At 42.2% G+C, this 266,123-nt stretch overlaps 2 protein-coding genes across 3 annotated transcripts; one reads left to right on the top strand and one right to left on the bottom strand.

Moving 5' to 3' along the window:
* Positions 1–22,698: 22,698 nt before the first annotated feature.
* nots (nothepsin) lies at positions 22,699–74,238 on the top strand. Its single transcript, XM_028825552.2, has 9 exons — positions 22,699–22,928; positions 28,140–28,320; positions 36,290–36,407; positions 37,714–37,832; positions 38,162–38,361; positions 51,341–51,463; positions 53,629–53,773; positions 58,374–58,472; positions 72,772–74,238. Exons 1-9 carry the CDS (start codon positions 22,873–22,875, stop codon positions 72,946–72,948), a joined length of 1,218 nt encoding a protein of 405 aa, XP_028681385.1. The 5' UTR covers positions 22,699–22,872; the 3' UTR covers positions 72,949–74,238.
* A 1,115-nt stretch (positions 74,239–75,353) lies between these two features.
* On the bottom strand, positions 75,354–146,619 carry LOC114669337 (bestrophin-3). Of its 2 annotated transcripts, XM_028825555.2 has the most exons (10): positions 146,427–146,619; positions 128,991–129,158; positions 121,609–121,703; positions 103,595–103,828; positions 88,572–88,726; positions 83,204–83,281; positions 77,431–77,583; positions 77,058–77,138; positions 76,740–76,891; positions 75,354–76,575 (listed from the first exon to the last, which is right to left on the bottom strand). In XM_028825555.2, exons 2-10 carry the CDS (start codon positions 129,140–129,142, stop codon positions 75,750–75,752), a joined length of 1,926 nt encoding a protein of 641 aa, XP_028681388.1. In that variant the 5' UTR covers positions 129,143–129,158; positions 146,427–146,619; the 3' UTR covers positions 75,354–75,749. The 2 variants fall into 2 exon arrangements, with proteins under 2 accessions (XP_028681388.1, XP_028681389.1); XM_028825556.2 differs by lacking the exons at positions 121,609–121,703; positions 146,427–146,619 and having other exon boundaries at positions 128,991–129,122.
* Between the last annotated feature and the right edge of the window lie 119,504 nt (positions 146,620–266,123).

The following is a 266,123-nucleotide window of genomic DNA, read 5'->3' as shown; positions in this document are numbered from 1 at the left end:
CCCGATTCTGAACTTAATAATGGTAAGGGGTGGTCTGAGGTTAATAATCCACCTATGGGACGTAGCCCCAGGGAGATAGACTATACTGGCAACCCCTTGCCCGACCCTGAACTTAATATTAGTGGGGGGGCCCTCAGGTTAATAATTTCCTGATAAGATATGATCGGAGGAATTTGGATTACAGTAATAACCCCTTACCCAGCCCATATGATCTGGGAAAATTTTGGTTGGAGGTAGAAGGAGATGGGAGATGGGGGTTATATTTTGAAAATCCAAATGTGGAACAGAGGAAGGGAGATGAGATGGGAATTAAATACAGGAGAGGCCCCATTAGAAGGAATACAGGAACGGGAGGAGGATAGAGGACAGCAGAGAGGGGATAAAATCTTTACCTGTGATCTTTACATTCTCTGGATGGGCCTGCATGGTGGTAGAGAGGCTGAGGCGGAACTTTCTGGAGTTTCAATTGCAGGACGACGATCTCAGAGAATGGAGAATGGTGGCAGCCTTCCGTAAAAATAAGACGATGAGGGATTTGATAGTGAGGGCTTCCTGTACAAAAAAGAAAAAAACAAATAAATGTGCATGGGTTGTCCCATTTGAAAAGAAAAAAATCATAAGTAATCCAATTTTGCAGGATTTCGAGAAAACAGCGATCAATTGTATATATGGTATACAATGTAAACAATGTGGCAGGATATAAATTGGTGAGACAAAAAAATCCATTAAGGCGAGATGTGTCCAGCACTTAAGACTTATTGAGAATCAAACTAAGCAGACGGAATTGTACAAACATTTTAATCTGTCTGAACATACACCTTTGTTTTTTGGCTTAGAACAACAACCCTATTGGAATAAAACATCTAGACTTAGGAAGGAGGCAGAATGGGTTAAAGCCTTAGGGACGATACATCCCGAGGGCTTAAAAGAAAAAAGTTAATTGTTATGTTTAGTGTCTCATACAATTAATTAAGGACGTAATTAACTGCAATTGCAAATTTTGGATTAGTGTACCAGAGTACGGCTACAGTATAGCCAATATCCCCTACCCTAACCCTAACCCTTTTCCAAGATGCTGTACTGTCAGATACCTTGATGCCCGCAGTACTACGCGTGTTACAATGCCCCGGGCCACTAGTGGGCAACAGCCTTTTTCTGCTGTAATACTTAAAGGTCCTGCAAAGACATTTGGGGTATTGCAGTGTGTGCCAGAGTCCCTGTGGGAGCGGAGGTGACCCAGGAGTGTTTCTCAGTAGGCTGGAGTGTATCAGAAGTACACCTGGGTCTAGCCTTGTAAAGGGCTCCAAATCCTCAGTCGAAAGAGCTTGGAGGTGGGAGAGGAGCTGCGGCAAGGGCCCAACGTGGAATGAGGAAGGGGATGGCAGTTTATAGTGAAAGAAGACAATTGGGAGGTAGGAAGGAGAGAAACCATTCTGTATATGTCTTGGAAAGGCAAGCCCAGATGTGTGTAGTCATCTCTCTCCTTATCTATTGTGTTCACTCGTTCCTTTACCCCTTTATTTTTGTTCTGTGAACAGGTTGTGCTACAGAGCGCCCTCATGTGGTTACAATTCATACACATTAATATCACCTATATGTCACCTACAAACTCCTGCACAATTCTGGTCGCACAAAGATAATGTCGGGATGGAACCTCCATAGGTCCCTGTAAAGTGATCCATTGCTGATTGATTATCCACAAAGGGTCTGCTTTGGTAGCTGACGTTGGGCACCTTCAGTTGCTTCTAGGATCTCTCCACTGCGGACAATGTAATCCTAGTCTTAAGTGGTGTGCATCTCTTAGGGACAATTGTTGAGAACTGAAGAGTTCCTAAACAGAAAGCATCCCAAAAATGCCCACTAGAGTGGGGTGTAGGTGCCAGAGAGGACCAACAGGCATCCTGGCCAGGATAAAGGAGGGATTCATGCTTGGCCAGGAGACCATAATGAAAGAAGCAGGCCAATGGGCTCACTGGGAGCAGTTCATTTGCCCCACATGACAGGTGGCAATGTTTCTCAAGGGTGGACCAGTTTAAGACACCCAGAGTCTGGAAACACAGCCCTGTTGTTAAACTCAGTCTGAGTCGGGAGTCAACGGGCGACACTCGTGGAGGAAGGAAGGTGGAAAAATGTAATTATTTGATCGTATTGGGACTGATCTTTGCAAGGCTGATTATTAAAAAGGGACTTTGGTTTAATAAATATCTTTTATTTAAACCCAGAATCGAGTTGGGTATCACTGTGTCTGAGGTTTGGAGCTTGGTGGCACCCCCTGGCGGCTACAGGGGAAAAGGGAAACAAAGAATCTTTAGAGATGAAAAGATTTATTTTGCAAAACAATGCTGCATATTAGTCACAAGAGTAAACGAGGCAAAAGGAGTCACCTGAAAAAGGCAAACAATGTCCCAAACCACGACACAAACAATGGTCGCCAAAACAGAGCAAAGGAGTCGGAAATCCTAAATCAACAACAGTCCAATGATAATAGGAAATCCAGCAGAACTCGCCAATGACGTCTCCTTCAATGAACCGCAAAGAGGTGTGGATACTCCTAAGCCTTTATAGGACTGAGGGCACTTCCTCGTGGTGATGGGCAGGTGGTCCCACCCTACAAAAGAAAAGGAACATAACAATAGATGTATAAACATAAAGAAACCACATGAAGGCTAATGTTAACATAAAAAATGAACAAAACAGTGAAGAAATTGAAAACTTGAACCCCAGCTGGGATAGATAGATAGATAGATAGATAGATAGATAGATAGATAGATAGATAGATAGATAGATAGATAGATAGATAGATAGATAGATAGATAGATAGATAGATATGAAAGGCACTATAAGATAGATAGATAGATAGATAGAAAGGCACTATATGATAGATAGATAGATAGATAGAAAGGCACTATATGATAGATAGATAGATAGATAGATAGATATGAAAGGCACTATATAATAGATAGATAAATAGATATGAAAGGCACTATAAGATAGATAGATAAATAGATGAAAGATATGATAGATAGATAGATAGATAGATAGATAGATAGATAGATAGATAGATAGATATGAAAGGCACTATAAGATAGATAGATAGATAGATAGATATGAAAGGCACTATATGATAGATAGATAGATAGATAGATAGATAGATAGATAGATAGATAGATAGATAGATAGATAGATAGATAGATAGATATGAAAGGCACTATAAGATAGATAGATAGATAGATATGAAAGGCACTATATAATAGATAGATAGATAGATATGAAAGGCACTATAAGATAGATAGATAAATAGATATGAAAGTCACTATATAATAGATAGATAGATATGAAAGGCACTATAAGATAGGTAGATATGAAAGGCACTATATGATAGATAGATAGATGTGAAAGGCACTATATGATAGATAGATAGATAGATATATATGAAAGGCACTATATGATAGATAGATAGATAGATGTGAAAGGCACTATATGATAGATAGATATGAAAGGCACTATATAATAGATAGATAGATAGATGTGAAAGGCACTATAAGATAGATAAATAGATAGGTAGATGTGAAAGGCACTATATGATAGATAGATAGATAGATGTGAAAGGCACTATAAGATAGATAAATAGATAGATGTGAAAGGCACTATATGATAGATAGATAGACATGAAAGGCACTATATAATAGATAGATAGATAGATATGAAAGGCACTATATTATAGATAGATAGATAGATAGATAGATATGAAAGGCACTATATGATAGATAGATAGATAGATAGACATGAAAGGCACTATATAATAGATAGATAGATAGATAGATGTGAAAGGCACTATATGATAGATAGACAGATATGAAAGGCACTATATAATAGATAGATAGATGTGAAAGGCACTATATAATAGATAGATAGATGTGAAAGGCATTATATGATAGATAGATATGAAAGGCACTATATGATAGATAGATAGATATGAAAGGCACTATATTATAGATAGATAGATAGATATGAAAGGCACTATATGATAGATAGATATGAAAGGCACTATATGATAGATAGATAGATGTGAAAGGCACTATATAATAGATAGATAGATAGATGTTTAAAGGCACTATATGATAGATAGATAGATATGAAAGGCACTATATGATAGATAGATAGATAGATGTGAAAGGCACTATATAATAGATAGATAGATAGATATGAAAGGCACTATATAATAGATAGATAGATAGATAGATGTGAAAGGCACTATATAATAGATAGATAGATGTGAAAGGCACTATATGATTGATAGATAGATAGATACTTTATTAAAAAGCACTATATAAATGTAATGAATTATTATTATTATTATTAATCCCAAGGGGAAATTCACATATTTCACCCTGGTTGAAACACAAGAACAGCAAACCAAGAAGTCCAGTCCTTATCACAAACATTCTGCTACCCATCTGCCAATAACTCATTGCCAGGTTGTGTTGGATTCCAAGGTAGGGCCCCCATTTTTTTCTGATGCCCAGATTAGAGGAGGCAGCAAATATAAAGTTGAATGAGCGGCCCACGAATGTGTCAGATACCTGAGCACAAAGTCCCCTTGTGGTACAGCCCTTCTTCAGTTTTCCACTTTCTGTTTTGCAATTAGGTTCTAACGGCTGTAATAAGCAGACAAACTACTCCAAAAGGTTTGGGGTGGTAGCCCCATATTATGTCTTCCAGACACAAACAAAAATGATTAGACTTTTGTCTAATTGATCAAAACATCTGATGAACAAAAAAGGTTACGTTGCAGGTATTTAGAGGGGAAAATGATGGCTGGAAATGATTGGACCGGACACGTCATCACAGCAGAGGGACAGACTTGGAGTCATCGAAGAGAAAAGGGGGCTGGCGTCTTCATAGCAGGACTGGAAGTGATATCTTCGTGGGTGGAGTAGCCATTTTGAGAGCCTGGACATGGAGAAGTATTTTCCTTCCTTGGATCTGAAGATAGAAAGAGAGAGGCGTCAGTATCCGACATAAACCCTATGTCTCATGAGATTTCACTCACCTCTGGGCTTGTTGACTGTCTCCTAAACATGCGTGTGTGACACTGCCATTTTGAGATGGGGCTGGAGGGTAGGACGTGAAGACACAGCAACGGGAGAGAAGGCAGCTGTCAGACGAGGTGGAGCCATCGCCTTAGAAGTAATTAATGCAGAAGGGGAGTTTGTTTCTAAACAATCACTCAAAAGAGCAGTACTTATGAGACCTTCTCTCCTCTATTTGACCTAGGTACACAGCCACCAGACATCTCAGGAAGGACCTAGGCTTGTGTTGGCTCACAGAGATGGGGAAAGTGACCCAAAGTGAGCAGTGTGAGGCAGAGTCAGAGGAGTACATAACAGAGAAGAGAACATGGCATCAGAGCGGTAGGAGCAGCAGTCGCCATTAGCAGGGCAGCCAAGAAAGGAGATGGCCTCCAGTAAATCTCACATGAGGTAGAGACGGAGATGCGCTGCTGTTGCCAATGTGTTGGATTATAAGTATTAGCAATGAAGAAATGTCAGCTGAATCATCTTCTACTTTCGGCTGCTCCCGTTAGGGGTGACCACAGCAGATCATCTTGTTCCCATATCTTCCTGTCCTCATCATCTTGCTCTGTCACACCCATCACCTGCATGTCCTCTCTCAGCACATCCATAAACCTTCTCTTAGCCCTTCCTCTTCTCCTCTTGCCTATCAGCTCTATCCTTAGTACCCTTCTCCCAATATACCCCTCATCTCTCCTCTGCACATGTCCAAATCAACGCCATCTTCCCTCTCTGACTTTATCTCCCAACCGTCCCACCTGAGCTGACCCTCTAATGTCCTCATTTCTAATCCTGTCCATCATCGTCACACCCAATGCAAATCTTAACATCTTTAACTCTGCCACCTCCAGCTCTGTCTCATATATCAAATATATTGTTCGGATTTAAAGTTTAAGTTGGAGATCGTCTGATTCGTGTTGCCATCAGGGAAAAGTAGTGTTTCTTCCCAATGAAGAGGCGTATCTGCAAGAATTAAAAGATCTGATGTTTGGTGAAAGTGAAATCCACATACACGAGCGGCAGAGACGCAAAGTGGCTGGGAGATCATTAATTAATATCAAACTGTCTTGTAGCAGGAGCTCCTTTTCCTCGATCCTGCATGTGAACCACCACTATAACTGGAATCGTTTGGAAGGTGGATCTCCACCTTGGGGACCTAAATGTTCAAATGATAAGATTAAAATATGTTCCTAGTGACAATGTGCAAGTCTCTGTGAAGTTACCGAGTCCCCCCCCCCCTGCACTCCCTCAATATGAACTCTACCAGGTGACATCACAATGAGGACTGATAGAAATGCAGTGTGTCAGGTCGGCCCCGCTAGTCTACGTGTAAGCAAGCACAGAGGATGGTCACACTCTCAGACAATGCACGTCATGCTTTCTCTTGTTGGCCTCTTCTTCCTTTCGTTTCCCTGCAGGGCTCTGCCTCTCCAGCTGCTCAGTTCTCTGCTTCGTGACCAGAGCATTGACAGTAAGCCGGAGGGTGACAAGGAGAAGCTGGAGTCAGAGGCAGAAGCATTCGAACTTGAGAATGCGCTTGTCGGGGGTGTTATAAACCAACTTCTTAAGGAAGTCAAGCCAGGTGTGGTCAACGGGAGCGTGGCCAGGTCCATCCTACGCCTCGTTGTTGATGACTGTATGGAAGAAGGTGACTACGACTCCTGCTTGGAGGCTTTGAATAAAGCCAAAGAGCTCATCTCTCAGGTGCAAAATGACACAGAAAAGTCCATGAAAATTGAGTCCGCACCCCCAGATGTTGAGGTGAGGAAGATGAAGATGTGGATGCTGGCTTGCTTCTTCTTCCTAGTCATTTTCCTGTATCTCGCATCTCAAATGGCTTTTGGCTCTTCTTGTTAAGGACATGCAAATGACGTTGATATTCCCCCCATTGAAGAGTAGGAACTTATTGTTTATTTTTTTCTCCTTGCAGGTCAAAGAAGAGATTCCAAAGAAAAAGGACATTCTAGAGGGGAAGGCTGTCCTTGCTGTAGCCTTGGTGCTGCCGCTCATGGTTATGTTAGGTTTCTGCATAATTCGAGCATTTAAAAGAAAGAAGACTGGACATGCAGAAGAAAGTGAAGTGGAGTCCAAGAGACTGTTGTCCACACCACGCCTGGCCAATGAGAACTGAACAAACGGGGCCTGTGAGGGAAAAACAGTGTTGTCACATTTTCCAGATGGAGTTCTAAACGTCTCCTCATGCCTCATGTGCTTCGGAGTCACCATCAACTTGAAAGAGTATCCTCGCCATGAATATCCATAAGGAGTGTTGGATATTCCAGCCAGTTGAGAACCACACAGACTGCTACCACTTTGATCAGGTTAGTCTACAGAAACTCTGATAGAACATTAGTGGGAAATGCTAATCTCCTCCTTAATTGCCTCCCCATTGTCCTATCCCTCTAAAACAGCTGTTCTAATGGTTCTGCCTGGCTGATTTTTGTCTGTGCAATAGGATTAGTTGTCAGCTTCAGTGTAGATTCCATGGGCTTTTTATTTTAAGCTATCATTTATCTCCATGGGCTCCACCATTGACTATCATCAGTCTGGTCCAGGTTTAATAACTCCATGCTCTCAACCATGGATCATCAGCCTGGCCCAGGCTTAATTCTTTACTCAACACCAAATCCTTAATCTAAAGTTAGCTTAGACCATCACTGCTATGTGGCTTTCATTATGACAGTGATGTCATTGTTCATCTCAATAAAGAAGGATTAAACACGCAAAAGATAAAACCTTCTAGCTGTACCCCAGCCACTGCTTGGATCCTTTCCTCTTCCATCCTGTCTCTAACCTAACACTCTCGACTCAACGTCTTCCCTAATGTAACCCCAATTGTGATTTTACTTTTGGGTCCACCTTACAGTAGCCTCCAGTATTACTCTGTAAAGTAATTTGAATGGCAGACCCAAGGGTTCTGCTGTCCTTACCCAGGATCTCCACAAGAGTAAGTCTCAAAAGAGTCTGAATGTCCAGGCAGCCTAAACATCAGTTTGGATGACAACGGGCCATTCTTGTATTAATAAGTTTTATTTTCAGAGATCCTATTGTATATTCAAAGGTGGCTTTTTCACTTTCTAGATGTAATATTTAATTAACATTTAATAACAATACATTCAGATTAGGTCAGGTTGGGGAGCATCTACCAGTATAGTGCATTGCCACACCCACCACATGATGAAACAGTTCAGAATCCTGGTTGGTAACCCTCCATTCAGTCACGCGGTCCAGTCCCACCCTCCGGAAATGACCCTCTATCTGCCGCAGCCAGGTGTTACATGGGCATCCCCTTGGCCTGGTCCAGTCCCACCCTCCGGAAATGACCCTCTATCTGCCACAGCCAGGTGTTACATAGGCATCTCTCTTGGCCTGGTCCAGTCCCACCCTCCGGAAATGACCCTCTATCTGCCGCAGCCAGGTGCTACATGGGCATCCCCTTGGCCTGGTCCAGTCCCCCCCTCCGGAAATGACCCTCTATCTGCCGTAGCCAGGTGTTACATGGGCATCCCCTTGGCCTGGTCCAGTCCCACCCTCCGGAAATGACCCTCTATCTGCTGCAGCCAGGTGCTACATGGGCATCCCCTTGGCCTGGTGCAGCCACTTAGGTCCAAAAACAATGAAGATCTTGCGAGCTGGATCACCCTCGGGGAATTGCACCACATGGCTATAGTGCTGTAACTGACACTCCCTCACAATGCAGGTAATGTGCCTCACTCTGACTACATGAGCAACTGCTCATTTGACAAGAAATCAAATCAGTGGTACCAAGGATTCTCCAGAGAAACACCCAGTCTTAGTCACAGGTCACTGGACGGCGTCCATGTCTCGCAACCGTATAGTAAGACAGGAAACACCAGGACTCTAAAGACTTGGACCTTCATCCTTTTGCATAGATATCGGGAGTGCCGCACACCCCTTTCCAGCGACCTCATGACCCCCCATGCTCTACCAATCCGTCTACTGACTTCACAGGAAGAGTCACCAGAGACATGAATGTCACTGCCGAGGTAAGTAAACCTCTCAATGACGAGGTCGACACTCTCTGTGCAGACAGACACACTGCTGATGGTCGTGCCCAAGAAGTCATTAAAGGCCTGGCTCTTTGGTTTTTATCAGGACACTCGCAAGCCCAGACACTCAGACTCCTCACTCTGTCTCTCGAGTGTCCTGATCAGAGCCTCCATTGACTCCATGAAGATCACAGCATTGTCGGCAAAGTTGAAATCAGTGAATCTTACTTCACCAACTGAAACATAATAATAATTATTTGCATTTATATAGCGCTTTTCTCACTACTCAAAGCACTCAGCAATTGCAGGTTAAGGGACTTGCTCAAGGGCCCAACAGAGCAGAGTCATTTTGGGATTTACGGGATTCAAACCGGCAACCTTCCGATCACCAGTGCAGATTCCTAGCCTCAGAGCCACCACTCCGCCATAATGTCCCAGATGTGTTCTATTGGATTTAGGTCTCCATGGATATGCCTCCCCAGATATATCATCACTGACCCACCACCAAACCGGTCATGCTGAACAATGTTACAGGCAGCATAACGTTCTCCATGGCTTCTCCAGACCCTTTCATGTCTGTCACATGTGCTCAGGGTGAACCTGCTGTCATCTGTGAAAAGCACAGGGCGCCTGCCAATCGAGCTCCACAGTGCCCACTAGAGGATGTCGGGCCCTCAGGCCACCCTCATGAAGTCTGTTTCTGTTTGGTTGGTCAGAGATATTCACACCAGTGGCCTGCCTGCCTGCTGGAGGTCATTTTGTAGGCTCTGCCAGGGCTCATCCTGTTCCTAATTGCCCAAAGGAGCAGATACCGGTGGGTCCTACTGATGGGTTAAGGACCCTTCTACGAGGGGCCCTGTCCAGCTCTCCTGGAGTAACTGCCTGTCTGTCTCCTGGAATCTCCTCCATGCCCTTGAGACTGTGCTGGGAGACACAGCAAAACTTCTGGCAATGCCACGTGGTATTGATGTGCCATCCTGGAGAAGTGTTGCCCCTCTAGTGCACCAAAGCAGCTGAAACTGATGAGCAAGCACCTCTGCTACTTAACTGAGCAGATCAACAGCCCAGGAGTGTCATTGACTTGATGCTCTACTCTCATTAAAAAGGGTCCTTTAATTATTTGAGCAGTTTATAATACCTTTCTTATACAGTACATCTCTGTAATGGTGTTGATATCCACATATAATCTAATGCCTTTCATATATTTCATATCTAATTATGTTATATAGTGCCTTTCATATCTATCTATCTATCTATCTATCTATCTATCTATCTATCTATCTATCTATCTATCTATCTATCTATCTATCTATCTATTATATAGTGCCTTTCATATATCTATCTATCTATCTATCTATCTATCTATCTATCTATCTATCTATCTATCTATCTATCTATCTATCTATCTATCTATCTATTATATAGTGCCTTTCATATATCTATCTATCTATCTATCTATCTATCTATCTATCTATCTATCTATCTATCTATCTATCTATCTATCTATCTATCTATCTATCTATCTATCTATTATATAGTGCCTTTCATATCTATCTATCTATCTATCTATCTATCTATCTATCTATCTATCTATCTATCTATCTATCTATCTATCTATCTATCTATAATATAGTGCCTTTCATATCTATCTATCTATCTATCTATCTATCTATCTATCTATCTATCTATCTATCTATCATATTGTGCCTTCTATCTATCTATCTATCTATCTATCTATCTATCTATCTATCTATCTATCTATCTATCTATCTATCTATCTATCTATTATATAGTGCCTTTCCTATCTCTCTCTTTCTCTCTCTCTCTGTCTATCATATAGTGCCTTTATCTATCTATCTATCTATCTATCTATCTATCTATCTATCTATCTATCTATCTATCTATCTATCTATCTATCTATCTATCTATTATAGAGTGCCTTTCATATCTATCTATCTATCTATCTATCTATCTATCTATCTATCTATCTATCTATCTATCTATCTATCTATTATATAGTGCCTTTCATATCTATCTATCTATCTATCTATCTATCTATCTATCTATCTATCTATCTATCTATCTATCTATCTATCTATCTATCTATCTATCTATCTATTATATAGTGCCTTTCATATCTATCTATCTATCTATCTATCTATCTATCTATCTATCTATCTATCTATCTATCTATCTATCTATCTATCTATCTATCTATCTATCTATCTATTATATAGTGCCTTTCATATCTATCTATCTATCTATCTATCTATCTATCTATCTATCTATCTATCTATCTATCTATCTATCTATAATATAGTGCCTTTCATATATCTATCTATCTATCTATCTATCTATCTATCTATCTATCTATCTATCTATCTATCTATCTATCTATCTATCTATCTATCTATCTATCTATCTATCTATCATATTGTGCCTTCTATCTATCTATCTATCTATCTATCTATCTATCTATCTATCTATCTATCTATCTATCTATCTATCTATTATATAGTGCCTTTCCTATCTCTCTCTTTCTCTCTCTCTCTGTCTATCATATAGTGCCTTTATCTATCTATCTATCTATCTATCTATCTATCTATCTATCTATCTATCTATCTATCTATCTATCTATCTATCTATCTATCTATCTGTCTATCTGTCTATCTATCTATCTATCTATCTATCTATCTATCTATCTATCTATCTATTATATAGTGCCTTTCATATCTATCTATCTATCTATCTATCTATCTATCTATCTATCTATCTATCTATCTATCTATCTATCTATCTATCTATCTATCTATCTATCATATTGTGCCTTCTATCTATCTATCTATCTATCTATCTATCTATCTATCTATCTATCTATCTATCTATTATATAGTGCCTTTCCTATCTCTCTCTTTCTCTCTCTCTCTGTCTATCATATAGTGCCTTTATCTATCTATCTATCTATCTATCTATCTATCTATCTATCTATCTATCTATCTATCTATCTATCTATCTATCTATCTATCTATCTATCTATCTATTATATAGTGCCTTTCATATCTATCTATCTATCTATCTATCTATCTATCTATCTATCTATCTATCTATCTATCTATCTATCTATCTATCTATTATATAGTGCCTTTCATATCTATCTATCTATCTATCTATCTATCTATCTATCTATCTATCTATCTATCTATCTATCTATCTATCTATCTATCTATCTATCTATCTATTATATAGTGCCTTTCATATCTATCTATCTATCTATCTATCTATCTATCTATCTATCTATCTATCTATCTATCTATCTATCTATCTATCTATCTATCTATTATATAGTGCCTTTCATATCTATCTATCTATCTATCTATCTATCTATCTATCTATCTATCTATCTATCTATCTATCTATCTATCTATAATATAGTGCCTTTCATATCTATCTATCTATCTATCTATCTATCTATCTATCTATCTATCTATCTATCTATCTATCTATCTATCTATCTATCTATCTATCTATCTATCTATCTATCATATTGTGCCTTCTATCTATCTATCTATCTATCTATCTATCTATCTATCTATCTATCTATCTATCTATCTATCTATCTATTATATAGTGCCTTTCCTATCTCTCTCTTTCTCTCTCTCTCTGTCTATCATATAGTGCCTTTATCTATCTATCTATCTATCTATCTATCTATCTATCTATCTATCTATCTATCTATCTATCTATCTATCTATCTATCTATTATATAGTGCCTTTCATATCTATCTATCTATCTATCTATCTATCTATCTATCTATCTATCTATCTATCTATCTATCTATCTATTATATAGTGCCTTTCATATCTATCTATCTATCTATCTATCTATCTATCTATCTATCTATCTATCTATCTATCTATCTATCTATCTATCTATCTATCTATCTATCTATCTATTATATAGTGCCTTTCATATCTATCTATCTATCTATCTATCTATCTATCTATCTATCTATCTATCTATCTATCTATCTATCTATCTATCTATCTATCTATCTATTATATAGTGCCTTTCATATCTATCTATCTATCTATCTATCTATCTATCTATCTATCTATCTATCTATCTATCTATCTATCTATCTATCTATCTATCTATCTATCTATCTATCATATTGTGCCTTCTATCTATCTATCTATCTATCTATCTATCTATCTATCTATCTATCTATCTATCTATCTATCTATCTATCTATCTATCTATCTATTATATAGTGCCTTTCATATCTATCTATCTATCTATCTATCTATCTATCTATCTATCTATCTATCTATCTATCTATCTATCTATCTATCTATCTATCATATTGTGCCTTCTATCTATCTATCTATCTATCTATCTATCTATCTATCTATCTATCTATCTATCTATCTATCTATCTATCTATCTATCTATCTATCTATCTATTATATAGTGCCTTTCCTATCTCTCTCTTTCTCTCTCTCTCTGTCTATCATATAGTGCCTTTATCTATCTATCTATCTATCTATCTATCTATCTATCTATCTATCTATCTATCTATCTATCTATCTATCTATCTATCTATCTATCTTTTATATAGTGCCTTTCATATCTATCTATCTATCTATCTATCTATCTATCTATCTATCTATCTATCTATCTATCTATCTATCTATCTATCTATCTATCTATCTATCTATTATATAGTGCCTTTCATATCTATCTATCTATCTATCTATCTATCTATCTATCTATCTATCTATCTATCTATCTATCTATCTATCTATCTATCTATCTATCATATTGTGCCTTCTATCTATCTATCTATCTATCTATCTATCTATCTATCTATCTATCTATCTATCTATCTATTATATAGTGCCTTTCATATCTATCTATCTATCTATCTATCTATCTATCTATCTATCTATCTATCTATCTATCTATCTATCTATCTATCTATCTATCATATTGTGCCTTCTATCTATCTATCTATCTATCTATCTATCTATCTATCTATCTATCTATCTATCTATCTATCTATCTATCTATCTATCTTTTATATAGTGCCTTTCATATCTATCTATCTATCTATCTATCTATCTATCTATCTATCTATCTATCTATCTATCTATCTATCTATCTATCTATCTATCTATCATATTGTGCCTTCTATCTATCTATCTATCTATCTATCTATCTATCTATCTATCTATCTATCTATCTATCTATCTATCTATCTATCTATTATATAGTGCCTTTCCTATCTCTCTCTTTCTCTCTCTCTCTGTCTATCATATAGTGCCTTTATCTATCTATCTATCTATCTATCTATCTATCTATCTATCTATCTATCTATCTATCTATCTATCTATCTATCTATCTATCTATTATATAGTGCCTTTCATATCTATCTATCTATCTATCTATCTATCTATCTATCTATCTATCTATCTATCTATCTATCTATCTATCTATCTATCTATCTATTATATAGTGCCTTTCATATCTATCTATCTATCTATCTATCTATCTATCTATCTATCTATCTATCTATCTATCTATCTATCTATCTATCTATCTATCTATCTATTATATAGTGCCTTTCATATCTATCTATCTATCTATCTATCTATCTATCTATCTATCTATCTATCTATCTATCTATCTATCTATCTATCTATCTATCTATCTATCTATTATATAGTGCCTTTCATATCTATCTATCTATCTATCTATCTATCTATCTATCTATCTATCTATCTATCTATCTATCTATCTATCTATCTATCTATCTATCTATCTATCTATAATATAGTGCCTTTCATATCTATCTATCTATCTATCTATCTATCTATCTATCTATCTATCTATCTATCTATCTATCTATCTATCTATCTATCTATCTATCTATCATATTGTGCCTTCTATCTATCTATCTATCTATCTATCTATCTATCTATCTATCTATCTATCTATCTATCTATCTATCTATCTATCTATCTATCTATCTATCTATCTATCTATCTATCTATCTATCTATTATATAGTGCCTTTCCTATCTCTCTCTTTCTCTCTCTCTCTGTCTATCATATAGTGCCTTTATCTATCTATCTATCTATCTATCTATCTATCTATCTATCTATCTATCTATCTATCTATCTATCTATCTATCTATCTATCTATCTATCTATTATATAGTGCCTTTCATATCTATCTATCTATCTATCTATCTATCTATCTATCTATCTATCTATCTATCTATCTATCTATCTATCTATCTATCTATTATATAGTGCCTTTCTCTTCTATCTATCTATCTATCTATCTATCTATCTATCTATCTATCTATCTATCTATCTATCTATCTATTATATAGTGCCTTTCATATCTATCTATCTATCTATCTATCTATCTATCTATCTATCTATCTATCTATCTATCTATCTATCTATCTATCTATCTATCTATCTATTATATAGTGCCTTTCATATCTATCTATCTATCTATCTATCTATCTATCTATCTATCTATCTATCTATCTATCTATCTATCTATCTATCTATCATATTGTGCCTTCTATCTATCTATCTATCTATCTATCTATCTATCTATCTATCTATCTATCTATCTATCTATCTATCTATCTATCTATCTATCTATCTATCTATTATATAGTGCCTTTCATATCTATCTATCTATCTATCTATCTATCTATCTATCTATCTATCTATCTATCTATCTATCTATCTATCTATCTATCTATCTATCTATCTATCATATTGTGCCTTCTATCTATCTATCTATCTATCTATCTATCTATCTATCTATCTATCTATCTATCTATCTATCTATCTATCTATCTATCTATCTATCTATCTATCTATTATATAGTGCCTTTCCTATCTCTCTCTTTCTCTCTCTCTCTGTCTATCATATAGTGCCTTTATCTATCTATCTATCTATCTATCTATCTATCTATCTATCTATCTATCTATCTATCTATCTATCTATCTATCTATCTATCTATCTATCTTTTATATAGTGCCTTTCATATCTATCTATCTATCTATCTATCTATCTATCTATCTATCTATCTATCTATCTATCTATCTATCTATCTATCTATCTATCTATCTATCTATCTATCTATTATATAGTGCCTTTCATATCTATCTATCTATCTATCTATCTATCTATCTATCTATCTATCTATCTATCTATCTATCTATCTATCTATCTATCTATCTATCTATCTATCTATCTATCTATCTATCTATCATATTGTGCCTTCTATCTATCTATCTATCTATCTATCTATCTATCTATCTATCTATCTATCTATCTATCTATCTATCTATCTATCTATTATATAGTGCCTTTCTTATCTATCTATCTATCTATCTATCTATCTATCTATCTATCTATCTATCTATCTATCTATCTATCTATCTATCTATCTATCTATCTATCTATCTATCTATCTATCTATCTATCTATCATATTGTGCCTTCTATCTATCTATCTATCTATCTATCTATCTATCTATCTATCTATCTATCTATCTATCTATCTATCTATCTATCTATCTTTTATATAGTGCCTTTCATATCTATCTATCTATCTATCTATCTATCTATCTATCTATCTATCTATCTATCTATCTATCTATCTATCTATCACCTTTTATATCTCTCATCTAATTTCTACAGTGCTTTTACTATCTCTTTTTCATATATAGTGCCTTTCATATGTATGTCTTACATAATGCCTTTTACATCTATTGGGGCGAATCCCCTTTATATTGCACCGCGGCGTGTGGTTGGTTTATTTGACAGCCTGGAGTTTGTACGCCTGATGAGGCCAAATGAGGGCGAAACACGTGTCGTGTACTCTTTGCATTATTTGACAGTAAACTATGTAACATACTGTATAGATAGATATATAGATACTTTATTAATCCCAATGGGAAATTCACAATAAATGTATATAGATAGATAGATAGATAGATACATGTGGTGCTCTTCCTATCAGTCTAATTTATATAGTGTCTTTCTATCTCTCTCTCTGACATGTACATGTACAGTATAATCTATCTGGCTATTACACATTTATTTATTCCTCTCTCTGCTCTACTTGCTAATCCTGTTTCATGTTGATTTGCACATGCAAATAAAAATTTTAACTGTACCCCGCATATGTGATAAGAATAATTAACTGAACCCGAACTTAAACGTAACAGTTTTCACCTGAGAAATGTGAAGAACATTTGTAATTGTGCTTGTGGTAATCTGACAATATTATACTTAGTGTTTTATTTTTATTGTTTTTGGTGATGTGGGGATATGTTGTGGCTTTGACATTTCTAGGAGTGGCTTAAGCCCCCCAAATGCCAAATCCATTCAGTCCCAATTTGTGTCACCCACTCCTGTGTCATCCTGCTGCCCCTCTCATCCCACACTATGGAGGCGTGTAAAGCTTTAGGCACAAACTGTAGCAGAACCTCAGGTCTGGAAGGTCTCAAATGCGGGTCTGAGCAGACACAGACCCCCTCATATGTTGCAGTGCTGAGCCACCGTCACCGGTGCCTTTAATTCCAATGAAGCACCTTCAGGAACAGTAAGGGTTAATGTGACTTTTGAGCAGCCTAACAATCCATAGGGTGGGGGTGGGGCATGAGGCCCACATTGCCCTCAAGGTTTCTGCAGAGAGAAGCAGGCAGGGTGGGAGTCTACCCTGTAACAGTGGGACTGAGCAGAGAGAAATCCGAGCTGCAGAAGGAATTCCATCAGGATTAAGAGCTGGCTAGGGAGGGCTGGGGGGTGTAATGGGGACTCATGCATTCATTCCTCCACTCGTATTTTTGGGGTATTCAGACCTCCTTGGCTTTTAGGGGCCGTCTACGTTTTAGCATTCAATTACGGGCTGCCTTAGCAGTGACAGTCGCTCTCCTGTTTCCATTTTCACTACTTTTTAGCAGGCCACTGTCCCCCTGACTGTCTTTCCTAACCTCTTGTCATTTGCCACATAAAAAATCACGATGACGTTCAGCTTCAACTGCAGCTCTGTCCCTAAGTGGGGTGCACATCTAGTGGTGACGTGACACCCTAAAAGTCTGTCATGTTATTACAAAGAATAGAAAGTCTGTTACGGAGAGCCGGTGACATCTGCGAGTAAATGATCTACTGACTTGTTTGACAAAGCCGCCTGCCAGGAGGTCACCATGGCCCGTGGTCCTGAGGACATGTGTCACAGGCACATGCCGATTTCACTGGGGGTAGGGAGGAGTGATGCAAGAGTAATAAAAGTAACAAGACATCTTAATAGTGCAGCGACATCAGCCAGACGTGCTCCCAACTGCCCAGGAACTTCATGGCCACCACCATTCAGTTCAGCACTACTTTATAGAATGTGGATTATACATCAGGAGGTGTCACCAGGGTGACAAAGTGTTGAAGGTGTTTGTGATAACGGGCCGGGATTGGACAGGATGTACCCCCCGTACCTGTCCGGAATCCCCATAGAGTGGATGGGCATGACTACCGAGTTGGCTGGTGTTCCCACCCCCCTAGGCACCTAAACTGGATCGCCCATGGGCACGGCCACAGGGAAACCTGGGAACTGTCGTCATGTTGACCAACCCTGCTGGATGCTGTGGCTACGGCTAGAGGATTTTGTAGAAAGCCAATGTCTCCATTTTGAGGGGCTTCCAATGTAGAGTGCAGTAGCAGAGGAATTACCTCATGATCTAACATCAAAGGAGCCACCTCACCACTCTCTGGAATTCCGAACTAGGAGAGGCTATCCAGGGAGCAGTACGGTATATGAGAAAGAGAAGAAAGGTGAAGCATTGAATATGGAGATGTGATGAGTCATAATTCAGATCCAGAGATATGATTAGTATTTTATACCTTATCAGCAAAATACAAACAGTTATGGTGGTGAAGGCACTTACTCCAAAGAGGGTTCACAGTCACTCGTCGGGTGTGCAGAGGCCTACAAATGATCCCCAAATGCACCTTTAGATTCAAACTGTCCTGACTCCAAGGTTGGTGTCCATCACTGTCGGAGGAGAGAAAAGCACAGAGCACTTTGTTTAATCAAGCTACCAGCATACATGCATGAAGTATAATTTATGGTAGATGAACAGAGATGGTAATCGGAAAGTTCACGGGATTACTTAGCCGTGAGGCCGACGCGTACAGAGAAGATGTTGTAAGATATAGGGAAGCTACACGTGAGCAGTGGCTGATGCTGTATATGACTTTCACACATAGGGATTGGTAGCCCAAACTTCCAGGGGTCATCTTTTGACCGGCTCATCTGTGGTTTATGGTGTTCATAGTTCCTCGTTCTTGCCTTTGTACTTGATTTTTCACTTTTTGATTATTTTCTGTTCCATCGTTCGTGAACTATGTGAGTAGAAAGAGGGAGAAGAATCTTTTATCTTCATTACTTTTGCTCATGACTTTTTCCTTTAGGTCATGTTGGGGAGCATGCACTGGTACAGCACATTACTGCACCCACCACACGACAAATCAGTCTAGGATCCTCGTTGGTAACCCCTCAGGCAGACCACTCTCCGGAAATGACCCTCTATCTGCTGCAGCCAGGTGTTACGTGGGCGACCCCTTGGCTTGGTCCAGCCACTCGGGTCCTCAACGATTAGGATCATTACGAGTTGGATCACCCGCGGGGAAACGCGCCTCATGGCTGTAGTGCTATAACTGACTGATGCTCCCTCACAATGCAGGTCATGTGCCTTATTTGGGACTCCACGAGCAACACAAAGTCAAACCAACGGTGCCCAAAGGTTCTCTGAAGAGACCCACATGAAGGGGTCCAGTCTTCGTTTCAGGTCACTAGATAGCGTCCATGTCTATCACAACCATATAGCAAGACAGGAAGCACCCAGAGAGTCCTAACCCTAACCCTAATTGGAAAGATCACAGGATTACCTACCCATGAGCCTGATGTGGCATTGTTACAAACTCGCACACATACAGAGAAGATGTTGTAAGATATAGGGAAGCTACACGTGAGCAGTGGCTGATGCTCAGTGTTTGACTTTCCGACTTCCGTAATTTGTGAATCCAAAAAAGAAGCACATAGGGATTGGTAGCCCAAACTTCCAGGGGTCATCTTTTGACTGGTTCTTGGACTATTCATTTGGTGGAGCTCCTCTGTGGCTTATGGTGCTCATAGTTCCTCGTTGTTGCCTTTGTACTTGATTTTTCACTTTCTGATTATTTTCTGTTCCATCGCTTGTGAACTCTGTGAGTAGAAAGAGGGAGAAGAATCTTTTATCTTCATTACTTTTGCTCATGACTTTTTCTTTTAGGTCAGGTCAGGTCAGGTTGGGGAGCATGCACTGGTACAGTGCGTTGCTGCACCCACTACACGACGAAATACCTCAGGATCCCAGTTGGTAACCCCCCAGGCAGACACGAGGTCCAGACCCACCCTCCAGAAATGACCTTCTACCAACTGCAACCAGGTGTTACGTGGGCGACCCCTTGGCCTGGTCCAGCCACTCGGGCCCCCAACAATGAGGATCTTACGAGCTGGATCAACGGCGGGGAAATGCGCCACATGGCCGTAGTGCCGTAACTGACGCTCCCTCACAATACAGGTCATGTGCCTCATTCGGGACTCCATGAGCAACACAAAGTCAAACCAACGGTACCCAAGGATTTTCTGGAGACACACATGAAGGAGTCCAGTCTTTGTCTCAGGTCACTGGATGGCATCCATGTCTCGGAAGCACCAGGACTCTAAAGACATAGGTGGTAATCAGAAAATTCACAGGATTACCTACCTATGAGGTCGATGTGGCATGGTTACAAACTCGCACGCGTACAGAGAAGAAGTTGTAAGCTACACGTGAGCAGTGGCTGATGCTCAGTGTATGATTTTCCTTCATCTGTAATTTGTGAATCTAAAAAAGACGCACATAGGGATTGGTAGCCCAAACTTCCAGGGGTCATCTTTTGACCGGTTCTTGGACTATTCAGTTGGTGGAGCTCCTCTGTGGTTTATGGTGCTCATAGTTCCTCGTTGTTGCCTTTGTACTTAATTTTTCACTTTTTGATTATTTTCTGTTCCATTGTTCGTGAACTCTGTGAGTAGAAAGAGGGACAGCAATCTTTTATTTTCATTACTTTTTGCTCATGACTTTTTCCTTTAGGTCAGGTCAGGTCAGGTTGGGGAGCATGCACTGATACATTGCGTTGCCACACTCACTACATGACGAAATACCTCGGGATCCCAGTTGGCAACCCCCCAGGCAGACACGTGGTCTAGTCCCACTCTCCGCAAATGACCCTCTATCTGCCGCAGCCAGATGTTATGTGGGTGACCCCCTGGCCTGGTCCAGCCACTCGAAAATAGAATTGGGGAACACTAATTAACATCGAATAAAAGTAAGTAGTGGTATACCATGCAGCCCTACTCCAGATGTGCCAGGTTAAACGCTGGGAACCGCACTGGGAAATGGGTGCTCTGATATAGTGCCAAAGGTACACAAATCAATATTATTTATTTGTATTAAAAACAATCTTCCAAGTTTCCAAATTCACAGTCGGTAAACTCACGAGTGTGTAAGCTGACCGAGGGCCGCAATTCAAATATGCCAGGGTTCGGCAGGGCAGTAGTTGTGCCACTCCAGTGGGCTCCGAGTCTGTGCGTGGAAACACTTTTTGCAACTTTAAGATATTTTATTGGTCCAATAAATCCATCCACATCTAACTAGCCATTGTTTTGTATTCTATGTATTGAGATTCCACCTCCCCACTTTTAGTAGTCCCTGCAAAACCACCAGCCTTCTCGCATTACTCCGGAGAGACCCTAAGAAGCAAGCAATGTAATGTAGTGATGACTGCAATAAGTAGAAATGAAACAAAAATGATAATGATATCCTATGAAATTCACCGAGCCCCAATGACTCTTGGGTATTATTAATCTTCCTCTTGTTTCATTTCCATTTAGTACTTGGGCAGATGTCTTTTCCCAAGGCGACAACGTATGACATGTCAGGTAGGATTAGTTACGTTTCTTTCTTTTCCCCCCAATTGCAGCACCGGCTCAGGGTCACATGATGTCCGGACTGGGATTTAAACCAACAGCCCCCAAACCCTTAAGAGCTGTCCCACACTGCCTGCCTTCACCTAAACTCTTTATGGAGAATCCCCAAACCTTGGACTCGAGCTTCATGCTGTTGTCATTGAGTCAAAAGAGAGGCTGCCATAATTTATAATGTAATAAGAGCAATGCTGGTTTTTGTTACATTAAAAATAATCTCTCTATAAATGTGTTTGTTTGTTTCTCTTTTTATTCCTTACAGGCTTTATCAGCTTGATTAAAAATGATGTGAAAATGTTAATAATAATAATAATAATTCTTTGTATTTATATAGCGAGGAACGCGCCCTCGGATTCCGTACAGCGTGACTCAACGATAAGCAGAAGTCCTGATGTGGACGCATCACCTTTGGGACTGCTGGACAATACGTATGTAGAGGGCTGGTCCAAGTTCACCTGTCATCTCACAACTTCATGTCAGTTCCTTTCCGAGTCATTTTGGGCAGAAGCAGAGAACGGTGGCAGGAAGAGTGGGATGAGTGTGCTGGGACTAAGCCAGGAGCATGTCCCTGAGCCAGCACAGAAAAGCCACCGACACTCGTCTCTTGGCAAGAACAGTGTGACCTGAGTGACATCAAAAGTGGAGCAAAACAGAACTAGCCAGACACAGAAGAGAGAGGGAGGCAGACATGAAGCTCATCCTGCTACTGCTGCTGTGTGTGGGACCCTCGCATGGCTTAATCAGGTGCGTACTTCATAGAATAAGATGACTGTCACTTATTTCTCTTATCACACTTCTGCTCTTTCCAGGAGTAACAGTGCAAAAGAGATTATTTAGTTTAGTTTCAGACTATTGTTACATGTACAGTGTAACCACAGAACCACAGAATCCGTTAAACATGAACCTTATCGTAATAGTAATAATGTACACATTCCTAACAACACGGTCTCTTCTCCCATGCTAATAATGGCATTCTGCAGCCTGAGGGTCGTGATGATTACCTGTTGAAGTCATCAGATAGTGGAGTACGTGTTTCACCTCACCTCGACAAGCAGATGGGCTATGCCAGTCTATTTGGAACTGAACAGGATGGGGGAACCACAAAAAATTCCCGTGGTAAGGCAGTTATACCCATGTAACCACAACTTTAGAGAGTTGTACTGTCTTGCGTTTTGATTAGGACATACAAGGAAGAATTTGTACTTTGTACACATGACGGTAATGACACTTATGAGATACAATGGAGAAATGATTGTGTTGAAGAATACATTTACCTGAGTAGGCTGAGAACTTCAAACAGAACCCTGTCAGATAAAAAGAGAAGAAGGAAAAAATAGTACAGAGTTCATTTGGAAAGTCAAATTGAATTTTTAAAAGCAAATGTCAACATATCTAATGTGCAAGGCTCTTAGCCCAAGTGTTTTACCTGTTATTACATATTGAAGTGAAACGTGGAATCTCAATACATAGAATACAGAACAATGGCTACCAGAGAAGCCATAGAGATATGCATGCTTGGTGAAATTATGGAGATAGATAGATAGATAGATAGATAGATAGATAGATAGATAGATAGATAGATAGATAGATAGATAGATAGATAGATAGATAGATAGATAGATAGATAGATAGATAGATAGATAGATAGATAGATAGATAGATAGATATGAAAGGCACTATATAACATAATTAGATATGAAATATATGAAAGGCATTAGATTATATGTGGATATCAACACCATTACAGAGATGTACTGTATAAGAAAGGTATTATAAACTGCTCAAATAATTAAAGGACCCTTTTTAATGAGAGTAGAGCATCAAGTCAATGACACTCCTGGGCTGTTGATCTGCTCAGTTAAGTAGCAGAGGGGCTTGCTCATCAGTTTCAGCTGCTTTTGTGCACTAGAGGGGCAACACTTCTCCAGGATGGCACATCAATACCATGTGGCATTGCCAGAAGTTTTGCTGTGTCTCCCAGCACAGTCTCAAGGGCATGGAGGAGATTCCAGGAGACAGACAGGCAGTTACTCCAGGAGAGCTGGACAGGGCCCCTCGTAGAAGGGTCCTTAACCCATCAGTAGGACCCACCGGTATCTGCTCCTTTGGGCAATTAGGAACAGGATGAGCCCTGGCAGAGCCTACAAAATGACCTCCAGCAGGCAGGCAGGCCACTGGTGTGAAAATCTCTGACCAACCAAACAGAAACAGACTTCATGAGGGTGGCCTGAGGGCCCGACATCCTCTAGTGGGCACTGTGGAGCTCGATTGGCAGGCGCCCTGTGCTTTTCACAGATGACAGCAGGTTCACCCTGAGCACATGTGACAGACATGAAAGGGTCTGGAGAAGCCGTGGAGAACGTTATGCTGCCTGTAACATTGTTCAGCATGACCGGTTTGGTGGTGGGTCAGTGATGATATATCTGGGGAGGCATATCCATGGAGACCTAAATCCAATAGAACACATCTGGGACATTATGGCGGAGTGGTGGCTCTGAGGCTAGGAATCTGCACTGGTGATCGGAAGGTTGCCGGTTTGAATCCCGTAAATCCCAAAATGACTCTGCTCTGTTGGGCCCTTGAGCAAGTCCCTTAACCTGCAATTGCTGAGTGCTTTGAGTAGTGAGAAAAGCGCTATATAAATGCAAATAATTATTATTATGTTTCAGTTGGTGAAGTAAGATTCACTGATTTCAACTTTGCCGACAATGCTGTGATCTTCTGATAGATAGATAGATAGATAGATAGATAGATAGATAGATAGATAGATAGATAGATAGATAGATAGATAGATAGATAGATAGATAGATAGATAGATATGAAAGGCACTATATAATAGATAGATAGATAGATATGAAAGGCACTATATAATAGATAGATAGATAGATAGATAGATAGATAGATAGATAGATAGATAGATAGATAGATAGATAGATAGATAGATAGATAGATAGATAAAAAGACACTATATAATAGATAGATAGATATGAAAGGCACTATATAATAGATAGATAGATTTTGGTATAGTAGGCAGGATTAGATGGATAGATAGATAGATATGAAAGGCACTATATGATAGATACAGTGCATCTGGAAAGTATTCCCAGTGCTTCATCACTTTTTCCACATTTTGTTATGTTACAGCCTTATTCCAAAATGGATTAAATTCATTTTTTTTCCTCAGAATTCTACACACAACACCCCATAATGACAACATGAAAAAAGTTTACTTGAGGTTTTTGCAAATTTATTAAAAATAAAAAAACTGAGAAATCCCATGTCCATAAGTATTCACAGCCTTTGCTCAATACTTTGTCGATGCCCCTTTGGCAGCAATTCCAGCCTCACGTCTTGTTGAATATGATGCCACAAGCTTGGCACACCTATCCTTGGCCAGTTTGGCCCATTCCTCTTTGCAGCACCTCTCAAGCTCCACCAGGTTGGATGGGAAGCGTCGGTGCACAGCCATTTTAAGATCTCTCCAGAGATGTCCAATCGGATTCAAGTCTGGGCTCTGGCTGGGCCACTTAAGGACATTCACAGAGTTGTCCTGAAGCCACTCCTTTGATATCTTGGCTGTGTGCTTAGGGTCGTTGTCCTGCTGAAAGATGAACCGTCGCCCCAGTCTGAGGTCAAGAGCGCTCTGGAGCAGGTTTTCATCCAGGATGTCTCTGTACGTTGCTGCAGTCATCTTTCCCTTTATCCTGACTAGTCTCCCAGTCCCTGCCGCTGAAAAACATCCCCACAGCATGATGCTGCCACCACCATGCTTCACTGTAGGGATGGTATTGGCCTGGTGATGAGCAGTGCCAGGTTTCCTCCAAACGTGACGCCTGGCATTCACACCAAAGACTTCAATCTTTGTCTCATCAGACCAGAGAATTTTCTTTCTCATGGTCTGAGTCCTTCAGGTGCCTTTTGGCAAACTCCAGGCGGGCTGCCATGTGCCTTTTACTAAGGAGTGGCTTCCGTCTGGCCACTCTACCATACAGGCCTGATTGGTGGATTGCAGCAGAGATGGTTGTTCTTCGGGCAGCACGGTGGCGCAGTGGTAGCGCTGCTGCCTCACAGTTAGGAGACCCGGGTTCGCTTCCCGGGTCCACCCTGCGTGGAGTTTGCATGTTCTCCCCGTGTCTGCGTGGGTTTCCTCCGGGCGCTCCGGTTTCCTCCCACAGTCCAAAGACATGCAGGTTAGGTGGATTGGTGATTCTAAATTGGCCCTAGTGTGTGCTTGGTGTGTGGGTGTGTTTGTGTGTGTCCTGCGGTGGGTTGGCACCCTGCACGGGGTTGGTTCCCTGCCTTGTGCCTTGTGTTGGCTGGGATTGGCTCCAGCAGACCCCCGTGACCCTGTGTTCGGATTCAGCGGGTTGGAAAATGGATGGATGGTTGTTCTTCTGGAAGGTTCTTCTCTCTCCATAGAGGACCTCTGGAGCTCTGACAGAGTGACCATCGGGTTCTTGGTCACCTCCCTGACTAAGGCCCTTCTCCCCCGATCGCCGGCCAGCTCTAGGAAGAGACCTGGTGGTTTTGAACTTCTTCCACTTACAGATGATGGAGGCCACTGTGCTCATTGGGACCTTCAAAGCAGCAGAAATTTTTCTGTAGCCTTCCCCAGATTTGTGCCTCGAGACAATCCTGTCTCAGAGGTCTACAGACAATTCCTTTGACTTCATGCTTGGTTTGTGCTCTGACATGAACTGTCAACTGTGGGACCTTCTATAGACAGGTGTGTGCCTTTCCAAATCATGTCCAGTCAACTGAATTTACCACAGGTGGACTCCAATGAAGCTGCAGAAACATCTCAAGGATGATCAGGGGAAACAGGATGGACCTGAGCTCAATTTGGAGCTTCATGGCAAAGGCTGTGAATACTTATGCATATGTGATTTCTCAGTATTTTTATTTTTAATAAATTTGTAAAAACCTCAAGTAAACTTTTTTCACGTTGTCATTATGGGGTGTTGTGTGTAGAATTCTGAGGAAAAAAATGAATTTAATCCATTTTGGAATAAGGCTGTAACATAACAAAATGTGGAAAAGGTGATGCGCTGGGAATACTTTCCGGATGCACTGTAGATAGATAGATAGATAGATCACGCCACTACTGTTACCTGCTTTTTAGCAGACATTTCATGGCTGCTGCTAGCTGCTACCGAGCTGCGTGATCTTCATGTCGTGCTGCGCGACGATCATTTAAAAGCCTGTACAGCAGCTGTCCTTTTGTCTCACTTCTTTGTCTAGTGTGACGTTAAAGTGTCTCAGAGAAATTGTTTGTAAGTGAGGTGTGATGTGCAAGAAGTCTCACAGGACTTCAAAGTGTCTCCCCGAGATAATGATGTCTCGACCCAAGATTTTTTTATATATTAGTTAGATATACACATAAAATGACTTTGGAATTGAGAAACAGAAGAATGGACTCGGCACTCGGGCAACGCTTTCCCTGGAAGGACTTATTGGCTTCTTTCACAGCTAAAACTGCTCTCTCCTTACTTGACCAGCCTGATAATCCTGAGCTGCTCCTATGCTGCTCTACATGCACTCTCAGGTGCCTCATCCACTGCCTTTACATTCACCCCAATGGTTCAGCCTCACACCACTCACCTTGGGTCAGAGACTACACCTTCTGCTATAGCTTCTCCAAATCCATAAGTCGATCCAATACCAGCATATTGCACAGGCAGCCACAAGCCCAGGCTGTAGTGGAGAAGAAGCTCCAAAGTTCTTATAGACAAGTTTTTTCTACCCTCCTTGCCATCCCCACACTTTGTGAAGTGTGTCGTCATCAATGGTGTGAACTTCATCCAAAGAAGTCAGAACACCCCTCTGACACGAGCACACTGACCACCTGAACTCCAGTGCTGGTGAATGAGATGTCCTATGGGTGGCTGCTTCTTCTCCACCTTCTTCTATTGTATTTTCAACTCCCTGTCATCCTCCGTTTTTCTGTTCACTCAGGGTCAGTCTTAAGAAACACCGGTCCATCAGGCAGCAACTGCGAGAAGCAGACAGGCTAGACGAGTTCCTGAAGGAGCATCATCCAGAGCGAGTGGAGCAGAGATACTCCGTGTGCTTCCCAGGTCATGTTTTCCAGGAGCTGCCCAGGACTGGAGTGGAGAGGCTGTCAAACTACATGGACGTGAGTAGATGGCTACCCTTGAGCCTCCTAGTTGGCATTTCTCTGTGTGTCACTGAGTCAAGAGCCTGGGCAAGAGGAACAGAACAAAATAGAGGAATAAAGTTGAGAAGGTGGACATATTTGGAGATAATAAGAGGAGGACTGTGGAGGGTGAGGAAAGAAATGGCAGTGGAAGCGACTCTAAAGTTTTAGAACATGTTGCATGTAATTTTCTGCACATTTTGAAACATTTGATAAAAATTATTGTCACCTTCATGATGTTGTAGGGGGCCATTTTGGTTTACGTTTTGGGTCAGGTTAAGCCGTTAATTTTCCATGTTGTGGTTAGCAATGACTTCTTCTTGTAAATCTTGTAAGTGTCACACATCCAAAGTGTGGCATCGTCGTTGCGGCACTATTTGTCCATGGTGGGATGGCAACTGCCTTGTCGGTACTGCAGCAATGTAGAAATTGACAGCAGGGAGTGAATGCGATGAACTGGGAGGTGAAATGTTTATCTGTAAGCAAGGCGTGAGTCGAGACCAGAACTTACTGATGGCATAGAAAACAAGAAATCATGGCTCCCAGTCTGCCTTATCAAAATCAAATGCTTTTTCATTTAATATTAATGGTTAATCAGTCTGTCCTTCCCCTCAGGTTAATAGTTTGATGGTACTCTGTCTTTTGAATCCCATATCAATAATGTTACACGGTCATCACATTTTCATCTCTGTAGCACTGCAGGCCTGTCACCCTCTGTCCCTCACACTAAATAGCACCGCCATCCTTACTCATGCATTGGTCACTTCCAGCATTGATTATTGTAATTCTGTTCTCTTTGGTCTCCCACATAAGCTTCTCCATAAACTCCAGCTTGTACAGAATTCATCTGCCCGTATTATAACTCGGAGCTCTTCCATACAACTCATCACCCCATCTCTTAAACAGCTTCATTGGCTTCCTGTCAAATTGCACATTGATTTTAAAATGTTTCTGCTTACCTTCAAAGCCCTTTATAACCTTGGGTCCATTATACCTCTGTGACCTCATCCATGATTATACACTGTCTCCAAGACATCATAAAGGTTTGGGGCAGCCACCCATATATTATATCCCATAATTGAACAGAGATATTCACAAGACTAAGTCCAAAACAGAACTGAATATATGGATGTAAGATGGCGGTTTTAAGGGCTGAGGAGCATAGACATAGAATTACTAGATGCCTCATGACCAGCAGCATCGTACGTCAACGTCGCCGCCATATTGCGAGTGGCACTGCTGTGGAGTGAAGTAATGGATAATGTGCTGCTTGGGATTGTACAAACCGCTGTACGCTCCAAACCAGATCACAGGGATTACATTTCGTAGGTAAAGCTGAACAATTGTTTTGGTTATATTTGGCCATTAGAAAATCACGTTTTATAATCTTAACTTTAGCTACGCCAGGCTAAACTGTACTCACGTGAGCCTCCAAGCAATGTTTTGGCTAAACATATTTAGTCACTAACTATGTAGATTGTTGTTAGCTGTTAACATTTCTCAAACTTTGAAGGTTTCCCAAAGAAATCCACGTCAGGAAGCAGTGGGAGGTCAGGTAGCCCTTAGACGGAATTTTGAGAAAGCTGTCATGTGACGTGTGCCGTGCTAGTTTGGTAACAGATGCTGTACCGGCATCATATGATCAAAGCTACCACTCGCTCACATTTAAAAGCAAAGGAGGTTTGATGATTCCTTCTGATGGTCCAGTCAAGGTGGTCAAAGCAGCCGAGCGTGTTATCAGACAGTCGACATTAGGACAAGCTGTCAGTGTATCTTTGATCAATCAGTTTGTTCAGGCTGAGATTGGTTCAGATGATGTGTTTATTCTCAAGGAGCACATTGAGGAAACACAGTTTGAAATTGACAACCAGCATTATATGCTCATGTCTTCAGTTGTGTCTGTCATCCACAAACTAAGGCTGCACCATATTGCCAGACTGAATACTCTCAAATTACAGAGTGGCAACACATGGAAAAAGCTATGGAAGACAGTTCTGTTTCATGGATTTTAGATCCTATCCTGTATATATTTAAGTAACCACATTGTGTGTGTGAGAGATTGAGAGAGAGGAATGAGTGAAATGTTTTCAGAAATTATTAAGCCAATTTGTGTACAATAAAATTGATTTTTGTCATTGAGTGGATCATTTCACTGTTAAAAGAAAGACAGACAAAGATAACTGGCAGTAACGGTGCAAAATTCACAATTGGTATGCCAGTTTGAAAAGATAAGTTTTGAGGGCAGTTTTAAAATGTGTTATTGAATCGAACTGACGGATAAGAGAGGGAAGAGAATTCCTGAGTTGAGGAGCACAATGAGAGACACTCGAGCTCCCGTAGTCTGATGTGCAGTACAGAAAGTCGAGCTGCAGATGAGGATCTGAGTGAGCGAGAGGAGTGCAAGTCTGTAGGAGATCAGTGAGGTTGTGGAAAGCTTTAAATGTTAAGAGCGGTATTTAGTATTGTAATCGGTAGTTAACAGGGAGCCAGTGAAGTTGAGAAAGAATCGATGTAATATGTTCAGTGGATTTAGAACAGCAGGTTATTATCCTGGCAGCAGAATTTTGAAGAAGTTGTAAGTGATGGATACGTTTTTGTGGGATGCCAGATAGAATAGCATTACAGTAATCTATACGTGAGGTGACTCGGGCATTAACCAATACTTCAGCACTGTGTTGCGTAAGAGTAGGACAAAGTCTAGAAATGTTTCAGAGATGGAAGAAGGCAGTCCGAGAAATGTTACTTATATGAGAGGAATTATTTATTAATAATAATAATAATAATAATAATTATTATTATTATTTAATAATTGCCATTATTAGTGCATAAATGGATATAAATAATTGCATTTAAACGATTCGCCAAAATCTGTTGTATGTAAATGATACTGTTTTAAACATTATTGTTTTTTCATCAGAAAACCCGGTTTCCACGTCTACCTGTATTAGTTTAAATGGCACTTTTGCCACTCGCAATATGGCGGACGCACTGACGTATCGTGTCGACTGGGCAACACAGTGAATGCAGCGTCTATCTATATATGTATATGCTGGGGAAGGAAATGATGTCATCTATGCCGGAGCTGGAAGTGACATCATCAGAGGTGCCAGGACCTGGTGAGATTTCCTGGGAATGGTCTTCAAGAAACTGAGAGAGAGAGAGTCAGCACATTCTGCCACCCCCTGGTCTGGTGTAGTATTACATTTACCCAGGCCCTTTAGCTGTCCCCTACTCGCACGTGTGTGACAACACCTAACTGCCCTCTTACGTCCTCTACTTCTGGTCTTCTCATCATGATCACCATGAGCTCCTGGGCATTTAGTCAAAGTGCTCCTCGTCTCTGGAGCTCACTACAACCAAACATTCGGGACACAGACTCCCTACCGATTTTCAGATCTCGTCTTAAGACTTATCGGTTTAGAGTAGCTTACACTACATGACCTCGGACTGTATTCCTATTGCTGTATTTTCAGTTTGTGACGATGCGGGTTCTTGCTCCACGCCCCACTTCCCATTTGAGAGCCCTTGAACCTGACACCGTCGGTTATGTAACTGGATGAGCTGGACAATGAGGACACCAAACAAAGCAAGGGAAAAGGTGCAAAGTGCAGAAGTGCTTTTATTTTAAAACAGTCAAAAACCAAAAATGTTCAAATAAATAGTGCAGTGCAATCAAAGCATCATTAAATAAATAATCCATTAAAAAACAGTGAAAATTTGGAGGTTAAAATAATCCGATAAAACCGAGGTTAAAATATCACCAGGAGTGTTAAAATTCTTTCATTGCCAGATGCTTCCCTCTTCAAACTGACACCTTATCCTTTGTAGGCTTTGCAGCACGGAGAGACGTACGCTAACAGGCGCACACATCCATTATATCTGGCCCATGTCCCCGCTGCCTGATCCACGGCGTTCTGTAGAGACCCTGCTCCCGCTCCCGCCGCTGTCTATTCTCGCTTGAGCCGGCAAGAAGACTTCCCAGAGCTCAGCAATCACTCCTGCTCTAGACTGCTCAGCAGGAGTCATCCTCATGCCTCCTCCTGAGACACCGTCCTTGTCCACCTGCTTCTTCCTGATAAGCGCCAGCTTACGCCAACTCCTGTCTTCTTTCTGTCCATTAACCTCCACTTAATGCGTCTTTCTATTCTCTTCTCTCTCCTCCGCACTCGCGCTCCTACTATGTATATAATGGGGACGTAGCACAGGTGTGACGATTAGCAGCTCAATTACGGATATGGACGATTCTTCACCTGTGCACTTAAGCGAGGAAACGCCAGCACCGCGTCACTTCCAAGAACCGCTCTGGCCACACTACCATGCCAAAAGTGCGCCAATTATTTATTTAAAAACTGGCCTGTTCCATAGATATAGATATATGTGTATGTGTACATTCATTCATGTACGGTTTCCTTGGGTGTTTAGAAAGGCTGCCTTGAAATAAAATGTATTATTATTACTATTATTATTATTATTATTATTAAGTCAAGAATCATAACCGGAAAATGTCTGTGAAGATTCTCAGTCATCCAGGTGAAATTATCTGGTAGCTGGGTCATGGCAACTGGACTTCCATCTTGTTAGGTAGATACGTTTCGATAAGCAGTTTCGATAAGCAGTGAAACGTATCTGCCTAATAAGAAAGAAGTCCAGTTGCCATGACTCAAATACCAGATAACCAGAAAAGCAGTAAACAAGCAACGAGTGCCAAAACGCTAAAGTTAAATCATAGTCAGAGATCAGAGCAGTAATTCTTGAGCCAGAACTCCCAAAACAACAAATAGTAAGTTGGTATAAAGTTCACATGAATCCACAATCTTGGATGATACGCCTGCTTAAATTTAGTTGTGCTCATGACATCATATGATGCGACTTACGGAGCACACCCCTTGACAAGCAGCCATCGCAACATGACCATAAAATGGTGGCACCTCTCAGTGGTGTTGAGGGAGATTGTGATTCATTTTTAACTCTTTCAGGGCTGATGTCAACTTTTGTCAAAATTCAGGGGTAGGGGACGGTAATCAGCTGTAAACTGCAACAAAACTCGCCCTTACATTTTAGTTCTACTCTCTTTGGTAGAAGGACAGTAACATAGCTTTGTCGATTTAACCTTGAATACCTATGCGTGTGTGAGTAGCGAAGAGCAAACAACCTCTAAAATGGCATTGACATCTGGCAAGAGACCAAAGCAAATGTGCAAAGCAAAATACTCCATGGACATTTCACGTAATTTCATTGAATAGGACTCTGACTTGTTGGACTCCAACCTGGAGATGGATATCAAAAACGACAGTGAGGTACCAGCATCGTCTGATCGATCCCCAGCTGATCGTGGGGCTGAACATTTTCATGTAGCGTTCACCTGGGAGGACCACCACATATGATGACAAGAGGTGCAAACCAGATTGCGTCACACTGCGACCACCACCCACCTGCTGTGCGAAGACAGCCAGGCAGCCGGCCCACGGTGCATTCCTACTGCCCATCGAGGTGCCCTTGCACAGCGACTGCCGCCAGAGACGCCAAACATGCGCCAACAGCATCCACAGCACTTATCAACAGACATTTTATGTTGATTTATGTGTGAACCATTACTTTATGTACTCGGAAAACTGAGTTTTTTGGAAAAGACATTCAGCCCTCAAAGAGTTAACATAATTAGAAAAAATAACATACAACAAAATGAACTCCTTGGGTTTTGAAAACACTCGATTACATGGTTTATGTTTTGGGGTCACGTTAAGCAGATGCCATGTATGGTTTTTACGTTACGTTCCACGAAACAGCCACAGAGATATTTTCGAGAATTTATCCAGATTTGGAGAATGAATAGCACGTTATACCTGTTAAGAAATCGTCACACTTATGTCACAGTGTAACCTACAGGTCTGGGACACAGCAATGCTTTACTGCTTCATCAGAAAGGGGCCGCTTACTAAAAAACAACCTGTCTCTGCAGGCAAATTAAAATAATAAAGCTCAGCCGAAAATATAATTAGAGAATGAAAGTACTGTATATTTGAAATCTAAATCAAAATAGAAAATGACCGGGAAGAAAACTTTATAAAGCTTAGATAAAAACTACACAATATCAACCACAGTGCTTCAAAATGGTGACCCTGAGGTAAACAAGTGTCATAAAATGGCGGCAGTGTGACATCATCACCATACTAAAAATGAGAAAATAATGTGAAAATCCAATAATGATAATAAATTTTAAAAAAATTGTATACGCCGAATGGGGAATAAACAAAAACAATAAAATCTGCCAGGAATATTCCACGGCACATTGTTCATACTGTCAATGGAAGCAGAGTTTTACAGCTTTACGGTTTTAGTAGGCCCGACCACTCTGTGTGCGTTTCGTGGACTTGGAAATGGCATACAGGGTGTCTTGTGGGGAGCTGCTTCTGGACTATGGGGTATGCTGTTATGGCTATTCAGTCCCAATACAAAAAGCCGATGTACGTCAGTCAGACTCTTTCCGGGTGGGTGTGGGACTCTGCCAGTCACCAATTCTGTTCATAATTTATAGGCACAGACTAGGAGTGGCAGGTGTCCAGTTTGGTGACCTCAGGATTAAATCTGTGATTTTTACAGATGTTGTGGTCCTGCTGGCTTCCACAGACTTTGGCCTCAGAAATTATACTGGGGTGAAATAGCCAGCAATGTGAAGATCAGCACCTGCAAGTCTGAGGCCATGGTTCTCAGCTGGTTAAGGGTGGAATGCCCTCTCCAAACTGGGGATGGAGTGCTGCCTCAAACAGAGGATAATAAGTGTCCCGGGGTCTTGTTCACGAGTGAGGGATGAGTGGAATTTGAGATCAACTGACAGATTGGAGCAGCACCCTCATAGTCAGAATTAGTCCTGCTAATATTGTACGGGTCAGCCATGGTGAAGGGAGAGCTACTGTTTGTTTCCTAGTTGACCTGAGGGTTTCCTACCCTCACCTACGGTCTTGAGCTTTGGGTAGTGATGGAAAGGTCTTAGGTCAAGGATACAAGTGGCAGAATTGACCTTCCTGTGCAAGGGGGGTCTGGGCTCAGCATTACAGATGGGGTGAGCTCATAGTAGAGCCACTGCTCGTCTGCATCTAGAGAAGCCAGTTGAGGTGGTGCAAGCCCCTGATTGGAGTTGTCCATCAGGGAGAAGACCTTCAAGGGGCCGAACTTGGTCATGCTGGAGAGATAATACAGTACCTCTTAGCTGTCCTGTGAACATCTTGGTATAGAAGTTGGAGGAGGTGTCAGGGAAAATGGACGTTTGGACATCTTTGCTTAGACAGGCTGGGGGAAACAGTAAAAAATGAATTGATAGAAATTTGGAGATAGAAATCCATAAGCAATAACATCTACAACAGTCTTTGCACCAATGCTTAGCACATAAAAGACCCTGTACCTGTTTTAGCATGATGATCTTAGCAGGCTGCTGCTGCTAATGACTACATTTTACACTTTGGCCCTCATCTAGCTCTCTCTATCTCAAAATAATGTTGCCCAGGCCTCCAGAACATTAGAAAAACAAGCTAGGAGTAAGCTGAAGTCCAGAAGTGTCTTTAGATAGAGAGGCTTCTTTCATTGTCCAGTGTGGACATCTACCAGGATTCTCTCCTGTTGACACACTGGTTTACGGGGCAGCATTGCACCCTTATATCCTGCATGTGCTCAGTTGACCTCAGATCTGAGTGCACAATCGAGTGTTTTTGCATCCCACCTCTGCTGTCTTAAGGGTCAAATGCTAAAGAAGGTGAGAGTGGGAGCGTCGTCACGTGTGATTCCTTACTGCTGACAGATCACATTAGTACCTGTAATCATATTTCAACTCAGCCATCTGATTTCTGTTCCTTGTACCTGCAGTCCATCTGCCAACTTAACAGATTCTTCTTGACCTTCTTAGCCTGAAGAGGACTTCTTCTGAGGTTGACGTTTCTTGCATTTTTCTGTTTAGGCCCAGTATTTTGGGGAAATCAGCATTGGGACGCCACCACAGAATTTCACCGTGGTCTTCGACACCGGCTCCTCCAACCTTTGGGTTCCATCTGCCTACTGCATCAGTGAGGCCTGCAGTAAGTGGCGTAGCATACATTAAAGATGCGACTGTCTCGTTTTCCACAATTGACATGGATGCCTCATTCAGAAGGTCAACCAGTGTGAGAGTGTTTTTACCTTGGTCCAAGTCAGACCCCCCACATTTTTCATTCAATCGACTCTTAAGAGAGTTGCCAGTGGACTCCCATTTTCTTTCACACATTCCTGCCTTCTGTTTTGACAACTTACCATCCAGGGCCCTGAGTTCAGCTTTCACCGACTAGTAATTTCAGGTGATGGTTTCTGAGGTGTCCTGAACATTTTACGAAGTCTTGGCCAGGGGAGCATCCAATGACCAAGTGGGATACAAACGTCTGGTGACACCCAACCAGGGATGGCCAAAGAGTACACTGTCCCCCAGTCTGGTAGAGTATGTCAGGCTCTTCTGCTCCTGATGACCATTGCTGGCCACAATAGTCCAAGGTCATTGACTTTATTTACTTTAACTAAAGTTCCTCTGTTGTCAATACTTTGGCCACCAAAGGGGCTTTAATAAAGTCCTGAATAAAGGATCCGAACACTTGTGTCAATAGGATTGTTCAGTTTTTTATTTTTAATAAATTTACAATTAATTCTGAAATCTTGTTTTCACTGGGGTATTGAGATGGTGTGATGTGAGGAAAAAAATGAATGGAAATGATTTTAGCACAAGGCTTAAGGGGTCTGAATACGTTCTGAATAATTTGTATGACGACCATGGAAAAATCTGGTTAAGCTTACTACGTCTGCACCTTAGATACAGTATTACCAGGTCAGCATTTTAGGGTTCTTGATCTGACATTTTTACACGTGCTCTAGATTCCCGGATCTGTGAAAGGGGCTATAGAGACACTCGATACGCAACCCATCAGAGATGAATTGAAATCTAAATAATCAACATAGACCTCGGTGTGTTTTAACATTAATGTCTGCAGTGCACCATCTATTGGAATGTGTTTCATAATGCATGTAGTAATGTATTGCATTTTGCATTCCAACGGATGGCACATCACTAACATTAGAGCTGCTTTAATGAATCCCATGGACTCGGATGGGCACACTGATAGACAGACGCACACTCAAGACACTTGTCCGTTTTGCTAAGGTGAACGATTACTTGGTCCTCAGATTTCTTTTCATGTCATATAACTGAGAATGTGCTCATAAAGTTCTCTATGGTGGCATTATGACTGAAGTTGATACCTCAAGAAGCAGGATCCTAAGCAGTGATTTTACGTAGATCTGGAAGTATCCAGAATCAAAGGCCCCATCCCTGGCAGGACTAACAGTCGTCTCTCTTTAAAGGTGAACATCACAAGTTCAAGTCCTTCAAGTCCTCCACCTACACAAATGCCCAGAAAACCTTTGCCATCCGCTATGGATCTGGACGGCTGATGGGAGTCCTTGGAAAAGACCGCTTGACGGTAAGTGTTTGGGTTGGGCACAGCCACCCACTCTCACTGCTTCTCACCTCTCCCAAACAGGAGGCCATGCCTAGATGGTGGCAGTCCAGTCACCTGTCTTAATTTACAAAATGGCCTCCTTTTCCTGCCAGACACACATTAAGTTTTGGTGGGTTGCTTTCAGTTTCCCACCTTGAAGAGTTCATTTTATGCCGTTTGCCAGCATTAGATCTGTTCAAACGTAACCCTATGAGGTGTTATGACCCTGCCTTGGAAGGCAAGCAATGCTGATGTGCCCGAGTCTACACCCTTGGCTCTCCTGACTCCATCTCTCTTTTCTGGTACTGCAGATTAATGATGTCTCTGTCTCGGATCAGGGCTTCGGTGAATCTGTCTTTGAACCAGGTTACACCTTTGCCCTGGCACAGTTTGACGGCGTGCTTGGTTTAGGCTACCCTTCGCTGGCGGAGGGCAGCGTACTTCCCGTGTTTGATAAACTCCTGGAGGAGAAGCAGGTGAAGAAGCCGGTGTTCTCATTCTACCTGAGCAGGTAAGTGAAAGTGGTGGGATGATTGGCTTGCAGGCGAGGGGAGACTTCATAGTCACAAGCGGTCTGATTCAAAATCCACATAATGCATCGCTGCTGTCCGGAAGGCCTCTTTGACTTTGAAGGTAATCATATTCTTTAGAGCATTTGGTTAATTTTGACATGAAAAGGCAACTAATTCCATTTTCGGCTTAAATTAAGTTCTCTTGTAGGAAACCCTGGAGTCATTTCATGACTTGCACACAACTCGCATACACATTAATTTCCATTCATCCATCCATTATCCAACCTGCCATATCCTAACTACAGGGTCACGGGGGTCTGCTGGAGCCAACACAGGGCGCAAGGCAGGAAACAAACCCCGGGCAGGGCGCCAGCACACATTAATTTGCCACTCTTCATTTATGACCAATCTCTACCTTGCCCATTGGTTTAAGCAGACAGCACTGCACTTTGCTCCATGACGTGTGGTCAGCCTCACCTGCCGGTTGGTAGGTCAGATGATAATGGGCATGATGGTGCATTGTTGTGTACCTTTGTGATAAAAATATGGAGCATATCACTGCATACTGTAGAAAGAGGCACTGTGGTCCTCTACGGTGATGTGAAAGAGGGACATAGATTAGAACTGATTTGCCTGGGGTCCTAGGCATGGCTGTGTTTTGGGCTTGAAGAAAAACAGTCCATAGGCATGAAGTGGTCCAAACATGTTGGTCTGTAGTTCCTTTCTCTTCAGTTGAGTTCTTGGATGACAAACTGCTAGTCAGTTAAATAGACTGACATATTGCCTTAGGTTACAGCTGCGTCATGCGATCAGCAAACAGACAAGTTAGAGCTCCATGATTTTGTACCATCCATCAATCCATTTAAACCATCTCCTGGTTCAGAGGGGCAGCAGTCTTAAGCAAAGATGCCTCAATGTCACTTTTTCACCATCAACTCCTTCAGGAGATCTTGAGGCATTCCTGGGCCAACAGAAAGATATAATCTCTTCAGCGTGTCCTTGGGTTTACCCCGAGGTTTCCACCCCGGTTGGACAGTACCCAGGTAGGCATCCTCTTCCTCAGTCTCTCTGAGTTTGCTTCTCTTTCTCCACCTTTAAATCTCAACTCAAAACTTTCCTATGAACTTTGGTCTTCTGTGTGATTTTTTTTTTTTTTTACTTCTGTATGTAAAGCGACTTTGGGTTTGTGAAAGGCGCTCTATGAATGCCACTTATTATTATTACAACTCCAGAGTGAAACAAAGTCCAGACCCTATCCAGGAGTTTGATTGTAGGGCCCATGCTCTGCATCGAGGTGAGCCCAGCTACAGTTGGGTCCATAAATATTTGGACAGAGACAACTTTTTTCTAATTTTGCTTCTGTACAATACCACAATGAATTTGAAATGAAACTCCGATGCAGTTGAAGTGCAGACTTTCAGCTTTAATTCAGTGGGGTGAACAAAACGATTACATAAAAATGTAAGGCAACTAAAGCATTTTTATAACACAATCCCTTCATTTCAGGGGCTCAAAAGTAATTGGACACATTAAATAACTGGAAATCAAATGTTCATTTTTGATACTTGGTTGAAAACCCTTTGCTGGCAATGACAGCCTGAAGTCTTGAACTCCTGGACGTCACCAGATGTTGGGTTTCCTCCTTTTGAATGCTCTGCCAGGCCTTTACTGCAGCGGCTTTCAGTTGCTGTTTGTTTGTGGGCCTTTCTGTCTGAAGTTTAGTCTTCAACAAGTGAAATGCCTGCTCAGTTGGGTTAAGATCAGGTGACTGACTTGGCCATTCAAGAATTGTCCACTTCTTTGCTTTAATAAACTCCTGGGTTGCTTTGGCTGTATGTTTTGGGTCATTGTCCATCTGTATCATGAATCAATTTGACTGTATTTAGCTGGATTTGAGCAGACAGTATGTCTCTGAACACCTCAGAATTCATTCGTCTGCTTCTGTCCTGTGTCACATCATCAATAAACACGAGTGTCCCAGTGCCACTGGCAGCCATCACACTGCCTCCCTCCACCGTGTTCTACAGATGATGTGCTATGCTTTGGATAATGAGCTGTTCCACGCCTTCTCCATACTTTTTTTCTTGCCATCATTCTGGTAGAGGTTGATCTTGGTTTCATCTGTCCAAAGAATGTTTTTCCAGAACTGTGCTGGCTTTTTTAGATGTTCTTTAGCAAAGTCCAATCTCGCCTTTCTATTCTTGAGGCTTATGAGTGGCTTGCACCTTGCAGTGCACCCTCTGTATTTACTTTCATGCAGTCTTCTCTTTATGGTAGACTTGGATATCGATACGCCCGCCTACCCACTGGAGAGTGTTGTTCACTTGGTTGGCTGTTGTGAAGGGGTTTCTCTTCACCATGGAAATGATTCTGTGATCATCCACCACTGTTGTCTTCGGTGGACGTCCAGGTCTTTTTGCGTTGCTGAGTTCACCAGTGCTTGCTTTCTTTCTCAGGATGGACCAAACTGTAGATTTTGCCACTCGTAATATTGGAGCAATTTCTCAGATGGGTTTTTTCTGTTTTTGCAGCTTAAGGATGGCTTCTTTCACCGGCATGGAGAGCTCCTTTGACCGCATGTTGTCTGTTCACAGCAAAATCTTCCACATGCAAGCACCGCACCTCAAATCAACTCCAGGCCTTTTATCTGCTTAACTGATAATGACATAACGACGGACTTGCACACACCTGCCCATGAAATAGCCTTGGAGTCAATTGACCAATTAATTTTGAGCCCCTGAAATGAAGGGATTGTGTTCAAAAAATGCTTTAGTTGCCTCACATTTTTATGCAATCGTTTTGTTCACCCCACTGAATTAAAGCTGAAAGTCTGCACTTCAACTGAATCGGAGTTGTTTCATTTCAAATTCATTGTGGTAATGTACAGAACCAAAATTAGAAAAACGTTGTCTCTGTCCAAATATTTATGGACCTAACTGTATGTCAAGATGATACTTCTCTACCTCTGGCAGTAGCTCAGGTCCCTTCTCTGCCAGAGAGCTCACATTCCGCATACCTAAATTAAGTTTTCAGCACCCAGAGAGCAGTCCACTAAGGTTCTTACGGCTCCTCCTGCAGGTGGTGGGCCCACTGGAGGATGGCTCCATGTTGCTCATTGGGGCTGAGCACCAGGCACTCGTCATGGAGTAGCCTCCCTGGTTTCCCATTTTAGTTACTGGGTCCTTGGTAAAACATTTCATAAGGGGTTCATCCATCCATCCATCCATCCATTTTCCAACCCGCTGAATCCGAACACAGGATCACGGGGGTCTGCTGGAGCCAATCCCAGCCTTTCATAAGGGGTAATTAATGATTTTGTATGCATTTTGTAATTTTCTTTTCCTTTTGTCTTTAGCTGTTAATTGTTGTCTCTTTATTTTTGTTTTTTACATTTTGCATTTTGGTTTATTCTCACAGAGGTACTGCCATCTTGGCTTTTTCTGCTGTCTTGTGTACAGTCGCTATGCTTGTTGTGTTGTGGAGACATTTTAGAAAAAACAAGCAGAGTCTCCAGAAAGGCACTCAGAATTTAAGACTTTACTGCACAGCATAGAAAACAATTGCAGAGCCCATAAAGCCGTCTCAGTTCATGAAGTGAGCCCCGAATATATTACAATTCTTATCTCTAAATGCCCCCCTTCCAAACTAGGTTCCCAGCATCCACTGCATGGAGGTTCCCATGATGTTGTCCCAACTCAGCACCTTTACCCCTAACAATCAACTGATGTTCCATACCTTCACATAACAATATTCTTGCCCCTGCAGACAGTCTTCTCTTCATAACAATATTTTTGCTGATAAACATCACCTGATTACCCCTTCCTCTACTTTTTGTGAATTTCCCCTTGGGATTAATAAAGTATATCTATCTATCTATCTATCTATCTATCTATCTATCTATCTATCTATCTATCTATCTATCTATCTATCTATTATATAGTGCCTTTCACATCTATCTATCTATCTATCTATCTATCTATCTATCTATCTATCTATCTATCTATCTATTATATAGTGCCTTTCACATCTATCTATCTATCTATCTATTATATAGTGCCTTTCACATCTATCTATCTATCTATCTATCTATCTATCTATCTATCTATCTATCTATCTATCTATCTATCTATCTATTATATAGTGCCTTTCACATCTATCTATCTATCTATCTATCTATCTATCTATCTATCTATCTATCTATCTATCTATCTATCTATCTATCTATCTATTATATAGTGCCTTTCACATCTATCTATCTATCTATCTATTATATAGTGCCTTTCACATCTATCTATCTATCTATCTATCTATCTATCTATCTATCTATCTATCTATCTATCTATCTATCTATCTATTATATAGTGCCTTTCACATCTATCTATCTATCTATCTATTATATAGTGCCTTTCACATCTATCTATCTATCTATCTATCTATCTATCTATCTATCTATCTATCTATTATATAGTGCCTTTCACATCTATCTATCTATCTATCTATCTATCTATCTATCTATCTATCTATCTATCTATCTATCTATCTATCTATTATATAGTGCCTTTCACATCTATCTATTTATCTATCTTTCTTTTAAGGCCTAATCCTGGGCTGGTAATGTCAATGGCCTTTCAGTTGTTAATCAACGCCCAACTTAACAATTAAGTTGAGGAACAATTAAATAGAGATCAGGGGGACCCATAAATACACCGCATTCCAAATTATTATGCAAATGATATTTTTCTCTGATTTTCCTAAATAGTCGATGCAAGTGGCAGTCAGCATAATTTTTGAGTCATCAACCATTAGAGTATAATTCGAATGTTACTGAACAAACCTCCTCATGATTACGGTATGTTTTTCAAAAATAAAAAACTTCCAAATTATTACGCACAACAGAGTTTCAAGACATTTTATAGGTTGTAAAGAACTGAAAATGGTCATTTGTTGAATTTGCAGCATATTTACTGAAATCCAAAGCTATTTCGATCAAAAACATCTTAACAGGTCAAGTTACCTATCAACATAGGACCCCTTATTTGATAGCAGCTTCACAATTCTTACATCCACTGAACTTGAGAGTTTCTGCTTGAATTTCTTTGCAGGATGTCAGAATCGCCTCGCAGAGCTGCTGTTTTTAATGTAAGCTGCCTCCCACCCTCATAGATCTTTTGCTTGAGGATGCTCCAAAGGTTCTCAATAGGATTGAGGATGGGGGTCCACACCAGGAGTTTCTCTCCTTTTATGCCGATATCAGCCAATGATGCAGAGGTATCCCATGTAACATGAGATGGTGCATTGTCATGCATGAAGATGATGTTGTTACGGAGAACACGGTTCTTCTTTTTGTACCATGGAAGAAAGTGGTCAGCCAGAAACTTCGCATACTTTTCAGAGGTCATTTTCAGGGCACCTTCAGGGACCTTAAAGGGGCCGTCCAGCTCTCTCCCCATGATTCCAGCTCAAAACACGACTCCGCCACCTCCTTGCTGACGTCGCAGCCTTGTTGGGACATGGTGGCCTCCACTCCATCCATCTGGACCATCCTGGGTTGCACAGCACTCATCTGTAAACAAGACTGTAGTCTTCATGTAGTTCTGGGCCCACTGCAGCAGTTTCCACTTGTGAGCATTGGTTAGGGGTATGCATAACTGCAATCCTCTGGAGGATTCTGCTCCTTGATGTTCGCAGGACTCCAGAGGCACCAGCAACTTCAAATACCTGTTTGCTGCTTTGTAATGGCATTGTAGCAGCTGCTCTCGTAATGCGATGTATTTGTCCGGCAGACACCTTCCTCATTTGGCCTTTGTCTGCACAAACCCGTGTGTGCTGTGAGTCAGCCACAAATCTTTTAACAGTACGATGATCACACTTAAGTTTTCGTGAAATATCTAAGGTTTTCATACCTTGTCCAAGGCATTCAACTATTTCACGCTTTTCGGCAGCAGAGAGATCCTTTTTCTTTCCCATATTGCTTGAAAATGGTGGTCTGCTTAATAATGTGGAACATCCTTCTTTAGTAGTTTTTCCTTTAATTGGGCTCACCTGGCAAACTAATTATCACAGGCGTCCGAGATTGATTTCAGTGATCAAAAGAGCCCTGAGACACAATACCATCCATGAGTTTAATTGAAAACAAAATATTTAATCTACAATTTGCATAATAATTTGTAACGCGGTGTAAAAACTAACTGGGCTGGCTAATTAATAATTCAATAAATGATTACTTGTTGCACTAGCGTCCTGTAAGGCTAAGAGTAACATAATAGGTGGCTGTGCCAATGAGCGTCAGTGCACAGCTTCACTGATAAAGTCTAAGCTTCAAACAACCGTGACGTGACACAGTGCTTCACGCTTGAGAGAAAAGAAAAGCAAAGACAAGACTTAAAAAATTCACTCATATGTACGACTATATCTTATTATCTATTATGACTAAGCTACAGTACTGTGCAAAAGTTTTAGGCAGGTGTGAAAAAATGCTGTAAACAAAGAATGCTTTCCCAAATGGAAGTGTTAATCATTTATTTTCATCAATCAACAAAATGCAGTGAATGAACAAAAGAGAAATCGAAATCAAATCAATATTTGGTGTGACCACCCTTTGCCTTCAAAACAGCATCAGTTCTTCTAGGTACACTTGCACACAGTTTCTGAAGGAACTCGGCTGGTAGGTTGTTCCAAACATCTTGGAGAACTAACCCCAGATCTTCTGTGGATGTAGGCTTCCTCACATCCTTCTCTCTTCATGTAATCCCAGACACACTCGATGATGTTGAGATCAGGACTCTATGGGGGCCATACCATCACTTCCAGGACTTTTTGTTCTTCTTTACGCTGAAGATAGTTCTTAATGACTTTGGCTGTATGTTTGGGGTCGTTGTCCTGCTGCAGAATAAATTTGGGGCCAATCATACGCCTCCCTGATGGTATTGCATGATGGATAAGTATCTGCCTGTATTTCTCAGCATTGAGAACACCATTAATCCTGACCAAATCTCCAACTCCATTTGCAGAAATGCTGCCCCAAACGTTCAAGGGACCTCCACCATGCTTCACTGTTGCCTGCAGACACTCATTATTGTACCGTTCTCCAGCCCTTCGACGAACAAACTGCCTTCTGCTACAGCCAAATATTTCAAATTTTGACTCATCACTCCAGAGAACCTGCTGCCATTTTTCTGCACCCCAGTTCCTATGTTTTCGTGCATACTTGAGTCGCTTGGCCTTGTTTCCACGTCGGAGGTGCAACTTTTCCATGAAGACCACTTCTGGCCAGACTTCTCCGGACAGTAGATGGGTGTACCTGGGTTCCACTGGTTTCTGCCAGTTCTGAGCTGATGGCACTGCTGGACATCTTCTGATTTCGAAGGGTAATAAGCTTGATGTGTCTTTCATCTGCTGCACTAAGTTTCCTTGGCCGACCACTGCGTCTACGATCCTCAACGTTGCCCGTTTCTTTGTGCTTCTTCAAAAGAGCTTGAAGAGCACATCTTGAAACCCCAGTCTGCTTTGAAATCTTTGTCTGGGAGAGACCTTGCTGATGTAGTAGAACTACCTTGTGTCTTGTTGCTGTGCTCAATCTCGCCATGACATGAAACTGTCTTCCACAACCTCACCTTGGTAGCAGAGTTTGGCTGTTCCTCACCCAGTTTGAAGCTGTTTCTGTTTCAGTTAATGACTGTGTTTCAACCTACGTGTGGCATTGATGATCATTAGCACCTGTTGGGTAGAATTGGTTGATCAGACACCTGACTAGAATCCTACAAAATCCCTGATTTTGTGCAAGTGGACCTATAAGAATTGATGCTGGTTTGAAGGCAAAAGGTAGGAACACCAAGTACTGATTTGATTTCGATTTGTCTTTTGTTCGCTCACTTTGCATTTTGTACATTGATAACAATAAACAATCATTATTTATATTTCTGAAAGCATTCTTTGTTTGCAGCATTTTTTCACACCTGCCTAAAACCTTTGCACAGTACTGTATATAAAGAAATATTGCAAATGCTACTGTGAAATATATATGTGCGTGCTAATATAGAAAGCCCATGAATGCAGGCAGCAGCACTGTTCATTGGCACAGTGGTAGTGCTGCTGCTTTGCAGTAAGTTGACTGTGGAAGATTGTGGGTTCAGTTCCAGGTTCCTCCCTGTGTGGATAGTGCTTTGAGTACTGAGAAAAGTGCTATATAAATGTAATGAATTATTATTATTATTAAGTCGTGGCACACAGCTGCCCGGTGGTCTGACAGAAGCCAACCTGCTGCTTAGATCACGGCACATATTCAGAAAAAAGTCCCTTAGCTTTCAATAATCAACTCTTAAGTGCCTAAAGTGTTCAAAACTAACTAATATCATAATACATTGTGTTTAATTTTACTGCCTAAGCTGTTAATGAACTCTAATGCTTCTCTTCTAAATGCCATTTAATTCCTTATATATTTTATACGCTAGCTTAAGAGCTTACCCTTTACTCACACAGGCACAGGCCTTACCTGCAGTTTATTTAGTCTTACAAACAGCTCGGCTCCTGCAGTCTCGAAACAAAGTTTGCCAGCCTGCTTCCTCAGAGAGCACATGATGACCTCGTCTCACAGCACGACTCGCAGAAACTCAAAAGCAAAGCAAGCGAGAAGGACAGGCAGCCAAGAGGCCTCTCTTACAAAACTAATGGTGTCCTGTTAAACTTGTTCCAGGCCTAAACGTTTCATAGCTAAGAGCACAAAACTAATAATAAAGCGCATTGATCCCTAATTAAAATTCTCAACAGTTGCAGGTCAGGTGAAATATTATGTCATATTGCTCCTCACCTGTATAAGAGGGCAGCACACTCCTCACTGTCTTAAGTTTCTGCATAAAGCAAATCTAAAAATGTAGCTTGAATTCTTATATGGAAATCAGTGTGTGAAATTCAACAATGATTCTTTGTTAGTGTTCTGGACATTAGTCTTTTGTTTTGTTTTTTTTTTGATAATGTTTACAGTCATATGAAAAGTTTGGGACCCCCTCTCAGCCTGCATAATAATTGACTCTCCGTTCAACAATAAAGATAACAGTGGTCTGTCTTTCATTTCCATGGAGTACGGCGGTGTTTTCCGAACAAAGATTTTTAGTGACGCAGTATTTAGTTGTATGAAATGAAATCAAATGTGAAAAACTGGCTGTGCACAAATGTGGGTCCCCTTGTCATTGTGCTGATTTGAATGTCTGTCACTGCTTAATTCTGATTGGTTGGTGTGATGAGCTCGTTAAGCCTTCATAGACCGGTGTGAAAGGGTGCGTCCCGGACACAGGCAGGCAGACACGTTTATTACACAAATAATACTATTTACAAGTCACTAGTGCACCACACCAACAAACCCCACAGTCTCTCCACAGTCCGTCTCTCTTGCTCTTCACAAACACTCAGGGCCTCTCCTTGAATAGGCAGCGGCTGCGGACCATTCCCAGCCACCTGCCACATAACTCCCCTCCACGCTGAGACCCCACAGGGCAGGGCAGATTTTCCTCTGTGACAGGCCGATCCGTCCCAGCCTAGGGACCCGGTCCCCTACAACAAAAAGAAAAACAAGGGGCAGAGACGTTGCCCTGACATGGCGCCTCTGTGCACCTTCTCCAGGCTTGGGCCAACGCTCTCTGCTCCATCCGGCACCCCGATGCTTGTAATCTCGGACTCCCGGCCCGAGATTTCCGTGACCCCTGCCATGGGGCTTCCAACTGGTGCACTCTTTTGTCTCACCTCCCAGCCTGCGGGGTTTTCCTCTGCCTCGGCCCTTCGAGGGACGCGCCCACCCAGCTGCACGTCCTCCCATATCGGAGGAACTGGCTTCCCCAAGCCGCTTCCTCCTTTTATTTTGGGACACCGTGACGATTCGAATCTGCCCATTGCAAAAGGGCAGACCCAGCCCTGCTGGTGTCCGGAGCTTCATGGGGTCGGTCCCACTTACCTTCCCCGCTGTGCCTCTCCGGTCCGAAGTTCCCGCAGCACGTCGATCCTCCTTCCTCTGCGGCTCTCGATCGCACGCCACTGTCGTCCCTCCTGGATCCGCCCGGAGGGCACATCGCTCAGCCGGCAGCGATAGCGCAAGCTGAAGCTCGTCCTGCAGAATTGCTGCCAAAGAGTGAGAAACAGTCGGCGGTGTGCTTTTCTTTCGAACAGCTCCACTCGCCGACTGCTCTCCGTGGGCTCTTCCCTGCAGCCCACTCGAGCTTCTTCCTGGCACGAATTGGACATTCCCTGCTCCCGCCTCTGACCAATCTTTGGCGGGATGACAGGACACGCTGCCCAATCCCGTGCCTGTTACGAAGAGGGACTTCCGGTCTGCGGCCTCCTCGCCCTCCTTCCACACTCGAGGGCGAGGTTCTGGGCAGCTCCGCGGCTGCTGCAGCTGTCGTGTGTGCAGCGTCTCCTTCCCGGCAGCTCTCCCTGCTGCCGCCTCGCTCTTGAGCCGCCCCTGAAACAATACCAAGTCCAACGGTGGGCCTCCCCTGGTCCGCAACACATGCGGCACGTGGGTGAGGTTGCCTGCTGTGCCGGGCCTTTCACAGAATCTCTCAACAGTACAGGTCCCCACCTTGACCCAGGTGGAGCATCCGACTGCTACACCACTGTGAAAGGGTGCGTCCTGGACACAGGCAGGCAGACACGTTTATGACCATCACCACACGTTTATTACACAAATAATACTATTTACAAGTCACTAGTGCACCACACCAACAAACCCCACAGTCTCTCCACAGTACGTCTCTCTTGCTCTTCACAAACACTCAGGGCCTCTCCTTGCTGCCTCCTCTGACCTCGTCCACCTCCTCACCCTTGATTGTAGGGAGGCGGCTCCTTAAATAGGCAGGCGGCTGCGGACCACACCCGGCCACCTGCCACACCAGTGTGTCCCATCATGAGATATAAAGGTATTTAAGGTGGTCAATTGCAAGTTGTGCTTCCTTCCCTTTGACTCTCCTCTGAAGAGTGACAGACAGCATGGGATCCTCAAAGCAACTCTCCAAAGATCTCCTGGTTTAGGGCACGGGTGTCGAACTCCAGGCCTGGAGGGCCGCAGTGGCTGCAGGTTTTCATTCTAACCTAATCAGTTTTTCATTTTAATAGCCCTATTAGAAGGATTCAGTCCTCTAAATTGATTTGTTTCCTCATTAAATGACAGCCAAACAGAAATGAGATGTGAAACGAGCCAACAGATGACCAGCTTAACCTGGGGCTTCTAACTCCAACCAGTTTCTTAATGAGAAGCCAAAGCTTGCTGTTAATTAAACCCGTTATTTAATTATTCATTCTGCCACAACAGACATTTCCAAAACTGATGATTTTATGAATTTGTCTAAGAACACCATCAAGATGTTTTGATGACCTGAGAGATCAGCCTTACTGAGACCTCCACCTTTCTCTGTTTTCAGATTCTGTGTGATGGGCACAGGGTGAGCGGGTTATGTGGCCGCTTGTTTCGTGTCTCATTATTGTTTGGCCGCTAATTAAGAAAAAAAAGAAACAACTAAGGGGTCTGAGTCAAGCTAATTAACAGTAATTAGCAGCGAGAACTGGTCACTAATTAAGAAGATGGTTAGAATGAAAACCTGCAGCCACTGCGGCCCTCCAGGACTGGAGTTCGACACCCCTGGTTTAGGGGAAAGCTACAAAAAGCCATCTCAGAGGTTTAAACTGTCAGTTTCTGTAACTGTAAGGAATGGAATCAGGAAATGGAAGGCCACAGGCACAGTTGCTGTTAAACCCAGCAGGTCTGGCAGTCCAAGAAAAATACAGGAGCGGCATATGGGCAGGATTGTGAGAATGGTGACAGACAACCACAGATCACCTCCAAAGACCTGCAAGAACATCTGGCTGCAGATGGTGTATCTGTACATCGTTCTACAATTCAAACATCTGTATGGCAGGGTGATGAGAAAGAAGCCCTTTCTGCACTCATGCCACAAACAGAGTCGTATGTTGTATGCCAATGCTCATTTAGACAAGCCAGATTCATTTTGGAACAAAGTGCTTTGGACTGATGAGACAAAAATGGAGTTATTTGGTCAGAACAAAAAACGCTTTGAATGGTGGAAGAAGAACACCGCATTCCAAGAAAAACACCTGCTACCTACTGTCACATTTGGTGGAGGTTCCATCATGCTGTGGGGGCTGTGTGGCTAGTTCATGGACTGGGGCCCTTGTTAAAGTCGAGGGTCCGATGAATTCAATCCAATATCAACAAATTCTTCAGGATAATGTTCAAGCATCAGTCACAAAGTTGAAGTTACTTATGCAGGGGTTGGATATTCCAACAAGACAATGACCCAAAACACAATTGGAAATCTACAAAGGCATTCATGCAGAAGGAGAAGTACAATGTCCTGGAATGGCCGTCACAGTCCCCTGACTTGAATATCATCGAAAATCTATGGGATGATTTGAAGCAGGCTGTCCATCAAATTGAAGTGAACTGGGGAGATTTGGTATGAAGAATAGTCAACAAGACCTCCATCCAGAATCAGACACTCATCAGAGGCTATAGGAGGACAGCGTCTAGAGGCTCAACTAAGTATTGATGTCATATCTCTGTTGGGGTGCCCACATTTATGCACCTGTCTAATTTTGTTATGATGTATATTGCATATTTTCTGTTAATCCAATAATCTTAATGTCACTGCTGAAATCCTACTGTTTTCATAAGGCATGTCAGATATTAAAAGGTAGTTAAGGGGGGTTCCCAAACTTTTTCATATGTCTGTATATGGTTTCTTCTAGTCCATTTAATCAAATCAGCCAATGTGACCTACCTTTGTGCTGCACTTGCAGTAGACTTGACTAGAATTCAAAACCTCTTGGACCTGCACCTCGTTACCTTCTTATCCAGGAGGGATGCCCCTGGTGATGAAAAGCAGAGACTCATGTCAGAGAACGCTACATGTTCTCAGAGTCGCCACCTGACTTACAACAGTAACACGTCTCTGTATTCTTTGTCTTTCACAGAGGAAAGAACCAGCCGCTGGGTGGAGAGCTGCTGCTGGGGGGTGTGGACCACTCACTCTACAGAGGACACATTAACTGGGTACCATTGACAGACAAGGGCTACTGGCAGATCAAAGTGGACAAGTAAGTTTCCCCATGAGGTGTCGGTCTGTGGCCTCCGTTTCATGATTAGGCTGCATGCTGCACACAGTAGATTCTAAAACGTTTTGTCCCTTGCAGAGTTTTAAAGAGTTATTAGAAATGAGGACATTAGAGGCTGCAGTGGGTTGGCACCCTGCCCAGGATTGGTTCCTGCCTTGTGCCCTGTGTTGGCTGGGATTGGCTCCAGCAGACCCCCGTGACCCTGTGTTTGGATTCAGCGGGTTGGAAAATGGATGGATGGATGGACATTAGAGGGTCAGCTCAGGTGGGACAGTTAGGAGACAAAGTCAGAGAGGCGAGATTGAGCTGGTTTGGACATATGCAGAGGAGAGATGCTGGGTATATTGGGAGAAGGGTGCTAGGGAAGAGGAGAAGAGGAAGGCCTAAGAGAAGGTTTATGGATGTGGTGAGAGAGGAGATGAAGGTGTTGGGTGTAACAGAACAAGATAACGAGGACAGAAAGATATGGAAGAAGATGACCCGCTGTGGAAACCCCTAACAGGAGCATCTGAAAGAAGAAGAGTTTTAAGGAGTTAACAATGAATTGAAATGTTCTGATCTTTTGAGTATGGTGCACACCTAACCATAATTATATATTTATTTATTATATGGGTTTTGCAAAAACTGAATAAAAGAAATGAATACAAAATTATTTAAATTAGACTCTGCCTCTTCACAAATTTAATCGATTAAGCCAGACGTTGGCATTGTCTTTCTGGTTGATGTTGTCATCCACGTGTCCCCCAACAGGATAACACGAGGCAATCCAACTCGATGTGGTAAGTCTGTCCTCGATGCCCACAGACACAAGGATCGGTGGAAAGACCCTGCTTTAATAACCTTTGTGATGTTGCATCATCCATTCTGTGTTTGAAGTTGTTTGTGATTGCACCATGCTTGACACGGCAACTGGAGCTCTCTTGAACGGTCGCTCGTCACTGTGTTGTTGAAGATGGGGCTGGTTTGGTTGCTCTCAGCCCAGGCTTCCTGCCATGTTTTTTTTTTTTTGGCAAATTGAAGGCTGTTGCAGCAACTTGTTCTACAAAGCCAAGTGATGGTTTCCTTGAGTTTGATAGAACGCGGAGTAAGACTTTGCTCCAGAGGCACAATTGAGGGGTGCACAGTTCTCATGGCAGAGTTCATCCATCCATCCATCCATTATCCAACCCGCTATATCCTACCACAGGGTCATGGGGGTCAGCTGTACGTCAATGTCCTTGTTATGTTGACTGCTGAACCCTTCATGGGCACGATGAACTGCTGCTGAGTACACTAGGGCCAGGGTGGGTGTTCAAACGCCAGTGGTCAGTGCTCCCCAAGAAGTGCAAGCCAGCTTCAGGATCAGGTGATTTATGGTTTTCAGTGTTGTCACTACTTGTGAGTCGTGTACATTGGGGTCTATCGAAAGTGCCCCAGAGATATGTAGGGCTAACAGTATTGTTCTGTTGAATGACAATTTCAGTTGTCTATTGGTCAGACTTTTGCAAAAAAACTCTTGGTTTAAGGTGCCACTATTTGCAGTAGTTGTTGTAAGATGCCAGGTCAGTCACTCACTCTAGATGATGAAAGTCGCTATGTGGATATGAGAAGGCCATATTATTGGCATAGCTGAGTGCAAGCTGTAGATGTAAAGGTCAAAGAATAACGGTGCATAACCACAATCAAACATCACAAAAGTTGGAAATGTCCCAGCTATGGACCGAACACGACTCTTGGGTCAGCCACGTGCCAAATTCAGCTAACCTCAGTAGCTGACCAATCTGAGCCTCCATGCAGTTACTCTCTTGAGCCACTGAAAAGTAATGCCAGAGCCAGTCTCACAGCGACAGAGGGCATCCTGCTCTTTGGTGTCCTGTGTTATGTGCACTCCTGACAATGAAGGGTATGTGTAAGTCCTGATGGAGGAACTCACAAAGTATGGTGGTGGCTCTGAGGCTAGGGATCTGCACTGGCAATCGGAAGGTTGCTGGTTCGAATCCCATAAAAATGCCAAAAGGGACTCAGCTCTGTTGGGCCCTTAACCTGCAATTGCTAAGCGCTTTGAGTAGTGAGAAAAGCGCTATATAAATGCAAAAAATTATTATTCAAAATTATTATTATACAACTGACAACATTCATTGCAAAGTCGCTCTTCTCTTTATGTGCAGTATCAAAGTCCAGGGAGCCGAGGCTTTCTGTGCCAACACCTGCCAGGCCATAGTTGACACAGGGACGTCTCTCATCACAGGACCCACAGCTGAGATTGCTAAACTCCACGGGTATATCGGAGCTGTTCCCAGTCAGCGGGGAGAGGTAGGCTGCCATGTTCTCTCATTTGTTCACTTCACGGGCACCTTGGGCAAAAGGTTGCAACAGACCTTAAGAAAGGAATATGCAAATAAATGGTGCCCTGCTGCTGCCATATAACATGACTCAAGGGCATTCACCTCCACATCACTTCTTGGCATAGAATTTGGACGTATTCAAGAGATATTTTGCCATCTGATGGGTGTGGCAACATGCTGTAATCAGTGCATGCTGCCAACCTCTCTCTGTCTCTCTGTCTGTCTGTCTGTGCCAGCTGACATAGGCATGAGTTCAAACAGCAGGAAATGGCAATAAGATGTAAGATTAAGCAGTGAATATCCCATCTTTGTTCACGTTTTAACTTCTACCCCATTTCTCTTTCCATCCACACCATGTGTGAGATGTTCAGCCCGGACACAACCACACGGACACCAACTCTTCATAAAAACACACACTTTTATTTCTCCACACAGCACAGCGCTTCCCGCACCAAACACTCTTACTCGGGCCTTCATTTGTCTGTGGGCCGCCTTTCCTCTCCTCACGGGAGCTCCGTCCTGCTCCCACTCCCGACTCCAGCTCCCCGATTGTAGGGAGGCGGCCCCTTTTATCTCCACCCGGACGTGCTCCAGGTGCTTGATGATGTCCTTCTGGCAGCACTTCCTGGTGTGGCGGAAGTGCTGCTCTTGCACCCGGAAGCACTCCGGGTGTCGCTGGAATGATCTTCCTGCACCTTCCCAGGTGTGGCGGAAGTGCGTGTTTCCCGGGCTCCACGACGCTCGAGGCGCCCCCTGGCTGTGGCCACGGGCCCCAATGGGCTTGAGCCTACTTGCTCCTTTCCCGTGGTCCCCTCAACATCCAAGGCGGTTGCCCCCTCGTGGCCTGGGGGACGTATAAGCCACCCCCTGGTCCTTCCAGGCGTCCCAGCTGAGTCTGACCCCCAGCCTCATGTGACACATGATAGAACAATTTGAATCCACCTCTGATCCACCAGGCCTTACTCCCCTTCCATTTAGTCTGTTCACACACAATATATCAACCTTCCTTCTCTCCATCATATCTGCTAACTTTCTCCCCTTGCCAGTCATACTGCCAACATTCAAAGTTCTTACCCTCAGTTCCACTCTCTTTATCTTCCTCCTCTCCTCCTGCCTCCGGACACGTCTCCCCCCTCTTCTTCTCCTTCTTCTTCTTCAGCCAACAGTAGCCCAATTTCCACCAGCACCCTGTTGGCTAACACTACTGGTGGTGGTCGTTGTTAATAATAATAATAATTCATTACATTTATATCGCGCTTTTCTTAGTACTCAAAGCGCTATCCACACAGGGAGGAACTGGGAAGCGAACCCACAATCTTCCACAGTCTCCTTACTGCAAAGCAGCAGTAGCACTACCACTGTGCCACCTGTTAACCCGGGGCTCAACCGATCCGGTATGGAAATCTGTATTGTTGTCCGCATATTGATTTGGAAAAATTTTACACCGGATGCCCTTCCAAACGTAACCCTCACCATTTATCTGGCCTTGGGACTGGCACGAAGAAAGGGTTTTGATGTTACTAATTCTTAATTTTCCAATAATTTTTTTGTGCTTATTTTGATTGTAACCTTATGACTCATTTTTATCGTTAAGCTATTCACATTTTTCATGCTTCCATTTTTGTTTTTAGCTTTCTTTGAATTGTGCTGCCATTTTTGGCGTTTTACATGCACACACACAACCGAATTAAGGCGAATAACCTGGTCAAGGCAGAAACTTGGTTTCTTAAAAATCTGCGTTCACTTGGGCAAATGATCTTGTGCAGTTCTCCATTGTCAAAACGCTCTGACATCATTAAACTGCGTTAAAACGGGTTAAACGTCACCATCGGCTGCCGTGAATCAGAAAATGAGTATTTGATGCCTGTGATCATTTTCTTGTGTTTAATCAAATTGACGGTTTCTGTTAGCGGATTGCAAGCAGCTGTGCATACATTTGCTTCTGGCCGTACACCCAGTGCTGCTGAAATAATAAGAACAGAAGTATTGTTACTTCAGTAAGATAAGGTGTAGAGTTAGATTACTCGTTACTTTAGAAAGAAATCGGAGTACGTAACGTGTGTGACTTTTAACGCGTTCCCCTACTGCCTTCAAGATTATGTTTCAGAGTCTAGCACTCTACGTTCAGTTCATTGACATAAATGTAACAATTTCTGCAATATGAAGACAGATTATTTCAGCCGTTAGAAGGAATGAAACGATTGTCCAAACATTTGCCTCTGGAAATTGAATTTTGCGCATCTACCTGTGACTGCTGAACGCGTGTGCAACGCAAACACACACACATAGTCTGGCAGAGTTCAACGGACACGCACAGACTACAAAATCCTTAGCAGTAACGCAGTTAAGGGTTTAACTGGCCATATATTTGGATTATTCACAGAGAAATCTACCGCTTGTAATCAGGTCTCTCAGAGGCCAATAACTCCATTTCTTTAACTGGAATAAGGGGGACCGGAGGGTGTGTTCCAACTACAGAGGAATCACACTCCTCAGCCTCCCTGGAAAAGTCTATTCAGGGGTCCTGGAGAGGAGGGTCCGTCGGATAGTCGAACCTCGGATTCAGGAGGAACAGTGTGGTTTTCGTCCTGGTCGTGGAACAGTGGACCAGCTCTATACCCTTAGCAGGGTCCTGGAGGGTGCATGGGAGTTTGCCCAACCAGTCTACATGTGTTTTGTGGACTTGGAAAAGGCATTCGACCATGTCCCTCAGGGAATCCTGTTGGGGGTACTCCGAGAGTATGGGGTACCGGCCCCCCTGATAAGGGCTGTTCAGTCCCTGTACGATCGGTGCCAGAGCCTGGTCCGCATTGCCGGCAGTAAGTCGAACCCGTTTCCAGTGAGAGTTGGACTCCGCCAGGGCTGCCCTTTGTCACCGATTCTGTTCATAACTTTTATGGACAGAATTTCTAGGCGCAGCCAGGGCGTTGAGGGGGTCCGGTTTGGTGGGCTCAGGATTGGGTCACTGCTTTTTGCAGATGATGTTGTCCTGTTTGCTTCATCAGGCCGTGATCTTCAGCTCTCTCTGGATCGGTTCGCAGCCGAGTGTGAAGCGGCTGGGATGAGAATCAGCACCTCCAAATCCGAGACAATGGTCCTCAGCCGGAAAAGGGTGGAGTGCCCTCTCAGGGTTGGTAGCAAGATCCTGCCCCAAGTGGAGGAGTTCAAGTATCTCGGGGTCTTGTTCACGAGTGAGGGAAGAATGGAGCGTGAGATCGACAGGCGGATCGGTGCGGCGTCCTCCGTAATGCGGGCTCTACATCGGTCTGTCGTGGTGAAAAAGGAGCTGAGCCATAAGGCGAAGCTCTCAATTTACCAGTCGATCTATGTTCCTACCCTCACCTATGGTCATGAACTATGGGTAGTGACCGAAAGAACGAGATCGCGAATACAAGCGGCTGAAATGAGTTTCCTCCGCAGGGTGTCTGGGCTCTCCCTTAAAGATAGGGTGAGAAGCTCAGAGTAGAGCCGCTGCTCCTCCGCATCGAGAGGAGTCAGATGAGGTGGCTCGGGCATCTGATCAGGATGCCTCCTGGACGCCTCCCTGGTGAGGTGTTCCGGGCACGTCTAACCGGGAGGAGGCCCCGGGGAAGACCCAGGACACGTTGGAGGGACTATGTCTCTCGACTGGCTTGGGAACGCCTCGGGATTCTCCCGGAAGAGCTAGAAGAAGTGGCCAGGGAGAGGGAAGTCTGGGCATCTCTGCTCAAGCTGCTGCCCCCGCGACCCGACCTCAGATAAGCGGGAGACAATGGATGGATGGATGGATGGAATAAGGGTTTTCTGCGAATAACTGGGTTATTGAAGCTGTGACAATAGGTGGCGCTATACCAGCGTTTAACCCGACACAGACAGACACCAGAGGCACACTGATCAAAGCACACGCATTCATTTTACAGTTCACGCAGCACAATGCACCATAAACAACTCACACTCCTTTCCCTTTACCATCTTCTCCTCTCCCACAACAACTGTCCTCTGCCTCCCGACTCCGGCTCCCTGAATGGAATGAGGCGGCCCCTTTTATAATGCCCCCGGATGTGCTCCCTGATGACCTTCCTGCAGCACTTTTTGCTTCATGGGCACCTGGAAGCACTCTGGGTATGCTCAGTTCCTGATCCGGCAGCGCTTCCCTTGATGTGGCAGAAGTGCTACAGTCCATGGCTCCGAGACCATCCAGGTTGCCCCCTGGTGGAGGTGACAGCCCCCCACAGGGTTGAGCTTCCAAGCTTCGTGACCCCCATGCAATCCTTGCATCCCGGGAAAGGAATTGCCCTCTCCAGGCATCCCTGTGGGGCAAGGTCCCCAGTCGTCTGTCACAAAGCGCATATACAGTGCATCCAGAAAGTATTCCCAGCGCGTCACTTTTTCCACATTTTGTTATGTTACAGCCTTATTCCAAAATAGATTAAATTCATTTTTTTCCTCAGAATTCTACACACAACACCCCATACTGACAACGTGAAGAAAGTTTACTTGAGGTTTTTGCAAATTTATTAAAAATAAAAAAACTGTGTACAAGGTACTGCGATTGATCTGATCTTCTATTTTTTTTATTTATCTTTCAGTATTTGGTTGACTGCAGCCGACTATCCAGTTTGCCCAATGTGGAGATTTTTATTGAAGGAGTTGAATACAAGCTCTCGGCTGACATGTACGTCAGGAAGGTACTGTAAATCTCACCTTTTGGGTTTCTTTCATATTCTTGCTCCAGCTCACACAATGACTTGACTCAACTTTAACTTTATTATCTCAAATAGGGAATCTGATATGGTTTGTGTTTTAACAATAAGCGTTCATAGACATAGGCTTTGAAATATAAAGCGCCACAAAATGAAAGGAACCCCTTTGAATCCCAGTATAGCACCAAGTCAATGAAACGTCTGGGCTAATGAACTGGTCAGTGAAGTAGCAGAGAGGCTTGTTCATCAGTGCACTAGAGGGGCAACAATGAGACGACCCCCAAAACAGGAATGAATGGTTTAACAAGTGGAGGGAGGCCACTGACATTTTTCCCTCCTCGTCTGTTTTGTCACTCATTTTGCATTTGTCTACGGTCAGTGTCACTACTGCTAGCATGAGGCCATATCTGGACCCTACAGAAGTGGCACAGGTAGTCCAACTTCTCCAGGATGGCAGGCACATCAATACATGGCATTGCCAGAAGAATTGCTTTGTCTCCCAGCACAGTCTCAAGGGCATGGAGGAGATTCCAGGAGACAGACAGGCAGTTCCTCTAGGAGAGCTGGACAGGACCCCTCATAGAAGGTCCTCAGCCCTCTGTTTGTTCAGTTACACAGAACTACTCATACAGTTTATTGTTTTTTTCATTGCATTTAAGGGCAGTGATTTAAATGTATTACTCAATTATCTTTGACTCTTTGAGTAGAAACTTCTGAATTGATTCTGTATTTGTTTTTACACTGTAGTGGGTGTCCATTTATGTGAAATCAGGCCTGTCCTGACCTCCCTGCTACCTTCTCCCCCACCCTGATCTTTGAGTTATCTACTTATATGTCCCACCTAACACCCCAACACTCACCACATTGGTGTCCCTCCTGATCAAGTGCATCTTATCAAGTCATCCCAATTCCCCATTAACTTGTACCCTTCTATCATACCCCAGGATGAGACATGCGTTTAAACTTTCTTAACCCATCAGCAGGACCGACCGGTATCTGCTCCTTTGGGCAAAGAGGAACAGGATGAGCCCTGGTACAGCCTACAAAAATGACCTCCATCAGGCAGGTAGGCAGTTCCACTGGTGTGAATGTCTCTGAGCAAACAATCAGAAACAGACTTCATGAGGGTGGCCTGAGGGCCTGACGTCCTCTAGTGGGAACCATGGAGCTCGGCTGGCATTTGCCATAGAATACCAGAATTGGCAGGTCCACCACTGGCGCCCTGTGCTTTTCACAGATGAGAGCAGGTTCACCCTGAGCACATGTGACAGACGTGAAAGGGTCTGGAGAAGCCGTGGAGAATGTTATGCTGCTTGTGACATCGTTCAGCATGACCGGTTTGGTGGTGGGTCAGTGATAGGGAGGCATATCCATGGAGAGGCACACAGACCTGTACAGGCAAGACAACGGCATTTGACTGCCATTAGGTATCGGGATGAAAACCTTGGACTCATTGTCAGACCCTAGGCTGGTTCCTCCTGGGGCCTCATGTGGTGAGATGATGACGGAATTAATACCATTGACAACAAACCCATCCAACCTCGCCTGACCTCAATCCTCTGGGTAGGACATTATATTTCAGTCCATCTGATGTCTCATTAGGACGTTGTCAGGAATGCATACAAGCATGTGGTGTGTGTGTGTGTGTGTCATACAAACTACTGAGTACGATTTGAAGTTTTTGCAATGAAATTTCGGCAAAATGGACTCACCTGCCGCCTCATTTTTTCCCTTTGATTTTTGGGGTGTCCCTCTGTTGGTTGATCATTTTCATTTCAGAGAGCCAGCAGGATACTTTTTCCCATTGAGATCTCATGTGTATTCAAAGTGATCCTTTCATTTTTTTGAGCAGTTTATAAAAAGACAAGGAAAGAGAAAATAAGGTATAAGGGATCACATACGGTATATCTGATCCCCATCTGCATCTTTGTACTAAAAATACATGCTTTACATACAAGAATGTATTCAGCATATTCAAATACTGTATATGTGCTAAAAAAGCTTAAACCCATCTACTCAGTGGCACTTCTGAATTTGCCGTGTCTGTGATGGATTTGTTTTCTGGTTACCTATTCTCATTAAACAACTGGATTGTTGAGATCTTAAATCTGGAAGTTTTTATTCGTAGATAGATAGATAGATAGATAGATAGATAGATAGATAGATAGATAGATAGATAGATAGATAGATAGATAGATAGATAGATAGATAGATAGATAGATAGATAGATAGATAGATAGATAGATAGATAGATAGATAGATAGATAGATAGATATTATTAATACCAAGGGGAAATTCCCATACTCCAGCAGCAGCATACTGATAATAACAATAAATTAAAGAGTGATAACAATGCAGGCATAACAGACAATAACTTTGTATAACGTTAACGTTTACCCCCCCGGGTGGAATTGAAGAGTCTCATAGTGTGGTGGAGGAACGATCTCCTCAGTCTGTCAGTAGAGCAGGACGGTGACAGCAGTCTGTCCCTGAAGCTTCTCCTCTGTCTGGAGATGATCCTGTTCAGTGGATGCAGTGGATTCTCCATGACTGACAGGACCCTGTTGCTGAAGAAGGACTCTTGTGTGACACGTTGCTCCATCTTTCTGTAACCTTCCGTTAACTCACGATCATCCAGTTGATTCTGACATCGCTTAAACGAATTGGTGACCCAATAGATTCGCACCATGAAGACGTGCTGCTCGATATTGTACACCACCTTCCTCATGAGAATTCGAGTGACTGAGTGAAGGGGTCCAGGTGGTAGGCACCCAGAAGTTGCAAATGGCTGTCTGGTACCTACCTTATCGCTTCAACGCAGGGGCATCACAGCTTGTTTGAAGCTCGAAATACTGAGGACCACGTTGCACGTTGTTTCGTTCAGATTGCTTCGTCCTAGCAAGAGTTACTAACTCATATGAAAAGTTTGGGAGCCCCTCTTAATTCTTTGGATTTTTGTTTCTCATTGGCTGAACTTCCTTTTAATATCTGACATGCCTTATGGACACAGTAGGATTTCAGCAGTGACATTACGTTGATTGGATTAACAGAAAATATGCAATATGCATCATAACAAAATTAGACAGGTGCATAAATGTGGGCCCCCCAACAGAGATATGACATCAATACTTAGTTGAGCCTCCTTTTGGCCTCTAGACGCTGTCCTCCTATAGCCTTTGATGAAGGTCTGGATTCTGAATGGAGGTCTTGTTGACCATTCTTCTTACAAAATCTCTTCAGTTCAGTTCAATTTGATGGACAGCCTGCTTCAAATCATCCCATAGATTTGCAATGATATTCAAGTCAGGGGACTGTGATGGCCATTCCAGAACATTGTACTTCTCCCTCTGCATGAATTGCTTTTTGGATTTCCAACTGTGTTTTGGGTCATTGTCTTGTTGGAATATCCAACCCCTGTGTAACTTCAACTTTGTGACTGATGCTTGAACATTATCCTGAAGAACTTGTTGATATTGGGTTGAATTCATCCGACCCTCGACTTTAATAAGGGCCCCAGTCCCTAAACTAGCCACACAGCCCCACAGCATGATGGAACCTCCACCAAATTTGACAGTAGGTAGCAGGTGTTTTTCTTGGAATGTCGTGTTCTTCTTCTGCCATGCAAAGAGCTTTTTGTTCTGACCAAATAACTCCATTTTTGTCTCATCAGTTCAAAGCACTTTGTTCCAGAATGAATCTGACTTGTCTAAATGAGCATTGGCATACAACAAGCGACTCTGTTTGTGGCGTGAGTGCAGAAAGGGCTTCTTTCTCATCACCCTGCCATACAGATGTTTGAATTGTAGAACGATGTACAGATACACCATCTGCAGCAAGGTCTTTGGAGGTGATCTGTGGTTGTCTGTCACCATTCTCACAATCCTGCTCATATGCCACTCCTGTATTTTTCTTGGCCTGCCAGACCTGCTGGTTTAACAGCAACTGTGCCTGTGGCCTTCCATTTCCTGATTCCATTCCTTACAGTTGAAACTGACAGTTCAAACCTCTGAGATGACTTTGTGTAGCCTTCCCCTAAACCAGGAGACTCAACAATCTTTGTTTTCAGATCTTTGGAGAGTTGCTTTGAGGATCCCATGCTGTCCCTCTTCAGAGGAGAGTCAAAGGGAAGGAAGCCCAACTTGTAATTGACCACCTTAAATCCCTTTATATCTCATGATTGGACACACCGGTCTATGAAGTTCAAGGCTTAACGAGCTCATCAACCAATCAGCATTGAGCAGTGACAGGCATTCAAATCAGCACAATGACAAGGGGACCCACATTGGTGCACAGCCAGTTTGTCACATTTGATTTAATTTCATACAACTAAATACTGCGTCACTAAAAATCTTTGTTCGGAAAACACCGCAGTACTCCTAGGAAATGAAAGACAGACCACGGGTATCTTTATTGTTGAAAGGAGAGTCAATTATTATGAAGGCTGAGAGGGGGTCCCAAACTTTTTCATATGACTGTATTACAGAATATTCAGAGCCTCTTTCGAGTGAATCTCCCTGTGCTAGTTTGTCATACGTGGGACCTTTGTCTTTATTTTCTTAAAAATCGATACTTACCTGTAAATAAATCTGAAAGCCTTAGTTGACAAAAAGAGTTCAAATCACGACTGGCTAGAAATGGAGACTTGGAAACTATTAGTCTGGTGGGACTAATTTAGTTAAATAATCTGAGCATTCACATGGTAGCCCCCCATCTGTAGACCAGGATTGAGTCACTGGTCAGCTGCAATGAACGCACACGTTCCCTTATGTGTGGTCCGTTGACAACTTCAGTCTGTCATTGTGAAGAACATCATGGTTGTTGAAGTTCACTTTTAAAGGTAAGCAGCTTAGATGTTTACCCAAAACACAATAATTTTGCAAACCTGCTGTTGTAAAGATTGTTCATAGGACACAAATTACCTAAAGAGAAAGGATACAGGAAATGAATAATCAACCACGGAAAAGAAAACCAGGGGCATTGAGAAAGGTCAATACTAGCATTTTTCAAAGCTAGGAGTGGATGGTAAACCAGTTGATCTGGCATACCAGATGAAATTTCTCTTGTGGTATTGATTTCCAAAATTTTAGCAACATTAATAGTAATAATAATACATTTTATTTATATAGTACCTTTCCCCTGCTCTATGGAACATTAGAACATTAAAACAATCTAGACGAGAACAGGCCATTCAGCCCAACATTGCTTGTCGGTCCTATCCAGTGAATTCTTTTATAATAACATCAAGTCGAGTTTTGAAAGTCCCTAAAGTCCTCCTGCCTACCACACCACTTGGTCGCTTATTCCATGTGTGTGTGGTTCTCTGTGTAAAGAAAAACTTTCTAATGTTTGTGCGAAATTTTTATAACTGCGTCCTCATATTCTTGATGAACTCATTTTTAAAATCACAGACTCGATCCACTGGACTAATTCCTTTCACAAATGTGATGCCACCCTAACCCCGACACAGACAGGCAGGACACAGGTTCAGCACGGAGTATAGCAAAGCACCAACGCAGTCCCTTTGCTGCCCCTTCCCTCCTTCACACAGGTTTTGTCGTCTTCCTCCCGACTCTGGCCATCAAGTGGTGGTGACTGGCTCCTTTTACAGGGCCCAACGAGTTTCTTTAGGAAGGGCGGCCAAATGTCCATGCGCCCCTTGGCGGTGGCCACGAGCCCCAGCAGAGTTGAGCTTCCATGCTTATAACCCGTAGCCCCGCTGAAAACCAAAGGGGGATACCCTCTGTCGAACTAGGGGAGAAACTGTCCCCTAGTCCTTCCATAATCAGGGAGTCCTGGCCATCCGTCACAATAATTTTAAACACTTCAATCTTCTTTTGCTTAAACTGTTTCGGCTCATCTCTTTTATTCTTTCCTGATAATTCATCCCCTGTAGCTCTGGAATCAGCGGAGTCACTATTCTCTGGACTTTTCCCAGTGCTGCTATAGCGGTCGGGTGCTGCTAAGATTCCCACCATCGAAGAGACTGTGATTTATTTATTTTTTTTGGGTGGAGATTCCAGGGACGCACCCAGCCTTGGCCCGACCCGCACACACTCACAAACAGAGACAAAAAAGCGACCGGTAATAAAGCAACAATTAAAGAAAGTATTAGACAATAATAAAAGAAAACAACGATCCCACCCCAGTTCCCCTTACGGCGATGTACAATAAACACGAATTCGAAAATAACAAACCACTAACAAAAACCACACATGATGAAGTCCATGGAAACGGCAACTGATGAAATGAAATGATGGCAGATAGTCCGGAGTTCAGCACAGTGTAAATGAATGTAAAGATCAGTTCTGCTGGTATTTCCTGATGAAATGTTGACATGTGAATGGGACCAGGAGTGGTTCTTTCAATCCTCAGACAGACCTCATGTAGCAGGAAGACACCAGACAGTCCTTACACCCAAAACTGGAGACGATTCAGGACAAAACAAGAATCCACAAGTATCAAAACGGGAAGGCAAACTGACACAAACACAAATCCCTTTTTGGTAGCACTAGGCTTGTTTTACATGTCGCACCGGCCTGCTTGTACCTAACAGCCCCAGCACCCTCAGCAGACGACCAAGCAGAGCCACTGCAGGGACTGCTGGGAATTGAAGTTTCAAGCACCGCTACACTGCTATGTCATTTTTGTAGCCTGGAGACCAAAACTGCACACAGCACTCCAGATGAGGCCTCACCAGTAGTGTGTTATACGATAAAAAAATTGTGCGATACCTTTAAATACATTTAAAAGAACAATGCACCCTTATGCAAAGCATCCAAAAGGAAATGTGACTTTCTGTCAGTGGTCTTAAAGGTAATGTCTTTGTGTATTAACTTGGACGTGAACCATTTGTGATAAGTGAGCCTTCTGCAATAAGAATATCACTCAGGTAGCACTCCCCCTGGTGGCTGAATGGATGCTCGCTGTGAACCCATCTTAACTTTGCATCACACTAAACTTCCTTGTTTGCCCCCTGAACGCACTCTTCCAACATTTTGGTATCCATAGTCTGGAGTATAAGCTTTACTCTTCGGCTGAATTTGAACATTTGGGTGATCTCTTCCCAATGTGATGATCTCTGTGCTAATATCCCCGTGGGATTAATGAAGTTTTATCCGATCTCATCAAATATAAAGTCATACCCTTTGGCTTCAGAGGTGCACCCTTTGCCTTTCATTTCTGCAAATTCTAATGCAGCTCTGCTTCTATTGTTATGTGATGTATATATCGAGTGGGTGATAAAAAAAACAGTCCATAATGAGTAGACAATAAAGCTGGGGCCAGGAAATCAAACTAATAAAACTGTTAAAAAAAAGCAAGTCTATGTCAGAAATTCAGCTAGAGTCCACTAAGAAAGCTGAAAGTTTAACAAAAAATTAAAAGTCAAAGTACTGAAGCCTAAATTCCTAACTAAAACTAACTTCCCTTTCAGTTGACTTCTGGACCATTTATTAGCAGGACGCTGCTATGTAGATCCATGCATGTCTGATAACTAATGAACCCTGTCAAGATATGTACAAAATTTAAAGAAATGTTTCAGAAAGCAACGGTTTTATTATCTACAGTACTCTCCTTCTTCTTCTTTCGGCTGCTCCCGTTAGGCGTTGCCAAAGTGGATCATCTTCTTTCATATCTTTCTGTCCTCGTCATCTTGCTCTGTTACACCCATCACCTGCATGTCCTGTCTCACCACATCCATAAAACTCCTCTTAGACCTTCCTCTTTTCCTCTTCCCTTAACATCCTTCTCCCAATATACCCCTCATTTCTCCTCTGCGCATGTCCAAACCAACACCATCTCACCTCTCTGACTTTGTCTCCCAACTGTCCAACTAGAGCTGACCCTCTAATGTCCTCATTTCTAATCCTGTCCATCCTCGTCACATTCAATGCAAATCTTAGCATCTTTAACTCTGCCACCTCCAGCTCTGTCTCCTGTGCCACCGTCTCCAACCCATATACCATAGCTGGTCTCACTACCGTCCTGTAAACCTTCCCTGTCACTCTTGCTGATACCCGTCTGTCACAAATCACTCCTGACACTCTTCTCTACCCACTCCACCCTGCCTGCATTCTCTTCTTCACTTCTCTTCCACAATCCCCATTACTCTGTACTGTTGATCCCAAGTATTTAAACTTATCCACCTTCACCAACTCTACTCCTCTCATCCTCACCATTCCACTGACCTCCCTCTCATTTACACACATGTCTTGTTCCTACTGACCTTCATTCCTCTCCACTCTAGAGCAGATCTCCACCTCTCTAGGGTCTCCTCAACCTGCTCCCTACTATCGCTACAGATCACAATGTCATCAGCAAACATCCTGTCTAATCTCATCTGCCAGCCTGTCCATCACCATTGCAAATAAGAAAGGGCTCAGAGCCGATCCCTGCTGTAATCCCACCTCCGTCACTCCTACCGCAGACCTCACCACTGTCACACTTCCCTCGTACATATCCTGTACAAGTCTTACGTACTTCTCTGCCACTCCCGACTTCCTCATACAATACCACAGCACCTCTCAGTCACCCTGTCATATGCTTTCTCCAGGTCCACAAAGACGCAGTGCAACTCCTTCTGGCCTTCTCTAAACTTCTCCATCAACATCCTCAGAACAAACATCACATCTGTGGTGCTCTTTCTTGGCATGAAACCATCCTGCTGCTCACTAATCATCACTTCACTTCTTAACCGAGCATCCACTACTCTTCCCCATAACTTCATGCTGTGGCTCATCAATATTATCCCCCTGTAGTTACTACAGTCCTGCACATCCCCCTTATTCTTAAATATCGGCACCAGAACACTTCTTCTCCACTCCTCAGGCATCCTCTCACTTTCCAAGATTCCATTAAACAATCTGGTTAAAAACTCTACTGCCGTCTCTCCTAAACACCTCCATGCTTCCATAGGAATGTCATCTGGGCCAACTGCCTTTCCATTTTTTATCCTCTTCATCACTTTCCTTACTTCCTCCTTGCTAATCCGTTGCACTTCCTGATTCACTACCTCCACATCATCCAACCTCTTCTCTCTCTCTTGTTCTCTTTATTCATCAGCCACTCAAAGTACTCTTTCCATCTGCTCAACACACTCTCCTCACTTGTGAGTACGTTTCCATCTTTATCTTTTATCACCCTAAATCTTTCCCAGCTTGGTCCCTCTGTAGCCCACCAGTCCTTTTCTCCCTCCTTAGTGTCCAACCTCTCATACAACTCATCATACACCTTTTCTTTAGCCTTCACCACCTCTCTCTTGACCTTGCGCCTTATCTGCTGATACTCTTGTCTACTTTCTGTATCTCTCTGACTATCCCACTTCTTCTTCACCATCTGCTTCCTCTGTATACTCTCCTGTATTTCCTCATTCCACCACCAGGTTTCCTTTTCCTCCTTCCTCTTTCCTGATGTCACACCAAGCACCCTTCTTGCTATCACTCTTACTACATCTGCTGTAGTTTCCCAGCTGTCTGGTGACTCTTCACTGCCACCCAGTGCCTGTCTCACCTCCTCCCTAAACTCAACCTTGCAGTCTTCCTTTTTCAACTTCCACCATTTGATCCTTGGCTCTGCCCTCACTCTCTTCCTCTTCTTATGCTGCTTAACTGCATTTTCCCCTGCCACCACTTTGCAGTCTTCAGTCTCATTCAGATCAACTCTTCTGCATAGGATGTAGTCTTCCTGTGTGCATCTTCCTCCACTCTTGTACGTAACCCTATGTTCCTCCTATATTCTCTATGTTTTATTATCTACAGTAACTCTGTCAAAAATGTAAAGAAATTGTCAATTACTTTATTCTGACCAGCAACACAATTAAAATTCTTCATTTGAATGAGAGTCCTCAAGTTCAGGCTTAGAAGCACATGTGCCACAAATAGGACATGTTTCTTTACACTGTTCACTCCTGTCACCCACAATCCATTTGGTAGTTGGTGACTTTGCACTCAGACAGTTGCTGAATGTCCATATCGTGCTGTCCTGACACTTGTGACAAGTCGGACGCCTTGTGATGAAGAAAACGCCTTAGCGGGCAGCGGTCCGCGTCAGAGCCAGAAGGTTCCATTTCATCCAGCTGACTGTCACTATCTCGATCACTGTCGTTATCATCAAAATATTCGTTTTGCAACAAATCTGCTTGTTTCAATATGTCAGCAGCTTTATTCATTTTTCACAAAGACGTAACTGTCTATTCAGAACACTGTTTTCCGCACATAAAAAAGTTATCTACTAGATGGCAGTACTAGAATAGATAAATGAGACATGGAAACAAAGCTTACCAGAAAGCTGCCTGTGTCTTCTGAGGTTTCTGAAATCTTTTAGGACCACCAACCCCCTCCCCCCACCCAAAAAACGGAATGGCACACCGAAGCGCGACTGCCACGTCTGTGGAGGACTGCTTGTCCATTGCCAAGGCAACCACAAGTTGGCAGTGCAGCAGCAGAGTGCCACGGAAACAACTAAGAGCCGATCGAGATTGTGCGATACGTGCTTGTCACCGATGGGTAATGCAAGGGACATAATAAATGCAGGGAACAGTATAACTTGGTCACTGACATCGCCCTGACTAGGCCTGTTTGCTCTGTCCGTGTATAGAAGAGTGGTATCTCCCACTGCAATTAATAACCGCACTGTTCCTGTTTCAAGTTGAATAAACTTGAGGCTCAGCCTCGTGTTTTGGGGTGCAAGACAGGGACTCATGCGTCACAGTCTATAGTGGCTGTAAACTGACATACGAGTTATATCATACGTCACGCCATGACAGGCTCAATGAGACACAAAATAACTTGTACCTCGTGTTGCTCACGTCAAGAGTGTTAAAAATTTGGCCTAGATTTGTTCAAATTTTAATTTTGTTCAAAATTTGCAGAACCAGGCATGTTACCATTTCGATGGCACGATGACATAATATCTCATGCGACAGGAACCACGTGGCAGGCAATGGGGGTCATTGCTTAAAACAACATGACGGCACCCACCAAACAACAGACACAATTACAGCAAAAAAACTATGACACAATGATACCATGATGTTGTAAAATGATTTAATAATGTCATCACACTTGCCGAGTTAAGACGGTGGTGGCATAGGACAGATTCCTTAGTTTTGTGATTTATTCAGAACACAACAACAGTGCAGAAAGGGCTAAAAATTCTAACTCGTTTTATTTATTTTTTTCCAATTTTGACTTACTCTGTGTGTATTGAGCTTCAACAAGCATTAATTTGACTAACCTCCCGTTTATTCCGGCTACGACTTAGCCTTTCATCCTTCTGTTATCCATATACAAGGGACGTTCAAAAAGTTTCCACACTTTATTTTTAACTGAAATTGATTAAGAATTTCAAAAACAAATTACGAGTCACGCTCTGTTGGGCCCTTGAGCAAGGCACTTAACCTGCAATTGCTCCATCCTGGATATGATGTTAATCTGCATCCAGCCCTGCATGTAGGCCCTCCAACCTGCAGGGGAGAACCTAGGGGTTGGTGGCAGAATTGGCACTCCAGCCACCATCAAAAACCTCACACTGTTCCACTCCATCTGAACTGGTGTGGTGCTGAGGTGTCACCCGTTGCATGGCTGCACTTGGGTCCTAATCTGGGATCCTGAGTTGGTTTGTTGTGTGGTGGGGGCGGCCATGTGCTGTATCAGCACCTGCTCCTAACCTCTCCTCTCTCTCTCTCTCTTTCTATAGTCACCTTCATTTGCAATGCAATTTTCCCAGCATCGTCCCAACTTTTTAATGCCCAATTACTACTCCTCCCTCCCGTCTTCACTGTTTCCAACGAAAATATAAAAGTGCAGAAACTTTTTGAACGTCCCTCGTACTAGTTTGTTATGCATATACTAGTTTTCATTGGTTGTTTGTTTTTAATTTAATTTACTTCAGAACACCCTAACACCTTTAGTATTTGGCCAAAGTCAAAGCTGACCGACAAGATGTTTAAAAATCAACTTAATTACGGTAGGAAAGACCTCGGGCTCTTCATTATTCGGCATTGTGCAAGTTTGCCATTAAGTAACAGGAATGAAACAAATAGCCACAAGGTGGCGTCAGATCTTAATTGTAAAGCATTGCAGATGTTACAGACTGGGATATCCTGCAGGGATCACATTGTGAGAACATTGAGGAGGTTGTTGACTGCACTACTGACTACATCAACTTCTGTATGGACATTGTAGTTCCAGTAAGAACTGTATGCTGCTATGCTAACAACAAGCCATGGATTACAAGTGGCATCAAGGGCCTTTTGAACCACAAGAAAAGGGCTTTTAAAGACGGTAATCAGCATGAGCTCAAGTGCGTGCAGAAGGAACTCAGAGTCCAGCTCAGGGCGGCGAAGGAGCAGTACAGGAGAAAGCTGGAGCAGAAGTTGCAGAATAACAGCATGAAGGAAGTGTGGGATGGGATGAAGATCATCACTGGCTGCAGCTCGAAGCGGGGTGCCACCATCGAGAGAAACGTGGAGAGAGCAAACCAAATAAACAACTTCTTTAACAGGTTTGACCACCCTAACCCAGTCTCACCTCAGAGTACTGCACCCTCCACCCATCCTTCTGCAGATACCAGCATAGGAGAAACATCCCCACCCATAATTACAGCAGCGCAGGTGAGCAGAGAACTGAGGAGACTTTGTGCCAGCAAAGCAGCGGGTCCAGATGGAGTATCGCCACGACTGCTGAAGGCCTGTGCGTTGGAGCTGGGGAGTCCTCTACAGCGCATCTTCAACCTGAGCCTGGAACAGGGGAGAGTCCAGAGGCTTTGGAAAACATCTTGTATCACCCCAGTCCCAAAGGTATCACGTCCTAGTGAGCTGAATGACTTTCGGCCTGTTGCTCTGACATCACATGTGATGAAGACCATGGAGAGGCTGCTGCTTCACCACCTTAGGCCACAGGTTCAACACGCCCTTGACCCTCTGCAGTTTGCATTCCAGGAGAAGGTGGGAGTGGAGGATGCCATCATCTATATGCTACACCGATCCCTCTCTCACTTGGACAGAGGCAGTGGTGCTGTAAGAATTATGTTTCTGGACTTCTCTAGCGCCTTCAACACCATCCAACCTCTGCTCCTTAGGGACAAGCTGACAGAGATGGGATTAGATTCATACCTAGTGGCATGGATCATGGACTATCTTACAGACAGACCTCAGTATGTGCGTCTTGGGAACTGCACGTCTGACATTGTGGTCAGCAACGCAGGAGCGCCACAGGGGACTGTACTTTCTCCGGTCCTGTTCAGCCTATATACATCAGACTTCCAATACAACTCGGAGTCCTGCCACGTGCAAAAGTTCGCTGACGACACTGCTATCGTGGGCTGCATCAGGAGTGGGCAGGAGGAGGAGTATAGGAACCTAATCAAGGACTTTGTTAAATGGTGCGACTCAAACCACCTACACCTGAACACCAGCAAAACCAAGGAGCTGGTGGTGGATTTTAGGAGGCCCAGGCCCATCATGGACCCCGTGATCATCAGAGGTGACTGTGTGCAGATGGTGCAGACCTATAAATACCTGGGAGTGCAGCTGGATGATAAATTGGACTGGACTGCCAATACTGATGCTCTGTGCAAGAAAGGACAGAGCCGGTTATACTTCCTTAGAAGGCTGGAGTCCTTCAACATCTGCAATAAGATGCTGCAGATGTTCTATCAGACAGTTGTGGCGAGCGCCCTCTTCTACGCGAGGTGTGCTGGGGAGGCAGCATAAAGAAGAGGGACGCCTCACGCCTGGACAAACTGGTGAGGAAGGCAGGCTCTGTTGAAGGCACGGAGCTGGACAGTTTGACATCTGTGGCAGAGCGACGGGCGCTGAGCAGACTCCTGTCAATCATGGAGAATCCACTGCATCCACTGAACAGGATCATCTCCAGACAGAAGAGCAGCTTCAGGGACAGACTGCTGTCACCGTCCTGCTCCACTGACACACTGAGGAGATCGTTCCTCCACCACACTATGAGACTCTTCAATTCCACTCGGGGGGTAAACGTTAACATTACACAAAGTTACTGTCTGTTATACCTGCATTGTTATCACTCTTTAATTTAATATTGTTTTTTGTATCAGTATGCTGCTGCTGGAGTATGGGAATTTCCCCTTGGGATTAATAAAGTATCTATCTATCTATCTATCTATCTATCTGCTCAGAGTCCTTCACAGCTGGAAAACTGGTGTTTGTTGGATATAAAAAGTAAATAGCTTTCTTTATGAGAACATGGATTTGAGTCTAATAAATGATTTGCTAAACAAATGAAACCTAATTAAACCTCCCATCTCTTTGCAGGAAACCATAGGCCAGCGAGAGCTCTGCTTCAGTGGCTTTCAAGCACTTGACATCTCAAGCAAGCTGGGGCCAATCTGGATCCTGGGAGATGTTTTTATATCAGAATTTTACAGCATCTTTGATCGCGGAAATGACAGGGTGGGGTTTGCAAAAGCCCACTTCATTGAAAACAACTAGGAACTATTTAATCACGAAAATATTAAGATGGAATCACAAATACAATCAGCAGCCTTCAGAATATCAATTCAAGTTCTTCACTTTTTGCTAGCATCCCCCCAACGGCTACAGTCGCCTGTTGAGATTTCTTCCTGGCTGGTGGGCCAGTGCAGCATGGTGATAACTACTGGCTTCACCTGTCTTCCTGGCCCAGTCATCGACTTTGGAGCATTTTCTTTACGTTTGCCTCGGATGTTCCTCCTCCCATTCCAGTATCGTGCCTGCAAGTTCAATTACTCAACTTAAATACTCCCAGTATGAGAGTGTAGTTGGCGTGTTCGATGACATGCTGGCCAGCTCAATTACATACAAGGGAGCATATGCATGGATGCCTTACCCTTAACACTGTTTGAGCAAGATCAGGCTCCCTGGGGCCTTCTAAAGGAAAATGATGGATGGGTTGAGAGACGAACAAGGTCCTGAGAACAGGAGGATAGGATTTAAGGAGCATGACCTCACTCCAGCAACCAAGTGGCATGCTGCCTACCTATGGTACCAGCCCAGAAATGCTTTGATTGAACCATACAGGTGGTAAAATAACAAGGGAGTTGGCATAATGTTCTCACAGATGCCCACCTTTCTATTTAACAATAGGTCTTTGAGATTTATCACCACCTAGCTTCAGAAGGTTCTAGGAAGGCTGACACTGTTCTCCTAAAGGCATGCCCAGTCCTAAATATAAACCAGGGCCAGGCCCACTGGCTCAGGGTCACGTCTCTTGTCATATCCCGTTTAGTTGGGTTGGTGACCTTTAAGAGCCCTGAGGGTGAGTTGCTCTCCAGTAACAGAGTGTTCCTTTTCAAATCCCTCTTCTGACCTAAAGATACTCAAATAAGGCCCAACATTATTTCTGGCTCCATGGCTCCTTCTAGAGTGTTTTCTGCATATTAGGAATCACCTCAAGGAGAGCGGTGATGGTGAAGACGCGTCTCAATTCACCCTCTCTACTGGGCTGTCCAAAGACATGCAGGTCAGGTGAATTGGTGATACTCAATTGGCCCGCATGTGTGGTTCACCTTGTGATGGACTGGCGCCCTGTCCAGGGTTTGTTCCTACCTTGTGCCCTATGCTGGCTGGGATACGCTCCAGCAGACCCCCACAACCCTGTTCAGGACTAAGCAGTTTAGAAAATGGCTGACTGACTGACTACATTTCTCCACCTTCTTTCTATTGTTCGCACAATAACATTGTAATTGTGATAGTCCATTAGAAATCATTTTATCTTCCAATAAATTTTTTTTCTGAGCTTTATGTAACCTTTGTTTAAATTATTAAGGAACCTTTAGGGTTGGTTGATTCTTATATAGTTTTGTTTTTAAAGAGAGTATTTTTAAAAAATGTTATTATTTCCATCACCATTTTGAGCAAGCCATCGCCAGGTGGGATGCCTTTGGGGGTCCTGTGGAAGCCTTCTGTCTTTTCTGCATCCGAAAAATGAAAAGAATTGCTTGTTATTCAGACTTTGTTTTTGATTTAGGAATTTAGCTCAAAAAAAAATGAAAACAAAAGAAAAGGTGGAACCGTCGTACAGATCGCCGACTTCAGAATGCTTTTGAAGTTGGGAGACTGGAACAAATCGTCGATAATGGGCAGGTAAGTGAAGACACAAGCAGGGCTGGGTGGCATTTCATATCCAAATGACCAGAACAGACATACGAGGAAAGACCAGACGTTCCACCACCAGAAAAGGGCGCATGTCACCTCCATCCCATTCCATCTCCTTGTTAACAGGGAGCAACCTTTACATGACCGTATACACTCAGCGGCCACTTTATTAGGTACACCTGTTCAACTGCTTGTTAATGCAAATATCTAATCAGCCAATCACATGGCAGCTCCTCCATGCATTTAGGCGGGTAGGCATTGTCAAGACCACCTGCTGAAGTTCAAAGCGAGCATCAGAGTGGGGAAGAAGGGTGACTGAAGTGACTTTGAGCGTGGCACCGTTGTTGCTGCCACACGGGCAGAGGTGTAGCTAGGGTTTTCATTGCTCGGGGACAACTGAAGATTTCGCGCCCCCTCCTGTTTGCCTGTTTGTGACATCAATTTGGCGCCCCCTGGATGCTGCACCCGGGGACAGATGTCCCCCCTTGCCCCCCCTAGCTACGCCACTGCACACTGGGTGCTCCGAGTCATTCAGAAACTGCTGATCCATGGGGATTTTCACACACAACCATCTCTTTTGGTTCAAAAAAGGGAAAATATCCAGTGAGCGGCAGATCTCTGGGCGAAAACGCCTTGTTGATGCCAGAGGTCAGAGGAGAATGGCCAGACTGGTTCATGCTGGTAGAAAGGCAAATAATGCACAAGAAGCACAAGACACCATTTCTGGCAATGAAAGTGCAATTTAATGAGATTCACACTGGACATCACACTGCCTCCGAGTTTATGCTTTTATTTTTATTATTATCATCATTAATTAAGAATGTGACAACAATGCAGGGGACTCTGCAGCCATCCCTGAGCTGTTCTGCACTCTGATGGTGCCAGTCTTGACTCTCTGTGCCCAGTGTGACCCTGCTTAGTGCTACTTGTTACTGATAGTGCAATTAAACGATGGTCTCCTTTGAACTTGATAGCGGTTGAGTGTTTTTTAATATTTGAATAACAGCTGTCCATCCAAAGATGTTACGCCTCAAGCAGGTGGCCATATACATTAATTGGCAGTGCCCCTGATCCAGTGAAGGTCACTTTTTAATGCTCTGATTTTCCCCACATTTAGACAGGATTCTCACCACTCCAGCAGTCTGTCACCCCACTGGCTACTGATCTCTACCCATATTCTCTTCAACGGTTGATTCTAAAATATCCGTTTCTCTGGTTTCGGTCTGACCGGTTTCTTCATCTGCCCGTGTTTCTGTCGCAGCGTCTGTCACACCAAATAAACGGCACCTACTGGTTGTGGCCTTGGGACTTGGGAAGCTGTACATGGACGCCCTGGAGTGCTGTCTGCGGATGCTCTGTCTGTTCACCTTCCTTTTCAGCATGGGGACACTCCATCTATGGCTATCATTTTTTTGGTCCTTTGTGCTCCCTTCACCTTCAATGGATTCCTTGAGTACTTCATCTTTTCCACTATTATCTTTCTCAGAGGCCCGGGCTGAGCCATCTGGGCAGCTGAAGGTTGGTTGGACAAAAGTTTCTTCAATAGGAGGTTCTACCAACCGGCTGCCTCCGCTGCTGTTGTTGCCTTTTTCCGGGTCCTGCAAGGAGCCTGGCAGTCCATCTGGTTGCGTTATCACAAGAGCAGGAACTGTCCCCTCCGCCGATGCTGAACGTTGGGGTGTTGATGGCGCGCTCACCTCCTGGAGCACGGACAAGTGATCTCTCAACGCCTGTTCTTGGGATCGCGAACGGGTGCGTTTCAAGGCAAGTTCATCAGCCCCAAACAGAGGTCTGTGCTCAGGGAAAGGAAGAAACACGTTGGACAGTTCACTGCTGCGCCGCTTGAGAGAGGACCTCCTGAAGGGGGAATCGTCGGGCACAGTGAGGAGCCTTCGCACCCGCCGCAGCATCGACTCTTGACGCTGGAGTTTGCTCTCCTCTTGGAAAGGATCTTCATACTGCATGAAGCCGTGGTCAGACAAGCTGGAAATGAAAACACAAGTCCATTATGGAGCCGCTCTTAATTTTATGCAGTATCACAGAATCTCATTTTTGCCAGTTAAACATTTCAAGGCAAAGGTTTGCAGATCCTGGGAACTCTGGGATTAAACACAACAATCTGAAGGAACAAGGCTAAGGATACCTACCCCATGTCAATGGTGGACCCCAGAAAGGAGGGAATGCAGTAATCAGCCGCCGCAAGGGTGTAGGGGGGCCGCACATCAGAATCGTTCCAGTAGATGTCCCTTTTCAACCGAGGAATGTTCATGTGCATTTCATCCACAGCCAAGAGAGAAACCTGCAAACCGAGTCCTCCTGGTTAGAAATGAATGGACAGAAGGACGGAGAACTGTGTGCAACAGCAGAGTCAAAAAATCCTACAGCTGGCTACAGGGCATTTCACCCGCTTCCAATTGCACTTCCTCGGTGGGCATAAAATGCTCCAGGTCATCAGCCATACTAACCTGCAGATTTCGGTCAATGCACCAGTTGGCCTCAAAGTCATCGTCGTCCTCTCCAAAAGGATTAATGAGCTGCTCAGCCACCTGTGGACAGGAAGGGGTGGAGAAAGTGGTCCGAAAGATGGTCTTAAACAAGCAAATTGTAATTGGGGGCTCCGAGTTATATGAAGAAATATTTTCTGCTTTTGTAGAAAAGAATATTATATATATACTCAAAAGAGAATCATAAGCATATATGAAAATAAGTATTAGATCTTAATGCACACATTAATGCACTGCAATGATATGCATTTAGTGCTGGTCTTACTACTCACTTTGGGTGTATTAGAATAAAACATTCTAAAACATTCAAAATCCCTAAGATGGTGGACCTTACCTTCAGCCATCCTGAATAAAAGAAGAACTGTAGGAGAGTGAACACAGGGATGTACAGGTCAAGATCATGGCCAGTGTAGCCTTGTTTGGGGTCCAGAAACTGACGGCCAATAAGACAGGCAAAGAAAAACGTGTAGACTGCAAGAGTCACGACCTGTGAATAAGACAAGGCTCAGCGTCAGAGTGGAGCAAAATTCCATAAATCCATACATCTTCCAAACCTGCTTCTCTTGAGGAGGGCTGCAGGGTGGCAAGCAATGGGTGCAATGCAAATAACAAGCCGTGGAAATGGTGCCGGCCCATCGCAGGGTGGACACACACACACACACACACACACACACACACTAGGCTAGACTTTTCAGTTTCAAAATTATGTAAATAACCTCACAGTGGGCAGCAGGGTAATAAGATGATGTCAAGGGTGAGTAGCTCCTTTCACCATGCCTCTGGATTTACAAAGGCTGCACGATCTAAAAATGTCTTCTAATGAGGGCAACCCAGGAGACTTGAGGACATGTACTACTGTGACAGACTCAGAGAGTCAGCAGAAAGACCTCATTCAGGTATTTCAAATCCTCAATTGCATTGATATAGGAGATCCAGCAACATTCTTTCGACTTACGGGCGAATCCCATACTCGAGGACATCAGTGGAAGTTAAGAGGAAGTGCATTTAGGACTGAAGCCAGGAAGCTCTTCTTCACGCAAAGAGCTGTGGGACTCTGAAACAAACTACTAAGACATGGAGTTGGAGCAGAAACCTCAACCATCTTGAGCAGAAGAATCTGGATGAGCTATCGAGACAGCTTAGCTATTAGCTAAACAAACAGGCCTGAAGGATTCAATGATCTCCTCTCGTTTGTCACATTTCTGAAGTTCTGGTAGCACTTTATAATAACTTTCATTAATAAAGCATTAACAAGTATTATATCATGTTTAACAGATTGTGAGGTCATGTTCATTCAAATAGTTATAATTGTTCTTAAATGGTAATTCACACATTAGGTAGTTTTAAACATTTACAAATGACTTAACAAATGGGCAGTAAAGCATTTTTTAGGGTTTGCTAGCACAATACTCCTGTTGACACTGCATTCACTAATGTCTAGGTGATTAGGGACAAGTATCTTTAAATATTATAGACTAGCCGTCCCCTGCGGTTTCGCCCACGTAGTTCCAAAACAGGACAGTGAGGAAGGCCCCGCCCGGCTCCCGACTCCTGACGTCACGCTTCCCCCTCCTCTTAGCCCACAGCCTCTGTCTCGGATCAGTGTGAATATATTGCTCCTGTAAGTGAACTGTGATTCTGAGAGAAGTCGCAAAATCAACTGGAATGTTCAAGCAAATTCTAGAAAAAAAGAAAAACATGATCTAAATCCGATAAGTAGCTCTCTTGTTCGCTAACTAAGCGTAAGGCAAGATATGCCCAGAGGCCCCCACCTCGAGGCCCACTGCATCCCTCTTGGATTTGTGTGAATAAAACGGTACCGCAAGTGAACTGTGATACTTAGCACAATGAGAGAAGTCGCAAAATCAACAGGAATGTTCAAGCAAATTCTACAACAAAACCCCAACAACAGTAAATCCGTCAAGTAGTTCTCTTGTTTGCTAGCTAAGCAGAGGTAAGGTACACCCCGAGGCTGGTGCATGAGTAACAAGGGCCCGGCCCCCTTCCCTCGGCCCACTGCGTCTCTCTCAGATTTGCACAAATAAATCGGTACTACAAGCGAACAATGAGAGAAGTCGCAAAATCAACCAGAATGTTCAAGCAAACCCGATCTAAATCTGTTAAGCAGGACAGACAGACAGACATTTGATTTTATATATATATATTATTGTGAGCGATGGCCGGTAGTTTATCCCGACAAGCACCCCCAGGCCGCTAGATGGAGTCCTCCCTGCAACACGGAGGTGCCCCGAATTCCCACAGGGCATCGTGGACAATGGAGTTTGGCTTCACAGCCCTGCTGGATACCGTGGGGGCTGCCAGGGGACGCTGCAGGGAGCCACAAGTGTTTCTATTATAGCCGGGCTGAAGAAAAAGAAGAGTTCATATGACCCAGAAGTGCTATGGAATCAAATGGACTGAAGGACAGAAGCACTTCCGGGTCGACGACTATAAAAAAGGACTGTGGGAAACTCAGCAGACTGAGCCGGAGTTGGGTGGGAGTGTGACGGAGATGCTGGGTGGAGAGAAGGATTTATTGTTGGTTATTGTTTTGATTATTGATTTAATTGAGTATTGTGGAGGTGGAGGTGCTTTGTGCACATTATTATAATTATTAAATTCATTTCTAATACTTTTATCTGGTGTCTGGATGTATTGTCTGCAGGTTCACGGGTCAACAGCAACCTCTGCTGTCACAATATACAGCGCATCCAGAAAGTATTCCCAGCGCTTCATCACTTTTTCCACATTTTGTTTTGTTACAGCCTTATTCCAAAATGGATTCAATTCATTTTTTTTCCTCAGAATTCTACACACAACACCCCATAATGACAACGTGAAAAAAGTTTATTTGACATTTTTGCAAATTTATTAAAAATAAAAAAATTGAGAGAGCACATGTCCATAAGTATTCACAGCCTTTGCCATGAAGCTCCAAATTGACCTCAGGTGCATCCTGTTTCCCCTGATCATCCTTGAGATGTTTCTGCAGCTTCATTGGAGTCCACCTGTGGTAAATTCAGTTGACTGGACCTGATTTGGAAAGGCACACACCTGTCTATAGATGGTCCCACAGTTGACAGTTCATGTCAGAGCACAAACCAAGCATGAAGTCAAAGGAATTGTCTGTAGACCTCCGAGACAGGATTGTCCCGAGGCACAAATCTGGGGAAGGTTACAGAAAAATTTCTGCTGCTTTGAAGGTCCCAATGAGCACAGTGGCCTCCATCATCTGTAAGTGGAAGAAGTTCGAAACCACCAGGACTCTTCCTAGAGCTGGCCGGCCATCTAAACTGAGTGATCGGAGGAGAAGGGACTTAGTCAGGGAGGTGACCAAGAACCCGATGGTCACTCTGTCAGAGCTCCAGAGGACCTCTGTGGAGAGAGGAGAACCTTCCAGAAGGACAATCATCTCTGCAGCAATCCACCAATCAGGCCTGTATGGTAGAGTGGCCAGACGGAAGCCACTCCTTAGTAAAAGGCACATGGCAGCCCGCCTGGAGTTTGCCAAAAGGCACCTGAAGGACTCTCAGTCCATGAGAAAGAAAATTCTCTGGTCTGATGAGACAAAGATTGAACTCTTTGGTGTGAATGCCAGGCGTCATGTTTGGTGGAAACCTGGCACCATCCCTACAGTGAAGCATGGTGGTGGCAGCATCATGCTGTGGGGATGTTTTTCAGCGGCAGGGACTGGGAGACTAGTCAGGATAAAGGGAAAGATGACTGCAGCAATGTACAGAGACATCCTGGATGAAAACCTGCTCCAGAACACTCTTGACCTCAGACTGGGGCGACGGTACATCTTTCAGCAGGACAACGACCCTAAGCACACAGCCAAGATATCAAAGGAGTGGCTTCAGGACAACTCTGTGAATGTCCTTGAGTGGCCCAGCCAGAGCCCAGACTTGAATCCAATTGAACATCTCTGGAGAGATCATAAAATGGCTGTGCACTGACACTTCCCATCCAGCCTGATGGAGCTTGAGAGGTGCTGCAAAGAGGAATGGGCCAAACTGGCCAAGGATAGGTGTGCCAAGCTTGTGGCATCATATTCAACAAGACTTGAGGCTGGAATTGCTGCCAAAGGGGCATCGACAAAGTATTGAGCAAAGGCTGTGAATACTTATGGACATGGGATTTCTCAGTTTTTTTATTATTAATAAATTTGCAAAAATCTCAAATGTTTTTCACGTTGTCATTATGGGGTGTTGTGTGTAGAATTCTGACGAAAAAAATGAATTGAATCCATTTTGGAATAAGGCTGTAACATAACAAAATGTGGACACAGTGACACGCTGTGAATACTTTCCGGATGCACTGTATATAAGAGATAAGTGCTACTGATGTGTCCTGCGGTGGGTTGGCACCCTGCCCGGGATTGGTTCCCTGCCTTGTGCCCTGTGTTGGCTGGGATTGGCTCCAGCAGACCCCCGTGACCCCGTGTTCGGATTCAGCGGGTTGGAAAATGGATGGATGGATGGATGCTACTGATGTTCTAATTGCAGAGCTGACCACAGTTCTCTCAAGAGCTCTTCCGCCTGCGGCTGTGCAGTCGGCGTACCACCCGTTGATGCAGTGTGTCAGGACGCCTTCTCTAGAGCAGTGGTGAAAGGACAGGAGCACCTGGGTGGGTGGACTGCACCTTTTAAGCACCCCTAAAAGTGAGAGCCTTTTTGGCTAGAGCTTGGTGTTTATTGCCCACATAAGGTCCTGAGTGATGAGGGTTTCCATAATTTTAAAACTGCAGACCCTCTCCAAATTATTCCCATGGATTTTAAGTCGTCACAATGTCGCCCGAAAGCGATCACGTGCTCTTTTGTTATTAAGTAGCAGGTGGTTTTCTGAGCGTCATGCTGCTAATTTGCCAACTTTGCCGTCCCTCTGGACTTTCTGGTTCCCATTTCAGATCAGTCTCACCAGTGTTCTGTCGTCTGAATATCAAACAGTTATGATCCTAACATGTGCAGTGACAAAAGTTGGCACACAGCCTTGTGGGACCCCAGTGTGAAGGCCAAATCAGCAGAACAATTTACAACAAACTCATCATTTGCTTTATAAAAGCCAACATCCGTGTGGGTGATTGACGTAAAGTGTATGTTGTCCTCTAATGTGGAGTTTATACCCTAGAAATCAAAGGACCTGCACTGGTGTCCGGAAGGTTGCCGGTTCAAATCCCCATTACTTCCAAAAGAGATCCTGCTCTGCTGGACCCTTAACCTGAAATTGCTCCAGGGGGCGCTGTACAATGGCTGGTCCTGTGCTCAGACCCCAAGGGGTATGCGAAAACTAACAAATTCCTAATACAAGGAACTGTATAAAGCAAAAAAAAAAGAAATGGTACGGTATGCGGTTATGCCACCCGTCTTATTAGACCTTCAGGTACAAACTTTGGGAAAGAGTACATCAGGTGAGCGGATTGGTGCTTTCAGTTCAATCAAATGAAGTTCTGTATCACGGATTCAGAGCGCTGGTCACGTAAGTAACAAGTACACGGACATTATTAATACTAGTGATGAGCCAGAGACTCACACAAAAATGGACTGCCAGTTTGGCTATAATGTGAAGCAGCAGGAATGAGGATCAGAACCTCCAAGTTGGTCCTCTCTTGGAAAAGAGGGGGGGGGGGTGTCAACAATTTATGTGTCTCAGGGTCTTGTTCATGAGTGATGGGAGATGAGAACATGAGATCATCATGTAGACCGGAGCAGCAGCAGATCTCCACAGTGAGGAAGCAGGAGCCGAGTCTGTCCTGTCACCTATGGTCATGAGCTGTAGGGAACGAGATCACACGTGCCAGCAACAGAAATGAGGTTTCTTATCAGGGTGGCTGGGCTGACACTCCATGTTTGGGTGAATTTGCAAGATCCTCAGAGTAGAGTTTCAATAAGGCACAGTTCAGGTGGTTTGGGCAGGATAGAAGACCCTGAGACAGACCCGGGACACACTGAGGGGGTTCATATCTCTCAGCTAGTCTGGACTGACCTGCTTGGCCTGCTGCCTTCACCAGATGAAAAGATGAACTGAGATGAGATCACTAGTATTTAAGTTTGTCTCGGTCTCCCTTAACCATTTAACACCCCAAGATGATAACATTTGCTAGACGTTACCTGTGTGTACACCAAAGGAATGCCAACCCAGTCGTAGCCAAACAACGTGGAACACCAGGTACGGAACTTGTTCATTTCCTGATGAAGGATAAAAAGAAATCATTAGAAGTGCTGGACATTTGGTTTTATGTTAACTTAACACTCAGGCAGCATGTGCTTGTGCCAAGTAAGTAAATTAAAATAAGAAAAAAAATCAACCACCAGACAGTTGGCTCAGTTATTTGGCTTAATGTCAAAATGTAAGGATTGGCGGTTCATTGGTGCTCTGTTATTTAATTACAATTCAGAGTTTCATTTATGTGTACGCATTACAAAAGTGAATCACCAGGCATTTGTGTTCCGTTATTTAATAAGACGTCAAGGCGCAAGGACAATACAGGCCTCCATTTGTGCCAATCTCTGCATTTTAATGGAGTCATATTACAACAAGTTTCATTTGGTTCCTGTAATTGTTATTGTAACCTTTCACTCCCACACACAGAATATCACTTAGCTTCCATAACAAACCATAAAACTGTCTCATGAAAATGCCTTCGCCTCCCATCTGCACCATACGTGAGTCACAGTGCTAACAAAACAAGCGAGGGGGCCTTCTGTTCGTCTTGATGGACAACAGAGTGTGAAGATCTTTGTGGTGGCCCTTTGTTCACAGCTCCACACCACATCACACCACCCACTGAAGACCCTTCTAGTCCTGGCAGAGATGGACAAGGCAGAGCAGCTCAGACAGTGCAGTGGCGGGCGTTAAAATCCTAGATGAACATTCTAGAAAAAGAATGAGAGGCTCCGGGAATAGGGTGGCAAATCCATCCGTCCATATTTACAGCTGCCATCCAATTCTGGGTCATGAGACGGGGAGGTTGAAGACATCAGGAAATTACAGAGTTTGTAGGAGAATGTCAAGAGATAGATAGATAGATAGATAGATAGATAGATAGATAGATAGATAGATAGATAGATAGATAGATAGATAGATAGATAGATAGATAGATAGATAGATAGATAGATAAGGCACTATATGATAGACAGAGAGAGAGAGAGATAGGAAAGGCACTATATGATAGATAGATAGATAGATAGATAGATAGATAGATAGATAGATAGATAGATAGATAGATAGATAGATAGATAGATAGATAGATAGATAGATAGATAGATAAGGCACTATATGATAGACAGAGAGAGAGAGAGATAGGAAAGGCACTATATGATAGATAGATAGATAGATAGATAGATAGATAGATAGATAGATAGATAGATAGATAGATAGATAGATAGATAGATAGATAGATATTATTCCATCAATCCATCCATTACCCAACCCACTATATCCTAACTACAGGGTCACGGGGGTCTGCTGGAGCCAATCACAGCCAACACAGGGCACAAGGCAAGAACAAATCCTGGGCAGGTCCCCAGTCCACCACTGGGTGCGCACACACACACACACACACACACACACACACTCTCTAACCTGCATGTGTTTGGACTGTGGGAGGAAACCCACGCAGACACGGGTAGAACATGCAAACCCCATGCAGGGAGGACCCGGGAAGCAAACCCAGGTCTCCTAACTGCGAGGCCGCAGCGCTACCCACTGCGCCACCATGCCGCCCTGAGATTATTCCTTTCTTTATTCATTTTAAATAAGCCCTGAAATGAAAACTGTCACTTTCACTTGTCAAAGCTGAGAAGGCGGGTTGTTTTAAGTCCTGGTTTTTGATTGGTGAATTGTAGAGTAGAGTTTCCAGGCCTCCATGATGAAACTGTGGTCAGGCATGGAGCAGAGCAAGGGTATAAAACCATTTTTGAAAGCTTTGAGTGTTCCCAGGAACACAGTGGCCTCAAGAATTGAGAAATGGAAGTAGTTTGGGACCACCAGTTCTCCTTCTGTAGTTAGCCATCCACCCAAACTGAGGTACCAGACAACAAGAGCTTCAGTCAGGTAGGTGACCAAGAACCCAACGGTCAGTCTAACGGAGTTTTACATAAGTTGGGAGGACTTGTTGGAATTTTGACCATCCTAGCAACACTCCATCAATCATGTGATTATGGTAGAGTGACTTGATGGAAGCCATTCTTGAGTAAAAGGCATACATTATGATAATAATAATAATTCTTTGCATTTATATAGCGCTTTTCTCACTACTCAAAGCGCTCAGCAATTGCAGGTTAAGGGCCTTGCTGAAGGGCCCAACAGAGCAGATATAGTATTTAAAAGACACCGGGATCATGAGGGGAAAGATTCTCTGATCTAATGAGATAAAAAATGAACTCTTTGGGAAGAATTCCAAAAACAATGCCTGTCAAAGAGCTGACAGTGCTCATCTCCTGCCTAATACCATCCCTACAGCGAGGCCCAGGGGTGGCAGCATCACGCTATGAGGTACTTCTCAGTGATAGAATTGATTTAACAATGAATGCAGAGACATCCATAAAGAAAACCTGCTGCAGAGCGTATGCAAGGTCAGACCGTGTAGATGATTCAGTGACGCAGAGCATACAACCAAGACAATGCTGGAGTGACGTCGGTACAAGTCTTTGACTGTCCTTGAGTAGATCATCTAAAGCCCAGACTTTAACCCTAAAGAACGTGCAGAGAGAACTGCAGACGGCACTTTACAGATGTCTTCTATCCAATTTAATGGATCCTCAGAGGATCTACCAGGAAGCATGGAATCAACTGCCCCAATCCTGCTCTGCAAAGCTTGTAGAGGGTTACATAAGAAGACACCTGCCAAAGGGGCTTCTACAATAGTGTTGAACTCAAGGTGTGAATACTTCTAGGATTTAAAGATTTTAAATTTTCAAACCTTTCTGAAAACACGTATTCCGCTTGTCATCATGGGTTATCAAGTGGAGACTAACGTATCTATTTCAAATGAATCTACAACACAACAAAGTGTGCAGAAAGTGAAGGGGCCTGAAGACTTTCTGAATCCACTGTATGACAAGCAGACACAAAGGAAACAATGAAACAATGCAGGCTGCCTTTGACAATTTCTCACTGTCTCCCCCTTGTCAGCTGTTCAGTCCACAGGACAAGATGAGAATCCCACTGGCATGTCTAAGACAGAAATAACCACAAACCCAGACGAGTTCCAATAATAGCTGGAATAGTGGCTCAGCTTTGTCGCCCATCACAAACAGGTTTTGTTTACTTCTAAATGCACAGTGTGTCGCTGCTGACATGTCTAACACAACGTACATCTTCTACATTTTTGAACGGCCCACTTCACTGACCAGGTGGCATGTTTTGTAGGCCTAAATTAGTCAGCTAGAAGTGATCTTCCTTTTTCCCCGATCACCTTTCACCCCATGTTCCCTCCATTCTCATCCCTCTTCCTTCACCCCACACACTCCTCGGCTCTCGACTGCTCATGCGCCCCTATCTTTCTGCTCCTCACTCCAACCTTTGCCTACCACACCTTTTCTCCTCATCACCCAACCAAAGCAGATGGAGATCATTAAATTGACAGCCCCTTCACAAAGTATTCAGACCCTTCACTTTGTCACATTTTCTTAACGTGCAGCCTTGTAATAAGATCATTTCAATTCGTTTTTCCCTCATCATACAATACTCGATACCCCACAATGGCAAAGCACAATCAGGATTTTAGGAATTTTTGGAAATGTATTAAAAATAAAAAAACTGAATTATCACATTGACACAAGTATTCAGACCCTTATTGTGACCCTTGAAATTTGGCTCAATTTACTGATCATCATCGAGATGTTGCTACACCTCATTTGGGGTCCACCTGTGGTCAGTTCAATTGACTGGCCCCGATTAGCAAAGCCACACGTCTGTCTGTAGAAGGTCTCAAGGGTTAGTAAAAACCAAGCCATGAGGTGCAAGGAATTGTCTGTGGAGCTTAGAGACAGGATTGTGTCAAGACTCATATTTGGGGAAGGCCACAAAAACATTTCTGGAACATTGAAGGTTCCCCAAAACCTCAATAATTCTTAAACAGAAGAGATTTGGAACAACCACAACTCTTCCTATAGGTAACCGCTCGGCCAAACTTAGCAATTGTCCAGGAACCCAATGGTCACTCTGACTGAACCCCAGAATAACCTGTGCAGAGATGAGAGAAAGTTCCAGAAGGACAACTACCACTGATTTGGCCTCTCCTCAGTCAAAGATACATTAAAGTCAGCTTGGAGTTTGCAAAAAAACACCTTAAGGACTTTCCATCTGTGAGAAACAAGATTTTCTGGTCTGATGGAACCAAGATTAGCATCGTGTGTGAAGGAAAACATGCACCGTTCATTACCTGTACCATACGGTCAGCATGGTGGTGGCAGAATCATGCTGTGGGGTTTTTGTTGGAATTGCAGGGACTGGGAGACTAGCGGGGTTGATTTGAAGAAGAATGGATCAAAGTATACAGATATCCTTAATGAAAACCTGCTGTAGAACACTTTGGGCTCCAACAAGACAATGACCTGAACCACAATGCAAAGATAACACAGGAGTGACTTACTGACAGCTATGGGACCAGAAAACCGGTTGATGAATGAAAGTTTGCCCCCCGTGATCAGCCCTTTGGAAACCTGATGTCCTTGTTCCGATAGTCCAGTGATGTTTTGTGAGGCACACTCCTTATTAGATGTATAAAACAGACAAATCCAGGAAATGCTTGGGATGATAAACAAGGAACACAAAATCCCAAAAGAACTACAGTCCTCAATGCTATTGCAATGCTGCAGACTTACTGTAAACACAAAAAAAACCAAAAAAACTGCCACCTATTGAAATCTTGTACCAGAACAACCTTAACCTAACCTAACCTAACCTTAACCAGTCCAGTGGCACGGTGATCCCTTGGACCGACGAGAAAAGAAGTCCTTTTAGGTTGCACTGCCACATCACACCGCCATCTTAAATAGGATCTGTCAAATTACAGCACATGCTGCAATGCCTTCAAGGCTCATGACCAGAAACAAACATCATTAACTCAAAAGCCACAGTTGCAAACAAAACACAAAGACCAAAATATTTGTAGAGTAAAAATTAAGTCCAGTAAAAAATGGTTTTGAAATGAACAATACTAAACAGAAATCATTTCTCATTGTCCAAAGCAAAGAGCCATAACAACTACCGTCATTAGAGTCACAAACAGGAATTCTCACATACGCTTTAGCCACGACCATTGAACTGTCCGTTATCCACACCTTTACAATCGTTTCCCTCAGTTTGCTTAACTTAAACACAGAACTACATGAGTGACGTCACATGTGTTAGGGTGACGTAGCTTGACCAACTTTTGTACTTTCCCAGCAGCCCCATGGTGGCCCACTGTGTGTTTGTCCTGTTCTGTTTTTATTAAAGACTAGATTACGGCTCAACCATCACCCTACTTACGCTCATAATATGTTGAAGATCTACGCTGTCTTGTATTCTTCCTTCTTTTCTCGCTTTGGAGGCCAGGTTTCCAAACCACACCACCGGAATCCAATATTTCAGATGAGGAGACTTCAAGTTTTCAAAAATCTTCCTTTCTTCTGGAGTCATGAATCCTGTTGGCACAGAATATTCAGACATGTATGGAGTATGGGTTTATATAGGGTCCTTACCATCAGCCAATGAAACTCCTACTTGAATGTGCTTATTAACACCCAGCACGTTGGCACTTTTTGGTGCCATTAGTGAGTAAACTACCTTATCATGAAATGCCTGTCTTTCTTATCTGAAATAACGACGTTATCTGGATTGATTCTTGATATTTCTATAATCAAGATACACAGAAATTCGTATGTACTGTATGCTCAATCATAATTGGACACAGGATCGCCCTTCTAAGCGACTAAAGTAAAGACTTTGGGACAGATCAAGCACTTTTTAGGGCTGAGGTGATGGTCAATTATACCGGGTGTGGCATAAAGATCTCCCACATTTTGAAGGGGTATAAAAAATGAACGAAACTATCTAAAAACAAATTGTATATATTTCTGAAAAGTACATAAGAAACGGTTTTGTTTAAATAAGTTTTAAAAATCATATTTACAATACATTGCTGAAGACATTCCCGGAAGTTCTCCATAACTCTCCGGGTCACCTCAGGCATCGATTTCCTGTCTGATCCTTTCCTTCAAATCCTCAAGAGATTGAGGACGATGATTGAAAACCTTTACCTTTAGGTATCCCCAAAGGAAAAAGTCACATGGGCCTAAATCTGGTGACCGCACCGGCCAAATGCCCAAGGATCATTTCCCTCCACACTCCGAGCAAACGTTGTGCTATGTGAGCTGCGGCCCCGTCCTGTTGAAACCACACATGTTCTGTCCTAGGTGTGCCGGGCGATTTTCTTTTCAGTGTGGACCCAGGTGCCCGAAGGTTAGAAATCCTTAGCAAAATCATTTTCCGATCTGGTACAGATGCATTTCAACCGAGTGTGAAGCGTGTACGGAACGCGCTCTGCGTCGCTATCACAGAACGGTTGTTCTCATAATATGCTTGAACAACAAAGCCCCGATGTTCACCGGTCCAACTCATGATGGGTACTGAAAATGGTAGAACCTAACCTATCGAATGAGACCTACCCCACACCTCTCTACCCCCACTACAGCCCACACAGTTCTCCCACGAAATGTGGGAGATCTTTATGCTCCACCCTGTATCATCCATTAGCGACTGGCTGACCACATCGCCATTTCCTCAAAACACCAACCGCAGTCGTTACATTTTAATTCTATGGGCCTCACAAGAAAGTTTTCTACACCGCTATTTGCATCAGACAGTGTGTGAGATTTCTGTGCAGTGCATCATGGTCCTTTTTTTGTCGCCACTGTAGTGGATTGAGGGGCAGAGTAGCTAAAGACTAATATGGTGACAGGGAAATTGGACAAGCTACCCCATACACAGATGCCCGGTCTGAGAGGTTTCAAGTTTGTGGCACAGATCTGGTAAAGCTGATGGCATCATGTGCATATGGGGGCAGTTTAAGGTCTCTGGTGAAGAGAATTCCCTACCATTCCTTGGGTTGGAGCTATGTGATAATGTCTTTTGCTTCCTACCCTCAGAAGACCCGAAGATTGGCTGCTTTTCCAACACCACCACCCAGACCTGCCTCTTACTGCCGGAAATACACATAACCAGGAACTCTGCCATCTTCGAGTCAGTCAGAACCCGAGTCCCGTCTGAAAAGACGTTTCCTTAACGCTCTTATATATGTGCTTTGCTTTCTTTTTTAATTTCAATTTTACAGGGTTTGCCCACAGGGGGCCTCAACTCTTCTTATTCTATTTTATAGATGTGGGTGACCGGGATCAGAACATAGACTGTGGAAGCGGGACAGCCCAGCCCACGCCACCCGGGCCCAGGATACTTTAACACTAATACTAGTGATGAGCCAGCAATTATTGCAAAATTGAATTTGTTTTCCTTTCATAAAAGTAACTGCAAAACTGCCGTTAAGCGACCAGTTAAATTTGTACCATTGAGACAGGAAGAATATGGCGTTTAATAAGCACTATATGGACAAAAAGATTCTTAATTGTTGAATTCAGGTGTTTCAATCAGACCTCTCGCCACAGGTGCATAAAAGCGAGCACCTAGCCATGCAGTCTCCATTTACAAACATTTGTGAAACAAAATGGGTCATTCAGAAGAGCTCAGTGACTTCAAGCGTGGTACTGTCATAGGATGCCACCTTTGCAATAAGACATTGTGTGAAATTTATTAAGCGGAAGACCAGGTAAGGTCAGAGAGCTGGGTCAATAACAGCTAAGTGGCACGGTGCGTAATAGTTGCCAACACTCTGTTGATGCCATAGCTGAAGAGTTCCAAACGTCCACTGGCATTAATGTAAATGTTACCGCTAAAGCTCGAAAGCCATTAATGTGCACATTACCTAGCTAATCTGCAGATTAACTGATTTACTCCGTTAACGTACGGAATCAAGAGTTTTCCGCATTTTACTTAAGTAGTGTGCGCATTAATGGCTTCCGTATCGTTAAAGTTCAAAAGTTCGTTTCTCTCATTTCCTTTCCCTACTCCTTCCCCCTCTCCCTCCACCTTTAGTTTGGTTTTGCCAGCGTCTTGTCATCGCCAGTTGTTTTATATTGCAAGCAAAGAAAATGTTAGCAGTTTCTAATGCAAAGCACCCAAAGGTCGATGAAGATGTCACTGTGAGAATTAAAGTACCCGAAGTAGACAGAGCAAAAACTGATGCCCGCTCGATTTTAGCTGTGGTTCTTAGTAAAACAGAGGATGGCTTTTATAAACTTGGTACTACAACGGGTATTTTAACACAATTGTATGCAAAATCTGAATTCAGTGTTTGCAAAGAGAGATTTTTAACGAAAGAAGATGTGCCTGCTGTAGAAATATCTTTACGTCAAACAGCAATAAAACAATCACTTGGTACTGGGCAGGGTTTCAGAAAATGTGACTGCAAATCTAAATGTAGCACAAATAGGTGTGCTTGTCGCAAAAACCAATTGCTATGTAATTCAAAGTGTCACCAACCTTTAGATTGCACTAATAAGTAAGCATAATTTTATCATATGTTTTGCAAATTCAGTTCCTTAATTGTAATAATATTTTAAACCGTTTGATTCTTTGTATTATAGTTTTTTAATTGATTGATGATTGATTCTATCAACTAATTTGTTGATTGATTGATTGCATGAACTTGATTCTTTAAATATCGCAAAATAAATAAATAACATTTTGTTAATTTAAGCGTACAGAAACGTTGCTGTTGTTCCAGCAAAGATCTTATTTCCACTTTAATGAGTGCCTAGTAGGTAATGTGCAGATTATCTAGGTAATTTGAGAAATGAAACAATTTTCGGCACTTTAACGGATCACCCTAGTTAATCTGCACATTACGTAGATAATCTGTAGAATAACTGATTTCTGCACTTTAGCGGTAACATAAACACTGAGCCCTGACCTCAACCCCATTGGACACCTTTGGAATGAACTGGAAAGGAGATTGCGAGCCAGGCCTTCTCATCCAACATCAGTGCCTGACCTCATAAACGCTCTACAGAATAACTGGGCACAAATTCCCACAGAAACACTCCAAAAATCTTGTGGAAAGCCTTCCCAGAAGAGTACATGTGATTAGAGCTGCAAAAGGGGGGGACCATCTCCATATTAAAAATTAGTGTGTTTGAATGCCTTGTCATTGGTATAATAGTCAGGCGTCCCAATACTTCTGTCCATATAGTGTATATAAAACTTACTGACAAGGGGACTACAATTGTCATTAAGAATCAGGAGTACGCTGAGGCTGAGAAGGTCTTGTCTAATCAACGTGAAACACACAAGAGAGTATATTTATGGCACCGCATGGCTGCAGCGTTCGCAGGCCCCCAGTGCCAATGGTTTCTTGCTCTTTACATCGCACCATTAGGTAGCTGAGTATCCTTAAAATGACCACTCACTGGTGTCACTCTAAAGATGGCCATTTTGCTTTATGAAATGCTAGCTTATACTGTGGGTCACCGATTCCCAGTCTAAGGCAACTTGTTAGCGACATTTGCACGCATGATAAGAAAAGGCTAAAAATGTGCTAACGGGCGACGATCAAACAGAACAAAGCTAGGATTTGTTTTCTATAAAGCATCCCAAGCTTTCAACGGTACATGGTGTGGCACCCGGCTGGGGTTCATGCCTGGCCGGGATGCCCAGGACCACCGGAGGAGATCTTGTGCCTCCTCCAGAACACGAGGGGGTGACCGCCCTGGTTGCTTTGGGGGCCACGGGTACAAAGCTGGGAAGCTCAACCCTGTAGGGGCCCGTGGCCACCGCCAGGGGGCACCTCAATGCCTTGGGAGCCCTGGACCTCAGCACTTCCGTCACACCCTGAAGTGCTGGGGGGAAGAGGAGCAGGAACACCTGAAGTCCTTCCGGTTGTGCAGCCAGCACTTCCGCCACACAGGGGAGTGTTGACAGAAGAGTTTCGGGAAGCACCTGGAGCCCATCCGGGGGTGTATAAAAGGGGCCGCCTCCCTCCATTCAATGGCAAGAGTCGGGTGGAAGTGGACGAAGCTCGGTGGAGAGGAGTGGAGGCGGACCAGAGACTGTGAAGGCATTGTGTTGTGTGGCCAGGACTGAAGGGGTGATTGGTGCTGCGGCACTGGGTATTGTGCACCATATTGCTGTAAATATTGTAAATAAACGTGTGTGTGGTGAAACCATCATGTCTCCCTGTCTGTGTCCGGGCTGTTCCCCACAATGGGTAGAGAAATTATTTGTAATACATAACCATTTCTCTATCACCTGTTTCACCAAACTCTCGCCTCACTAATGGTATTGGATATCAGTGATGGTTTGAAATGACGATATGAATTTTTAATACGAAATCAGAACCCCAACATAATCAGGGAATTCAAATAAGATGAACACGTCCGAATGCCATAGCATAAGAAGGCATGCGCCATCCACTTGAGAAGTCATATTGACTAATGTAAGAACATTAAAAGAGCTTAATAACACTCGAGATGAGAACAGGGCAGTCAGCCCAACAAAGCCCACCAGTCCTAGCCACCTAATTCTTCCCAAATAACATCAAGTCAAGTTTTGAAAGTCCGTAAAGACTTCCTGTCTACCACACTATTTGGTCACTTATTCCGTTGTTTTTATGGTTCTCTCCGTGTAAAGAAAAACTTCCTAATACATTGTGTCAGACACAAGCACCTAATGGGCATGTCCAGGGCTCTACAGAGCTAAGCACAGTGACTCCAGGACTATAGCCGTCAGGATTGCTAACTCCTTCTCTCTTTTTACCTATTGAACTTAAGACAGGTGGCTTAAAAACAGATGATGCCACTTTCTCCATGGCCTCAAATTCTCCAGTATTTAAGAACATGCTGTCACAGATATGCATCAGAGGATCAGCTGCTGGACTCATCAGAGGTAAGCACTACCATCCCGGGACACCAAGTGCCTCTGTTCTCACCCACAGCTCTGAGAAGCCCCTTTCAGGATGACTGACTCCTCACTGCTTCCAGTCCAGAAGCTATAAAAGCAAGGTACTCCTAGAAAGGAGCCATCTCATTCTGGAGTTGAGCCACCTGCATTACAAAGCTCCGACCCTGAAGCCTGAACGCTCTCCTGAGCTTTTAAATCACAGCCAAAGGCTTAATGCTGCTTTTGTTTCCTTACTATGCACCACTGAGCACTTATTGAAGTTACTTTATTATTCTGAGTAACTGGGGTGGCCCAGTTGGCACTCCAATGTTCCCTCTTAACATTGGTCATACCCTCAACCAATGACAATGCAAAAATATTGTGAATTTCCCCTTGGGATTAATGAAGTATTATATAGTGCCTTTCATATCTATCTATCTACCTATCAATCTATCTATTATATATGGTGGCCTTTCCTATCTCTCTATCTATTGTATACAGTGCCTACCTATCTGTTGTTCAGTAGCCATCGCACCTGCACTTCAGAACAGGTCAACCACCTGAAGCTAAGCCTGTTCAGACCCACCCAGTACTTGGATGGCAGACCAACCAGGAAAAGCTTGGGGTACTGCTGTAAAAGGAGATGGAAAGGCCAACATGGGGTGCTTATAACGTGCTCTGCGTGTGGATCCCAATGCCCCAGTGCTTGTGACGGGGAGACTGTGCTGTAAAAATGGCACCGTTCTTCAGATGAGATGTAAAACCAAGGTTCTGACTCTCTGTGGTCAAAGAAAAACCCCTGGGCATTGTTCATAATAAGTAGGGTGCTTCTCGATGTTCTGGCTAAATTGCCCATTATGGCCTAGTAATCCAGGCCCCCTAATCAACCCCCTTCTCAATGACCCCTTATCTATGCAGCAGCTAATATGTGGTAACACAAAATGGCTGCCATCACATCATTCAGGCGGATGCTACACATTGGTGGTGGTTCAGGTTGCTCTGCACTCAATATGTAGAGCACTTTGAGTAGTGAGAAAACCACTACATAAATGTAAAGAATTATCTGTCCATCTATTATATAGTGCCTTTCATATCTATCTAATCTTGCCAACTACACTATCTATCTATGATATAGTGCCTATCACATCTATCTATCTATCTATCTAATCCTGCCAACTACGCTATCTATCTATCTATCTATCTATCTATCTATCTATCTATCTATCTATCTATCTATCTATCTATCTATCTATCTATCTATCTATCTATCTAATCCTGCCAACTACGCTATCTATCTATGATATAGTGCCTATCACATCTATCTATCTAATCCTGCCAACTACGCTATCTATCTATCTATCTATCTATCTATCTATCTATCTATCTATCTATCTATCTATCTATCTATCTATCTATCTATCTAATCCTGCCAACTACGCTATCTATGATATAGTGCCTATCACATCTATCTATCTATCTATCTATCTAATCCTGCCAACTACACTATCTATCTATGATATAGTGCCTATCACATCCATCTATTATATAGTGCCTTTCATATCTATCTATCTACCTACCATATAGTGCCTTTTCTATCTATCCATCTATTATATAGTGCCTTTCATATCTATCGAATCCTGCCAACTACGCTATCTATCTATGATATAGTGCCTATCACATCTATCTAATCCTGCCAACTACGCTATCTATCTATCTATCTATCTATCTATCTATCTACAGTGGTGTGAAAAACTATTTACCCCCTTCCTGATTTCTTATTCTTTTGCATGTTTGTCACACAAAATGTTTCTGATCATCAAACACATTTAACCATTAGTCAAATATAACACAAGTAAACACAAAATGCAGTTTTTAAATGATGGTGTTTATTATTTAGGGAGAAAAAAAATCCAAACCTACATGGCCCTGTGTGAAAAAGTAATTGCCCCCTTGTTAAACAATAACCTAACTGTGGTGTATTACACCCGAGTTCAATTTCCGTAGCCACCCCCAGGCCTGATTACTGCCACACCTGTTTCAATCAAGAAATCACTTAAATAGGAGCTGCCTGACACAGAGAAGTAGACCAAAAGCACCTCAAAAGCTAGACATCATGCCAAGATCCAAAGAAATTCAGGAACAAATGAGAACAGAAGTAATTGAGATCTATCAGTCTGGTAAAGGTTATAAAGCCATTTCTAAAGCTTTGGGACTCCAGCGAACCACAGTGAGAGCCATTATCCACAAATGGCAAAAACATGGAACAGTGGTGAACCTTCCCAGGAGTGGCCGGCCGACCAAAATTACCCCAAGAGCGCAGAGACGACTCATCCGAGAGGTCACAAAAGACCCCAGGACAACGTCTAAAGAACTGCAGGCCTCACTTGCCTCAATTAAGGTCAGTGTTCACGACTCCACCATAAGAAAGAGACTGGGCAAAAACGGCCTGCATGGCAGATTTCCAAGACGCAAACCACTGTTAAGCAAAAAGAACATTAGGGCTCGTCTCAATTTTGCTAAGAAACATCTCAATGATTGCCAGGACTTTTGGGAAAATACCTTGTGGACTGATGAGTCAAAAGTTGAACTTTTTGGAAGGCAAATGTCCCGTTACATCTGGCGTAAAAGGAACACAGCATTTCAGAAAAAGAACATCATACCAACAGTAAAATATGGTGGTGGTAGTGTGATGGTCTGGGGTTGTTTTGCTGCTTCAGGACCTGGAAGGCTTGCTGTGATAGATGGAATCATGAATTCTACTGTCTACCAAAAAAATCCTGAAGGAGAATGTCCGGCCATCTGTTCGTCAACTCAAGCTGAAGCGATCTTGGGTGCTGCAACAGGACAATGACCCAAAACACACCAGCAAATCCACCTCTGAATGGCTGAAGAAAAACAAAATGAAGACTTTGGAGTGGCCTAGTCAAAGTCCTGACCTGAATCCAATTGAGATGCTATGGCATGACCTTAAAAAGGCGGTTCATGCTAGAAAACCCTCAAATAAAGCTGAATTACAACAATTTTGCAAAGATGAGTGGGCCAAAATTCCTCCAGAGCGCTGTAAAAGACTCATTGCAAGTTATCGCAAACGTTTGATTGCAGTTATTGCTGCTAAGGGTGGCCCAACCAGTTATTAGGTTCAGGGGGCAATTACTTTTTCACACAGGGCCATGTAGGTTTGGATTTTTTTTTCTCCCTAAATAATAAAAACCACCATTTACAAACGTCATTTTGTGTTTACTTGTGTTATATTTGACTAATGGTTAAATGTGTTTGATGATCAGAAACATTTTGTGTGACAAACATGCAAAAGAATAAGAAATCAGGAAGGGGGCAAATAGTTTTTCACACCACTGTATCTATCTATCTATCTATCTATCTAATCCTGCCAACTACGCATCTATCTATGATATAGTACCTATCACATCCATCTATGGTATAGTGCCTATCACATCCATCTATGATATAGAGCCTTTCATATCTATCTATCTACCTACCATATAGTGCCTTTTCTATCTATCTATCTATCTATCTATCTATCTATCTATCTATCTATCTATCTATCTATCTATCTATTATATAGTGCCTTCTATCTACCTATCATATAGTGCCTTATCTATCTATCTATCTATCTATCTATCTATCTATCTATCTATCTATCTATCTATCTATCTATCTATCTATCTATCTATCTATCTATCTATCTATCTATCTATCTATCTATCTATCTATCTCTTATAGTGCCTTTCAGATCTATCTATCTATCTATCTGTCTATCCATCTATCTATTACATGGTGCCTTTCACATCTGTCTGTCTATCTATCTATCTATCTAAATAGAACTCACAAACCTACATCTGAGATGGAAACTGAGCTTCTTTGCAGATGCAACCTTTTTGACTGCCAGGCATTGTCCTCAGACTGCAACGGTCCCCCATATTTGGTTTGATTATTTCTTTTGAACATTTTTTGTCTTTCGTTATGAAAATGGAAGTACCCCAACTTTCAAATCATCTCCCTTGGCTCTGTTACAATTTTATTGATGCACTGAGATGTCACTGCCTCCAGGAGGGACCTTCCCTTTTGCAATTACTGCATGTATTTTATAAAAGTAAACGTAAATCCTGCTAAAAACATTTTATATTTTATACACAAATTCCAAAATGGTGGTTTGAATCGTGACAGTAGTGCTAGCCAACTGAGCTTGATTCAACGGTTAGGATGTGACAGGGCTTCTTAGTGTTTTGTTTTTAACATTTCATTGGTATTATTTGCGGCAAAAAGTCCAACTACACCCAGAGCCTTGGCCTGTAAAACAAAATGAAGCTCTGAGGCACGTGATCAGGTGACCTTAGACGGTCTGACACACAGCAGTCTGGAGCTTGATCATGGCGCTCCTGTGCATACAACATTCATTTAGGGCCTCACTTCATAAAGTTTAAGAGGACCAAGGTTCAGTAACTCAGAAGAAATATTTCAACTAACAGAAAAATGCAAGACAGAAGTGAGCCCTTCAGCTGCCATACACGTTCATATTGTCGCAGGAGGCTGGGGGGGGGGGGGGGGCGGCGCCCTGGCCGGGATGCCCAGGAAGAACAGAAGAGGGCTTACGCCTTCCTCAGACCATGTGGGGACGACCGCCCTGGTTGCTATGGGGAGCAGGGCCAGGGGGCGCCCGAATGCCTTGGGGGCCTTGTGGCGGAAGTGCTGGGGGGAAGCAGAGCAGGGACACCCAGAGTGCTTCCGGGGATGCAGCCGGCACTTCCGCCACACTGGGGCGTGTCGGTGGAAGATTGCCGGAAATCACCTGGAGCACATCCGGGTGATTATAAAAGGGGCTTCCTCCTTTCATTCAGTGGTAGAGTCGAGTGAGGAGAAGGAGTGGAGGCGGCCTGAAGAGACAAGCCAAAGAGTGTGAGGCCTAGACTTTGGGGGAGTTTGGGGTTGTGTGGCACTTAAACTGTAAATAATAGACTTGTAAATAAATGTGTGGTGGTGATTAACATCATGTCTGCCTGTCTGTGTCCGGGTCTTAGTCCACAATATATATACAAGGAATATTACATATTTGAAATGACGATATGAACTTTTAATACGCGAGTACCACCCCGATATAATCAGGGAATCCAAATAAAATGAAAAACGTCTGAACAGCATATCATAAGAAGGCACGCGTCATCCACTGGAGAATAATATTGACTACTGTAAGAACATTAGAACAGCTTTATAACAATCCAGATGAGGACAAGGCATTCAGCCCAACAAAGCTCGGCAGTCCAATCCACCTAATTCTTCCAAAATAAAGGACACTAGAGGGCAGCCCTCCTGCTGGGCATGCTGGGAGTTGAAGTTTGGCACAGCCCTTTTGGGTTCCGGGCCTGGACCATCAGGGGGAGCTGTAGAACCCTACTTTGGGTTTCCATCACACTTGAGAGTAGTTCTAGTTGATCCTGATGGGCCACCTGGAGCACACCCAGGTGTAACATAAAAGGAGTCGCCTCACTCCATTTTGAGGAGTCAAGAGTCGGGAGGAAGAGGGACGAAGCTTGCCAGTGGAGGCAGAAAGGAGAGGAAAACAAGGCAGAAGGGGCTGTGTATTTGGTGCTCTTTGTACTGAGGTGTTATGGGGCACGAGGGAAAAGCGCTTCGTCACTTGTAAATAAACATGTGCTGTGCTGGAACTCGTGTCTCTGCCTGTCTGTGTTGGGGTGCTGCTGGTTTATATAAACACTCACAAACAGCTAATCCACTTTTTCCATCTGGGGTTATAAATATAAGCAGTCCTGGTGACGACTTCATGTTCCCTAAATTATTCGTGCTTTTCATAAGTGGTTGCGTCACGCTGCTGTTTCATGAATCTCTTTAAGATTATGCAAACGGTTTATACGGTGATGAACGTCTCCCTGCTAACATTTAATAAGTCATGCAACATTAGGAAGTGTACCATAATGGTTACCACATTGGACCTGAAGTCCAGTTGCTGACAGTTCAGTCCTCACTGCTTACGTATGTTAGTTTTGCTTAACATTTTGTGCATTGGAGTTTTGGTTTCACTTTTTGTCTCGGACCTCTGCTTGCATTTTTTAACATTTCCTCTTCCTTTGACTGAATTCCTTCACCAACTCAGACACAACCACCATATTATCTTTGTACCTCCTGCTGCGAAGGTGAACAAATGTGGCACTCCGGCACACACAAAAAGAAAAGTCTAAAAGATTTGCTGGATTTGTAACAAGAGTAAGCGAGAACAGGCAGCTAAATCCAAAGCGCAACCCAAACTCTCAATCTAAGTAACTCACGAAAAACCAAACAAGGTAACTAAGACATGCTGAGATTTTCTTATTTAATCGTCAACTGCAACGCGTCACTAACTGAAATACCAGGGCACCACTGACTTTTCAGGTGCTGAACGTTCAGATGATCAACAGAAAGCCACCAAGATCATTGATTATGAAACTTCTTCTTTCGGCTGCTCCCGTTAGGGGTTGCCACAGCGGATCATCTTCCTCCATAGCTTCCTGTCCTCTGCATCTTGTTCTGTTACACCCATCACCTGCATGTCCTCTCTCACCACATCCATAAACCTTCTCTTAGACCTTCCTCTTTTCCTCTTCCCTGGCAGCTCTACCCTTAGCATCCTTCTCCCAATATACCCCTCATCTCTCCTCTGCACATGTCCAAACCAATGCAATCTCGCCTCTCTGACTTTGTCACCCAACCATCCAACTTGAGCTGACCCTCTAATGTCCTCATTTCTAATCCTATCCATCCTCGTCGCACCCAATGCAAATCTTAGCATCTTTAACTCTGCCACCTCCATCTCTGTCTCCTGTGCCACCATCTCCAGCCCATATAACACAGCTGGTCTCACTACCGTCCTGTAGACCTGTAGATACCCGTCTGTCACAAATCACTCCTGACACTCTTCTCCACCCATTCCACCCAGCCTGCACTCTCTTCTTCACTTCTCTTCCACAATCCCCATTACTCTGTACTGCTGATCCCAAGTATTTAAACTCATCCTCCTTCACCAACTCTACTCCTTGTACCCACACCATTCCACTGTCCTCTCTCTCATTCACACACATGTGTTCTGTGTTGGTGGCCCTACTGACCTTCATTCCTCTCCTCTCATATCTCCATCTCTCCAGGGTCTCCTCAACCTGCTCTCTACTATCACTACAGATCACAATATCATCAGCAAACATCACAGTCCACGGGGACTCCTGTCTAATCTCGTCTGTCAGCCTGTCCATCACCATTACAAATAAGAAAGGGCCCAGAGCCGATCCCTGACCTACATCACTCCTACCGCAGACCTCACCACGGTCACACTTCCCTCGTACATATCCTATACAACTCTTACGTACTTCTCTGCCACTCCCGACTTCCTCATACAATACCACAGCTCCTCTTGAGGCACCCTGTCATATGCTTTCTCGAGGTCCACAAAGACGCAATGCAACTCCTTCTGGCCTTCTCTAAACTTCTCCATCAACACCCTCAGAGCAAACATCATAGTCCACGGGGACTCCTGTCTAATCTCATCTGTCAACCTGTCCATCACCATTGCAAAAAAGAAAGGGCTCAGAGCCGATCCCTGATGTAATCCCACCTCCGTCACTCCTACCGCAGACCACACCACTGTCACACTTCCCTCGTACATATCTTGTACAACTCTTATGCACTTCTCTGCCACTCCTGACTTCCTCATACAACACCACAGCTCCTCTCAGTCACCCTGTCATCTGCTTTCTCCAGGTCCACAAAGATGCAATGCAACTCCTTCTGTCCTTCTCTAAACTTCTGCAACAACACCCTCAGAGCAAACATCACATCTGTGATGCTCTTTCTTGGCATGAAACCATCCTGCTGCTCACTAATCATCACCTCACTTCTTAACTGAGCTTCCACTACTCCCATAACTTCATGCTGTGGCTCATCAATTATATCCCCCTGTAGTATAGCAAAAAATGATAATAAACAACGATAAAGGTTTATCAAAATTAAATCGTAAATTAAAAGTCAAATGGCAACAAAAAAATTATGACACACTTTACGTATAGCGTCGCTATCCCTTGTAAAGCCGGGGTGTCGAACTCCGGTCCTGGAGGGCCGCAATGGTTGCAGGTTTTCATTCTAACCACCTTCTTAATTAGTGACCTGTTTTGCTGCTAATTAACTTTTGCCTTAGTTTCAATTAACTCAGCTAAGACCCTTTAGTTCTTTCATTTTCCTTAATTAGCAGCCAAACGATAATTTGACACAAAACGAACAAAACAGGTGACCAGCTAAGCACATCATCTGACCATAAAGAAAGGTGATGGTCTTGGTAAGGTTGATCTCTCAGGTCAGTAATCAGAAACAGAAAATCAACAGTTTGGGAAATGTCTGCTGTGGTAGAATGAGAGCAAGCCATGGAACTAAACAACAGGTTTAATTAACGGCCATTCTCATTAAGCAACTGGTTGGAGTGAAATTGGTTGGCATTTGAAGCCCCAATTTAGCTGGTCATCTGTGGGTTCGTTTCATGTCTCATTTCTGTTTGGCTGCCATTTAATCAATTGAGAGGACTGAATCCTTAAAAATAGGGCTAGTAAAATGGAGGGAAAAGGAGTTCATTAGCAGTGAAAACTGGTCAACTGTTAGAATGAAAACCTGCAGCCACTGCGGCCCTCCAGGCCTGGAGTTCGACACCCGTCTTGTAAATCAATGTCAGCTTAGTGAGGATTAGACTGCGCCAATAAAGTCAGCAGGTGTTGTGATTGATTGTGAAGAACAGGTTGGACACATTTTTTATTTTTCATTAATGTCTGACATTTGTGTTACTTCTTAATATCATGCTGGTGACATCATTGTGAATTTCCCATTGGGATTAATAAAGTATCTATCTATCATTGTGGCACCATCTTCAGCTCTGTGTCCTTGGTTGCTGCGATTGTTGCCAGTCACGTGATTATTAATGGAAATGTCACGTGATGCCATAACTGCTGACTATCTAAGATGGCGTTGCAGCACTCCAGGCATCCTACCTTTAGAATAAATTCAAAGAGAAATTTGCTGTGTTGCCTCAGGTTTTCTTTTGGTTAGTGATGTTCTCCTGTTAGCTTGGCTCTTGAACTTAACTCTGACTCCTGACAAAAATGTAGTCCTTGCCGTTTAGTTTATTTTAATAATATTCTGTCTATTTGGTTAACAAATATCTGCCCATTGTGTCACTTAAATTAGCATTTCCCTTAATTATTAAGGCACCTTTTATTGGCTAACTAAAAAGATTATAATATGCAAGCTTTCGAGGCAACTAATCTTTTGAGTTAGCCAATAAAAGGTGTCATTTTGCTTGACTTCCATCCTTAATTATTAAAAAAAAAGGAAATCCAAAGTCCTGTCTTTCTTGATCCAACCTGCCTCAGGTTGCTAGTCAATCAGATCACCACAGCTGTCCTGTTTGCGTAAACCCCATACCGTACACCATCATGACATCTCCCCCAAAAAACCTGAAGAAAAGTTTGAAGAACGGGCACCTGCTTCCACAACATGGTCCATAGTCGGGAAACGTTTGCAAACAGCCGTGCTGACAGAACGAAAGATGAGCAGAGAGGTCAGGTTCACGTAACGCATCAGGGTCCGGCGCAGTAAGCGTCCTTGTTCGTCTCCACCCTGCACGGTACTGGAGATCAAGAGCATGAGGCGGTCCGGCCAAGGCAGGTTCACAAACTGATTCCACCAGCGGTTCACCACTAGGGTGACGTAGAAACCTGTGAAGAGAGAACAAGGAAAAAGGCAACACGTGCTGTACAAACCATCATGGGCTCTGGACGAGTACGAACCTGAGCTCAGTGCATGAAGCCAACCAGCCAGTGATTACATTAAATAAAACTCAAAGTGAAGCTCAATCAACTGCCAAAGTGAAGAAGCCATTAGGCTGAGCAAAGAGGACTTCACAACTTACAATTGCTGTGCCTTGATGTCACGCCCAGTGTCACCTAAACATAACTATGGTGGGCTAGTGTAATGTTTAGTAGGCTACTGACTTAGAGGAGTAAGACGAATAACCAGGAAGGCTGCCCCCCTCGTCCTCTGATAGCCGTGTTTACACCCAATGCAATTCTGTTAAATTTGTAGTATGTCCAGGTTATTCCACCCATCTGGTATTCATCACGGATTCACAAACCAACGCCTATTAGATTTATTTACGAGGATCTTGGGCTGAAGGCCGATATCAAACCCTGTTTTGGAGCCCTAAAGAAGTGGGGAACGTGTAGCAGGGTCACTAATTTGGTTTTGTGGCAAATGTGCGTCTTGAAGGTGTAGAAGTGCTTGTTTTGTGTCGGCAGCACAAAGTCATTTTTCTGAGAAAGAATTATGGAGGTCCTGTGTAACCTGATTGGAGGATGAAACTGTAAAATAAGGATATGAAATGGACGAGTGAGAGATTCACAACTTCAGTGTCATCTTCCTGTGAGGTGTGTCAGAGGCATTGAGGAACAGTAACTGAATGGGAGGAGGAAACACTTGTCAGGGGTCACCGATCGCTGTTACGAGAAGAGGAGTGGATTGTTATGGGCAGAGTGGACATTACCTCGCGATAGAGGTGAGAGTTTAAATAACAAAGTTATGAGACAGAATCTCCAGGAGTCACTGCGGGTAAAAGAAAAGGAGCCGGAAAATAATAACACGAGACAAGAACTGAAGTCAGGCCAGGGAGGGTCAAAAGATACACGAGCGAACAAAAAGGGAGATCAAAAACCTTAAATGGAAATTCACCCTCCTCGACTTACTTGGAAAGCAAACTAAATACTGCTGAACATTTTGAGTTTAGTCCAACCAAAGGAGAACGCTACATGGAGTCATTGCCATATTTATAGTGAAACTTCTGGTAACTTCACCAATGCAGCTATCACAGTCACATGATGAGACTCTGTGTCACGTAAACTACAAACAATGAGAGGACGGTCGCAAACAAGACAAATGAAATTGCACTCAGAACTGGCCCGGTTCAAACCCAGAGAAAGTAATGGAGGAGCCAATAATCAAAAAAGTGAAAAAAAATGGCAAAACAAAACTTCCAGTCAAGGTGGCAAACGCTTCATGACTGGAACCTTTTGTTCATTTTTGTTTCATTGCTTGTGATCATTTCAGTTGATTTTTGTGTTCATTTAATTTTTTTCTTTATCTTGGAAATTTCGATTTTTTTCTCAGTTAATTTTTTTTTTAATTTTTCCGTTTAAAAATTGTTCATTTTTCCCGTTATTACGTGATGATATTTTGTGTTTTTGTCAGTCACCGCCATTTTCGACTTTCAGCATGTTCGATTGCTATGGTGATGTTTCTCATTATCTTCTGAGAAGGTGTGACCTCTGACGTCATGAACGCGAACGTATTTAGGCCATCATGTACAGACCCCTATTACCTGAGATTTGGATACAAAGGGCCTTACATGCGTTTACTTTTGTTTTGTTGTCCTCCGGCATTTTGAACCTCAGCATTGAACTATATAGTTAGCAATTAGGAATTGTGAATATGTCAGGTTGGCCTTTTAGTTACAACCTTGACGCGTTACGTTGACCACGTGTTTTCTCTTTGCCCTTCTTTTTAAATCTTTTTTGGTCTCATTCGAAACTGAACAAAAAGAACAGTCAAAACTGAAAGAAAATGATGCAAAGTAGATGTTCTTTGTTCTACCTAACCAAGAAGCTTCTTTTGATGTGTTTTCGATCCAACGTGCGATGTCGGAGAATGCTGAATATCGGCATTTTATAGCGGAGTTAAAACAGTTTTGGTCATGTGACAGCTACACAAACCCAGGTCCTGGTTGCCAAAAAAACAAAATGGCTGAATCGCTGAAACAGAACATCTCAAAACTCTACCTTCACTTTCATTACTGTTGTGGACACTAGAATTTTAAATAATTATGAATTCTATGGGAAACTGTGTGTCTGGGCACTTACACCAGCTCCACTTACCTTTCGTAGTAAGTAAGTTTATTTGAAATTCTCTGTGTGCTCTGCCTTATAGTAAATGGACTCCGAAATGTAAACATACCAGAAGATGAAGGGGGGAAAAAATGTGTCATCACACATCAGTCGAAACCAAATGTCAAAAGGAGGCCTAAACAGCAAGTGCGAAAAATCGTTGTCAAAACTAAAGCAGGATTTTCGATCTTCACAAATCCGAAATTTTGGATGCTTGACACGTGTTTGAAGTAATAAGGCACTGCTAACGACAACAAGATCACAGGAATCCATAATCAAACAAAATGGGAACATAAAAATAAACAGACATAATGATAAAAAGTAATTGCAACTTGAAAAAGTAAAAATATTAAAAAAAGAGCCTAAATGGACTAAAACCTCCAATTCATAACATTGCAAAAAATTGTGTGGATTATATGTGTTATGTGTGGATTACCTGTCAAGACTTTATTTATTTGAATTGTTTTCATTTCTTATCAGTGTTTCATGACTCCATGACCTGGGGTTAGAATTACGTAATCTTGTGCCACCTTGCATGTCATATAAGGTGACCAAAGGAGGTTTTACTGTCAGGAAGGGTATCCACCTTAAAGAACTTCTACTCATTTACCCCAAATCATGATGAGGATAGTTTTTCCCTATCTTAACCCTGACATCCTATTACTAGTACATATACTTGCAGCCGTTTTTGTAAAGCATAGGTATGCTTGTAGCCGTTGGAACCAGGTGTGCTACTTGTACCACAGACTGGAGAGACTGGCATACAGTCCGCGAAACACAGAAGTACAGTCATATAAAAAAGTTTGGGAACCCCTCTTAATTCTTTGGATTTTTGTTTCTCATTGGCTGAACTTCCTTTTAATATCTGACATGCCTTATGGACACAGTAGGATTTCAGAAAATATGCAATATACATCATAACAAAATTAGACAGGTGCATAAATGTGGGCCCCCCAACAGAGATATGACATCAATACTTAGCTGAGCCTCCTTTTCAAATCTAACAGCCTCTAGACGCTGTCCTCCTATAGCCTTTGATGAGTGTTTGATTCTGGATGGAGGTCTTGTTGACCATTCTTCATACAAAATCTCTCCAGTTCAGTTCAATTTGATGGACAGCCTGCTTCAAATCATCCCATAGATTTTCCATAATATTCAAGTCAGGGGACTGTGATGGCCATTCCAGAACATTGTACTTCTCCCTCTGCATGAATGCCTTTGTAGATTTCCAACTGTGTTTTGGGTCATTGTCTTGTTGGAATATCCAACCCCTGCGTAACTTCAACTTTGTGACTGATACTTGAACATTATCCTGAAGAATTTGTTGATATTGGGTTGAATTCATTTGACCCTCAACTTTAACAAGGACCCCAGTCCCTGAACTAGCCACACAGCATGATGAAACCTCCACCAAATTTGACAATAGGTAGCAGGTGTTTGTCTTGGAATGCGGTGTTCTTCTTCTGCCATGCAAAGCGCTTTTTGTTTTGACCAAATAGCTCAATTTGTGCCTCATCAGTCCAAAGTACTTTGTTGCAAAATGAATCTGGCTTGTCTAAATGAGCATTGGCATACAACAAGCGACTCTGTTTGTGGCGTGGGTGCAGAAAGGGCTTCTTTCTCATCACCCTGCCATACAGATGTTTGAATTGTAGAGCGATGTACAGATACACCATCTGCTGCAAGATGTTCTTGCAGGTCTTTTGAGGTGATCTGTGGGTTGTCTGTCACCATTCTCACAATCCTGCTCATATGCCGCTCCTGTATTTATCTTGGCCTGCCAGACCTGCTGGGTTTAACAGCAACTGTGCCTGTGGCCTTCCATTTCCTGATTCCATTCCTTACAGTTACAGAAACTGACAGTTTAAACCTCTGAGATGGCTTTTTGTAGCCTTCACCTAAACCAGGAGACTCAACAATCTTTGTTTTCAGATCTTGTGAGAGTTGCTTTGAGGATCCCATGCTGTCTGTCACTCTTCAGAGGAGAGTCAAAGGGAAGGAAGCACAACTTGTAATTGACCACCTTAAATACCTTTATATCTCATGACTGGACACACCTGTCTATGAAGGCTTAATATCCTCATCCAACCAAGTAATCAGCATTGAGCAGTGACAGGCATTCAAATCAGCACAATGACAAGGGGACCCACATTTGTGCACAGCCAGTTTTTCACATTTGATTTCATTTCTGCGTCACTAAAAATCTTTGTTTGGAAAACACCTCAGATGTTCCTAGGAAATGAAAGACATACCACTGTTATCTTTATTGTTGAAAGGAGAGTCAATTATTATGCAGGCTGAGAGGGGGTCCCAAACATTTTCATATGACTGTAAAACAAGTAGTATTGAAGTATTTGGCAGCTATTGTATAATAATAGTGATCGTTTTTTTTTTGTTTTTTCATTTTTGAGCTTCCTAGACACCCCAAAGGTAGAATATCTCACAAAGTAATTTTTCCCATAAAAACAGAAAATCCAGGGCCAAAAGGGTTAAACATGTCTCTCTTAATCTGTCTTAGCTCTCTTATAGTTGGTTATGTGGTTGGGGAACCGTAAAGTGCAAAGTGTCTGGTTGATATTGGCCTTCAGTCCTGGATCCTTATAATCAATTGTAATCGAATACGACTCGGAGACGGGGAACGCGTCGGCCATGTTAAGGAGTTAAGAGTCGAAACGTCATCAAACGACATGTTTTAGGAAAAATCAAATCAGACCTTCAGGACAATAAACAGTCAAATTTAACTCCATAAAAGCTGAGTAAGAAAAACTGAATCAAGAACAGAAGACACTCCGCAAAGGTCAACCTCCAGCCGTGTTTTGTCTGTGTTCATGTGTGCATTGATCAACAGCGAACGCTTTAGAAACTTCACGATCATACAGTAAGCCATGCACTTTAATGGTACCACTCTCCACACCCAAGTGCAGGGGGTCCCAGAGGAAAATGGCATCCGTGCAGCATGTCACAATCAGTGTGGTGAACTCCTCCACATTTCTTGCCACAGTTTGCTTGCCCACAACAAGGCTGTGGGCTCTTCTCGGAATTCTAAATGTAACTAACCTGTTTTTTTTCTTTATAATATTCTAATATTCAAACCAGACAATGAATTTATATTAAAATGAGCAATAAAGACGCACTTTGGAGAGTCTGAGAATCACCAATTCACTTTTTCACAAATCTGGAGGCGCACGTCCACCGTCACTTACATGACCGTCGTGCATATTTGATTTTTGCCAGTCGGACGAAAGAGTTTATTAAATGAGTTGTAAATTGTACACATGTACAGGGTGAGTCAAAATTGAAGAAGATTTGAATGGCGGAAACAATTTATTCACAAAACATACTTCATATTTGCCAGATGATTTACAGGAACGTCTCAACCGGTCATCATGTTCAACACACAAAACACCAACGAGCAACAGTACCATTTAAAGCCTGGACACACAATAGATGATACTGCAGTCCTTATTCTGTCCTTCAGGTCATTGATATCACAAACTTTCCTGCTATACACGCACCCCTTCACCATACCCCATAGCCAGAAATCACAGGGTGTCAAATCAGGGGAGCGTGGAGGCCATGACAATAGTCCACCATGGCCTATCCATTGACCTGGAAAGGTGTGGTAGAGATAAAAAGAATCCATTAGTGATAACATAATTTTGACTCACCCTGTATTTGTCTTGTATGTACCTGCACAAACTTTTAACTACGAGGGACGTTCAAAACGTTTCCGCATATTTATATTTTCCTTGGAAACGGTTAGTAGTAATTGGGCATTAAAAAGTTGGTACGACGCTGGGAAAATTGCATCGCAAATGAAGGTGACTATGTAGAAAAGTGATGTCATTTGTTTTTGAAATTCATAATAAATAGAGCGGAAATTTCATTGCAGCAACTCCAAATCGTACTCAGTAGTTTGTATGCCCCCCAAGTGCCTGACAACGTCCTAATGAGATGACAGATGGTCTCCTGGGGGATCTCCTCCCAGATCTGGACCAGGGCATCACTAAGCTCTTGGACAGGTTGAGGCATCAGATGGACCCAAACAAAGTCCCACCCAGAGGTGTTCTATTGGACTGAGGTCAGGTGAGTGAGCGTGGGGGGGCCAGTCAATGGTATCAATTCCGTCATCATCTCACCACATGAGGCCGGGCATTGTCGTGCACCTGGAGGAACCAGCCTAGGGTCAGTCAATGAGTCCAAGGATTTCATCCCGATACCTAATGGCAGTCAAGTGCCGTTGTCTAGTCTGCAGAGATCTGTGTGCCTCTCCATGGATATGCCTCCCCAGATATACCATCACTGACCCACCACCACACCAGTCATGCTGAACGATGTCACAGGCAGGATAACGTTCTCCATGGCTTCTGCAGACCCTTTCACATCTGTCACATGTGCTCAGGGTGAACCTGCTCTCATCTGTGAAAAGCACAGGGCGCCAGTGGTGGACCTGCTAATTCTGGTATTCTATGGCAAATGCCAACCAAGCTCCATGGTTCCCACTACAGGACGTTGGGCCCTCAGGCCCCCCTCATGAAGTCTGTTTCTGATTGCTTGCTCAGAGACATTCACACCAGTGGCCTTTTTGCCTGCCTGCTGGAGGTCATTTTGTAGACTCTGCCAGTGCTCATCCTGTTCCTCTTTGTCCAAAAGAGCAGATACCGGTGGGTCCTGCTGATGGGTTAAGGACCTTCTACGAGGTGCCCTGTCCAGCTCTCCTGGAGTAACTGCCTGCCTGTCTCCTGGAATCTCCTCCATGCCCTTGAGACTGTGCTGGGAGACAAAGCAAAGCTTCTGGCAATGCCATGTATTGATGTGCCTGCCATCCCGGAGAAGTTGGACTACCTGTGCCACCAAACTCTGTAGGGTCCAGGTATGGCCTCATGCTACCAGTAGTGACGCTGACCGTAGCCAAATGCAAAATGAGTCACAAAACAGATGAGGAGGGAAAAATGTCAGTGGGCTCCCTCCACCTGTTAAACCATTCATTCCTGTTTGGGGGGTCATCTCATTGTTGCCCCTCTAGTGCACTGATGAACAAGCCCCTCTGCTACTTCACTGAGCAGATCAATAGCCCAGGAGTGTCACTGACTTGAAGTTCTACTCGCATTAGAAAGTGTGCCTTTAATTGTTTTTAAGCAGTATACTGTATATACTGTAGGTGCTGTGTATATTTTTGTGCTGTCTGTAAATAGGCGTTATTTATTTATTTTTTTATCCTTTTCCTTTGTTTGTTGTTTTTCTGCGCAGTTTCATTATGGGGGGGGGGGGGGGGGGGTGTTCACAGGTATGATCATATAAATCAGTAATTGTTTACTTGTTTAGTTTTTTGTGTATCATTTTCTAAAGGGTTATACTTGGGTTTTTCATAATAAATGCACTGTTTGTTTAATTGGGTTAATGTCGTCTGGTGGTTATTTTTTCTGTTTATAATGGACACCATCATCAAAGGGGATCAGATTAGGGCTAGGGTTCTGCCCATTTCCGAACCTGTTCAAATGAATTTCTTACGAAGGGAAGGAGGTGCTTGTGTGTGTGTCGGGCTCTTCGTATTACGCGCTACATCGACGGCTATAGTGGACACACTTTCCTGTTCTTCACACTCTCTCGAGTCCAATAAAGACACCTCTGCTTACCACCACCCACCTTTGGAGTATATTATTCCTGAAGGCCAGGCCCAATGTCCTGAAAAAAGCACATAAGAGAACGTCACGTAAGCTGCAGGCACATTGACCATCCCAGCTTAAATTTTATCAGTCACTCTGCTCCAAAAATATAATTTAACTTTACATTCTTGAAAGTGTCTGCTGCAACCGTGTCAAAGTGAAATGAGGTGGCATCAATTCTAGTCTTTACCCACAATGCCGTCTTGTCGGTTAGTAAACCCTCCCATTGTGTTTTTTTTGTTTATTTGTTACGCTTTAACAGTTGCTGACTACAGTAATCCCTCGCTATATCGCGCTTCGACTTTCGCGGCTTCACTCTATCGCGGATTTTATATGTAAGCATATCTAAATATATATCATGGATTTTTCGCTGGTTCGCGGATTTCTGCGGACAATGGGTCTTTTTACTTCTGGTACATGCTTCCTCACTTGGTTTGCCGAGTTGATTTCATACAAGGGACGCTATTGGCGGATGGCTGAGAAGCTACCCAATCAGAGCATGCGGTTAAGTTCCTGGAAGCTGATTGGCTCAGCGACGGAGAGCAGCATTCGATTCCGCTTTACGTTAGCCAGCATCTCGTCTCGCTCATTCAGCATCAACGTGTTTTGCTGTTGGTGAGTACCCATGACTAATTTTCTACGTACTTAGTACATGTACGTACGTTTAGTGTAACTGTACACACATTTTATATAATGTCTTGCATTGTACGTATTTATTGCTGGCGGTCTGTCTATTGTAATGGCTGTAACATACGTGATATCGGAGACGCTCGATATCTAATATAACTGGGTAAGCAAGTAAAACGAGTGCATTACTGTAAATATAGTAAATATAAATTTATTTTTGTTAAAATATGTATTATTACAATGTGTTTAAAACTGTATTATGTATTAAATAAAACTCCTCAATGATATACGATACGTATGTTTGTGCGTAGTATATAAACAGTGTGTTTACATACATAATTTCAACGATTCTTACCTAATATCTAAAGAGAATATAAAGGGTTTATGCTGTATAACTGTGCGGGAAATGTTTATAAGAGTGTGGGAGAGTTTATAAGGGCTTAAAATATATCAAAATAACCATATAAACATATGGTTTTTACTTCACGGATTTTCACCTTTTGCGGGGGGTTCTAGAACGCAACCCCCGCGATCGAGGAGGGATCACTGTACTTCCGTAAATTAGGAAGGGGTTGTAGAGTCAAAATTCTGTATCTAGGAATAATTCAAAATTCTCACCTTTTTGGCAGATAACCGATATAATATATTTGTACGTATTTTTTCCAACTGAAAGATATTTTTTTAACTAATGTAGCACTGACTAAATTTACATTCTGGCACAACTTTTACCTGTTGAAATACGCATTAAAGCCCTACTGCTCAAACAGGTCTGACAGAAGGTGTTCACGTTCCTCGAATTGGTAAAACTACAGATTTACATATTCACTCACTTGCTCAAAAAGCAGCTGCTGTCAAATAAACGCAACACTAGTGATGAACGACTCTCTTCGGCGAGTCATATGAACCGAATCACGAGAACGAACGAATGGCTTCAGTGGCGCTCAATGGGAGTTCTTAAGGTCATGATTTCCTTGTGCCATGTTGTCAGAGGCTTTCATTTCGCTGGTAGATGTTTAAAGCACATGCCCAAGAACCGTGTCACTCATGGGGTCTCGACTCATTTGATTCGCGAAGGAGTCGCCACCCGAGAGCCAGTCTCGTTCATATCATTTGCGAATAAATCATTTCGAGCTGCAAATTCTCCTTCACCTGCGACTCTACAACGGAAAGTCTGATTTCAATTATGCATCTTAAATGTGGTATTGTGCCTTGTGAACTGTAACAGAACAATGGCATATGAATTATCTGAATTAATTATATGCGCTCACTGGCCACTTTATTAGGTACACTTGTTCAACTGCTGTTCTAATCAGCCAATCACATGGCAGCGACTCAATGCATTTCGGCCTGTAGACGTTGTCAAGATGACCTGCTGAAGTTCAAACCGAGCATCAGAATGGGGAAGAAAGGGGACTGAAGTGACGTGGCTGTTGGTGCCAGATGGGCAGGACTGAGGATTTCAGCAACGGCTGATCTACTGAGATTTTCACACACAGCCTTTTCTAGGGTTTATAGACAGAGTGGTGGCTCTGAGGCTAGGGATCTGCACTGGCAATCAGAAGGTTGCCGGTTCGAATCCTATAAATGCCAACAGGAACTGTGCTCTGTTGGGCCCTTGAGCAAGAACCTGCAATTGCTGAGCGCTTTGAGTAGTGAGAAAAGCGCTATATAAATGCAAAGAATTATTATTATTATTAGAATGCTCCAAAAAAGGGAAAATATCTAACGAGTGGCAGATCTCTGGGTGAAACTTCATCATTGATGGCTGGTTTGAACTGATAGAAAGGTAACAGGAACTCAAATAACTACTCGATACAACCGAGGTGTGCGGAAGAGCATCTCTGAACACAAAACACATCAAACCTTGAAGCAGATGGGGGGGCTACATTAGCAGGAGACCACACCGGGTGCCACTCCTGTCACCTAAGAACAGACAACTGAGACTATAATTCACAACACTGCCTGGTCTGATAAGTCTCCATTTCTACTTCAACATTCAGATGGTAGGCCAGAATGTGGCGTCAACAACATGAAAGCATGGGTCCATCTGGCTTTGTATCAAATGTTCCAGGGTGGTGGTTTAATGGTGTGGAGAATATTTTCTCAGCACACTTTTGGTCCCTTAGTACCAACTGAGCATCATTTAAATGCCACAGCTTACCTGAGTATTGTTGCTGACCGCGTCCATCCCTTTATGACTGCAGTGTGCCCGTCTTCTGACGACTACTTCCAGCAGGATAACACATCATGTCACAAAGCTCAGGTAATCTCAAACTGGTTTCTTGATCCTGACAATGAGTTTACTGGACTCAAATGGCCTCCAGTGTCACCAGATCTCAATCCAGTAGAGCACCTTTGGGCTGTGGTGGAACAAGAGACTCGCATCATGGATGTGCAGCTGACAACTCTGCAGCAACTGCTTCATACTATCATGTTGATACGGACCACAGTCCCTCAGGAATATTTCCAGCACCTTGTTGAATCTACGCCATGAAGAATTATGGAAGTTCTGAAAGCAAAAGGGGGTCCAACCCGCTACTAGCAAGGTGTACCTAATAAAGTGGCCGGGGAGTGTGTAAATGAATAAAGAATGATTTTATTTGAATACACACAAATGTACATATATATCAAAATAAGGTACATATTATATATTTGTGTTGTGAGCAGCGACGACCACTGTTCCCCCATCCTCCAGACTTTCCATATATTAAATTAGATAAACTTTACTACGGAGAAATTCACACTGCATGGCAGACTTGAAATGAATCAAAAGAATTGATTCACTTAAATAGGTAGTTAGAAAGAATCAAACCAGTAAAGTGAATTGAAATGCCCGTCAGACACGACTCGAGACACGGCTCCTTCAAGGCCCACCACCTTCTAGTCAGCTGCATAGCTCTTTGGGTAAAACACTTAAAGGCTACATACACTTCACAAATATTATATATATATTAAAAAAATACATTACCTTTAAGATGTGAATACACCAAAGCAAAATCACATTTCCTTCTACATGCACATTGTGGTAAAATGGTTTATATGAAATTCATACCCATATACAGGATCAACAGGGATATCACCCACTCTTACCTTACAAAGAGTTTTGGTTAATGTTACTGTAACATCTGGCTTAGCCATCCCTCACTCAGGCACATTTATTTATTGCAAGCAGGTTGCTCTATCACATGGCCAAATGAAAATGGATGACCATCTAAATGGAGGGTTCAGCTTTTTAGTGACACCCACATAACATCAAGCATACAGCCATGCAATCTCCACAGACTGGCAGTAGACCTGGTCTTACTGAAGAGCGCTCAGTGACTTTCAGTGTGGCACTGTCACAGGGTGCCACCTTTCCAACAAGTCAGTTGGTCAAATTTCTGCTCTGCTAGAGTTGCCCCACTCAACTGTAAGGACCACCTATTGTGAAGTGAAGCAACAACAGTGGTAGGCAACACAAATTCACTGAATGGGACCTCCAAGTGCTGAAGCTTACAATAATCTTTTGTCCTCTGACTTCTATACTGCCTCTGGAAGCAATGCCAGCACAAGAACTGTCAATTGGGAGCTCCATGAGATGGGTTTCCAGGAAATGTTGGAAGCCCACTATCATAGAAGTGGAAATGTTATCAGGAGTGATGAATCAGTCTTCACCATCTGCCAGTCTGGGTTTGTCGGATGGAGGGAGAGTGTTATCTGCTGACTGTAAAGTTTGGTGGTGGGAGAGAAGGAGTAATAGCTGGGGACCACTTGTCATGCTTTTGGCTGGGCCCCTTTGCTCCAGTGAAGGGAAATCTTAAAGCTACAGCATAGAGTGACATTTGAAAGGATTGTGTGCTTCCCAACTTTGTGACAACAGTTTGGGTGAGACTCTTCTTCTTTCAGGTCCATACAGAAACGGTGAGTGGATGAACCTGACTGGCCGGCACAAAGTCCCTACTGTCTTCAACCCCCACTGAGCAATTTAGCATGTACTGGAATGCCGACTTATTGCCTGGCATTTGTGCCTGACCTCACTAATCCCCTTGTGAATACCTGGAAGTGAATTCTTGCAGTCACCATGTGTTACATTCTGATGGATGGATGGATGGATGGATGGATGGATGGATGGATGGATAATATTCCTGCTCAACACACGCCTCGTAGCCTTGGTTTTCAAATGTGCCATCATTAGTGCAAGCTCCTGTGCAGTCTGTGCCATCTCCACTGTAGCCACTGTTCCAGCCTTCATTGTCCTGTGTAATTCCACAACATCATTACCAAAGGCAGCCTCCTCCACACATCTCTATCCTTACTGATTCTTGTGGGTCTAAATTAATGGAAGCAGCCATTCTATCTTCATATGGAGGACCATAACCAAAGCGAGCTTAAGAAGGGTTTGGACAATGTCCTCGGTGCTCACTGTCGTTTAACTGAGGACTATAAGTGTCAAGTCCTGATGAATCATCTAGAGCTGCCCACTGGTTACCAGGTAGCTAAAGGGTACCTGAATATCCCAATCCTATACACCAGTGCTAGGCAGGCTTTGGAGCAGACGTATGGTCAACCAAGACAATTTGTTCAATACCAATTGAAGTTCATTTTGAATATGCCAGCTCTACAGCCAGATGATGCTCTAGGATTGAAAACTTTGCTGCTGCTGTTAACATTTTGGTGGGTTTGTTTAACTCTATGGATGGTCCCTCTAAATCTGAACTGCACTGTGGGTCTCATGTAGATACATTGCTGGATAAACTGCCAGTTAACTATGGAGGCACATTTGGAGATCACGGCCTCAACAAGCTCATTATTAGGAGTGTCAGTGCCAGAACTTCCACACTACCAGATCTAGATGAGTGGATTGACCGGCAAACTCAAGCCATACAGATACCCCGGTGTGTGTCTGAGGCCGTCAAGGGGGGACCCTATTAACGAGAGCAGAAACCTTCCAAGTTTACAAAGATGAGGACATGCACAGGTCTCACAGGACATGAGCAGCACACGCCTTCTACTTCAAAATCTGGTGCTTCATCCACAGACACCAAAGCTTCAAGTACAGCTAAGAAGCAGGACCTCTCTAAGTCATACTGCAATAATAGATAGATAGAAAAGTCAAAAGAAAGATAATATCTGACATGGCAGTCCCAGTCCCCGTCCCAGTGAGGTGCTATACAAGGCATATTGCTGTTGGTATAAAGGAGACCCAGTCACGTTTCTTGACACACATCCGCTGAATGATTCATTGGTTGAAACTACTCACTGTTAATGTGTCACAAAGGGGATGTGCAGGGTTGTTCATAATGGCACTCCATTTTGTTCTAATTCTATTCTTTACTGCGACCACCAGGGGGTCTAAAGTGCTTCTCATAACTGAGTCGGCCCTGTTGATTCAGTAAGCCTCTCTTGAAGTGAAGTTACCTACAGAGGGTCTTTGGTGCAGCAAAACTCAATAAGGAGTGGCTTGTTTTTGCTGATGTTAAGTTGCAAACAATTCTCTTTGCACCAAGAAACAAACTTCTCGCCCTGACTCCTCTCCTTTGTCTCATCACCTTTATCAATACACCCCCCATAACTGCAAGATCAACTGAGAATTTCTGCAAGTGACATGACCTGCTGTTATATTTATAGTCTGAGGTGTACAGAGTGAAGAGAAATGGAGACATCACTGTTCTTCATGGTGCTCCAGTGTTGCTCACACAGTCACTGAGTGTCACAAACTGTGTGGTCTGTCTGACAGAGAGTCCATTATCAGGACACCACAGGTTCATCCACCTGCATATCTCAAAGTTTATGCCTCAACAGGGAGAGCTGGATGGTATTGAAGGCACTCGAGAAATAAAAACGCAAAATCCTCACATTGCTGCCAGCTTTGTCCAGGTGAGAATAAGCCTTGTGGCATGGACTGATAACTGCATCCTCCACTCCCATCTTTGTCCGATAGGCAAACTTCAGTGGGTACAGGTGGTCTACCACAACGAACTCATATAGTCCAGGACCAGCCACTCATGATGTGAGATGTTGGTGCCACTGGTCTGTAGTTATTAGGTGAAGAGTCACCTGCCTTCTTTGGAACAGGGACAATGCAGGATGTTTTCCACACCAGTGGCACTTTCGGAAGCCATTGGGGCAGACTGAACAAATGACAGAGGACACCACAAAGTTGGTCAGCACAGGCCTTAAGAACTTGAGGGCCAACTCCATCTTATCCCAAGGCTTTTCCTGTGGGAAACTTCAGTGGGTCCAGGTGGTCTACCACAATGAACTCATATAGTCCAGGACCAGCCTCTCATGATGCGAGATATTGGTGCCACTGGTCTGTAGTTATTAGGTGAAGAGTCACCTGCCTTCTTTGGAACAGGGACAATGCAGGATGTTTTCCACACCAGTGGCACTTTCGGAAGCCATTGGGGCAGACTGAACAAGTAACAGAGGACACCACAAAGTTGGTCAACGCAAGCCTTAAGAACTTGGGTCACATGTTCTGGGCCTGCACCAAACTAACATCATTTTGGACAAAAATTTTTAAGTGCCTCTCAGACAGCCTTAGTATCACAATCCCTCCTAACCCATTAACAGCTGTGTTCGGTGTCCTTCCAGATGGACTGGAATTGGAGAAGGACAAGCAAACGGTGATTGCATTCACTACACTCTTGGCACGCAGACTTATTTTGTTAAATTGGAAGAATCCTAATTCTCCTCTTATAAGTCAGTGGGAAACCGATGTTTTATATTATTTGAAATGGGAAAAAATCTAATTTTCAGTTAGAGGATCTGTACAAAATTTTTTCAAAACATGGCAGGATTTAATCAATATTATTTTAGAATAAGAGAATTAACTATTATTGCATTTAACTCCCTTCTCCATCTCTTATTTATATAGATATTTACTTCTCCCTTTCTTTTGTTTAATGTTGCCTTATTAAAAAGCTTAAAGAAATTTTCCTTTAGCTAAGCTGTCCTTCTCAGGGGTGGGGTTTGATTTGTCTTCAAATTTGTTGGGTTATAAATTGATCTGTTTGTATGGAATGATTACAATGAAAATTAATAAAATAAAAAAAAAAAAAAAAAAAAAAAAAAAGAACTTGAGGGCCAACTCCATCTTATCCCAAAGCTTTTCCTGTGTGTAGCTTCTTCAGTCGTCTCCATACTTTGTCTTCAGTTATGGTTAGTGCACACTGATGACTCCCGGACTTGTCATTGGCCATTCTAGTTGACATGGTAGCAGTTGTTGATGTAGTAGGAATGGTAAGGGGAGACTGGTCATTTGAACAAGGTGGCTTGGGAAGGGGAAATCTATTAAGAAATGAGTTCAGGGTGTTTGCTTTGTCCATATCCTTCATGTTATTCTGAGTGAGTTTGTTTTCTATTTTAGCTTTGTGAGCTTTCTCTCCTTCACTCAGCTTTTTCTTTAGCGCAAACTGTTCTTTGTCACCACCGGATTTGAATGCTCTTCTCTTTTGTCATTCGGGAGACCTTTTAGCTCCTTAGTAATCCAGGGCTCATTGTTTGGAAATCAGCACACTGTCCTTGTGCGTACCACGGTGTTCACACAGAAGTTCGTATAATCTGCGATGCAGCGACAGAGACCCTCAATATTGTCCCCATGTGACTCGCATTTCATTTCCTAGTCTGTCATTGGGAAGCAGCCATTTCAGCCTCCACTTCCTCACTATTCTGGTGGGAACAGGAGGTCGTCTAATAACAGGCTTGCAGGTGGGAATAAGATGAATCAAGTTAGGGTTAGGGTTAGGGTTGTGATCAGATTTTCCTATGGGTGCCAGTAGTTTACATTCAAAGGCATCTTTTACACGTATTGCTTAGCAGTTCCAAGGGCTGTACAAAGGTGTTCTAGGTAAGGTAACTTCAGCTGCAGTCTCAGCCCATATTTTTCTCGTTTCCATACTGTCATTGGCCAGCACAGCCTCTCTTCTGTTTGTTTGGCCCAAAGCACCAGATTTTCGTCTTTCACTAAGGTCACATTGTACGCATTACAGTTCCAGATGAGTGCTCACTGGTTGCCAACACTCCTGCAAAACCCGAAGAGTCAAACAGAGGGGAATCTCCGAGCACTGTGCCCGAGTCACTGAGTATGTTGTGGGCACATGTCACAAGTAGCTGAGGTTATGTCAACAAAAACTATGACTGAAGATCACTGGTAAAACTGTGTAGTGTAACACCAGTCTAAGGGATGTCTCAAGTGTCGCCCTCTACCATCTTAACATAAAACTGGCCGGTGTAGAATGCCTCTGATCTGATCTAGAAGACCAACCCTATGTCTATGACTTTAACTCTTTGAGGGCTGAACATTTATTCTAAAAAAAAAATTTAGTGGTTTCTGAAAAGCAATGGCTTTACACAGAAATCAACATGAAATGTCTGTTGCTGCATGCTGTGGCTGCCAGTTTGCCAAGAATATACGGCAGGCTTGCAGCCAGGCTGTCTTTGCGTGGCTGGGACACAGTCGCAGTGCATTGCAATCTGGTTTCTACCTCCAATCATTGTTAAGTGGCAGTCTTCCCTGGTGAACATTGTCAGTACAACGATTAGCTGGGGACCAATCAGCTGAAGCTGGAACCTCACATTCGTTTTCAAGCACTTGTATCAAAACCTGAGTCTGACAAGTCATAGTCCAGTTCAGAGATAATAGGCAAAACGTCGTCCACGGAGTATTTTGCTCCACTCATTTGCTTTGATCTCTCGCCAGATGTCAGTGCCATTGTTTGTACCTTGCTACTCATGCGAGCCAATGAATCTGACTTTCCTTCTAGCAACGAGAGTCCAACTAAAACATAACGGTTGGTTTTGTCACAGTTTACAGTCGATTACCATCGTCAACTCCTCCTTTTGACAAAAGTCAACATCAGCCCTGAAAGAGTTAATAAACCGAGCTCATTTGTGGGACGAGACTTCACACCATGAATCACACTTTATACTGTCTAACAGAAAGACTCGGCAGAGTGAATTAATGAATGAATGAACACGCATCACGTTTATTTATATCCCCAAGCTGTCTAAACGGACAAAAAGCATACGCGACCACAGTAAACTGTGGCAAGAAATTCAAGCAACACAACACAGGATGTGTCAGAAGTGACGCCCTGATCAAGAGCAGACCAGGCCTCAGACGTGGCAGATCCAAACTGTTAGCCCACACAAGTGGGGGGGTGCAGCGTCTGTGTGTGAGCGAGCAGTTGTTAAAGTGACAGCCCCACTTCAAGCTCTCCGCGGATCTAAAGGCTCACAGCACACTCAGGCAAAGGCAGCCGTGTCCAGACTCCATCCAATACTCACCCAAGACAAACGTGACCGGGATTTGTTCTGCATACTTATCACAGTAAAGAGACACCTTTTCAAAGTAACGCTTTTGCGTCTCTGAAAGAAAAAACCTGAAGTGGACAAAACACAAACATTGTTCTAAGTCATGGCAATTGGTTTTTAAAAGTGTACACAATGTGCATAGCCCACGGAGTAGGACATCGCTAGCATGCCAGTCCCATCAGTCCTTATTAATATGTTCTGTAAACCGTTTAGTGAAATTCACAATTTTTCCGATCTTTCTTATTCCATTACAGGGTCATATTAAAGCTGGAGATCATCCTTAGTGCAGCATTAGGCAAAAAAACAGAAACAAGCACTGGATGGGACGCCATTTCACCAAGGGCGTAGTCATAATCATGCTGGGGCAATTTAGGGTCTCTAATTAAATGGCAAACCAGGGAATGTCTCAACTCTCTTAGTGACTTGTATGGAAGTGTTCATAGTGGCGGTGTGCTATGTTGAAAATTCATGTAATGGTTCAACTTACAACATGACAGAGCACCATATATGACCTGATGGTGAGTTAGCAGGTGTTTTTGCAGACATCTTTAACATCTCTCTCTCAACCAGTCTGTATGTACCTACACAGTTCAAGAGTGCCACTGTCATTCCTGTGCCCAAAAAAACAACTGTAACCTGCCTCAATGACTACCGGCCTGTGGCACTGACCTGTCATAATGAAGTGCTTTGAACGACTAGCCCCCCCACCTTCACTGGACCCTTTTCAGTTTGTATCGTGCCAATCGGTCCACAGATGAGGTGTTTATTGACATCAGTTCACCCTTAAATTCAATCATCCCACGGCAGCTACTAGCGAAACTCTCTCTGCTTGGATTGAACACCTCACTTTGCTACTGGATCTTGGTCTTCTTCTCAGAAACACAACAGACAGTACATGTTGGTAGCAAGACATTGCGCACCATCAAGCTGGGCACGGGGGCCCCTCGGGGCAGGGTGCTCAGTCCATTGCTCGTTACTCTGCTAACACATGACTGGACCGCCAAATCCAGCCCAAATCAGCTCATTAAGTTTGCCGATGACACAACAGTAGTAGGACACATCACTAATGAAGACGAAACATCTTACAGAGCAGAAGTGGAACGGTTAGTGAGCTGGTGTGGGGACAACGATCTGTCGCTTAATGTCAACAAGTTGATGGTGGACTTCAGAACAAAGGCTGAACATCACCCACTGCATACCACTGGCCTTCCTGTGAAAAGGGTCAGCAGCACAAAATTATTGGGCATCTACATCACTGAGGATCTCTCCTCGACTCTCAATACCCCAACACCAGGTCAAGAAAGCTCAGCAGGGGCTGCATTTCCTTAGGAAGATCAAGTGAGTGAGAATTCCAAACCCCCAATCCGCACCACCTTCTACTGGGGCACTATTGAGAGATTCCTGGCAAGCTGCATCACATCTCGATACGGAAACTGCAGTGTGTCTGACAGGAAGACTCGGCAGCGTGTGGGCAGGACGGCTGAGAGGGTTATTGGGGTCTCTCTCCCCTCCATGCAATAAGATGCTACAGATGTTCTATCAGACGGTTGTGGTGAGCGCCCTCATCTACGCGGTGGTGTGCTGGGGAGGCAGCATAAAGAAGAGGGACGCCTCACACCTGGACAAACTGGTGAGGAAGGCAGGCTCTATTGTAGGCATGGAGCTGGACAGTTTGACATCCGTGGCAGAGCGAAGGGCGCTCAGCAGGCTCCTATCAATTATAGAGAATCCACTGCATCCACTGAACAGGATCATCTCCAGACAGAGGAGCAGCTTCAGCGACAGACTGCTGTCACCATCCTGCTCCTCTGACAGACTGAGGAGATCGTTCCTCCATCACACTATGTGACTCTTCAATTCCACCCGGGGGGGTAAACGTTAACATTATTCAAAGTTATTGTCTGTATACCTGCATTGTTATCATTCTTTAATTTAATATTGTTTTTGTATCAGTATGCTGCTGCTGGAGTATGGGAATTTCCCAATGGGATTAGTAAAGTATCTATCTACAGTATCTATCTATTTTTTAAGGACAGATGCAAGAAGAAGGCCCTCTGCATTGTGAGCGACTCCTCACACCCCTCTCATGGACTGTTCAATCTCTTGCCATCTGGGAGGCGATATCGCTCAATAAAATCAAGAACAGCCAGAATGTGCAATACCTTCTTTCCACAGGCAAACCCTCTTTAAAAAGAGCACATAATGTGCCATCTTTTATACACATAATCGCGAGGGACGTTCAAAAACTTTCCGCACTTTCATTGGAAACGGAGTAGTAATTGGGCATTAAAAAGTTGGTACAATGCTGGGAAAATTGTATCGCAAACGAAGGTGACTATGCAGAAAAGTACAGGTGGTACCTCACAATTCGACCTCCCGCAATTCGTCCGACCCGTAATTCGATGGTCGAATTTGCTGGGAGGTCGACTCGCATTTTCGACCTGCACGTGCTCTGTGCAGCGTGCAGGTTGAGAGACGCAAAACGTCAAATGTGATGTAGAGTTGGTTGGTGAGCGATGTAGAGTGGTGAGTTGATTGGTGAGCGATCTCGTGCTTGTAATTGCATCTCTTCTAATTGATTAACTAGCTGTTCATTAGATGTGTGTGTTAGCAGTCTATTTGCATCTTTCAGCCATGCCGTAGTAGCGACAGCAAATTCATTCCATTTCTTAGACTTTTCTGCGAATGCCTTTTTCTGTTTCTTAATCGTTCCCTCCTTATTTAAAGTAGATAGAAGCTTTTCGTGTAACTCCTCTATCTCTCTGTGCGTCGCACAAAAATCTTCGAATCTTTTTGCTACAATTAAGTGGGGTTTTTTCTTGGCCCTGCAACCAATTAATTGAATTCCCATAGACTTGTATGGGAAATGGTGTCTCGCAATTCGACCGTTTCACAATTCGACCCTAGTCCAGCAACGAATTAGGGTCGAATTGTGGGGTACCACCTGTAATGTCATTTGTTTTTGAAATTCTTAATAAATTGAGTTAAGAAAAAAAGAGCGGAAACGTTTTGAACGTCCCTCGTATTTATCTTTACTTGTCGTGTTTAATTGACTATTTTACATAGGTATTGGTTGGACTTTGTGAATTCAGTACTGTCTTGGTTTAATGTTTTTTTGCACATTTTCTGATCTTAAGTAACGAAATTTCATCCCACCGTATTTTAGATGTGGCTGGAATGATAAATAAAACCTAAACTTGGGAAAAACTTGAAGCGTATAAAAATCCTCAAACTGTCGATCAGTACAAATCCATTTGCCCCAATGACACACATTCTTTTTTAAAAAAAAAAATCAATACTTAAGTGTTCTTGGGGCTCACCATCCTAAACTTCAGCTGGCCTAACCCTAGACGTCTCAATACTCTGGACTGCCACCCGCCAGTTTGTCAAAAGCTCACGTATGCACAAGGTGATTGAAAAGTTGTATCACACCGGAAATGTACAAGGCCGAGTACAGAGTCGCCAGAGTACAGGCGACTTTTCCAACCCCACAAACTATTTGGCATTAAGTATTGAAATTGAGACACGGGATCTGCTATAAGATAAGCAGATATGACAAAGTCTTTATCGTCACAATTCACAGGCTTCCCTGTGTTTCATTTCCTAATGGTATGGCATAAAGAATTATTGGCCTCATTATACCAAACCAATATATTGTGTTTGTCAACTTACACAGATACACGAGCATAAAAAGTGTTAAAGTGTCCAACCTCGGAGATTCTTTTGTATTGGTTAAGCTACGAGCCGTGCTCGTTGTGTTAGAATTGTGCAGCCCTTTCAGGGGTAATGAGGAGGGAGAGCTGAAGGAAATAGGCATCCCTCTGGGACCTGGCAGATTATTTTAAAACGGAAGTTGCCAGCCTCTGTAGTGGGTTGGCACCTTGCCCGGGATTGGTTCCTGCCTTGTGCCCTGTGTTGGCTGGGATTGGCTCCAGCAGACCCCTGTGACCCCGTGTTCGGATTCAGCGGGTTGGAAAATGGATGGATGGAGTTGCCAGCCTCTGTTTCTCCCTTTGATTTGTGTTGCCCTTTCAGGGGATTCTTGCTCGCTTTGTTTAGAAGCTAAGCTTGACAGCTTTGGCCGCATTGCTCGATTTGATTTGTGTGCAAGATTTGGCTGTACGTGTACGAGGGGGGACCCAAAAATAATGAGAATTTTTTTTTGGGGGCTGGAGGGCCATTAGTTCCAAAATTTGCTGCTAGGTGTGTGTACTAGACTGGCTTCTGCATTATTTGGCCAAGCGGTGTCCTTCAAGTGTTCAAGTGATTTCGTGATGCAGTGCAGAGTAAACAACCTGAATTGTGGTGATCAGGCGAGTGGCTTCTGCATCACGACAACAGCATTGAGCGTGTGGCAATTTCTCACGAAAGTTGGGATGACAATGGTTTCCCACTCCCTGGACCTTACACTCTGCAATTTTTTCTTATTTCCAAGAATGAAGAAGGACCTTCAAGGAAAGCGTTTTCAGGATGTAAAGGGGGTCAAGAAGCAAACAACTGCACTGAAGGCCATCACTTTGCAAGAGTGTCAGCACAGTTCAGAACAATGGAAAAAGCGGTGGGACAAGTGTATTGTGTCTCAGGGAGAGTACCTGGAGGGTGATTCAATTTTGAAAATGTTCTGAGAAATATACAACTTATTTTTTAAAAATTCTCGCAATTTTTGGATTCCCCCCCCCCCCCCCTCATAAATCAAGGCTAACAATGTAGAGTGTTAACTTGTCCACCAATATAAAAAGAACCTTTCCTGGACACTTTTACACCCCAAAACAGCCCCATACATTAAAATGCTTAAGTGTCTCTGCTGAGGAATTCAATGAAGCTGCGACTCCCTCTCACAACTGCCATCCCCCTGTAGACAGAAACAGCAGGACGTAAATTCGGACCACTGGATTACACAGCAGCCTTCTAGACCCTCTGTATCAAAGGAGGGTTCCATCCCCCCAGTTACGTAGCATCAGGCGGTCTCTTGGCCTCTGCTGCTCTTACCTTTACCGATTCACTTGCTTCTACCCTCTCAGACGACAGTGGTGGTGGAACTCAAATTCTCAGGGAGTAGCGTTGGATCGTCACTAAAATTTTGAGTTTGATTCCAATACCAGCTTCCATACCGCTGTACCAACACGATACCAAAGCAAATAATGAATAACTCCTCTTCGTCTCTGTCTCAGCTCCATGATACTTCATCTGCCCACCCCTCACACACACGCTATCAGATGCAACTCTACTGCTCCATCGAATGCTCATAATTTTATATTCAAGCTTCCACCCTCCGAGTATCTCATGTGCTTAACACTAGAATCCCTGAAGCCAACAAAAAAACTCATAATCCCGGGCCACCTTAAATTCCTTCACACCTCTCCACATCAGCGTCTTTTGTTTTGCAAATGCGTCAATCAGCACGAGCAGCCAGGAAGTGCCCAGAATCGAACCCGCAACCTCTTGATTATTAGTCAGCAGTTCTTACCGCTGCACCAGCCAAGCGGTCGTATCAATGTTGATACGATTTCTTTTTCTTCAGTTATATTCTTGAATAAAAACGCACTTGTTCTGTTAAACATGTACCTTCTGTGAAAGCGTTTATTTGATATTTGGACTTCAGGCTTCACACATCATGTCTACAGTTTGTCAATTATTACTAAAACATGAAAAAAGTTTCTGCTTTAGGTATGTGTTCAACATTTCCTGCCATCCTACATTTACACAGATCGTTGTAGACACGGAACACACATGAAATGCATGTGTTCCAAATAGTGATATATTATTTACCCTGTACAACTCCAGGCACCTCACAACCAAACAAACAGACTTGAGCTGAGAGAACTTTTTGTCCAAGTTGAGCTGCGTCGGTGGTAGATGGGTTAGCAGGCTGCTTGTGCTGATTGACACATTTACAAAACAAAAGACACTGATGAGGAGTTGCGAAGGAATTTAAGGTGGCCCAGGATTACAAGTTTTTTCATAGGCTTCAGGGATTATAGTGATAAATACAAATATTGTAACGTGGATCGGCAGGTAGTACCCCTTTGGAATTTCCACCACATGTGAAATATGCATTTTATGACAGGAATGGGGGTAGATTTGAGAGTGCTGATATATTTATATTACAACGTGGAATTGGTGAGAGACAGAGCAACCATTAACTGCTGGTACCACACTTAACATAACGATGGCATTGTACTGTTTGAAAATTAGGGAATTCGGTACTTTTTTAGTATTGGTATACCATGCAAAAAATATTACAGAGTTGCCTTTTTTAACAAAGCACAAACAGAGGAGTTTGTTTGACACGCCATTCCTTTATGGCAACTGGGTGCTTGTTCGGTATCAGTCAGGAGGGGGGAAATGTAAAGATGATGCGATGAGACTGAGAGGGAGAGAGAGCCATCTTGGAACATGATATCCTACTATTTGCAGTTAGAAGTCAGTGGCCTTCTTATTCACTTGCATCAATGGAGTTTTCCTTGGGTGACTTCTGCTTACTTCCTTGGAGATCCTGGGCTCACAGCCAGACTATCCACTTGAGGATGTGAAACTGAAGGAAGACCCTGAGCGATTCCTTCCCAGTAACACTAAGCGTACACTAAGATAAGAAGATGTTCAACGTTATGTTTGAAAAACAAGAGTATGTGGTCAAGTGTCAGACTTCCTAAGGTAGCGGGATAACAAAAATCACAGATGGCCATTGTGCACGTGCAGATTTTAGGGCAATAAACATATAGACTATGCCTTACGGTCCCAGTTTGTACTCCTACAAGAAATATGATTAAAGTTTACCAAAACAGCTAACAGCCAGCAGATTCTGGAAATCATCATACAGCATGTGAAGTGAAGAATATTTTAATATGCAACGTTAGCAAAACTGAGTCATATAAGATTAAAATTCTTGGTTAGTCGCACCTTCCCCATTCTTAAACCGAGACAGCCAAAGCGAATGCTTGATATGATGGGAGTCCATCACTGGGAATCAAAATACCTGTTCTAAGAGGGCCAAGTAAGGCCTACTAATTGACCTTACATGGATGGTTTTGGGATGAGACCTGGAATACCAGAAGAAATCCTAAACAGAAACAGGGAGAGAATGACCAGGCCGGCATTGGACCCAGGCCCCTGAAACTCTGGGACAATTTTGCTATTACCTAACCAAATGAGTTTGATGGACTTTTGTCATTTGTCAAAAGTCCTTACGTAATTATGCTAAAAACAAAAATCAAAGACAAGATACACCATAATGCATGGATGCAGAAAACATTCTTCATTTTAACAAGTTTTGAATGACATGCTAAAGATTTCTGTATCCGAGTTAATACTCTGACAGTCACTAACAAGCAGAACACAGCAGTGGGGATGCCTACCTGTAGACGACACTCAATGCCGTATAAAGGCTGGCGAAAACAAGAAACTCCCGGTACAGCAGTTTATAGATGCTACCTTTCCATCGCAGCAGCAGACGGTGGAACCCAAAGAAAGTCGCATTGGCAACCTTACTGGAATAAGTGACCGTCATCCTGGCCCATGCACTCCTGTGGGAAGAACACAAAGCTTTGGATTGGCATTCAGTACTTGGATAAGTTCTTACCCACCATAATTCTAAAGTTGGTGGCACACCACACAGCTTTAAAGTCGGGGATCGTGTTAAAATTTATTATTGCAGTTGATGGATTTCACTCCCTTGAGATCATCAAACAGAAGGTATGATGGTTCACACAACTGCCTCATTAAAGATTCCATTTTAGAAAACATCACGACCCTACTGAAATTTGACAGACAGACAAGTAACATGCTGGCAATTAACTATAAACACAATTTTCAATTTCATGTCTAACCAAAGGTGACAACAAAATTTAAACGCAAGTAATCAGATGAATGACAATATCAATACTGTATATACAGTTGTGAGGGATTGTACAGACACAACTAAGTTGAAACTATCGACAGAATGAGTAGTGAGAGATCAAATATCATGGCCCTCTAGATGCAGTAAATACAGTATGGAGAAAATAGAACAAGTACAGTAAAGTATGAAAACTGTTTAAACAATAGAAAGAGTAACATGCAGAAAGTTGAGCAGTTACACGTAGAGCAGAGCCCTAATAGTTCCAAGGTATTAATGGATCAAGACTAATAGTGCAAACATGTCAGACCTGCGGTGGGTACAGAGTCCTAGGATGTACATGTTTGATTTTACAGTAAGGTGGAAAGCTTGGATTTTGAGTCCAGCAGAGTGATGGCTGTGGACTAGAAGTACCTCCTACACCGGCTGGTGCTGGCAGGTAGGCTCCTCTACCACCTCCAAGAAGGTAATGAGGTAAACGGACCAATCCTGGGGTGAGAAGGGTCTCTGATGATGATCTATACCCTCCACAGGCACCGCTTGTGCTGGAAGTCTTCAATGGCAGGTAACCATACACCAGTGATGTGCTGGGCAGTTTCCACCACCCACCACAGAGACTTCCAGCCCGAGAGTGTGTAGTTACCATATCATATTCTGATATAATTGGTCAAAATGTGCTCAATGATGCAATGCTAGAAGGTCAATAGAATCTGATGAGACAGTTTCCTCAGAAAGTAAAGACATGTTCTTGCCTTCCTGACCAGGGTGGAGGTGTTGGGGGACCATGAAAGGTCCTCAGAAAGGTGAACACCCAGGAACGTATAGTTGGAGACACTCTCAACCTCAGTCCCATTGATGAAGATGGGGTCGTGCCCACAGCCTTTGGACTTCCTGTAGTCTACAAGGAGCTCCTTGGCCTTCATGATATTCAAGGCCTGGTTGTTGTTGAAACACCATGTCACTAAGTGCGGAGCATAACTAGCTAGCACTAACACCCAGTTTAAATAATTAGGTTATATATGGCAAGGTTCCTCCCATCATTTCCCTTCTTATGTCTTTTTTATGCTTTATATATTTTTGTTATTTATCTTGTTACGCATTTTTAATTTGTTTTGTGATTATTTAATTATTATTTATGGGTGTCACAGATGGCTGGGGTTCTGACCCGGCCGGGACGCCTAGAAGGACCGGAAGGTGACCTTTATGTCTTCCGGGTCATGAGGGGGCAACCGCCCTGGAGCAGGAGAGGACCACTGGAGAGGAGGAGAGACATTCCAACTCATTGGGACCCGTGGCCATCACCAGGGGGCACCTTAAGCCTCATAGAACCCGGGAAACCTTTACTTCTGCCACACTCGGAAAGATGGTGGAAGAGCCTTCCAGGGATGTCCGGAATGCTTCTGGTGCAAAGTGCAGCACTTCCGCCACACCAGGAAGTGCTGCCGGAAGGACGTGATCAGCCACCTGAAGCACATCTGGGTGGGAATAAAAGGGGCCGCCTTCCTACAATCAGGGAGCTTGAGTCGGGAGTGGAAGCAGGACAAAGCTCCCAGGAGGAGAAGAAAGGCGGCCAAGGACTGAGAGAGAGTAGTCTGAGCAAGGGGTGATTAGTGCATTGTGTTTGTGTTTGGGACTGTGTTCCTCCGTTTATTTATGTTTAATAAATGTGTGCACTTTATAAAGATGTGGTTTCCGACTGGTGGTGTCCAGGCAAGTCTCACAGGGTATGTTTTTGTTCTCCAACGTTTCTTGCATTCTGTGGGTGGATCCCTGAGAGACACGACCACCCTAACCTCAGTGCTAAGGGACCACCACCAGCAAACAAAGGCAGGATAGAATGTTCAGTCCCTTGCGGTTCATTGAATGTGCTTTATTGGAGTGTTGGTTATCAGGGAGTAGTGCTTTGTTTAATTGGATTTCCTGGTTTCATCGACTCTTTTTTTAATTCTGTTGTCAGGATTTCAAATTAGGATTGTGTGCCGCAACTGGCTGACTGTATTGGTTGTAGTGTAGGCAACTCCTTCTGCTTGTTGCTCTGTTGAGCTTTGGCTCTCTTTTGTTATCTTTATAAAGATCTTGAAGGACTTTGTTCTTTATGAGCCAGAGTTTCCAAGGTCATTTTACAAGAATTTAAGATTCTCATTTGCCCACAGTCAGGCTGATACGTTTAAGCCAAAGTGTCAAGCACGAGAGCATAAGTCGTTTCCTACAGGTCTTGGTGTGACAACTTTTATAGGGAAGGATTTGAGTGTGACACCTCAACTAATCCCATTTCCGTCTGCCTTAGAATAGAGGAGAAACATCCGGAGGACTGATGAGTTCACCTCCGACCAAGAAAACCCTCCCTGCCTCATCTGCTTCTGCTCTACCATAACTGCCTCTGACAACAGGAAGATGTCATCCATTATGACCAGACCATCATCGAGACCTCTACTCGACGGAGAGCTACCAAAACCTTGGCACTGTGATATGTCCAGCATTTCATTTCTTTCTTTACTTAAAACTCATCCAACAACAACGGACATTAACTCTTTCAGGGCGGATGTCAACTTTTGTCAACATTCAGGGGTAGAGGACAGTACTCAGCTGTAAGCTTTGACAAAACTCGCCATTACGTTTTAGTTGGACCCTTTTTATCAGAAGGAACGTTCTCGTTATTGCCTCGACCTCGATTCCCTGCACGTGAAAAGAGTAGCAAAGAGCAAACAGCCTCTATAACAACATCGACCAAAGTGTAATGCTACGCAGACGAGGTTTGGAGATTATCGCCGATTTTGATGCAAGTGATCCAGAGATGGATAATGAAAACGAAAAGGGGTCCCAGCATCAGCTGATCGGTCTCCAGCTCATTGTGGTGCTGAACACCTTCATGTAGCTGATGCACCTTCAGGACAGCCGCTTACAATGACAGATTGCATCTCACTGCGACTGCCACCATCGCCCACCATCCACGTAAAGACAGCAAGGCAGCCGGCCCACTGTGCATCCCTGCTGGCCGTCGAGAGACACAGGCATCTCATGCAGCAGCAGACATTTTATGCTGATTTATGTGCGACACCCTTGCTTTGCACGCTTTTCAGAAAAAATATTCAGCCCGCAAAGAGTTAAATGCGGTTACCCATTGGAACACTGTGGTAAAGTGTGGTCCATGGCTAGTGGGCGTATTTTAAAAAAATAAATAAATTGCCAATCTCGTGTCTTTAGGTGGCAGCGTGGCGAGAGCAGTTCCCGTGAGTGATGTGGGTGCAGACGGCCCTGCACTTAGTGCACATGTGCAGGATCGCCCGTGACCCTAATTGATGCCGGGAGATGCTGATGGCCACAGCTGTTCCAGGAACCTGTTTTAAAAGGGAAGCACAAGTGCTAGAGGGGGAAGAAAGCAGATCGAAAGAAGGGAGGAAATAGACTGACTAGTGAGAAAGAGATATGAAGGAGGCTGAATGAAGAGAAAGCACTGAAAGAGAGACTTGAGAGTGAGAGCCCGTGCAGCAGGACGAAGGCAGGAGGTCGGGATAGGAGCTGGAGAAGGGGCGCTCCTACTGAGCGATCACCGGAGAAGTAGGAGTGTCTTGATGGTGATGTCTCCCGCAAGGGCCGAGCGTGAGTGGCGGGAGACAAGAGCAGCTCAACGTGGCATCCCCGCTGAAAAATGGCAATTGGGACCTGAGCTCAGACTTAAAGGTTGATTACACCCGTCGTTGGGTGCCTCTGAATAGGATAAGTACGGGAGATGCCAGTTTTTAGAGGGAAGCATTGGGGCTCGTGAGTTTTTAAGGATGGTCTCTACTCGGATTTTAACATTGTTCAGTTTGTTTAATGGCTTATTTATTTATTGAACATTTTTGGAACTGTGGCACTGCACTATTCTTTTGAACACAGTTTATATTTATAATAAAAGCACTGGATCACTTGCAGTGATCACTTGCATGCTGGGAGAGCGACTTCCTTTTGGTTCATTTGAATACAATTGGGAGGGGAGGTTTATGAGTGGTGCAGTTTCATTGTTCTTTGCTGCTTATTTGATCTTTTTGTGTGTCTGTTTATTGGTTTATTCTGCTGGATTACAATTTGGAATTTGTTAGCTTGGATTGTCTTTAGGCAGCTCCTTTTTGTTCTTTTTTTTGAGCATATTATATTCTTATTTATAAACATACTTTGGAATATTGTTTTTTTTCTGAAGCCAAAGGGTTTTGTTTATTCTTTTCCCTTAAAAGGCACTTTGTATTTTTGGGATAAGTACAGTAAGTACTGTATATCTGAACAATTTCTTGGCCAAAGGATAGTGTAGGCCGAGGCCAGCCTGTCGAGTGGCCACTTAGGCTGCCTAGGAGTGAACATCTTCTGGGCAGGCTAGTTGTGATTCTGGCCCAGGCTTGCACTTCGGCGAGACTTGTTGTTGTGGGTGTTTTTGAAGGCCTCTTTCATGTTTTGCAATTTTCTGGTCTCAGCATTACAACAGTAACTGAGCACCTTACAAATCCCTCTCGGTGGTGATATCATCATGTCTTCATCTTTTGAAAGGACATTGTGCCCATATTTACGAAGAATCTCAGAATTAGTCCTAAGAATTGAACTAAAAGTCAGGCCAGGATAAGATTGTCCTACACCCAGCCCCAGCAAAGGAGTATGGGTTCAAATTTCGGAATGACTGCCATTACAATTTTATGAGCCAAAAAATGACACTCATGATGATGTTTTGTACTTTTCTAATACATTTACTTGCTTAGCAGATGCTTTCATCCAAAGCAACTTACAAAAGAAGTCACTATAATGGTGTAGACCACACTTTGGGAGACTGTTTGGGAACAAATGTGACAGGACAAGGGTACAAAATTGATCATCACAAGTGAAGAATTCTTAGGTTACAAAATCTAACATCTAATATCAGTAAGACAGAAATTCACAGAAGATGAGAGCCTTCAAAGTAACACAAACGCTAAGACTTCAACACAAAGATAAGGAAGATAATAATAATCAAAGCAGTAAGGGAAGAAGAAGAAGAAGAAGGAATATATAATATGATCAAATACTGCTCTAAGCTGCACATAATTGCTGCCACTTGTAATAATAATAATGTAATTAATACTGACACACACACACACCGAATGAGCATGTTTATTTAACAATGAATGATCTACAGCCATACTTTCCAAAGAATCCCCTTCCTGCTGTCATGGCCATGGGAAACCAGATATCACCAGTGTGTCATCAGTATATGTGATAACTGAACAATGGTCATCATCAGTAAAGGAGACAGAAGATAACTTGAGCGGCCCCTGACCCTGGAAGTGCAATGGATTAGCAAGGTGGAACTAAGGACAGCAATGAAGAGATGAAGAATGGAAAGGCCGTTGGTCCAGATGACATACAGTGAGGAACATAAGTATTTGAACACTCTGTGATTTTGCAAGTTCTCCCACTTAGAAATCATGGAGGGGTCTGAAATTCCCATTGTAGATGCATTCCCACTGTGAGAGACAGAATGTAAAAAACAAATTCAGGAAATCCCATTGTATGATTTGTACAGAATTGATTTGTATTGCACTGCTGCACATAAGTATTTGAACACCTGGCAATCAGCAAGAATTCTGGCTCTCAAAGACCTGTTACTCTGCCTTTAAGAAGTCCACCTCTACTCGACTTAGTAATCTTAATTAGTAGCACCTGTCTGAGCTCTTTAAAGACACCTGTCCACCCCACAATCAGTCAGACTCCAACTACTACCATGGGCAAGACCACAGAGCTGTCAAGACACCAGAGACAAAATTGTGGACCTCCACAAGGCTGGAAAGGGCTACGGGGCAATTGCCAAGCAGCTTGGTGAAAATAGATCAACTGTTGGAGCAATTGTCAGAAAATGGAAGAGGCTAAAGACGATTGTCAGTCTCCCTCGGACTGGGGCTCCATGCAAGATCTCACCTCGTGGGGTATCACAGATGATAAGAAAGGTGAGGAATCAGCCCAGAACTACATGGGAGGAGCTGGTCAACGACATTAAGAGAGCTGGGACCACAGTTTCAAAGGTCACAGTCGGTAGAACACTATGCCGTCATGGTTTCAAATCACGCATTGCACGGAAGGTTCCCCTGCTCAAGTCATCACATGTCCAGGCCCGTCTGAAGGTTGCCAATGACCATCTGGATGATCCAGAGGAGGCATGGGAGAAAGTCATGTGGTCAGATGAGACCGAAATAGAACTTTCTGGTCTAAACTTCACTCGCCGTGTTTGGAGGAAAAAGAAGGAGTTGCATCCCAAGAACACCATCCCTACTGTGAAGCATGGCGGTGGAAACATTATGCTTTGGGGGTGCTTTTCTGCGAAGGGGACAGGACGACTGGACTGTATTAAGGAGAGGATGAATGGGGCCATGTATTGTGAGATTTTGAGCAACAACCTCCTTCCCTCAGTCAGAGCACTGAAGATGGGTCGTGGATGGGTCTTCTAACATGACAATGACCCGAAGCACACAGCCAGGATAACCAAGGAGTGGCTCCGTAAGAAGCATATCAAGGTTCTGGAGTGGCCTAGCCAGTCTCCAGACCTAAATCCAATCGAAAATCTTTGGAGGGAGATGAAACTCCGTGTTGCTCAGCGCCAGCCTCAGAACCTGACAGATCTAGAGGAGATCTGTGTGGAGGAGTGGGCCAAAATCCCTGTTGCAGTGTGTGCAAACCTGGTCAAGAACTACGGGAAATGTTAATGGCAAACAAAGGCTTCTGTACCAAATATTAACACTGATTTTCTCAGGTGTTCAAATACTTATGTGCAGCAGTGCAATACAAATAAATTCTGTACAAATCATACAATGGGATTTCCTGATTTTTTTTTTTACATTCTGTCTCTCACAGTGGGAATGCACCTACAATGGGAATTTCAGACCCCTCCATGATTTCTAAGTGGGAGAACTTCCAAAATCGCAGGGTGTTCAAATACTTATGTTTCTTACTGTACCTGTGGAAGCATGGAGGTGTTTTCGGAGAGATGGCAGTGGAATTTATAACCAGATTGTTTAATGGAAACTTGGAAAGCAAGAGGATGCCTGAGAAGTGGAGAAGAAGTGTACTGGTGCTGATATTTAAGAATAAGGGGGATGTGCAGGACTGTAGGAACTACAGGGGGATAAAATTGATGAGCCACAGCATGAAGTTATTGGAAAGAGTAGTGGAAGCTCAATTAAGAAGTGAGGTGATGATTAGTGAGCAGCAGTATGGTTTCATGCAAACAAAAAGCACCACCGATGCAATGTTTGCTCTGAGGGTGTTGATGGAGAAGTATAGAGAAGGCCAAAAGGAGTTGCATTGTGACTTTGTGGACCTGGAGAACGCACATGACAGGGTGACTGAGAGGAGCTGTGGTGTTGTATGAGGAAGTCGGGAGTAGCAGAGAAGTACGTAAGAGTTGTACAGGATAAGTACGAGGGAAGTGTGACAGTGGTGAGGTCTGCAGTAGGAGTGACAGAGGTGGGATTACATCAGGGATCGGCTCTGAGCCCTTTCTTATTGGCAATGGTGATGGACAGATTGACAGACGAAATTAGACAGGAGTCAAAGTGGACTATGATGTTTGCTGATGACATTGTGACCTGTAGTGAGAGTAGGAACAGGTTGAGGAGACCCTGGAGAGGAGGAGATATGCTCTAGAGAGGAGAGGAATGAAGGTCATTAGGACCACCAAGACAGAATACATGTGTGTGAATGAGGGGGAGGTCAGGGGAATGGTGAGGATACAGGGAGTAGAGTTGGCGAAGGTGGATGAGTTTAAATACTTGGGATCAACAGTACAGAGTAATGGGGATTGTGGAAGAGAAGTGAAGAAGAGAGTGCAGGCAGGGTGGAATGGGTGGAGAAGAATGTCAGGAGTGATTTGTGACAGACGGGTATCAGCAAAAGTGAAAGGGAAGGTCTACAGGACGGTAGTGAGACCAGCTATGTTATATGGGCTGGAGATGGTGGTACAGGAGACAGTGCTGGAGGTGGCAGAAATAAAGATGCTAAGATCTGCATTGGGTGTGACGAGGATGGATAGGATTAGAATTGAGGACATTAGAGGGTCAGCTCAAGTTGGACAGTTGGGAGACAAAGTCAGAGAGGCGAGATTGCGTTGGTTTGGACATGTGCAGAGGAGAGATGCTGAGTATATTGGGAGAAGGATGCTAAGGATAGAGCTGCCAAGGAAGAGGAAGGTCTAAGAGAAGGTTTATGGACATGGTGAGAGAGGACATGTAGGTGATGGGGGTAACAAAACAAGATGAAGAGGACAGGAAGATATGGAAAGAGATGATCCGCTGTTGCAACCTCTAACGGAGCAGCCAGAAGAAGAAGAAGAAGCTTTTCAAACACACCAGTCAGCATTTAGATAAATGTTATGCTCCAAAAACTCACCTCTACTGTTAAGTATTATCCAAAGTCCCAAAATAGTTAATCATTAAGAGCTATGGGTGATACCTGGTTAAAAGAAATAGGACCTCTTACATGTAAGCTGTTATCAGAGAACAATAAATAAAGGTAAAAGATATACATGATCTAATTTTCTTATTTAAATGTATTTGCACAAGTTTCAGGAAAATAAACAGGCGGGCAGTTTCAAGTGCATTTTTCTCTTACAGTACCTTCCGCTTTGTACCCTTGTGTTGAATGGTCCATGGCGCAGGGCACTTTTTAAATAAATAATCATATCCCGGGTAACATGCAGGCTCAGAATCAGATGCGGGTGTGCGCAAGTGTGTCTCACTCAATGGTTAAGTGGGGTATGTGTGGATAGAAGTGCTTTGAGAAGCTCATCAGGAACCACATCATGTCATTCATGCCTGCCATGCTTCATCCGCACCAGTTTGTCTACAGAGAAAACAGGTCTACGGAGGACGCTGTGGCCACTGTTCTCCATGTTGTTCTTCATAGACACATTCAGCTCTGCCTTTAATACCACCTTACTCCACAGACTGGTGACCAAACTGTCAGACATAGGACTTCCACACTCCACTTGCCTTTGGATCAAGGACTTCCTTAGTGATCGCACTCAGAGGGTTAGAGTGGGCCCTCAGCACTGGCTCCCCACAGGGCTGTGTGCTGAGCCCCCTGCTCTATACCCTCTACACCCACGATTGCATTCCTGCCTACCACAGTAACACCATTGTTAAGTTCGCTGACGATACCACGGTAGTAGGGTTCATCTCTGGGGGGGATGAGTCTGCCTACAGGGATGTGGTGGAGCAGCTGACAACGTGGTGTAGGAATAACAACTTGCTCCTAAATATAGCCAAGACCAAGGAGCTCATCGTAGACTTCAGGAAGAAGGCAGACAACATCCTGCCACTCATCATCAATGGGGACTGTGTGGAGAGGGTCTCAGACTTCCGCTTCTTGGGAGTCACCATTAGGGAGGACTTGACCTGGGGAACACACACTGCTGAGGTCGTGAAGAAGGCCCAAAAGAGACTCTACTCTCTGAGGGTGCTCAGGAAGAACAACATCCCTGAGAAATAATTGCTGGTGTCCTTTTACCGCTGCACAGTACAGAGCATCCTGGCCTACTGTCTCTGTGCGGGGTTCTCCAGCTGCACTGTAGCACAGAGGAAAGAGCTCCACAGGGTCATTAAGGTCACCCAGCGGATAGTCGGCTGTCCTCTATCCTCACTAGAAGAACTACATACAGGTGCTGGTCATAAAATTAGAATACCATGACAAAGTTGATTTTATTTCAGTAATTCCATTCAAAAAGTGAAACTTGTATATTAGATTCATTCATTACACACAGACTGATGTATTTCAAATGTTTATTTCTTTTAATGTTGATGATTATAACTGACAACTAATGAAAGTCCCAAATTCAGTATCTCAGAAAATTAGAATATTGTGAAAAGGTTCAATATTGAAGACACCTGGTGTCACACTCTAATCAGCTAATTAACTCAAAAGCCTTTAAATGGTCTCTCAGTCGAGTTCTGTAGGCTACACAATCATGGGGAAGACTGCTGACTTGACAGTTGTCCAAAAGACGACCATTGACACCTCGCACAAGGAGGGCAAGACACAAAAGGTCATTGTTAAAGAGGCTGGCTGTTCACAAAGCTCTGTGTCCAAGCACATTAATAGAGAGGCGAAGGGAAGGACAAGATGTTGTAGAAAAAAGTGGACAAGCAATAGGGATAACCGCACCCTGGAGAGGATTGGGAAACAAAACCCATTCAAAAATGTGGGGGAGATTCACAAAGAGTGGACTGCAGCTGGAGTCAGTGCTTCAAGAACCACCACACACAGACGTATGCAAGACATGGGTTTCAGCTGTCGCATTCCTTGTGTCAAGCCACTCTTGAACAAGCGTCAGAAGCATCTCGCCTTTGGACTGCTGCTGAGTGGTCCAAAGTTATGTTCTCTGATGAAAGTAAATTTTGCATTTCCTTTGGAAATCAAGATCCCAGAGTCTGGAGGAAGAGAGGAGATGCACAGAATCCACGTTGCGTGAGGTCAAGTGTAAAGTTACCACAGTCCGTGATGGTTTGGGGTGCCATGTCATCTGCTGGTGTTGGTCCATTGTGTTTTCTGAGGTCCAAGGTCAACGCAGCCGTCTACCAGGAAGTTTTAGAGCACTTCATGCTTCCTGCTGCTGACGAACTTTATGGAGATGCAGATTTCATTTTCCAACAGGACCTGGCACCTGCACACCGTGCCAAAGCTACCAGTACCTGGTTTAAGGACCATGGTATCCCTGTTCTTGATTGGCCAGCAAAGGTCGCCTGACCTTAACCCCATAGAAAATCTATGGGGTATTGTGAAGAGGAAGATGCAATACGCCAGACCCAACAATTCAGAAGAGCTGAAGGCCACTATCAGAGCAACATGGGCTCTCATAACACCTGAGCAGTGCCACAGACTGATCGACTCCATGCCACGCCGCATTGCTGCAGTAATCCAGGCCAAAGGAGCCCCAACTAAATATTGAGTGCTGTACATGCTCATACTTTTCATGTTCATACCTTTCAGTTGGCCAACATTTCTAAAAATCCTTTTTTTGCATTGGTCTTAATTGATATTCTAATTTTCCGAGATACTGAATTTGGGACTTTCATTAGTTGTCAGTTATAATCATCAACATTAAAAGAACTAAACATTTGAAATACATCAGTCTGTGTGTGATGAATGAATCTAATATACAAGTTTCACTTTTTGAATTGAATTACTGAAATAAATCAACTTTATCATGATATTCTAATTTTATGACCAGCACCTGTAGTTCCTGTTGTCTCAGGAACGTCAAGAAAATTCTTCAGGACCCATCACACCCAGGACATGCATTGTTTGAACGCCTGCCTTCAGGCAGACATTTCAGATCTATAAAGACCAAGACAAACAGACTGAGAAACAGTTTCTGTCCTTCAGCCATCACCATGTTGAATGCTGCTAAGTGGTCAATCTGACCGAGTGCACCTTCATGTTTACAATACAGCCCTAAGTTAACATTGGATAAGGGACAAGTGCAATATGATGAATGTATGAATGGATAATTTTCGTTTTAACTTGAGTAATTGTGTTTTATTTTATTTTTGCATTGGAAAATTGCATCTAAATTTTGTTGTACAATGTCTCGTTGCTATAATGACAATAAAGATTTTTGAATTGATTTGATAGGATTTGATAGGGCAGGCACCCCAATTGTACCTCGGGTGGAACAGTGTGTCACATTTGTACCCAATTAAACAAGACGGATAAAGGAGCCTGAGGGGAGAATAAAAAAAGAGAGAAAGAGAGAAGGTTAATGGAGGGAGGGAGGATGAGAGAGAGACAGATGGAGGCAGGCGGATGAGAATGGAGTCCCGGGGATAGAGTGTGTGGCTGGCACTCAAGCAGGAGCAACCACAATAATCCACCCAGCGGGAGGCGAAGGAGTGGAGGCTCGGCAGCACCCCTTGGAACACCATGGGATGGGCGGCGGGGCACAAGCAGGACCTGAGGGTTGGTTGAACTCTGCCAAATAGAAGAAGCCGGGGAGACGCTGGCTTTAAAGGGATGCACCAGGGATCGGGTCTGTTACAGGACAGCTTCCTGCATGAACTTTATGTACCTTTATTTTATTGGATTTCTTTATTATGGATTTTTAACCTCCACGTTTCCACTGTTTTATGGATTGTGAAATGCACTGCCCTTTGGAACGCGGTTTGTTTTGGGATGGATTTTAATAAAAGCACAGTTCACTTTGCACCTACTCCTGGTCTGCATGCACGTGTCTTCATTTGCCCGGCTCATCTCGATGACGACTAGCGGGAGGAACAGGGAGCGTGGAGCCGACCCCTGACTGTCACAAGCCTCGATAGTTAAGGCCTCGCTTTACAATCACTTCGGCAACATCAACAACACGCTCTGTCTTAGTTACTGTTGGCTGCGAGAGCAGAAAAGTGGGATCAAGATCTTTGGACTGGGGAATATATGAAGTAAAGCCCGAGGATCTCCCTCTTTATCCTTCTCAGCTGTTGTTGTCTACGTCAAGTACCCAGAAGTACAACGCGCTCTTGTCTCTGGCATGGATCCTACAGTTTTACTAATCTCATCCCTTCCCACAGGGCCAGCCTCATCTTTAACAACAAATCTACTCTCTATATATAAAACCTTAAGCCTAAAAGTGCAATGATTTTATGTGACGTTTTAATGTCACGCTTTAAATCGGGCTTATGTTAAAACCTACATACAGTGGTGTGAAAAACTATTTGCCCCCTTCCTGATTTCTTATTCTTTTGCATGTTTATCACACAAAATGTTTCTGATCATCAAACACATTTAACCATTAGTCAAATATAACACAAGTAAACACAAAATGCAGTTTTTAAATGATGGTGTTTATTATTTAGGGAGAAAAAAAATCCAAACCTACATGGCCCTGTGTGAAAAAGTAATTGCCCCCTTGTTAAAAAATAACCTAACTGTGGTGTATCACACCTGAGTTCAATTTCCGTAGCCACCCCCAGGCCTGATTACTGCCACACCTGTTTCAATCAAGAAATCACTTAAATAGGAGCTGCCTGACACAGAGAAGTAGACCAAAAGCACCTCAAAAGCTAGACATCATGCCAAGATCCAAAAAAATTCAGGAACAAATGAGAACAGAAGTAATTGAGATCTATCAGTCTGGTAAAGGTTATAAAGCCATTTCTAAAGCTTTGGGACTCCAGCGAACCACAGTGAGAGCCATTATCCACAAATGGCAAAAACATGGAACAGTGGTGAACCTTCCCAGGAGTGGCCGGCCGACCAAAATTACCCCAAGAGCGCAGAGACGACTCATCCGAGAGGTCACAAAAGACCCCAGGACAACGTCTAAAGAACTGCAGGCCTCACTTGCCTCAATTAAGGTCAGTGTTCACGACTCCACCATAAGAAAGAGACTGGGCAAAAATGGCCTGCATGGCAGATTTCCAAGACGCAAACCACTGTTAAGCAAAAAGAACATTAGGGCTCATCTCAATTTTGCTAAGAAACATCTCAATGATTGCCAAGACTTTTGGGAAAATACCTTGTGGACTGATGAGACAAAGTTGAACTTTTTGGAAGGCAAATGTCCCGTTACATCTGGCGTAAAAGGAACACAGCATTTCAGAAAAAGAACATCATACCAACAGTAAAATATGGTGGTGGTAGTGTGATGGTCTGGGGTTGTTTTGCTGCTTCAGGACCTGGAAGGCTTGCTGTGATAGATGGAACCATGAATTCTACTGTCTACCAAAAAATCCTGAAGGAGAATGTCCGGCCATCTGTTCGTCAACTCAAGCTGAAGCGATCTTGGGTGCTGCAACAGGACAATGACCCAAAACACACCAGCAAATCCACCTCTGAATGGCTGAAGAAAAACAAAATGAAGACTTTGGAGTGGCCTAGTCAAAGTCCTGACCTGAATCCAATTGAGATGCTATGGCATGACCTTAAAAAGGCGGTTCATGCTAGAAAACCCTCAAATAAAGCTGAATTACAACAATTTTGCAAAGATGAGTGGGCCAAAATTCCTCCAGAGCGCTGTAAAAGACTCATTGCAAGTTATCGCAAACACTTGATTGCAGTTATTGCTGCTAAGGGTGGCCCAACCAGTTATTAGGTTCAGGGGGCAATTACTTTTTCACACAGGGCCATGTAGGTTTGGATTTTTTTTTCTCCCTAAATAATAAAAACCACCATTTACAAACTGCATTTTGTGTTTACTTGTGTTATATTTGACTAATGGTTAAATGTGTTTGATGATCAGAAACATTTTGTGTGACAAACATGCAAAAGAATAAGAAATCAGGAAGGGGGCAAATAGTTTTTCACACCACTGTATATAGGTTTGGTATCATTCTTTTCAGAATTTATCGAACTTTAATGTGATGTTGTTAGATTTTCAGATTCTTACTCCGTTTTTAAATTATAAACTAAAAAATATCAAGAACTCACATCCCGCCAGACGAGAATTTGTGCCTAGAGATTTAACCAGGCTAGAGGCCGGAAATAAAAGACAAAGAGTAGGACAGCTGCTGTAACGGCCTTTTAAATGTTTGAAGCGCCGCGTGAGATGCAGATCACACGGCAGCAGCAGGTGATCGAGCAAAGAGAAGGTAAAGAAAAATGTATTTGTGTCTCATTGTATTACTGTTTAAGAGGGGGTTTCAGAGGAGCGACCGCGTCTCCTTGGGGTGCAATCAGCCCTCCTCTTCACAACACGAGCGGCAGAAACGCGAAGTTGCTGGTGATCGAAGCAAATAGGGGGCGAACCCCCTAGTAAATTAAATAGTTAATTATGCATGTATTACTATGTACCATGACTAATTATAACTGTGCAACCTGTCCTTACATAGATCATTATGGTGCTCAGCCAACAACCTCATCTTGAACACCAGCAAGACCAAAGAGCTCATTATGGACTATAGGAGGTCCAGAAGAACAGAACATGCTCCTACATTCATGTAATGTGTGTGGACAATATTAAGTTCTTGTGTATCCACATCACATCGGATCTGACCTGGATTTTGAAAACATCTCACCTGGTAAAGAGGGCCAAACAAAGACTCTTCTTCCTCAGGGAGGTGAGACGTGCTGGATTCTCCTCACCAACTTCTACAGGTCCACTACAGAAATCATTCTCTGTCACAGTGTGACAGTGTGGTATGGCAGCTGCACAGCACAGGACAGGAAGGACTTGGCACGGGTGGTGAGAACAGCACAGGGGATCGCGGGAAGTCCTCTCCTAGACCTGGACTCTGTGTATGCTGGAAAGGTGGAGAAGTGGGCCAAATGTATAGCTGCGGTTCTCACCCATCCGGGAATTGAACTGTTTGTACCACTGCCTTTGGGAAAGCAGTACAGAAACATCAAAACATGTACCAGCAGACTGAAAGATAGCTTTTTCCCCAGAGCTGTGAAGTCCATCTGCCCCTGCTGATACACACATACATCTACATCTACCCCTAACCTGCTGCCCCGTAGACATGCACACGCACTTTCCCTCGTATTCCTCCCCTGCAGACCCACACACACAGATCACTGGTCTCTGCAGGCCTATTACCTCAGGAAAAGTCTGGACTTGATGATGTTTTATTGCTGCTGTCTTTAATACTTATTATGTTTATTTTATTATTTATAGTGTATTGTGTATTTAAGCATTCTGCCTTGAAGCCGAGTCCTACCAAAAAAAAAAATTTTGTTATGTATATGCATAATGACAATAAAGAATTCGATCTATCTATATCACCCCAGTCCCAAAGGTATCTCGTCTTAGTGAGTTGAATGACTTCCGGCCTGTCACTCTGACGTCACATGTGATGAAGACCATGGAGAGGCTGCTGCTTCACCACCTGAGGCCACAGGTCCACCATGCCCTTGACCCTCTGCAGTTCGCCTACCAGAAGAAGGTGGAAGCAGAGGATGCCATCATCTACATGCTACACCGATCCCTCTCCCACTTGGACAGAGGCAGTGGTGCTGTAAGAATTATGTTTCTGGACTTCTCTCGCACCTTCAACACCATCCAACCTCTACTCCTTAGGGACAAGCTGACAGAGATGGGAGTAGACTCATACCTGGTGGCATGGATTGTGGACTATCTTAAAGACAGACCTCAGTATGTGCGTCTCGGGAACTGCAGGTCTGACATTGTGGTCAGCAGCACAAGAGCGCCGCAGGGGACTGTACTTTCTCCGGTCTTGTTCAGCCTATATACATCAGACTTCCAATACAACAACGTTAACATTTAACATTATAGAAAGTTATTGTTTGTTTTTTACCTGCATTATTATCAATCTTTAATTTAATATTGTTTTTTGTATCAGTATGCTGCTGCTGGAGAATGTGAATTTCCCCTTTGGGATTAATAAAGTATTTATCTATCTTTAATCCATAAACTTTGGGGATCCATTAGCACCCCTGACTTACCGAGGATCTACGAGTACGCCACTTACCTGGCTTGGGCTTCAAATGTTAGAAAATATAATAACAATAATGGCAGACATAAGATTGCAAAAAGTATGGAGCAATCGTAACGAATTACTGACTTTGTACGTTGCCTACCCGGTAACAACAGCGCTCGTTTATGTGGGCTTAATAAAACAAACCCCTCTAACCCAAACTCCTACTTCTGGACTTTTACTTTTGATAACGAAACCTCTTTTATATGTTGGCCCCCTGATAGTTCAAAGATTTCACTCCGATTTCTCCGACAGTGTGCCGTCAGGTCCAATCCTTTTCGGCCGGCGCATTCTGAAACTCGGGTCTTGTCGCAGAGGCAGGACTTTTATTTATTTATTTATTTTTATTTATTTACTGTTATCGGAACTTGACTCGCGCTCGGTTATCCCGGCCAGTCCTGTACGTGGCTCGAGTACCGTGTCGCTTACGATGTCGCCTCCTCGCTGCGACTTTTTAGAATGTGTAGCCCAGCAGGTCCCCACCCGTCCCCGTGTCAGATCTCGCAACCAAAGAGCGACCCTCGCTCCGATGTCCTTACCGCGGTCCGCCGCCTCAGCTCCGACTCGTTCCTGCCGCTCCGCTTTTAGCTTCCTGTTTTTGCCAAAGTCCTGGGACTCGGGGGTCGGCGGCTCCCATCGTGGTAGAACAAACACCGAGCCATGTGCTGAGCCAGCCTGTGCTAAATTTAAACGGGCACAAGTGGTCACCTCCACACGCCGAGCGCTCACTGGGGAGGTGGGGGGGTCGACATGTGGCAGGCAAAAAACAAGTGACGTCAGCAGCGCGCGCGCCTCACCTGAGCCAAAAGAGACCCCCGTCAGTGAGGCGACGGCACGGCAGCTTCATTTGTGTGGAACTGTCTCGGATTTTATAAACCTAACACTATAGGGGATTATTGTAACGCTGGTTTTTGTTTGGTTGGCTTTGAAGAAAATAAGGAGTGCAGCATAATATGAAAGTAATATCCTGTTATTTATGTATGTTTAATGAAATGAATTATACAAGTGGGCGTTGCTGTTGTTTAAGTATCTATAATGAAATATACAATATTGACGAATAGGCTTTGCTGTCATTCTGACGATGATTCACAGCGTAGGCTTATCATTAAAATCATCGGAGACTTTAAACGGAGTTTAGCAGCTTAATCCACAATTCAGGCCTCTACTTTAAATACATTATGTCACTGCGCACGCGTATTGCCGTGTTTGGTATTCCAATTATTATTTTCCTTTCTTTAATACCCCGTAAAGCAACTTTGAGTTACATGCCTTGTATGTAGAGAAAAGCCAAGCAAAATGACACCTTTGCCTTGTATGAAAATGTGCTGTAGAAGTAAATGCTGCTGTTCTTCTTCTATCCGCTACGCTAAGGGGGGCGTGCGGGGGTCTCAGTGGCGGCCCCATAAGGTTTAGACGCAGTGGCAGTAACTGGGTGAGAATGAGTTCAGGGGGCAGTTAGGAAATAAATGGTCAGGGACCCCGGGCACATCTTTAATTTTTGTAGAAACCTAATTATATTAAAACGAAAAAAAAAGTTAACATCGAAACGTGTGCGCGTGCGCGTGGTAGCCTCCAGCGGACCGTCTTCCCTGAGTCACCAGCCTGAGTGACAGCGACAAGTTGCACGGGGAAGGGCGGCGCTGCACTCCTCGCGTTTCGGGAACCTTTCCGTAAGCCCGGGACGATTCAAGAATACAGGAGGAGACTTGGGAACGAGCGAAGGAAACGACGTGACCGGGGGAGCCGCGCCAGCGACGGGCAATCCGAGTCACTTTACGGTTTCAATCAAGTGGGCTGCTTCATCAACAGGATCCGAGGCTGGGAAGTTGAGTGCGGGTCGCCCCTTTGATCGCATTGCAAATACAGTGCGGGATTTTATTATGGGCGGCACAGTGGCGCAGTGGGTAGCGCTGCTGCCTCGCAGTTGGGAGATCTGGGGACCTGGGTTCGATTCCCGGGTCCTCCCTGCGTGGAGTTTGCATGTTCTCCCCGTGTCTGCGTGGGTTTCCTCCGGGCGCTCCGGTTTCCTCCTACATTCCAAAGACATGCAGGTTAGGTGGATTGGCGATTCTAAATTGGCCCTAGTGTGTGCTTGGTGTGTGGGTGTGTCTGTGTGTGTCTTGCGGTGGGTTGGCACCCTGCCCAGGATTGTTTCCTGCCTTGTGCCCTGTGTTGGCTGGGATTGGCTCCAGCAGACCCCCGTGACCCTGTGTTCGGATTCAGCGGGTTGGAAAATGGATGGATGTGGAAATACAGAATTTAAAGGGTTTTATTTTTTTAACGCAGTTGACCAGTGCTAGATTAACCATATAAGCAAAGTAAGCACATTCTTAGGGCATCAAGGGTAAAGGGGGCACCACAAAAAATTTTCATGGCCGACTTTATCACATAAATCCATCCATTTTCCAACCCACTGAATCCGAACACTAGGGTCACCTGGAGCCAAGCCCAGCCAACACAGGGCACAAGGCAGGAATCAATCCTGGGCAGGGCGCCAACCCACCGCAGGACACACACAAACATACCAAGCACACACACTAGGGCCAATTTAGGATCGCCAGTCCGTCTAACCTGCATGTCTTTGGACTGTGGGAGGAAACCCACGCAGACACAGGGAGAACATGCAAACTCCACGCAGGAAGTGAACCCTGGTCTCCTAACTGCGAGGCAGCAGCGGTACCACTGCGCCACCTAAATTATTACATTAATTAAATTTATATCCATTTTCAAAATTTAATGAAAAATGAATAATGCCTCCCTGTGCCGTCACTGTTCGTAGATGGTGCCTTACACGGTGCGTTCTGTATACTGGTGCCATCTACGATGGGGAATTCCCGTGTCATGCTGATTCCCTTAAACGCCATGTTATGTCAAAATATTGTGAAAATAATTCGATTCAAAGCAATATGTTTTTATATTTTTAAATAATAGTTAATAGTTGATTAAAAATTATTATCACGTAATTGTTGTGTTTCGTGAATTATCTGTTATTTAACTTAAAATACATTTCTAGTGCGTAGAAAGCGTTATTTTCTGTTTTAAGCAAAAACAAAAAATCGTCCCAGTTTGAGGAAAAAATATTCTGGTAAGTCTATTTAATTCTATTCTTGGATATTTGTAAAATCATTTACATTATGTAAAAGTGAAAATCGTACAGCTGATTACTATTGGATAAAATTGATTTAAGAAAAGATTTATTAACAAAATATTATTCAAATCTTGTACTAAGAATAGGTGTACATAGATTTGCTAAATTGACACAATTAAATAATCAAAATGGTAAATCTATGGTTTTCATTACTTCAACAGTAATCTCTCAGCTGAACTTCAGCAGTTTCATTTATATGTGCGCCATAAGTTCAGTGCAGCAGAAAATGTAAAAACAAGATTCAGTCCTGCAGAACTTTATAAAATAATTTTAGAAGACAATATTGAGTGTGCTTTTCCAAATGTAGACATTGCCTTTCGTATATTTTTTAACATTAATGGTCACAAACTGCTCAGCTGAGCGCTCATTTTCTCGGCTGAAATATATTAAAAATCCCCTCAGAACAACTAAGCATCAAGGCAGGCTGGATGCCTTATCTCTGTTATGTATAGAAGCAGATGTGTAACGTAAGATGGATTGTGAAGATCTAATCCACAGATGTCGAACTCCAGGCCTGGAGGGCCGCAGTGGCTGCAGGTTTTCATTCTAACCCTTTTCCTAATCCGTGACCAGTTTTCACTGCTAATTAACTCCTTTTCCCTTCATTTTAATAGCCCTGTTTTTAAGGATTCAGTCCTCTCAGTTGATTCTTTTCTTCATTAAATGGTAGCCAAACAGAAATGTGACGTGAAATGAGCCAACAGATGAGCAGCTAAACTGGGGTTTCAAACTCCAACCAATTTCACTCCAACCAGTTTCTTAATGAGAAGCCAATTCTTGCTGTTAATTAAACCCGTTACTTAATTCCTCGGCTTGCTGCTGCTCTCTTTCTGCTACAGCAGACATTTCCCAAACTGCTGATTTTCTGTTTCTGATTATTGACCTGAGAGATCAACCTTACTGAGACCCTCATCTTTCTTTATGTTCAGATAATGTGGTTAGCTGATCACCTGTTTGCTCATTTTGTGCCTCATTATTGTTTGGCTGCTAATTAAGGAAATAAAAGGAACTAAGGGGTCTGAGTCAAGTTAATTAAAACTTAAGCAAAAGAAGCTAATTAGTGGCAAAAACAGGTCACTAGTTAAGAAGGTGGTTAGAATGAAAACCTGCAGCCATTGCGGCCCTCCAGGACCGGAGTTCGACACCCCATTCTAATCAAAGAGTTTGCAAGGAAAAACAGTAGGAGAAAATTATTAAGATAAAAATAAAATGAAGCATACAAAAATAAATATTATTTTCCTTCTTACTATGTTTTGTTTAATTTCACATTTTTGATAATAAAATAAAATTTTATTTTCTAGTTTGTTATTTAATATTTTGAATTACTAGTGTAAGGGGGCACCAAAATTACTTAGTGCTTAGGGCATCTAAGGGTCTTAATCCGGCCCTGCAGTTGACATACTAATTGTTTTTCCCCCTCTTTTTACTTTCTCGATTGCTGCCTTTATGCTATTACTTTTGTATTGTTTATAATATTCTTGTTTCTGAATATTACTGATTTTTTGATTACCCGGAAATAAGGCTTTAAGCGCAGCCTTTACATATTAACTTATTGTAGCGACCTCCACGTCAGGTTCGAAAAGGAAGAAACACAGGAGGACGACGCAGGGATTAGAGAACAGTTTACTGGAACAACAACAACAAAAAAAAAAAAACAGGATTGTAGCAGTAAAAAAAAAGTACGTCTTTGAACTTGAACTATTTATACAGTTGCCTATAAATCTCTTTGTTCCGACCCTGAGAGGCGCCGTTAATCAATACCAAAAAAAATAACAGAGAAAAACACCGAGTTCGTAAAGCAACCCCACCTCTCTTTGGAGACCACTCCCCTAACCGAAAAAAAACCAAAAACAAACCTCCCGGGCCCCGCCCTCTTTGAGCGTCAATCATACTCCAGGCCGGGAGGTTCCATTATCTTAATACATAATTCGCCAGTTTCCTCACTCACTCACTCACGTCTGTCCGAAGCCGAATGCGCAGTCGCCTTCTGCGCAGCTGCCCGAAAAACCTTACGAGACCGAGATCGCGGCAGGCGGCGGATTTACGGCCGCAAAAATTCAAAGAGAAAGGTGACTTCGATTAAAGCTCTAGAGGCCTGAAAGGCGATTTCGACTACAGCTCCAGGCCTAATTACACATTCATTCAATACACCTATATCAGGTTTGTGGTGCTTATACTTATTATATATTATACTATTCCACTCGTGCCCGTGCCCGGGCTCTTTGTCTAGTTAGGTGATATTTGTGCCATTGCAGACGTTACACTCTAATCCTCTGCGATGACTGTGTTTTGTTTTGGTTTATTCCCCCTTTTATCTCACTGACCTCTGTGGACGAAAAAGGCACACTGAAAAGCAGGCAGATAATATTTTCTCAATTCTCTTTATTTATTTCATTCGGAGTCGCAGTAAGTAGAGATTCAAAAGAGTGTAACTTATTGCCGCAAAGCTCAATTGAACCCTGATCAAAAGCCAGGAGGGGTTTTTTATACTTCAGCATCTCATGATTAATAAGAAAAGAAAGAACATCCTTATCAAAACAGTAAAGTTAAACAATATGTCTGTTGAGCTAAGCATTATCTGTGTTTTGGAAGCTAAGCACAGGAGAGACGCCTTTGCATAAACTACATGTGCAGTTCTGCAGCCTTGTGACCTTGTCCCTGAAACATTCACTCTGAGAAAGGGAAAAACAAGAAACAGCTTAGATTTTATTCATCTGGACACTATTTCTCCTGAACCCTGGAATAACATATTTTTGTTAGTTCATAAGCCAAAGCTTCTCACACTGGCAAGTTACAAAATAGTTATTATAAAAATTCTAATTTACTAAACACACAAAATACATGGTGCTGAGGAGAACATTCTTCCTCTACACCTCTTTCACTCTTTCTCTCCTGCACGATCGCTGAGGTCCTCTGCCCAGAAGCCATTGGTTGTGCCAAACTCTGGACTTAATGCTCAAGCTGCCCCTAAGCTTTGGAACAGTCGACCTTTTTATATGACTTTGATCACATTTAAATCCCGCCTGAAAGCTTTTCTTTTTGCTTTGGCTTTTTCAACTTTATTTTTTTAAAAAACCTAATTTATTTATTTTTGGTGTATTTACAGTGGGTATAGAAAAGAACCCCCCCTCTTTGAAATATTCCCTTTTTTTTTTGCTTTACAGCCTTAAATGAAAACACACACAAACTAATATTTCTTCCCAGCTTTACTTACTCAATGCCACTTCTAACATCCAAGTGAAAGATCTCACAGCAACAGTTCAGAAAAAACTATTAAAAAATCAAAAACAAGACCTACTGAGATTAATAAAGGATCACCGCCCCCCATGTCAATGTCATTTTGTTGACCCCCCTTTTCCTTTAATGACAGTCTAGTTGAATCTTCTCCTTCAGCTTTGCCCATCTAGATTGAGCCCACTTAATATTTGCCCCCCACTCTTCTTTACAGTTTAGGTTTAGGTTTAGGTTTCTTTATTTAGTCATGTTTACACAGGAAAACATGAAATTTGCCTTCTCAGTTGCATCTAATAACAGGTAACAGACAGAATGAAATAAAACAGACAAATAGAAATAAGAAAGGTTAAGGTAAGGCAGTTAGATAAAACATATTTATACCAAAAAAAAAAAAGGTTACAGGATATATATCAAAACTGTTCAACTTCTGTCAAATTGGATGGTGAGCTTTGGTGGTCTGCTATCTTCAGATCTTTCCACAGATTTTCACTGTGATTTCGGTCTGGGCTCTGACTGGCCACACCAGGACATTCACTTTTTTCTCCACCAGCCACTGTGTGGTCCATTTTGCTATGTGCTTCGGGTCGTTGTCGTGTTGAAAGGTGAACATTCTGCACATCTTCAACTTTATAGTAGAGGGTAGCTGGTTTTCCTCAAGAATTTGATGGTATTTTGCCCCATCCATTTTTCCTTCTACCCTAACGATAGCCCCAGGCCCAGGATGGTGAGCTGCATTGGTGTACCATTTGGTATTGAGGCCAATTAGTTTGATTCTGGCCTCATCTGACCATAAGACCTTTATTTCCACATGGCATCAGAATCTTCAAGGTGCATTCTGGGAAAGCTCAAACGAGCCTTAATGTGGCCTTTCTTGAGAAGTGTGACCCTCCTGAACAAGCCACAATTGTAGAGCGCTTGTCAAATTGTTGTCACCTGCACACCATTAATGACCACTCTGTGCCATCAAATCCTGTAACTCCTTCAAAGTGGCCATTGGCCTCTCGGTAGCCTCTCTTCCTTGCTCTTATCCATCCATCCATTTTCCAACCCGCTGAATCCGAACACAGGGTCACAGGGGTCTGCTGGAGCCAATCCCAGCCAACACAGTGCACCAGGCAGGGAACCAATCCCGGGCAGGATGCCAACCCACCACAGGACACACACAAACACACCCACACACCAAGCACACACTAGGGCCAATTTAGAATCGCCAATCCACCTAACCAGCATGTCTTTGGACTGTTGGAGGAAACCGGAGCGCCCGGAGGAAACCCACGTAGACACGGGGAGAACATGCAAACTCTACGCAGGGAGGACCCGGGAAGCGAACCCAGGTCTCCTAACTGCAAGGCAGCAGCGCTACCAGTGCGCCACTGAGCCATAAAAGTAATTATAAGCTTATGAAGCATTAGATTTAACATAAATTAGAATGTTAAGCAAATAAGATAGGTCAAGCAAATGGTTAACTAAAAAATCAGTCATATTGCATTTTCTAGTAAAAAAGGAAAATTACCTTTTTTTTCGAAAAAAAAAAAAAAAAAAGGATCGACAGGCAGATCGGTGCGGCGTCCACAGTAATGAGGGCTCTGCATCGGTCTGTCGTGGTGAAAAAGGAGCTGAGCCGTAAGGCTCAGCTCTCAATTTACCAGTCGATCTATGTTCCTACCCTCACCTATGGTCATGAGCTGTGGGTAGTGACCGAAAGAATGAGATCGCGAATACAAGCGGCTGAAATGAGTTTCCTCCGCAGGGTGTCTGGGCTCTCTCTTAAAGATAGGGTGAGAAGCTCAGAGTAGAGCCGCTGCTCCTCCGCATCGAGAGGAGTCAGATGAGGTGGCTTGGGCATCTGATCAGGATGCCTCCCTGGTGAGGTGTTCCGGGCACGTCTAACCGGGAGGAGGCCCCGGGGAAGACCCAGGACACGCTGTAGGGACTATGTCTCTCGGCTGGCCTGGGAACGCCTTGGGATTCTCCCGGAAGAGCTAGAAGAAGTGGCCGGGGAGAGGGAAGTCTGGGCATCTCTGCTCAAGCTGCTGCTCCTGCAACCCGACCTTGGATAAGCGAAAGAGGATGGATGGATGGATGGAAAAGGAAAATTACCAGTATTAACACTAGAATTACCAGAGCCTACGAAAAAACTCATATATCCGGCCCACCTTAAATCGCTTCTTAAAACCTTTCTCACCTCTCCGCCAGCGTCTTTTATCATCTAAATGTACTGATAAAGACAAGCTGCCAGCAGCCAGCTATTCCATCCCCCCAACGACTTAGAACGTAAACAGGCTTTTCCCAGCTCTTGCCTTGATTGATTACCTGGGAGTGAAGTGGAGTTTTAGAGTAGAAATAATAAGATTGTTATTTGAAACACACGCATTTCATATGTGTTGCATTTCTACAGTAATCTGTGTAAACACATTGTTAAAACAGAAACGTGTTATATATTCTAGTAGCAATTGACAAAATGTAGGCATAAACTATATAATGTATGAAGCCTGAAGTCCAAATATCAAAGAAACACTTTCACAAAAGGTACAAAAAAAAAGCCACCGCCAAAAAAAACCCGCCTTAGTGTGAGACATTGACATGACTTAACTATCACTGTTTCCGTGGTGTAACAGTATCAGTCGCTGACTGGGAATCAGAAGGTCATGAGTTCGATCCTGCACAACTCCCATTTGAGAAGTGTTCTTATTTTCACTATTTTAGAATAAAAAGATACATTTGATTTCAGTCTGTAACAGCTGGTGTACTTTATGATATTTGTAAAGGTTAGCTTTATTTTTTTAAAATTCACTTTTTATTGTCTCAGTCGCGTTCAGGATCCATCCCTACCACCCCCCACCTGACACTGCTGTTTTTACATAAAGATGCGCTATAGTTCTGCTGTGTATCACGATACATACGACCGCGTGTTTTTTTCCCCCAGTATTGCCAGTCCCCACATGTTGCTGTATGCTGTTTCTTTTGTACTCCAGGACATGCAGAGAAAAGCATAGTAAAGAGCAGTAACTTCAGCGCTATATGCAATCATCAGACACTCCCCATCTGACACTGCTGTTTTTACATAAAGACGCTCTATAGTTCTGCTGTGTATCACGATACATATGGCCGCGTGTTTTTTTCCCCCAGTATTGCCAGTCCCCACGTGTTGCTGTATGCTGTTTCTTTTGTACTCCAGGACATGCAGAGGAAAGCATAGTAAAGAGCAGTAACTTCAGTGCTATATGCAGTCATCAGACACTCCCCATCTGACACTGCTGTTTTCACATAAAGACGCGCTATAGCTCTGCAGTGTATCACGATACATACGACCGTGTGTTTTTTTCCCCCAGTATTGCCAGTCCCCACGTGTTGCTGTATGCTGTTTCTTTTGTACTCCAGGACATTCAGAGGAAAGCATAGTAAAGAGCAGTAACTTCAGCGTTATATGCAATCATCAGACACTCCCCATCTGACACTGCTGTTTTCACATAAAGACGCGCTAAAGCTCTGCAGTGTACTTGTGACTGCATTGTCGTACCAATGCTTGCGAACTGAAGTGTCTGAATGCACTTTTCGTGGCATTATACGTGTATTTTTTGAGCATGCCCATGTAGCTCAAACACAGGAACATATGTTGATGTAAAAGTATAACAAAACAAGTGCACTTTTATTCAAGACTATAACCGAAGAAAAAAGAAAGCAAGTTACAGTAGGCGGTTGATATGACAGCTTGCGTGGCGCAATGCTAAGAACTGCTGATTTCCATTCTGTGCTATATAACTTAACATTTGAATCTGATGATTGCATATAGCGCTGTCTTGTTTAGTGTGCGCAAGAACATGCAGGTGGCCAGTTGCTGAGTGCTACAACGCACATTTTAAAAAAAGAAAGAGACAAATATATGTGACGTTTTGAAGAAATCATTTTATGCCGCGAATAGTACCAATCAGAAAACATCGTCGAAGTAATGCAATATTATTTGAAAACGAACAGCGTCAGTTTGGGTGTGAAGTTATACTGGCGCTGTTTGAGTCAGATCAGAAGCTGAATAAGCTGAACAAGCTCCTGTTCTGACTCTAAGTAAAAAAACATGAATTAATCAACAGAAATAACCGCGATCGATATCACCAAGTGTGATCAAGAGTCCTGGTTCGATCCCCACTCACTCCTATATTTGCCGTTTTCAGTAGTAAGCTGCTCTTTTTGTTAATATTATACAGTACACACATGCACTTGATTTGTGTCTGTACTTGCGCTGTTACTTAGAGAGTCAGATCATGGAGGGGTGATGTTAGAGCGGGTGAGCTTATTCAGTGCTTTTTCTTTCAGTACATGTGCCTTCCCTGTTTATTTGTATATCTCTGCCTGTCTGTCTCTGTATTACGCAGTGCTCTGTCCGTCTGTGTGTTATGGATCTTGAAAAAAAATAAGTTATAAGGACGGTTTGCTGACTTGGAGCACCACTGCCTTACTGTGCCACAGAGACGCGAGTTCGATTCCCAGCTTTGAAGAAAGTGTTTTTTGTTTCCACAAACGGACATTGAATTTATAAATTGGTATGCACTGTAAATCGTTAACTTTAAAATGTCAATCGCGGTTATTTCTGTTGATTAATTCATGCTTTTTTACTTAGAGTCAGAACAGGAGCTTGTTCAGCTTATTCAGCTTCTGATCTGACTCAAACAGCGCCAGTATAACTTCACACCCAAACTGACGCTGTTCGTTTTCAAATAATATTGCATTACTTCGACGATGTTTTCTGATTGGTACTATTCGCGGCATAAAATGATTTCTTCAAAACGTCACATATATTTGTCTCTTTCTTTTTTTAAAATGTGCGTTGTAGCACTCAGCAACTGGCCACCTGCATGTTCTTGCGCACACTAAACAAGACAGCGCTATATGCAATCATCAGATTCAAATGTTAAGTTATATAGCACAGAATGGAAATCAGCAGTTCTTAGCATTGCGCCACGCAAGCTGTCATATCAACCGCCTACTGTAACTTGCTTTCTTTTTTCTTCGGTTATAGTCTTGAATAAAAGTGCAGTTGTTTTGGTATACTTTTACATCAACATATGTTCCTGTGTTTGAGCTACATGGGCATGCTCAAAAAATACACGTATAATGCCACGAAAAGTGCATTCAGACACTTCAGTTCGCAAGCATTGGTACGACAATGCAGTCACAAGTACACTGCAGAGCTTTAGCGCGTCTTTATGTGAAAACAGCAGTGTCAGATGGGGAGTGTCTGATGATTGCATATAACGCTGAAGTTACTGCTCTTTACTATGCTTTCCTCTGAATGTCCTGGAGTACAAAAGAAACAGCATACAGCAACACGTGGGGACTGGCAATACTGGGGGAAAAAAACACACGGTCGTATGTATCGTGATACACTGCAGAGCTATAGCGCGTCTTTATGTGAAAACAGCAGTGTCAGATGGGGAGTGTCTGATGATTGCATATAGCGCTGAAGTTACTGCTCTTTACTATGCTTTTCTCTGCATGTCCTGGAGTACAAAAGAAACAGCATACAGCAACACGTGGGGACTGGCAATACTGGGGGAAAAAAACACGCGGTCGTATGTATCGTGATACACAGCAGAACTATAGCGCATCTTTATGTAAAAACAGCAGTGTCAGGTGGGGGGTGGTAGGGATGGATCCTGAACGCGACTGAGACAATGAAAAGTGAATTTTAAAAAAATAAAGCTAACCTTTACAAATATCATAAAGTACACCAGCTGTTACAGACTGAAATCAAATGTATCTTTTTATTCTAAAATAGTGAAAATAAGAACACTTCTCAAATGGGAGTTGTGCAGGATCGAACTCATGACCTTCTGATTCCCAGTCAGTGACTGATACTGTTGCGCCACGGAAGCAGAGATTTCTAATGCATGTCAATGTCTCACACTAAGGTGAGTTTTTTTGGCGGTGGCTTTTTTTTGTACCTTTTGTGAAAGTGTTTCTTTGATATTTGGACTTCAGGCTTCATACATTATATAGTTTATGCCTACATTTTGTCAATTGCTACTAGAATATATAACACGTTTCTGTTTTAACAATGTGTTTACACAGATTACTGTAGAAATGCAACACATATGAAATGCGTGTGTTTCAAATAACAATCTTATTATTTCTACTCTAAAACTCCACTTCACTCCCAGGTAATCAATCAAGGCAAGAGCTGGGAAAAGCCTGTTTACGTTCTAAGTCGTTGGGGGGATGGAATAGCTGGCTGCTGGCAGCTTGTCTTTATCAGTACATTTAGATGACAAAAGACGCTGGCGGAGAGGTGAGAAAGGTTTTAAGAAGCGATTTAAGGTGGGCCGGATATACAAGTTTTTTCGTAGGCTCTGGTAATTCTAGTGTTAAGAAGGGAAGGACAGAATAGAAAGAGAATGACGCACAGAAACTAACCGAGGACAGACGAAGGGGGGACCAGGACACCTGTGTTCGAAGGTTAGGAACCTGAGGAACGATACCACTGACTTAATATAGAAAAAATGGTTCTGGTAGGCACGTAAGAAGCCAGCTGGAACAATGAGTCAGCAGAAACAGCAAAAGGAAGATGATGTAATGTATGGAAAGTAAAATGAGTGTATTCATGTATTAGCATTAATAAATATAGACAAATATATAAGCATTAACCTTAGTGTAGATACTAATGCAAGTCAGGATTGCCAAGTAAATGATTAAATAAAAGCACATGCCATATTTCTTTTTAATTAAAACTTAGCATTGACCACCAAATAGACTAGGAAGGGAAAATGACGAGTGGAAATCCATAAATGGAAGAAAGGCCTTGGCCAGTGAAAGAAATAAGCAGAAACAGAAACTAGAGATGAACAATAGACAGTAGAAATACCTGGGGGGTCGGAGTGATAAGAAATGACTATATAAGTTTGGAGTCCGGAACTGTTCGGGGCTCAGCTCAATTTAGTCTGTGTTATTATTATTATGGTTATTTTATTGCAATAAAACTATAGAGTCTGTTTGCCTATCCCGAGACTCCTTATAGCATTCATTTTAGGTAAAAAGCCTTCTGGCGACAATTTTTCGCCACGACACTCTTCCATCTAGTTTGGAGAGTCCTAGTCGTACCAAACACTTCTTTATGATCTACTTTACTGGGCTCGTTGGGTTTCATAAAACCTTTGAGATTTGTTTGTCTCCATCTCCTGCCTCATGTCTGTCCACAACTCTGTCCCTGAGATCTTCTGAAGTGTCCTGCCACCCATAGTCAGTTGTTTGCTGTCAGTGGCACTGCCAAGCAAGGGAATGAATGGACCAGGAACAGCTAATCATACTCATTACAACTGAGCACAGGTGGAAGGAAGCCAGTAACCGCAATGGAAATGGTGGGCACTGACACCTGATGGAGTTTTGGGGTGGGGGGGGGGGTGGGGGTCCTTTATTCATCTCAGGATTTCTTGTTTTTGATTTTTTATAATTCTTCTGAACTGTAGCTGTCATATCTTTCACTTGGATGTTAGAGATTGCATTGAGTAAGTGAAGCTGGGAAGAAATATTAGCTTGTGTGTTTTCATTTAAGGCTGTGAAGCAAAAAAAATGGGAATATTTCAAAACGGGGGGATTCTTTTCTATATCCACTGTATTTATTTACTGTATCTATTTATGGATTGGTCAACATCAGTTGCTTTTAATGTTTTCTATAAAAAAAATGGGCTTGACTAGAATATAATTGCACAAGGGGAATAGATAACGTTTAGTTGATTCCTTTAATTTTTTCCCACACATATTTATATTTTGTGTCATTTTGATATCACTTGTATTCACTATTATTACTAATAGATAACTCAATTAATATTATTTTATTTTCTGTTGTTTTCACTCTATTACAAGTGTCCAGGTTTATAGCCGGCAGTGATAAATAATCATATTTTCCCCTTTTGTTCTTTCACTCATTTGACAGGGACCTGCTCAGGGGAGTTTAATCGCTTAATCCTTCACCACCTCATTACATACGGAATTATTTATGTAACACGCTGATCATTCATATGTCATTGTCCTGTTTTAGTACATAAAGCACGGCAACTCGTATATCGTTAGAAATGCACAACACAGGTGTGAAAAATGAAACTCCTAAAAGATGTTTAAATTGTGAACACAATGACAAAAATAAATAGAATGTTTCCATCATTTCACACTGCAAGACAATTGAAAGAATTTATTCATGGCATTGGGTAAAATTGAAGTAAACGTATTATCAATGGCTACGGATGTGCGGACTCATGATGTGATAAAAGAGTGCTGAAGACATTGTGTTGTGTGACAGCAAAAGAGAGGGAGTGGGGAGGAAGGTGGAAGAATGGAAAGGCCTTTGGAGAAGAAGAAGAAGTTGAAGTTGTAGTTGAAGTTGAAGTTGAAGTTGAAGTTGAAGTTGTAGCTGAAGCTGAAGCTGAAGTTGAAGTTGAAGTTGTAGTTGTAGTTGTAGTTGTAGTTGTAGCTGAAGCTGAAGCTGTAGTTGAAGTTGAAGTTGAAGTTGAAGTTGAAGTTGAAGTTGTAGTTGTAGCTGAAGCTGAAGTTGAAGTTGAAGTTGAAGTTGAAGTTGTAGCTGAAGCTGAAGCTGAAGTTGAAGTTGAAGTTGAAGTTGTAGTTGTAGTTGTAGTTGTAGCTGAAGCTGTAGTTGAAGTTGTAGTTGTAGTTGAAGTTGAAGTTGAAGTTGAAGTTGAAGTTGTAGTTGTAGCTGAAGCTGAAGTTGAAGTTGAAGTTGAAGTTGAAGTTGTAGCTGAAGCTGAAGCTGAAGCTGTAGTTGAAGTTGAAGTTGAAGTTGAAGTTGAAGTTGAAGTTGAAGTTGAAGTTGAAGTTGAAGTTGTAGTTGTAGCTGAAGCTGAAGTTGAAGTTGAAGTTGTAGCTGAAGCTGAAGTTGAAGTTGAAGTTGAAGTTGAAGTTGTAGCTGAAGCTGAAGCTGAAGCTGAAGCTGAAGTTGAAGTTGAAGTTGTAGCTGAAGCTGAAGCTGAAGCTGAAGCTGAAGCTGTAGTTGAAGTTGAAGTTGAAGTTGAAGTTGAAGTTGAAGTTGTAGCTGTAGCTGTAGCTGTAGTTGAAGTTGTAGTTGTAGTTGTAGTTGTAGTTGAAGTTGAAGTTGAAGTTGAAGTTGAAGTTGTAGTTGTAGTTGTAGTTGTAGTTGTAGCTGAAGCTGAAGCTGAAGCTGAAGCTGAAGCTGAAGTTGAAGTTGAAGTTGAAGTTGTAGCTGAAGCTGAAGCTGAAGCTGAAGTTGAAGTTGAAGTTGAAGTTGAAGTTGAAGTTGTTAGCCTGGAGTTAAAGAGAGCTACTGTAAAGAGCAGAGAAGCTCAGATACTCCTCTGCGGGTTCACTTCCCGGGTCCTCCCTGCGTGGAGTTTGCATGGTGTCTCCGAGTGCTCCGGTTTCCTCCCGCAATCCAAAGACATGCAGGTTAGGTGCATTGGCGATCTTAAATTATCCCTAGTGTGTGCCCTGCGGTGGGCTGCCACCCTGTCCCGGGTTTGTTTCCTGCCTTGCACCCTGCGTTGGCTGGGATTGGCTCCAGCAGACCCCCGTGACCCTGTGTTAGGATATAGTGGGTTGGAGACTGACTTGCAGATTAGGTGGACTGGTGATGCTGAAGTGGTCCGTGTGTGTGTGTGTTCACCTATGATTACCTGGCACCCTCTACTTGGGTTGTTCTTCACCTGGTGTCATATGCCACGTCTCCAGTTCCAGCACAGCCCAACTCTGGATGAAGTGGGTTACAGAATTAATGGAAGGATTTTGAAAAGGTTCAGTTTTTTTATTCATTCCAATTTGTTGAAGGTACAATATTAATTTGAAATGATGCTAATATAAACCACTGAAAAAAATTAAAAGAACACTTAGTACTAGGGTGTTGTACCGTGTTAGCCATTATGAATGTAGAGAAAAGCCAAACAAAATGACCCCTTTTATTGGCTAACTAAAAAGATTACAATATGCAAGCTTTCGAGGCAACTCAGGCCCCTTCTTCAGGCAAGATAAATCAGATGTCAATGGGAACAAAATCCTGCTGGCTGTCTCTACTGGTATGGACTGACATGTTGATATGTGAGGAACGAAAGGATGGAAATGAAAATGATCAACCGACAGGGGGACACCCTGAAAATCAAAGGGAGGATCAAATGATGGGGCAGGCAGGCAGGCGAGTCCATTTGGTAGAAACTCCAAATTGTATTCAGTAGTTTGTATGGCCCCCATGTGCTTGTATGCATCCCTGACAATGTTTTTGGGGCAGGATCCTAATGAGACGACGGATGGTGTCCTGGGGGATCTCCTTTACAGATCTGGACCAGAGCATCACTGTGCTCCTTGACAGGCTGAGGTGTCGGATGGACCCAAACATAATGTCCCACCCAGAGGTGTCCTATTGGATTGTGGTCAGGCGAGTGATTTATGGGTATAGGGGGGCAGTCAATTCCTTCATCCTCTCACCACATGAGGCCGGGCATTGTTGTGCACCTGGAGGGTCTGCATAGGGTCTGACAATGGGGCCAAGTGTTTCATCTCGATAGCTAATGTCAGTCAAGGTGCCCAGCGTTGTCTAGCCTGTAGAGGTCTGTGCGTCTCTCCATTGATATACAATACATTTTATTTTTGTGTAGCCCAAAATCACACAAGAAGTGCCGCAATGGGCTTTAACAGCACCGCCCCCCCCCCCCCCCCCCCCGCCTTGACACTCTGAGAAGACCAACCCCCCCCCCCCCCCCCCCCCCCAAAAAAGGAAGATAAAAATGGAAGAAACCTCAGGAATAGCAGTTCATAAAGAGACCCCTTTCCAAGTAGGTTGGGTGTGCAGTGGGTGTTAAAAAGAACAAGGGGGTCAATACAACACAATACAATACACAGAAGAGAACAAATCCTCAATACAATGTAAAAAGAAGACAACACAAGCATAAAGGGTTGGGGTTTTCCGGCCCCGTATACTGTAAGAATTGGTTTCAGGTCAAAAATATTGTACATAACAATATATATCAGACAACAAGATGGCAAACTGGGGGAATCTTTATGGAGAGGGACCGGAAATGAAAGTGAAGGTTGCTGGGAAGGTACCAAGAAGGATGCTGGGATGCTGACGTCATCAGGGGTTGACAGAGGGAATGCAGAAGTGATATTGCATGGTTAGGTACTGGAGGCGACTTCATGGTGGTGTTGTGTTGTTTCTTTCTTTCTGCCGAAAACAAAGAGAGAGAGGTTAGTGCTCCGCCATTCCCTTCTGGCCTGTGGTTTCCTGTAACAGTTTGAGTCTTTCCGCAGCTCCCTAAGCGCACGTGCGTGACAACAATTAAAAAATTATGGAGCAGAATTTAACAGTAGATGATATGACATAATAGGATTTGGATTTGTTTAGAGTCCTGGAGACCTCAGCCTCCCCAGACTGACCATCACTGACCCCCCCCACCACACCGGTCATGCTGAATGATGTCACAGGCAGCATAATGTTCTCCACGGCTTCTCCAGACCCTTTCACGTCTGTCACATGCACTCAGGGTGAACCTGCTCTCGTCTGTAAAAAGCACAGGGTGCCAATTCTGGTATTCTATGGCAAATGGCAATCGAGCGCCACAGTGCCCACTAGAGGACATCGGACCCTCAGGCCACCCTCATGAAGTCTGTTTCTGATGGTTTGCTCAGAGACATTCACACCAGTGGCCTGCCTGCCTGCCTTTAGGTCATTTTATAGGCCCTGCCAGTGCTCATCCTGGTCCTCGTTGCCCAAAGGAGCAGATACCGGTGGGTCCTGCTGTTGGGTTAAGGACCTTCTACGAGGTGCCCTGTCCAGCTCTCCTAGAGGATCTGCCTGTCTGTCTCCTGGAATCTCCTCCATGCCCTTGAGACTGTGCTGGGAGACACTCAGAGAGAGGGTCACCATGTCACGTGGTGTTGATGGAGAAGTTGGACTACCTTTGCCAGCTCTGTAGGGTCCAGGTATGGCCTCATGACACCAGTAGTGACACTGACCGTAGCCAAATACAAAACGAGTGACAAAATAGATGAGGAGGGAAAAATGTCAGTGGCCTCCCTCCAGCTGTTAACCCATTCATTCCTGTTTTGGGGGTCATCTCATTGTTGCCCCTCTGCTACTTCAATGACCAGATCAAGAGCCCACAAGTGTCCCTGACTTGACGCCGTACTCGCATTAGAAAGTGTGCCTTTCAGTTTTTTGAGCAGTATATATTATTCTAATTTCCTAATTATAAAGGTGAATATCGCCTGTTAAATACAGCCCCCCCAAACCCCCCAAGGGAATTGTCCCATTACTTAACCCTAACCCTGTAAAAGAAATGGGTGTTGAACAGTTATTCAAATCACTGTATAGGTTATGTTGGGGGATTCAGACAACAGCAGGGGCACGAGGGTACGACTGTGTTTTTTGTGACTTTCTTGTTGTTTTTGTTAAGTTTGCTTGCAGGTTTGGACTCCAGCATCTTTGCACAGGACAAGCAGATTCAGAAAATGGCTGGAAAAGTATAGAACTTACTAGCCAACCCGTGGTGTAGCATACGCCGCATAATTATGTATTGATTGGTGAACACTTTCTGAAAGACACAGTTGCCCAAATGGGGTTGGTTTTGAGGATACGACTGTAGGTGAATGAAAAGATGTAACTCTGGAGAGGGCAACATACAATACAGCGTTTTACACGCTGCATACAGCGATTCACATCGAAGTACAGACACTGCTAAGACCATGGAATACCCCTCGCAAACTGTTTTACACGCTGCATTCAGCGATTCACATCCACGACAAACATGATTCTTCTTAGATGGTGCTGTCGCGTCCACCTTCGCTCTCGAAGCATACACACTGCCTGGTCATGTGCCCGCTCGCAAAAGCAACTAACAGAGACCCGCCTACCAACTGTAACTATATGCATCGGACTTCCAATACAACTCGGAGTCCTGCCACGTGCAAAAGTTGGCTGACGACACTGCTATCGTGGGCTGCATCAGGAGTGGGCAGGAAGAGGAGTATAGGGACCTCATCAAGGACTTTGTTAAATGGTGCAACTCAAACCACCTACAACTGAACACCAGCAAAACCAAGGAGCTGGTGGTGGATTTTAGGAGGACCAGACCCCTCATGGACCCCGTGATCATCAGAGATGATTGTGTGCAGAGGGTGCAGACCTGGGAGTGCAGCTGGATGATAAACTGGACTGGACTGCCAATACTGATGCTCTGTGTAAGAAAGGACAGAGCCGACTATACTTCCTTAGAAGGCTGGCGTCCTTCAACATCTGCAATAAGATGCTGCAGATGTTCTATCAGACAGTTGTGGCGAGCGCCCTCTTCTACGCGGTGGTGTGCTGGGGAGGCAGCATTAAGAGGAAAGACACCTCACGCCTGGACAAACTGGTGAGGAAGGCAAGCTCTATTGTAGGCACGGAGCTGGACAGTTTGACATCCGTGGCTGAGTGACGGGCGCTGAGCAGACTCCTGTCAATCATGGAGAATCCACTGAACAGGATCATCTCCAGACAGAGGAGCAGCTTCAGTGATAGACTGCTGTCACCGTCCTGCTCCACTGACAGACTGAGGAGATCGTTCCTTCTCCCACACTATGCGACTCTTCAATTCCACCCTGGGGGGTAAACGTTAACATTATAAAAAGTTATTGTCTGTTTTCACCTGCATTATTATCATTCTTTAACTTAATATTATTTATTGCATCAGTATGCTGCTGCTGGAGAATGTGAATTTCCCCTTGGGATTAATAAAGTATCTATCTATCTGTCTGTGTGTGTGCCTCTGTCTCTCTCTGGCTCTGCCCGTGTGTGTGCGCCGCTCTCTCTCTCGGGCTGCCTGTGTGTGAACCGAGGTTCGACTGAGGTTGACTAATGAAAAGTCAACGTGGCTCAGAGATGCATGTGGCCTCTATCCCAGATGAACATAAATGACGGCGTTTTTTCCCAGTCGTCGCGTCCGAGTTGGTGGGCGTGGCTCTGTGAGTTGTCATCGTATCCAATGGTCTAAGAGTTGGTGGGCGTGGCTCCTTCCTGTGTGTGCCATGGGCGGCTTACTTGTCAGCGGCTTAGTGAATTATATATATATATAGATTATGGGTAGGGAAGAACATCTAAACAATTACAAGCAAAATCACGTCATTTACAGGGTATTCATCAATGTCGTACACACACTGCCTGGCAAGTCCACCCCAACACACACACACACACACACGGCTGGCAGGCAGGCCTCTGTCTTCAGTGCTCAGTTCCTCTACCCAGCGGCACCTCCTTGCTATTTCTGTAACATTCTTGCTAAGCTTTCTGCAGCACAAAGGATTATTTAATTCAATTTGAAATCCGTCCCCCCCCCCCATTACAGCCAATCCCCCCCCTCCGCAGCCAGAGGTCAACATCATCACTGGTTTATGTAAATCAACAGACCACCACCAGGTCAATGTGGGCACAGCACTCAGTTAGAGGCCTTGGTTACAAGAGAATTTCAAGTTTGACGCCAACTGATAAAAGAGTTGGCACGGGCAGAGATGCACATGGGCTCACATTGAATTCTGCACTTGGCAGGTTCACCCACCTCAGCATCAGGCACATTGAAATTCTGACCCTATGGCTCCTAGTAGTTTGCCGTGTCCAGTCCACTACCTCCAAACCCGAGCAGGTGTTGCCAAAGATGCCCGCCTGCCATCCCCTTTGTTTTCACAAGTCCATGCCTCGACTCTTCTCTAAGTTCTCACCTTTCCACTGCAGCGCTCAATTTGTGACAGTGATCGGCGCCATATTAAAACTGTCCACTGTGCCTGGCCGAGGACGTTCTGCACATTTCATGGTTTGAGTTTTCTGTTTCTTGATATGAATATCACGTCTACTCAAATGGGCTTTATTGTCATGCCACCCATACACACAATTTGGCACGTAACACAGCAGGATGAAATTGGGTTTTCCAGTGCCACAGCCACAAATTTAGACAAGACATGAGACAATATAGAAATACAGGGGGAATATAAGAAAATGGAGAACAAGGAACAGAGTAATGGGGATTGTGGAAGAGAAGTGAAAAAGAGAGTGCAGGCAGGGTGGAATGGGTGGAGAAGAGTGTCAGGAGTGATTTGTGACAGACGGGTATCAGCAAGAGTGAAAGGAAAAGTCTACAGGACGGTAGTGAGACCAGCTATGTTGTTTGGGCTGGAGACGGTGGCACTGACCAGAAAGCAGGAGCTGGAGGTGGCAGAGTTAAAGATGCTAAGATTTGCATTGGGTGTGACGAGGATGGACAGGATTAGAAATGAGGACATTAGAGGGTCAGCTCAAGTTGGACGGTTGGGAGACAAAGTCAGAGAGGTGAGATTGTGTTGGTTTGGACATGTGCAGAGGAGAGATGAGGGGTATAATGAGAGAAGGATGCTAAGGATAGAGCTGCCAGGTAAGAGGAAAAGAGGAAGGCCTAAGAGAAGGTTTATGGATGTGGTGAGAGAGGACATGCAGGTGATGGGTGTAACAGAACAAAATGATGAGGACATGAAAGATATGGAAGAAGATGATCCGCTGTGGCAACCCCTAACGGGAGCAGCCAAAAGAAGAAGGGGAACAAGGAACAGAATCTGAACAAATGGACATCATAGCGACAAACAGCAATCAGATAGGAGATGTACAATAGACAAGGAAATCACAAAGAAAGAAAGAAAGAAAGAAAGAAAGAAAGAAAGAAAGAAAGAAAGAAAGAAAGAAAGAAAGAAAGAACTTTCATCTAGCACATTTCAGACAAGACACTATTTTAAATGTCATATATTGCAATTTGTATAGAGTCCACAAGAGGGCACCAAGATCTCAGTTTTTCTCTTTTATTTTCCTCCTGTTCTCTTTTGTTCTTTCTCTTCGTCTAGCAGCTTTCATACCGGGCACACTTATGGAGAACATAATGACTGTCATTTCTTTCTTTCATTTCTTTCTTTCATTCCTTTCGCATAAAGCCTTTCAGACTCAAAGCTATTTTATACATTTCTTACATACTGCAATTTTTGTTGATTCCACAAGAGGGCACCAAGATCTCAATTTTTATCTGTTATTTACTATCTGTTTTCTTTTTCTTAGTCTTCATCGAGCAACCTGCAAAAAAAAATAATTAATTAATTAAATTACTAAATTAGGAACTCAACATCCTCTGGGTTTAAAACGAACTTTTTTAACAATTATACCTTGTATTCTTTTTTTGTTGTTGTTTAAATGGCCCTTTTTCCATTTATTTGATTGTTCTATTTTTTGATCTTTACCTTTTATTCCATTTTTTTATTTTATGTTTCTTAATATTTTTACATACTTACCTTCCATTCCATGTATTTTTATAGGAGCAGGTATATTATGCATTTTCTTATATAATTAGATTTTTAATTATTAAAGTTGGTTGGCCACTATGTTTTCAATTAGGGCCCATGTGTGTAAGGGCATTTAGATGTGTGTGTGTGTGTTTATATAGGATTACACATATCTGTGTACATATTATTTTTTCAAAGTCCTTTAGATATAGTTTTCTGAATTAAAACAAGGACCCTGCTCAATTCTTTATTCTTTTTGGAAACAAAAATAATAATAAAAAAATTATTTCTTTATGAAGTTGATCTGTGAGCCCATGCTATTCATGTCTGCCACATAAGGGTATGGTCCTGTTACCTAACCCTAATAAAATGTAATGCTATTTAATAGTTATTCAAATTCTTGTTATTTTGTGGGCTTCTAATGTGAGATCTTTAAGTTTTATACTTAGTTTTCTGGAAACAAAAATAATTCTACAAACATTTTTAAACCAAATGACTATGTCAGAGTTTTTTTTATTCTCAATTTGTATAAATGACAGAAGAATAAAACACAATACCAATAATTTAAAAAAATAATTAGCTTCACTGAAAGTTGTTTTGGCTAGTCCAAAAAGAGTTTCTAATATAGAAAGGACAAAGCATATTAAAAACCAAGAAAAAAAAATCATATACATGTACACACATTTAGATTTACATATACTGTACATACATAACCAGGGTAGTCTGGTGCTGCATCTGTCTGTGTTTTTGTGTTAAATTTGTTGTTATCTTCTTAGATTTATACATAGACACACACACACACACATATATATATATATATATATATATATATATATATATATATATATATATATATATATATATATATATATATACATATACATATAAATATATATAATATCTAAATTTAAATATATATAATATACAGTTCTATGAAAAAGTTTGGGAGCCCCTCTTAATTCTTTGGATTTTTGTTTCTCATTGGCTGAACATCCTTTTAATATCTGACATGCCTTATGGACACAGTAGGATTTCGGCAGTGACATTAAGTTTGTTGGATTAACAGAAAATATGCAATATGCATCATAACCAAATTAGACAGGTTCAAAAATGTGGGCACCCCAACAGAGATATGACATCAATACTTAGTTGAGCCTCCTTTCGTCCTCTAGACGCTGTCCTCCTATAGCCTCTGATGAGTGTCTGATTCTGGATGGAGGTCTTGTTGTCCGTTCTTCCATACAAAATCTCTCCAGTTCAGTTCAATTTGATGGACACCCTGCTTCAAATCATCCCATAGATTTTCCATGATATTCAAGTCAGAGGACTGTGACGACCATTCCAGGACATTGTACTTCTCCCACTCCATGAATGCTTTTGTAGATTTCCAACTGTATTTTGGGTCATTGTCTTGTTGGAATATCCAGCCCCTGTGTAAATTCAACTTTGTGACTGATACTTGAACATTATCCTGAAGAATTTGTTGAAACTGGGTTGAATTCATCCGATCCTCGACTTTAACAAGGGCCCCAGTCCCTGAACTGGCCACACAGCCCCACAGCATGATGGAACCTCCACCAAATTTGACAGTAGGTAGCAGGTGTTTTTCTTGGAATGTCGTGTTCTTCTTCAGCCATGCAAAGCACTTTTTGTTCTGACCAAATAACTCAACTTGTGTCTCATCAGTCCAAAGCACTTTGTTGCAGAATGAATCTGGCTTGTCTAAATGAGCATTGGCATACAACCAGCGACTCTGTTTGTGCCGTGAGTGCAGAAAGGGCTTCTTGCTCATCACCCTGCCATACAGATTTTTGAATTGTAGAATGATGTCCAGATACACCATCTGCAGCCAGATGTTCTTGCAGGTCTTTGGAGGTAATCTGTGGGTTGTCTGTCACCATTCTCACAATCCTGCTCATATGCCGCTCCTGTATTTTTCTTGGCCTGCCAGACCTGCTGGTTTAACAGCAACTGTGCCTGTGGCCTTCCATTTCCCGATTCCATTCCTTACAGTTACAGAAACTGACAGTTTAAACCTCTGAGATGGCTTTTTGTAGCCTTCCCCTAAACCAGGAGACTCAACAATCTTTGTTTTCAGATCTTTGAGAGTTGCTTTGAGGATCCCATGCTGTCCCTCTTCAGAGGAGAGTCAAAGGGAAGGAAGCACAACTTGTAATTGACCACCTTAAATACCTTTATATCTCATGATGGGACACACCGGTCTATGAAGGGTTAACGAGCTCATCAACCAATCAGCACTGAGCAGTGACAGGCATTCAAATCAGCACAATGACAAGGGGACCCACATTTGTGCACAGCCAGTTTTTCACATTTGATTTAATTTCATACAACTAAATACTGCGTCACTAAAAATCTTTGTTTGGAAAACACCGCAGTACTCCTAGGAAATGAAAGACAGACCACTGATATCTTTATTGTTGAAAGGAGAGTCAATTATTATGCAGGCTGAGAGGGGGGTCCCAAACTTTTTCATGACTGTATATATATATATATATATATATATATAATATCTTTATATATAATACACTACCGTGTCTGTCTGTCTGTCTTTCCAGGATTTTAAATCACCTGTTACTCGCAGACCGTTTGACCTATTGACCTGAAATTTGCTACACATATACTACGTGACGTCTACTATCCGCTTTCAGGGTGACCGCCAAGGTTATTCCTCTTTTTATTTTTATTTTATTTTATTGTAGAATCAACAGCAGCGGCTAGCAGGGCGGCCATGTGACGCATGCATACGGGCGCCATTCTCCTCCCTACGTCCTTCGCCATCACTTCCCCTTCCTCTTCATATCTTAAGTGTTCAATCTGCCTCAAGAATGATTTAAGTGCCAGCTTAAGTGAAAAATTAAAGAAAACATACTAAGTAATTGCAACACAAACACGGACTTAATCAGTTTTAATGTGAAAAGATGCCGACGAAAGAAGAGAAGCAGCGGGCCGCTAGGGTGGAGAGAGGAAGATCTGCTCAGGAAGCAGCAAGCGCATCAACCTCTGAGCAAACGAATGATAAACATACAGAGAAAGAGGAGGAAAACGTTATCGTGCAGTGTGGTGTTACTGGTAAATATAAATATATATATATATATAAAAAAATATATATAATATAAATAAATAAATATAGGGCGACACGGTGGCGCAATGGTAGCGCTGCTGCCTCGCAGTTAGGAGGCCTGGGTTCACTTCCCGGGTCCTCCCTGCGTGGAGTTTGCATGTTCTCCCCGTGTCTGCGTGGGTTTCCTCCCACAGTCCAAAGACATGCAGGTTAGGTGGATTGGCGATTCTAAATTGGCCTTAGTGTGTGCTTGGTGTGTGGGTGTGTTTGTGTGTGTCCTGCGGTGGGTTGGGATTTGTTCCTGCCTTGCGCCCTGACTTAGCGGGGATTGGCTCCAGCAGACCCCTGTGACCCTGTGTTAGGATATAGCAGGTTGGACAATGAATGAATGACTGTCTGACTATCAAGGATGACTTATATTATATTTATTTAATTTATTCATTGGGAAAAAAAATCCCACATTAAGAAATAAATTTTTTTATATATATATACACACACACACATACTGTGGCAGACAGCCAGAGGTCTTACCCGGTTGGGACGTCCTTCTGAGGAGAGGAGATGTCAACAGCAGTGCCTCCCACGTAACACGAGAGCTTAGCCCCCCTGGTTTACATCAGGACCCCGGGCTTGGAGCTTAGAAGCTCAACCCTACTGGGGCCCGTGGCCACCGACAGGGGGAGCCTGGTCTGCAGCACTTCCGCACCACGCCGGCAGTTCAAAAGGAAGCATAGATAGACGTTTATAATCTGGGAGAAAAAGACACAACCAAACACCAACTGCTTCCTCACATTTAAAATTAAAGTCTTTCGGAGGTGTGGATCAATCAGTTACAGACATGAATACTAATCCATTAGACTCATCTTCACAAGAACGTTTGGGTGTAGAAGACGTGCTACAAAGTAACCTTATCAATCACCTCTCTATTACACCTTCCTCTAAAAAGACCACGACAGTAACTGCACATATCAGACGTCAACATATGAATTTCACAGCAAAAATAACCCAATCAGTACATTGAGATGAATTGGGGTTTAGCAATGTGGCTGTCCGTACTGACAATTCCCTTCCTTTATCTCCTTTGCAGGCTTTCAGTAAAGATCTTAAAGGAACCTTGGCCTGGCCAGTATTCCTGGACACTCTGATGAGGGTTGATCCTCACAAGATCACAGTGACTGGGGCTCAGGGTCACCACCCTGGACCTTAGGGCTGAAATGAGAATTCATCTTCACACCATTTGTCCTCGAGCGAGGGCCACATTCAGGCCGATTGTATCAAAGATTGGATATGGTCAGGGCTTAATGACTGCAGTCATGATCAAATGGGGACTTGTCAGATTCATGAAATCAAATGAACACATTAGTAATGCCAGTTCTGATCTTTTTGATGAAAGTTCAAACCTGGATCCCTGGGGGCTTCTGATGCAATATCATACGAACCAAGTAGACATCCTGAGACTTTTCGTAAAAATCTTGAATGGTCAATCAACGTACTGAAATGATTGGGGATTCAAGTCTTTCATGTATCCAGTCATCCCAAATCCAGATTTTCAGATAGTTATCCAGGGGCTAAAGGTCATCATTTGAGCCATCTGATGAACCCTTAAAACAGTTAGGAACACTGTGTTCTCAATTGGATTAAATAATTGCTTAGATAATAATCGTTATACGACTACAAGAAAAAAAAATAAAGGAAAATAAAGCGTTGGAAAACTAGATGCGGAGATAACCCATAGAGTGTATGGGACAACATCATTGTGGAATCAATGAAAATTACAATAAGTGGAAATGATTCAATTAAAGGAACTTCCCTACTGATAGTCACGACAAGGAAAGTAAAAATGAAATTATTTCCATGAAATGCTTCATATCTAAGGCACTATATGAAAGATGGATTAATAAATAGAAAGCAACAGAAGTAAAAATTTGACATCATAGCAGCACTCTTGAAGAATCATTACAAATGACAAGAAATGCATTCAAATAATAGCCCTTCTGAGAGACACAGGATGCAATATAAGAAGAAAATGACATATTTTAAGTGTTCTATAATAGAGTCCCATATGAAAGACACTACACTATAAGAAATAATGAAGAAGAAAAAAAGGTAAAGAGGAAGGACATTTTCCAATAGAAGGAAACTACCAGAAATGCAACTAGGACATCAGGCCCCCTCTTGTGGCATCAATGAGAACTGCAATATGTAAAAAAATATTTCAAATGATTTCCAATCTGATAGTCACTAGAAGTAAGGGAAAAAGGAAAATGACTTTATAAACTGAAATAGAATGTAAGGCGCTATATAAAACAGTGATGAATAAAGAGATCAGATGGTAAGCAACAGAAGTAAACATTTGACATCATAGGAGTCCTCTTACAAAATCATTACAATCTGCAAAATGTGAGAAATGAATATGAATATGAATATGTGAGAACAAATGCCAGTGCCAGTGTGGTTCCCTATTTACCTGACGAGGTAAGAAGGCGGTATCGTGGAGGCAGAGCCGGCACTAAGCTAAAAATGAAGCGGCTTGTGAAAAAGTGACATATTAAGCCTTCGGTGCCTTCTGTGATCCTGGGGAATGTAAACTCAACCTCAAATAAGATCGACGAACTGGCTGCGCTGGTGAAAAATGTAAGGACCTACAGAGAATGCAGTTTGTTGTGTTTTTGCGAAACGTGGCTAAATAACACCATCCCAGATGCCAACGTGGAGCTACCCGGGTTTAGCACAGTTAGAGTGGACAGAGACGCAAGTACCTGTGGTAAGCACAAAGGAGGAGGACTCGCTCTCTATGTTAATACACGGTGGTGTCACTCTGGACATGCAAACGTCAAAGTCTCCACTTGCTGCAGGGATATCGAACTGTTGGCCGTAAGTCTGCGTCCCTATTACCTGCCCAGAGAGTTTGGACATGTCATTGTTGTCATCGTGTATATTCCTCCTCGGGCGGACGTGGAGATAGCGAGTGACATCATCCATTCTGCTGTTGCTTAGTTACAAACGCAGCACCCTGAGGCGCTTGTGCTAATCGCTGGAGACTTTAACCATGTGACGCTGGACAAAACATTACCTGCATTCTCCCAGTATGTGGACTGTAACACCCGGGGAAATAAGACTATTGACTTACTGTATGCAAACGTTAAAGACGCATACAGCGCCACCCCGCTGCCTGCGCTTGGGAAAGGAGATCATAACCTGGTTCAGCTTCAGCCTCACTACAAACCAAAAGTTAGAGTCCTACCTGTAACCACACGATCATTGAGGAAGTGGACCCCGGAGGCTGAGAATACTCTGAGAGACTGGAACTACAGACTGGGATATCCTGCAGGGATCACATAGTGAGAACATTGAGGAGGTTGTTGACTGCACTACTGACTACATCAACTTCTGTATGGACATTGTAGTTCCAGTAAGAACAATACGCTGCTATGCTAACAACAAGCCATGGATTACAAGTGACATCAAGGGCCTTTTGAACCAGAAGAGAGGGGCTTTTAAAGGCGGTGATCAGCATGAGCTCAAGTGCGTGCAGAAGGAACTCCGAGTCCAGCTCAGGGAGATGAAGGAGCAGTACAGGAAAAAGCTGGAGCAGAAGTTGCAGAATAACAGCATGAAGGAAGTGTGGGATGGGATGAAGATCATCACTGGCTGCAGCTCAAAGCGGGGTACCACCATCGAGAGAGACGTGAAGAGAGCAAACCAAATGAACATCTTCTTTAACAGGTGTGACCACCCTAACCCACTTTCACTCTCACCTCGGAGTACTACACCCTCCACCCATCCTTCTGCTGATACCAACATAGGAGAGACATCCCCACCCATAATTACAACAGTGCAGGTGAGCAGAGAGCTGAGGAGACTTCGTGCCAGCAAAGCAGTGAGTCCAGATGGAGTATCGCCATGACTGCTGAAGGTCTATGCATCAGAGCTGGGGAGTCCTCTACAGCACATCTTCAACCTGAGCCTGGAACAGGGGAGAGTCCCGAGGCTTTGGAAAACATCTTGTATCACCCCAGTCCCAAAGGTATCACGTCCTAGTGAGCTGAATGACTTCTGGCCTGTCGCTCTGACATCACATGTGATGAAGACCATGGAGAGGCTGCTGCTTCACCACCTGAGGCCACAGGTACGCCACACCCTCGACCCTCTGCAGTTCGCATATCAGGAGAAGGTGGGAGCGGAGGATGCCATCATCTACATGCTACACCGATCCCTCTCCCACTTGGACAGAGGCAGTGGTGCTGTAAGAATTATGTTTCTGGACTTCTCTAGCGCCTTCAACACCATCCAACCTCTGCTCCTTAGGGACAAGCTGACAGAGATGGGATTAGATTCATACCTAGTGGCATGGATCGTGGACTATCTTACAGACAGACCTCAGTATGTGCGTCTCAGGAACTGCAGGCCTGACATTGTGGTCAGCAACACAGGAGCGCCGCAGGGGACTGTACTTTCTCCGGTCCTGTTCAGCCTATATACATCGGACTTCCAATACAACTTGGAGTCCTGCCATGTGCAAAAGTTCGCTGATGACACTGCTATCGTGGGCTGTATCAGGAATGGGCTGGAGGAGGAGTATAGGGACCTAATCAAGGACTTTGTTAAATGGTGTAACTCAAACCACCTACACCTGAACACCAGCAAAACCAAGGAGCTAGTGGTGGATTTTAGGAGGCCCAGACCCCTCATGGACCCCGTGATCATCAGAGGTGACTGTGTGCAGATGGTGCAGACCTGTAAATACCTGGGAGTGCAGCTGGATGATAAATTAGACTGGACTGCCAATACTGATGTGCTGTGCAAGAAAGGACAGAGCCGACTATACTTCCTTAGAAGGCTGGCGTCCTTCAACATCTGCAATAAGATGCTGCAGATGTTCTATCAGACGGTTGTGGCGAGCGCCCTCTTCTACGCAGTGGTGTGCTGGGGAGGCAGCATTAAGAAGAAAGACGCCTCACGTCTAGACAAACTGGTGAGGAAGGCAGGCTCTATTGTAGGCACGGAGCTGGACAGTTTAACATCTGTGGCAGAGCGATGGGCGCTGAGCAGACTCCTGTCAATCATGGAGAATCCACTGCATCCACTGAACAGGATCATCTCCAGACAGAGGAGCAGCTTCAGTGACAGACTGCTGTCACCGTCCTGCTCCACTGACACACTGAGGAGATCGTTCCTCCAACACACTATGTGACTCTTCTATTCCACCCGGGGGGGTAAACGTTAACATTATTCAAAGTTATTGTCTGTTATACCTGCATTGTTATCAATCTTTAATTTAATATTGTTGTTATCAGTATGCTGCTGCTGGAGTATGGGAATTTTCCCTTGGGATTAATAAAGTATCTATCTATTGTGATGGATGGCTGGCTAAATATTCCGGCCCACACCTCCAGGCCGCCAGGTGGAGCCCTCCCAACAGCATGGAGGTTCCCCGAATTCCAGCAGGGCCTTATGGACCTTGTAGTTTGTATACACAGCCCTGCTGGATACCACGGGGACCACCAGGAGCCACTGTAGGGAGGCTTGGGGACTGCTATGTGCCCTATAACCTGGAAGTACGTCCTGGTCACGTGAACAGGAGAAACGACGTGCTTCCGGGTTGAAGAAAGGAGCTTTTATCTGACCCGGAAGTGTTCACGGTCACATGGACAGAAGAGAGAAACGCTTCCGGGTCATGGACTAGAGACCAGAACACTGAGCTGAGCTGGGAGGAAGGGTGGCTAAGTGTCTGGGAGAGGAGGATTGAGAATATTGTAGTGATTATTAATTATTGAGTTTGTATGAATAGTGTGGAGTGGAGGGTGCTTAGTGCTTAGTGCACATTGTTATAATAAAAATAACAAATATTACACTTTTACCTGGTGTTTGGCGTGGTACCTGAGGGTTCAAGGGAGTACTAGCGCCCCCTACTGCTACACTATCTATCTATCTATCTATCTATCTATCTATCTATCTATCTATCTATCTATCTATCTATCTATCTATCTATCTATCTATCTTTTTGATGAAAGTTCAAACCTGGATCCCTGGGGGCTTCTGATGCAATATCATATGAACCAAGTAGACATCCTGAGACTTTTCGTACAAAATCTTGAATGGTCAATCAACGTACTGAAATGATTGGGGATTCAAGTCTTTCATGTATCCAGTCATCCCAAATCCAGATTTTCAGATAGTTATCCACCCTTGTAATACAGTTAGGAACATTGTGTTCTCAATTGGATTAAATAATTGCTTAGGTGAAAATTGTTATACGACTACAAGAAAAAACATAAAGGAAAATAAAGCGTTGGAAAACTAGATGTGGAGATAACCCATAGAGTGTATGGGACAACATCATTGTGGAGTAAATGAAAATTACAATAAGTGAAAATGATTCGATTAAAGGAACTTCCCTACTGATAGTCACGACAAGGAAAGTAAAAATGGAATTATTTCCATGAAATGCTTCATATCTAAGGCACTATATGAAAGATGGATTAATAAATAGAAAGCAACAGAAGTAAAAATTTGACATCATAGCAGCACTCTTGAAGAATCATTACAAATGACAAGAAATGCATTCAAATAATAGCCCTTCTGAGAGACACAGGATGCAATATAAGAAGAAAATGACATATTTTAAGTGTTTTATAATAGAGTCCCATATGAAAGACACTACACTATAAGAAATAATGAAGAAGAAAAAAAATGGTAAAGAGGAAGGACATTTTCCAATAGAAGGAAATTACCAGAAATGCAAATAGGACATCAGGCCCCCTCTTGTGGCATCAATGAAAACTGCAATATGTAAAAAAATATTTCAAATGATTTCCAATCTGATAGTCACTAGAAGTAAGGGAAAAAGGAAAATGACTTTATAAACTGAAACAGAATGTAAGACGCTATATAAAACAGTGATGAATAAAGAGATCAGATGGTAAGCAACAGAAGTAAACATTAACATCATAGGAGTCCTCTTACAAAATCATTACAATCTGCAAAATGTTTTAAAAAACAGCCCAAATTGAAAGATGCTTTATGTAAAGATCGAAAGAAATTACATTTAAAAAATTCTATAAAAATAGCCAGTAGGAAAGGCGCTATTTGATATGATAGAATGAGCAAAAAAAGAGAAGAAATGGTCAATAACAGAGGTGAAAATGTGCGCCCTCTTGTGGAATAAATGAAAATTACTATATCTGAAAAATGATTCAAAATAATCTCCCACATAATAGATACTAAATAAAAAGAAAATATTAATGAAATGTTCCATATTTGTGCACAGCATGTAAGGTGCTATTGGAAAGACTAAAGAATAAAGAGATCAAATGGTAAGAAAGAGAAATAAAAAATTGAGATCATAGCAATACACATTTGATATGTTTTAAAATATTATCCCTTCTGAAAGACACTGCATGCAACATAAAAAGAAAATGATGTACAGTATATTAAGTGCTCTATAATAAAGCCCCATATGAAAGGCACTATAATGATGAAGAAATAAAGAGCAGATGACCCTGTTTGGAAAATGACTGACTGACTGATATTTTACCATCACAGGCGCCCTCTTGTGAAATTAGTGATTACTGCAATATGTGAAAAATGTGTTAAAATAATTTCCCATCTGATAGGCACAAGATGAAAAGAACAAAAGAAAACCGTAATGAAATGCTCCATATTTCTACCCACCCAGTATGTTAGGCGCTATATGAAGGACAAGTATAAAGAGACCAAATGGTACAAAACCTTAGTAAAGTGCGATGGAGTGGCGTCCTGTCCAGGGTTTCTTCCTGCTTTGTGTCCAATGCTTGCTGGAATTTGACTCCAGCTACCCTGTGACCTGCTCTGGATAAGCAGGTTGAGAAGATGGATGGATGAATGTTGTTTCGTGAATCTAACCTGTATGACTATCAACATCAAAATGAGTTGTGAAAGTGGGGGTCTGCAGCTGCCTTCTCTCACTGACCGCCATCACAAACAAGTGGTGAAGAAGGCCAATTCAATTCTATCACACAGCAGCCATCCTCTGTCTCCAAAGTGCCACTTGTGGCCGTCAAGCTGCTGATTTAGGGTCTCAAGGAAGGGTGAAGATCCTCAGACTGATGTCCTCTTTTATCTCACAGCTACCAGCTTTCTGAATTCTAGTAGCTGCAGGAGTCCTGCTGAGTCTTATGGGTGTGTGTGCTGATGACAACAATGGCTGTCATATGTGGTATCTTGGATTATTTTCTTGTCCCTGTTTAACAACGTCCTGCATGTTGTGCAGTCCTATCTGCTGACAAATTTCCCTCTGGGACAATAAACGTGACATTCCACGTCCCTTAAAGATAGGGTGAGAAGCTCAGTCATCTGGGAGGGGCTCAGAGTAGAGCTGCTGCTCCTCCGCATCGAGAGGAGTCAGATGAGATGGCTCGGGCATCTGATCAGGATGCCTCCTGGACGCCTCCCTGGTGAGCTGTTCCGGGCACGTCCAACCGGGAGGAGGCCCCGGGGAAAACCCAGGACACACTGGAGGGACTATGTCTCTCGGCTAGCCTGGGAATGCCTTGGGATTCTCCCAGAAGAGCTAGAAGAAGTGGCCAGGGAGAGAGAAGTCTGGGTATCTCTGCTCAAGCTGCTGCCCCAGTGACCCAATCTCGGATAAGCGGAAGAGGATGGATGGATGGATAATAAAAGTCTTCCACATCAAGAACTATAGATTTCTGCAGAACCAGCTTATCTTCTTTGGCCATGTGGTGTCAGCGGGCAGGGTCTGGGTGGACCTGTAGAAGATTAAACCTTTAGTGGACTACCTGCTGCTCCAGGAGGTTGAAAGTCTCCAGTCCTTCCTATGGGTGACTGGATGGTTCCACGAGTTTGTTCAACGGTTTGTGGACATCGCAGCTCCACTGTTCTAACTACTGAGGAAGTGGTCCCCTTGGAAATGGTCATCAACGTGCCAGAACTCTTTTAAAGCACCGAAAGAAGGCCTTGTCATCACCACCAGTCCTGGCACAGCCAGATCCAGCTTTGACTTCAAGGTTCATACAGATGCTATGACGAACGGCCGGGTTCCATGCCCGGATGGGACACCCCTGCTGTGTATGTTCTGGGGGAGCAGCCATGGACAGCTCAATACCTCCCCCGGGGCACTTGGTGGTAGCCTCCCTGGCCGATGCTGATTCCCCAACCTTCCACAGGGCTCCATGGGAGATGGAGTCCTCCACAGCTTGGTTGGGGAGCGGGGTGGCCGCTAGTGGGGGCTGTCTCCTTCCAACAGCCCAGCTGGACAATTCTACAGCCCCACCCAGAAGGGCAATTAGGACCAGGTGGTCAAGCACCTGGAACACTTCCGGGTGGGTTATAAAAAGGGCCAGCCACCATCACTCGAGAGCCAGAGTCGGGAGGAGGAGGACTAAGCCTGAGGAGGAGTGGTGGTGATAAGAGAAGGATTGTTGTGATATTTGTGAGTGTTTTGGGACTGTGTTGGGCCTGTGGGACACGGGGAAGGAGTGCCCCATGGCTGAAGAAAAATAAACGTGTGTGTTATTTAAGTACGTGCCTCTGCGTCAATCTGTGCCGGGTCGGGCGCTATATAGCACCTTTCACAATGCGAGTGACCTCAGACTCAGTGCTGTCCTCTCGCAAATTGATGAAGGGGAGGAAATAGTCATGGCATATGCTTCACGATCATTGAAGGGCACATAGTACAATTACTCCACGTTTCATCTAGGGGTTGCTAGCTCCTTAGTTGGAATAAGTTCTTTTTAATTGTGGCATTTTAAGTAACCCGAAACTATACAGATATAATGTAAAAAGGCGATATCCCTCCCATAGTGATATGGCGGTAAGAAATCACATAAGTGAAAATAACTTAGCTTTCTTTACTGACGATTTACGCAGTATTACAGACGAAGGAAGCCACATGGCAAGACTTTTATCAAGGTGGGATCTCGATGTATATAGTCAGCCATTTTCATCGCTGTGATGGAAGGATTTTCAGGACCGGATGATGTTATCACCCATCCGTCCATCAGCTTCAAGGCTGCTGTCCATGTCTTTTCATACTGTCTTCTCCACGTGCAGGCCCTTACTTAGGTTCCAAACACTGCAAGGAGAGGATTCCATTTCATCTCTAACATACAGACATAGTACAATGCCTATTTTCGTAGTTGTCCCCTTCTCTCTTCAAATGCTTGCCTAGCAGTTCTAAATGATGAGAGCCCCTGTATGCTAATTTTGGCCTGGGCTGTACATGTGAGTGGATTTATAAAATAATTTTTTGTACAGAGCACAGCGACATTAAACTTATTATTTTGCTTACACTCCACCACTGACAAAGAATGCTTTGACGCAGTGTGGGCCATTGAGAAGTGGCGCCATTTCCTGGAGGGGAAGTCTGCACTGACCATCGAGCTCTGAACTGAGACCACATCTAGGTTAACCAGATGGATGTTGAGCCTCCAGCATTTTTCTTTCAAGGTGTGCTATTGAAAGGGTTGTGCCAATGTAGTACCAGATGCTCTGTCCCACACACATGGACAGGCTCCCATAATATGTGCAGTATTGCCCTCCACCCATTGGCCTGATCCTCCCCTGAACACGCAGGACATAGTTCAGTCGCAGGCTGTTAGTCCTCTATGTCAGAGTTTGAGAGAGGGCTCATAAAAGAGGCCTGGCTGGATACATTATCAGGAACTTCAAGGTGCATTGTATCATTTTGTGCCCACAAAAGATCAGTATGTAGCGCCCGAGACACACGTGTCAAAGTTCCTACAGTGCTATCATGACTGCCTGATTGGTGGACACCTTGAACACACAAAGACATTATTTAAGATCTTGGAGGTGGCATGGTGGCCAACGGTTTGCAAGGACGTTTGGTCCCACGTTCAGACATCATCTATCAGCAACACAAGACCCCCACCTGGACCATTGCAACCCGTGAACATCACTGCACCTGGGGAGTGCCTAGACGTGGAGTTGATGGGAACCTTTCCATCCAGCAAAGACTGGAAGACGTAACTGATGGTGCTCGTAGATTATTTCACTCAGTGGGTGGAGCTATTCCTCATGGCCAATGCAATGGTAAAAAAAATGTGCTCCACCCTGAAAGATGACATATTCAGCCATTGAGGGGTACCAAAGAACATTATGACTGATAGGGGTCCACAGTTTACCTACTCCAAGTTAACTGAATTGTGGAAGTAATGGGCGGTGGTCCATGTGAATATGACGGCATACCTTCCTCAATCGAAATGCCCTGAATGGGTGAACTGGACCCTTAAAACAGTGATCACATCCTTCATTGGAGACCAACATCAGGAATGGACTAGGTGGTTGGCTGAACCACAGTTCACGTTGAACTGGACGGTGCACAAGGACACAGGTGAAACCCCTGCATGGTTAGTTCTAGGCTGGCAGATTATAGGCCCACTTGAAAGGGTACTTGCTCATGAACAGATGTCTGGTTTAGGTGGGTTATGACCATCTCCAGACATCACACTATATCAAATAATGAGTAAAGGAGAGGATTGTGGTGTCCCAGTCCAGACAATCTCATTCGTTCAACCAGAGACATAAGGCTGTGCAATTGTTGGTTGGGGAGAAAGACTGGCTCAGGACAAATCCCTCTCCAACACCTCTGCTAAATTTACAGCTAAACTTCTTCCAAAGTGGCTCAGCCCTGCTGAAGTAGTCCAGAAAAAAGGCCCAGTGACCTACTCTGTAACGTGGAGATTACCAGGGACCAAAAAAAAAAAAAAATAGATATGGTGGCCATCTCCAACCTTCAATCTTGGGTCAGCCATGGGGACTGTGATTGTAGGTGCACTACTTAAATTATGAACTTAAACTTCCAGCAGTCCCTGCGGTTGCCCTGATTAGATGACTGAGGAGAGTGCAGGGGCTACTGGGCATAACTGCGGCCAGTGGGGAGCTTTGAAAAGGATGGGAGGGTTCAGAAGTCTTTAGCTTGTGTCTGTGTTCACCTGTTTGATTTGCCATCAGTATCATCCACCTCTGGTTAATCACTTTGTCCTGTATGACCGCACCTGTACGAATGTATGGACTGCTCTGTGCCTGCTTATCATCTGAATGCTGTGTTGGAGTTGTCTTCTTTGGAGAGAGCGCTCCCAATCTCATTACTCCACAGCACCGTTAATGGATTACTGGTATGACCATTTTACATTACTTACAGCGAGCTGTTCTCTAAATTGTCTCTTCTGTCTCATTTCCAATTCATCAGTTGCCATTTCATATGGACAGTGCGTTGGACTTGGTGTTTGTATTTATCATGCGTGTTGTTATTTACAGTTTTTGTTATATATGTGACTGCCGGCAGGGAAATAAGTGAGGGATTGTTTTGTTCATTATTTAGATAATTATTCTTGCTACTTTTCATTTAATAAATTCAATTTAATTATTGTTTAATCCATTAGTCACTGCGTCTCTGTCCTGGGGTCCCCTCCAAAAAAAAAAAAATAAATCACAGTGTTTGCAGCACTGCGGCTGCCACACACATACACATATATATATATGTATTGTCACACATGTGCAAGTAGGAGACACCTGAAGGGCTTAAGTATTGGTAATACCATATCAGACCAGGGGGTGGCAGAGTGTGCTGACTGTCTTTCTCAGTTCCTTGCAGACCGTTCCCAGGAAATCCCACCAGGTTCTGGTGCCATTGATGACATCACTTCCAGCCCTTTTGATGACATCACTTCCGGTTCCAGCCTTTCTGACGACGTCACTTCCTCTCTGGGCCTTTAAAGCCGACATCTTACCTCCACCTTATCAGTTCTATTTTGGACTCAGTCGTGTGAATATCTCTGTTAAATCTTTTTCAAACTTTTGCAGCCGGAATATAATATACAGGGTGGCTGCCCCAAACTTTTATAACGTGTGAAGTCTTGTCCTTGTCACAATATACATACATACATACACGCACACACACATTTATATATGTATATACGGCTCAGAGGAGGAGGAGGAAGATAACTGGGAAGCACCCACCTCTCAGTAAATTGACATAAATACAGAGGCCTTTTTCAGAGATTACGTTACGTTAAAGCAATCTCAAGATGTCTTCAACCAAGTACAGTAATGATGCCAAGCTTCTACAAACCTTCAAGAGCTGGATTGGACATCTCCCAGTTCTCTCTTACTCAGAGAAGTCAGAGATCTTTGCAACTTGATGTGTTCTGAAGAACTGATCTATAATACTGCTGGACAGAGGAGCGACCACTGAGTATATGTTTTGGCCTGGCAGCCTCCAGTCCTCTTCTGGCTACTCTGCTCCAGACCAGATCATTGGCAACATATTTCGGCCTGGCAACCTCCAGCCCACCCCTGACTATGCCCCTCTATCCGACTCCACTTCTGACTAGATATGTTGGCCTGCAGGACAAATGGTGGCTACCAGCTACATGTTTTGGTCAGGTAATGCCCAACCCAACTTCTGCTACTCTGCTCCAGACCAGTGACCTAATGTTCTGTACACCCATTTCCATGCGCACTTTGAGATGGATAAAAACTAAATTTGGTGTAAAGCCACGCACATTTTCACGGCAGCCTCACCCCTTGCGTACACACGTTTCTGCAAATACTGACCAGAAAACCATTCATAAGCATTCTAGAATACATTCAAACTAGCTTAGAATACATTCTAAGAGAACAAAGGTTTATGTATCTAATAGGGACTCACAATGGCAAAATGATTTAGTAGCGATGGCATATGTGTCCAAGTACAACAAAGGCTATAAATATTTGTTGGCCTGTAGAAGTATAAAAAATGACTCACAGTAGTCAAATGGCCTGAAAAATATAACAATTGGACACTGATGAACTCTGTGCAAGGTGTTAAATAAAATCCATCCCCTCCATTCCTTACCAGTATACAGTGGACCCTTGACTTACGAATTTAATTCATTCGTGAGGGCTGGTTGTAACTCAAGTTCTTTGTAAGTCAAGACTATTTTTCCCATAAGAAATAATGGAAATACCCATAATGTGTTCCGAACCTCCCACTGCAACACTTACTTAACCGTCTCATAATAAAAAAGTGTTGTATAATGTGCATTTTTACCAAAACACCAATAATTTTTCTAATGTACTAACCAAAAAGTTATAAAAAGTGCCTAGCCTACCAGAAGTAGGCTAGATTAAGCTCGGAGCATGGCGGCACACATGGTCGCAGAGGCTCAGGGCTCTCCTTTTCAGTGCACTTTTTTGTTGTTTTTGTACTTTTTTTTCTTGCTTGTTTGTGCACGATCGGTTCGGCAAACATCTGCTACACCCGTCAGAACCTTATAGACATCGGTGTCCAGAGCCAGACATCTGTTTCGAGTGTTTTTCATCACACGCACAACATCCCAGACAACATAGCGAGACCAGCGGGCTCTCCGTGGACTGTTGTCGGGTCTAGGAGACGACACAGACAGAGGAGGGAAAGGAAGCAGAAGCGGGGCCGCAGATCCGGCGTTATGCTAAGGCTAAAGAAACAACCATACAAGCGCTATGCAGAACTTCTTTGCATCTTTTCGCACCATTTGTTTATTTACTTGTTGTGTTCTACACATATGTCTGCACTGAAGGAGCTGCTTTTAATCTCATTGTACATGTGTATAGTGACAATAACAGGCATTCTATTCTATTCTAGAAACAACAATTTCATACTGTACTCACCATTTAATTTGACATCTTTGGGCTGCAGGAAAGGAGGAGGAGGAGAATAAAACAGAAGGTGGTTGTTTAGAAGGAGCCTCCATATGCAAATCTTTTCTTTGTAAAATTGTCGAGATGGTGGATTTCGACATGCTGTACCTATTAGCGAGATCGGTCACACGAACAGCACTCTCATATTTCCACACAATTTCCTTCTTCGTTTCGATTGCGATCGCTTTCTTTACCTTCGTTACCTTCTCTTCCTTCCTTAGCAGTTATGTGTCTTGCTTGAAGGGTCTTAATGAATTATATACAGGTGCTGGTCATAAAATTAGAATATCATGACAAAGTTGATTTATTTCAGTAATTCCATTCAAAAAGTGAAACTTGTATATTAGATTCATTCATTACACACAGACTGATGTATTTCAAATGTTTATTTCTTTTAATGTCGATGATTACAACTGACAACTAATGAAAGTCCCAAATTCAGTATCTCGGAAAATTAGAATATTGTGAAAAGGTTCAATATTGGGGCGGCACGGTGGCACAGTGGGTAGTGCTGCTGCCTCGCAGTTAGGAGACCCGGGTTCGCTTCCCAGGTCCTCCCTGCGTGGAGTTTGCATATTCTCCCCGTGTCTGTGTGGGTTTCCTCCGGGCGCTCTGGTTTCCTCCCACAGTCCAAAGACATGCAGGTTAGGTGGATTGGTGATTCTAAATTGGCCCTACTGTGTGCTTGGTGTGTGGGTGTGTTTGTGTGTGTCCTGCGGTGGGTTGGTTCCCTGCCTTGTGCCCTGTGTTGGCTGGGATTGGCTCCAGCAGACCCCCGTGACCCTGTGTTCGGATTCAGCGGGTTGGAAAATGGATGGATGGGTTCAATATTGAAGACACCTGGTGCCACACTCTAATCAGCTAATTAACTCAAAAGCCTTTAAATGGTCTCTCAGTCGAGTTCTGTAGGCTACACAATCATGGGGAAGGCTGCTGACTTGACAGTTGTCCAAAAGACGACCATTGACACCTTGCACAAGGAGGGCGAGACACAAAAGGTCATTGTTAAAGAGGCTGGCTGTTCACAGAGCTCTGTGTCCAAGCACATTAATAGAGAGGTGAAGGGAAGGACAAGATGTGGTAGAAAAAAGTGGACAAGCAATAGGAATAACCACACCCTGGAGAGGATTGTGAAACAAAACCCATTCAAAAATGTGGGGGAGATTCACAAAGAGTGGACTGCAGCTGGAGTCAGTGCTTCAAGAACCACCACACACAGACGTATGCAAGACATGGGTTTCAGCTGTCGCATTCCTTGTGTCAAGCCACTCTTGAACAAGAGACAGCGTCAGAAGCGTCTGGACTGCTGCTGAGTGGACCAAAGTTATGTTCTTTGATGAAAGTAAATTTTACATTTCCTTTGGAAATCAAGGTCCCAGAGTCTGGAGGAAGAGAGGAGAGGCACAGAATCCATGTTGCGTGAGGTCCAGTGTAAAGTTTCCACAGTCAGTGATGGTTTGGGGTGTCATGTCATCTGCTGGTGTTGGTCCATTGTGTTTTCTGAGGTCCAAGGTCAACGCAGCCGTCTACCAGGAAGTTTTAGAGCACTTCATGCTTCCTGCTGCTGACGAACTTTATGGAGATGCAGATTTCATTTTCCAACAGGACCTGGCACCTGCACACAGTGCCAAAGCTACCAGTACCTGGTTTAAGGACCATGGTATCCCTGTTCTTGATTGGCCAGCAAACTCGCCTGACCTTAACCCCAAAGAAAATATATGGGGTATTGTGAAGAGGAAGATGCAAGTGGCTCTCCTAACACCTGAGCAGTGCCACAGACTGATCGACTCCATGCCACGCCACATTGCTGCAGTAATCCAGGCCAAAGGAGCCTCAACTAAATATTGAGTGCTGTACATGCTCATACTTTTCATGTTCATACCTTTCAGTTGGCCAGCATTTCTAAAAATCCTTTTTCTGCATTGGTCTTAATTGATATCCTAATTTTCCGAGATACTGAATTTGGGACTTTCATTAGTTGTCAGTTATAATCATCAACATTAAAAGAAATAAACATGAGAAATACATCAGTATGTGTGTAATGAATGAATCTAATATACAAGTTTCACTTTGTGAATGGAATTACTGAAATAAATCAACTTTGTCATGATATTTTAATTTTATGACCAGCACCTGTATATAGGTAAATCACTGCAATGACCGAAATTACGTCCACAAACACATGTATCTGGGCTCCGACTGACCCTTACAAACGCTCTCGGTTGTTTGTTTACAATCGCACAAGCGGATACACGTGACCGAATTCGGGTCGTAACGCAAGATGTTGGTTGTAAATCAAGTTGTTCGCATGTCAGGCCGGTTGTATACAAAAGGTCGACTGTACGATGGAGTGCAAAAGTTTTTTTGTGACACTGCCTAGCAATACATCCTAAGATATTTTACCAAATGAAATTTCTAATTTCCTTAAAAAACATACAAAAATTGCATGGACGGCCTCCTAAAAAATATCTGAAAGGTGAAAACATTTTTTGCTCATTGTTTTCCTAATTGAGTTTTACAGGAGTTAGGCGTATCACACTCGACGACTGCAACAATCTGACATTGTGGTCAGCAACACAGGAGCGCCACTTTCTCCGGTCCTGTTCAGCCTATATACATCGGACTTCCAACACAACTCGGAAAGCCATGTGCAAAAGTTCGCTGATGACACTGCTATCGTGGGCTGCATCAGGAATGGGCTGGAGGAGGAGTATAGGAACCTAATCAATGACTTTGTTAAATGTTGCGACTCAAACCACCTACACCTGAACACCAGCAAAACCAAGGAGCTGGTGGTGGATTTTAGGAGGCCCAGACCCCTCATAGACCCCATGATCATCAGAGGTGACTGTGTGCAGATGGTGCAGACCTATAAATACCTGGGAGTGCAGCTGGATGATAAATTGGACTGGACTGCCAATACTGATGCGCTGTGCAAGAAAGGACAGAGCCGACTATACTTCCTTAGAAGGCTGGCGTCCTTCAACATCTGCAATAAGATGCTGCAGATGTTCTATCAGACAGTTGTGGCGAGCGCCCTCTTCTATGCGGTGGTGTGCCGGGGAGGCAGTATTAAGAAGAAGGACGCCTCACGCCTGGACAAACTGGTGAGGAAGGCAGGCTCTATTGTTGGCATGGAGCTGGACAGTTTGACATCTATGGCGGAGCGACGGGCGCTCAGCAGACTCCTGTCAATCATGGAGAATCCACTGCATCCACTAAACAGGATCATCTCCAGACAGAGGAGCAGCTTCAGTGACAGACTGCTGTCACTGTCCTGCTCCACTGACAGACTGAGAAGATCGTTCCTCCCCCACACTATGCGACTCTTGAATTCCACCTGGGGGGGGTAAACGTTAACATTTAACATTATACAAAGTTATTGTCTGTTTTTCACCTGCATTATTATTATTATCAATCTTTAATTTAATATTATTTATTGTATCAGTATGCTGCTGCTGGATAATGTGAATTTCCCATTGGGATTAATAAAGTATCTATCTATCTATCTATCCTCAAAAAAACAAATAATAAACAAAATCTCCTAACTCGGTGGTTCCCAAACTTGGTCCTGGGGACCCCCTGGGGATGCAGGTTTTCATTCCAACCAACTTCTGTTTTTAATTGGACCCCTATACTAATTAAATGACCTGTTATTTTCCAGTTTCTTTGTTATGTGGTTAGTGTAGAAATTACAAAAGTATGTATGTTAATACATTTCAATAAAAATTAAGTACATATATATATATATTTTTTTTTTTTTTTAATTTATGTTCGTCCTAATTTCCATTCTGCCTTTCCACTACTGACTAAAAAGAGGGTCTGACACTGAAGCAGCTGCAGCCTTTCATCATTTAGTGTTGTGTGTCTGCTTTGCTTGTTTTTAATCATCACTATTGGTGTACAATGAATGGAGCAGACTACACAGAATTATGAGAAAATAATCGAAAAACAACACTCGCTAATCTCTCTCTGTCTCTGCCAGGCCCACACCTCTTCTGAGCAGCGGCGAGCGGAAGCACAGAGCAGCAGCGTCTCCCACAGGCATGTAGCTCTTCACAAAACACCAGAATAAGTTCAAATGGAGTAAAGCCAACATCTGACGAGGAGAAGTAACTGGCAGTGAGAAGTCAAAGTCGATCGCCCAGTGAGTGGTGGAGGCTTAAAGCCGATGGTCTCTTAGTGATTCCGTTGAACAAAGAAAACAGTAAAGCTACTGCAGGAACTGAGATGAGTTCAGTGCTAACTATAAGTTTTATCTCTTCTCTGCCCGTCGAGGGCATGTTTATATGTTGTGTGTCCTGCAGTATGTACAGTACTGTAGCAGGGCTACATAATAATAAGTATTTGTTTTTTTTTGTCTCTGCTGAGTGCGGTTTGTTTTCATCGTTCTGTCTACTGTCTATTATGTGTGCGTCAGTAAATGCTGTCCCCGTAAGTGAAGAGGGGAAGTATGATGGAGGGAGACCGCAACCCAAGACGGAAATCACCTGTTGGATCCACCAGTTACATCTGGGATATTCTGCGTTTGAACAAGAGGAGCGAAATGAAGAGGAGAGGCGAAGAGAGAGAAAGGAAGGAAAAGAGACATTTTAAGCATATTTCAACTCAATACCAAACATCGTACCAGTCCATTACTTGCTTCTTCAGGATCTGGATTATTAACACAACAGCCAGCACCGAGAAACACTAGGGTTTGGGCTTTTGCCAACCACTGGCGAAGACACTTACGGTGAGGTCGCTTTTTTTCGTATTGTCGGGAGGAAGCAAGATTTCACACCAGGCAATATCCAACGTTCGCCGGACTTTATTACCTTTTGGGCTCATCTATCATTTCCATTTCAACCGCCGTTTATCATTTCATCTGCGTTTGTGTTTGATCAGTTAGTGTTTAGGGGCAAGGGAGGGTTCTTTGTAAATATTTGTATATTCGTGTCTTATATAATAATTAATCACTGGTGTCATTGGGATAGTGGTGTTTTGTACACACTCATATATATATATTATTGAATATTCATCTGTCCTTGTGTATATTTATATCTATCATTTACAATACAGTGGTGTGAAAAACTATTTGCCCCCTTCCTGATTTCTTATTCTTTTGCATGTTTGTCACACAAAATGTTTCTGATCATCAAACACATTTAACCATTAGTCAAATATAACACAAGTAAACACAAAATGCAGTTTTTAAATGATGGTTTTTATTATTTAGGGAGAAAAAAAATCCAAACCTACATGGCCCTGTGTGAAAAAGTAATTGCCCCCTTGTTAAAAAAATAACCTAACTGTGGTGTATCACACCTGAGTTCAATTTCCGTAGCCACCCCCAGGCCTGATTACTGCCACACCTGTTTCAATCAAGAAATCACTTAAATAGGAGCTGCCTGACACAGAGAAGTAGACCAAAAGCACCTCAAAAGCTAGACATCATGCCAAGATCCAAAGAAATTCAGGAACAAATGAGAACAGAAGTAATTGAGATCTATCAGTCTGGTAAAGGTTATAAAGCCATTTCTAAAGCTTTGGGACTCCAGCGAACCACAGTGAGAGCCATTATCCACAAATGGCAAAAACATGGAACAGTGGTGAACCTTCCCAGGAGTGGCCGGCCGACCAAAATTACCCCAAGAGCGCAGAGACGACTCATCCGAGAGGTCACAAAAGACCCCAGGACAACGTCTAAAGAACTGCAGGCCTCACTTGCCTCAATTAAGGTCAGTGTTCACGACTCCACCATAAGAAAGAGACTGGGCAAAAACGGCCTGCATGGCAGATTTCCAAGACGCAAACCACTGTTAAGCAAAAAGAACATTAGGGCTCGTCTCAATTTTGCTAAGAAACATCTCAATGATTGCCAAGACTTTTGGAAAAATACCTTGTGGACTGATGAATCAAAAGTTGAACTTTTTGGAAGGCAAATGTCCCGTTACATCTGGCGTAAAAGGAACACAGCATTTCAGAAAAAGAACATCATACCAACAGTAAAATATGGTGGTGGTAGTGTGATGGTCTGGGGTTGTTTTGCTGCTTCAGGACCTGGAAGGCTTGCTGTGATAGATGGAACCATGAATTCTACTGTCTACCAAAAAATCCTGAAGGAGAATGTCCGGCCATCTGTTCGTCAACTCAAGCTGAAGCGATCTTGGGTGCTGCAACAGGACAATGACCCAAAACACACCAGCAAATCCACCTCTGAATGGCTGAAGAAAAACAAAATGAAGACTTTGGAGTGGCCTAGTCAAAGTGCTGACCTGAATCCAATTGAGATGCTATGGCATGACCTTAAAAAGGCGGTTCATGCTAGAAAACCCTCAGATAAAGCTGAATTACAACAATTTTGCAAAGATGAGTGGGCCAAAATTCCTCCAGAGCGCTGTAAAAGACTCATTGCAAGTTATCGCAAACGCTTGATTGCAGTTATTGCTGCTAAGGGTGGCCCAACCAGTTATTAGGTTCAGGGGGCAATTACTTTTTCACACAGGGCCATGTAGGTTTGGATTTTTTTTTCTCCCTAAATAATAAAAACCACCATTTACAAACGTCATTTTGTGTTTACTTGTGTTATATTTGACTAATGGTTAAATGTGTTTGATGATCAGAAACATTTTGTGTGACAAACATGCAAAAGAATAAGAAATCAGGAAGGGGGCAAATAGTTTTTCACACCACTGTATATCCGTGTTTGATTTTACATACCTATCTACTGTTTGCTGGTTATTTCGTTGTGTCAGGAAAAATAAGACAATCTGTAAGGAGTATGGCTTGTTATTAGATCAAGCAGCCTCAGATTATCTAAGGAATAATCTTGGTATTGTAGTGGCCGGTCTGGGTAAGGGGTTGGCCGTTACAGTACAGTCTACATACAGTAATGTAGACAACATCACCTGCCAAAAGTGTTTAGTTAATTTAGAGTCGGTTGGGAAAATATGCGAATTGGAGGACCATGTTAGGAACCTGATAGCAATTAGGCAAACTGAAAATTGGATCAACTTGGTTTGTTTAGACAATTCGGCTACTTCTGATTCAGCTTCAGTCTCTCCAGGCCCCACTGTAGTTAGTGCACGGCCGAAGTCAGCAGCACAAATTCAGCCACAGGGCGAGTGGGTAACAGTAAGACGGGGGTCTAAGAAGGCACAATTTAGTTCTTCTGTTCTGGGTCCGAATTGGTGACCTGGGCGCAGATTCTCAGACATAGAGGCCCAATTGGATTGTATCACCGTTGATGATGTCGGCACTAATGATATTTATTTACAGCAATCTGAGGTATTAAACAGGAACTTCATCTCTGTATGCATCAAAGATTAAAGAAAATGTTGAAATTTAGTTGTATCTGGCCCCTTACCAAGATTATATAGAGGGGATGTGATTTATAGCAGATTGTGTTCCCTTTACTGCTGGCTAGAAACCCGGTGTGCAAATAAAAGCATAGCGTTTGTGAACAATTGGGATGATTTTGTGGAAAGGCCTGGAGTTTTCAAAAAAGATGGTCTTCATCCTAACTGGAGGGGATCTTATGTATTATCCCAAAATATGGTAGCAAAACTGCCGGGCTGATTGATTAGAGCACCATCCAGGCCGCAGTCATGTGATCTTAAATCACAGGCTGTTGTTTATCCCACCTGTTTCTTTCCTGAAGCTGTTACCCATAATCCCTGTTGTGGGGCATCCAATAAATTCATAAAAGTAATGATGCGGACCTTCAATTACTTGATCACCAAAAAATAAGCTGTATAATTAAACCAAGGGATAAAACCAGACCCTCCACCAGGAGTACCTGTAATAGAAACCTGGCTTAAAATAAAACAAAAAATATATCACCAGTTCAGAAAGACGTATGTAGTTTCAAATGCTGCTTATTGAACATTTGTTCTAATGCTGTTTTGTTAAATGATATTATGTTAAGTTCTAAATCAGATCTGTGTCTTCTCACTGAAACCTGGCTTAGTAAATCTGACACTGTTCCCCTAGCTAAGGCGTCACCAGATGAGTACACATTCCTTACATAAATTTAGAGATTCTGGTCGAGGAGGAGGCCTTGAAATAATTTATTCTAACAAAATACAGATTGCTTCTAAAAAATTAGGCAACTTCACTTCCTTTCAGGCATTCATTTTAAATATTAACACAGATTCCAACACAATTATAGTGCTAGTCTACAGACCACCAGGGTCAAATTCATTGTTCACAACTGAATTTAGCAACCTTTTATACGATTTGGCTATAAATTATGATTATGTAGTATTGATGGGGGATTTTAATGTACACATTGACACTACTAGCAAATGTTTTACTTATTTGTTAAATTCAGTAGAATTCTGTCAGATTTTCAAAGGTCCAAATCATAATCATAACCACACATTAAATTTAATCATAACTTGCAAAGTTGAAATTCAAAATTTAAATATTACTCCATTAAATGAAGTTATTTCTGATCACTACTTACGTTTGATTTGGTTCTGCCCTTACCAATACACTCATAGATTAAAACAAAGACAGTGCAACATCTGGATTGTAATTTTGCTTCAAAATTTATAGATACTTTGAGTAAGTCAAGTGGAAAACCATTTAGATCACTAAACATCTGTGGTACTAGGGTGTTGTACCGTGTTAGCCATTATGAATGTAGAGAAAAGCCAAGCAAAATGACACCTTTTATTGGCTAACTAAAAAGATTACAATATGCAAGCTTTCGAGGCAACTCAGGCCCCTTCTTCAGGCAAGATGTAATACAGAGACTGGAGCTCCCTATGTTTATATATACACTCTAGGACAAGAAACAACATTGGTAAATCTTTAAATGAGAAATTTTAAATGTAAAAAATTAATAGATTCATTCAGACTAGGGTTAATTTAACCCTAATTAACCCTAGTCTGAATGAATAACTCCAGTTCTTAAATCCTTACACTGGCTCCCGGTTAAGTTTAGGGCAGATTTCAAAATCCTCCTTTTAACATATAAAGCCTTAAATGGTCGAGGTCCAGCTTACTTGTCTGAACTTATCATGACTTACAAACCTGAGCACACATTAAGATCTCAAGATACCGGTCTGCTTATGATTTCAAGGTTTGATAAAATAACAATGGGATGTCAAGCTTTTAGTTACAGGACCCCTAAACTGTGGAGTGGTCTGCCTGCTACTATAAGAGATGCCCCTTTAGTCTCAGCTTTTAAATCCCGGCTGAAGACTCACGACTTCAGTTTAGCACACCCTGACTAGAGCTGCTGATTAACTGTACAGACTGCATCTCTGTTGTTAGTCATTAGCACTAAAACATAAGTAACATGATAGTTAGAATAGGTGAGGGTTAGTAACAAATTATGTTTCTCTTTTCGTTACTCAAATGTGGCACTTGATGCCACTGTCCACCTGCCAAGTGTTTTTGTCTGCCTAAGAAAAAGTCATCTCTGATAGAGGAGTGCAGGAATCGTCGGGTAGCTCTAGGACTCTGAACAAACCCAAATCGTATTATGTAATATCATCTACTGTTGAATTCTGCTCTGTACTTGTAATACAGTGGTACCTTGAGATACGAGTTTAATTCGTTCCGTGACCGAGCTCGTAAGTCAAAATGCTCGTATCTCAAATCAATTTTCCCCATTGAAATTAATTGAAATGAGATTAATTTGTGCCAGCCCCCAAAAAACCACCCCAAATTTTTGTTAAATGTTTTCAACATAAGAAAAATGTATTTATAATAAACAAATATTGTATACAAACGAAATAAAACCTAATACAGAAAAGAGATTCTCAAGAAATAAACAGATGTTGGCGAAGCCGATTAGCGTATTGTAATGTTTTTTTTCTTTCACTTTTGCTTAACTTAATTTTCTTCTTCACTAGTTTTTTTTTTCTTTTTGCCACACTTTCCTCACTTTCATTCTCAAGGCGTTTCAATAGAAACCTATCCAAGGAGCTTTGTTTAGTCCTCCCCTTTAGAATGTTTCTGAAATGAGTTAGGCAAGTGTCATTAAATAACGCCGCTGCACGATCAGTTGCAAATTTTTCAGGGTGCTTCCTTTCTTTAACTTCCTTTATCTCACTTTATGAGGTAACAGAACCTCCGTATGTTGCCGCGTCTGTAGTTCCGTCAACTCCTCCATCGTCAGTTCCTCAGAATGTGCGGCGACAAGCTCTTTGATGGCTCGTAACTTAAGGTAAATTATCAAAAAACTCGTACGTTGGGGCACTCGTATCTCAAAGTACCACTGTATTACTGTTGTACCATCGTATTGTACAAAGGATTAGTTGTGTTCTGTTCTATGTATTGAATTGCATTGACCTAATTTTTGACACCCACTGTACTCCCAACCTACCTGGAAAGGGTCTCTCTCTGAATTGCACTTCCCCATATTTCTTCCTTTTTTCCCTACAAGTGTTTTTTTGGTAGGTTTTCCTTTTCTTCTTAGAGAGACAAGGCGCGCTGTCAAAAGGCAGGGCCTGTTAAAGCCCATTGCGACACTCCTTGTATGATTTTGGGCTATACAACAAATAAACTGTATTGTACTGATACTGAGATCCTGGTCTCCTTTGATGCTGTGTGGTTATATACTACGATCCCAACTCATCTGGCCACAGAGTCTTTACTGATAACACTAAATAATGACCCCACCATAGTGGCAGAAACCAAGCTGACCACTTAGGACATAATGTATTGTAACAAGAATGAGTCGGAGACATCACAAAGGTTTGGGGCAGCCACCCGTATATTATGCTTGGCTGCAATCGCTCTTTTTAAGTACACGATGTAATTCGTTCAGAGTCCAAAACAGAACTGCCTGTACTGAGGCAAGATGGCAGTTTTAAAGGCCCAGAAGGGAAATGACGTCTTCATTGCAGGAAGCGGGAGTGGTATCCTGGTGTTCGGAAGTGACGTCATCCTCGGGGCCGTCCAGAGGCGGGATTTCCCGGGACAGGTCTGCAAGGGACTGAGAGAGATAGTCAGTACTCTCCGCCGCCCCTTGGCCTGGCATAGAATTACAAGTGTCTAGGCCCTTCAGCTGTTTCCCATGCGCACGTGTGTGACAGCATCTAATACCACTTTTCTAAAAACTACCTGTTCACTCCAAGAACTTATTGCTGAACAATTGACCAGGAGGATCGTTGTTCTTCAAAACCGCATGGCATTGGACATGATACTATCTGGACATTGGATATGATACGTGTGCAGTGGTTGGCTCCCACACATTCCAGATGCTTCTCGTCATATACAGGAGTCGTCTGATCTTGTTTTAAACAGTTCAATTGTAAAGACTCATTTCTATTCACTTGCATTCCGTGACTTTCAGTAATACTGATGGTTTCCTCTTTGTGATTATATAACATTGTTTCTATTTATTATGTATCTTATTTTATGTTCATATATTTTATTTCTATTTATGTTTTTATGTTAATTGTTTTGTTCTTCTTTTGTAAAGAACTTTGGCCACAGCATTACTATTTTGTTTTAAATGTGCCATATAAATAAATTGACATTCTCATAATATTGCAGGGGCGGCACGGTGGCGCAGTGGGTAGCGCTGCTGCCTCGCAGTTGGGAGATCTGGGGACCTGGGTTCGATTCCCGGGTCCTCCCTGCGTGGAGTTTGCATGTTCTCCCCGTGTCTGCGTGGGTTTCCTCCGGGCGCTCCGGTTTCCTCCCACAGTCCAAAGACATGCAGGTTAGGTGGATTGGCGATTCTAAATTGGCCCTAGTGTGTGCTTGGTGTGTGGGTGTGTTTGTGTGTGTCCTGCGGTGGGTTGGCACCCTGCCCAGGATTGTTTCCTGCCTTGTGCCCTGTGTTGGCTGGGATTGGCTCCAGCAGACCCCCGTGACCCTGTGTTCGGATTCAGTGGGTTGGAAAATGGATGGATGGATGGATAATATTGCAGAAAAGACTGTTTATATGCAAAATATGTCAGGAAGTCCAAATAATGGAGTTCTTTTCTGAAAAGAATAAGCAGACTTGTTTATGGGTACTTTTAGAAAATTGGGTTCTGCGGTAAGGGGATTTCCGTTCATGTGGCAGGGTGATATTTTGTATAGAAGTTGATAAATATTTTGTATGTCTTTATTTATAAAACACTTACTTACTTCCTTAGAAGGCTGGAGTCCTTCAACATCTGCAATAAGATGCTGCAGATGTTCTATCAGACAGTTGTGGTGAGCGCCCTCTTCTACGCAGTGGTGTGCTGGGGAGGCAGCATTAAGAGGAAAGACGCCTCACGCCTGGACAAACTGGTGAGGAAGGCAGGCTCTATTGTTGGCATGGAGCTGGACAGTTTAACATCTGTGGCAGAGCGAAGGGCGCTCAGCAGACTCCTGTCAATTATGGAGAATCCACTGCATCCACTTAATAGTATCATCTCCAGACAGAAGAGCAGCTTCAGCAACAGACTGCTGTCACCGTCCTGCTCCACTGACAGATTGAGGAGATCGTTCCTCCCCCACACTATGCGACTCTTCAATTCCACCCAGGGGGGGTAAACGTTAACATTTCACATTATACATAGTTATTGTCTGTTTTTCACCTGCATTATTATCATTCTTTAATTTAATATTATTTATTGTATCAGTATGCTGCTGCTGAAGAATGTGAATTTCCCATTGGGATTAATAAAGTATCTATCTATCTATCTATCTATCTATAAGTCAGAAGGCAAATCTAAAATTAGTGTAACCTGGGTCAGGTTTCATAAAAGGAATATATATAACTGCGAGTTTTGTGTAAATAAAGTTTATTGAAGTTGAGGAGATATACGTAGGTGTCCTCGGATTGGCCAAAAAAAAAAAAAAAAAGACCGCGTTGCAATATAGTTTTTTGGAGGGTGAAGGTACAAAAAGGAGAAGAGAGGAGTGTGAGAGAGGAAGAGAAGAAAAGAGAGTTCAGGCAAAATGCCTAAACGAGCAGAGAAAGAGAGTTTCAGGCAAAACGCCTAGATGAAACGAAAGAAAGAGAGTCGCCTTTGAGGCAGCACGCCGAAGCAAGACGGAGAAAGAACTAGAAGGATTCACGGTTGAGGCAGCACGCTGAAACAAGACAGAAAGAACGAGAAAGTCGGAGTTGAGGCAGCACGCCAAAAACAAGACAAACAGAACGAAAGAGAAAAGAGAGGCGCTGTTGAGGCAAAATGCCGAAACAAGACAGAGAGAGAAAGAAAGAGGGTGTTAAATGTAGCAAACGGCTAAAACACAAAGAAGAGTTGGTTGATAAAGGGAAAGACGGCAGGCAGGACACAAGGCAGAAATGGTGATCAGTGAGTAAAGAGGGTGTTTGAGAAAGAGGGAGAAGGAGGAATATACAAAACCAAGGTCTGTGTTTTTTTTTGTTTATTGGTTTTAAAGTGGCTTGAGTAAACTTTCAAGTGAAGGGGCCAGTTTCTGTTATTTTGTTTGTTGGCCACTACGCACCCGAGCTACGTTTGGCGCCCCCAACGGAGTGAGTAATATTCATTGACTGTGGAAATAAGTCCGGGTGAGCTCACCAATAGTTTCGGACCCATTGTATATAGGCCTATATATTTATGGTTCTAAATGCGTTATTGTTTGTGTTTTATGTATAGTGTATATAGTTGTAATTTATCAATTTAGAAAACCTGTTCACGTTTCAATTTAGGAAAGAGAGTTTTGTTTATATTTTTGAGTAACTGATTTGATTATTGATTATAAGGCTGAAGGTGGGTGATAGTGTACCTTCCCACAATTGAGGTGGCGACACCATTATAAAAGAGCTCAGGACCTTGCATACCGATAACGGAAGGGTGTTGCAAGGGGGTTACATTAGTATTTCAGGATTTCATTGATGAGAACAGTAATGCTCAACCCAAGCAAGAAGGCCATAAATGTACAGTAGCTGGCAAGCTTTGGCTAAACCAATGGTATCCACTACTTGAGGGCAGGTGTGAAAAGGTGATGTGTGCACACATTGGTCTGAAGTATGACATTGGTTTGAAATCAGAGGCCATTTTGCATGACGATGCCCTATTGGCCTAAGGATTTGAACAGAAACTTTATTGATTTGATTGTTTTACCCCTACCTGTCACCCTCTCTCACGCCATGGCCATGAAGAGAACACCACAATGAAAAGCACAACTTGGCAGCCATGTTAAGACGGGCATGGAGCCTGTCATGAAGAAAGCTGATGAGAAATGAGGACTTGACCAGCGACATTCAAGTAACTACAAGTCTGCGTGGCGCTTGAAACTACACATCTAGCATTTATCAGGTTGTATGGTTGCCAGAGTTCAAATGTACTTTGCTTATTGTTATTTTATTAATATTATCAAGAATACATTATTGAAATGAATAACTTAACTCCTGCTTGTCCTTTTACTCTAATTGCCTGAGGTTATAGATGTAGAAGTGCTAAAGTACTGTACCTCATAAGCAGTGGTAAGTCGAGGGGATTTTTAATAACTTTTTCTACTCTTTATTGTGTAAAGTAGAAGCACAGAGGATTCTACCAAGAAAAAAAAACAGTAAATATTATGTTTTCTTAATTGGTTACTGTGTACGATCTCTTCATGTGTTTCTTGAAAATGTTAAATGCTACTGTAAAGACATTTGTTCTTCAGTGTTCGGTAGAATCCAATTCTCTGATATCACTACTACATTCAGATTTTCCTGACTTTTCACTTGGAATAGACCTTAATTGGAAAAGAAAAAAAATAAACTTAGGGAAATGTGGAAGAATGCCTGCTTAACTTGTGTGGACAGAGATAGATACTTTATTAATCCATAGGGGAAATTCCCATACTCCAGCAGCAGCATACTGATAATAAACAATATTAAATTAAAGAGTGATAACAATGCAGGTATACAGACAGACAATAACTTTGTATAATGTTAACGTTTACCCCCCCGGGTGGAATTGAAGAGTCGCATAGTGTGGTGGAGGAACGATCTCCTCAGTCTGTCAGTGGAGCAGGACATTGACAGCAGTCTGTCGCTGAAGCTGCTCCTCTGTCTGGAGATGATCCTGTTCAGTGGATGCAGTGGATTCTCCATGATTGACAGGACCCTGCTCAGCGCCCGTCGCTCTGCCTCAGATGTCAAACTGTCCAGCTCCGTGCCTACAATAGAGCCTGCCTTCCTCACCAGTTTGTCCAGGTGTGAGGCGTCCCTCTTCTTTATGCTGCCTCCCCAGCACACCACCGCGTAGAAGAGGGCGCTCGCCACAACCGTCTGATAGAACATCTGCAGCATCTTATTGCAGGTGTTGAAGGACGCCAGCCTTCTAAGGAAGTATAGATATACAGCACGTCTCTATTCTGCACTTTAAATCCTATCACTAACAAAATATATTTTGTTGTTTAACAAGAAGTAATGAATTGGGTTTCACGTATGTTAGTTTCATATTACGTTATTTCCTTTTGCAACCAAATCCGTCTCTTTATAGGTACTTAAGTTCATCATACCCACAAAATATTCCCCTAGGCGGTCATTAGTGTCATGTCAAGTTGACGTGACTTTTTGTCAACGGAGACACATCTTGTTACTGATAAGACAGTTAATGACCTCTATAACCAATATAATTGATAAGATGTCTGCTAACGAAGGGTCACCAAAAAGTCACCAGACATGACCCAAGTCTTATTAGGTATGAACTAAGCAAGAATCACAAAGACATTCTGGTCCGTGCAGCAATAAAAACAGAAAATTAAAATCACATCAAACCATTCCAACTATAAATAGGAAGATAATTGAAATTACAGAACACAGAAATAGTAATAATACTTCAAACTTTAACACGCGTCTAGGCCATAAAATATCTAGATTGCGGCCTTCTGTACATTGGTGAAGCCATAAAACATTTACTTCAATTTCTGCGAACATCTTTATTACATCATGTAAAAGGAGTTTTTTGGTATTGTGAATTCTAAATGCTTTACACAGACAAATCGAAGCTTTAGAATGTCAGACTTTTGTTTCAGCTGGGAGTCATTTCTAGGCCAAAGATTATAAAAATAAGCAAACAGGAGCCAAGCCTTGGATTCGTACATTACCATCGGCTCGCAATGATACGTAATTATATTTTCATTTATCTCCTAATTTGAATTTTTCATTTAACCTAAACATTTTTTCGTTTTTCGTTACTTTGTTTATTGTAATATATTTTCATTTTTAACTAATTCATCGTTTTAATGGAAATTAGACTTCAAACGATAGGGCTTTCTTTAGATACAGCAATTTTTATGCTTAGACAATGACTGCTAAAATGATGTTTTTAGACTCGTCGAGCCCGGGCCAGCCCTTTTTGGCCAATCACCTCCAAGCTGACCATAATGGCGTCTCTGCCTGAGGCCCTGCGGTCAATAACATCCTTGCCCCACCTTCCTTTTAAATTTACATTTGCAAGTTTGATGTTTATTGATATTTTTCATGCTTGTTTATAATTTTTTTTTTTAAGTCACATATAAACTTTGTATTTTTATATTGATTTTTTAAGAACTTATTTTCTTCCATATATTTTTTCTTCGGTATTTATTGCTTAGCAATTTGGATAGGGTCCTCTATGTTAACTCATCTCAAAGTCTGAATGAAAACTATATCAATACAAAAAAGAAGAAGAAGAAGAAGAAGAAGAAAGGTGGAAAACTACATGCAGAGATCACCCATAGAGTGCATGAGATAACATCATAGTCGCCCTCTTGTGGAATCAATGAAAATTGTAATATGTGAAAAGTGATTTCCCATCTAACAGGCACTAGATAAAAAGAACAAAAGAAAATGTTAGTGAAATGCTCCATATTTGTACACTACATGGAAAGTAAAAATGAAATTATGTCCATGAACCGCTTCATATCTATACAGAGTATCAAAGGCACCATATGAAAGATTGAATAATAAAGAGATCAAATGGAAAGCAACAGAAGTAAAAATTTGACATCACAGGAGTTCTCTTGAAGAATCACTACACATTACAACCTATTAGAAATGTTGTAAGATAATATCCCTTCTGAAAGACACTGGATGCAATGTAAGAAGAAAAATGACATATTGCATGTTCTATAATAGAGTCCCATATGAAAGACACTATAAGAAATAAGGAAGAAATTTTCTTCATTATTTGACATTTTCCTATAGATGGAAACTACCAGAAGTGCAAATAGGACATCAGTCAACCCTCTTGTGAAATCGATGAAAACCACAATAAGTGAAAAATTATTTAAAATTACAATAATTTCCAATCTGGTAGTCTCTAGATGTAAGGAAAAAGGAAAATGACTTTTTAAACTGCTCAATATTGCCCAGAATGTAAGGCACTATATGAAACAGTGATTATTAAAAAGATCACATGGTAAGCAACAGAAGTAAAAATTCCTCTTAAGGAAATTACAATCTGCAATATGTGAGAAATGTTTTAAAAAACAGTCCAAACTGAAAGGTGCTGTAAGTAAATTAAATTGCATTTAAGAAATATTCCATAAAAATGCCAAGTATGAAAGGTACAATGTGATAGAATAAGCAAAAAAAAGAGAATGGTAAATAAATGTGCAAAACTGATTTCATTGGTGCCCTCTTGTGGAAAAAATGAAAAGTACAATATGTGAAAAATAATTTAAGTGATTTCCCTTCTAATAGGCACTAGATGAAAAGAAAAAAAAAAGAAAATGATATGAATGAAGTGCTCCATATTTGTACACAGTATGTAAGGTGCTATAGGAGAGACTGAAGAATAAAGAGATCAAATGGTCAGAAAGAGAAATAAATGTTTGGCATCATAGCAGTACACTTGAAAATTACAAATTGCAACATTAGATAGGTTTTAAAATAATATCCCTTCTGAAAGGCACTGGATGCAATGTAAAAAGAAAATGACGTATAATATATTAAGTGTTCTATTAAAAAGCCTCAAGGCTCTATAAGAAATAGTTAAGAAATAAAAAACAGATGGTTAATAAGAGGAATGATGAGTCACTCTCTTGTGGAATCATTGATTCTTGCAGTATGTGGGGAATGATTTAAAATAATTTCCCAAGTAATAGGCACCAAATGAAAAGAAAAAGGAAATGACATTTATGAAACGCTCAATAATTGTGGCCAGTACTATATAAAAGAATGAAGAATAAAGAGATTAGATGGTTAGGAACAGAAGTAAGAAATTGTCCTCATAGGAATACTCTTGGAGAATCATTACAGATTGCAATGATTTTTTAATTTTATTTTAATATTGTCTCATCTGAAAGACTGTAGATGAAAAGGAAGAAAATGATGTTGAGTAACTGCTCTATAATAGAGCCCAATATGAAAGGTGCTATAAGAATGAAGGAAGAAATAAAGAACAAATAGTAAATAACAGGAATGATTATTTCCATCACAGACACCTTCTTTTGGTATCAATAAAAACTGCAGTATGTGACAAATGGTTTAAAATAATGTCCCATCTAAAAGACACACTAGTTGCAAAGAAAGAAATAACACTTGCAAAGTGCTCTATAATAGTATTCAGTATGAAAGGCGCTATACGACAAGGTGAGTGAAAATGAGCATACTGTAGATATTAAACAACATCATATCATAGGCTGTAGCGGTGCTGCATGAATGGAGGCGTCTTGAAGGTGTTCTGTGCTGAATCGCATCTTTTATTGCGCAGCCCCATTTATACAGTCTGTTGTGTCAGTTTAAATGATTTCCCCCTGGAAACAAAGGGGGAAGGTGAATGCTGTGAAACCGTGACCCCCATGAGGTGATTTTTCCCTGTCCACACATCATTTTCATCTGGGCTATTTCTATATAAACAAGAGGACGAAAGAAAACTAAAGAGAGAGACGGTTATAATCTGGACATTTCAACGAAGACCAAAGAAAGAACGCATTACAGAATTTGCAAAGGTAAATGAAGTCCTCCCCAACATCTGAAATCGTCAGAGCTCTTCGCGATTCAGTAACGGACTCCATGCCGTGCCGCTCACTTTCAGGGCCAAGTGAGTTTTACCCCCGTGCCTCGTTTGGAGCGACGACGTCATCAGCAAGGGAATAGGCCTGCTTCAGCTACGCAGGCAGGGGTTTAAGGCTAGGTCATCTCCATTGGCCCAGGCAAGCATCTCCACCCAGAACCGTTTTGACCCTCTTCATTCCCACTGTGCCAGCCACCCTGAATGATGTATTTGTGATTGGAGACCCTATCGTATGAGACTTAAACCAATATTTCTTGTCTTAAACAGAAATCTTTTGTCGTTTTCCTGGTGCTCATGTCCGAAATGTTATGAGAAGAACGCCCACAGTCTTAGTGAGGCACAAGAACAGGGTGGTGGGATCCATCGTAATACATGCTGGGGTAAATGACGCGAATTACCGATGGTCAGAGATTCTTAAGGCGGACTTCACAGCCCTTATTAATGCCATGAAGGAGAGGACCACAGCTGCGAGATTCTTCATTTCAGGTCTCTTACCTCTGGTTAGAAGATCAAATGAGTACTACAGTCGTCTGCTGGCATTAAACATCTGGCTGAAAGACGTCTGCGAGGGACAAAACATCGGGTTCGTAGACAACTGGGACCTCTTCTGCGAGAGGCTGCGTTTCTTCAAGTGGGATAATCTGCATCCTAATAAATTCGGCACCCGGGTCCTGTCTGAAAACATCTGTTAGGTAATTAGTCTTTCTTGACTATGTACTTTTAAATCTAATTCTTCCCATAATCTCATTCTACGACAGAACTCTGTAGTGAACTCTTCCTCAAAAGTGCACTGCATCAATACTTTAATAATCAACCTCAGTTGATGTGAAAAATCCAGACAGTGCAGCATAAATGCAAATAATTTAATTACCATTTCACCACGAGATGTGCACTTTATTAAATCTATAAAAAGAGACTATAGGTTAAATAAAAAATCCACACAAAGTGGCGCCAATATGAATAACTTACCATTTCAAACAGCTGTAATGCTCCAATAATTCAGTTCTGCTTTTCCGAGACCTTAAATATGGCCTTATTAAATGTTAGCGCTTTAACAAGAAGTTTTCCATCAATGATATTATTAATGATAGAGAAATCTACTTTATTACATTAAGTAAAACGTGGCTTAGCTCTGCACATCTGAATTACAGTTTTACTCATACAGATCACCAAGGTAAGAAAGGTGGAGGTTTATCAAATATTTACTCGAGCCAGTTAATGTGTAAAGATGTCAGCTTTGGTACATTCAAGTCTTTTGAGCATCTTGCCATTGTTATTCATGGAGTTTCTCAGTCTCTAGTATTGTCCGTGTATAGACCTCCTATATACAATGCATCTTTCTTGGAGGAATTCTCAGATTTAGTGTCAATTATAACTACCAATTTTGACAAGTTCCTAATTGTTGGCGACTTTAAATATTCATATTGCTAATCCGTGTGACCTGAAAGCAAAAGAATTCATGAACCTCCTGGACTCTTTTGATCTGAGCCAGCATGTCAGTCAGCCAACACACAAAGAAGGGCACATGTTGGATTTAGTAATTAGTAAAAGAAAATGGTCTGATAAACAAATATCCACAATCTGCCTCAATTCAATTTTTAATCCCTTAGTATTTAATATAGAAATAATGATAGATAAAATTAACGAGAAGTGTTTTGTTAAAAAAAATGCTTCTTTGATTCATCTGCAGCTTCAAAGTTTAGAAACATTCTAAGCACACAGTCCATTTGTAGTGCTTACTACAATAGCAAGGATAATGTAAATAGTACGGTAGAAAATCTTTAATATTAAAGTGAGAGCTGCCACTGACATAGTCACTCCTGAAAAGACAGTTAAAAAATCCTCCAGCACTATTACACCATGGAAGACCCAAAGAGTGTCTGATCTAAAGAGAACATGCCGGAGAGCTGAGCGTAAATGGAGAAAAACTAAACTGATTATTCACTAAGAGATATTGAAGAATAAAATAACAGAATACAACAACATAGTCCCACCTTGAGAGGCGCTGCTATTTCTCTAGAATTATAAATAACAATGCTAGTAATCCCAGAGTTTTATTCTCTACAATTGATCGTCTGCTAAACTCAGGTCACTCAATGGAATGCCTCCAAAAAACTTGAGGCTTTTGCTGTATTTTTTTAATCACAAAATTAATGATATTAGAAATAATATAGTACATCTCCCCAATACTGATCTTCTTAAACCCCGGTACTCCATTTTAAGCAAATTAAATTCTTTCACCAGGATAGATTTACTCGATTTATATAAAATAAATTTCCCACCTGCGTCCTTGACCCAATGCTAAAGTTTTTTCAAAGACATTCGATGTGCTAATTGATAATATTCTTGACATAGTAAACTCGTCATTAGATACGGGGGTCTTCCCAGACTGCCTTTAGACTGCTGTAGTTAAACCCCTGCTGAAGAAAAATAATCAACAACTCTGTTTTTGACAATGTTAGACCCATTTCTAACCTGCCTTTCTTAAGAAAAATCATAGAGAAAGCCGTCATTATACAGCTAAAGGACCACCTCAATAAACCTGCTATTCTTGATAAGTTTCAGTCAGGTTTCAGAACAAATCACAGTACAGAAACTGCACTCGTTAAAGTAGTAAATGACTTTCTGGTAAATTTAGACAGAGGCCATCTATCTGTTCTCATCCTTTTGGATGCAAGTGCCGCATGTGATACCATTGATCACAATATTCTTAGAAATCACCTTAGTCAATGGGTGGGCCTCTCTGGCACGGTCTTAATTTGGTGTGAGTCTTTCTTTAACAGGTAGAAAATTCTTTGTTAGTTGTGGTAATTATACTTTGAAGACACATGATATTCTATATAGTGTTCCACAAGGATGTCTACTGGGTCTGCTGCCCTTTTTGATCTCCATGCTTCCATTAGGTCAGATTATCTCAGGGCACAACGTGAGCTACCACAGCTATGCTGATGACACAAAGCTGTATTTATCAAGAGCACCTGATGACCCCGACTCTCTTGATTCACTGACACAATGTCTTTATGTTTCTGAATGGATGAGTAGTAATTTTCTCAAACTAAAGAAGGACAAAACAGAAATTTTAGTGATTGGCAAAAATTGATATACGAGGGTATTAGAAATAAAGCTGATCCATTACGAATTAAAGTCAAGATGGAGGTAAAGAATGTAGGGGTGACTATTGACTGACATGAATTTTAAATCATCTATTCATCAGATTACTAGGACAGCATTTTTTCCCACTTAAAATAGCAAACGTTAGACTTCTTATAACTTTGCAAGATGCTTAAAAATTAGTTTACACTTTTATTTTTAGTCATCTAGATTACTGCAAACGCACTCCTCTCAGGACCACCCAAAAAAAGACATCAATCGATTGCAACAAGTGCAGAATGAAGCTGCCAGAATCTTAACTAGTAAAAAAAAAAAATCAGAGCAAATCTTTCCAGTTTTGATGTCACTACACTGGTTACCTGTGTCATTCAGAATTGACTTTAAAATACTGCTTATGGTTTATAAAGCCCTAAATAATCTTGCTCCATCTTATATATCGGAATGTCTGACATCTTATATTCCAAATCATAACCTTAGATCTTCAAATGAGTGTCTGCTTAGAATTCCAAGAGCTAAACTAGAAGTGGTGAGGCAACCTTCCGCTGTTATGTACCTTAAATCTGGTACAGCTTACCGATAGAAAATTCGCCAGGCTAATATGGTGAAGCAATTTAAAAAACTGCTAGAAAAACTGATTGTAACATGGCTATCTCATAGCTTCATTTTAGTTTAACCCTAATATTCTGTATATGCATTTAATTGTCACTTTTTTTGTGGCTTCAAAATCCATGCAAACCCCTACTTTCTCTGCTGTTCTTTTCCCAGTTTTCTGTGGTGGTGATCTGCGCCGCCACCACCAGCTGATCAAAGCCCCATGCATCCCCTACATTGATGGATTGAAGGCCAGAGGTCCACATGACCATTATCATCTAATTCTTCCATGTGAAGCCTGAAAACCATGACGACTGATTGAGATCATTGATGTAGAATGCCTAGTGGGGCTGGGTGGTCTCGTGGCCTTGGAACCCCTGCAGATTTTATTTTTTTTCTCCAGCCCTCTCCAGATTTTTTTGTTTTTTCTGTTCTCCTGGCCATCGGCCTTTACTTTTATTCTATGTTAATTATTGCCTAATTTTTAGATTTTTTTCTCTTTTTCTTTCTTCATCCTGTAAAGGTGATTGACCTCACCTACTGGATGTCTGTACAATTACTGCGTTGGGTGGCAGCTACTCTGAGGGGGGTTGTGAAGGACTGGGTGGCCATCAGGATTAGTGGGTCTTGCAAGGGTGCCCATATCAGGAGGTGCCCTGTCCCAAACCACAAGGGAAAGCCTCAACAGAACCCCATGCTGAGGTCACCTTGGCATAAGTCACCTTACCCCTCTTAATGGTGCCCGCACAAGTGTGAGGTGTCTCGGGAGAGCCAGTCACTTATACCTTAATGAAACATACCTTGTGGGAAAACTTTAAAGTGCCTCATGAGCAGCTATGGGAAAATGCAAAAGTAAAATTCGTTCTTGCAAATAGTCGGGTGCATGATGCCAATGGCAGGGTGTTCTTGAGATTGTTTACAGAAGACACACTATGAAAAAAGAGGTATAATTCCTGGAAGAAGCCCCCCCCACCCCGAACCACCAGTGAATGCCTTACCATTGCTATTGTCCATCGATTCAGGAGTAAGGGTCAGAGTGATCTGCTTTGGCCTAACTTGAATTATCTTGCGCAAGTGGTTAATGAGTCTGGCCCAGTAGAGAAGTCAATTCATTTTACTTTTAACTTTATTGTAATCATTCCATACAAATAGATCAATTAATACAAAAAAGAATTGAAGACAAATCAAACCCCACCCTTGAGAAGGAGAGCATGGCCAAAGAAGAATTGCTTAAGGCTTTTTAATAGGTCAAAAATAAACAAAAGAAAGGAAAAAATATATATAGAGGTAAATAAAAAATGGTGAAGGGAAAGAAATGCGGAAATAATTATTTCTTCTTATTCTAAAATATTATTGAGTAGATCCTGCCAGGTTTTGAAAAAATTCTGTACAGATCCTCTAACTGAGAACTTGATTTTTTCCAATTTCAAATAATATAAAACATCGGTTTCCCACTGACTTATAAGAGGAAAATTAGGATTCTTCCAATTTAACAAAATAAGTCTGCGTGCCAAAAGTGTAGTGAATGCAATCACAGTTTGCTTGTCCTTTTCCACTTCAAGTCTGTCTGGAAGAACACCGAACACAGCTGTTAGTGGGTTAGGAGGGATTGTGATACCAAGGCTGTCTGAAAGGCACTTAAAAATTTTGGTCCAAAATGATGTTAGTTTGGTGCAGGCCCAAAACATGTGACCCAGTGAGGCAGGAGGTTGGTTGCAGCATTCGCAGGTTGGATCCTGGCCTGGAAACATTTTGGACAGTTTTAAGTGAGACAGATGAGCTCGATATATAACTTTTAGTTGAATAATTCTATGCTTTGCGCATATGGAGCTCGAGTGAATTCTCTGCATTGCTACCTTCCACTCCTTTTCTGATATATTGATTAAGAGATCTTCTTCCCAATGTCCTCTTGGATCTTTGAAAGGTAGGGACTCTAATAAGATTTTATATATTGCAGAAATAGTGTTTATTTCCTCGAAATTGAGCAGTATTTTTTCCAGCATTGTGGAGGGTTCAAGGTGGGGGAAATCGGGCAATTTCTGTTTAACAAAATTTCTAATTTGAAGATAGTGAAAGAAATGTGTAGCTGGGAGGTTGAATTTTGAACGTAATTGTTCAAAAGATGTAAATATGTTGTCTATATAAAGATCTCTGAGCATTTTAATCCCAAAACTTTTCCAGGTATTAAAAACTGGATATACTTGCAAAGGTTAAAAGAGGTGGTTCTCTTGCAGAGGTGCCACTGATAAAAGATTTTCCATCTTAAAATGCTTCCTAATTTGGTTCCATATTCTGAGTGAGTAAAGCACAATTGGGTTATTAGTATATTTGCGATAACTTTCATTTATTGTAGAGCAGAGCAGGGAATATAAAGAAGTACTACAGGATTTTACTTCTATTGCAGACCAAGCCTGGGTATGTTCATTTATTTGTGTCCAGGTTTTTATGGCTTGTATGTTTGCTGCCCAGTAATAAAACTGAAAATTAGGTAAAGCGATGCCACCTTCTGCCTGAGGTCTTTGTAGGGTCGCTCTTCGGATACGTGGGTGTTTTGAGTTCCAAATGAATGAGGTTATTGTTGAATCTAACTGTTTAAAAAACGATTTATTAATATATATTGGAATGTTTTGAAATAAAAAGAGAAGTTTAGGAAGGATATTCATCTTAACAATGTTAATTCTTCCGGCTAGAGTGAGATGAAGGGTTGACCATCTATGCAGTCTTGCTTAATTTTTTCCATACAGACGCCAAAATTTTGTTAAAGAGCTTTATGTTTACTTGTGATATTTACCCCTAGATATTTAAACTGATCTGCTATGGTAAAAGGTAGGGTGTCTAATCTAATATTATATGCTTGTGAATTCACTGGAAAGAGTATACTTTTATTCAGATTAATTCTAAGACCAGATATCTTTTGAAATTCTGTTAGTGCTGTTAAAACAGCAGGGACAGTGTTTTCTGGGTCTGATATATATAAGACCATATCATCTGCATATAGAGAAATTTTCTGTTCCAGTCCTTCTCTGACAATCCCCTTTATCTGATAAGAATTTCGGCAGTGAACCGCCAGTGGTTCAATAGCGATTGCAAACAACAGTGGCGACAAGGGACATCCTTGTCTGGTACCACGTTCTAGATTAAAGTAGTCTGAGCAAATGTTATTAATACAAACTGAAGCTTCTGGATTGGTATACAGTAGTTTGATCCATGCACAAATATTTGGGCCAAACCCAAATTTCTCCAATGCAGTGAAAAGGTAGTTCCATTCAATCATATCAAATGCTTTTTCTGCGTCTAATGATAGTAATATCTCTGGGGTGTTTGATTTTGCTGGTGAATATATAACATTAAACAAGCGTCTGAGATTTGAAGATAGGTGTCGGCCTTTAATAAATCCAGTTTGATCCTGTGATATTACCGAGGGCAGCACTTTCTCTATCCTTCTAGCTAGGATTTTTGAGAGTATCTTTAACATCATTACTCAGGAGTGAAATTGGTCTTATATGATGCACATTGTAACAAGTCCTTATTTTGTTTAGGAAAGACGGTAATTAATGCTTGTCAAAATGTTTGAGGTAGTATTTGGTTGTCTCTAGCTTCTGTAAATGTTGCCAATAAGAGGGGAGCTAGCGGAGTGGAGAATTTCTTATAAAATTCAACGGGGTAACCATCAGGGCCTGATGATTTCCCGCTTTGTAGTGACTTTATAGCGTCTAGTAATTCTGTTAGCGTTAGAGGTTTATCCAGTTCCTCAGCACTTAAAGCATCTATTTGTGGTATCTGTGATGTTTCCAGGAATGCATTAGATTGTGTGTTGTCTTCTTTGGACTCAGTAGAATATAAAGACTTATAGTAATCTCTAAATGTGTGCATTATTTTATTATGGTCGATGATTTCTTCTCCATTCTTGTTGGTGATTACTGGTATTGCATTGTGAACTTCTTGTTTATGAATTTGTTGAGTTAAAAGCTTATTAGCTTTTTCTCCATGCTCATGGTAATACTGTCTAGACTTATAAATAAGTTGTTCAGTTTCTTTAGTTGCTAAGATATTAAGTTCTGTATGCAGGGCCTGCCTTTTCCTGTGGAAAACTTCATTTGGACGCCTGGCTTGTCCTTCATCTATTATAGTAATTTCATTTCTTAGCTCTGACACTTTCTTGGTTTCTAATTTATTTCTGTGGGAAAGATATGAAATAATCTGTCCTCTTAAGAAGGCCTTTAGAGTTTCTGCAGAAACCTCTGTGGACGTGTTTGTCTCTAGGAAGAAGCTGATTTGTTTGGATATAAATTCTGTGCAGTTCTCGTCTGCCAATAAAAGAGGGTTAAGACGCCATCTGCGAGGTGAGTGTGAGGGGCGTAATGATTTTAGCTCCAAGACTAGAGGGGCATGGTCAGAGATAACAATTGTGTCGTATTTGCATGATTTAATTGTAGGCAGGAAATTATTATCTATAAAAAAATAATCAATTCTTGAGTAGCTATAATGCACTGGTGAGTAGAACGAATATGTTCTTGAGTTTGGGTTAAGAAACCTCCAGGGGTCTGATAAGTTGTGATCATTTAAAAACTGTGTAATTATCTTTGCAGTATTAGATGTTGTCCCCCCTGTCACAGGAGTCCTATCTAAGAGTGGATTTAAAACACAATTAAAGTCCCCAGCCATTATAATTTTATGAGTGTTCACATTGGGAATGGATGCAAATAGATTTTGCATGAATTCCTTATCATCAACATTGGGTGCATAAACATTTATCAAAATCATTTTACTGTTATATAAGTTGCCCATGACCATCACATATCTCCCTTCAGGGTCCGACACTACATCTGATGCTACAAATGGAACTGTTCTATGTATGAGAATTCCCACCCCTCTAGTTTTCTTTATAAAGCTAGAATGGAACATTTGGTCAGTCCAGTCTTTTTGTAATCTGAACTGATCCTTGGTTAGTAAGTGGGTCTCCTGTAGAAATACTATTTTAGCGTTTAAGCCTGTTAGGTGAGAGCATGCTTTCTTTCTCTTTAATTTGTGATTCAGGCCTTTAACATTCCAGCTCACAAAGTTAACTGTCCCATCATGGAGACATTGATTCTGAGTTTTTAATGTCATTTTATAGTTTTAATTGGTAATATGGCAGTTTTAATCTTAGTTTCAAGATTCCCCATGAGTTATTGCATTTTAGCCTATTGTTGCATTGATATTTATAATTATAAGGATTACAAGAATAGATGAGATATAACCTGCTCTCCTTCTCTCCCCCCTTTATCCCCCCCACGCCCCCATTTTGCCTCCCCACATGAGGCTAGATCCCACTTCACGATGTTCCAGTCCTCTGACATACGAAGAGACAGAGCACGTCCAAAACAAAACAAACACCACCCTGCAGCGGCGTTACAGAATTAAAACAAAGAGATATCTTTTACAGTTAAATCCTTAATACTATCTGCCGAAAATATTATCATTAACAGTATTTAAGCTTGAAATAATCTTCAGCGCTTTTAAGTTAAGATATTAAAAAAAAAAAAAAGAATCAACCCTGGGAATGATTTTAAAAAACTAGTCTAGGATAAACCTGGTAATTCCTACTGTAATAGTGTAATGATAATAGTATAAATTGTAGAAAAAGCAATAAACCAAGGGTATGAAGTTAAACAGTCTACTTTAAGGTATAGTAGAATAAAAAAAAAACGAATCCTACTTTAATTACTTCCACATTTTCACACTCACGTATATAACTCTATAAGTCTGATTAAAACATAAACATATAAAGTCCAGATAAAGAAAAGGATGTATAATTATAATACCAGTAATATGTTTTAAAAAAAGTAATACATAACGTTAAAATGGCTTTACATTAAATGTTTGGATTTTGATGTTTTTATAAAACACCACTGTAATAAGCAATCATGATCGTCCAATATAATCTATTTTTTACTTAACGATAAGATTGTTGAATATGGTGTTGTAAGAATTATATTGTTATTGACTATTTCCGTAATTACTGTTCTATTTTTTTCCAAGTATGTTAGAACGCCTTTTCAGCCGCTCTTGCTGAGAAGTATGTGTAATGGTGGGTCATGCACGAGTTACAGTGAAATGCGAGTTACTATTCAATCGCGATAATGAAGTTGCACACATAAAGCATATATCAACCACCACATTATGTTTGTGCAAACGCTTCCATAAGAAAACCTTGCAACAAAAAAGAAATGAGAAGGAGAGCGTCTCCCTTGCGAAATATATTGTTACAAGTTACATCGGCCAGGGATAAATCGCCAAAAGAATAAGCTGCCATTTCATCATCTATAGCAGGCGACCTTATAAAAACGGCAGCTTTGCACTGTCACAAGTGCTTTTTCCAAGCAGTGCGGCAAAAGGGAAGCAGTCCTTTAAAGATCCACGTGAAGAGTAGAGAATCCATCCATTGTGGCACCGATGCTGCAATATACCCATGCTGAAAATGATAGACCACATTGAAGGCAAGTTCATTGACAAAATAAAAAGGCAAAGATAATATTATACACAGTTTTAATTATTCTGCAAAGTCCTGGTGTTTTATTTTACAGTGTATATAATGTGTTTATTTCCCATTCTTTTTCAGGTCGTGGCGCATTTGCAAAAGCATTAATTTCAAGGGGTATCTTGGTTCAGAAGTAAAACTCTGTATTCTGTAACAAATAAAAACAATAAGAAAATGTCTTTTGTTTTCTTCCACGTCTGAGTACTGGCTCACATACAAATGGGAGTCTTTCTGGTAGGTAGATCGTTACAGTGTTTGTACTGGGATGTACAGAAAATTAACTTGATTGAGGTTACTGGAAAAATAAAGAGCGCATTTCTTTTTTTTTTTTTTTTGAAGTAAATGACATACCTTATCTTTCTTTGTTTTAAGAGGAATTTATCTAAATGAAGAAATGACTTATAGTTATCCACCAAGAAAAATCACATCCTCCAGAACCATAAAGAAGGACAAGGTGAGCCAGTCTTGTTAGACATGTAGTAGTACAGTGTAGGGAATTTGTATTCTGCTGATATTAATGATTTTTAAATATAACGCATATTACTATGAGGCAGAATCACAACTGAAACTTGTTGCAAACCACAGTAGTACTAGGGTGTTGTACCGTGTTAGTCATCATGAATGTAGAGAAAAGTCAAGCATAATGACCCCTTTTATTGGCTAACTAAAAAGATTACAATATGCAAGCTTTTGAGGCAACTCGGGCCCCTTCTTCAGGCAAGATGTAATCATCTTCATCAACTTCTCACTACATTCAGAATGACTAACACGGTACAACACCCTAGTACTACAGACATACAAGACACCAAAATGTACCGCTACTACATGATTACATCTTGCCTGAAGCTGGATGATAAATTGGACTGCACTGCCAATACTGATGCTCTGTGTAAGAAAGGACAGAGCCAGCTATACTTCCTTAGAAGGCCGGCATCCTTCAACATCTGCAATAAGATGCTGCAGATGTTCTATCAGATGGTTGTGGCGAGCGCCCTCATCTACACGGTGGTGTGCTGGGGAGGCAGCATAAAGAAGAGAGATGCCTCACGCCTGGACAAACTGGTGAGGAAGGCAGGCTCTATTGTTGGCATAGAGCTGGACGGTTTGACATCCGTAGCAGAGCGACAGGTGCTGAGCAGACTCCTGTCAATCATGGAGAATCCACTGCATCCACTAAATAGTGTCATCTCCGGACAGAGGAGCAGCTTCAGCGACAGACTGCTGTCACCGTCCTGCTCCACTGACAGACTGAGGAGATCGTTCCTCCACCACACTATGCGAATCTTCAATTCCACCCGGGGGGGTAAATGTTAACATTATACAAAGTTATTGTCCGTCTGTATACCTGCATTGTTATCAATCTTTAATATTGTTCTTTATCAATATGCTGCTGCTGGAGTATGTGAATTTCCCCTTGGGATTAATAAAGTATCTATCTATAAAGCTGTATTTAATTTGACATATCCATTTACTGTCTCTGATTATTTCATCGTGTCGGGAAAATAAGACATCTTGTAAGGAGTACGGCTTATTATTAGAGCAAGAAACCTCAGGTATTCCAAGTTATAGTCTTGGTAGTGTAGTGGCCGGTCTGGGTAAGGGGTCGGCCGTTACAACTGTTTTGTTTTTTTGGGATAACAGTACATAATTGCATTGTTGGTGACCTAAGAGAGTGAAGCCTTGTATTTTTACAAGATGTATTGCGTTTTTAAGATCAGTCATGTAAACTTGAATGGATATGGAAGTTTTGATATATAGACTTAATTTGTGACTAGCTCTGGACTATAGGAACATGATTAGAAGTAAAGGTTTATTGGTTTCCAACCATATTGCTCCTTTCAGGTAACATTAGGGCTTCTCTGTTACTGTAGATATTGGATATCATTTCACTTACACAAGTACAGTCAACCCTTGATATACGACCGGCCTGACATGCGAACAACTTGGTTTACGATCAAAATTTTTGTTTTGAATTATGACCAACGTCTTGTGTTACGACCCGAATGCGGTCACGTGTATCCACTTGTGCGATTTTAAACAAACAGCCGAGAGCTTTCGTAAGCGTCAATCGGAGCCCAGATACAAGTGTTTGTGGACGTAATTTCAGTCAGTGCAGTGATTTATAGAATTTATTTCGATAATTGCTAAGGAAGGAAGACAAGGTAACGAAGGCAAAGAAAGCGATCACAATTGAAACGAAGAAGGAAATATGAGAGTGGCGTTAATGTGACCGATCTCGCTAATATGCCCAGCATGTCGAAATCCACCATCTCGACAATTTTACAAAGAAAAGATTTGTATAAGGAAGCTCCTTCCAAACAATAACCACCTTTCGTTTCATTCTCCTCTTCCTCCCCCCTTCCTGCAAGCCAAAGACGTTAACTTAAATGGTGAGCACAGTATGAAATTGTTGTTTCTGGTAGGCTAGGCACCTTTTATAACTTTTTGATTAGTACATTAGAAAAAATTATTGGTGTTTTTGGTAAATTATGCACATTATACAACCCTTTTTTTATTATGAAAAGGTTAAGTAAGAGTTGCTGTGGGAGGATCGGAATGCATTATGGGTATTTCCATTATTTCTTATGGGAAAAATAGTCTTGACTTACAACCAATTTGAGTTACAACCAGCCCTCGCGAACGAATTGAGTTCGTAAGTCAAGGGTCCACTGTATTTAGTTTGCCTTGGCTTGGACAGAAAATCTATAAACCTGCTTGCTTAACCTCACTCTCTCCCTCTCTTACTAACATCTGATGAAGTAGCATTTCACACCATGAACTGAAAGGACAACACAATGGAGAGCACAGCTCGGCAGCCATATTGAGACAGGCATGCGGCCTGTTCTGAAGAAAGCTAACCACAAATGATGCCTTAACTAGAGACATTTTTAGTAACTAACAAGTCTGTGTGCCGCCTGAAACTACACAGCACCATTTATCAGGTTGTATGGTTGCCAATATTCATTTGTACTCTGCATATTGTTATTATTTATGAATATTACCAATAATATATTGTTTAAATTGTAACTCAACTCCTGCTTGTCTTTTACTACACCTAATTGCCTGAGGTTATAGATGTAGGAGGGAAGATGGGGAGAAGTTATATACTATAATACCTTATAAACAGTGGTAAATCTGTGAGATTAGGTATTCTGACAAAGGCTACATATTAATTTTACAAAAGGGGAAAGTAGAGCAATATATTACTCTACCAAGACAAAACACGCGCCATCAGAGCGGCAAAGCGTGCACACGCCCAGAGAATCCAGGGACTTTTTTTTATATGACAAAGCCTGGATACCTTTCCACATGCTCTGTGCGTCTATCCAGAGGGGGCTGGGTGGTCTCATGGTCTGGAACCCCTGAAGATTTTATTTTTATTCTCCAGCCATCTGGAGTTTGTTTTTTTCTGTCCTGCCTGGCCATCAGACCTTACTCTAATTCTATGTTAATTGGTCTTATTTTAATTCTTACTTTGTCTTTTTTTCTCTTTTTCTTCATCATGTAAAGCACTTTGAGCTACATTATTTGTATGAAAATGTGCTATAGAAATAAATGTTATCACTAATTACAGGACAACACCACCCACCTGTGACAGTGACACCTCCCTTCCAGATGTGCTGAATAAATTCTATGCACAGTTTGAAGCACAGAACAACATGGTGATGAGGAAGACCACCTCTCCTCCTAGCGACCAAGCATTAAATCCGACTTGTGGCAATGTGAGAAATACTGTACGAAGAGTCAGCCCACGGAAGGCTGCAGGACCAGACAATATTCCTGGCAGAGTACTAAGGGAATGTGCAGACCAGCTGGCAGACGTTTTTACTGACATCTTCAACATCTCCCTGAGCACCGCCATCATCCCAACCTGCGTCAAAACCACCACCATAGTTCCCGTGCCAAAAAAGTGTCCAACCTCAATGATTACCGTCCCATTGCACTCATACCCATCATTATGAAGTACTTTGAGAAGGTTGTCATGAGGCACATCAAAACCCTGCTGCCCCCCTCACCGGACCCCCTGTAGTTTGCTTACCACCGGAACCGTTCAACAGATGATGCAATAGCCACCACTATCCATCTGGAAACTAAGGACACATACGTTTGAATGAATGCTGTTTATCGACTTCAGCTCAGCATTCAACACGATTATTCCTCAGCAGCTGACGGAAAAGCTGAGCCTGCTGGGACTAAACACCTTCCTCTGTAACTGGATTCTGGACTTCCTGACTGAGAGACCAGTCAGTCAGTCAGTCAGGATTGGAAACATCTCCAGAACCACCACACTGAGCAATGGAGCCCCTCAAGGCTGTGTGTTCAGTCCGTAATTGTTCACACTGCTGACTCATGACTGTGCAGCAACACACAGCTCTAATCACATTATAAAATTTGTCGATGACACGACCGTGATGGGTCTCATCAGCAACAACGAGTCAGCATACAGAGAGGAGGTGCAGCGGTTAATGGACTGGTGTAAAGCCAATAACCTGTCTCTGAATGTAGACAAAACAAAGGAGATGATTGTTGACTTTAGGAAGACTAAGAGTGACCATCTGCCAATGAACATTCACAGCTTAACTGTGGAGGTCATCAGTAACACCAAATTCCTGGGTGTCCACCTGGCAGAGAACCTCACCTGGTCCTACAACACCAGCTCTTTAGCCAAGAAAGCCCAGCAGCGGCTCCACTTCCGGCATAGACTGAGAAAAGCCCATCTTCCACCAGCTACTGTAACAACATTCTACAGAGGAACCATAGAGAGCATCCTGAGCAACTGCATCACTGTCTGGTTTGAAAACTGCGAAGCCCTACAACAGATAGTGAAGATAGCCGAAAAGATCATCGGTGTCTCCCTTCATTCCATCATGGACATTTACACCATACGCTGCATCCGCAAAGCCACCAACACTGCGAATGACCCAACACACCCTTCACACTCCTGCCATTGGGAAAAAGCAAATAAAGCTGTTGTGATTCCTTTTAATCCTCAAAGGGCTACACCTAAAAATGTTTGAGAAATCCGTACAAAATCTTCAATCAAAGGTGAGATGTATCTCTTTGAATCAGTAGGTTATAATTTATTATCCATCCATCCATCCATTTTCCAACCCGCTGAATCCGAACACAGGGTCACGAGGGTCTGCTGGAGCCAATCCCAGCCAACACAGGGCACAAGGCAGGGAACCAATCCCGGGCAGGGTGCCAACCCACTGCAGTATAATTTATTATTTTATTTTTATTAAGTTGTGATGTAATGTGTGTTGGACTTGCATGTCATTTAGAGACTAGGATTATGCTGTCTTGTATGATTGATTATTTTGTATTTTCTGCTGCCATTTATAATTGGTCATGGTGCCCATTTTACCACGTAATGTAAGAGTTCACTAAACACTTCAGAGTTTTGTATACTTTGATGTATGTGAGTTTGCAGATATTGATAAATACTGTATTTGTATGCATACATAACTTCCAAAAAGCTAAATCCTTCATTCAAGTTACATAGTTGAATGTAAAATCTTATACATACTGAACAAAAAAACAACTTTTTAATTTAAAATGACAAATTCACATTCAAATCAATATGCTGTATAATGTCAATATAACACTAAAGGTCTACATTTTTCTTGCCTTTTTCAAACTTGCATTGCACTTTAGCATCTTTATTTTGCACTGTAAAGAAGGACTTCAATATTATTTTTACTTAAATCTTTATTGAGTCTCAAATCTGGTTGCTTCAGCATGGTTATATTAATTTCCATATAGGGATTCTCACATTGGTTGCGCTGCTGCCTTGCAGTTAGGAGACCTGGGTTCGCTTCCCGGGTTCTCCCCGTGTCTGCGTGGGTTTCCTCCCACAGTCCAAAGACGTGCAGGTTAGGTAGATTGGCAATTCTAAATTGTCCAGTGTGCTTGGTGTGTTTGTGGGTGTCCTGCGGTGGGTTGGCACCCTGCCCGGGATTGATTCCTGCCCTGTGTTGGCTGGGATTGGCTCCAGCAGACCCCTGTGTTCGGATTCAGCGGGTTGCAAAATGGATGGATGGATTCTCACATTATGCACAAGTGCCCTGACTAAACTCTTGCTTTTGTAATAAAAAAAGGTATGACCTTCTTTGATTGAATTATGGAGTCCACCATTAAGGAAAACGCTTTACAATGTGGCAATGTTATAAAGTCGAACTTTCTGCTCTTTTACTCACCTGTTAGAAAAAAATTAATGAAGTGGCAGCATGCAATATCAAATTACAGATTGCATGTGGAAGATTAGTGTTGTAGATTACAGAAAATCTAATTTTTCAATCCATATCAAAGAACAAAAAGCAAACGTTACTCTGTATTCTCTACATTCACTGATTTACTATACAGCAATAAATTTTAAAGAAAAAATAACATGCCTAATAAGAATTCTGGATTTTTGAAATAGTGGAATTATGGAATAGGATGACACCCATTTTGTAGAACAACTGTTCGTGTAACAGTTATCGAGAAGCACTTTGTACATTGTGAATAGCTTTTGATGATGTTGAAGGTCAGCACTAAGTCAACTCCCTTATGAAGGTGTACATGATTATGACATTTTCAATAAGTGTAATTATATTGAATCACTTTACTGTAATTACTGTGAAACAACTTCCAAAGCTAACATATTTACTTAAGAGGGAACAGGTTAATACAAACCATGTAAATGCTGCCTAGTTTTGAAGTACAGTACATTGTTTTTGAATGTTTTAAAACTGTAAGATGTTATGCATATGATATTAAATGCACCCTGTGAACAGACTCCTTAGTTTTTGAAAGTATCTCTCCTTTGCAAAATTCAACTTTTTCATCTGAGAGACTGCTCTTGAAGTTTTAATTTTTACGCTACAGGCTTAAATTGTTAATTACATACATTGCGGACATAAGAAATTAACATGGTGCAGCGAAAAAGATTTAACCCGTATAATGTGTTGGTAAATCTGTTTCATAGTGAATTTGGTAAAATCATATTTGTGCGCTTGAGTTGAATACAGACAGAGGACACAAAAGTCATTAATATTGATGTTGCTTTAATTTTTCGGTGTGGTCTTCAAGTGTGCTATTATCAAATGCAAAAAAGACAAAACAGCCCTTCTTATCCCCAGATATTTGGAGTCACCAGTTTCAATACTTAGCCAATATTAGTCGGGTTCATAATCCAGCCTAATTTAGGCTGATCATGCCTCATATAAATCTATTAATATCAAATGAAGTTGTCCAAACACACAGAAGCACATCATGCCACCATCAGGAAAAGTTTATCAAATTCTTCAGCAGAAGAGTTTATTACCATCTGGACTATGGTTAGATCTTGATTTGGGTAACTAGAAAGATTTTCGTAAAATTAATCTAAGGGAAGGTGTAAAATTTTCCATCATAAGGGACCCTGGAACAAAATATAGAGATCTGCAGGTCCCTCAGTCCTTGATTCAGAGGACTGTTTATGGCTCTGATATCAAAAAATGGGGCACATGTTGGAAAAAGAAGATGTTGTTCTTTAAAGATAATATAAATCCTCTCTACTCCAAATGCTGTCATAGATGATCCCTAAAGAATTTTGGTAGAGTACCCTGTTAACAGATGAATTGAAAGAAGTGGTGAGCGAATAAAACAGGTTTGCATACAGTTACATGGCATTAACCCTAAAGTTTTACTTGCAATTTCATAAATAAGAAACATGAAACTCATGTCAGATGGTTTTTGTATTGGTTTAAAGGGTGTTTATGGGTGGAAAGCAAGGAATGTTGCTTGGCAAGGCCTTGTTTAATGCGAAATGCAAAGAATCCACAGCACACCAGTTAAGTAAATCCTATTCTATGGCTTGCATTCACACCACTGCAAAAGTAATCCAGATATGTTATCCAGATTAGGCAAACCGAAAATTGGATCGACTCGGTTTGTTTAGACAATTCGGCTACTTCTGATTCGGCTTCAGTCTCTCCTGGTCCCACTGTAGTCAGTGCACGGCCGAAGTCGGCAGCACCAATTCAGCCACAGGGCGAGTGGGTAGCAGTAAGACAGGGGTCTAAGAATCCAAAATGTAGTCCCCCAGCACCCAGGTCACCAATTCAGACCCAGAACAGATTCTGAGCACTCTGCAGCACGCCTGTGGAAACTGAGAATAAGAAAATGCTCATAATTGGCGATTCCATGTTAGAATTCCAAACTGTGTTAAACCAGCAGTTCATGTTAAGTGCCTCGCAGGGGCCAAGATTTCTGGCATAGAGGCCGCATTGGACCGTGTCGCCGACGATGAAGTATCTACCTTATTGCTGCATGTCGGCACTAATGATATTTATTCACAGAAATCTGAGGTATTAAAGAGGAACTTCATCTCTCTTTGCATCAAAGCCAAAAGAAAATGTCAGAGTTTAGTTGTATCTGGCCCCTTACCAAGATTATATAGAGGGGATGTGATTTATAGCAGATTGCATTCCCTTCACTGCTGGCTAGAAACCTGGTGTGCAAACAAAAGCATAGCGTTTGTGAACAATTGGGATGATTTTTGGGAAAGGCCTGGATTTTTCAGAAGAGATGGTCTTCATCCTAACTGGAGGGAATCTTATGTATTATCCCAAAATATGGCAGCAAAACTGCCTGGTTGACTGATTAGAGCACCATCCAGGCCGCAGTCATGTGATCTTAAATCACAGGCTGTTGTTTATCCCACCTGTTGCTATCCTGAAGCTGTTACCCATAATCCTTGTCTTGGGGCATCCAGTAAATTTAGTCTTGATACAAACCTTAAGTTAATTGATAACCAAAAAATAAGGTGTATAATTAGACCAAGGGATAAAACCAGACCCTCCACCAGGGGCATCTGTAATAGAAATTTACTTCAAATTAAAACAAAAAATATATCAGCAGTTCAGAAAGAAGCATACAGTTTTAAATGCTGCTTATTGAACATTCACTCTCTTGGCACTAAAGCTGTTTTGGCAAATGATATTATATTAAGTACAAAATCTGATCTGTGTCTTCTCACTGAAACCTGGCTTAGCAAATGTGACACTGTCCCCATAGCTGAGGCGTCACTAGATGGCTACTCGTTCCTTCATAAGTCTACAGAGTCTGGTCGAGGAGGGGGCCTTGGAATAATTCATTGTAACAAAATGCAAATCACTTCCAAAAATTTAGGCAACTTTACATCCTTTGAGGCATTCATTTTAAATATTAAAACAGATTCCAACACAATTATAGTGCTAGTCTACAGACCACCAGGGCCGTATTCATTGTTCATGACTGAATTTAGCAACCTTCTCTCTGATTTGGCTATAAATTATGATCACGTAGTACTGATGGGGGATTTTAATGTACACATTGATGTGGAAACTGACACTTTTAGCAAATGTTTTACTTATTTGTTAAATTCAGTAGGATTTTCTCAGATTGTCAAAGGTCCAACTCAAAATCATAACCACACATTAGATTTAATTATAACTTACAAAGTTGAAATTCAAAATTTAAATATAACTCCATTAAATGAAGTTATTTCTGATTACTACTTAATTACATTTGATTTAGTCCTGCCCTTGCCAACGCACTCACAGAGTAAAACAAAGACAGTGCGACATCTAGATTGTAATTCTGCTTCAAAATTTATAGATACTTTGAGTAAGTCGAGTGTAACTGCGGAAAACCATTTAGATCAGTTAACATCAAATGTAAACGTGGAAAACAAGTTAGATCAGCTAACATCACATTATAATGTGACCTTGAGAGATGCTCTGGACACAGTGGCTCCCCTTAAAACAAAAGTGATCAAAGCACATAGAAACTCTCCCTGGTTTAATGAAAACACTCGAGCTCTTAAATTAGAGTGTCAAAAACTGGAGCACAGATGAAGAACAACAAAGCTACATGTCTTTCAAATTGCATGGACGGAGAGTGTTAATAAATATAAAAAAGCTCTCTTTAAAGCTCGCTCAGAATACTATTCTACATTAATAGATAACAATAATAAAAATCCTCGGGTACTGTTTAGAACAGAGGCTAAATTAACAAATGGAAATTCAGATCAACAGTGCAAAATACCAACAGATATTAGCAGTACAGACTTTATGAACTTCTTCAATGAGAAAATTAAAAATATAAGATCCCAGATCTCTGCATCACACTACAAACTACATACTAGCTTAGCAGACCCTGTCTCACATTGCACTCAGCACTTTAGTCATTTTAATCCTATAACTGAGCAGAAAGTCTTAACTTTAATTTCTAAAATGAAGCCCACTACTTGTTCCCTAGATCCAGTGCCAACAAAACTAGTAAAAAGTGCAATGAATGTTCTTGCAGCGCCTATTCTAAACATTATCAATAGTTCATTATTGCATGGCACAGTACCTGATACACTAAAAGTGTCAGTCATTAAATCATTACTTAAAAAGTCAGACCTTAACCCACATATACTAAATAATTATAGGCCTATTTCAAATCTACTGTTTCTCTCTAAAATACTAGAAAAAGTAGTCGCCAGTCAGCTTCAGACACACCTTACGCATTACAATGTATTTGAGAAATTCCAGTCTGGTTTTCGCACTGGTCATAGTACAGAAACGGCACTAACGCGGGTTGTAAACGACATTCTGATATCCTCTGATGAAGGAAACTCCACTGTAATTATGTTGTTGGACTTAAGTGCAGCATTTGACACCATCGACCATTCTATTTTACTACACAGGTTAGAAAATTATGTTGGGCTTACAGGCACCATGCTCGCTTGGTTTAGTTCTTATTTATCGAATTGATTCCAATATGTACAGAAATCTGCTGACAGGACTCCATCATTATACACAGAAGTTCAATATGGTGTCCCGCAGGGCTCAGTACTGGGACCTTTACTGTTTTCACTTTACATGCTTCCATTGGGATCTCTCATTAGGAAACATAATGTTAATTTTCACTCGTATGCAGATGACACCCAATTATGCCTTTCATTTAAATCAGATGAAGTTTCTCCAATGTTGTCTTTAATTAGTTGTGTTAGTGAATTAAAGGAGTGGATGAATAAGAACTACTTGTCTTTAAATACAGATAAAACAGAGATGTTAATTGTTGGAGGGAATGATGCTGATCACAACAATATTTTGTCATCATTTAACTCAGTTGGAATCCCAATTAATTTTACTAAATCAGCCCGCAATCTAGGAGTTCTCTTTGACTCTAGCATGTCATTTAAAGCGCATATTACAAAGTTGTCCAAAACAGGTTTCTTCCATGTTAAAAATGTTAGGAAATTAAGGCACTTTCTAAATAAACAGGATTCTGAGAAACTAATTCATGCATTTATCTCTAGTAGGATTGACTACTGCAATGCGGTGTTCACTGGATGTTCAAACTGTTCTTTATACAGCCTCCAGTTAATCCAAAATGCGGCTGCAAGAATTATTACAAGAACAAGAAAATACGAACACAACTCCAGTTCTTAAATCCTTACACTGGCTCCCGGTTAAGTTTAGGGCAGATTTCAAAATCCTTCTTTTAACATATAAAGCATTAAATGGCCGAGGTCCGGCTTACTTGTCTGAACTTATGACTTACAAACCTGAGCGCACATTAAGATCAAGATGCCGGTCTGCTTAGGACTCCAAGGATTAATAAAATAACAATGGGAGGTCGAGCTTGTCTCAGCTTTTAAATCCCGGCTGAAGACTCACTACTTCAGTTTAGCACACCCTGACTAGAGCTGCTGATTAACTGTACAGACTGCATCTCTGTTGTTAGTCATTAGCACTAAAACATAAGTAACATGATAGTTAGAATTGGATACTAACCCTCACCTATTCTGCTTCTCTTCTCGGTACTCAAATGTGACACTTGGTGCCACAGCCCACCTGGCAAGTTGTTTTGCCTGCCTAAGAAAAAGTCATCCCTGATGGAGGATCGCAGGAATCGTGAAAAAGAGGGGTCCTTTCATCGGATTGGCTGGCCCAACACGGTTTCAGCTGTGGAATGGTCAAATGGGGGAGGCAGCTTGATGGATGAGGTCTCCAGGAGTCTAAAATTATCCAAACCTTATTATGTGATATTATCTACTGTTAAATTCTGCTCCGTACTTCTAAAAATTTTTTAATTTTTATTGAGGATTTGTTCTGTTCTATGTATTGTATTGTATTGATCCCCTTCTTTTGACACCCACTGCACGCCCAACCTACCTGGAAAGGGGTCTCTCTTTGAACTGCCTTCCATTTTTTCCCTACAAGGGTTTTTTCCTTGTCTTCTTACAGGGTCAAGACTGGGGGGCTGTGAAGAGGTAGGGCCTGTTAAAGCCCATTGCGGCACTTCCTGTGTGATTTTGGGCTATACAAAAATAAACTGTATTGTATTGTATTGTATTATATAAAAGGAGTTTTTTTGGTAGTGTGAATTCTAAATGCTTTACCCAGACACATCGAAGCTTTAGAATGTCAGACTTTTGTTTCAGCTGGGAGTCATTTATAGGGCAAAGATTACAAAAATAAGCAAACAGGAGCCAAGCCTTGGATTTGTACAGTCCCATCGGCTCTCAATGATACGTAATTATATTTTCACTTATCACCTAATCTGAATTTTTCATTTAACCTAAACATATTTTTGTTTTTCATTACTCTGTTTATTGTAATATATTTTCATTTTTAACTAATTCATCGTTTTAATGGAAATTAGACTTTTAACAATAGGGCTTTCTTTAGATACAGCAACTTTTATGCTTAGACAATGACTGCTAAAATGATGTTTTTAGACTCGTCAAGCCTGGACCAGCCCTTTTTGGCCAATCTCCTCCAAGCAGACTGTAATGGCGTCTCTGCCTGAGGCCCTGCGTTCAATAACATCCTTGCAAATGTAAATTTAAAAGGAAGGAGGGGCAAGTTTGATGTTTATTAATATTTTCCATGCTTGTTTATATATTTTTTTAAGTCACATATAAACTTTGTATTTTTATATTGATTTTTAAGCACTTATTTTCTTCCATATTTATTGTTTAGCAATTTAGATGGGGCCTCTAAGGTAACTCATCTCAAAGTGTGAATGAAAACTATATAAATGCAAAAAAAAAAAAAAAGGTGGAAAACTACATGCAGAGATCACCCATAGAGTGCATGAGATAACATCATAGTCGCCCTCTTGTGGAATCAATGAAAACTGTAATATGTGAAAAATGATTTCCCATCTAATAGGCACTAGATGAAAAGAACAAAAGAAAATATTAATGAAATGCTCCATATTTGTACACTACATGGAAAGTAAAAATGAAATTATGCCCATGAACCGCTTCATATCTATACGGAGTATCAAAGGCACCATATGAAAGATTGAATAATAAAGAGATCAAATGAAAAGCAACAGAAGTAAAAATTTGACATCACAGGAGTTCTCTTGAAGAATCACTACACATTACAACCTATTAGAAATGTTGTAAGATAATATCCCTTCTGAAAGACACTGGATGCAATGTAAGAAGAAAAATGACATATTGCATGTTCTATAATAGAGTCCTATCTGAAAGACACTATAAGAAATAAGGAAGAAATTTTCTTCATTATTTGACATTTTCCTATAGATGGAAACTACCAGAAGTGCAAGTAGGACATCAGTCAACCCTCTTGTGAAATCGATGAAAACCACAATAAGTGAAAAATTATTTAAAATTAATTACAATAATTTCCAATCTGGTAGTCTCTAGATGTAAGGAAAAAGGAAAATGACATTTTATTGCTCAATATTGCCCAGAATGTAAGGCACTATATGAAACAGTGATGAATAAAGAGATCACATGGTAAGCAACAGAAGTAAAAATTCCTCTTCAGGAAATTACAATCTGCAATATGTGAGAAATGCTTTAAAAAACAGTCCAAACTGAAAGGTGCTGTAAGTAAATTAAATTGCATTGAAGAAATATTCCATAAAAATGCCAAGTATGAAAGGTACAATGTGATAGAATAAGCAAAAAAAGAGAATGGTAAATAAATGTGCAAAACTGATTTCATTGGTGCCCTCTTGTGGAAAAAAATGAAAAGTACAATATGTGAAAAATAATTTAAGTGATTTCCCTCCTAATAGGCACTAGATGAAAAGAAAAAAAAGAAAATGATATGAATGAAGTGCTCCATATTTGTACACAGTATGTAAGGTGCTATAGGAGAGACTGAAGAATAAAAGAGATCAAATGGTCAGAAAGAGAAATAAAAGATTGGCATCATAGCAGTACACTTGAAAATTACAAATTGCAACGTTAGGCTTTAAAATAATATCCCTTCTGAAAGGCACTGAATGCAATGTAAAAAGAAAATGACGTATAATATATTAAGTGTTCTATTAAAAAGCCTCAAGGCTCTATAAGAAATAGTTAAATAAAAAACAGATGGTTAATAAGAGGAATGATGAGTCACTCTCTTGTGGAATCATTGATTCTTGCAGTATGTGGGGAATGATTTAAAATAATTTCCCAAGTAATAGGCACTAAATGAAAAGAAAAAGGAAATGACATTCATGAAATGCTCAATAATTGTGGCCAGTACTATATAAAAGAATGAAGAATAAAGGGATTAGATGGTTAGGAACAGAAGAAAGAAATTGTCCTCCTAGGAATACTCTTGCAGAATCATTACAGATTGCAATGACTTTTTAATTTTATTTTAATATTGTCTCAGCTGAAAGACTGTAGATGAAAAGGAAGAAAATGATGTTGAGTAACTGCTCTATAATAGAGCCCAATATGAAAGGTGCTATAAGAATGAAGGAAGAAATAAAGAACAAATAGTAAATAACAGGAATGATTATTTCCATCACTGACACCTTCTATTGGAATCAATAAAAATTGCAGTATGTGACAAATGGTTTAAAATAATGTCCCATCTGAAAGACATTAATAATAATAATAATAATAATAATAATACATTTTATTTATATAGCGCCTTTCCCATGCTCAAGGCACTTACAGAATATAATAAAGAATGGCAGAATATACAGTATATAGCATTGTACAAACCAGATAAATAAATAAAAGAAGATTAAGACAGTAAATTCTGAAAAAAAACAGACAACATAATTGATGGTCTAGCACACACATACAGGTTACATTGGCATCTTGACAGAGATGTAAACTGAGAGAAAGGTAATAAAGTCAAGTAGAGGGTAAAGCCTTCCTGAACAGATGAGTTTTGAGTTGTTTTTTAAAGGAATTCATGGAGTCAGCTGACCTGATTAATTTTGGTAGGTCATTCCAGAGTCTGGGCGCTATACAGCTGAAGGCCCTGCTGTCACCCATGGAGTGTAGATTAGTGAGGGGCACAACAAGATTACCAGAATCAGAGGACCTTAGTGGGCGGGCAGGCACATAGTGATGGAGGAGGTCACTGATGTAGTTTGGTGCGAGGTTATTTAAAGCTTTGTAGGTTATTAGTAGGATTTTATATTCGATTCTGTAGAACACAGGGAGCCAGTGAAGACGGAGCAGGATGGGTGTGATGTGCTCGCTGCTGCTGCTGGTTCGAGTAAGGACTCTTGCAGCTGAGTTTTGAATAAGCTGGAGCTGTGATAGAAGATTAGAAGGGGCACCTGCCAGTAGGGAATTACAATAATCGATGCGGGATGTGATAAAAGCATGGACAAGTTTCTCAGCATTAGAGAAGGAGAGGAAGGAGCGAACACGGGATATGTTACGGAGGTGAAAGTAAGAAAGTTTCTTAATGTGATTTATGTGGGTGGAATAGATGCAAAGAAAGTAAGAAATAACACTTGCAAAGTGCCCTATAATAGTATTCAGTATGAAAGACGCTATACGACAAAGTGAGCGAAAATGAGCATAGATATTAAACAAGAGGTGAAACATTGATAAATTGATATCATAGGCTGTAGCGGTGCTGCATGAATGGAGGCGTCTTGAAGGTGTTGTGTGCTGAATCATCTTTTATAGCGCTGCCCCATTTATATTTTTGTACTTGTTCTTGTTATCTGTATTGGAATTAGCATCGAGGAGGTAGGGAAGAAAGCAGCAGTAACTGATATCGGCATTTGTAAGCAAATAACCGTGTCGTTGTAACAGCGATTCCTTAGTTTAAAGGAAAAGGAAAAGAAAAAAAGGCCGCAGCGGACTTCAAAGCAGTAAAAGGCTCAGCGGTACGCAGGTAAGCGGCCAGCATTCAGGCGCCGAGCAGGCACAAGCGGCTGTAGGAGCAAACAAGGTAGGAGAGTTTTATTTATTTTGTTTATTTTGGATTAAACAGTCCTTAGGGGTCCAGAGGTAGAACAGTAAGTGGTCGACAGCGTAAGGGTTAATTAATACAAACAGTGCGAGTGGAGAGCTTATAAGAAAGAGGAGTGCAACGTTAGGAGAAGAGACAGAGAAAAGTTAAGTTAACATCATAGAAAGACAAATAGCAGGCAGCTGAGAGGGAGAACAGTACAGGAACTTAAGATGAAAAGGTGTAAAATATCTGTAGCAGATCTTAGTGTTACCATTTAAGTTAAGGAGCAGCCGAAAGAAGGAGAAATTTAATTTAAAAAAAATAAATAAATAAACTTAAGGCAGTTTACTAATCCCAAATCAAATTTTAATAATGAGGCCCGTGCAATGCAAGTCCTGTTGGATGTTGGACTTTTTAGATGATGGTTTGGAAGAGCCAGTTGTCTATGAGGGCTACATCTGCAAGAGATGTCAGCTGATCCAGCACCTCAAGTTCAGGGTCGCTGAACTGGAGGAGGAGTTGGCTGACCTGCGTTGTAATAGAGAATTGGCGGAATTGTCCCAGGTGTCCTTTAGAGAGGTAGTGTGCACCCCCAAGGTGGCATGGGAGGAGATTCCAGACCAGACAGGGAGAAACAGGTGGGTCACGGTCACAAGGCGTAAGGCAAAAGGTGCACACTGTCCAGGGGCATCAACCCCAGAATTAGAAGAGTCAAACCGTTATCATGTCCTTGTGGAGCTGGACGGTGTCTCTGATAATTCTGAGGTGGTAGGCAGGGATGAGGAGCCCCAACAGGCCACCTCAAAACCAGTTCCCAAAAAGAGAGAGGTAGTGATAGTTGGGGACTCAATCATTAGGGGGATTGAAGCACAGGTGTGCTCCAGAGAGAGAGAGAGTCTCGCTCGGTGTGTTGCCTTCCGGGAGCACAGGTGGGGGACCTCCCTGGAAGGGTGGATAGGCTCTTGGCCTGCTCCGCCGTGACGGGTTACATCTGAACTGGAGGGCCACCAATGTATTGGGGAGGCGTATGTGTAGGCTAGTCGAGGATTGTTTAAACTAGGGAATGGTTGGGGCAGGGAGTTTAGGACAGGTCAGGTTTAGATCTATACATGGAAGAACAAACAATGGTGTAGAAACTAGAATGCAGTACAGTAATGTAAATTCTAAGCAAACATTTAAATGTAGAAGGAGTACCACATTAACAATAGCTTGTCTTAATGCTAGAAGTATCAAAAATAAGGTAAGTGAGTTGGAGTTGTATGTAGCAGAGCATAATTATGATATTATAGCAATAATGATAACCTGGGTAAATAACAAAGATGGGGATGAGTGTAACAGAGGGATACACATTTTTTAGGAAGGATAGACAGAACAGAAAAGGAGGTGGGGTTGCTGTTTATGACAAACAGGATTTAAATGCAAGTCTTCTTCAGTTGGATGATGAGCCCCATCATAGTGAGGACATCTGGCTTCGCCTGGAAAGCATTAGGGAAAGAGGTCTTATTTTAGGAGTGTGCTATGGACCACCCAATTCAGACAGTAATTTCAACACACATCTTTTTAGTAATATCAAAAAGGCAAGTTTACAGGGAGATATTATAGTCATGGGGGACTTTAATTATCCAAATATTAGCTGGGATAACCTTACAGATGGCGGAGTACAAGAGCAGGAGTTTATAGAAGTAATCAGTGACTGCTTTTTAACACAACATGTTAAAGCACCAACACGGGGTGAAGCCTGTCCGGATTTAGTATTTTGTAATAATCAGAATAGAATTTAGGGTGTCGAGGTGATTGGACCACTAGGGTCACGTGACCACAATGTAATACAATTCTCAGTATTTTGTAAGAGTGCAGATGCAAAGACTAAAATTGTTAAGTTGAACTTTGGTAGGGCTAATTTTGAGCAGATGCGACAAAGTCTAAGTAGGATACACTGGGATAAGCTTTGAAGTGTGGAGACAATTGAGGAGCAGTGGAACAGGTTTAGAAATGTTTTACATGTAATGCAGGACAGATACATTCCTATTAATTCCAAATTTAGATAACTAAAAAAAACTCCACAGTGGATTAATAAAGATTTAAAAAAGAAGTTGCAAAGGAAAAAAATGCTTTATAAGGAGTACTAGCAAAATACCCGCGCTTCGCAGCAGCGAAGTACTGCTTTAAAATTTTAAATAATAAACAGAGAAAATGTACCAATAATTATTTGTTAAGGATCTCTTTGTATACCACGTTGTCAGTTCGCCCCTCCAGTTGTAATATGACCACGCTGTGCGCTGAGCTTACTGTTGAGCATGCTTATAGTTGGCCATGTGAAAAGCAATCTTGCCTCAAATCAATGGCAACCTTTTGTAGGGTCTGTCCCTGAGACTTAATTGTCATTGCGAAGCAGAGCCATACTGGAAATTGGAGGCGTATGAATTGAAATGGGAGATCAGAGGGTATAACGGGGATGCCAGGAATAAAAACTCTCTCCCCTGAGCCACCGCCAGTAAAAATAGTTGCCTCAATTAGGTTCTTTTGCAAGCATGTGACCTGAAGTCACGTGCCATTACAAAGTTTCGGTGGTGTAAGTTTCTCAGTAACATGATTGGTGCCCCAACCTTCAAAATTAGATTATGCTCAGGAGTGCCTGGAGGATTCAGAGTGTGGACTGAGCTGCAGGCTATGGACGTATATATGTAGGATTCAGTTAGCGTTGGGAACCCGCGTACCAAATTTCTTGAAGATGGACCCATTAAGTAACAAAGACCGTTGGAAAGTTCAATATGGCAGCTGACAGTGGTGTCACACCACCGAAATAAGTACGTACATCTGTTTCGATTAGCACAGGGAAGTCACTTACCAAATTTCGTAAAGATGGGGCCATAAATAAAAAAGTTTAACATGGCGGACGTTGTCAACCATTGTGTAGAATTTCTAAATGCAACCTTCTTAACTTTTGTAAGTAAGCTGTAAGGAATGAGCCTGCCAAATTTCAGCCTTCTACCTACATGGGAAGTTGGAGAGTTAGTGATGAGTGAGTCAGTGAGGGCTTTGCCTTTTATTAATATAGATGTATACTGCATGTGTGTGTGTACATACATATATACATACACATATATACACATATATACATACATACATACATATACACATACATATATATATACACATGTAGCACCCTCCTAGTTGGGTATAGTAGTGAACTCAGAAGTGTTTACTTGACGCTAAGTGCGCGTGTGGCTTTCGGCGCCACAGGAGAGCAGGAAGGGCACTCGTGCGCCAAGCAGGTGGACGCCTCACCAGTCGAAGAGGAAAACGCAGCCGCGCAGTCGGGGTTTTTAAGCGATACAGAGCTCGGTGATAAGGACTTTTTGGAGGACCACCACAGAGGCACAGCTGGCACGAAATATGTCTGACATGATTTATCCCAGAAGGAGAAAATGAAAATAAGCAGTATCAGAAATATCACAGGAGGCAACAACTAATCAGGGAACGCAAATAAATCCCTCATTAAGACGAAGCTGCGTGTGTCATCCCAGACGGAGCTATGAGATTCCTGTGTTTAACCAAGGAGGAAAATGAGAATTGCGGGGAAAAGTTCTGGAAGGACACCGTGAGTACACGTGAAGTTATGTACTGCATATGAGCTCCAACGATTTTTTTTTTTATATTATATATATATATTTATTGTTGATTTCTGTGTGTGAGCCTTTGTTGTGCTATAACTCAGACAAGTTCAGTTAAGTTGAACTGTGATAATATCCCATAAGCTGTGTGTTTAAATAAATGTGTTTTATGTTGTTTTTGTTTGTTTGTTTTCTATCCATGATTGTGTGAAGTGCTTACAAATCATTACACTGTAAAAAGCAATTCAGGGGACCTCTAACCACCACTTAATGAAATGCATTCTATTAGGTTAAAAATTCAACTTCAATGATTTTATTAAACATTTTAATTTGAAAACATTATTTAATGTGTTGACGTGAAAGAATTATATTAGTACATATTTGAGCTCAAATTCCTTTTTTCATTTATTGAAAAACAAAATTCAAGTTCGTCTAACCTAATCTAACGTTATGGCTATTTAATTTCTCTGTTTCATGAGTGAGCACGAAACTCCTCCCACTTAACATGCTGTGAGAAGATCGTAACGCCATATTGCAAGTGAAACAAACAACTACGGTGAGTGATAGAGCAGCTATTTTAATTGCTGTCAAAGGTGAATAGTACTTTATTTCTCTTTCAATAATCCTGCATTTTTATTTGTGCAATGCTGATAGGACTAGTAAAGTTACTTTACGTCTGTAGAGGTTAAGCTACGGATTCAGGCAGGCTAACGTGATGGCTGTCTAACATTAGGCAGATGAACAGGTAAAAGCTAAGTGATAGAGGAGCAATTTCAAGATAATTATTTACATTGCTGTAAGTCTTGAATCTACATTTATTGCCAAACTTGATGCTTGCACCTCCAAATTAATGGATGTTGTCTCATCGAGGGGAGGAACTTCAGGATTGAGGATAAGGCACATTAAGAATCAGCTTCTAGAGGTATGAGAACTAATCAGACTCGTCTTTGAAATTAAGCTTGCTGACTTGTCACCCTTTTGGATTAGTCATATTGGAATTTAATTTTATTCTTTTTTCTCTTTTTACTCAATTAGAACAATACAATTGAAGTACGGAGAGAGGTGGCCATTCGTTGCCTGGTTGTCTACCTCGGAGAAAAGGAACAGGACCTCTTCAAGGAGTTTAATGTAAGTAATTTATCACCGTGGAATCTACACTTTAATATTCCAGGCAAAAACCTGCTATAGACGGCTGTAATTGTTACTGAAAACCTGTTTCACTTATAAATTGGTTATTTTTTAAATTTTTGTTGTTTTGATACTTTAGGCGTATCACAGTGAAAGGTAAGACATGACATTTTAAAAAAGGAAATTTTTCTCTGTAGACCTCAACCAAAGAATTGAAAGTTGAAAGAAAGTTCTACTGTGGCACAATTTGACATCACAAATAGTTGAAACATTCTCACTTTCCTAAACAATGACACATTATAATGCTGGAGGATAACACAATATATGCAAGAAGGCTTCTTTAAATAATAGAAATAACCACAACAGCATTTTGCTAAATCCTGGCAATGGATCTGACCCATTTGTAAATGAGAAACAAAATTATGAGTGTATTGACTTGATGCTTAGTTCAAACATATTCAGGTTTCTGATTAGGCTGCAAAACACCATCTTTTCTTTTTGGTGGATTAATACCTGACAAACTTTGCCACTATGAAGATTCTAGTAAGCTTTCGTGCTCTTGTAATACTTCTTATTGGCACTTTTGACCCCAACAAACAAAAAAAGTGAGTTAAATTTGTCTCCATAGCTACTGTGTGATGGCAATGCTACTCACTGCTCATGTTGAGCCAGTTCATGCAAGTAGATGTGTTATTACTGCTGACGTTATTTTAACCATTCCAACACACAACCATACACAATTCTGTTTTACTAAACCTCTTAATATACATTTGCATTTGTTCTGCCAGAATATTGAAGAGCTTGAAGCAAACCTTGACAGGCAAGTATTGAACATTGCCATCATCAAAGACCAGAATCCAAACACTGGAACCATCATGATCGAGGGAGCCAAAATCCTGGATGGCATTGATGTCCCAAGGTGCTGTGCTTTGCTCATGGGTTTAATATACGCTCTGAATCTGAGCTATCCCAAGGATCTAAAATGTACATACGAAGTATTTCAGAAACTGTTCCTTGAACTTGATGGACTAAAAACCAGTGGGAAAGTAATGAATCTCAAGTACAGCATTTTCTAAGAACACTTTTCTTTCAAACCACTGCCATTTTTTTTTTAAACCCATGTTATTATTTAATCCATAAACAGCTGTTTCAATTGCTCAGTAGCTATCCAACTTCACACCCATTTATCTCATAATAATCTATATGAAAAATTCCAGTCTGGTTTTCGCCCCCTTCATAGTACAGAAACGGCACTTGTTAAAATTACTAATGACCTCCTTATGGCTACTGATTCTGGTCTAATCACTATTCTCATCCTCCTTGATCTGAGTGCAGCCTTTGATACTATTTGTCATACCACTCTCCTTAATAGATTATCTCTGATTGGCATTACCCACACTCCACTTGATTGGTTTAGATCCTACCTCTTAGGCCGCACTCAGTTCATACAACTTAAAACCTTCACATCCCAACCCACCACTGTTACTTCTGGTGTGCCCCAGGGCTCTGTCCTGGGGCCTCTTCTTTTTATTATTTACCTTCTTCCCCTTGGCAATATTTTTCGCAAATATAACATTAATTTTCACTGTTATGCTGATGACACCCAGCTCTGCCTTGCTGGTAATCCCACCTCCTCTTTTCCACCACCCTCGCTTATTGACTGTATTGCTGAAATTAAATCCTGGTTTTCTTCGAATTTTCTTAAATTAAACAGTGACAAAACTGAGGTTCTCCTCACTGGTTCAAAATATCATTATCCAAAACCAATAATCTTTCTCTTATTATTGATGACTTTGTTGTTTCCCCATCATCTCAGGTCAAGAGTCTGGGTGTCATCCTCGACAGTACTCTATCTTTCCAATGTCACATTAATAACATCACCCGGTCTGCTTACTTCCACCTACGTAATATTAATCGCATTCGCCCCTCCCTCACCCCCCATACCACTGCCATTCTTGTTCATAGTCTTGTCACTTCTCGGCTGGACTACTGCAATTCACTCCTCTTTGGTCTCCCGAATAAATCTCTTCATAAGCTTCAGTTAGTCCAGAATTCTGCAGCACGTATCATCACTCAAATCCCATCTATTCACCATATTACTCGGGTCTTGCAGCAGCTTCATTGGCTCCCGATTAAGTTTCGTATTGATTTTAAGAATCTACTATTAACATTTAAGGCCATCCATAACCTCGCCCCTCCATATCTGTCTGACCTTCTTCATGTTGCCATTCCATCCCGTAACCTTAGATCCTCTTCCTCCACCCATCTGACCGTCCCTCCCGCCCGTCTAACCACCATGGGGAGCAGAGCTTTCAGCCGTTCTGCTCACAAGCTCTGGAATTCATTGCCTGCAGATCTCCGAAATATCAAATCATATTCATCCTTCAAATGTAAACTTAAAACGCATCTGTTTAAAATGGCTTTTTCTTTTTCCTCCTGATTATAATGGTTTTGTTTGGTTTTAATTTCTAGATTTTCTTATGTTTTAAGTTTTTTGTAATTGTGTCTTTTATTTAATTATTTATTTATTTATTTATTGTTGTTCGGTGTCCTTGAGTTCCCTGAAAGGCGCCTTGTATAAATAAAATGTATTATTATTATTATTATTTAATTGTAAACACGCTCAGGTTTTCTTTTAAATTTTTGTTGATTATGTGCTGTTGAAAACATGTTCATTATGGTTTTGTAATACTGTGTTCAAAGAATGTTGCTCTTTTGTCCAAGAATGTTCTTAGATCAGAGTAGGTGCTGTTATGTGTTCGTACCTCATGATCTTTGTAAGCACTTGCCATTTTCATATGGAGGTTGCTATATTTTTCAATATGTTTTTGCATCCTGCAATAGAAGTCAGGTGTGACAAATTTGGCAGTTGAATATTCCATTGAGGCCTACATTTTTGCTGCTGTAGTATGGGTATTTGTTGAAAAATATAAAAATGCAACATTATATTTCCAATAAAGTAAATTTTGCAACATTTTCATTCTTTAAGTGGCTGTAGTTTTAATAATTTAATAAATAATTAAACTTGATAAAGCTGAAAATTGTAGGCTGAAAACACTAATTACACCAAATTCACTTTTTACACAATCACAACTTTAAAATATATTAATAATTAAGTACGTAGAACTTAAAAAACAGTCTTTAAAAATGTAACAAATTAGTTGGAACAACTTAATTTTTCTGTGCAGTGAATTTAAAAAAAGTTCTGTGTGTCATATCATTTTTTAAGCTGATGGTACTTAAAAGCAATTTAAGATCTGAAGGAAAAACCTTTTCCAGTTACTCAATGTTATGGGTTGGTTCTACGTAATTTTAACCAGAAGTTATTGTAACTTAAAAAGCTTGATGCAGAGCGTTGCGGTAATTTTTTTTTGTTGGCCCAAAACAGTAGTTTTTAGAGTGTACTTTGAAATAGTGTAACAATTATAAATAATAATTGTTTCATTGGACCCATTGGTTATTAAAATTTATTGGGAGATGTTTAATGTGGATCCCACCAGTGAAATTTCATCCTATGTCATAGGTAACATGCCAGTTCTTTTTTTTGGTGGGAGGGCTACATTATATATAAATACATATATATACATCTATATCTATATCAATAGATAGATATACACACTAGCCGTGTGTGCACAACTACATTGCGCATGTTAAAGTTGTCTGTGAAGGGCTCCCCGTTTAAACGCGGCTGCCAGTCTTGAACTGGGCCCTTCGTCGCACAGCTTTATGATTTTTTATAAGGGAAACAAAATTACAAAACAAAACCCTTGGACATTGATTTGATAGGAACGGCCTACTCGGAATCACTGTCCGAATAGTAATTATGTGGTGGTGGAGGAGCATTTCTGCTTCTCTCCGTTCACAGTCCGTCTCGTTTTCATGACGCTGTCGTTTCCTCTCACGATCCCTTCTCAACCTTTCTCCAATCTCGCAGGTTGCTTTGTGGCAATCCAAAGAGTAAGGAAGAACCAATGTTTCTTTCTTGAACTCCAAATGCCGACTGATGGAAAAATCACAGAAGTGTGTCCGACTTATTTACTCTGATTGCCGACTCCAAGAAGTGGGTGATTTGGACGAAGTGCTGCCAACGACGGTGGATAGAAACAGAAAAAACCACAGTCTTGACAACAGATCTAAAAACAAAGCACGGGGTCGATGCCAGATCTAAAACACAGAGTGGTATCGACAGTGTTTGTAAAGAAAAGTAACAACCAAGGCAGTGTCAGGGGAACATGAATTCGCGGACAAACAAAGATCAAGATCCAAATGAAGATTATATATAAAGATTAGTTAATTTAAAGCACAACAATTTGTTTAGTTTGAATGTCTGTGTTTTTGAGGTGTGACTGGAGTACTACAGTCTTCAGCACTAAGCCTGGAGGAGATTCTTAATGCAATGCCTATGTTTTAGCTGTCTCTCTACTTCTAATTCATTCGCAGACAAAGATCAAGATCCAAATGAAGATTTTATTTATATATATATATTTATATATATATATATATATATATATATAATCTCACGAGGTTCAATTCCCGTAAGGGAGTGCAGTGAGTGTGTACGCCTGATTAGCCCAGAATTAGGGCGAAACACGTGTCGCATACTCTTTGCATTATTTGACAGTAAAACTATTTCAACCATTCTATGATCTGCTTCTCACAACTGAGGGCACCGTGGCGGATGTTAGCCGACATGCTGACCAACCACAAGCGTTACCTGGTAGGTAACCACCCATACAATCAGATTGTGATTCAGACTACGAATCCCGTGAATATTATTATACATAGCTGTACCCTGTGGCTCAGTCTGGTTAAATGGAAAAGAAAGAAAAGAGAAAGCGCATGTTTCTAATATGTTTAATTTCACAATGCTTGTGGGTATACAATATTTTTTGTTGTTCCATTGTCATTGTTTTTGGCCGCAAGAACAGCTCGTTCACTCAGCCAATCGGGATTCTTATAATTGGCTTGAATATTGGGAAATACTTTTTCAACCAATTCTTCTTTTGACGTCACTAAATTGCAGAAGTTATGAGGCAATGAAATTCGCCCTGGAGGTCAGATCAACCGGCACCTTTCCGTTTCCAATTTCCAGATTTCTCCATCCCCGTTATTGACAGTTTGCATTATTTGATTGTAAATGCCTTTTTGCTGAAGCGTTAGCTTAGGAATATTTGATTGCACATACGACAAAAGATCACCCGTGTTGTAATTTTGTTCACGAAGCAATTCTACATCGAACGAAGCAGGAGCAGATTGATTCGGTGATGGCATTCCCAATTGATTGAAGATTTGTGCTTAGAAATCGCGAACAAAGTTCTCAATCATTATCAACGCTTAGTGGTAGATTTCTGCTGTGAAATCCATGTTTATATTTGAATTTTACTTGCGTATTTGACGGAAAACATCTTCAGCCATGAGTGATTTATATTTCTCCCATAACTGTGTTGGAGATGAAGGAGAGCAGGCGGTCAATATGATTGCAAACAATGTACGAATTTGATTTGGATGTGACGTGTTGCATGTATACATCCCAGTGTCGGTCGTTCTCCAATAAATTCAGAGCTTGACATGTACTTCAGAAAGTGGCATGTGTAACGCCATTGGCAATTCTCAATTGCTGGAAAGACGTTGGACCAGGCACATTTACCAACAGCATTTGAATAAAGAAAGCATTCATCTTGATTGGGATGCACGGTGTACAGTCTGCCCATCGTAGTTTCTTTGACTATGCCAGGTTGTCCGTTGACTCGCTCTCCTCGTTTGCGTTACTCAAATGATTTTCTACTTGCATTCCATGTGTAATACATTGGCACTTCCGAATACAGCAGTGTTTTTGCAAACACGTCATTTTGACATAACGTAAAGAAAGCAGTTAACGTTGTAGTCGGTAGATGCAGGGCTATTTGTTGCACATTTGCAGCTATGAAATAAACGTGTTGTCCATTTTCTAGATGTACTGTTAAGTGAACAACATCTGGACTTCATTCACGTATGGGAAATGAAAGAATTCGCCATACAGCTTCATTGCTGCTTATGTATCTTCCAGCCTAATACTGTGCGATTTCATCGATATGTATGACCGCATTCCTATCATTTCTTTCTGGTTGCATGCCAAAAACTGCCATGTCGCTGCCTTTAGGTTATAGCAAAGGTAACAGCTTAAGCAAAGGTACTGTTTATAAGGTTGGGGAAACCTGCAGTCAATTGAGACTGAGGAAGAGACTTGGATAAGTCTCGAAATATTTCTCCCACTTAAAAACTTTGTCCAGATGAACAGAATCAAATTTCTAGGATTTCCTTACCTGGATTATTGAGCATGCATCGAGACATCGAGAGCCACTTTGGCAAGGACGGCCTAAAGCTTGTACGTGAGTATGAGCAAACAGCACGCAAGATGGCAGACTACAGGAACCATCTGAGATTCAGCCTCAGATGTAGACAGAGCGGGATCACTCCTAAAAGTCTACAGATGAAATCGTCAGTAAAAGGCCTGCGAGCTAACAAAATCCTCCAGAAGGCACAGAGTCAGCTGCTAAATGAACGGGTGAGACAAACTAACTTCACTATTGATGTTTTAAAATCCAGAGGAGCAGATCCACCAAAGACTTTCTTCACTTCTAGATGAGAAAACACTTCAGCAGGTGCTTGAGTTCACCGAGAAGGCTCGTCTACCACAGCATGAAAAGTCTAAAACCAGGCAAAAGAGGAAGTTTGATCTACTTGCTGTGCGCCACAAACACCAGCACACTATGGGGAGTGTCCTCCTCAACCAGCAGAGAGAAGGATGCCATACAGAAACTAAAGATGTGGACAAATGGGTGAAAAACTTGTCTGACAAACAACTCACCCAAGCAGAGAAAAACGTCCTTTCTAAAGGGTTAAATTTTACGGTCACACCGAAACAAATCCCGCTAGTGGAACTGATTATAGCCACAGAATCTGCTATCAGAAACAACAACATTGCTGATTTGGAAGCAGAACAACTGCGGATAAAAGTTTCGGCATGTCTCAGCAATGCAAAACCCCCTGCATCCAATATCAGCATTGAGGAGAGGAAGGCCCGCACGGCCCTCAGCAAGGACAACATCATCATCATCCTTCCAGCGGACAAGGGGAGAGGCACAGTTGTGCTAAACCAGACAGACTACCATGAGAAAATTTTATCTCTGCTCAGTGACAAAAATACTTGAGCCCTTATAGCGAGACCAAGGTAATGGTTACAAAAAAAAAAAAAAAAAAAAGGTGATAGATTGTCTTAAGCAGTTAGTTCAGGACAATGCTATTGACCGGACCACATACCAGATTATACCCAGGGGAATCTACACCAAGTCTGTATGGTCTACCAAAAATACACAAACAGGGTGCTCCTTTAAGACCCATTGTCTGCATGATCAATTCAGTCACGTATAACATCTCCAAGTTCCTGGCCGCTGTTCTTAACCCGGTGGTAGGCAGCTCAAAACACCACATTCAGAACACATTGGATTTCGTGGAGAAAGTGAGAGAGGTCATTATGGAGGCAGAAGAAACCTTGGTCTCATTTGATGTTACATCTCAATTCACTTGTGTCCCAGTGACTGAAGCAGTGGAGATAGTACGTAAGAGATTACAGAATGACCCCACTCTCAGTAAAAGAACCTCTCTCAACGCAGACCAAGTGTGCCTGCTTTTGGAACTCTGTCTTCAATCAACATATTTCATATACAAAAGCCAGTACTACAGGCAGAAGCACGGGTGTGCCATGGGTTCCCCTGTTTCACCTATAGTAGCCAATCTATATATGGAAGAAGTGGAAAAGAGGGCTCTATCATCCTATCCTGGAACACCACCGAGCCATTGATTCAGATATGTGGATGACACCTGGGTGAAAATCAGGTCTCAGGAGGTACCACAGTTCACAGACCACATCAACGGGCTGGACAAACACATCAAGTTCACCAGAGAGGATATGAAAAATAACAAGCTAGCCTTCTTAGACTGAAATTTCCATCGTCAACGGGGGACATTTGAAAGTGGATGTGTACCGTAAACCCACACATACAGACCAGTATCTAAGGTTTGACTCTCACCATCCACTAGAGCACAAACTAGGTGTCATTACAGAGAAGCACTAACTTCTGCCAAGAACACCCATTATGGCAGAATAATAGAAAGTGGCCATGATAACCCAAGGGTTTTGTTCTCTGTAGTTAATAAACTACTCAAACCCGCATCTGGTCCAACTACCTCTTCTACTGAAGTCTGTAAAGAATTCCTCCACTTTTTCCGTAACAAAATTAAAGATCTAAATAATTCAACTAACATAAATACATCTGTTTATATCTCTCCCTGTTTTCCCACTCCATCCAGCTCCTTCTCTAAGTTCTCACCAGTCACATCTGCGTTTGTTAATAACCTGCTTTGTAAGATGAGGCCGACTACTTGTGTGCTGGACCCCAACCCCACCACACTACTTAAATCCTGCCTTCATGCCATAATCCCGACTGTTACAACAATAATAAACTCATCCCTTGACACTGGCTCTGTGCCACTCACTTTTAAAATTGCTTCTGTAACCCCAATGTTAATAAAGTCTGGCCTTGATGCTGACAATCTTAACAATTTCCGGCCTATTTCCCACTTACCTTTCCTGTCAAAAGTTCTTGAGCGTGTTGTAGCTTCCCAACTCACCAATAACCTAACCTCTAATAATTTGATGGAACCCTTTCAGTCTGGTTTCAGGGCGCGGTACAGCTGTGAAACTGCTCTGCTACGGGTAACCAATGATTTGCTTATGGCAGCAGACTCTCGACAAACCAGAATATTAATTCTGTTAGACCTCAGTGCAGCATTTGACACTGTTAGACATGACATCATACTGTCCAGAATGGAGAACATGCTGGGTATCTCTGGCACTGCCCTCCAGTGGTTCAAGTCCTATCTGACTGATAGGCAAAAGTTTGTTAGTCTTGGCAACAGCAGATCCAGCTCAGTGCCAGTCACACAAGGAGCTCCTCAGGGCTCTGTCCTCGGTCCTCTGCTTTTCTGTATTTATATGCTTCCCCTTGGCCATATTATCCGTAGTTATGGATTGGGTTATCATTTTTATGCAGATGATACTCTGCTCTACTTCAATGTTAAAAGTGGAACTTCATCAGAGCTTTCTCAGCTCACAACCTGCCTTAGTGAAATTAAAACCTGGATGGAGCAGAACTCTTTAAAATTAAATTGCAATAAAACTGAACTCCTGCAAATTGGGACTAAAATGCAATTTAATAAAATGAGCTCCTTCCCAGTCCATCTTGGCAGTGATCTCATCAGACCTGCCTCTACTGTAAAAAATCTTGGTGTCATTTTTGATTCCTCCCGCACTTATTCCGCCCACATAAATCACATTAAGAAACTTTCTTACTTTCACCTCCGTAACATATCCCGTGTTCGCTCCTTCCTCTCCTTCTCTAATGCTGAGAAACTTGTCCATGCTTTTATCACATTCTGCATCGATTATTGTAATTCCCTACTGGCCGGTGCCCCTTCTAATCTTATATCACAGCTCCAGCTTATTCAAAACTCAGCTGTAGAGTCCTTACTTGAACCAGCAGCAGCGAGCACATCACACCCATCCTGCTCCGTCTTCACTGGCTCCCTGTGTCTTACAGAATCGAATATAAAATCCTACTAATAACATACAAAGCCTTAAATAACCTTGCACCAAACTACATCAGTGACCTTCTCCATCACTATGTGCCTGCCCGCCCACTAAGGTCCTCTGATTCTGGTAATCTTGTTGTGCCCCTCACTAATCTACACTCCATGGGTGACAGCAGGGCCTTCAGCTGTATAGCGCCCAGACTCTGGAATGACCTACCAAAATTAATCAGGTCAGCTGACTCCATGAATTCTTTTAAAAAACAACTCAAAACTCATCTGTTCAGGAAGGCTTTTAGCTCTACTTGACTTTATTACCTTCTCTCAGTTTACTTCTCTGTCAAGATGCTAATGTAACCTGTGTGTGTGTGTGCGAGACCATCGATTATGTTGTCTGTTTTTTTCTCAGAATTCACTGTCTTAATCTTCTTTATTTATCTGGTTTGTACAATGCTATATACTGTATATTCTGCCGTGCTTTATTTATTCTGTAAGTGCCTTGAGCATGGGAAAGGCGCTATGTATTATTATTATTACCATTCCCACAGACTCAGAGGCCAGGGAAGCAGAAGAACACCACGTCAAGAAGGCCCTGAGTAAATGTGGATATCCCAGATGGTCCTTTGTCAAAGCAGGGAGGACACCTAAAGAACGCTCCAAGCGATTCATGAGAGAGGAAGGACATCCACTGCCTAAGCGAAAACCCTTAGTGATCCCGTATGTGTCAGGAGTATCAGAACAGCTGAGGCGCATTTTCTCGAAACACCAGGTCTCAGTGGCTTTCAAACCCCAAAACACGCTACGCCAAAGATTGGTCCATCCCAAGGATCGGGTCCCATGGCACAAACAGAGTAACATAGTTTACGCAGTTAAGTGCCAGGAGGAGTGCCGTGAATTGTACATCGGGGAAACCAAGCAGCCACTGGCTAAGCGCATGTCACAACACAGAAGAGCTTCCTCGTCAGGCCAGGACTCCGCAGTCTATTTACATCTACAGGATAGTGGTCACTCCTTTAAAGATGAAGAGGTGCACATCCTGGACAGGGAGGAGCGCTGGTTTGAGAGAGGAATCAAGGAGGCCATTTACATGAAAAAGGAACGACCATCTCTGAACAGAGGAGGGGGCCTAAGGGTACATCTGTCGCCATCTTACAATGCTGTGATTGCAGCCATTCCTCAACCCTCTATGAATGGTTCACACGTCTACTAATCAGTGGGCAATTTGCATATCACTGATCAACTGGCCCTTTGTCAATGGTGCTAGTCTCTGATTAAGCAAAGGTGCATTTAATCAGTTTATTTTTTACATCATCTGCTTTTTGCGTGCTTATATTTACATTGTCAATTGTGGGGGAAAAGTGTAATTCGTTAAGAGGTACGGCTTGATAGTTAGATTCATCACAGTAAATTATCCAGGCCACAGGTCTTGGAGGTGGAGCTGCTGGCTGGGTAAGGGGGCGGCCGTTACAGTATAGTTCGTGGATACAGCTGACTCGAATTGCATGGATTTGGCTTAATATTTACAGATTTTAAGGACTCCACTGTACTGAGAACAGCTGAGTCTGTGGATCACGGGACAAGACCTACGAACATTTCTTTGTACCTGGCGATCTAGCACCTCGGGATGATCTGTCTCTGTGATTATATTTGCTATGCTGATCTGCTCCCATTTCATCTTACAGTACTCTACGACTGGAAACTGATCTGATGTTCATACTAACCTGGCTTATGGCTTGTGGCTCCGGGGCGATCACGCCTGAAATTACCAAGCATTACTGTTTATGGCTGTGTATTGGAACATCCAAATCCTGCTTCCTACTCCTGCTGTGCTTTCTGCTGCTTGCTATCGCCGCTCACCTACGCTACCACACCTGCCTGTCCTACCGGCTCCGTTGTGCTGTGCTGCTTCTACACTGCTATCAGCTAAGTATCACTCACTATTTTAGCGCTTTGAGTACTGAGAAAAGCGCTATATAAATGTAATGAATTATTATTATTATACACTAAAGTACAAAAACGAAGTAGAAAGTAAAACTAGTAGACGAGGTGTGCCAGTGTTCCCGGCGGTGTTGCAGTTTAAACACTAAAGGAAAAAATACTATTCAGTAAAGTATCGCATCTACTAAACAGTAAATGAGAAAGGACTAACAGCGTCAACTGCGGAGCTCAGCTTGGAGCGAATGAAATCAGGTGAATGATAGGGGAGATGATCACGTGACTCCAACACCCACCTTAACTCTCCGTCCCTCCACAAACAAAGACTAATGACTGCAAAGTGAATTGTAGAGCATATGAGAACATGAGGGCAACCATTAAGAAGGATATCAGGAAAGCTAAAAGACAGTTGGAGAGGAATGGAGCAGATAAGGTGAAAGACGACCCTAAGAGATTCTCTCAGTATTTAAGTAGTAAAAGATCAGTCAAGGAGGAGATCAAGTGCATCAGGAATAGTAAAGGGGAATTAAAAGATACAGACAGTGAAATAGCGGATGCCTTAAACTAACATTTTTCTGAGGTGTTTACAAGTGAGCAAGTGGATAACCTCCCAGAGGTAACAGGGACTACTAAGGAGGTACTCAGGGATTTGGAAATTGTAGAGGGAGAAGTACTGCTCAAATTAAATAAGCTGAAATCTATCACCAGGACCAGATAATATTTATCCTCGTGTTCTTAAGGAGGCTAGCAAGTACATATATAAACCCTTGACACATTTTTAGGAAGTCACTGCACATTGGAGAGATTCTGAAGGACTGGAAAATGGCAAATATCATCCCATTATATAAAAAGGGTGACAGGGCAAATCCAAGCAACTACAGGCCAGTAAGCTTAACATGCATCACAGGAAAATTAATGGAAGGAATTATTAAGGATAAGATCGAGCAACACCTGGCAAGGACAGGAGTTATTCTAAGCAGTCAGCATGGGTTCAGAAGAGGGAGGTCATGTTTTACTAACATGCTGGAATTCTATGAGGAGGCAGCAAAAGGATACGATCAAAGTGGAGCTTATGATATTATTTATCTGGACTTTCAGAAAGCATTTGATAAGATGCCACATGAGATGTTGGGCATCAAATTAAAAGAGGTGGGAGTTCAGGGTGATGTTTGTAGATGGGTGCAGAATTAGCTCAAAGGAAGCAGAGGGTGATGGTGCAAGAAACCTCATCAGAACTGGCCGATGTTAAGAGTGGTGTTCACAGGGGTCAGTGCTAGGGCCGCTGCTATTTTTAATATATATATATATATATATATATATATATATATATATATATATATATATATAAATGGATTTAGATAGGAATATAAGTAACAAGCTGGTTAAGTTTGCAGATGATACCAAGATAGGTGGATTAGCAGATAACTTGGAATCCGTTATATCTTTACAGAAGGACTTGGATAGCATACAGGCTTGGGCAGATTTGTGGCAGATTACATTTACTGACATTAAAATTTCAAGTATTACACATTGGAAGTAAAAATGTTAGGTTTGAATACACAATGGGCGGTCGGAAAATTGAGAGTACACCTTATGAGAAGGATCTAGGAGTCATAGTGGACTCTAAGCTACCGACTTCCTGACAGTGTTCAGAAGCCATTAAGAAGGCTAACAGAATGTCAAGTTATATAGCGCCTTGATGTGTGGAGTACAAGTCCAAGGAGGTTCTGCTCAACCTTTATAATGTACTGGTGAGGCCTCATCTTGAGTACTGTGTGCAGTTTTGGTCTCCAGGATACAAAAAGGACATAGCAGCGCTAGAAAAGGTCCAGAAAAGAGCGACTAGGCTGATTCCAGGGCTACAGGGGTTGAATTATGAGGAAAGGTTAAAAGAGCTGAGCCTTTACAGTTTAACTCTTTTAGGGCGGATGTCGACTTTTGTCGACAGGAGGGGTTGAGGGTGCATGTCGACAAAAGTCGACATCCAAGGATAGAGGGCGACAATCAGCTGTTAATGGCGATAAAACTCACTGTCACGTCACAGGCATTCCCTCTGTGCTTGGAGGAATGCTAGACTTGTTGACTCAGCAAATGATCCTTGCGTGTGCGTGAGTTGCAAAATGTAAACAAAGACAAGATGGCATCAACATCTCACGAGGGAGCGAAGCGAGTCGAGAAAAGAAAATACTCGGCAGATGACATTTTATGCATTATCGCGGAGTCGGACCCTGATTTTTCAGAGTCGGATTTCATAGACAGTGATCAAGAGATTGAGCAAGAGATTGAGGAGCCGGCATCAGCCGATCGGAGACCAGCCGATGCCGCCCCAGCTGCTCAGCTGGCAGCTGAGCGCATTTGCGCTGCCTACGGCAAGGTTCGCATGGGAGGAATACCCAGAAATTGATCCATGGGAGCCAATCCGGCTACCTGACTTCACAAGAAGGCACGGCTTGCTGCTGGACACAACGGATTACAAGCCGCTGGACTATTTCAATCTGTTTTTTCCTGAGGCAGTTTTTCAGCTGATATCTGAAGAGACAAACAGGTATGCAGAACAATTTTTTGAATCGCGGGATGCGCTCGCTCCGCGTTCTCGTTTCTCGAAGTGGAAACCCACAACAAAAGACGAGATGAAGGGCTTTGTGGCATTGCAGATCAAGATGGGACTGGACTGGCGATATAATTTCAGGGAGCATTGGTCCACACATACTTTGTCACCGGGTGGCTTTGGACAGGTTATGCCGCGTGATCGGTACGTGCTGCTGCAAAGCTTCATTCACTTCTGTGATAACAAGAAGCAAATCCCAAGGGGTGAGCCAGGCTATAATCCCATGTATAAAGTTCAGCCCCTGCTTGACATTGTGGAGCCGACGTATAAACAATTTTATCAGCCTGGCCGTGATTTGTCTGTGGATGAATCAATGATAAAATATAAGGGACGGCTTTTTTTCCGACAATATATGCCAGACAAGCCCACCAAGTATGGCATAAAGGATTTTCTACTGGCAGAAGCAAACACTGGTTTCTGCCTGAAAGTAATTACTTACACTGGAAAGCATTCTTTTCAAAGAGAGAACTGTCCTTTGATAAGTCAGGTTGTGCTGGAGCTGCTTCAGGGATATGAACATTTGGGACATGTTGTGTACATGGACAATTTTTATACATCACCAGAATTGTTCATGGAGCTACAGAGCAGGGGAATAGGAGCTTGTGGCACAGTCAGGGTGAATAGGAGACACATGCCTTTACAGCTGAAGCCAGACAGGCTGAAGTTGAAAAGAGGGGACAATCCTGTTTTCATGCGGGCGGATAACTTGGTGGCATTGGCATGGCATGATGTCAAACGGGTCACTTGTCTTACTACAGTTCACACCAACAATTTATGTGAGAAATCAATTTGTTCAAAGGGAAACCCAGAAGGTAGGAAGCTGGACAAGCCTGTTGCGCTTGAAGAATATAATTGTAAGATGGCTGGAGTTGATCGACTGGATCAGATGCTGGGGTCATATGCTTACGGCCATAAGTCCACCAAGTGGTACCACACTGTGTACCATCGCATGCGTGAGATTGCACTCACAAATGGATATATATTACTCAAGCAGGCAAACAGTGACAGCACTATGACTGCGGCAGATTTCCGCAAGAAGGTGGTTGACAGCTTGCTGGCAGAATATGTTGGAGTGCCTTTGGCAAAGCGAGGAAGGCCAGCACAAAGAGCAGTGCCAGACAGGCTGACTGAGCGCCACTTTCCTGCCACATATGAGGACAAAAAGTACAAGCCTGACTGTGTTGTGTGCAGCAATAGACAACTCAAAAAGAGGCACCAGTGCAACACGTATTGTAAGGAGTGCAACGTGGCAATGCATGCGATTGGCTGCTTTGAGCGATACCATACTTTGCAGGACTTTGCTTTGTAACATGTACAGTATGTGCAATAATAATATGTTAAATTATATAGTATGCAGGCTCATACAAAATGCAAAACAGTTATATTAGTCAAAAATAAATATTTTTTGTTGATTTGATATGTTAAACAATTGTTTTGTGTTCTTTTTTTTAAAAAGTTTATTTTTCCAGAAACTTTCAGCCCTGGGAGAAAAGAAAAAAAAAAATAGCCCTAAAAGAGTTAAGTAAAAGAAGATTAAGAGGTGACATGATTGAAGTGTTTAAAATTATGAAGGGAATTAGTGCAGTGGATCGAGACTGTTATTTTAAAATGAGTTCATCAAGAACACGGGGACACAGTTAGAAACTTGTTAAGGGTAAATTTCGCACAAACATTAGGAAGTTTTTCTTTACACAAAGAACGATAGAAACTTGGAATAAGCTACCAAGTAGTGTGGAAGACAGTAAGACGTTAGGGTGTTTCAAAACCTGACATGATGTTTTCTTGGAAGAAATAAGTGGATAGTACTGGCGAGCTTTGTTGGGCTGAAAGGCCTGTTCTCGTCTAGAGTGTTCTAATCAACAGTTACAACCATTTTGTAGCTGCTGAAATATATAAAAAGGTGTCATCAGGCACGGGTAAGACGCGTCTTAAAAGAATTCTCAGAGTCCAAGAGTTCATTTTAAAAGGTATTTAGTGAAAGGTAAAAACAAATAATCCACACAAGAATAAAAGAAAAAATAGTTACACAAGTAGAACAAAAGGGGAAAATGTATCTTCTTTAAACTTAGCTTTTCTTGAAAGACTTGTTATTTCTATACTTAAGTTCTTAATTTCTTCTTCTGTACGCCTTAGCATACGGTGCTGTACTTAAGTAAACAAGTTTTCTTTACTTATTTCTCACATTCAAAGGGCCCGTAGGCCATCGAGCACTGTTATGTGCGGTCACGTTTCTTCTCTACTTAAAGGTTCTTAGCTTCTTCTGTACGCTTTACATACGGCACAACAAATTAAGTTCATTGGTCGCTCATTCATCCTGCGGTGGGTTGGCACCCTGCCCAGGATTGGTTCCTACCTTGTGCCCTGTGTTGGCTGGGATTGGCTCCAGCAGACCCCCATGACCCTGTGTTCGGATTCAGCGGGTTGGAAAATGGATGGATGGATGGTCGCTCATTCATGAACGGCGAAGTCATGACTAAATGAGTTCCACACACAGACACTGATTAAGTGTGTGAGCTAATCCTTGTTTACATCGAATAAACTGCTCCGAGCGGTCTGAGGATTAGGATGTGTTGCTATGACAATACTTCCAGCAAGAGTTTCGAAAAACCGACAGATCCAGGATCAGGCCAAATCGTCAACAATTACATCTGGCTAAACGAGTAATCCACGTACGAAAAATACCCCCAGGTCTGTTATCACAACTTTGTTTTGTTTGTATACTCAACCAGCCAAAACTTCAAAGCGGTGACTCCTTTGCAAGACAGCAAATACCTACATCCTGCAGAAAGGCATGACAACAATCAGTAACGGGATTACCCAGGAAATTTGCCTTTTAGCTTCTCACCCTAGTCCCAACAATGGGTGCCTATTGCCTCTTCATCTGCCGTGTTTTAAGTGTAATATTTACATGTTCCATTGCCTAAAAGCGAAATAGAACCACCTAGTGTACAAAAGATGTCCCCCTCTGAAATCTTCTTATCAAGAATGTCTCTGTACATTTCTCAATTCATCCTTCCTTCAGTTATATGATGTCTGCCAGTGTCATATGCTGACAAACAGCCCCACACCATGATGTTCCCACCTCCAAACTTCACTGTTGGTGTGGTGTTTTTGGAGTGATGTGCAGTGTCATTTCTCTTCTAAACATGGTGTATGCAATGACATCCAAAGAGTTCAATTTTGGTCTCATCCCACCAGACTCCCAGCATTTCATTGGCCTGTCCAAATGTTGTGCAGCAGAATATACCAATACGATTCTATTTACGGGGGTTATAGGAACCTCCCATTATTTATGCATTGTCATCTAAGAAATATTCGTGAATCTTATAGAACAAGGAAAATGGCTCTTACACATTTATTGATTTATACTTTATTAATGTAAAAATAGCATTATGCTTAAGCTGTCATCTCTGCAACCTGTATAAACTGCCTAGAAGCTACAAAGGTTGGCTATAGAAACCTAAGAAAGGAGCCCTGTTTGATTGCCTTTGCTCACTGTGTTATTTCACTCAGCCTCTCCACGTCTCTCCTTTCTCAAGTGCACAGTGCTGGTTTTTTTCACAACCAATCCTATTTATTCCTGTCTGCTGTGGGTTTAGCATCACAGTAAGTTTCCACTGACCACTAAAATTGTGTTACTACTAACAGTTCTGCAAAGGGAAACAAATGTGATTCATGCACCCCAAAAAGTGGGGCTTCAACATTTAGTGTTGAAGCAAAATGTATAAGCTACTTTATTGTATAATTTTTACGATAGCTTTTGTGAATTTCCCCTTGGGATTAATAAAGTATCTATCCATCCATCCATCCATCTTATATGGTACTGGGCTTGTTGTCTTTGTCATAGTCCTGTTATGCATCAAATTCTAGTCATATGGAAATGAAATTTAAGCATTATATTACAGTTTAAAGGTGTATTGTTCATTGCCACCTGGTGTGCATAGTCTGGACAACAAACAGAAGGCATGAAAAAACTCCTGCAGGTCAGTCAGACCACACACCAGAGCGTATTACTTTTACTACTGGTGAAAATTGATTTTCATCCCCTTATACAGATGCAAAAGACCAGCCACATGTGTTATATGAAGCTTGTTATGATATTGAGATTATTGTCACTATATCTGTTTAGACTTTATAAATGCATTTTTCACTTCTTTTCTGTAAGAATGCAGAGCTGAGCCAGATTTAGCACAGAGCGTCAGCATTCAGAATTGCTGGGCCAAGCATTTTAAGACAGACCGGGACAACAGGAGGAATGTGTTGTCAGCCTGAAAGAGAACTGTGTATTATTTGAACCTACTGTCTGATGTCAGCACAAAATCTTATCTCCTTGTTTGGAAATGGGCTGTGTGTCATCTGGGGGCTTGCACGTGGAAAAAGCAGTATAAAACATTTTGGAAGATTGCCAGCCGTTGGGAGACTCGACGGCTGGACTACTGGAGACTTCGTCGAATTGGTCCGAGAAATCCTTCCTGCGCTGTGACGATGATTGCAAACTCCATACGCAAGGCCCCCAAGCCTTGGACTGAGTACTGCGGTGTGTTTCTCCCATTATTTATGCAGCATAAGCCGATATTAAACAAAAGCTAAGTTTATCCTCATTTTCATGTAATCTTGTTATCCACCCAGCATGCAATATGAATGTTTACACCTTTTTAATTTATAATTATTTAAATCCAGGTTAATTAAAACGCCGCAATTTAAAAGAACTTATTTCCGAGGAGCTAAAACCTCATATTGGACAACATTCTTGCGCTGCGAGCAGGATTGTGGCTATATTAATAAACCATATATTTATAAATGTATAATATTTAATAAATATGCTTCAAATAATGTCGGCGGGGTGGGTCTCAGTCAGGTACCATTAAGGATACCGGGTTGGTCGCACGCACTGTCATGGACGCCCGTGACGGAGTTATTTAATACATATACGGCCCCAAGTGCGTGGCCCGAGCTAGAAGGAGAAGTTAATCCTTTAAATGTCCAAAAGGCGGTTTTGGAACTCGGGCTGGAACGCAGGGGTAAAAAGGAACAAATAGCCGCCGGTAAATTAGGATGGCTTTTATTAACCGCAATACACGAGTTAGACCGTATAGTTCAAAGTATGGTCATAGAATGTGGGGAACTTAAACAAGAAATAGAACATCCACAAGAAAAGCAAAGTATCTCTCGAGAATGCATGGAAAATGCCGCGTCCCGTGTGGACGAGTGGGAGAATAAATGCACTGCTTTAGCCGTATATTTGGTGCATGCTAGAAGGCGGAAACAAGGGAAAAAACATCCTGTTTCCTCTTAAAATACGAGCTATAATGCAAGGCGATTGTAACCCAGAAACATGGGATGGCACTGTATATAACTCAGACAGCGACAATGTTTTGGGGGAAGACGGCATGAAATCAAACGAGAAAAAATGATAGAAATAATAAATTTTGACATAATAGATGCAAGACCAGTTGTTCAAAATAAAACCAAAGCGCACCTAGGTAACGCGAACCGTACAAGATTTTACACAAACAGTTTCTGGAAATTGGTAAACAGTATAGCCAGAGACCAGGCGAGAGCTTGATGCAATGGATATTATGTATATGGGATGAGGGTGGTGATAGTTGTCATTTGACAAATGCAGAGATTAAAAATTTAGGCTCTTACACTACGAATCCTAAATTAAGGAATGTGTTACGAGGGATACAAAATCAAGCGATAGTATCGATAGTGGAATGGGTAGTAAACACTATACAACATGCATATGCAGAAGCTAGAGACTTGGAAGAGATTGATAGATCCTGGCGGACAGCTCCTGAAGCAATTCAGCAGCTGCGAGAAATGGGTGTGCAATCGGCCATTTATAAAGTCACACCAGGAGTCGCGTTTGCTGGCCCCGATACTGAGGCATTCACTGCTGGTATGCGAAGCCGTCGAATAAAAAACACAGAGTTCGTTAAAAGCGGCTCTATTATCTATGCTCGCTGGAGCTAATCAACAGACAGTATGGGATGTGACTGCGTTATTGAGTCAGTTAGATGAATTGGGCGCTACGGTGTCGGCATCTACTGGGCAGAGACCAGTCAGAGCCATAGAAGAACATGATATACTAACTGTACACCGTGTAAAGATAGTTCTTGATCTACTACGAGCAGGGGTAAATAGAAGGGACATAGATGGCAAACCAAGTGTAGAACTTTCAGAAATGGCAAGCTCTGAAAAAGCATAAATATGGAGAGTGCATAACTACTCCAAACGCACCACCTAGTGAGAAGGAAGAGACACTTTGAAGAAAAACCAAAACGATATTTTAACCTTCCAAAAGGGTGGCGCACACCCCGACCGATGTATTGAGGGAATGGCAGGTCTCCTGTAGGCGGGGAGGTACGGCTCATTCATACAGGAGACCGACGCCCGTACATCCCGCTAACAATTTACTGGGGTAAAGGAAAAAAACCACATCAAGTTATGGCACTTATGAACACTGGGGCAGAAGTAACTAATTCACGGGAATCCACAAAACTTTTCAGGACCAACTGTGGTAAATGTAAACGGATACGGGCACTCAGATATACAGGCGAAACTAATCACAGTACATTTAGCACTAGGAAAGTCGCCCTTTTATAAAGCTAATGTGCTAATTTCAGAATTGCCTGAATATATTCTGGGGATAGATATTCTTACAGGAAAGTCATTACAAACAAAATGGGGAACATTTTCTTTTGGGATTCGTAATTTAATGTGTAGAGTAGTTAAAGTAATAGTAAGGGGAAAGGCAAAATGGACCCCTTTAGAAATCCCTGTACCTGACACCTGTAAATTTAGAACTGTATCGTTTGCCAGGAGGTTTGCAAGAAATAGACACAGTGGAAGAGTTATTGTGGGTAGGAATTACTCTACCTGCAGTTAGCCCTTTCAATTCTCCTGTGTGGCCAGTCAGAAAACCGGATGGTTCATGGAGAATGACAATAGATTACAGAGGTCTAAATGCTAAAGCACCGCAATTGACTACTGCAGTTCCCGATATCGTTACCATCGTAGAAGACAACATGGCTAATGCAGGAGAGTAGCATGCGGTCATTGACCTGGCTAATGCTTTTTTTCTCTATTCCAATTGCAACGCAAAGTCAAGATCAGTTTGCATTTACCTGGAAAGACAGACAGTACACTTTTCAAGTACTGCCACAGGGATACCTACACAGCCCTACGCCATGCCATGGACTTGTAGCAAGACACCTGGCTGCCTGCCCAGAGTTGGAAAAGGTACGATGCTTCCATTATGTGGATGATATAATGCTAACTGGAGATGAATCATCAGTAGCAAATGCATTGCCTGCTTTAATAACACACATGGAGAGCAGAGGATGGGCCATAAATAAAGACAAAATCCAAGGACCCACCAGAGAAGTTAAATTTCTGGGCATGATGTGGTTTGGACCAGAAAAACGAGTGCCCCAAAATGTAATTGACTCTTTGTATAAGTTACAGGCACCCACTAATAAAAAAGAAGCTCAGTCCTTTGTGGGACCAATGGGTTTTTGGAGAGCTTTTGTGCCACATTTGGGACTCATTTTAAGACCAATACATGATGTCGTCAAGAAAAAGACATGGTTTGAATGGACAGAAAAACAACAAGCTGCTTTTGAGGCCACTAAAGAAGCTTTAGCCAGTTATCTACCAGTGTCCTATTTGTAGGACAGCTACATATATGCCTATATGTGTTGCACCGAAGCAACCACGTGATCTACAGGGCCCCTAAACTGTGGAATGGTCTGCCTGCTACTATAAGAGATGCCCCTTCGGTCTCAGCTTTTAAATCCCGGCTGAAGACTCACTACTTCAGTTTAGCATATCCTGACTAGAGCTGCTGATTAACTGTACAGACTGCATCTCTGTTGTTAGTCATTAGCACTTAAACATAAGTAACATGACAGTTATAATTGTATACTAACCCTCACTTATTCTGTTTTTCTTCTCGGTACTCAAATGTGCCACTTGGTGCCATGGCCCACCTGCCAAGTTGTTTTGCCTGCCTAAGGAAAAGTCATCTCTGATGGAGGATCGCAGGAATCGTGGGAAAGAGGGGTCCTTTCATCGGATTGGCTGGCCCAGCACTGTTTCAGCCATGGAATGGCCAAATGGGGGAGGCAGCTTGAAGGATGAGGTCTCCAGGACTCTACACAAATCCAAATCTTATTATGGGATATATCATCTACTGTTAAACTCTGCTCTGTACTTCTAAAAATTTATATTTTTTATTTCTTACTATATTGAGGAATTGTTCTGTTCTGTGTACTGCATTGTATTGTATTGACCCCCTTCTTTTTGACACCCACTGCACGCCCAACCTACCTGGAAAGGGGTCTCTCTTTGAACTGCCTTTCCCAAGGTTTCTTCCATTTTTTCCCCTACAAGGTTTTTTTGGGAGTTTTTCCTTGTCTTCTTAGAGAGTCAAGGCTGGGGGGCTGTCAAGAGGCAGGGCCTGTTAAAGCCCATTGCGGCACAATATTTGTGGACCTAACTGTATATGTTCTCATATTGTACATAGAGCTTCTGTTATGTCAAGTCATCCCAGTGTCCTGTTTACTCCAACATCAAGCATGCGTACAGAGCCATACCCCTCCCCGAACTCTGACAGTCCGACCACCTTACTCTCCTGCTCTCCCCAGCCTACACCCCCGTCAGACGGAGTGCCAGGCCCACCATAAAGACTGTTACAACCTGGCCTGAAAATGCACTCTCCAAACTACAGGACTTCTTCGAAAAGACGGCCTGGGACATATTTGAACACCAAGAGCTGGAAACATTCACAGGAACGGTATTTGACTATCAGGTTCTGCATCGGGAATGTGACTGGACAAAAACATTCGGGTTTTCCCAAACCAGAAGCCCTGGATGACCAGCCAGGTCTGTACACTCCTCAGAGACTGCGATGCTGCCTTCAGGTCAGGTGACAGAGCTCTGTACAGGGCTGCCCGAGCCGCTCTGAAAAGTGGAATTAGAAAAGCCAAGACGGACCATAAAAGGAGCATAAAGTCCCACCTGTCCAGCCACAATACACGGGAGGTATGGCAGGGAATACAAAACACCACGAACTAGAGGCTGTGATGCAACAGGAGAACTGAGTGCGCCGCTAGCAAAGGAGCTAAACTGCTTCTTTGCTCGCTTTCAATCATCGCAACAGCTGCACTCACCTGCTCCAGCCCTGCTCCCACCCTCACCGGGTTCCTGCACTACTCCACTCACTGTAAAGGTGCACGAGGTCAGACGGGTGCTCCTGGCAGTGAACCCCAAGGTGGCTGCCAAAAATCTTCAACCTCTCCCTAGCCCATCCTGCCTAAAATCAGCCACAATCATTCCAGTGCCAAAGTCGTCTTCCATCACCAGCCTAAATGATTATCGCCCTGTGGCCCTCACTCCAGTAATCATGAAGTGCTTCGAGAGACTGGTTCTCCAGCACATCAAGGACCATCTCCCCCAAGACTTCAATCCCTACCAATTCGCATATCGCATGAACAGATCCAAAGAAGACGCCATCGCTGTACCTCTCCACTCTGTGCGGAGCCATCTGGAGCAGCAGCAGAGCTACGTACGGATGTTGTTTGTGGATTACAGCTCAGCTTTTAATACAATCATTCCTGACATTCTCATCACCAAACTTGTCACTCTTGGCCTCCCCCCTCTCACATGTGTCTGGATAAAAGACTTTACCAACCGGCTCCAGACAGACTCGGACCCCACCACTCCTCCATTCGCACACTGAACACCGGTACCCCACAAGGCTGTGTGCTGAGCTCCCTTCTGTACTGTCTCTACACCCATGACACCAGTGGTCGGACTCATCTCATTGAACAGTTTAAAAGGAGAAATTGGAGGGAAGGTATGGGTATTAAATCCAGGGCAAAAGCCTAGGGCCGGAGAAATAGCAGCGGCAGGACCAGACACTAGAATGGTTCTTTTAATGGGCTCTGTTGCCCCTCTTGTTTCCCTTACACAGATTATCCTCACGTGTGGAGTAATCAGTACAGATGGTTTATGGGCCGGATGGAGCCGATGCACCCCCTACAATAAAGTTTTTTGGGCTGTTGACACACCAGGAACAGAAAAGTATGACACTGAACTACACTCTTGTCTCGCAACTGCCAGGTATAGTTCTTGGTAAGACACCTATGGCTCGGTTTTCCATGAAACTGGAATATCCTGAACTGTTACCTTTACCTATTACTTATGAAGACACTGAAATAACTGACTGTGCATAATAATGCATCTGTCTGGTTGGCTATGATGAATTGTAAACCTGATTCTAATGGAGAATTATGTTGGACAATTGAAGGGGGGCAACAACTGACTGCAATAAAACCCGAGAATGATCAAATATTATGTGTGTTTAAAAAGGAATCAACAACAAATGTAAAAGGTACCTGTAATGTTATGGGAAATTCATAAGACTAGAAGAGGAAATAAAACAAATAAAATAAACAAATAAAATTAAAACTGAATTGAAAAACAAACTAAAAACAAAACTATTAAAGTAGCTGGAATGACTAACGGAAATAAAATAATTTATTAAACATAAATTTTAGTTTGTTTTTGAATTAATTTTCTTGCCGTTTGTTTTTAACCCTTATAACTAAAACTGAAAGCCATCCACCACGAGCCGCCCGCACGTATTCATCCAGTGAACGGAGGCCGGGTGTTCACACAGCATTTGTGGCAACAGAGCGAGTTGAATACGCGTGTAAAGCGTGTGGAATAGAAAGCGATTTACGTGTCGCCTTTCTTTGCACTTGTTGTATATCAAAATGTAATTCAAATGCCTGAAACTGGAATGTGCTGCTCAACAAAAACTTTACTGTATGGCAGGCATGTCAAACTCACTACCATTGGTGGGCCGCTTCGACTGCCGTACGTGCATCAGCGGGCCGCACTGTAACAAATACTATTATACTACTAGGCTCACCCGCCTTTTATCCTCAATTTGTGCGTGCTCCATGTGTACATCGGGCATGTAAGTGTAGGGAATGAGAACATCAAAGTGCCCATTCATAACATCTCCCGAAAACCAGTTTTTTTTTAACCCCTCGAGTGCCAGTCCAAACTTGGGAGTGTAGGACTCCATAATATACTTGAAATTCATAGGGGAACAACTCTCCTGCTGCCATTAGCTCAGAAATGGTACCGTAAGTTTGGGACTTTGACATTTCAATGAGATACTGAAGCTCATTTGTATAAGAGATTCCTGACGGCATCATTGTAAATGGCTGAAACCTTGACCAATTACTTAAAACATGTCGTACAATGTCAGCTCGAATCTGTGCCGCTAAAGACGAGTTTCATGCACTAAATAAGCTATAGACGAGAATAAGCAAGCACCATCTCCCCTGATATTTACTACGCGGGGAGGCATTTGTACTCCAACATTATTTCCAGACACATAATTTTGTGTTTTTCCTGCGCATCGCACTCAAAAGCAAGGGAACGATGGGAGCACCAGAACTCTACACACATTGCGTCGCTTCGTACCGCAAGCCGCAAGTAGTAAGTCTGTGATAAGCGGAATACCACTACGCTTTGCACTCACGGGACGGAAGGACAATCCCGACCGCTTTTATATAGTGTCTTGATGATTATACAAAGTTACTGTAGCTTTCTTTCCGATACTGATAACTTTAAAAAATGTAACAAAGTTTAAAGAAAAGCAATTTCCATACAGTCTCCATACAACAGTGTAGAATTATAGTCTTAGTCTCTTAGCTAGGTCCTTATTATATTCATTATATTATATTCATTGCTTATATAGGAGCCTTACAGTATGAGATTTATTTCTTTTGTCCCGACACTTGGCATCTCTGGCTAGTAACCAGTTCGTCAATATCAGGCCTGAAATCTTGTGCAGCTGCAACTTTTATGAGGGATGAAAGGTGCTCGACGGTAAGTCTTGAGCGATGTGGGGTTTTGGTATCTTTCATTAACGAAAACAATTGCTCACAAAGGTAAGTGCTTCCGAACATTGACAGTACTCTCGATGCCAACTTACGGATCTGCACATACGAGGGTGGCAGGTAAGCATACAAGCCTGGCACACCAACTTCGTTGTATTTTGCCTTCAGAATAGAATCCGACTGCACTTCGATCAATTCCATTTGGATATTCTCAGGCGCATTCTCAACATTGTAAGAGAACAGGCGCAATGCCATGTTTGTTTGAACTGAAGTCACGAAAATGTTCACTGAATTCATTGCTCAGTAATTCAAGTTGGAAAACAAATCATCCAATATTCAAATTTTACTTTACTAAGTTTACTTCAAAGTTTATTTTGTAAAATAAGCCGATATGAAAAAAGCCACCTGACCTACAATTCTTACAAACTCAAAATCACAGAAATATGTTAAACAACTCACCAACTTCTCGCATCTTCTTCAGATCTTCAGCTGTAGTCTGCACTAACTGTTCGTTACAATACTAGTACAAAACTACATGAAACTAGAGCAAAAAAACGAGAAAATATGCGAGCTATTACTACTCGTGATGGTCAGTTCTGCCCAGTGGCCAGTCAGTAGTGTAGCCTTAGCAGGAGTGGCGCTAGGCTTGTGGCGGCCCTGGGCAGAGAAAGAATCTGTGGCCCCTTCGCCTGGCAATGTCAATACGGTATCTTATGCACGGCAGATGGCTATATCCGTTGCGGACACTGCATAGCCACCTCGTGCTCATGACACGCTTCTATATACGTGTGTCCGCAACTTTAAAACCAAGTGGCGACCCACGATATTCTCATCACAGCAGAACGTTATAATACTACGTATAGCTTACTGCTCTGACTCTAGCGACATTTGTAAATACAGCGTACTAATTAACAAGAAACACAATGTTTTTCAGCCACATTGCCATCAGCTGTGTCGTTACTTTCTCTTTGTTCTATATTCAATATATATTGGTGTGGCGGCACTGTGCAGATGCACAGTTTGCACTTGCCTAAGGCCGCCCCTGCTGCAGCCTAGCACTTCAGTTGTGACTCTGCGGCTCATTAACTTTGGTCAAAGCTCGTGGCTATACTAGCAGATGACGTTTTCAGTACCGTAATGCCATGGGAAAACGTGCTTTTGTCAGAAGGCAGAAGAAAGAAAAGTCAATAAGTAACACCTGTGACAGACGACCGGCTATGGACTCCGGTCATCACCCCCAGGCCGCTAGGAGGAGCCCTCCGGACAGCAGATTTGTGCCCCGAGTTCCAGCAGGGCCTTATGGACTTTGTAGTGTTTTGACACAGCCCTGCTGGATACCTTGGGGGCCGCCAGGAGTCGCTGTAGGGGGGCTAGTTGGCTCTGGCATGCCCTATAACCTGGGAGTGCATCCCAGTCACGTGACTGGAAGAAGCGATGTGCTCCCGGGATGAAGAAAAGGACTTTGCCCTGACCCGGAAGGAAAACGGACTTGTGGGTTTGGCTTGGAGCCACTTCCGAGTCAGGGGATATAAAAGAACTCTGGGAAGCCCAGAACACTGAGCTGAGCTGGGAGGTAGGGTGGCGACGTGTCTGGGAGTGGAGGAGTATTGTTATAGAGAAGTTTATTGTATGAGTAGTGTGGTGAGGAGAGTGCTTTGTGCACGGTATTATAATAAAAACAGAATATTATTATACTTTCACCTGGTCTCAAGAGTGGTACCTGAGGGTTCGAGAGGTGGACACGAGCATCTACCGCTACACACCGAAGATGCAGAATAATTCAATCACAAACGATAGTACTCATTTTCTACAAGTTCAGTGCTAACTAGGATCTGTCATGCAGGTCGCACAGATTTCTGTTGTGGGCCGCGTGTTTGACATGCCTGCCGTATGGACAGAAAAATCACGAGTGAGTAACATTTCAGTTTATTTCTCAGGTGCCTGCTTTTTGTTGACCTTTAATTCACCTGCCACTTCGCACTCGAAGTATAGAGAAAGTATACTAATCATGAAAAAAAATTTGACCTTGACATTGATGGATTTTGACGTTTTAGAACTCCGAGTCCGAAAATACCGTTTTTTGGAATTATGTCTGCGTGTGTGTGTGTATGTGTGTGTGTGTGTGTTTGCGTGCGTGCGTGCTTGTGGGTGTGTATAAAACACGAGATCTCAAAAAACGCAACTAGATAGATGGATGAAATTTTCCATGTGGTTGTTACACCAGAATTGTAGATCTGTATTCCATTAACCGGAAGTGATACTTTACCTAAACAAATTGTTCTGCCCCACATCTTGTTAGTTAAGACTGTTATTTGTTGAACTGTGCTCCCCCTTCATCTTGTCATTTATTAACACACCAGTCAGTCACATCCCACACTCTCAGTGGCGCTATAAAAGTCTATGAAACTCACGTAAAGCACGTAGGTCCCATAACAAACATTTGAATACAATACACCCCATGTCTCTCACGTAGGGACCCCTTTATCTCGTTTTGGTCACGTCCAAAACGTATCCTTAGCGTATATAAACCCCTGGGTCTGGTTAGTTGTGCTATGCAGCAATTTGAACCTCTGTCTACGCGCTTCTCCTTGTCTTGATCCAACCGTGGAAACCACTCGCCTTGTGTCTTTTAAAGCTTTACTGTTTAATGTACACTGTCTGCTATGTACTGCATTGCTTTGTAAATCATTCTTTATCGTCTTTGATTGTACACCTGTAAATGACTGAATGTTTCTTTTGTATATATTTCAGTTTACAACGAGGTACGTCCAGTAAAAGCCTTCAAGAAAGCTCGCTCACCCCTTGTCGTTTTTTATGTGGATGTGCCGAGTTGTTTAAGCTCTCTGCGGCCGCGTTGCACGGACAGCGCAGAGTGAGGCAGAAAAGTAAAAAGGCGAATCCACGCCGCGGGACAGACTGCAAGAGAATCGTTAAGACGGCTAAGTTAAGGAACGTTCTGGCCACGCGGCTCAAAGAAGGATCCTACGGCAACATAGAAAAAGGGCAATTCCACGGCGCGGGATGGACCGCAGAACATTGATCCCTGGCACGAACATCCCTTTACTTAGCAGGTGAAGAGCAAAGGGAGGATCTCTGGGCAACTTGGCTGAAAGACAATATTCACACCGCAAATCGGAGTGCAGCATCTCCACGGCATCTTTTAAATCAACTCCGCCTACTGACCAGTTGAAGCGCAACATGGAGAAGGTATGCAAAACCGACGCTGCTTCTGTGGCCAGTTCAAGACACACACGCTATTCCAACACCTCAGCAAAAAGTTCCGCAGCCAAAGCTTGTGCGTTGGCTGAAGCTGCGCATGCACGCGCATCCTTTGCGGAAAAAGAGCTTGCCATTAAAAGAGAAAAAGCAAGAATGGAGGCAGAGAGACCTGCACTGGCGGCAGCACTAGAGGCTCTTCTGTCCGAAAAAGAAGCTGCTGCCGCAGTAGCAGAAGCTGAAATATTAGAAGCTGCAACGGATTTACTAAATGATGAGATCCGCAGCCGCCGAAGCTCATCTCAAGCTAAGGGAAGGACAGCAGAGTATGTACGGGAGCAGAGTGTATGGCTCACACTTGACGCTCTCACCTCTCAGCCTAACTCAACTACATGCATAGAAATGGAAAAATCACCTGCAGCACAACAGGACGTCATATTGAGGAGTCCTTCACGCATCTCAGGTGACCACCCGTTTTCTAT

Source organism: Erpetoichthys calabaricus (genome assembly GCF_900747795.2).
Source record: "Erpetoichthys calabaricus chromosome 1 unlocalized genomic scaffold, fErpCal1.3 SUPER_1_unloc_22, whole genome shotgun sequence".
In the NCBI taxonomy this organism is placed as follows: domain Eukaryota; kingdom Metazoa; phylum Chordata; class Cladistia; order Polypteriformes; family Polypteridae; genus Erpetoichthys; species Erpetoichthys calabaricus.
This window is presented reverse-complemented; position numbering and strand designations above follow the sequence as displayed.

Coding starts and splice junctions, on each gene's coding strand:
- nots (XM_028825552.2), top strand. CDS start 22,873: ATGAAGCTCATCCTGCTACTGCTGCTGTGTGTGGGACCCTCGCATGGC. Junction 22,929..28,139: donor CCCTCGCATGGCTTAATCAG/GTGCGTACTTCA, acceptor CTGTTCACTCAG/GGTCAGTCTTAAGAAACACC. Junction 37,833..38,161: donor TTGGAAAAGACCGCTTGACG/GTAAGTGTTTGG, acceptor CTGGTACTGCAG/ATTAATGATGTCTCTGTCTC.
- LOC114669337 (XM_028825555.2), bottom strand. CDS start 129,142: ATGACGGTCACTTATTCCAGTAAGGTTGCCAATGCGACTTTCTTTGGG. Junction 88,727..103,594: donor GGACCATGTTGTGGAAGCAG/GTGCCCGTTCTT, acceptor CTGTGCCAACAG/GATTCATGACTCCAGAAGAA. Junction 77,584..83,203: donor TTCCTTTGGTGTACACACAG/GTAACGTCTAGC, acceptor TCTTATTCACAG/GTCGTGACTCTTGCAGTCTA.